Here is a 243,793-nt window from a genome sequence, read left to right on the forward strand (position 1 = left end):
TACCCCCGGTTGTTGGGCATTATGCCTGTGGATCGTGTAGAGCCTGCCCCATGTCAATTAATGGGAAAAACATTGACATTGGTTTGAGGAGTCCGTGGGAACTTAGACAGCACACCACATGTAACACGGAAAACGTCATTTACATTCTGAGGTGCCCATGTAATTTATTATATGTGGGCATGACAACACGAAAAGTAAAAGTTCGAATTTTAGAACACATGAGCACAATACGCTGTGGTAAATCCAACACGAAACTTACTGCTCACTTTTTAGAACAAAAATATGATGAGAACGACTTGAGGTGACTAGTGGTGGACAAACCCTTTATTCCACAGAATGTGAGTGACACTTCTAGCTTCCTACTACTGAGAGAACAGAGATGGGTAGAGCGTGTGAAAAGCCATACCATAGGACTAAACGATGGAATCCCATGGTTCCAGTTGTATGGTATCACACATTAGGATTTGATATAATGAATATAAGATCTGTATTGATTCCGAAGAAAGGAAAAAAGAAGAAAATAAGATTTCAGTCTTTTAAGCACACTGCTCTCTCACATATGCTAGGGACATCATACCCTTAATTAATACTCGGGAGCATGATGAAATACGAGTATATAAAAACCCTCCCCGCTTTTCCTCCAGAACCGAGAGAAATACCTCGAGGTTCATTATCTTGCAAAGAACCGGTAGACATTCAAAGATGGCCGCCTTGAAATCAACTGGGCAAGAGAGCATCTAGAGGGCCTCTTTCTATCGCATGAATACAACGAGGGTGCTGGTTAACGCGCAGAAGGGGCGTGGTTGAGCGCGCCTATACGAAAACAAGGTTCCCCAGTGTTTAAAAAGGACTCGAGAGAAGTGCATCACATCGGCGGAGGACTGACGAGGGGAAAGAGGAACGTGTGCCTCTTTGGAGTAGTAAGCGTTTATTTTTTGATGCGTGAGTGGGACTAATGCTCTGTATGCACTTAACTAAGTGTATTGACCGCTCGAAAGGAGAGACTGTGTGGGGACGAATAAACCGCAAGTATTGCGATTATGGGGCAGTCGTCTTTACAAATTCTCAACTATCGCCCAGAATACACTAGGGTGTGAATGGCTAGGAACTAAAATACTCAATAGGTCCTTTAACGAAAGAAGGAATTCCAAAACAAGTGTCTTTGTGGCATACAAACGAGTCTTTCTTTCTTAGTCACTGACCATTTTTTTCATGCAGAGTGTGACGGCAAGAGCACCCGCCCCCGCAGTCCCGGGTTTAGAACAATTTTCGTAAACCCTTGTGAGTATGTCTCTGTTAAATGTATAGATGGGCACACAAAAGGGGTGATAGAGACCACCAAAATGGGGTGTGACATAGGTTTTGGTACTGAACAGGGCATGTTTTTATCGATAGCCTGGGGGTGTTATTCGGATCACTATTATGATACATATGCACAGAGGTGACTCGTGATACCAGCGAACCTGTTGTGAAAGGGTCAGGGTGCGAGTGTTTCCCACAGTTTAGCTACTGGGTGGGCTGGGAAATAGGCTGCAGTGTGAGAACATGGTTCACATATGAAGGATGCGTGGGACATAGAATGATGTTTCATTTTTAGAATAAGAGGTTTAGAGGGAATGACTATCCATTATTTTCCTCTTCCTCCTATAGATATGTTCTTCCTCTTGGAATTTCCAAAAAGAGCGAAACGGGTATACTGTCCCGAACGTTTAAGTTAATAAGTACACGATAAGGGGTACACCAAAGGGACCAACACCCTGATGAATGCCAGAGTGACCCGGCTGGGCACACCAATAGCTGGCAGAAACATGTTGGTTTTAGCAGGGGGATTATAGGGTCGTTACCTGCCCTGGATACCCCATTCTCTTCATTTTAACCCTGCCAGAGGTTGACAAGAATAAAAGTGCGAGAGTCAACCCCTAGACAGTTTTACATTTCTTTCTGCTTTTCTTTTGGTCCCTTGACTCTGAGAGACTATCTGTTGTCTTTCTCTTCGAGAAGCACAATTTTGTGTTTATTCTAACTAATCTGTCTTTATACTCTACCCTCACCACCATCTTTCATCATTCACTCTAAAAAATTGCGCTCCACCAAAGGTGTTGGTCTGCACCTTGGTGTATGATGCGGCCCAATGATGAAGCATGACACTCTCGGGTGTGTGAGGGCAGTATTATAAAATCTATTGATTTTCCCACTTTCTAGTATCCTTGACTGCAAGATTTGCTCTTTCCTGTTACTCTTTGTCTCTATCAGCAACTATCCCAACCACAATGTCTGGCTCACAGAGGTGGAGCTGGCAATAGGGACTCACACCTAAGTGAAATGAGTCAGTCGGTCCCTCACTGTGTATGGACAACAGGGGCGGTGCGTCCATTGGGGCGCTGGGGCGTGCCGTGCAAGCAATGAAGGAATTCAGTTCCATAATAATTGAATTCTCTCGCGCTCACGTAAAGACGCTGATAATGTAAGTCAGGTTGAGTAGCGGAACATGCCAGAGGCAATCGGCCGATGAAGGGGGGGGGCCGGGGCTGCAGCAGCACTCTATGATTTGAGTGACAGTCAGACTGTCACTGACAGTGGTGCGTAGTGCGCATGTTCAAGTTTGGGCTGGTCATTTTTATGACCAGCCCGAACATGCGCACTGTCAGCCAGCCACTACTATATTGAGTAGGAGAGTGAGGGAGGGGGACCAGAGAGGCCGAGGGTTGCTTCATGCAGCAGCCCCCGGTATCCTATGGGTGAGCCCTATCTGTGCTCTAGCCAATCCAGGCGCTGCTAATGCAGCGTCTCTGGATTGGCTGAGACACCGTGCAGCCTGCAGGCAAACAAAGCATTGGGTGCAGCGCGTGGGTGGTGGCACTGCCGCATGGTATGGCCAATCACTGTGGCTTATGTGAACAGTGATTGGCCATTTCGTCGTTAGTGAGGTCTGCAGTCCGTCGTCACAGCACCACACACACCTCGTGGTGGTGCACTGTACTGTACTACATTGGCTGCTCGTCGTGGTGATTGAGTGTGACGACGGACGTACTACATCTTCATTGTTGATCTCCATGATTTGTCCTGATCATCGACGTTGCTTGAGAGATCTCCATCGATCTGACTGATCCGTGATCTGTTTAAAAAGTAAGAATCTTAGACTTTTCCTCTCACACACACACACACATGGGTCGAGACTCGAGAGTCGAGACCAGGCAGTAAGCCTGGCCAGCCAGACCGACTATATAGTCATTATAAATTCTCACGTGTATTCACACCCACCAAGGGCTAGGGGTAGCAAGGATAGGCATTTACAGTATTTTACTTCAGAAACAGTTTTTTTCCATGTTTGAATTGTGTGTTTAATGTTTTGCTGCTAGAGTTTGCAGTAATGCATAAAATGGTTGTAACTGAGCCTCTAGTTCTGACATTGAATCACATTTTCAGACACCAATAACCGGGAGAATAACAGTATTTTTTACTGCCTGCAGGCGGTAAAGCTGATAATTTGGTAGGCTATAGAAAGCGCATTGCAAATCCTTCTTTTCTGAAGCTGTAGGCTGCTACATAGTTAGTTTCCTCCAAGGAACACAATACGTGAGGCTATCAAACAGGGAGAGCGCAGTTAAGTATACATCAAGCTTTCTTGAAAAGCAGTTCCAGAGTGAATTTACTTCTATGTGTGTCGTTGGATACTGTGGACTCAGTGAAGCCTCCACATTTTTATGAGCACTGCCAAAGGACTTGACTGGAGCCTAATAAAGCTAGCTAATAAAACAATAAGGGTTGTTGATGGGAACCATCCGGCAAGTAGGAGTTAAAGTGGAGGGGCGAAGAGGGAAGAGTTGTTGCTTACTGCTGCGACATTAAACATGGCAAACTTGCAAGGATTGGTAGCTGTGTCTCAACCGTGAAGTCCGTGGTCTGAGCGCGCGCTCCTGCACAGAAAGGGGGAATACTGTTTATTTTCCGTTCCATGAACCGCAAGATAGAGCAGTCATTAGCAAGACACGTCCATTGCCGCCCCACATATACCCTAGCCGCCCTATGTATACCCCCCTGCAGGCTAATCCACCTCAGGCCCCCTCCTGACCCGAACAGCCCCAGGGCTTTGCTTACAGACAACTGTGTGCCATACCACCTCCTATACACTTGTAGCCCTGGGGTCTGTCATAAATTATTCAGTGGGATAATACACATATGGGGGGGAATGCATCCCTGAGACATCGGAGGAGCCCCTAATCTGACTCGTGGATCTGGCACGTCCTCCTGTGCATGGAGGAAACGGTCTTGCTTGCAGTTTTATATAGCGCAAACTCTACATGAAGGTATTAGTGCTTTGCATGATCACCATTTTGTTGCACAAGGGCCCATCCATTTATGTAGGCAGGGGAGATTAAGTGATTTGCCCTGAATCACAGGACGTCGAGCACACGCTGAGACTTGAACCTGCAGGGTTCCCTAGCTCCAAAGTCGGCAACACTGGCCCTTACGCCACATCCTCTCCCCCAAGAGGTGGGATGAACTCCCAGATCATTAAACTGTGGCCCCCTTCAATGCCTCAACAGGGGCTCTCATTCGGTGTAAAGTCTATAGAGGGCTGTGACGTACCGTCCGGAGGGAGTCTCTAATCACATACTTCAGAGGAACCCCGTCATTTTGCGTTACATCACTGATAAAGAGAAGTCCATGCTCCAGAGGGTTGCTGTGTTGCTGAAAACGTTGCTGGGCTGTAAGTAACAGTACTGCTTGTAATGGGAAACAGTTCATTTTCTTACAGTTAAGACAGAGATGTAGTCCTACTTTTAACAGGACAGACCAGTGCTGCATGGTTGTTGGTGATAGGAAAAGCACAGGTTTCTTTGCCTGTTTTTACGATGAAGCCCAATGGTTTGAAATGTCACCATCAGAAAGTTTGAGCAGACTTGATGCTCCGTGACAGTTCAGCTGAAAAATAATAACTTGTGTTTAAACAGTGTTTAATGATATAGTTTATATATGACATCTCTTTATTAATGTAATAACTGCACTTTCATAATTGCTTTATTAACCTTCTTGCTTTCTCAAATTTGCTTGAAAATGCACCATTTTTCCTCTTTTTTCAAAATTTTCGCGGGAGGGAAATCCCCACGAACCCCCCCTTAGGTTGTTCGGGCTCGCTCACTACGCTCGCTTGCTACGGTGCAGTATGCCAATCATTTTACGCTCCACCACTTTCAAATGTCACCACCCGCCCCTGATGGACAATGCTCATTGAGGCACATGATTTCTCGTTCTAATCAACACTCATCACAATTGAACACTAGGGAAGTTGCGTAGACTTGAATAGCATGTGCTTGTCCGTACGGGCAAGCCAAGTGCCACAACATGCAGACCAATGCATCAGACATTAACAGGCAGCATTCGGTCACGGTACAGTTCGACGTGACAGGCGTTGTGCCTGGGATGTTCTGCCATTGCGTTGGTGGCTCTCGTAGAACCAGCACTCTTCTGACCTGTGGCAGTTATGTGGATGATATGCCACAGTTTGGAGCAATGAGTCGTATGTGTGTGTAACGTTTGGACATATAGGTTGTTGTGTATGTAAGTGTCAAGGTCATTCCATGCAAGAGTACCTCAAGTAAGGACTTCTGTGTGTGGGGTGTGGATACATTGCTCTTTCATTAGCGCTGTGCGTAGTGTGGGCGTCGTCACCATCTGCTATGGTATCTCTCTCAAGGGGTGCCTGCTGCATGCAAGACTAAGGTCGGAGGTGCAGATGTCCTTCCGCCTTATATATTGAAACTACGGTGCTTTCATCCCTAATGTTAGTCTGACTACTGCCTCCATTCTGGATATTGATGTGGCTTTCGCGCTGCAAATGAGGCTAGGTGTTACGCTTATGGTGCACCAATAGCGATATGCACACAACAGTTGGCATGTATGAGCCAAGAGCCCGAGCGGTTTTGCGCTCCTTGTACAATCCCTTTGTGTGCGGCCGCCATCCGGGTGCATGCAACATTGTCGATTCTGGGCCGTGTAGCGACGACACTGCGTCAGAGACACACGCATCAGTTGGTGACCTGTCCAACCCAGATATGGACCACGCCCAGGGTGCAGGGATAATTATTCACACCCCTATGCTGGCCTGGCGTACGCCGACCCAGCCCACTCGGCTTAAGTATAAAGGGGGGACGACGTCGCTACGTGTCCCAGTTCTTCCCCACTGCCGGAGGTGACATGGCTTCGTCCGCCTGGCATATCACGAGACTCAATCATAAAGGGTCCATGACTTGCCTTGCACAGACTTGGTGGCACCAGATACACTGCTGACGGCACAGGCCTACCGCCACGGGATGGTGACTTTCGGTGCACTGAGGTAGGGGCACCTTAAGTGCTGAGCGGGTGTGCAGCCTGCGATGATGCGCCGTGCTGGCGGTCCGGACTGGTAAGGATTTGTGTGGGCCCTGCTGGACCGCAGTGTAGGCCTGAGCCAGCGGGCAGCGCGGGCCTACTGCCACGTGGCGTTTCCTAACGGTTCACAGATTCAGTGACACCTGAAGAGCTGGACGGGTGTGTCGTGTGCACTGATATGATCTCTGCCATTGCGAAATCAAGACCCAGAATCACGAGTGTGACCTTGTGGCCCGCGGTGCGGGGCTGCATGATGTGGAGACTGCCAAGGCCGTGGGCTTGGAGCTTGCATCGGCACGTGGTGGGCCCTTTTGGAGACACGCCGGTGGTGGAAGGTGAGCAGCGAGGCCTGGGTGTGCAGGGGCAGGCAATCACCGCTGGGCGGCGGGAGGGGCTGGGGTGCAGCTGCCTGTGTGCGCAGGGGGGGCAAGCGATGATGGCGTCTGCAATGATATAACCTCTGCCATTCATGAATCTGGACTCTGTTTCAGATAAGGGACCTGGTGGACTGCAGTGTATACCGGCACGTGGTTGGAGACACACCGGTGGCAGCAGATGAGCAGTGAGGCCAGGTCCGCAGTGTCGGCACTCTCTCTCCCTCTCCCCCTTTCACTGTCTCTCTCTTTCTCTCTCTCTCCATCTCTTCCTTTCATTGTCTCTCTCTTTCTCTCTCTTTCTGTCTCTCTCCCTCTCTTCCTTTCACTGTCTCTCTCTCTCTCCTTTTCTTACTCTCTCTCTTTCTCTCTCTCTCTGTCCTTTGATGAGCGCATGACACACCTTCTTATCTTTAATTTTGTCTTGCAGGCTGTGACTTACAGATTGTCCAGGGAAGACCCGGATTGACTCTTCTATATAGTAGTATTGAGTTTAATTTTAATAAAATATTTTGTTTGGAAATACAAAGATGAATTAATGACAATCCTTTTTCTGACCACACATGAATGTTAATTGTTGTAATTTTGGACATCAGGGGAATTTGTTTATGATTTTGTGAAGTTGATGTGAAATATCTTTGTCCGGAGGGGGTGCCCAGGGTAGGGTTCTGGGGGGTGGGGAGGGCCCGGGGGGGGGGGTTGGTCCTGGGTGTGGTGGCGGTGGGTGTTGTGGCCCTCTTGGGGCTCCAAGCTGCATGATCAATGGCTCCATGGCATCTGTTGTTCTTCAGGTGTGGCTCTGGGCTGGGCTCCCTTTCATAATGCAGGTAGTCGTCCAACTTAACACCAGGTAGGAGCAGGTGTTAAATCCCTGATACTAACACGCCTTATCGCATGTTTTGTCATCTTGTCACCGATCTGGCTGGTCGTTGAGAATGTTGCAAAGTGGTGTTGTCGTGGCTTTTTGCACGGGAACGCCTACTCTGCATCTCATTAGCGTTAGTTGCCGGTGTCATCCGTGGCAATGTTTTTTGCGGCTGCTATCGCAGAAAAACTGGTGATATCGGCTGTTAGCACCAGCTTGTGAATAGGGCGATACATTTATCACCACTTTGGCTGCGATAAAGTGCCGATAACTCTGCAATAAGTCCTTGAGAATATACCCCTTAGTTGCATAGGCCATATCTCTTGTGGATGTTTCTTAATACACTCTTAAGCCACGTCTTTTAAAGCTCTCCACTTTTTTCATCCCACTGAAAGCACTTATGCCGCGTAGGAGAACCAAATGACGGAAAATGGTTGACAACATTATGTAGGCAGCATTAAACAGCAGGGTCTGCGGCAGTATCATTTCACTATTTTGGTATTCTAATACCCATTAATACTGTCTCCGCAAAATGTTCACCTCATTAGTACCAGTTCTAGGCCTGGCCATATAAATCTGTCGCTGAAAAGGGGGCCAGTTAACAATTGCAAAGGGTCTGGTACAGCTCGCCACTCTTTTTTTTCACTTTTTAAAGAACTTTTTTTTAATCTCTTTGAGGTATACACTTGTTTTGTTAAAATTTGCATATTATGCAGCAGATGGTAGAATGTATTTCAAATGCAGTAAATCTATTACTATGTGGAAAAAGGCAGCAGGATCGCATAATTCCAGTGGCCCTAGCCATAACAAAGAACTTTAAAATTACGTTGCATGTTACTTATACATTTCTAACCACTTACTTGTGTTTCTACACCCATAACTATAGCTGTTGTATCATCAACTGTATCATAATTCATGTCTACATAAACTGCCCTGATGGCTTCCAGCGTCATAGAAAAAAATGTAAAATAAATAAGTTAATAATACTCATATTTGTCTGGTAGTGGGCAGTTTCCAACGAAATAAAAGGATGTGGTTTGGGAAGACAAGTGGTTGGCGTCGTCATATATTACCCTGTATTAATTCATATTTGTAGTTTCCTAGTACACACAGTCTTGCAAGGATACAGAGTTTCAAAGATGAATGTAAGACAGAAATGCATTCGTTTTCTGGTGTATCTGAAGAATGCCTTTCACCTCAGAAAAGAGCTCGTCTCTTAAAACCGGACCTAAACCCTTGACGATCTAGGCCAAATCTTGAGAGTACACAGGCATGAAGAGAAAATTAAAAGAAGGCGACAGAGGGAGAGATACTATGTATGAAAAACATGCGGAGATAGAAATGTAAAACACTGACAATACTTAAAGTTCTTTTGTCGCACAGCCCCACTTCTTCGGCTTTTATGGGGAAAGAAGTCAGGACACACAAGAAATTAAAGTAGAGATAAGAGGCAAGATGGCGTCCGCAAGCTCGGACGTGTGAGCTGACCGCTCCCTGGTGCTCAAGCCCGTAAACGCTAGTGATGTAAAAGTGGCGTTATTACACTTTTGTAATCCAGGAGGAGAAGGAGAAAAGAAGAGATGACATACACACTTACTGCTTTGATGGAATTCGTGGGATGCTGAGCGTTTTGGCTGCAGTCATCGTGGCGAGGCTTGATTGGTTGCGGCGGAGCTGCTGATGCGGTCCCGCTGCGTCGGTACTGGGCTGCCTGTCCGCCCCTGAGGCGATACGGAGGTTCGAGAGGGGATTATCCTGAGCCAGCAACAATGCCTCCCAAAGGTGCGCATGGGAGAGCACGTACACAGGAAGATCCTTCTGGCGAAAGGAATGCTGCTGAAGAATTGAAGACGCCAGGTAATCTCCCAGACAATGTTACGAAAAATGTCAAAGATGATTTAGCCGTTAAGGGGCCAAAGGGGTTGGTGGTTGATAGTCTCGCTAAGAGAACTATCCCTGAACTTTTCACCACTGGGAAAGAGAAGAAAAAGGGCAAGAATGTGCATACCCCACAGGTGGATGATGTGGATGTAGCAGGAGAGCAAGGTGGGAGTGTTATAGACTTTGATGCCTATGTTACTGAGGAAGCAGCGAGGGATAAAAACGTGGGATCTATCTCCTCCTCTGTAACTTCTCTGACTTTGCAAAATAACGAAGGTTTTTTTGATAATGGGGGGCAGGATAAGCAGCCTTTGTTGGAGGGCTCGAGCTGTGTCTCTGCTTCTGCTACTATGGCGGGGACTTCCAATGCTGACACGGCTGTTTTTGTTACCCCAGACCTAAGTCTTACTGTAAGATCTACATTGGTTAATACTGCTGGGGGCTCTGACTTTGGGGTAATACCAGATGAAAGCTCTAATCCCCAAGTACAGGACACAATCAGGTGATTTTTTCTCTATGTCTGACCCTTCAACATCGTCTTGTGAGGACTTAGAGGCAATGTTCAAAGCTCAAGCTAATGGTGTCGGTGGGAGCGACCATAACAGTGCTTATTTGGAAGATTCTGGCGAGTTTTTGGAAGGCAATCCTCATACTGTCCGTAAAAAGTTAGACCATAAAATCAGTAATTTGGAATCTGAAAAGGAGCAGCTTGATGGACTACAGAAAGATTTAAATTCAACTAACTCTCCAGATGATATAGCCTTAGCCTTAATCTACCAGTCAATAATGTCTCACAGAGAGGAGACAAGAGTAGAAAGTCCGAGACTGCAGAATCTATGCCGGAAGCATTAAAATTCAGTACTTCGCATCGCTAAAACCTGTTCAGATTTTACTTCAAGATTTAATCAAGCGGAGGCCTGTATCTCAAGTCTTGAAGATGAACTTGTGGCACAAAAGGCCTTGACTGAATCTTTGTCTGTTATGAAAGAGGACACACAGTGGAAGCTGGCCGACTTAGAGAATCGATCACGCAGGAAAAACCTTAGGGTTTTACAGATTCCAGAAGGACGGGAATGACAAGAACACCGCAAGTTTATTATTGACTTGTTTAAAGATGCATTGCCTGAGTTAACTAATTGGGACTGGAATAGAGAAATAGAAAGGGCACATTGTTTTCCGTTTGCTCTTCACTCCAGAGCAGGGCAAGAATCTGATAGGCCCAAAGCATTTTTGATTTCCTTCAATAGCTTTTTAGCCAGGGAAGATGTCTTCCAGCTGGCTCGTCCAGATAAAAAAAGGGTAGGGTAGGATTTTGAGTTTTTTGTTAGGCCAGATTTCTGCCATTTCACTGTCGAGAAGCATTGGCAGCTACAACAGCTTATTCCGTTATTTCAGGCTAAAGGGGCGCAAGTATTTTTATTAAACCCAGCCAAATGTAAAGTTATTTTTCAGGATCGTACTCGATTTGTTCCTACGGAGGCTTCAGCGAAAGAATTCTTAAAATCTCTGTAAGTCTTGTTACAGACGGCTTTGCCTTAAGGGGGGATTTTTGATTGTTCTCTCCTGGCCTTTTTGGTTGTACAGTTTGGGGTTGGGATAATATCATCCAAGATATATATGTTTTACTTTTTTTGTGTTCTTGGCTTAGAATTGTTTATCCCTTCCCCTATGTAATGTTGCTTTTTGGTTTTTTTCTTGTCTTTTTCCCAACCCATGTGGGAATCTTTGGCTTTATGGGTATTATAAAGGAAGTTGTGTAAAGATGTAGTACATGTAACATAAATCATGGCCGTTTATGGCTAGTTTTTTATTTTCCTCCACATGGGCTGGGATTCGGTTTGCGGGTGATAGCACTGGGTGATTGGGAGCTTGTCATCACAAGGACCATGGGCCCTAAAGCCTCGTTCAGGGGAGGGGTAGATTTATTTGGGTGGGTTGGGTGGGCTGTGTGGGGGGTTGGGTGGGGTGGTGTAGAGAGGTTAGTTGGGGTGAAACCGGAAAAATAATCCACAGTATCAGTAAGGAAAAATGTTTGATTTTCGAGGATTTGATGTATTGTTTAAAAGTTCGAGTAAGGGCTTGCTCATTTTTTAGGTCTCGCCTTGCTATCGCGTAAGCGATCGCAAAGCGTGACTATAGAAAGCGGGTTTGAAAAGTGCTCCTAAAAAGCGGATTGCATGGGTAGCACGCGCACAATCACGCGCATCGTGCCGCCATGCAATCCGCTTTTTAGGAGCACTTCAAAGGGTCCGCTCCCCCTCCTGGAATGCGCTCCCCCGCCCCCAAGCGCGCACGCACCACGCTCTGTCGGGCTTATTTTGCTATTACAGCGTTTAGCTTCAACAATGGCTGACACGCCTTTTGTTTTCCCGGTCTTCCTCATTCGTGTAATGAGGAGCAAGAACAAGCGGCAGCGCTTGTTGTGCCTCCGCTCGCGATGCCCTCCCCCCACCACCATCTGCCCGTCTCTACCTTTTATGCAAGCACTTTTTTTTTTATAAACAAATTTATTGTGTTTTGCAGCATAAAGGACAATATCAAGAATGATATACAACAGTGCATTGAACATGGCATCGGTACCTGCAATCAGGGAAGTATCGACAAACGAATGTAAAAACCCCCCCTTCCTCCCCCATCCCCCGTCCCCACCCTCTGCGCCCCCACCCCTCAAAGCAGTCCCCCCAGCCATCTCCCCCATATTTTGCGGAATTTTTTGGGGCAGCCCCGGGCAGCGTATAACGACCGCTCTTGGGCCGCACACCAGTCCACCCCTCTACTCCAGGTAGCCCTTCTGGGCGGGTCTGGCTGTGACCATGCGGCTGCTATATCCCTCTTAGCCACCATTAGGGCAGTAGTGAGGAAGTACTTGTCGTTACGGGACCCATCCATCCCGTCCGTGATGCCCAGCAGGGCCAATCGAGGCTCATGGGGGACCTCCCATCCCAGAACCTCCGCTAGGTCGGCTTCAATCGCTGCCCAGTAGTCTGCCAGGCGGGGACAAGACCACACCATATGGAAAAAGTCTGCCGGAGCCATCCCACAGCGGGCACAGGAGGCATCCACGCGGAGGCCCGCACGGTATAGGCGGTCCGGAGTCAGATAAGTGGTGTGGAGGTAGTAGAGTTGGATGAGCCGCAACCTAGCGGAGGTGGTAAGCGACCGAGGGGCCATAAGGGCGTCCCTCCAGTCCGCGTCATCTAGGGGTCCCACCCAGGCCTCCCATCGCTGTTTTAGTCCGCTCCAGTCTACCGGTGTATTGTTAATCAGGGATTTGTAAATGCGGGATATGCCCCCCTTCCCCAGGCACCCTAACATCACCTGAGCTTCAGGCGGGCTATGGGAAGGCAATCTGGAGTCTAGAGGGACGTGGGTCCGGACCGCATGGCGCAATTGAAGGTAGCGATAAAACTGAGAAGGCTGTAGCGAGAAGCGGGCCTGAAGCTCCTGGAAGGAACACATGTGGCTCCCACGCCATATATCGCCCAGAGTGGAGATCCCGAGAAGATCCCACTGCCGAAAGCCCACTAGTCCCACCACCTCCCGCAGCCATGTCCCGTGCCAAAGCGGTGTGAGTTGCGTGTTCGTCCCCGACCACCGGGTGTGCCTCAAAGCTGCGCGCCACGCGAGAAAAGGGGCCCGCACGACGCCGGGGAGCGACAGGGGAACCGCTGCTCCATAGAGCATGTTTTGGATAGAGGAGAACCCGAGGCAATGCACCTCGAGTCGATAAGCCGGATCGCCCCATCCACCCGAGAACCAGTCGTGGATCACCAGTAGCTGGGTGGCCAGATAATAGAGATATAGGTTGGTCATGCTCAAGCCGCCGTCATAGGAGGGGACTCTGCAGCGATCTAAGGCCAGCCGGGGCCTGCCGCCGCCCCAGAGAAATTTGATCACCATCTTATCCAGTTCCCGGAACCACGGGCGCGGAAAGGGGCACGGAGTGTTTTGTAGCATGTATAGAAACTTGGGGAGGACCATCATTTTATAGAGGGCGACTCTCCCCAGCGGATTCAATGGGAGCGATTGCCACCGGAGCATATCCGATCTGGTCTTGTTGACTACAGGAGCTACATTGAGGGCCCAGCAGAGTTCCGGAAGAAGGGTGACCCAGATCCCCAGGTATTTAAAGGAGAGTCTCCGGAGGGGAATATCCGATTGCCAATCGAAGCAGTCCCGGGACGGGTGCAACGGGACTAGAACGGATTTTTTAGGGTTCAGATGGAGACCCGACGTGTGGCCAAACCGGCGGAGAATCCGGCGGACCTGGGGTCCCGAGGTCGCTGGATCAGAGAGATAGAGGAGGACGTCGTCCGCGTAGAGGGCGATCTTATCAGGGGCCAGACCTGGCCAATCCCATCCGCGAAGAGCGGGATCCGAGCGAATCATTACCGCCAGGGGTTCCATGGCCAGAGCGAAAAGGAGGGGCGAGAGCGGACATCCCTGGCGCGTACCTCGACCTATGGGAAACGGGCGAGACAGAGCCCCATTGACCAAAACACGGGCCCGCGGGCTCGCGTACAGGACCGCAACCATGGCACGGAACCGGGGACCGAAACCCATGTGCTCTAGGACCTTACCCAAGTACGCCCACCCCACGGAGTCGAAGGCCTTTTCAAAGTCGACCAGCAGGAGGGCCAGATAGGGGGAAAGGCGGCCGCGGTGCGCCATCGCGAGGTGCAGGCGCCGCAGGCAGTGTCTGGTCCCCCGGTCCGGCATAAATCCGCATTGATCCGGGTGGACCAGAGAGGCAAGAGATGGGCGCAACCGCTGTGCGAGGACCGTGGCATAGATTTTGATTTCGGTGTTGATGAGGGAAATTGGCCGGTAGTCCGAGCAGGACCGCGAGGGGGGCTGCGTCTTGGGGAGGACAACTATGGCCGCTGTGTCCGTTTCGGGCCGGAACGAGCCCGTCTCCACCACGTCCGCGAACAGGTCCCGAAGCCTCGGGGCCAGAGTCTCACGATAGTGAGCGTAGTATTCCTGAGGGAACCCGTCGGGTCCCGGGGTCTTCCCGGGCACCAGGCGGCCGATCGCCTCCTCAATCTCCTGCAGCTCTATAGGCGAATCGAGGCTCTCAGAGACCTCAGGCTGCAGCCGCTCAAGCATCGCCCCATTCGGCCCCAGCAACTCCTCTAGGGAGAGCGTGGACGTCCGGAGTCGGTACAGCCGCGAATAGTAGTCGGCGAACGCCTGGGCCATCGCCACCGAGGCTGTGTGGAGGCCACCCGCCGAGTCTGCGATGGCTGGAATGATCCTACCTGCCCGGGGGTAAGTAGCCAGCCGGTGGAGAAGAGTGCCGTTTTTGTCTCCCCAGCCGTAGACCCGGGCCACCGAGGAGCGCCACAGAGTCTTCGCTGCCTCCAAGGAGTGTAGGCGAATCTCTTCCCGCAGGAAAGCCAGGCGACGAGACCGTGTGCTGTCGTCCAGCCCCCCCAGGTTGCGCTCCAGGTCCAAGGCTTGAGCCTCGCAGTCCGCGAGCTTCTGAGATTGGGCCCGCCGTTGCCGTTGCAGATGCCCCTTAGCGGCGCCCCGAATAGTCGCCTTGCCGGCCTCCCATAGGACGGCAGGGGAGGGGACAGAGCCCTCGTTGTGAGAGTAATAATCGGCTATCTCGCCCCCGACCACCTTCCGGAAAGCCTTGTCGTGGAGGAACCAGGCGTTCAAACGCCACATCGGACGGGCGGAGAGGGGGGGGGCCAAGAGCAAGGAGCACTGGCGAGTGGTCCGAGAGGCCCCTTGGGAGAATGCGCGCATCCTGCACCCCTGCGCAGTCGGTAGACGGTACAAAGATGAGGTTGATCCGGGCATGGGAGTGATGGGCCGCCGAAGTGTGGGTGTATTGGCGAGCCTGCGGGTGCCAGATCCTCCATACATCGCAGAGGCCCTGAGATTCAGCCCAAGACGAGAGCTGCTTCGCGCGAGCGGCGCGGGCCAGGGATATCGGACCTGTCGAGTCCAGGTGGGGCGTGTAGACAGCGTTAAAATCCCCGCCGAGAATGAGGGAACCCGCCGGAAGCGTCGGGAGGAGGCCCGCGGTGTAGGAGAGGGCCGACGGCAGGAGGGACGGAGCCGCGTAAAGGGACGTCAGGGTGAGGGGTCGCCCCTCAAGAGTACCACATACCACCACTACCATGCCCTGGGGGTCCAAGTGCACCTGGGTCAGGACAAAGGGAAAGGACTTGCGGAGCAGAATAGCTACCCCTCGGGATCCCCGTGTAAAACCTGAGTGCCACACCCTGTCATAACCATAGCGGCCAAGAAAGGGACAGTTATTGCCCAAGAGGTGAGTCTCCTGGAGGAGGAGAACATCAATCTCCGCACGTTGCGCGTATTTGAGGACCGCCATGCGTTTGAAACGGTCCAGAAGACCATTGACGTTCCAGGATAATATGCGCATGGCGGCCCTAGGGACAGGAGGGTCAGCCATAGCCCAGGACAGAAGAGGGGGCCAGTGGAGGCGCGGCTGAGCAGGCCCCTAAAGAGGAAGGACAGCGGGACATCGGGCAGGAGAGCAGGTCAAAGAGTACAAGATGCCTTGCCACAACAAATAAGGGGGAGTCACCCCCCACCAACAAAGCCTCCCCAACGAGGAAGAAACAACCCCAAACCAACCCCAAACCCCCACCCCCCACCCTATACTTCGAAAACAGAAGCATCTGTCGCCCGAACCAAATGGAAGAACCACCAAGCTAAAACGCTCGGGCTTGAGTGCTAGTGGACCCCTGGTACAACTGAAGTCACGCCTGATTCATCTGCCCTGGCCAAGAGCGACACTGACAGCGGGGCATTCCAACCCCCAGCCCGGGCGTCCCCCACCCCCCCCAAAGAAACATAGAGAGTCAAATGTTAGGGCTGCGAGAGAGGTCCGAAGTGTCCACCAACTCGGCCGGCTGGGTTGCAGGGCCTGTGAGCCGGGGGGACATGGCCCGCCGCCCGTCAGCCACGGGACTGGCGTGTGTGGCCGAGGAGGCAGAAGATGCTCTTGATCCCCGGCGCGGCCGTCCCCCAGAGCGCGTGGTGACCGCCTCCTCCGCCGTGCGCTCCCGGGGTAACGTGCGATGCCGCCGGCGGGTCTTCGATGTCCGGGGCCGCCCCCGTCCCCCCCGTGCTCCCATGGGCGATCCGCGCCCAGAGCGGTGCAGGGGGTGCTCCTCTGTCAACCAGGACCAGGCCGCACGTGGCGTATCGAAAAACAGTGTCTTATGCTGGAAGATGACCCGGAGGCGGGCCGGGAACTGGAGCTGGTACTGGAGGCCCAGGGAACGCAGCTTTTGTTTCACTTCAGTGTAGGAGCGGCGCAGCTCCTGGACCTCGCGAGTGTAGTCCGGGAAAACCATGATTTTGTGGTTCTGGTAGTGGAGGGTTTCCGTGCGCCGGGCCTCGCAGAGAATAGCGTCCCTGTCTCTGAAATTCAAGAGCTTGAGGATGAACGGCCGGGGGGGCGCACCGGGGGGCCTGGGGGCCAGGGAGCGATGGGCTCTCTCCACCACGAACGAAGCAGATAAGCTGTCCGCCGGCATCCAAGATCGGAACCAGCGCTCCATAAAGTTGTCCACCCGGCCTGATTCGACGCCCTCCGGGAATCCCACGAGGCGCAGGTTGCTGCGCCGGGCGCGGTTTTCTGCATCTTCGACCCGGCGGTGCAGCTCCTTAGAGTGGGTGGTCAGCTCCCGAACCTGGTCCTGTAAATGGCGGATGTCATCTTCAGCAGTGGATATCCGGGATTCGGCTTCCGAGATGCGGGCGGTGGCATTCCGCAGATCCTGCCGGAGAAGCGCAACATCCACCTTGACCTCTCCCACCATGCCCTCGAGGGAGGCGCGGGATGAGTTGATGGCCTGCAGGATGGCAGCAAGGTCCGTAGCGGGGGCCGGGGCCAGTTCGCCCGTGGGGCCGGACCCCTTCTCAGAGGTCGTGAATTTGTCCATCCTGGTTTGGGTGGCCCCGGACGCCGGCTTAGTGGCCCTGTCCTTACCCATGTCTGGGGCGGCAGTCAGCTAAGCAGGGCGACAGGGTGTGAGACACTCCTGCAGGATGTCGACGGGTGCTCGGGCTGACGTGGACTCCGCAGGAGGTATGGCCAGGGGGTCCCATGGCTGGGAATGGTCGGGCGCCACCAGCCCCAGCGGTCAAGCTCCGGCGGGCCACTCAGCAGGAAATCCAGTCCAGCCCCCGGCCGCAGTCGCGCCCGCAGCCTCCCGCCGACATTGCGAGGTCCAGCAGCGTGGGTCACGGTCCCAGGTCCCTGGAGAGTCTTCCGAGAGTGCCTCAGTCGATAGTCGCCAAGGCCGCAACTCCTGCATGCAGCCCGCCTCTCCGAGGGTACTTTCGGCGCACTGCCCGATGTGGCAGCCGGTAATCCCAGGGGGTCGTCACCAACCCCCAGCCCCGGCCCTGCAGGGAGGTGCGTCACCCTCCGCCGCACACCGCAGCCAAAGCTAGGTCTCTCCGCTCCAGCCGAAATCTCGGGGCACTCAGCCAAGCTTCAGACCTCCTCCCGGCGGGTCCGCCGCCACCACTGCCTTTACGCAGCCCGGGACCGCGGGCTCCAAGGTCAGATCAGTTCAATCCCCCCCTGGGTGTTCGGGCAACCGCATGCCCAACACCTGGAGCGCCTTAGCTGAAAGGGGGGGGGGGAGGGAAGCCGTACACTCCCCGACCGCCGGCCTGCGGCCCGATCCACAAATGCGGCTCCGCACCCACCAAGGCGACACCCGCAGGCCGTAGAAACCAGGCCCGGGGTCCGCGACGTGGGCGAGGGGGGGAAGGGGGGGAGCCGGCCCCCGACCGTCGACACCCGGCCCGATGGGGGGGCGTCCCCACCACCTCCAGTCCCCCGACAACTCAAGTAGCCCCGCTGGTGCACTTCCCCGCTGCCGCACTCACCGCCTGTTCTGCGGCGCAAATCGGATCCTCTGGACCAGTCCCGCACCTCCGCGGACTCCACAGGGTGGCCTCGGCTAGGGGCCTCCGTTTCTCTCCCGGGGGGGGGGGGCGTAACCGCAGCAAAGACGCCTCCTGTAGGCCGCCGGCACATCAGGGCCCAGACACCTCGTGGGCGCCGCGGGCTTGAGTAGCAGCTCGCCCGCGCCCCAGGACCGGGACCGCAGCTTCCTCTCGGCGGTCAGCTGCAGAGACGCCGGGCGAGCGCCGAGGGGGCAGATGGGCGCCAGATCCGCGCCAGGGAGAGCAGGACGGTTCCGGGCTTCAGCGCGCCCGGGAAAGCATCGGCCAGGGCAGCTGAGGACGGATTAGGGAGGATTTGCGGGGTCCGGCGCCCGGAGCTTCACCGCTAAGCGGCCATGGTGTTCAGGCGCCACCTAGCGCTCCTTTATGCAAGCACTTTATTTTTTAACATTTGTGTAATGCCTTGCAATAACAAGCGGCCGCGCTTCTTTTGTTTTGCCTCCGCTCGCGGTGCGCTCCCCCTCCCCCCACCACCATCAGCCCATGTCTACCTTTCATGCTCATTTTGGCACCCATCGCTGGCCTGCGCACATCAGTGGGAATAACAAGGGAAAGAGTAACCCGTGCCACTTGTTTCTTTCTGGAAATTGCTCACACCCCTGTACACATTCATTGCCATTACCAGCGTCCTCTTGATGGAGCAGGGTTTTTTCTTTAAAACCGAATACCTGTTTCATTTTCGCATGTTATAACTAAAAGTCCTACTGATTAATTATTAATTATTAAAAGTTTGTCAAATGTTGTCTAACCAACCTTATTAACAAGAGAATTACACGTGGGAATGCTATTGCATGGCTGAAATGATAAGTGAACTAAGTTGGTGAGCAAACTGACAGAAATCGATGTTGCTTATGTGATGTTATTGTGTTTGCGCTTATAATTAATATGCATTAATGGCTTTTGATGTCGCAAATGGCTAGATAAATACACACACATAAGGGTATTAGCAGGGGAATAACACTGTATAATCATTTCCGTGCAGTAATTCTATTTTATGTTTATTTTCACTTAAGTTGTCAAATGTGGCCTACCACAAGATGGCTACCACCCGCAGCCTGCATTCGAGTAGATGGAAATTTTACAAAAAGACTTCGCACTGCCTGTGACCTTGCACCTCCGATGAAGTGAAAAGCCATGAGCATGATGACAAGTCCAGGAAATCTGCCAAGTGCTCCTGGAAGATGGAGATGTTGCAATTTTGAAATATTGACTTCATGAACTTATAATGATCCCACCATTTGATACAAATTTACCCAGTAGAGACATCCGTAGATGTATCGAAATTAGTCATGAACATTCAATTTTCCTATTCATTATTTGGGACAATCTATGTGTGAGAAGATCTCGCACAATATCGAAAATGTACCAAGAGGACATTATTTCCGCCATTCATCCGTTCTGAACAAAGAATTGTAACTTTATAGAATGTAAATTTTAGTATAAATATTAGTAGGCTAGAGAGGTCTAGCGCCACTTCTTCCCGAGCTGATGATCCGAGGTCCTTATGCTGACGGAGAGGACGATGACTCTACATAACGGCAGGAAACTCTAATTCTTCTACAGAGGACCGGTTCTGACTTAGGATCTGACATTTAGACAGAATAGGTAAATATGAGAGAAATGAATTTGCATTTAATTGGCTTTTCTTACAATTTTAGATAAACAAATAATTCTGTTTGAATTACTGTGTCGGGTGATTATTTCTGGTCATGTTTATTGAATTTATTATGTATTCTTTGAAATATATTTCACTAGATTTATAAGCAACTAAGCAGATGCCATTGACCTCAACGAACAGGCAGATTGGATAGGTAGCTGAAAGTGTTTCCCCTTATACATGGCACGGATAAGAGTGGTAGGATGAAAGTTAGTGTAATGGGCCCCACCAGCGTGTGATGTGTGTGTGCGTGTGCGACTGTGAGATCCCTCCGTCCGTGGAAGTAGAGGGGATTCGGAAGCTCTGATCTGCACCAGTTTCTTGGTAGCAGAATGATGGTTTGCTATTGTCTTGGTCTGGCGAGATTGCGTGTATATAGGCTTGTTGATTATTGATTGATATTTGTACTAACACTATATGTTGAAATCGTGTTGAGTTTTATGTATTGTGAACGGCTTCTGGGACATAGGGAGTCGGCGACAGTTCCGTAGTAGAGCAGAGGGAGTGTTGCTCTCGGAAAAAGGCGGGATTGTTGGCCCTGTATGCAGACAGGGGAAAACGTGTGACAATTGAAGTTGCACGTCGCATTGTCTGGGTTCGATGAGGTAGCATCGCCGTGTGTTGCCATTAGAAACGTATTTTCTGTGCGAGAGAAGTATGTATGATAGCGAAGGTTATCTGTGAAACTCTGGTCTTAGGTCTCAGGGATCTGTATGGCATTCCGTTAATGCTTACCACTAGAGAGGTAATAGGTATTCTCGGAGCTAGTTAGAAGGACAGGGCAGAGGTAAGCGCTGCTTTGTTAACGTGTGATATAATTCTGTAGTAGGACAGACTGTTCGCTGTTCTCGGGAAAGACAGAATTCTGTGTGAATGTACTACATTTTCTGTTGTGAAAGTGCGTGAATGAAGGCATTCTGGTTAATTGTAAAACTCTTAGGAGCATTCCGGAGAAAACAGTTAATTGGTGCTTGTTAGAAGGGTAAAGTAGAGGGATGTGCTACTTTATCAACGGAAGTAACGATTCTGTAGTAGGGCAGAGGTAAGCGCTGCTCTCGGGAAAGGCAGAATTCTCGTGGGAAAGGTCTTTTGCTGTTCTGTGGCTAGCGAAGCAGACAATGGAGATGTTTGTATGTTGTAACTAACAGACTCGTAGAAGTTGAAACAAAGTCTACCGAGTAGTCTTGTAAAGGAGGGGTAGACGAGAAGGACAGGAGACAGGAGCAGAAGCGACTGCAGCGACTGCTGACGTCAGGGAGACCGCGCTGTGATTGGACAGTGGGTTAGAACAGTGGAAGCATGGTGATTGGTGTGCTAGTGTACGCCGCGCTAGGATTGGGAGACATACAGGGTGACGTAGACGCTCCAGGATTGGTGCGTTAGTGTGAGTCGCGCTGGGATTCGCGGACTGAGTCAGTGACGTAGACGCCCCAGGATTGGTGCGTAAGTGTGAGTCGCGCTGCAATTGGACAAGAGATCGTACAGTTGAAGAAAGAGCAAACAGCTTGGGAAAAATAAGAAATATGTACTACCAGGCTGAGGAAAAGAAGAAGAAATCCTTGCTTAGTAAAGTAAAGAACTGGTTCGACAAGGATAAAGATATAGTGACTAGGGAAGGACAGTTATTGCCCCCGATAAGAACCCCGGCATCCTTCATGGTTGCGAAGTATGGGTATCATACCTGTATTTGGTTAGATAACTGGGTGAAATATACAAAGGATGATGGAGTGTTAGCGTTCCCGGAACATGGTTCATTTAATCTGGCCATACTGAGGAACTTACGGGAGCAGATGATGAATCTAGAGCCTCGGCCTAGGCCGAAGCAGTTCGAGGCATTGACTGAATGGGAGGATGAAATGCATGAACGAGAAAAGCAGAGGGGTGGGGGTAACTACAGGTACATGTTTGGGCGAAAGTATGATCGCGAAACCCATCATGACCAGATGAGAAGGTGGCGTGATGCCAGTATGACCGAGGGATTATATCCTGTAAGAACGGCAGAGGAATCGGGAGGGAGAAAATGTACAGAAAAAGAATATAATATAGAACCCAGGAGATATGGGGCAAACGAGTCTGATGATGATATCTTGGAGGACATGCTCTATAAAAGACCGCCTTCGTATAGACGAGAACCAGAGGTAGGAACAGCAGTGACCCCGATGAGAGACACCCTGCGGATTATTAAGACAGAGGGTACCACCCCTGGGTTGAAAAGCAGTTGTTCTCTGGCAGAAATAGAAAGAGAGAGAAAGAGAGAGAGAAAGAAAGAGAGAGAGAGAGAGAGAGAGAAAGAGAGATAGAAAGAGAGAATTAACTTGAGGATGAAAAGACCAGAGAACTAGCAAAAACTACTTTTGAACTGACAGAGAAAATCAGAGAACTGACTAAAAATCTTGAAGCCGTTACAGTGCCTGTGACAATAGGCCCGGTTATGCCAATTTTTGACAAGCAGAGGACGGGCGAGAGTGGTTTGACGGTACCATATGTGGGAAATAGATTGATTGTTCCTCCAGAGCAGGCAGAAATGAGAGTGGGAGAAACACAGTGGAGAACAGGAGAAAATCAGTGGAGACATACCATATGTGGAGGAGAATTGAGTGTGCAGACTAACTCAAGTTTGAATTCTGGATGTGTGGAAGGGAACAGAGGATCAATTTTAGAACTGCAAAGAGTGACAGAACCAGGGGGTGCAGAAAAATCTGTGATAACTGCTGAAGATTTGAATGATTGGCTGAAAACTTTACAAAGAAAAGAAAAAGAATCACAGGGAATTGATGTAGCTAGGCTACGTATGGAGATGGAAGAGATGATAGTAGGAACAATCCCTACAGAAACACTGAAGAATTATCTGGAAGGGGAGATCCTCTTCCTTTGCAAGAGTGTCACATGGAGAGCAAAGAACATACATGACAGGTTGAAAGGAATAGCCAGTGAATTGGGAATTGACATGGACAAGGTAAAAGCTTTACAAAAGCCTTACCGAGTGGATTTTACAGATAAGGACATTGAGAATCTGAACAATGCAGGCCGAACAGGACAGATTAAGGAAATGATTGCCTTGCTGAAGAAATGGGGAGATGTAGAAAGATGGAAAGACAGATGGTACCGAAAGCGAGAGGATGGGGCAGATAGAACTTATTCAGGATTCCCCCTGAAAGAAAAAGAGAAGGCAGTGACAGCTTACCCCATGAGAGAGATTCCAGGAGGTGGGTACGTACATGTCCCATGGACCAGACAGGATATTTTATCATTTACGAATGATTTCCCTCGACTAAGGGAAAAGCCCGTTGAGTAGTACAGACAGGTCGACAGATTTGTAAAACTGTCAAAAGTACTGTGGATTGACCTGAATAGTCTGACCTGAATAGTTGCGCGTTTTGGTTTGATTACCTGCTCTTCATCGTAGAATTCCGACTCTTGGCTGTACTTCTGGGATCCTCTTCTCTGTGGCAAGGATGGTTTTGGCACCTGATTCTGCAGCTTATCAGCCTTCTGCTGTTGCCGATGCTGACCACACCCCTCACTCTGCACCTGTGAATTCAATGATGGATTATCATCATTAGTAGACGGTGGATTCTTACACTCGGATTTCCAGTGCCCCAGTTTTCCACAGTTGTGGCATGGAAACTTTTTCTTGGCTTCCTCGATGTTCCCCTTTCCTTTTCCTGGACCAAACCTGGGTTTATTTCCTGGGTTATTTGCCTGTTCAACCAACTGAGCTTCCTGTCTTTCTACAACTTTCACCTGTGCCCACATTGCCTTTTCTTTTAGCTTCCTCTGCTTTGCCTCAATCTCATCACTGAAGTATTTTGCATGTCTCAGAATCTCATCAATCTTCTTACTCTGCCAGTCTACGGTGTGCTGACGTATCATTTCACTGATTTCAGGTCGCAAACCATACACAAATCTATACACAAAATGACTCGTATCCTTGTCACCCAAGTGTTCATCTCCACTGAACTGCTTAAAAGCTAGTATCAGTCTTTCATAGTAAGCATGGACTGATTCTTTCAATTCCTGGTGTGTTCGATCTATTTTAACCCAGTCTGTTTCCTTGGGAGGTACCTTATTTTTCAAGAAGGCCATAACCTGTTCATACTTCTTCATTACCTCCGGGTCTGGAGCTCCTGTTTTTGGATCTCTCGGGTATTCCTTAGTGGGCCAGTCTATGACTATTTTACATTCTGCCCACAGGTCTGCTGGTGCAACCAATGTAAGCCTGGAGAGATGTGTGAATGTGAATCCAGCGACACTGTTGTCTGATGCTGAATGTGTGGGAGTGAGAAATGACGTTGATCATGACTGCCTGGATGTACTTGATTACTGTAAAAAGCCAAGGCCAGATATAAGAGATCTGCCACTGCCTGAAAGTGATCATGTGTTGTTTGTGGATGGATCTTGTCTGAGAACAGATGAAGGAGTGTTGAGTGCTGCATATGCTGTGTGCAAAGTCTCGGAAGGTGTGGAAGCTTCACCCTTGAAAGGAGTTAAATCTGCTCAGGTGGCAGAATTGGTGGCACTGACAAAAGCATGCAAGATTGGGAGAAGTGTGAGAGTGACTGTGATGACTGACAGCCAGTATGGCTTCGGAGTTGTCCATGATTTTGGCCAGCTATGGCTACAAAGAGGTTTCCTGACCTCAAGTGGAACTCCCATAAAGAATGCTGAAGTGGTTGGAAAACTGCTAGAGGCGATACAGCTGCCTAAAGAACTAGCAGTTGTAAAATGTGCTGCTCATGGTCATGGTGATGATTTTGTAACTGTGGGAAACAAGTTCGCCAATGACATAGCACAATACTGTGCAAGAAACAATCATTCGATTAACAGGAGTAAAGAGCGAGAAATGTCTTCTTGTTCCTTAATGTTCACTAATGAGGTGGGAACATGGGAGGAAGTAAAACAGCTGCAGGATGAGGCAGGAAATGAAGAAATGAGAGATTGGTTGAAAGCAGGTTGTGCACCTAGAGAGAAAGATCATGTGTGGGTCTATAGGGATGGAAGACCAGTCATGCCAAATAGCATGCTATCAACAATGGCAAGGATGTATCATGGCCAAGGACACCTGGGGAGGGATGCTATGATAAGAGCCTTTAAGCAAACCTGGTACAGTCCAAAATTTAGACTGATAGCAGAAAGTCTCTGCCAGAGATGTCTGATATGTCAGCAATTCAATCCTGGAAAGAAAACAGTGGTGAGCCTAGGAACAATAGGCAGGGAGGGAGGACCCTTCACAAGAATGCAGATAGACTTCATTGAAATGCCCCCAGTCAACAGATTGAGGTATGTCCTGGTGGTGGTCTGTTTGTTCTCCAGGTGGGTGGAGGCATATCCAACAAGAAGAAATGATGGGATAACAGTGGCCAAATTACTGTTAAGAGAGTTCATTCCAAGGTACGGGTTCCCAGTAACCATTGAATCAGACAGAGGAGAACATTTTTATAATGAAATCATGGGTCTAATTTGTGAAGCATTGAGTGTACAGCAGAAGCTACATTGTGCTTACCGACCAGAGGCTTCTGGTGTGGTTGAACAAATGAATGGTACCATCAAAAACAGAATTGGCAAAATGTGCTTAGCCACAGGAATGAAATGGCCTGATGTCTTGCCTCTAGTCCTGATGACCATTAGGTCTACTCCAGACAGAACGACAGGTTTGAGTACACATGAAATTATCATGGGACGTGCAATGAGGCATGCATATGTACCAGTCAACAAGTTGATGACAATAACTGATGACATGATTTGGATTACTGTAAAGGCCTGGCTGACGCAGTTCATTCTGTGTTTCACCAGGTTGGAGAAGACGCCACCACACTTGAAAGAAACCAGCCCATGATCTGAGCCCAGGGGACTGGGTAAGGATAAAAGTCCACAGAAGAAGGAATTGCCTGGTTCCAAGGTGGGGAAGGCCAAGACAAGTCATCTTGACCACAACGACTGCTGTGAAGTGTGCTGGAGTGAAAAATTGGATACATGCAAGTCAAACACTGAGAGTTCCAAATCCAAGAGATGGTACTGGAAAAGAATACTTTGAAGAATCAGATTCCAGTGATGATGCAGACAGTGAGGCAGTAAGAAGGAAAAAGAATCCTGAAAGTGGGGAAAGTGAGTCAAGGGAAATTTTCATCCCACCAGAAGAGGTTCTGAAGAGAACAGTGCAAACTGCAGAAGCAAGTTCAGACTCAGAAGAATTACCCGAGGTTCCAATTGACAGTGACCAACACAAAAAGAAAGAAAGAAAAGAAAAGAACATTCCAACAGAAGAGACACCTGAATCACATGAGGAAATTGGACAAGTTCCACTTGAGATAAATATTGAAGAAAAAGGGACAGACAAAGACAGTGAGGGAAAGATTGCGGAAAAACCCTGAGGAGGTGTAGGGAACATCAACAACAAGCTAGGTGAAGGGACAAGTAGACAGCAAGAAGATTGCGTGTCGGAGACCCGAGGAGGGACAGAAGTAGGGAAATCTCAATTGGTGGAAAAAGAGACTGTTGGAGAAAAGGAAGTTGTTGGAGAAAAGAAAGCTGTTGATGGACAAGAGGCAACCGAGACAGAGTCTGATGAAAGTGACAATGAGATACATGGAGGACGAGTTCTGAGAAAGAGAACTTGGCTTGGAGAAAGAAACAATAAAGAAGGAAAACAAAAGAGAAATGCTAAAGGTGATCTTTGGCCGAATAAGATAAAGAGACTGAGGTACAGACTGACACGAGTTAACTCTTCGAAAGCTGAACAAGTGAATGAAGTGTCAAGTCAAAATCCAACCAAGGAAGAAGAAACAAAGATACCTGAGAGAACTAAAAGAATAAGGAAACCAAACCAGAGGTACAAGTCACCGGAATGGACATATGTGGCACTGCCTGAACAAGGAGAAGAGGCGGACAGCCAAGGAAGTCCAGAGGAGGCTTTGCTGAAGGAGGTTGCTGAAGAAGAAGCTGTGGGAATCATGAGAGTTATCTTGTCCGACATTGGAGAAGAGATGGATGTTCAGGACCTGATACAGTTTGATGATGATGAAGAGACAGTGAAAAGTGATGAAAATCCAAATTGAGTAAATCCAAGGAAAATCACTTGGAGAAGAGAAGAAAAAGAAATACTAAAATTAGTAGATTGTAATAATCCGTTGGGTACTTGCTGCCCTTAAAAGTTCAGTAGAGGAGTAGAAGAGGCTAAGTCAAAAGACACGGTCAAATTAACAAAATGGCTAACACTGAGAATAAAAGTAGATGTACCTTTCTGAAAAGATGGTGCAAGATGTGCTGCTGCTGTACAGGTTTATTAATGCTGCTTTGGAGCGTGCTTGCTCTACTGATTTCATTTAGAGTCACTATAGACACTTTAGAAGGTCATATTGAGAACAAAACTAATATAGGGAAAAGTTCACAGAAAATAGTACCGACTAGAACTAGCAATATACATATACATAAGGATAGGTCAATTAATGATTTTTCTAGCAATGTTTTTTCTAAATTGTTGTATGAGTACGTAAAGACAATGGAAGTAAGGGATTGCTATGTCTGCATGCAATTACCGGCCTCTGTTTCGGAAGGAGTGACTTATCATCATCTTCCGGCTACATATGGAATTTCCTGTAGTGTGTTGATTAGTATATTTTACCAGTTAGGGAAATTAGATTATAATATGTCTAATGTAGATAATATTCTTGGGCAGGTGCCTATGAATAAAGCACTGAATCTGGCAAAATAAGCTAACACTTTAGGAGAGATTTTTTTAGAAACCAAAGAATTAACCTTAGAATATGTTTTTAGAAATAATTTAACTTGCAGTTTGAAGGGAGAAGAGAAGAATTTTCTAGACATGGTTGAGAGAAGAAGATTGAACATGCACAAGAAAGCAGAAGGGCATAAAATGAGTGACACAATGTGGGATATTGAAAAAGAAAAGGAGTTGAAAAATGGAGCCAGTCCAACTATGGCTATAGATGCCCCACAGAAAGGAAAACTGTGCATTACCAGGAAGAGATCCCAGTATGATTATTATTTCATAGGGACTAGTGAGTGCCATGATACATACTTTATTGCAACCGGATGGGGATTTAGAGGAGGAGAAGATCCAGTTTTCCCGGGAGTGTATTATATTTGTGGGAACAAGGCTTATTACCGTTTGCCTGACCATTGGTTTGGTACATGTTATGTTGGCCTGGTCTTTCCAAAGATTTTTCACATGGATAGAGTAGATGATGCTGAACATTCTAACACATTAACACGTTATAGAAGAGAAACATGGACAGAAATTGTAGGAGATATTTTTGGAGCTTTAATTCCAGCAGTGGGAATTTCTTTAAATGCATTTGGCATTCGGAAGCTGTCAACAGTGGTGGATCGCTTGTCAACAAGCACCGCTGGAGGCTTTCTTTAGGTTAATACAGAAATGGTTGCTTTGCGTGCTATGGCGATGCAAAATCGACTTGCCCTTGACATTCTTTTGGCAAAAGAGGGTGGAGTCTGTGGAATGCTGAAAGTTCAACATTGTTGCACTTACATTCCTGACGAAAGTAAAGATCTAAAGGTCTATATCAAAAATATTACTGATTTGCATGAAGAATTAGTACCACTGGAAGCTGAAAGTATCTGGACTAGAATGGCTAATAAGATGACTGTTATTAAAAATTTTATAGCTAAAATAGGTAGTACCATTTTTGGTAAGATATTATTTCCATTAACCTGTGTAATTGTTGCATTGTTGATCCTTAGATTAGGATGTATGTGTTGTAGATATAGAAGAAATAAAAAGAATATCACAAAAGAAAATGGTAAAAGGAGACAAAAGAAACCAGAAAGAGATCCACAAGAAATAGAATTAGAAGAGCTAAGAGAAAGCATGTATATAGAAACTAAAAAGGAAGATGAAATGGAAACAAGGGTTTAAAACATGAACAAGAAGATATTTTGAATTCTTCCAAAAGGGGAAAACTAAATTGATTTTTGTGGTTTTTGATTTTTGTGGTGATTAGTTATCACCAAAGGGGGGATTGATGGAGCAGGGTTTTTTCTTTAAAACCGAATACCTGTTTCATTTTCGCATGTTATAACTAAAAGTACTACTGATTAATTATTAATTATTAAAAGTTTGTCAAATGTTGTCTAACCAACCTTATTAACAAGAGAATTACACGTGGGAACGCTATTGCATGGCTGAAATGATAAGTGAACTAAGTTGGTGAGCAAACTGACAGAAATCGATGTTGCTTATGTGATGTTATTGTGTTTGCGCTTATAATTAATATGCATTAATGGCTTTTGATGTCGCAAATGGCTAGATAAATACACACACATAAGGGTATTAGCAGGGGAATAATACTGTATAATCATTTCCGTGCAGTAATTCTGTTTTATGTTTATTTTCACTTAAGTTGTCAAATGTGGCCTACCACAAGATGGCTACCACCCGCAGCCTGCATTCGAGTAGATGGAAATTTTACAAAAAGACTTCGCACTGCCTGTGACCTTGCACCTCCGATGAACTGAAAAGCCATGAGCATGATGACAAGTCCAGGAAATCTGCCAAGTGCCCCTGGAAGATGGAGATGTTGCAATTTTGAAATATTGACTTCATGAACTTATAATGATCCCACCATTTGATACAAATTTACCCAGTAGAGACATCCGTAGATGTATCGAAATTAGTCATGAACATTCAATTTTCCTATTCATTATTTGGGACAATCTATGTGTGAGAAGATCTCGCACAATATCGAAAATGTACCAAGATGACATTATTTCTGCCATTCATCCGTTCTGAACAAAGAATTGTAACTTTATAGAATGTAAATTTTAGTATAAATAATAGTAGGCTAGAGAGGTCTAGCGCCACTTCTTCCCGAGCTGATGATCCGAGGTCCCTATGCTGACGGAGAGGACGATGACTCTACATGACGGCAGGAAACTCTAAATCTTCTACAGAGGACCGGTTCTGACTTAGGATCTGACATTTAGACAGACTAGGTAAATATGAGAGAAATGAATTTGCATTTAATTGGCTTTTCTTTCAATTTTAGATAAACAAATAATTCTGTTTGAATTTCTGTGTCGGGTGATTATTTCTGGTCATGTTTATTGAATTTATTATTGTATTCTTTGAAATATATTTCACTAGATTTATAAGCAACTAAGCAGATGCCATTGACCTCAACGTACAGGCAGATTGGATAGGTAGCTGAAAGTGTTTCCCCTTATACATGGCACGGATAAGAGTGGTAGGATGAAAGTTAGTGTAATGGGCCCCACCAGCGTGTGATGTGTGTGTGCGTGTGCGACTGTGAGATCACTCCGTCCGTGGAAGTAGAGGGGATTCGGAAGCTCTGATCTGCACCACTCTAACATGGCAGTGGACGGACGTTTTCAAAGGGGCCTCCATAACGGTAAGCGCTATGCTTTATGTGCTTTCAACGTGCAGAGCTCTGCACCCATGTTCCACAGTTCATTGTAGTCCAGTAAAGCAATGGCTGCCCCCATTACGTTTCACTTTCCTGATGCTGTTTACATCCCTGCGCCCTCCCTCGTTGCTGCTTCACCCATCCTCCCCCGCCATTGCTTTTTTTTCTTCCATAAAGAAAAGCTTACAATCCTACTCCAGCACCTCCAAATAAACATTTTTTCATAGCTCCTCCCACACAGTTTGACTGCGCGCACTATGTCCTACAACAATCAAAGCACTAACACTCGTCAAACAACAATTTTTTTGTGATACAGCCCTGCCTTCAAAGGAACAGCCCTGCTTCCCGCCGAGGTCCTTTCCGGGATACAGAATATAAAGATTTATAAATAACTCTGTAGAGTACGGGCGGCTGTACTTGGCTGTTGGGGTGATAAGTTTAATGGCGCACCGTTAAAAGAGATTGCTGCTGCAACTACACATTGTAGCGGATTCATATTCACGGGTGTAAATAAAAGCCATTTGTATTGCACGTGCGACGATCAATTTGATAGGCTGAAAAATGCCAACCACAGCTAGTTGGATGGACCAATGCGTGCCGGTTAAACATGCCCTAGTCTTCAGGCGAGGACTTTGAATCCCAGCAGTGCTGACGCAGCCTTTCATAATCCTGCCAAGGTCATGAAAGTAAGACCATTAAACTAGTAACAGCAAAGTGCTATCTACCAGGATTATAAACAGAAGCGTAGTATGAAGCGCTACGTACAACTGATTTAGGGGCATATTATCAAGCACGGCGTTAAAATTATCGCCGCTTTAGTGACAGAAAACTGCCGCTAAAGCGGCGATAATGGGCTTGATAATAAGCGGATTGCATGCCTAGCACGCGCACAATCGCGCGCATCGTGCCGCCATGCAATCCGCCTTTTGGGAGCACTTCAAAGGGTCCGCTCCCCCGCCCCCAAGCGCGCGCGCGCCACGCTCCGCCGCCCGCCGGGCTTGTTGTTCCTAGAGGTAACATTATATGCCTCCTTCCAACGCTTTCCTACGGGCCGTTTTTGTTTTCGTTATCATTTTGATTCATGCTTTCCACTTCCTTAAAGTTTGCCTCATTCTATTACATTTGTTGTCTTTCTTCTGACTTCGTTTGCAGCTTCTATGTTTTCTATATCGAATGCACTGCTGCTGCGGTTGGTGGCGTCCTCTCTCTGTTGGTTGTACTAACCTATCAAAGGTGAGCCAGGGACCCCTAAAAAACAAAGGTGCTTTGTGGGAGCTCAGTCCCAGCTCACATCAAGGCTTGTGGTCTGACTGACTACAACGTCCATGAGTGCAGTGCTGCCCTAGACGCGTGCCTTCCTAAATCCAATCAGGGACTCCTCACCCTTCACCTGAGAGGAGCTTCCTTCCAGACCTCCCTTTCTTCCTTGAGTGCAGTGCTGCCCGAGACACGCGCCCTATGCCTTCCTAACTCCAATCCGTGGACCCTGTCCGGGACTCCTCACCCTTCACCTGAGGAGCTCCCTGGCCCCTCCTTCCAACCCACCTTCCTCCCTCTCTCGTTCTCTTGCCAGCCCTCCCTTTCCTCCATGAGTGCAGTGCTGCCCCGAGACACGCGCCTCATGCCTTCCTAAATCCAAGCCATGGACCTGTCAGGGACTCCTCAACCTTCACCTGAGAGGAGCCCCCTGGCCCTTCCTTCCAGCCCACCTTCCTCCCTCTCGTTCTCTTGCCAGCCCTTCCTTTCCTCGAGGTGTGCAGCAGCCCAGGAGTTCCCCTGTTCCTGCCCTCCGAGCGGGCAGCAGTCCCCTGTCCGATGTGCAGTAAGGGAATCCGTGCCTCTATCCGCGCGTTACCTCCATATCTGCAGTAATCTAGTAGTCCGTTTAGCCCCTGCATCACCTGTGTGTGTGCGCGGTAGTCCAGTTGTACCCTGTGCCTTATCTTCTCTTGTGCAGTAGTGTGGTCTCTCCTCTGCCCACCTGTCCTTCCGTCCCCCCTCCCCCTCTGCGCCAGGTTCACTGATCGCACGCTTGAAGCAGCGCCCTCTGTGCCCCCAGTGTCTGCACTGCCGCCTCTGCCCATCTGTTCATGCCCCCACCTTCGGTGCCTGGATCACTGATCGCACGCCCGCTGTTTGCATTGCCCTGGCTTCATGCACGTGGCATCTGTTCCCTGTTAAAGAGCACATGGAAAGGTTTAATCTCCGTTATTTACTGATTTATGGCTTCGCTGGCTTTCCCTCCCAGCCCTCCCCGCCCCTTCTAGCGGATCGCACAATAAAGAAAGCATGGCAAAAGAGTGGCTTTACTTCTCTAGCGCTTGGGCCTGAACAACTCGCCTCTGTGCGCTATGAGCAGACATACTTGGATCGGTCCTTGTGTTTCTCGGGCTTGGTGTAGACAGTGACCCCTCCCGTCTTGAAGTGCGGCGACAACAGACTGTGCACATACAATGCACTCACTTCTCATCTGGGCATACTGTAGAAACCTCCCCATGAGTACAAAACTATAAACCGTGCAGGGGACCTCAGTAGCTCATGTGAACACCCCTTTGCTATACCCCCCCCTCTTACACACACCTTATCTCTGATCGTGACAACCTCCCGTGTAGTTGCAATAAACTCTCACAGCACTCTGGGCTCCATGAGGCGAGAAGCCGCCAGCGCATTTGGCCCATTTGGTAGCTTTGCGGCGCTTTTGATAACAAGCATTTGCAATGCAATAGGTCTCGCATTTACGCGAGTTTAAGCCATTGGCATTGTAAATGACAATGCCTTTTATTTATGTTTTAAAAACCAAAACATAAATAAAAGGAATTGTCATTTACAATGCCCATAGCTCAAAGTCGCGAAATGTGAGACCTATTGCATTGCAAATGCTTGTTCTCTTTAGTTCTAATGGCTAGTAAGAGAGTTAGAATATGTTCCTTAAATGTATGCGGCCTCTACAATTACAATAAGAGGCAAAGGGTTGCTGCTGAACTTCGTGTGATCCAACCTGATCTGCTCTGTATCCAAGAAACGCATATACCCTGGGGGAAACGTCAAATGTTGTCAGATCTAAGTTTCGTACTATTGGCCGCTTCACAGCAAGCTTCAATGACGCGGGGGTAGCGATACTTGCCAAACCCGCCATCCGGACCTCGGGTCATTTCTTTTTTTTTTTTTGTTGAAACCGTTTATTGCAATCTCAAGAATATACAAGTATGGGCCTGCAACCTTCCGGCCGGCCGCTAGAATGACAGGAGCATATGACATACGTACAAAAACACTTGGTGTTGCAGAGCAGCAAAATCAGGAGGTATCAGCGTCGTGGGCCACATCACTCTGACCCCACAATACGGTTTCATTTTATACAAACAACACAAAAACCACACCCGCAAGGCAACCCGCAATCGAAAGTAACAGCACGTGCTCCCCGAATGGGGGACCCCAGCCATCCACAGGAGTCTGAAGAGGGGAAGGGGAACAGATCGAGGACTGGGGGAACTCCGTGCTCGGGGCTAGGGAAAGGAGTCAACTAAGGGGACGGGGCTGGTGAGGCCGCAGGCAGCAGTGGTGGCGCGCAGATACCCCCGCGGTAGGCGTTCCAGGGGCCCCATACTTTCACCCATGCCCCAGGCTTACCCCTCGCCACATACACCACCTTTTCTCGGAACATGCACCAATCCATGTGTTCTTTCCAGGCCGACACCGCCGGGGGCCTCTGGGATCCCCACAGTTGAGCAATGTCACGCTTAGCTATCATATATCCCAGAGTCACCCATCGCGTCTGCGGAACCGAGTAGTCAGTTGGTTCCCACACATTCAGCAGGCATCTCCTCGCTTCAGGCAGCAGCGCGACATGCGTAACCACTCGCAGGACCTCATGCACACCACGCCAGAATCGCTCCACCTTCGGACATTCCCACAAAATATGCAAAAAGGTCGCCAAAGCACCACACCCACGCTTACACAACCCATCCTCAGCATAGCCCATACGCAGAAGCCTTGGCCCCGTCATGTAAACCCGATGGAGTATCTTAAGCTGGACGAAGCGAAGGCGAGCCGGTATGGCCACCTCCTTCGGAGAGGCCACCGCGGAAATCCAGTCTTCGTCGTCCGACTCCAGCCCGTCGGCAACCCAAGCCTCGCGGAGGCCAGTCAGCAAGCCCGAGCGGTCATTAATCAATTTTTTGTAAATAAGCGAGATCGTGCTGTCCGGAACGTGGCCATCCAACACTCTATCCTCCAGGGGGGAAGACTCCGGGATGGAGGCGACGTCTGGGAAGACTGAGCCCAGCGCGTGACGGACCTGCAAGTACCGAAAGTATTCACTGCCCTGCAGCTGAAACTCCGTCTGCAGCGTCTCGAATGTTTTAAATCCCCCCCTCGTCCAGAGGTCCCCCACTTTACTGATGCCGATCGTGTCCCACTTCTCGAAGCCCTTCGAGGTCCACAGGGAGCCCAATCTCTCAGACGCGTACAACGGTGATGCCCGGGTCAAACGGTCCTTCCACCCCATTGCTGCGTTAGCCGCGTGCCATACTCGTACCATGCGTAGGTCCCGTCAGGCGGGGGCCGGGCGCGCCAGAGTAGAGCGCTCGATTATAGTCGCCACCAGGCAGGAGCATCTTGTCCATTTCAAATGCCGGGTTTAAGGCGGGCCCGTAAAGGCCATGATTAATTGCAGCTAGCTGGGAGGCCCAGTAATACCGTTTAATATCCGGGAGGGCAATCCCCCCGTCGTACCATGGGAGCGTCAACTTCGCCAGGGCAATACGCGGCCTCCCGTCCCAGAACAGGCGGCGCTGTAGACTCTCCACCTCACGGAAGTAGCGCGCCGGGACTAAATCCATAGTATTCTGGAGAGCGTACAGGAAGCGTGGCAACGACATCATCTTAAACAATGCCGCCCGGCCGAGCGGCGAAAGCGGCAGGCGCCACCAGCGCGCGACGTCCTCCTTCAAGCGCTGGAGGGGGGGAAGCAAATTCCGCTCGTAGCGGGCCTCCGGGTCCAGAGTAATGTAAACCCCCAGGTACCGAAACCCCTGTGAGGCAATCTGGATCGGACAGCCCCGCGGGAGGACGGGAGCCTCCCCGGAAAGCACATACACACATGATTTAGCCCAGTTGATGACAAGGCCTGAGTTGCGGCCGAATGAGCGCAAAACATCAACCAGGACAATCAGTGATTTACGCGGAGAGGCTAGGTACAAAAGGATATCGTCAGCGTATAGGGACACGCGGTCCTCATACTCGGGGGTCCAACGGAGACCACGGATGGAAGGGTGCCACCGCAGCCACTCCGCCAGGGGTTCCAAGGCCAGCGCGAACAGGAGCGGCGACAAGGGACAGCCCTGTCGCGTGCCCCGTCCCAGCTCGAATGGGACCGATACTCTTCCATTCACCACCACCTGCGCCAATGGGCCCGAATACAACAATTTGACCCAGCTGATGAACCCCGGGCCAAATCCAAACTTCGCCAGCATAGCCCAGATGTATGGCCACTCGAGCGTGTCAAACGCCATGGTGGCGTCTAAGGACGCCAATATGGCCGGCTCCCGCACAAACGGAACACGCGCGAGCACCCCGTGCAAGCGCCGCAGATTAAGGGCCGTGTTGCGATGGGGAATAAAGCCGGACTGGTCTTGGTGGACCAGATCGCCCACCACGCCGACCAGCCGGTTGGCTAGCACCTTGGCGAGGATTTTGGGCTCCGCATTCAAGAGCGAGATAGGCCGGTAGGATGTAACCCGGTCTCGAGGTCTCCCTTCCTTGTGGATCACCACAATTGTAGCCAGACGTTGGTCCGGCGGGAGGGAGCCCAGCGAGTGGGCCGCCAGGAACATCGCACGGAGGTGGGGTGCCAGTACATCCGGTCGCAGCTTATACAACTCGATAGGGATGCCGTTCGGGCCCATGGCCTTGCCGGATGCGACCGAGCATATGGCGAGGGCAATTTCGTCGGAGGTAGGAGCGGCATCTAACGACACCCTGTCCTCCACCGAAAGGGAAGGCAGCGCGATATCCCTAAGCAGGGCATGGGAATCCTCCTCCGAGCAGGGAGAAACCGGGGAATACACCTCGCGGAAATAATCCGCGAAACAAGAGACAATGTCTTCTGGCTCGGTGACACGCACACCATCCATCTTCTCAATCAGCGGGACCACACGACTCGCTCTCTCCTTTTTATCCAACCATGCAAGCAGTTTACCAGCCTTATCACCCACATCATACAGTCGCCCCTGTTGCTCTCTATAGAGGCCCCTGGCCGCCTCCGTGACGAGGGCCCTGTAGGCCGCCTGCTTAAGTTGTAGGACATGTAGTGCAGCATCCGTCACCCCACCCTCTAGATCACCCTCCAATTCAGCGATTTCGGCCTCCACCCGGGTCACCTCCTCCTGCTCGCGCCTCCGGGCATGGGAAATAAAGGAGAGGGCCTCCCCTCTAAGAACTGTTTTGAAGGCTTCCCACAGGGAGATAGCCGAAGGGACGGACCCCACATTCTCATCGAAATACCGCTGCAAGGATTTAATCAAATCAGCGCGAATGGTGGGGTCGCGCAGGTACCAGGCATTGATTGGAGCTACCCTGCCCTCCCCCCTCGGGAAGACATCAACGTGCAACAGGAGCGGGGAGTGATCTGAAATACCCCGCGCCAAATGGCGCACCTCTCCTACCCTCCCAACATAGGCCGCAGGGACAAGGACATAATCAAGCCGTGAGAGGCTACCATGGGCACCCGAGTGGAAAGTGTACTGCAGCTGCGTGGGATGTTTTAAGCGCCAGCAGTCCACCAATCCCAGTGTATCTAAGAAGCCGGACAGCCACGCCTGCGCCCGGGGGAGGTCCCTAGGGGGGTGACGATCCACGGTCCCAGAAACCACCGCATTGAAGTCCCCCCCAACCACCAGAAGCCCCCCCGGAAGGTCAAGGAGGAGGCGCCCTAGGTCTGCAAAAGTCGTAGACTGTAACCCCGGTGGGACGTACACTGATACAAAGACAATTACTTTACCCTCCATTCTCCCCACTAAGACAGTGTAACGTCCCCTCTCATCATGGCGCACCTCGTCTATTTCCAACGGGAGCGAGTTCTTCACCATGATGCCCACCCCCCGTGAGCCCGACGTGAAGCCCGAGTGGGCCACCAAGCGATAGCCACGCCGATTCATGGCACAAAAGGAATTACCAATAAGGTGTGTCTCCTGCAGAAAGACCACATCTGGCGAAAGTCGTTTCAAATACTGCAGGACCACACCTCGCTTAATCCTATCCCCCAGTCCGTTAACGTTCCAGGACAATAAAGTCAGGTCCCTACCCCCCATCACATACAGAAGCCATCATTCGTCCCCCGGAGAGCACCTTAAAAACACCAATACAATAAAGGGTTTGCCTTGCGGTAAAAACGAACAACACCCCACCCCAACCCACCCATCCCAACAGAACTCCCCCCTCCCTGCACCCCTGCATGAGCCCAAACAGCCCCCCCAAAGTGCAGTGTGCCTGTCGCCCCATGAATGATTAAACTAACTAGTCCCCCAGAGGAGGAGGGAGAGCCCCCAAGAGACCCCGTACCACCTCCACAGGAGGGAGACTTAACGAACAGTCAAAAATGACGACAATGTTGTCCAGAGCGAGGCCTACTATTAGTCCCTCAGTCCTGATCCGGCGAGCCCTCCCCTCCAACCGCGCCCCCCCCACCCCCCCGGCCCCGATCCCCGGGCAAGGAGTCCAACCAGTCCCCGGCCGTCTCGGGACGATCAAAAAAGTGCGTGCGGCCATCCACCTCCACCCGCAACTTAGCTGGAAAAAGCATTGCATACTTGAGGTTCAGGTCCCGTAGACGACGTTTGACTCCGAGAAAGCTCAGTCTCTGCTTCTGGACCGCTGGGGTGAAATCAGGATAGAAGTTTACGTCCATATTGTCAAGTCTGACCGGGCCTTGTTGCCTAGAAGTCTGAAGGATAGCGTCTCTGTCCCGAAAGTTGAAAATCCGGGCAATGAGAGGCCTCGGAGGGGCTCCGGCCTTAGGTCTTCCTCCGGGAACCCTGTGGGCACGTTCCACCGCAAAGAATTTACTCAGCCCCCGGGGCTGGAGATGGGTGAGAATCAGGTCCTCCACAAACAGGTCCGCCGCCGCCGCCTCACGTCCCTCCGGCACCCCGACAATGCGGACATTGTTCCTCCGGGCCCGACCCTCGGAATCCTCCAGTCGACGATCCATCAGGGCGCTCGCCTGGCCAAGCCGGCGCACCTCCTTTTGGAGGGCCGCCACGTCCGCTGTAAGGCCCGAGGTGGTGTGGGCCAAAGAATCGACCCGGTCATTGGTCTTGGATAAATCGGCCCTCACCAGGCCAACATCCACGTGGACCGAGTCAATCCCTTGCGCCAGTGTGTCAAAGCGCTGGTCCACCGAGGCCTTCATCTCGGCGATAGCGCCCATGACATCTCGCAGGGTCAGATCCGCGGGCAGCGCAGGAGCATCAGTCGGGCCCTCAGGGGACCTACGCGGCACCTCAGGAGATCCCTTCTGGAGGGTGTAGCGGTCCATGCTGTTGGACTGATGGGCTGCGCCACGGCGGGTCGATTTCACCTTTGCCCGGTCGCCATCTTGCTTTGTGGACATGGTTTCAGTCCCCAAATCGTGCCAATCACCTCGGAAAAAGGCCGACAAACCAGTTCACGGGCTCCGGGGGGGGGGGGGGCAACCACAGGTCCGCAGGACGGATCACAGCCGGCGGGCCAGCAGGGCACCCCAACGAGGCCACACCACCGCACACCGCCCCGCAACCCAACCTCGCCTACGCAGCAAGGAGGGTGCAAAAGCGAAAGTGAAAGTGCGGGGTACGCGAGTCGCCCAGCCCTGCCCGCCGCTGTTGATCACTTTGTCTCCGGATCGCCCCGCAACTCCAATCCGGGGGGCCGGCGTGGAGAAGGCCGCAAACCTCAATCGGTGCTCCCGCCGGTGTCCGAGGTCCAATTTGGAAGCAGAAAACGGGTGACACCTCAGCTCGGGCTCACCAACACAGTCCCCTCACCTAGGACAGGATATTTTCAGGATTTATGTAGGAAGTCACGGAGGTCCTCGGGAGCCTCGCACCTACGCGGCCATCTTGGTTGCGCGCTAGGCTCCTCCTCCCTCGGGTCATTTCTTAATAGATAAATTGGGACGGAGGGCAATTGTGGAATGCTGCCTGGGGAGTACAAAATTTAAACTATGTACTATTTATGGGTCTAATCTCGATGAATCTATGGTTTTAGAAGAGTTGAATCTAGAATTTGCACTCTGGCCGGTTGCCTTTGGTACTATGTGGAGACTTTAATATACATTTGGTTAATAAAGAATTATAGGGTGGGATACAAGGGTACAATGGGAGGAAACCCAGGGCGTTTAAGGTACTGTATATTCCTGTTAAGGGATCATGGATTACTGGATGCATGGGATTCTCTTTGAGTGCCTGGGTTCATGTTTTACTCTTATCCTCATCAGAAATTAGTACATCTCGACTATTTTTTTATTTCTTTCGCACTACTCACGGAGGCACAGATCCACATATTTCCTAGGGTTACCTCTGATCATGCACCAATAGTTATAGAAATCCCCGTACTTTCTGTGGTCACAATCCCAAAAACTTTCTCATTTGAAAGGAAGCTTTTGCTTGACTGTGTTTTAGAGAGCATATGCAGATATGGATTAAAGACATTTTTGATAATAATAGACATTCTGTCACTGTATCGGTTCTTTAGGAGACTTTTAAAGCTTGTTTTAGAGGGGAAGTACTGAGTTTTGAGCTGCATTACCAAAAGAAGGTAAAATTGGAACTACAGGAATTATACTCTAAATTGAGAATAGCGGAGGAAAAACTTATGCAAGGGATTTCGCAGCGTGATGATATTGCGGATCTTCAAACTAGTGTAGCTAGATGTCAAGTTAATATTAATCTTTTATGGAATAAGGAAAACGCTCGAAAATATTTAATTTATAAAAAGGAATGTCACGAGTATGGTGAGGCGGTAGGTCGATGTCAGCTTTACGGCTTCGGTCGAAGGAAGCCTCCCACAGAATCGCGGGTCTTAGAAACGATTCAGGAATTATGATTCATGATCCTCGAGATATCCTTAGGATTTTTCATAAGTTTTATACAGACTTATACACGGAACAGAAGTCACAGGATTTAATGAGCAATCCTTGTATTCAAGAAGAGTTCATGCAGGTAGATCAGGAGGAGGTAACGGTATTAGACAGCCCTATTACAATGGAGGAATTAGAGATGGCTATTAATAATTTGGCGACTGGTAAGGCTCCAGGGCCAGATAAGCTCCCTGGTGAGGTATATAGAGCTTTTTTCCATGTTATTTAAATCGATATGTTGACAACCTTTCGTGCAGCACAAAATGGGCAAGCACCTAGGTCTTGAGATGAAGCCAGTATTGTGGTATTTCGGAAGAAGGGAAAACCGCCAGAGCTTCCGGGGTCCTACCGACCAATTTCACTTGTTAACTGTGATGGGAAAATCTATGCCAAAATATTGGCAAACCGGTTGGCACAGGTTATTTCTCCATTGGTTTCCCTACACCAACATGGCTTCATTCCTGGCCGAGGGACGGTATCTCATATTAATAAAGTAGTGACTTTATTTGATATAGCCCAGGCGGAGTCTAGGGATCTAGGGCTAATATTACTTGACGCTGAAAAAGCATTTGATCGCGTTGCCTGGGACTATTTATGGACCATTCTGCATCGGATGGGTTTTGGACAAGGGTTCATTCAGACTGTACAGGTATTATATCAGTCACCGGTGGGCCAGGATATGCTCAATGGATTTGGTATCGGACTCGGTAAAATAACTAGAGGGACTCGGAAGGGGTGTCCCTGCTCGCCATTGTTGTTTGCTCTGTATATCAACCCTTTCGTAAGTATGTTGGAGAAAAGTATCTTGGTGTAAACCTTTTATTGTGCAGGGGACTCATCATTCTGTTTTCGCGTGTGTGAACGATATAGCCCTCACAACTTCAGATTCGGTTATGGCTATACCGGAGGTGGAGCGTTTAGCTCAAGAATTTGGTAAGATATCAGGCTTTAAGTTGAATACAACAAAAACTCAAATTCTCTGCACAAATAATAGTATGCTTGATGATCCAAGAGTGGTAAGGGAAGTGACATATCTAGGGATAAAAGTTTGGGTGTCTAGAAAGGGGTTTGTGGAGGCTAACTGGGTGGCTATATTGGGCAGTATAAAAGAATCTCTAGAAAGATGGGGTCGTCTTCACTTCACATTGGTGGGCAGAGGTAACATTTTTAAAATGAATATACTTCCAAGGCTCTTATATATTTTTAGATCAGTCCCTTTAGAAGTCTCGCATGCCCAAATCCAACAATTGCAGGCACTGTGTGCTAAATTTCTTTGGGCTCCGGGGAAACCTAGAAGAGCCGTATGCTTCATGACTCTTCCAAGAGAGAGGGGTGGTTGGTCGATTCCTGATTTCACATTTTATTATTATGCTGGTTTTCTATCCAACATGCGGATATTATGGACCGGAGAGGAGGTCAGCAATCTCGCAGAAGCCCCGTCAATTTACCAAATGCTTCTAGGATCAGAGGTTAAAAACTGTTTGTTTAAAGAACTAGATGGCAGCTACTACAAAAGAACGCACTTTAAAGTTATAGAGGCTGTTTTCAAGGTGTGGAAAGTTATTCGGAAAAAATTCTGTTTGGAGGGGATAACATATTACACACCTACTAATGCTAGTAGGATACTTCCATCGATATTTTGGGATTATGTGGCAATAAACTGGAGAAGTAAGGGTATCTTACAAATTGGAGATTTTTATGAACCTGGAGGGTTGTATCCTTCCTTCTCGGATTTTGCAACGAAATACAATCTATCTAGGACGCAGTTTTTTAAATTTCTTCAGATTCTGGATTTTTTGGCCAGACAGAATCTAGCGTCAGCACTGCACAAACTTATAGAGGCCATTAGGTCCCAGGAGAAAATAGGTTTTTAAAAATAAAATCCTGTTGACCTCTAGGGTAGATGATTTGGAGAAGCATAATGTTAAATGGGCCAATGTTTTAGGAGAACAGACAGTCTCCCTACAGAAAGCTATCGCAACAGCGGGTGAAGTCCTCTTATCTGCGAACCTTGAAGCCCAATGTTTTAAAACTATGTTTAACTTGTATTTCACGCCAGCAAAGTTGTTGAAATGGGAGGGTAGGAATGATGGAAAATGCTTTCGTTGTCGTGCTGATAATGCTGACAGTCTACACATTTTTTATTCTTGTGGTAAATTGGCTCTATATATTAGTCATATCGAAATGTTTTTGTCCAGTGTTACTTGTGTGACTGTTAAAATTTCAACATCCATGATGTTATTAGGGATGGGACAAGATGTAGAAGCTGGAAGACCTATGTATAAACATCGTTTGCGATATATGTAAGATACATTGTAGTAATGATTTTCGTTTATTTATTTTCCCCTTGTTTTCTGTGGTCTTGTATTTAGGAATGAAAAGTGCTTGTTGTTTTTGTGATTCTGTGGATTAATAAAAAAAGAAATTAAAGTAGAGGTGAGCTTGCCGTCTCTGCTTCAAGTTCTTGCCAGTGTGGCTTGCCTTTTAGAGTCCCTGCATGAGCCGAATCATGGATGTATGGAGGTGTTTGGCATGTAAATTGTGCAATAAACATAATAAAATCTTGTAAATCTTTTTATTATTTTCAGAAAACAAAAAAAAACAAAAAAAACGCAAAACAGGTCACACAAGACAGGTCTCTTTCATGCAGTGCATCTAGGGTGGCGCAGCACCGGGAACTTATGAGGACAGTCAAAAGACCAGGCAAAGTTTTGTTTTTTAAATGCGGAAGAGTTTCAGATCAGTCCTTCAGATTATATCATTGCACTGAGAGGCATTTGTCAAAAGTGAAAGTTAAAAAAAATTAACTTATAACATTTGTGCCTCCCCAAATCCCTGACAACAATGCCAATTAATGAAATTCAGTTGTTATGTGTACTCTATTTGTGACCTAGATTATTGTTTATTTATAAAGCTTTTTATTGGATTTTGTATCTTCCATACAGGATATACATCAATCAATATCTTTAATCGTTGCTTAGCATTCATTGTAAGCATTATAATGGCAAAAAATCTGTGTCAACAAAGAATGACTTATCTTAGTGCAGTTGGTGTGTGGAAATGTATGCCTGTTCGGGGGATAGTGGGTGTCGTATTGGACTTTTTAGTTCTTGGGTGTGACTGATGTACCCATATGTGCTGTTGGAAAGAAAAAATCCATTTGTACAACAAGCTGGGGTGACCTAGATTATTGTTATACAAGGACCAATTAATCAAATGCAAGAGAAAGTCTTTTGTACAGGGTACATCCTGAGCTAGCGTATTTCAAGGTGCTTATATGTAATGCTGAAGAAAAAGGGGGCACAGTGAAATAATATATTTGCTTAGGATCACCAAATTTGGTCAAGCAGCGACGCCGGGATTGATTCCAGGTTTTCTGGTGTCACATTGAGCAGTTTAGCTTCTAGATTGGTAAAACATTCTCTCCTGTTCTACAACAAAGGTTAATGCTTTGTCTTTAAATCTTGGCAGATGAAGTTAGAGCATGAGCGGCATTCAGAAGCCACATGAAGGCTGGGTTCATTTTTGGCTTCAGGTTCCAAGAGACCCTCAAGTTGAGGTAGAGCCAAGTATTTGGCTCGAACCTTCAGTCAGTGGCATAGAAAGGGGGGTAGGGTGGTACCAGTTTTGGAGGCGGCGGCATTCAGTCGCTCGCCCACCTCTATCTTGAAGTTCACAACATTGCAAGAACTCATTTCATTTTTTTTATTTATCCAGTAATAAGTCCTGTTGACAAAAGTGAAAGTTAAAAAAAATTAACTTAGAACATTTGTGCCTCCCCAAATCCCTGACAACAATGCCAATTAATGAAAATCAGTTGTTATGTGTACTCTACATACACACACCATATAACCAAATTGGGCCCAATACCGTGTTTTCATGAGTAAAAAAAACAGCCACTTATTGGGTCAAATGGGCCCCCGCACACTCATTGGGTCTGGTGCCACAGCACCTACTGCACTGTTGTTAGGCACACCCCTATCATCCAGTAACATATTGCACCCACGCAGTGATTCACACATAAGCATGCTTTCACTAAGAACACAGGTTTGGAAATGTGACTGAGGTACCAAACCAACTTTATAACACAGGACCCGGTGCCTACTGTCAAGAATATAAAATATAGTAGCCAAACGGTTCATCACTGTAACAGCTAGTTTTTCAAATTTCTAAAAGACGCCCTGCTTCAGAGGCCTTTCTGATGGGCGGTCATGGAGTCACCCAGAACTCATTCAAACCTCTCAGCAGACTTTTGTAAAGAAATTAATTGTGTCTGCAAACTACAGTGCGATATGTATTTACTTCATTTACACAATCACTGATTTAATTATTCGCCTAGTCGCTGCTCCCAGCCAATCTCCCCAGCAGGCAGTATATAAGTTCAGAGGTAATACAATCTATAAATGAATGACGATTTATCGATTCACTGGAATGTGCTTGCCCTGTCCGAACTGATAGCATATGGCTGGACTGAGTCCCTCTGTGGCAGGACATTTTGCTTCCACCCGCGTGGCATGATGCAGGAGGTTGAATCATTGTGGAGGAGGCGTAGATATAATGCATAACAGAGAGAATACAAACCAAATCGAAAATAATGATAATATCTACAATGTTAACTGCTGAAAACTGCTGAAATACAGGCGAATACTGTAACAGTTGCATTCTGATCTGCATCCGCCTTTTGTATTTGACTCTATTTCCTGTAAGTCCTTTCCCTCAGTAACTGCTATGGGTTGGTGCAAATCCTACCGTTTGAAGTTAAGGAATATGCACGTTTTTGCCACTTTTTGCCCAAAGCCTCACCCCTACCCCCAAACTCCATCGACCTTGTGGTGCAGTCCTGTCCTGAGTGGTTTTAGATGCAGGGTAAATAAATGCACAGCGTTTGCCTGTCAGTTTAACCCTCGAAATACTGGGCCCAAATCAGTGGCATGTCTGTCAGAAACAAAATGCGCCTGAATGACAACGGCCCTTCGTGAAAATCCCAGCAGCCCTTGCAGCTCTGTCATCTTGCATTTACATTCTACAAATGTTTTGAGGAGGATCTAGGCAAACAGTGACGATTTGAAAGTGTCAAATGCACGCCTTTTATGGCACTCTGAATCAGTCACCTGGCCAGCACACAGCACCGTATAAATGTAAGAAAACTAAGCTTAACAAAATAGTAGAAAAGTTAGACTAAACCATCATAAAGGAGCAGAAGTTACAAATTGTAAAAGGTATTAGTTCTCACATTCTCATGTATTTGTCTCATTTGTGTAAGATTGTCCAGCATTGCTCTTTCATAGATTCACATACTTAAATAATTCCCATTTGCTGAGCTGGGAGTCCTACCACAACATTTACATATCAATACCATCCATTAGTCAGCCTGAAAGGCCTGATCAAGTATGTGTTTAGTACCCCAATTATCTTGATGAAAATAACCCAGAATCCACCTAATGAGGTTGTAGCAAATTTAATTTCACCCCATCCAGAGCCCACTAGATTTAGGATTTCTAACACACTAAGCTCTGCTGTGATAAGCAATTTCTCAAACTTGTTTTTCTCCTTTCCTGGTATATCTCCATTACCTCCCAGTCCCTCCAATCCTCGTCCCATCCATTACAAAGTGGAGATGACCATCTCCTGACAGAAAAAGGACAGGAGAATGCTGGGACACCTAACCCCACCCCCTCCCACTGGGAGTACATCAGCTGTACCTACCCAGCATCCCGCCTGTTGTTTTTTCTGTCTTTCAGAATGGGACATGGATTTGCTGGTTGAACTTACCTGCTGCTGCTTCTTGCTGCAGTCTTCTCTGGATGTCTTCGTCGGGCTGCTGGGCTATCCTCGACATCCTGCTGCGCGGTCTCATGGCCTGCCGGGAGCCGCCTCTGTGGCTGGGGCGCCGGTCTTCCCGGTCTGTTCCGAGTTGGAGGGCATGTCTTCCTGTGGCTGGGCCGATCTGGAGGACGCGCTGCTACTACTTCTGTGGGGTAACTCGGGGCTGATCTTAGTGATGCCCCTGGAGTTCCTGGATGGCCAGAAGCCTTTCTTTCCTGCAGCCTTCCTACCTGGTGGCTCCTGTTCTCATCTGCTCTCTTTAGTTAGGCAGCGTCATGCCTGGTTGGTTCCTGAATGCGAGTGCGCCTGGGATTGCCAGGTGCTGTAGGCTTTCACAATTGGGACCTCCTGGAACTACCGGTTGCTGCAGGCTTTTAATTTGTGCCCAGCACTGGTCTGTTGGAGGGTGCCTGGACTGACTGATGAGGGTAGATGGTGTGTAATGGTGTCGGCCTGCCCCGGAGGTGAGTACTGCATAGCGTGTTTTTTTCCAGTCCTGGTTCTGCCTGAGACCTTTTGCCCTTCTGGCCTGAATTCTGGTCTGCTCTCGGGTTTGGGCCTGGTTGGTGCCTTCCCTGGGTGGGGGGGGGGGGGCACCTGGGACAGCCTGTAGATGTTGGCTGCTCGCTGGACTTTTGGGGCCCCGACATCCCTGTTGCTTGATCTGTGTTTGAGTCTCTGTTGTCTCTCTCTCTTTCAGGGGGTGTTTCCGGATGGCCTTCTGCCTGGCGTTGCGCTGATTGCCAGTTCCTAGGCTGGCTGGTGGGGGCAGGCAGTGTGTTGTGGTGTCTGCCTGACCCAGGGGTAAGTTCAGCATGGCGGTTTGTCTCCTGTTCTGCCTCTCTGGCTCTGGCTTTTGGGGTCCCCGTTCTCCCTGTTGGTTGTGTATGTGTTTTCTGCCTGTTTCCTGGCACTGCGTTCATGGTCTGTGCCTGGGCTGGCTAGTGGGGATTGCCAGGGTTTTGTGGCATCTGTCTCCTCGGTGGTTTTTCATTCGGGTTTTCCTTGGTCCTCTGTGGGTCTGTCGCTTTTTTTACATCCTGCATCAGGCCCTTGAGGTTCTTTGCCTCGCTACTTCTTGGGTTCCTTTCTCACCTGCGGTGGGGCATGGGGTTTGATGATGTGCCCTCTCTCTGGTCTGGCGTCACCATTGGAGCTGGTGCGCTGTGCCTCTGCTGCCACTAGCTGGTCTCCCGCAGCTGCGCGTGGTTGGCTGTCGGCTGCACTGGTGGTGCCCCTGGTGGGCCTAGTTGCCTGCGTAGGTGTTTGCCTATTGCCCGGCACTGGGTTGTGGGTTGCGCTTGGTCTGGCTGGTGGGGTTGGGTGCCGAGTTCCGGTTTCCTTCTCACCTCTTTGGTTCCTTTCAAGTGCTTTGGCCCCTTTTGGGGGTCTTCTGCCTCTTCGTTGCCGCGTCATTTGTCACCGGAGGCGGCTGGATGTTGTGGGTCGTCCTTCTCCTCTGCGGTTCCTTGGTTTCTCCCCTGTTGCTTCTGCCTGGTGGGGGTGTTGGTGGGGCGGCCGGTGTGGTCTGGTGTCTGCCTGCCCTGGGGTGTGTGCTCCATGTTGCTTTCCGGTTTTTGCGCTTGCTTGGGAGCCCTGTTGTGTCCCATTCCCAAGCTGTGTTTTTTTGCCATGGCCTTGCCTCTGCCCTGGGGCAGTAGCTTTGCGGGTTTTGGTTCGGACTGTCCCTGGTGGTCCTGGTTGCCGTCGGTCCGGTTTGGGGGGTGCCAGTCTTGTTGGCTTGGTCCTGTCTCTTTCCCCTTGGGGTTTGTTGTTTGGGCTTGGTCCTTTGGTTTTCCTGCATGCCTTCCGACCATCTTTTTTCCAGCTGTTCGCTCTGGTTCGAAGGCTGGTTTTGGGCCTGTGCTCTGGTCCCTGTTCTTCCGGATCTTTTTGGTGGCTCTGCAGTTGCGGGGTCTGCTGAGGTTCTGTTTCTGCCCTGTACCTCTTCTCATCCTTTCACCCTCAGTGGGTTGTGCGACTTTGGATTCTCTGGGCTCGTCTCTGCTTGGGTTGTGGTGTGGCCTCGAGTCTTCAGGTCTGGTGGTGGGGCCTTGGCTTTGCCTCTGTCTGTCTTGGCCTCGCTGTCCCTGTGTTTTGGCCCTTGTTTACCTCTGTGGGGGTGGGAGGGTGGGGTGGGGGGGGTTGGTGGGGCCTTTTTTGCCTGGTTGGGTCTGGCTCCGGTTTGGGGGACTTTGTCCCTTGGGGGTCACCTTTGGGTGTCTGCCTGTGCCCTTGTCTGGTTTTCCTGTCTCTGGTTGCTTTGTGCCTGGTTTGGGTGTGGGTCTTTCGGCTCCTTGGTGGTCCCTGGTCCTGTGCTTGGTGTTGCTGAGGACCGGGCCGGCCTTCTTTCCCTTTCCTCTGGCCTCTCCTCTGCACCTGCCTGGTGCAGGCTAGGCGTTGGTGTGCAGGTGCGGGCTGCTTGGATCCTTCCATGTTCTCCTGCCTCTCTGAGTTCTCTGTGTGGCCTGGTTGTGGCTGGTTCCTTGGCCTTTCTCTGTGCCCTCAGTGGTTGGGGGTTTCGGGGTTGAGGTAGTTGCCCTATGCCGCTTCTTCCAGGCCCGTGGGGGCGCCATGTTGGTGGCCTTGTGTCTTGCTGGCTTGTCTTGTTCCATCTGCTGGCTACTCGGGTGCTTGTGGGGGCATCTGCGGAGTTGGGCTGTTGGCTGCCCTGTTTTTTTCTCTCCTGTTTTTGCCCTATGCAGCTGCTCTTGGGTCTTGCCTGGGGTGGTTTCTTGGTGTCGTCCTTTCCCATCCTGGCCAGTTGAACGGCTGTTGGATCGGTTAGGGGTTTCCCTCTTTCCCTGTTTCGGGTTCTTGTTCAGTGTCCAGTGGCTTGTTCTTCCCAGTCCCGTGTTTCTCCCCTGTGGTCGACCCTGGGTTTCTGGTTGGGGGTTTCAGCCTTGGTGGGAGTTGTTTGTGGCCTGTTCGCCCTGTTTGGTATTTGGGGTCCCCTGGTCTCTGTGGCCTTGGGGGTTTTGCCTCTCCCCGCTCTTGGTATTGTGCCCTGGTCTGGTTCGGAGTCTCTTGGATCTGTCCCTTGCATTTCTTGGGCAGGGACCTGTTGGCTTTGTTTTGGTGGGTGGGGGTTGTGCTACTGGCCTCTCCCTTGCCTTAGTTCGGCGGATTGCCAGGTTTTAGGTCTTGGTGTCCCCTGCTTTCAGGGTGGTTGCCTTGGTCCTGGCCTTTTAGTCTGTCCCTGGGTCCTTATCCGTTTTTTTTTTTTTTTGGGCTGTTGTCCGGTGTCTCCACTGGTGGTTGGTGCTGGGCGTTCCTGCCCCATGGGCTGGTTCTCCTCTGGGGGTTTCTGTGGCAGTGTCCTCTGTGCTCTCTGATGGCCAGGGCTATTGTGTTGGTGAGGGGGCTTGCTCTTTGTCGCTGCTCCCTCTCTTCCTGGTTTGCTCTATGTGGGCCTGCCCTTGGTTGGTCCTCTGGGTCAGTGTCTTGGCTCTTTTTGCGGGCCTTGTCCTCTTTTGTCTGGGCTGGTCTGCAGGGGGCCTCCCCCACTGTGTTGGGGTTGGTCCTGTGGTTGATCATGTTGATCCTTTATCTCCTGCATTGGAGGGGCCTTTTGGGTCTCTCGTTGCTCCACTCAGCTTTCTGGTGGGGTTGTTGTGAGTTATTTTCGGTGGGGTGGAGTATTCTTCTCTTGTCTGCGGGGATTGATATCTGTTGCTTCTGCTGCTGGTTCTGAGCGATGTGTAGTGTTCCTGACCTTGGCGGCCTTCTCCTGGGTCGGGTGCCCTTCCGGGTTTTTTTTTATCCTGTGGGCGCTTCCGCTTCTTCTGGGCCCCCTTCTGCTGGTTATTTTGGGAAGTCATGGTTGCTTCAGCCCTTCTGAGAGTTCCCTTTGGGCTGGTTCTTTGTGCTTTGCCTCCTTTTTGGCCTTGGCTGGGGGTCTTGTGTCCCTGTTGGTGTGGCCCTGGCTTCTTGCGTTGTCGGGTTGCCTTGGGTCTTCTTCTGTGAGTGGCCTTGTTGCTATCCTTCTGGTGGGGTTGGTCTCTGGTCCTTTGTTTTTGGGTTCTCCTCCTCTGTGGTTGGTTCAGAGGTGTTCCCCGTGTGGGTTGCCTGCCCCTTGGGTGGCGGCTGCATGGTTTGGCTTCTTCTTTTGCTCTTTCTTGGATGTCTCCTGCTTGTTTTGGGGGATTCTGACCCGTTGTTTGGTAAGGGGCGTTGCGGATTGTGCGCTCCTGCCTGTGTTTTTTTCCTGTGGTTCTTCCACTTGCTTCTTTTGGGAAGCCGCTTTCGGTGTGGTGTCCCTGGTATTCGTGGGAGTTCGGAAGGCCGGGTTTCTGGCTTTGGTATGCTCTTATTTGTAAAGAATGAGACGAGGACTGGAGGGACTGGTAGGTAAGGCCCTATTACTTACCAATAATCTTCATTACTCCTGGTCCCGTTGTCCTGGTCCCATTCCTTATGCCCCCCCTCCCTCCCTGAAGGCTGTCCTTCCTGTTGGTGGCTTGGTGATTCAGGCGGAATTCTGGATAGGTACAGCTTATGTACTCCCAGTGGGAGGGTGTGGGGTTAGGTGTCCCAGCATTCTCCTGTTCTTTTTTTCTGTCGTGGAGATGGTCATCTGAAAAGACAAAGGGTCCCCTGATACTAATGTGAAGTACACCGAGGCAGGGAAATACATGCTGTGAAATTCCTAGGGATTACTTCAACAACAAGACTAGAACATCATTATGTTAATGGTAGGAGTGACACTGGGAATAGAAAAATACTAAATTGTTTATTGTTGGGTAAATTCATTACCATTTTAAATTCTTAAATTTAATTTTTAAAATTTTTTTAAAGCATCATGTGCATTTAGTTACAGAAAAAAGCTATATACATAACATACTAACTAATTATCATTCATCCATTCACACAATCTCACTCTACTCTTGTATACATATTGACTGCATAAAACATTGATTGAGTGTCTGACCAAAGACATTACAGTACATAATGATAATTCAAATTATATAATCTCATGGATTAGTATAATTGTAGGGTGGTTTCCAAGATGTCTCAACGCATGTTTTGGCAGAAACCTGGCTTCCATAGGAGACCCACCTTCAATAGATTTTTTCTGTAAAAACAAAATATTGCGTCACCATAAAAAAAATTAAAAAAAACCTTTCGTGTCACTACTATATTTACAATCTAACATATGTACATAATTATACAATTTATACTGTGTCAACATTATAGAGCCAGGGAAAAGAGTAAAAAAGGAGAAAATAGAGAATGACTAAACAAAAGAATGTATCAGTGTATAACTGATGAAAAAGTACATCGACAAGATAAAGGAAAAAACCTTATGGCAAGGAAATGAACAAAATAACTAAAATAAAAATGCAAAGGCCCATGTACCAGAGATGTGAGGTGAACAATGACATACCCGTGCAGTGGATAGCAAGAGAAAATGGCAGAACTGTCTTACCAAATAAGAATATCACAGTATGTCTGACAAAGAGTCTTACTGACGGAAATCGTAGCCTTAATATAAACACGTCCTAATTGATATATGGAATCCTATAAAGAATGAACATTACCATAATTACAAAGTAGGTCTATGGATGGTAGATTTCATATACGTAGGGTGGGCTCGGTTGCAAAGATGCAACCATGATTGCAGGTTGACTAAAAGAGACATACAATCCTGTAACCCACAAGTCACAATATTAGATGAAAATGTATAGGAAGGAACCAACTATGTATAAAGGTTCTTGGTGTAGTGGGTATGATTACTTACATAAGACGTGAAGAGAAACGTGATGATGAAATAAAACACAGGGCAAAGCCTACGGAGACATGTTTAAACAAACCAAAGGTGTCAGCATGGGGGCATCTTGTGCCCCCACGGTGGCCAGCATCTATATGGCACACTTTGAGCACCTATTTATTTACAATGAGGTAGCTCCTTTTTTTGAGTTGCTATAACATTGGTCGTGCTATATCGACGATATTTTCTTTATCTGGAATGACGATCCAGAGAAACTTCAGGAGTTTCTTGACTGGATCAATTTATGTGACAACAACCTATGGTTCACCGCCAATACCAGAGAACGCAGCATAGAGTTTCTAGATTTGGAGATTAAAGAAGAAGATTCCAAACTAGAGGTCGACTTATACACTAAACCCACGACTGGAAACACTTTGCTGCATTTCTCAAGTTACCATCCCAAAGGAAAGTATCCCTATGGGACAATTTTGACGTCTTAGATGTAACTGCACGAATTTACATGACTTTGACCTGAAGGCAGTAGTCATGAAACAGAAATTCATCAACCATGGCCACCCAAGAAGACTAGTCAGGGAAGTCTATAAAAGAGCACGCTTCTATGATCGAGATCATATATTAGAGACCCACACTAACAATGAAAAATCCAAACTAGTCTGTGTCACCAGACATTCCATATTCAATGAAAAAAATAAGACGGATTATCAATGCTCAATGGCATATATTGAACACCAATGCAGAACCCCAGACCCCATTACCTTGGCCATTGTATGCACACCGACGCAACAAGAACCTCAGAGATTTGGTTGTGAGTTCTAGAATAAAATCAAAACCTGCTTTCGTACAGAAAACTATTGGAAACAACCATCCCATCAAGGGGAACCACAAATGTGCACACTGTAAAGCCTGCAATGGAGCCATTGTCTCTGACAAGTATATTTACCAACACAAAGAGATCCAACTTAAAACATTCAATAATTGTAAAACTGACAATGTGGTCTATCTGCTGCTCTGTCCGTGTGACAAGGGCTATGTCGGCGAAACATCCCAATCATTTTCCACACGTCTCACCGAACATCAGTCTGCCATTAAAACCAACAAGAACATAGCACCATTAGTTTAACATTATAAGGACCAAAATCATACTGAAGAAGAGATTAAATGGCTTATTGTAGAAAAAATCAACAACAAAAGTGGTATAGACTCTGAAACTATCAGAAAATGTAGGGAAGTATACTGGATTTTTACATTGAACACCCATGTCCACGGGCTAAACTTAGATATACCTTGGGACCTAGCTATACACTATAATAGCAGCTAAGATAGCTCCATACCTGCAGCTTCTATATCCAGGGTTCAGTTGCCACCTCTTTCTGTGCCCTTTGCATGCTCAAAGCGCCACATCTGCTGCTGTTTCTATACCCCTTAGCTTCATACCTGTTTCATCTTCTGCTGCCTTGAATTATATTACTGTAATATATTCGTCCTAATCATGATCTCTGCGGGCGCTTTCAACATTGTTCCTGCGTGTCAGTTTATTCTTGCTAATCTTTTGTATATTCTGTTTTTGCAATTTCTTGTTTATTCGTTGCTTATTTGTCACAATTTATGTAACTAGTTCCGCCTCGCAATTTTTGTGACAAGTTTTGTTGTTATATAATTCTCTTTTCATCACGTTAGATATCGCGTTGTGCATGCTATACCAGTTCCTGGTCCATCGTGCCCCTTTGCTGCTCTCGGGACGTTTTGTGATTGCCACACATTTAAAGATGGCCGCCTAGCAATGTCACAGTTCTGCAGGTACTTTCATATTTATATCACGTCACTATCTAAACGTCACACATGTGATCGCCGTCTCCCGTTTTAAAAATGGCGCTTACGCTGTAGATAGTTTACGGCTTTCAGTATCCAGACGTCCCATCCGTCGCGGCTAGACGGAGCCCCGAGCTGCCCGTCTGGACCTTTTCTACTAAAGGTAAGAAGCACAGCACGCCTGCTTCCCCGATACCCGTTTTGTTACTTGGACAGTCTGTCCATTATTCCAGAGTCGGGGACTTGTAAGCAGCCCGTTCTGACACTATCGCTATTTAGTCTGACTAGGAGACAAGGAAACCCTACTCACATAGAGCCTGGGTATTAATTGTTACAAGGAAACAGTGGCTCGTGTGGATTAATAATTAATAATATGATATACGACACATAATAGTAATCAAAAAGAAAAAAGGGGGGTTAAATGTGGCATCAGAAAGAAAAGTTTAGCCATACACATTAGAATTTTGGTAGAAAACTTTTGTTCTTTATATTCATAATGAAAGAGTTTTTTGAAAAGTGAACACAATCTCACAATACATAATACACAAAATAACAATCTTAGTACATAATTCTAAAAAGTGTCCCAGTGAAAAAAGTAATATCAACCTAAACAAAAGAAAGTGACATAAGGTGCAACATAGAAAAGGTTTCAATTATTCATTACAAAGGCGATCATAAAAAATGAAAGAATATAATTGTCAACACTTAATCATCGTAAGTGTCAAAGAATGATTCGCCTTTCTCGTCAACGGCGTTTCGACCCTGTTATAGATAAAGGGTCTCGTCAGGACAGTCTAATATAGGGACACCTAAGAAATTAAAATAAAAAATACCGTCAGGGTAAAATGCTCTTTTTTTCAAAAAATGGTAATGGAGCATTAGTGTTTAATCTCTCTACCTCGTCGGCAAAGATATTGCCTAACATAGATATATGTAGTGTCACCGTGCTCGATGTGAAACAAAATTACTCACAGGGGCCCGGCAGGGTACTATAAATGTAAGGATAGAAAAATTATTAGTACTAAAGGATGGATTATAAGGATACACGTTATTGACAGTGCACACACTTGTCACTTACCCCTGTGAGGAGAGACTCACGAGGAAACAATTGCCCAATCGTTGTTTATCCTATGTTTGTTGAATGATAGGGAAAGCTTAGCGTAAAAGTCAATTTGATGGCGGGAAGCTGAAGGACGGAACACACATACGCGAACGGCGTGATAGCTGTCGCTTTTTCAGAGGAATTCAGTAGGCTGTAACAGAATGTAGAAAAAAGGGGAGGGAGAGCACCTCATGTAAAAGGTTTTCCTAATATCCATTGAAAACAATTAATAGGGATAAAGGAAACCATCCGTACCTCTCTTGAAATCTTACGGGTGTATAAGTCTACCGTATTACGCTACAACAGGAGAACGGCGTTCAATCTGTCTGGTACGATCACAGTGATTGGTGGGGAAACAGCAATATTTAAACAAAATTGGATGTAGGGCAGCAAATCAGAATACCGCGTTTACAATGAAAAAGCGGAAGGGAGAGTCTCGTGTTACTAGGCAACTAGGGCAACTCATTCCAATGCGAGCAAATAGAATGTCTACAGGTCATTGTCAATAAAGTTCAAGCAACTCCATAGTCTTTCTATCCAAGTATGCGGGGACACTACCATATTATTTAAAATAGCACATGATCAATTATCCATTAGATTGGGAAAAAATATTATTACACATTCTGAACAGTTTTCGAAGGCGGTTCACAATTGGTGCGTCAGTCAAGTTCTATACAAAAAACGTTCTTATTGCCTCTTTTGCTGGTTGAACTTGGGTTGTAGACAAAAGATGGTATATTTGTATTGATACATCAATCAATATTATAAACAGTGTTTTCTGTTGTGATTAATTGAAACATTGCTTCAGAAGAATCAATTACATATATGTTGACCTTTCATTAATGAGTGATCGTTATGAAGAAATATATTGATCTTTTGTATAGATAATAAGTGATGATTTGCTAAAGGTTTTTGATCTAAAGATCTTTTAATTGTAGGCAATAAGAACGTTTTTTGTATAGAACTTGACTGACGCACCAATTGTGAACCGCCTTCGAAAACTGTTCAGAATGTGTAATAATATTTTTTCACAATCTAATAGATAATTGATCATGTGCTATTTTAAATAATATGGTAGTGTCCCCGCATACTTGGATAGAAAGACTATGGAGTTGCTTGAACTTTATTGACAATGACCTGTAGACATTCTATTTGCTCGCATTGGAATGAGTTGCCCTAGTTGCCTAGTAACACGAGACTCTCCCTTCCGCTTTTTCATTGTAAACGCGGTATTCTGATTTGCTGCCCTACATCCAATTTTGTTTAAATATTGCCGTTTCCCCACCAATCACTGTGATAGTACCAGACAGGTTGAACGCCGTTCTCCTGTTGTAGCGTAATATGGTAGACTTATACACCCGTAAGATTTCAAGAGAGGTACGGATGGTTTCCTTTATCCCTATTAATTGTTTTCAATGGATATTAGGAAAACCTTTTACATGAGGTGCTCTCCCTCCCCTTTTTTCTACATTCTGTTACAGCCTACTGAATTCCTCGGAAAAAGCGACAGCTATCACGCAGTTCGCGTATGTGTGTTCCGTCCTTCAGCTTCCCGCTATCAAATTGACTTTTACGCTAAGCTTTCCCTATCATTCAACAAATATAGCAACGATTGGGCAATTGTTTCCTCGTGAGTCTCTCCTCACAGGGGTAAGTGACAAGTGTGTGCACTGTCAATAACGTGTATCCTTATAATCCATCCTTTAGTACTAATAATTTTTCTATCCTTACATTTATAGTACCCTGCCGGGCCCCTGTGAGTAATTTTGTTTCACATCGAGCACGGTGACACTACATATATCTATGTTAGGCAATATCTTTGCCGACCAGGTAGAGAGATTAAACACTAATGCTCCATTACCATTTTTTGAAAAAAAGAGCATTTTACCCTGACGGTATTTTTTATTTTTATTTCTTAGGTGTCCCTATATTAGACTGTCCTGACGAGACCCTTTATCTATAACAGGGTCGAAACGCCGTTGACGAGAAAGGCGAATCATTCTTTGACACTTACGATGATTAAGTGTTGACAATTATATTCTTTCATTTTTTATGATCGCCTTTGTAATGAATAATTGAAACCTTTTCTATGTTGCACCTTATGTCACTTTCTTTTGTGTAGGTTGATATTACTTTTTTCACTGGGACACTTTTTAGAATTATGTACTAAGATTGTTATTTTGTGTATTATGTATTGTGAGATTGTGTTCACTTTTCAAAAAACTCTTTCATTATGAATATAAAGAACAAAAGTTTTCTACCAAAATTCTAATGTGTATGGCTAAACTTTTCTTTCTTACGCCACATTTAACCCCCCTTTTTTCTTTTTAATTACTATTATGTGTCGTATATCATATTATTAATTATTAATCCACACGAGCCGCTATCGCTATTTAGGGCAGATAAGTTACACGCCAGTCTTTTTCTAACATTTTTTGAGTCACGGATAACTTGCCCATTGTTACACTACTTGGGATATACAGGCAGACCGTTTTTCCTTTTCTGTTTAACCCACTATTATCACCAGCACCCTAATTGTCACATGTTTTTGTGTTCCTTCGTTCACAGACTCTATTTATTCAAACCACCGAAGGGTACCACAGCTCGCCCTCCGTGTCTACAAATGAGTTTTATTAAGGTAATATTTCCGGTCTATTCAAATTTCCGGTTTTTACTTTTGTATAAACAGCCATTGTCTTAGGCCCTTGACATCAGTTCTTTTTCGTTCTTTAACATATATACAAGACCTGGATATAAAGAATCTTACATTTTCATTAGGTTTTGCCCTGTGTTTTATTTAATCACCACATTTCTCTTCAAGTCTTATGTAAGTAATCATACCCACTACACCAAGAGCCTTTATACATAGTTGGTTCCTTCCTATAAATTTTCATCTAATATTGTGACTTGTGGGTTACAGGTTTGTATGTCTCTTTTAGTCAACCTGTAATCACGGTTGCGTCTTTGATACCGTGCCCACCCCACGTATATGAAATCTACCATCCATAGACCTACTTTGTATTTATGATAATGTTATTTTTTTATAAGATTCCGTACATCAAATAGGACGTGTTTATATTAAGGCTACGATTTCCGTCAGTAAGACTCTTTGTCAGACATACTGTGATATTTTTATTTGGTAAGACAGTTCTGCCATTTTCTTTTGCTATCCACTGCATGGGTCTCTCATTGTTCACCTCACATCTCTGGTACATGGGCCTTTGCATTTTTATTTTAGTTGTTTTTTTCATTTCCTTGCCATAAGGTTTTTTCCTTTATCTTGCTGATGTACTTTGTCATCAGTTATACACTGATACATTCTTTTGTTTAGTCATTCTCTTTTTTCTCCTTTTTTACTCTTTTCCCTGGCTCTATAATGTTGACACAGTATAAATTGTATAATTATGTACATATGTTAGATTGTAAATATAGTAGTGACACAAAAGGTTTTTTAAAAAAATTTTTATGGTGACACAATATTTTGTTTTTACAGAAAAAATCTATTGAAGGTGGGTCTCCTATGGAAGCCAGGTTTTTGCCAAAACATGCGTTGAGACATCTTGGAAACCACCCTACAATTATACTAATCCATGAGATTATATAATTTGAATTATCATTATGTACTGTAATGTCTTTGGTTAGACACTCAATCAATGTATTATGCAGTCAATATGTATACAAGAGTAGAGTGAGATTGTGTGAATGGATGTATGATATTTAGTTAGTATGTTATGTATACAGCTTTTTTTCTGTAACTTAATGCACATGATGCTTTAAAAAATTAAAACTTTAAGAATTTAAGATTTAATGAATTTACCCAACTATAAACAATTTTGTATTTTTCTATTCCCAGTGTCACTACTATCATTAATATAATGATGTTCTAGTCTTGTTGTTGAAGTAGGCCTAGGAATTTCACAGTGTGGAGATGGTCATCTCCATTTTGTAAGGAATGGGACAAGGACAACAGGACCAGGAGTAATGAATATGCTACTTACCATTATGCATCTGTTCTTGGCATGTAGGGCTGCTGACATTCATATCTGTGCATAGATCGCCGCCTAGTGTTGGGTCCGGATGTTTGCACGTTGTTGTCCTGGAAGAGTCTTCGAAGTATCCTGGGATAGGTGACTCCTCCCCTGGACTACAGTGCGCATGGGCATCCTCTCCATCCTCAGATTGTTTTTCGCCATTGTGGCAGTGATGGAGTAGATATAGAAAGTGATGACCATGCTTACAGTAATTCTGAGAGCTGCAGCTGCTACAGGCGCCGGGGAGGAGGGAGGGCGATATGAATGTCAGCAGCCCTACATGCCAAGAACAGATGCATACTGGTAAGTAGCATATTCAGTTCGAGGCATGTGGGCTGCTGAATTCATATCTGTGCATAGAATATATAGCAGTGCCCTCTTATTAGCGGCGGCTACCAGTGCCAGCTGCAGCGGTCTGAAAAAGAGTTTTGAGAACAGCCTGTCCTACAGCTGCCTGCTGTTTTGATTGCACATCTACACAATAGTGTTTGGTAAATGTATGTGTAGTGGACCAGGTGGCTGCTCTACATATGTCATGGAAAGGAATGTTTCCTAGGAAAGCCATTGAGGCCCCTAACTTACGTGTTGAGTGGGCTCGTGGGGGAATGGTTAAAGTGCGTTTAGCCTTTTGATAGCAAATTTGAATACATTTAACGATCCATCTGGCTATTCCTGCTTTGGAGATAGCGTTACCTTTGTGGTGTGGGGCAAAGGCAACGAAAAGTTGTTGTGTTTTCCTAAAGGGTTTGGTCCTGTAGATATAATACATGAGGGCCCTTTTGACATCTAGTGTATGGAGTGCCCTTTCAGCGACAGTTTGTGGGTTTTGGAAGAAAACGGGCAGTTCAATGGTTTGATTCATGTGGAACTGCGATACCACCTTTGGCATGAATTTGGGGTTGGTACGTAGTACGACCCTGTTGGCGTGAACCTGTATAAATGGCTCTTGAACGGTTAGTGCCTGGAGTTCACTAACTCTTCTCAAAGAAGTGATCGCTACTAGGAAAGCTAATTTCCAGGTAAGGAATTGAATCTCGCATGAGTGTAGAGGTTCAAAGGGTGGACCCATCAGGCGTGTGAGGACCAAGTTGAGGTTCCACATTGGAGCCGGTGGGTGGCTTGGTGGAATGACTCGTTTGAGTCCTTCCAAGAATGCTTTGATGGCAGGCACTCTGAATAGAGAGAGGTGCTGCCTGGTCTGCAGATAGGCTGATATTGCGGTCAAATGGACACGTATAGAGGTGTACGCCAGATTGCATCGGTATAGGTGTAATAGGTAACAAATAATGTTTTGGATGGATGCGTCTAGCGGGTTAATGTCATTATTATTGCAATAAATGACGAACCTCTTCCATTTTGCTGCATAGCAAGCTCTGGTAGTGGGTCTCCTGGCCTCCTTAATGATGTCCATACAGTCAGGTGGCAGGTTTAGGTAGCCAAACTCTAGGACTTCAGGAGCCAGATTGCCAGGTTCAGCTGTTGCGGATCTGGGTGCTGAATCTCTCCATGGTTCTGCGTCAAATGCTCGGGTTTGACCCGCAGCCTTTGATGCGGCACCACGGAAAGTTCGAGAAAGGTGGTGTACCACGGCTGGCGTGCCCACGTTGGAGCAACCAGGACGAGCGTCAGTGAGTGTTGACGCAGTTTGCGTGCCACCAGCGGTATCAGTGGTGCTGGGGGAAAAGCGTACGCAAATCTGCCGGACCAGTTCATCCATATCGCATTGCCCTGCGACTGCGGATGTGGGAACCTGGCGGCAAAGCTTTGGCATTTTGCGTTTTCGCTTGTCGCGAATAGGTCTATCTCTGGATGACCCCACTGCTGGAAGTACGGTTGGAGTACTGATGGGTGTAACTCCCACTCGTGCATCTGGTGGCTGTGTCTGCTGAGCAGATCCGCCATCTGGTTGTCCTTGCCGGGGAGGTGTTCTGCCATGAGGAACATGTTCCTTTGAATGGCCCACTTCCACATGCTCTGAGCCAGATGAGACAACTGTGGAGAGTGTGTTCCTCCCTGCTTCTGTATGTAGTACATGGCAGTCATGTTGTCCGTCCGGATCAACACGACTTTGTTGCACAAGTGTACTTTGAATGCTTTCATAGCGAGGAAGATTGCCATCAGCTCTAGAAGGTTGATGTGCATCTTCTTTTGTTGTTGTGTCCATAGTCCCTGCACTGTGTAATGGAGTACATGAGCTCCCCATCCCTGGAGAGACGCGTCCGCCGTCAGTATTATCTGTGGGACAGGCTCTTGGAACGGTCGGCCCTTGCAAAGGTTTTGTGGATTCCACTAATGCAGAGAGTTGTATGCCCGACCGCTCACCAACACTAGGTCTTTCAACTGTCCTTGAGCCTGATTCCACTGACGTGCTAAGCACTCCTGAAGCGGGTGCATATGTAGTCTCGCGTGGGGGACTATGAAGATGCAGGAGGCCATCATGCCTATCAACTGCATGAACACTCGCGCGGGAAGGGAGTGTTGTGGTTTGAACTTGGAAATCAGCATTTGCATGCTGTTGATTCTCACCAAATTTGGCTGAGCTGTGGCCGCCAGAGTGTCTATAGTCGCACCTAGGTACTGTTGTACGTGTGCGGGCTGTAGATGGGATTTTGGGTAATTTAGTGAGAACCCCAGACTGTGAAGGAGGTGAATGGTGCGGGACATGTGGCTGGCACATTGCTGGGCTGACTTCGCTTGAACGAGCCAGTCGTCCAGGTAAGGGTAGACGTGTATGTGCTGCCTCCGTAGATGTGCCGCCACAGTAGCTAGGCACTTTGTAAACACCCTTGGTGCCGTTGTCACGCCAAAGGGAAGGACTTTGAATTGGTAGTGCTGCCCTTGAACAGTGAACCTGAGGTATTTTTTTGTGTGAGGGGTGAATGGGTATGTGGAAATACGCATCTTTGAGGTCCAGTGTGGCTAGAAAGTCTCCCTGCTTGAGCAGCGGGAGGACTTGCTGTAGAGTGAGCATGTGAAAATGCTCGGAAAGAATGTATCTGTTTAGGGGTCTCAGGTCTAATATAGGTCTGAGTGACCCGTCCTTTTTCGGTATTAAAAAGTACAGGGAGTACACCCCCGTACCTTGCTCGTGGACGGTTCGACCTCTATTGCGCCTTTTAGAAGCATACTTTGCACCTCCTGCTGTAAGAGCGTTAAGTGCTCTGAGGACATGGGACGGTTTTTTGGAGGTATTGTGGGTGGAGTGGAGGTTAGTTCTAGACAGTAACCGTATTTGACAATATCTTTGACCCACCTGTCCGTGGTGATGGAGTTCCACGTGGACAGGAACCTTTGTAGCCTTCCCCCGACAGGTGTTATGTGGTCGGGAGGAAGGGAGAGGGCGTCACTGCTTGTTCTTGGGGGAGGACCTGGTGTTGCCGTAGCCGCGTCCTCTGCCCTTTGTACTGGAGCCACGATATCCACCCCGGGTGTTTTTATCGTAGGTGGTTTGTGTATTGCCCTTGTTGTATGTTTGCTGTGACCCCTGTCCTCTACCTGCTCCTCTATTTCCGGGGCGACGAAAGGAGCCGCTCCGAAAGGACTGAGTCTGGAGAGCCCCCATGGACTTTGCAGTGTCCGTGTCCTTTTTTATTTTCTCTAGGGTGGTGTCAACCTCCGGGCCGAATAAATAGTCGGGGTTGACAGGCTGGTTGAGTATGTTGTTTTGCACCTCAGGTTTGAATCCGGAGATTCGTAACCAGGCATGTCGTCGCAGCATGACGCTAGTGTTTATGGCCCTGGCAGCTGTGTCTGCGGCATCCAGCGCACACTTGATGGATGCGTTTGTGAGGAGCTGTCCCTCCCTGATGAGGATCTCTGCACCTTCTCTGTATTGGTCAGGGAGATGTTGGAGTAGTTGCTCTAATGTGTCATAGTGCGCTCTATCGTAGCGAGCGAGGAGTGCTTGAGTATTGGCAATGCGCCATATGTTGGCTGCCTGGGCGGCAACCCGTTTGCCAGAGGTCTCTAACACCTTGGACTCTTTGTCCGGGGGAGGAGCGTCACCTGTTGTTCGTGAGTGTGCCCTCTTGCGAGCATTCGCAACGACAATGGAATCCAGAGGTAATTGGCCTCTGATGTAAGTAGGGTCCCCAGGCGCTGATCTGTATTTCTTGTCGATCCTGGGGTTTATCACTCTTGCCCTGGTGGGTTCCTTGAAGATGTCCTTTGCTGGTTTGAGGACACCCTTCAACATGGGTAGAGTTTTTATATTCCTTTCTGAGGATGCGAAAGTATCCATAAGAAAGTCGTCCTCGACGGTGTCCGAGTGAAGTTGCACCCCATGATTGGCCGCAGCACGTTCAATTAGAGCGTTGAACGCTGCAGTGTCCTCTGTGGGAGATGTTTTTGCTCCATAGAGTTGCGGGTCTTGTGCATCCATAGGTGCACCTGGGTCCACAGGGTCATCCCAAGTTTGATCAGGGTCCTGTTGGCCGTCAGGGTCCATGTCTCTGGGGTAGGGGACTTGGTCACCCATGTAGTCCACCAACGCATCCGTGTCGGAGTGTGTGGGAGAGAAGGATTGTGGATCCTGGTAGGGTGAGTGGAAAGGTTCGTAAAGAACTGGTTCTGAAGCCACAGGCAGCTTTCTTTTAAGTGGAATCCTGAAGGAGTCCAAAGCCGGCTCTGAAGTTATTTTCCTTTTGTGGATAATCATTCTGCCGGTGTCGGCGTCGATTAGATGCGATGGAGACGTCTCCGCAGAGCGTTAGGCAGGCGTGATCGTGGTATGGGTCACCCGTGTCCTGATTTGGAACAGTTTCGGGGCCGTGGATGGTGGCAGGCCAAAAGTAATGTTGGCTGGTGCCGAAGAGGCTGCTGGAGCTTTAATTGGTTCGGAGCCCGACGTGTCCTGGAGGACCATTTTCTTTTTGGTGCTTTGCGCAGCAATGGGTCGCGTCTGGAGCGCCCTCGATTCTTTTGCACCGACCGGTTCTGTCGAGGCGGTCGTGGATTTTTTCGGTGCCGGTGGGTCATCGAGTCGAGGGGCGGGAATGGCCGTCGACTTCTTCGACGAGTGTGGCTTTGGTGTTGCCGTGGAAGCGGTGTGAGACGCAGCAGGCTGTTTGACCTTTGGGGTCGGAGTCGATTGCGTCGGAGCCGGGAGCCGAGCAGGTTTGGTGGTACCGAAGGCCTTCTTCCTTATGTCGACTCCGACGTCGGCCGCTTCGAGTTCGGCACCGAAGTCTCGTTTGGTGCGCTCGGTGCCGATGTGTTTTGCTGGCGTCGAAGGTGTGGAGGGCCTCGATCCGACCAGCGCCACTTTCGGTTTCGGTTTCAATTGAACCAAAACAGCTTTCGGTTTCGGTTTCGAAGAAGGGAAACCAGCCGTTTTGGGCATTAATGGCTGCCGCTGAATGTCCGAGGCCGGGCCCGAGGGCGGGGCCGAAGAACTGCGGGATAGGTCTTGGGTAAGGCCCGAAGGCGATCCCTCGACCGGAGCCATAGACTGTTGCACTGGGCTTTCTTCAGTCTGAACGGGTAGGCCTTGCTCGTCACCGGAGCTACTCTCTTCGGCCCCTAAGGCCTCATTGTAGTCTCCTACCTCGGTGTCGTCTTCATCTCTGCGAAAGAGTGTTTCGTCGACGTCTTCCGATCCGGAGTCATGTTCGGAAACGGGACTGGAGGGTAGGTTCTCCACTTCTTCGACATCTTCGGTCTCGGCGTTGAAGATGTCGGCCGGGGCCGGTGCCGCTTGCTGCGGCTCGAGTCTCGCCGCTCGTCGATTCCGTAGAGTCTTCTTGGATCGAAATCTGGCACAGGCCATGCATGTAGATTCGTCGTGATCCGGTGAAAGGCATTTGTTGCACACCGGATGGACGTCGACGTGGGGATATTTCGCATTGCATACCGGACACCTCTTGAATGGTGTCCTCGATTCCATCGTTGATGTCGAATCGACGGTCGGGTAAGATGCGAAAGTTTGTTCTGGAAGTTAGTAAACTAACAAAGATACTATCGATACCGATCGAGAACAGTACCGACGCGAACTAAGGCCTTTTGGCCTGAAAAAAGATTTTCCTAACTTGAGTCAAGATAGCACATTCGAACCCAATGGCGGAAAAAAACAATCTGAGGATGGAGAGGATGCCCATGCGCACTGTAGTCCAGGGGAGGAGTCACCTATCCCAGGATACTTCGAAGACTCTTCCAGGACAACAACGTGCAAACATCCGGACCCAACACTAGGCGGCGATCTATGCACAGATATGAATTCAGCAGCCCACATGCCTCGAACTAAGGATTACCGGTAAGTAATAGGGCATTCCCTCTAGCAGCTGCTGCCCAACTGACTTTTTGTTAATGGGTCCTTGAAGCAGGAAAGCACAGTTATTTCCTCCAGAAAGTCTGACTGCTCAATGATGGCTCTTTGCAGAGATCTCAAATTCTCAAGTTAAAAACAATCATTCACAAGGAAGACCACCAGTTATACTGCAACCAGTCTCCCTCCAAGTAACCTGTGTGGAGTGCTGTGGCTGCACCTTCCAAAAGGGGACATAAAAGGGGTCCTTTGGAAATTTCTCAGTGTGGAGAGGGCTGGACACCTCAACTAACTTAGCCGCTCTGCATGGAGAAAGCGATCAGCAGCAAATCCATTTATAGGTCGCTTCATCAACTTTAAGGCTGGATTTGATAGGGCGTCACGTGGCCTTCTCTGGAAAAAAATAACAACAACTGGGATTCCGCCAACACTACTGAATGCCATTCAACTTTTACATACTATCACTTGGCTGCGTGTGAAAATAGGAGATGGTACAAAACTTATTAGCAAGATCTACACCACAGTCGAGCTGAAGCAGAGGTGTGTTCTTGCGTCTCTGCTTTTTGACATCTATATTTCGTGCCTCTCCAGAGATCTTGATTCAATAAATGTTATCTACCGAAATTCAGGGGTCACGCACTCTTCCATATCTTATATGCTGAAGACAGGCTTTAATGAGCCAGACCCCAGTGTGGTTGCAATGCCTCTGAGACAAGCTTTTAATCAGGGTTTCTATAGTGAAAGCTACTCACCTGGAATGGGTCTCAAGGCGCTGGGGCAGGGGGGCGTACCACAGAATCTGGAGGTTCACTGAGTTCCATCGAAGAGCCAGGTCTTAAGGTCCTTTAGGAACGTAGGGAGCGGTGAAATCTGTCGGAGGTGGAGAGGGAGGGAGTTCCATGCCTTGGCCACGAAGAGGGAGAAGGAGCGCCCTTCTGTTCTGCATTTCTTAACCCAAGGTACCGTTGTTAGGGAGAGCTGGGCCGAGCGGAGAGAGTGTTGGGGAGCGTGGAACTCGAGGTGGTGGTGATTCAGGTTGGCAGGTCCGGTGTTGTGTAGACCCTTGTGTGTGAGTGAGAAGCTTGAAGGTGATTCTCTTCTTGACGGGGAGCAAGTGTAGGGTCCATAGGTGTTGGCTGATGTGACAGTGGCGCGGTAGGTTGAGGTCTAGTCTACCGGCAGCGTTCTGGAATTTCTGGAGTTTGCGGGTGAGGTTCATGTTGATCACGGTGTAGAGTGCGTCGCAGTAGTCCAGTCTGCTACTGATGAGGACATGTGCAGAGGGTGTGGTAGCAGGAGGAGGTGATGGCATTGACCTGGCGGTCCATTTTCAGTTCGGAGTCCAGGATGATTCTGAGGTTGCGTGTGTGGTCCGTGGGGTTGGGGGGTCTCCGAGGGCGGGGGGCCACCAAGTGTCGTTCCAGGCATCAGGGTAAGGGCCCATGATGAGTACCTCGGTTTTGTCCATGTTGAGTTGAAGGCAGCTGTTCTTCATCGATCTGGCAACTGCTCCCATTCCGTCTTGAAAGTTGCGTTTGGTGATGTTGGGTTTGTGGGATAGGGAGAGGACGAGTTGGGTGTCATCTGCGTACAATGTGATGTTGAGTCCGTGTGCTCTGACGATGGATGCAATCAGGGCCATGTAGATGTTGAACAGGGTCAGGCTGATGGAGGATCCTTGTGGGACTCCGCAGGTGGTTGGAGTCGGTTCTGAGAGGAATGGAGGGAGTCTGTCTCGTTGCGTTCTGCCGGAGAGGAAAGAGAGGATCCAGTCGAGGGCCTTGTTCCGGATTCCTGCGTTGTGGAGTCTGCAGGCTAGGGTGCGGTGAGAGACAGTGTCGTAGGCTGTGGAGAGGTCAAGAAGGATGAGGGCCTCTGTCAAGGTGGGCACAGATGTCTTCTGTTGCTGCGAGGAGTGTAGTTTCAGTGCTGTAGTTCTTTCTGAAGCCTGATTGGGAGGAGTCGAGGATGTTGTTTTCTTCGATGAAGTCGGCGAGTTGGCTGTTGATGGCCTCTTCCATGACTTTGACCGGATAAGGGAGTAGGGGGATCGGTCTGAAATTCCTGAGGTCGGTGGGGTCCACTGAGGATCTTTTAAGGAGAGGGTTGATCTCGGCGTGTTTCCAGTCGTCGGGGAAGGAGGCGGTCTCGAAGGAGCCGTTGATGATACGTTGAAGCTGTGGGGGGCGATGATGTCTGCGGCTTTGCGGTAGATGTGGTGGGGGCGGGGGACTATGGGGGCCCCGGAGTGGGTGGTCTTCATTATCCTCAGTGTCTTCGTTGCTGAGGGCGGTCGAGCTGTCATTTGTCGGCTGCGTACTGCTGGGAGCGCGGGAGGGGGTGTTCGTCTTGCGGGTTGTTTTCGTCGAAGTTGTCATAGATGGTCTTGATTTTGTGATGGAAGAAAGCGCTGAGTCTGTCGCAGAGGTCCTGGGAGGGAGTGATGTCTGTGGACTCGCTGTTGGGTTGGCCAAACTCTTAAATGATGCCAAAGGGTTCCTTGGTGTTGTGAGCAATGGTGGGGATTATGTCCTGCAGTGCTTTCTTCTTGGAGAGTCTGAAGAGCTTGCGGTGGGCCGCGGTAGCTGTTTGGAAGTTGTCGAGGTCAGTCGGGGTTTTGGAGTTCCTCCACAGTTTTTCAAGTTGTCTGCAGGTGCGCCTTGAGTCTCGGAGTTCAGTGGAAAACCAGCTGCCTTTCTTGGAGTGGGGCATTTAGGCTTTCTGCTTTCAGGGAAAATATTGGAAATCAATCTTAAGAAAACTAACATAGTGAATAAAAAATAATAATGAAATAAACAAGAACAAATTGCTCCTGGTTCATCAACGGCACACAGGTTTCATGTGAAACGCAATATAAATATCTAGGGGTAATATTTGACAGAAGGGGCTCTTTTTTTAGCCCCACCTGGAAGCAATGAAACACAAGGCTGTTACCCTGATGGCAGGATTCATGACTCTATCAAGGACACTTAATAACACAATTATATGGCCACTGCAGAAGGCAATGTCAGCCAAACTCCTTCAACTCCTTCTGTCAGTAACGTATGGTTGCAAAATCATTTTGGATGAAGCTTCCTGGCAGCTAGGCTAATTGCTGGCTAAAGTATACAAGACTGTGTATTGGCTACCAAATTACCCTTCACTTCACTGGCCCAGCTATGTGTGGAATTTGGACTGATCAAGCATTTCTGGGTTATCAGATGCTCCTATTTCAAAATGTGCTATAAATTTTGACATGCAGATAAAAACTCGTTAGCAGCACATGTCTGGCAGGAAATAAATAATCTGAACCTCAGGTCTTCGAATGGCCGGGCAGCACAAGAAGCAGTTCAATTATTTCACATTTCTAATCTGTGGTAAATCGGGCAGTCACCCACTGTATTCAAGTAACAACTTAGGGCCAGATGTAGGAAGCCAAATACCGATCGCAAACGCAGAAATTTGCAGAATTTCCACGTTTGCGATCGCAATTCAGCCATGCGACATGTAGGGACAGAAATACTGAATCGCTAAATAAAGAATCGCTAAAAATAAAGGAAAACAATTAGCGATTATTTATTTAGCGAATATGCCACACCGACTCACTATTTTGTGAGTCGCTAAATAAGTAATCGCAAAATCAAGTCGCAAACCAATGAACATAAAATCTCAAATACAGATTACTTGAAAAATCGCTAATTTGGAGTCGCAAATTAACACTGACTCAAAGCAGGTGGTAACCAGGTGCACTGCATATAAACAGCCCCAGAATGCATCTGCGTGAACACAATGGCGGCCCTCTATCTCATTGCAAGGTGGATGCGGATGCAAGCTGCAGCACTGAGGATCTGGAGATGACAGGAACGCGTATACAGATTGCGCATCACACTATTCCAACTCACAGAGGCAGAAATCCATGAGAGATACAGGCTTCACCCCACCACCATCCTAGACCTGATACGTGACCTGCACCAAATCCTGGAGCACCAGATATCAAGGGCGCACGCAATACCTCCACATGTACAAGTCCTCTGTTGCCTGCACCTACTAGCATCCGGCAGTTACCAAGGGGTAATACCAATGGATGGTGGTGTCTCACAGAGTTGCCTATCATGCTTTTTCAACACATTCCAGGATGCCATGATGCAAAGAATGCACCACTACATCCGGTTCCCCAGCACACAGGCGGAACTGCATAAGACTAAGATGGACTTTTATCAGAAGGCCCAGTTCCCACATGTAATAGGGTGCACTGACGGGACACATATACCAATCTACCCCCCCTCTGCTACTGAGTACATCTATCGTAACCGCAAATCAACTCATTCAATCAACGTAGGGGTCATATGTGATGCGCCTCACATCATTACCAACATCTTTGCTAAATTTCCTGGGAGCACGCATGATTCCTACATCTTCAGGAACAGTGGGATCTACACCTGTCTTGCTGGGGGTGAATTTGGAGAAGGATACCTGCTAGGTAAATCTATGTGATACACCTTGATGTATACCTTTCATGTATCCATTGCTGACTGTGAATAATCTTTCTTCCTTTAACACTTAGGTGATAGCGCATATGCGGTGCGTGCATTTATCCTGACTCCATACCTCAACCCATCTTCTGCAAGTGAAAGGAGATTTAATGTTGCCCATAAATCTACACGGAAAGTGGTGGAGCGTACATTTGGACTCCTGAAAAGCAGGTTCCGCTGCCTCCACAAAAGTGGAGGTGCATGGCAGTAAAGGCCTCTGATCTTCTGAAAAATAATAGCTACATGTGTCATGCTGCATAACCTGGCCACAAAGAAGGGAACACCTGTGGAACTCACTAAATCAGAGGACGGGGTGAGGATTGTCCACAGTACAGTGTTGCAGCTGTTGCAGCAGCACCATATGGGAGCCACAGACGGGCTGAGATCAAACACAACTATTTCTGAGTAAGTAATGAGACAAAGCGAGTAACTGCAATTGTTGTACGGTGTTTTAGTGACCTTCAGTCAGGCAATAGGACAGCACACCGCCACACCATGAAGGCCTCACAGTGCCTTCCACTGCGCCTCCTGGACTCTTGTATTGGGGGAGTGATACTGCTGCGGCTTGTTGCCTCCTCACTTTCCCCCCCATCCCCCAATCCTGTGGCAGCGATTTGTGTTGTCTGGAGCACTTCCAAGGCACTTGTGACTGTGACCAACCCCCTTGCGATGTCACGACTGCAGTGGGCCATCTCTAACAGCATGGCCACCGAGCGCCTGCTAAGGACTGAGGTGGCAGTGCATAGCCAGTTCACTGCCTTTGTGTACTCATCCATTCTCTGTCTGTCCCTGCGCTTTGCCTCACGTTTGTTGTCCATTTTGCTGCACAACAGTCTTACAGCTTCTGCCATGTACCGCATGCCCTCAGCCACTGTGTTGTTAAGGCAGTATATGCCCTCCTTCATGTCCCGCATGTTTTTGTTAATGGCCACCATCTGGCGTTGCATTGACCGCATTGTTTTACTTTGCAGCCACTGCACCTTCAACATCTTCCCCTCCAGACCTGCAAAAACACTGGACTCCTCTCCCTTTGCATCAGGACTGTGTGCCCTTGGTCGGCGTCGTTGGGCACCTGTGTTGCCAGGCTCCAAGGGGGACTGTGTTCCTGGTGTCTGTTCAGCCTCTTCCTGCATGGACTGTTGGGCTCCCATGCTCTCCTCCTCTGATCCCTCCATCTCCTGGAGGCTACCCACTGTATACCTCCTGGCTCTCGGTGGTGGTGGTGGTGTGACCTCAGCAGGTGACAGGGCCTCCTTATCCTGGGTGTTGGGCTCCCTGGGTGCCTCCTCTGTCTCCCCTTCTGCAGCCTGGCGCGGTGGGTCGCCTGTGGATACAGAATGTCCATTTACTCACATGTCTAGCAGCATTAGCGATTCTATAAATGTCATGACTGCCAATCAAACTGACTGTCCCCGCTTGCTTATTTACTGAGGTGTGTGACATGCATTTGGGATTGTTGGAGGGAGCTTTTTTAAGGGTCAAGAGGGCAGGGGGCTGAGCACAGAGCTCTTGGAGCCTTCACAGAGTGATCGAGGGAGTGAGTTAGGGACAAAAGGGGCACCTTCATTTGAGCCGGGGTGTCTGGGAACGCTCGCTCTAAAAATGAAGGAAACAGATATGTGAGCCATGGAAACTGAGGCTGAAAGCCCAACAACTTTATTAAGAAGATGCAACTTCAAGAAACTTCAAGAAAAAGGCATAAAAATACAAAGTACAAATATAGTGACCTTGCATGAATCAGAAGGCATTGAACTTGTTTGGAGAGAGACACTTCAGAAAACCTCAAAGACAAATCTATAAATGCATTATGAAAAACATAAGTTACACCAAGGAAAATGTTCCCAGAATGCAAAACACACTTGATCTAAAGTACTGAGAATACTCACGTACCTACCTAAAACCTAAAAGAAAGCAGCTTTGTAAATGTAATATAAGTATGAAATGCTCAATAAGAAAACACCAATTTAGGGACAAAATAGCATAGCAAAATAGCATACATAGCATATACAGCAAATATATTGGCAAGTTAAATTGTATCTTAAAAACAAAAAACAAGAGCTCTTGGGAAGCACCCACGCCTGCCTGCCATCTACTAACAGGTGGGTGGGGTAGTCCAATGATGTCTCTGTGGTCTCCCTTCTTATACTCTTTAAGGCAGTTAGAAGTGCCTACCGTATCGTCATCGCACGCCACGTCTACCTCGTCACTTATGGTATGGTTCTCATATTTTACCATACATGGTGACGCCCTTTCCAGTAACTGTGGTACGTGAGTTAGGTAAAAGTTCATATCTCAGGCAAGGCGCTTGTCGTAAATTGGATGGGCAAGCAGAAAAATGTGTATTGTAAAGGGATTCTGTGTATATATATATATATATATATATATATATATATATATATATATATATAAATCTTCACGTCCGTTGTCACATTCTCGCCTCAGCTTGACACATCTGCGGTGGCAACTTCCCTAAAAGTATGTACCGGCCTAGGATGCAGTCTGCTGCATGTCAAAAGAACAGGGGGATGTCGAACTTTGAGACAGTGAACTTCGTACACGAGTAGGGTGGGGGCTCTTTAGTTTGGTGCAGGAGGCCTCACAGAGAGAGGAGCTGGATATGATTTGGATCAGAACTGCCTTCAGCCTTGCCTTTTATACAGAAAAATGGCAGAGCTAGGGTCAATTTAACAAAGAGGCCTACATATTGAACAGAAGGTCCTACACAGGGGTTTCATGCTGGCTGAGTGGTAGGGATGTCCCAGGGTATTTGTTATATGGGAAAATCGGTCCCTCTCTCAGGGTCAGTGGACTAACTGTTATGCTAGGTATTAATTGGGACTACATCTTCCACGATTCATTGCCGGTTTTTGGAAAATCATGGACTGGAGTGGGATTCATACTGGGTCCTTGGGGTTGGGGGGGGGCACAGCATGCTGTGCATGCATCTTACCTTGTCTGTTGGCTCCTCTGGCTGAGCTGTCCGCGTCTACGATGACACTGATGCTCTCCGGCTGGAGGGTGGACTCCACCAATTGTTCCAAGGGAGTTGGTACAGGCGCAGTAAATGTCCCGCCACCTGTCTGCTTGGCTTGTTTGAGCCTGTCAGCCACCCTCTCCTTGGCACGTTTGCGTAGGTCATACCAGCGCTTCTTAAGTTCGTCTATCGAGCACCGGGTGACGCCAATTGAATTGATTATTTCCTGGATCACAAGCCATATTTTTCTTTTTTGTGATTCTGGAACGTGCAAGGATTTTTTGCCGAAGAGCTGGTCGTGATCCTTCACCACCTCCTCAATTAGTTCCTCCAACTCCCTCTCACTAAATTTGTGTTTTCTCTTCCTCACTCCGGCCTCCTTTCCCTTCTCCTGTGTGTCCATGATTGTTTTGGGTGTCTGCAAGGTGGTTGCTGTGCAGCTCCTGGGTTTTTGGTTCTGTTCCCTGCCTCTCCCACAGCTTCAGGCTTAGTGTAACAGAATGTGTCAGGCCACTTCCTGGTTGTGAGGTCATCAGGATGCACGGGATTGGCTGATTCACTAATTTTTGTTTAAATCTGTTTTATTAATTTTAAAGATTACATCGTCGTGAAAGACAACATACATCGTATAAAGTTGACCATACACCGAACCATCCATCAACGTCAAAGAGATATTACAGTTGAGTAGCGATATATCAGATATACATATTGATAGCATTGTAAACTCAGCTGCAAGCTAAACCTCGACAGACAGTACATGTTCAACAAAGATAACAGCCATCATACATTATTGATGTGGTTCCATTGGCGTTTTGCGCAGTTTTTGCGGGTCATTCAGTTCGGGCAAGTGCACAGATGTTATAGATAAAAACAAATAACAAAAACTCAAAACTAACAATAGTAGCATAAACCAACTTCCAGATGTGTGCTCTTCACCCTGCCCCCCTCCCCTACTCAGCGGCTCCCTCCCTATCTCCACCCCACAGCTCCCCACAGGTCATCATCACCACCCGGAGGTAGAATATAGGCAGGCTCAACGGCATCAGACGATAAAATACTGTTGCCTCCCTTGTTAGTGCGAGCAGTAACAGGCTCAACCCAAAGTTGGCGCATTGGGGAGGTGACATCAGAGCATCTGCCATCCTTCTCCATAGAATACAGAAAATGAAAACAAGAAAGCTTTCCTTTTTTGTTTAACCCACTATTATCACCAGTCAGTCTGTTGGTGGAGGTAAACACCTTAATGTCCATAAACTGGTCACCTACATGGTCAGCAAGACAGGATAGCTTTTACTGTATTTTCCTGCTTTAATGAAGTAAGACTACATTGCAGGTCCTGACTGAAAGCAATGTTGTATTTTACCTGACATAGCCTATTAACCGCATAAAGGGGTGGAAAAATGAATTAAAAAGTTATCTGTCAGGTCAAGAGTTCAGATGCTGTATAAAAAAACACTGTTGCTTTAACAAGTTACATACTTCAACTTTTTAGCATGCACTGTACTGAAAGTTTGCCTCACGGCCTCAGTGTTTTTCTTCCAGCTTGAATATCAGACCACTCTGTGTTATTATTAACCCTGGGCAGAGTTGGCGTAGTTCCGTGGAGTTATGAAAAACTCCATGGAACAGGAGCCCATGTCCTGCGGCCAGCAAAGGGGCCGTGTGCCCAAGACGGGGGTCCCTCATGCCCAGGCAGGCTCCCAGATCCCTCCCGGCCTGGCTGGGTTGAGAAGCAGCGACCGGGCCCGGGGCCTGGGCTTCGGGCAGGGCCTGGGGTGTGGGAGTCCCCGTCCTGCGGCCTGCCAAGGGTCCGTCTACCTGGGACGGGGGTCCCTGGTGCCCGGGGATGCAGCCTGGGACGGGGGTCCCTGGTGCCCGGGGATGCTTCCCCCCTTCCCGGCATGGCTGGGTTCAGAAGCGGGGACCAGTTCCGGGGCCTAGGCTCCGGCAGGCACTGGGGTGCGGAAGCCCATGTCCTGTGGCCAGCCGAGGGTCTTGGTGCCCGTCACTGGTGTCCATCGGGTCAGGGCAGGCCTCCCTGCTTCGCCTGCATGTCAAGGTGCCTGCGGGCCCCGGGTCAGAGTTCCGTCAGGGCCCCCCTCGCAGCCCCGTGCCCGAGACCCAGCTAAGGGCTCCGATGAGCCCCCGGGAAGCAGAGCCGATGAGCCCTCCAAAGGCCAGGCGGGAACCCTCCCGCGAAGGCTCGGGACAGGCAGATTGGCATCCTTCGGGCCCGGCCATCTGGTCGCGCCTTCCCCCTCGGCCATCTGGTCGCGCACAGTGCTTTCCAGTAGGGCGACCAGATGGCCAGGCTGCCCTGGAAATCCCAATGAGGGCTTGTTTGCCTCCCTGATCCCAGCCAGGGATCCAGGAGGTCGGGCGCGTCTATGCCTTGGGTCCCCTCAGTCTTGCAGTGCGCACGGGTTACCAGAAAAGGGGGTACCCTTCCTCCGGATTACTTGGGACAGGGTACGCCGAAACCCCTTGCAGGCTGGGGGCTCTCAGCCGGCGGCCAGATGGGCTAGGGCCAGGCAAAAACCTTCCCCATTGTCCGGTGCTCCGTCCTCTGGCCTGCCGCGTGGCAAAGTGCCTGGGATGGGCTCCATCGGGCCCAGGCGGTCCTCCCTTGGGCGTCTGGGCCCGAGAGCTCTGGCCGGGCACTCCCTACGCTGGGTTCCGACCTCCGCTCCACCATGGGCCCAGGGCCCGTTGGCAATTCCCCAGCTTGGCTTGGGTTGAGGGGCTCCGGTAGGGGCCCTTGGAGGCCCTGGGGTTGAGGGTGCCCACCTAACCCCAGTCCTCGGGCCTGCCGCGTGGCAGGGTGCCCGGGACTCGGGCCTTGGGGAATCCTCTCCTGCACATGCCAGCCTGGGACCTCCGGCCGGGCCCAGGGGACTGGGCTCCGTCCCCCTGCTCCGCCGTGGACCCAGGACGGGGGTCCATTGGGCCAGGGCAGGCCTCCCTCCTGCTTCGCACGCCTGTCAAGGTGCCTGGGGCACCTCGGGTCAGAGGTCCGTTGGGGACCCCAGTCCACAGCCCCGGGCCTGAGTCCCAGCTGGGGTCTCTGAGCCCCCGGGAAGCAGAGCCCCCAAGCCAGGCAGGCAGGAGCCATCCCGCGAAGGCTTGGGCGGGTAGATTGGCATCCTTCGGGCCTGGCTATCTGGTTGCGCCTTACCCCTCGGCACACTGGTCGCGCGCAATGTTTTTCAATGGGGCGACCAGAGGCTGGGCTGCCTTGGAAGTCCAGCCAGGGCTCCAGGAGGTCGGGCGCATCCTTGCCTTGGGTCCCCTCAGTCTCGCGGTGCGCACGGGTTACCAGAAAAGGCGGTACCCTTCCTTCGGATTACTCGGGTCTGGGTATGCCAGAACCCCTCGTGGGCTGGGGGCTCTCAGCCGGCGACCAGATGGGCTTGGGCCGGACAAAACCACCCCCACGTCCAGGGCTCCGTCCTCCAGCCCGCCGCATGGTAAAGTGCCCAGAGCGGGCTCCATCGGGGCCTGGTGGTCCTCCCTGGGGCACCCAGACCGAGAGCTCTGGCTGGGCACTCCCTACACTGGGGTTCGTCCTCCACTCCGGCATGGGTCCGGGGCCCAACGGGCGTTCCCCAGCTCGACTTGGTTTAGGAGCTCCGGCAGGGGACCTTGGTGGCCATGGGGTGGAGGGTGCCCTCTCATCACCGGGCTCCGTCCTCAGGCCTGCCATGTGGCAGGGTGCCTGGGATGCGGGCCTTGGGTGGGCCTCCCCTGCGTGTGCTGGCCTACAGGGCCCGGGGATGCCTACCTCCTGCTTTTGGGACCCCCGTCTGCAGTCCCGGGCACGAGGCCCAGCCGGGGTGTCTGAGGCCCCGGGAAGCAGAGCCCCCAATCCCTCCAAAGGGCAGGCGGGAGCCCTCCTGCAAAGGCTCGGGCGGGCAGATTGGCGACCTTTGGGCCCAGCCTTCTGGTAGGCCTTCCCCCTCGGCAAACTGGTCACGCGCAATATTTTCCAATGGGGTGACCAGATGGCCAGGTTGCCCTGGAAGTCCCGATGAGGGCTCTTTTGCCTCCCCATCCCAACCAGGGCTCCAGGAGGTCTGGCACATCTGTGCCTTGGGTCCCCTCAGTCTCGCGGTTCGCACAGGTTACCAGAAAGGGTGGTAACCTTTCCCCTGGATTACTAGGGACAGGGTACTCCAAAACCCATTTTGGCCTAGACAGATTGAACGCCGTTCTCCTGTTGTAGCGTAATGCGGTAGACTTATACACCCGTAAGATTTCGAGAGAGGTACGGATGGTTTCCTTTATCCCTATTAATTGTTTTCAATGGATATTAGGAAAACCTTTTACATGAGGTGCTCTCCCTCCCCTTTCTTCTACACTCTGTTACAGCCTACTGAATTCCTCGGAAAAAGCGACAGCTATCACGGAGTTCGCGTATGTGTGTTCCGTCCTTCAGCTTCCCGCCATCAAATTGACTTTTACGCTAAGCTTTACCTATCATTCAACAAACATAGGATAAGCAACGATTGGGCAATTGTTTCCTCGTGAGTCTCTCCTCACAGGGGTAAGTGACAAGTGTGTGCACTGTCAATAACGTGTATCCTTATAATCCATCCTTTAGTACTAATAATTTTTCTATCCTTACATTTATAGTACCCTGCCGGGCCCCTGTGAGTAATTTTGTTTCACATCGAGCACGGTGATACTACATATATCTATGTTAGGCAATATCTTTGCCGACCAGGTAGAGAGATTAAACACTAATGCTCCATTACCATTTTTTGAAAAAAAGAGCATTTTACCCTGATGGTATTTTTTATTTTTATTTCTTAGGTGTCCCTATATTAGACTGTCCTGACGAGACCCTTTATCTATAACAGGGTCGAAACGCCGTTGACGAGAAAGGCGAATCATTCTTTGACACTTACGATGATTAAGTGTTGACAATTATATTCTTTCATTTTTTATGATCGCCTTTGTAATGAATAATTGAAACCTTTTCTATGTTGCACCTTATGTCACTTTCATTTGTTTAGGTTGATATTACTTTTTTCACTGGGACACTTTTTAGAATTATGTGCTAAGATTGTTATTTTGTGTATTATGTAATTGTGAGATTGTGTTCACTTTTCAAAAAGCTCTTTCATTATGAATATAAAGAACAAAAGTTTTCTACCAAAATTCTAATGTGTATGGCTAAACTTTTCTTTCTGACGCCACATTTAACCCCCCTTTTTTCTTTTTGATTACTATTATGTGTCGTATATCATATTCTTAATTATTAATTCACACGAGCCGCTATCGCTATTTAGGGCAGATAAGTTACACGCCAGTCTTTTTCTAGCATTTTTTGAGTCACGGATAACTTGCCCATTGTTACACTACTTGGGATATGCAGGCAGACCGTTTTTCCTTTTTTGTTTAACCCACTATTATCACCAGCACCCTAATTGTCACATGTTTCTGTGTTCCTTCGTTCACAGACTCTATTTATTCAAACCACCGAAGGGTACCACAGCTCGCCCTCCGTGTCTACAAATGAGTTTTATTAAGGTAATATTTCCGGTCTATTCAAATTTCCGGTTTTTACTTTTGTATAAACAGTCATCGTCTTAGGCCCTTGACATCAGTTCTTTTTCGTTCTTTAAGATATATACAAGACCTGGATATAAAGAATCTTACATTTTCATTAGGTTTTGCCCTGTGTTTTATTTAATCACCACATTTCTCTTCAAGTCTTATGTAAGTAATCATACCCACTACACCAAGAACCTTTATACATAGTTGGTTCCTTCCTATACATTTTCATCTAATATTGTGACTTGTGGGTTACAGGTTTGTATGTCTCTTTTAGTCAACCTGTAATCACGGTTGCGTCTTTGATACCGTGCCCACCCCACGTATATGAAATCTACCATCCATAGACCTACTTTGTATTTATGATAATGTTATTTTTTTTATAGGATTCCATACATCAAATAGGACGTGTTTATATTAAGGCTACGATTTCCGTCAGTAAGACTCTTTGTCAGACATACTGTGATATTCTTATTTGGTAAGACAGTTCTGCCATTTTCTCTTGCTATCCACTGCATGGGTCTCTCATTGTTCACCTCACATCTCTGGTACATGGGCCTTTGCATTTTTATTTTAGTTGTTTTTTTCATTTCCTTGCCATAAGGTTTTTTCCTTTATCTTGCTGATGTACTTTGTCATCAGTTATACACTGATACATTCTTTTGTTTAGTCATTCTCTTTTTTCTCCTTTTTTACTCTTTTCCCTGGCTCTATAATGTTGACACAGTATAAATTGTATAATTATGTACATATGTTAGATTGTAAATATAGTAGTGACACGAAAGGATTTATTTTTTTATGGTGACACAATATTTTGTTTATACAGAAAAAATCTATTGAAGGTGGGTCTCCTATGGAAGCCAGGTTTCTGCCAAAACATGCGTTGAGACATCTTGGAAACCACCCTACAATTATACTAATCCATGAGATTATATAATTTGAATTATCATTATGTACTGTAATGTCTTTGGTTAGACACTCAATCAATGTATTATGCAGTCAATATGTATACAAGAGTAGAGTGAGATTGTGTGAATGGATGTATGATATTTAGTTAGTATGTTATGTATATAGCTTTTTTTCTGTAACTTAATGCACATGATGCTTTAAAAAATTAAAATTTTAAGAATTTAAGATTTAATGAATTTACCCAACTATAAACAATTTTGTATTTTTCTATTCCCAGTGTCACTACTATCATTAATATAATGATGTTCTAGTCTTGTTGTTGAAGTAGGCCTAGGAATTTCACAGTGTGGAGATGGTCATCTCCATTTTGTAAGGAATGGGACAAGGACAACAGGACCAGGAGTAATAAGGATTACCGGTAAGTAATAGGGCATTCCCTCTAGCAGCTGCTGCCCAACTGACTTTTTGTTAATGGGTCCTTGAAGCAGGAACAGCACAGTTATTTCCTGCAGAAAGTCTGACTGCTCAAAGATGGCTCTTTGCAGAGATCTCAAATTCTCAAGTTAAAAAGCAATGTGTTTATACCCCAAGCTTACGGGCCAAGGACGGCAAATTTCTCTGGAAAAACAATCATTCACAAGGAAGACCACCAGTTATACTTCAACCAGTCTCCCTCTAAGTAATCTGTCTGGAGTGCTGTGGCTGCACCTTCCAAAAGGGGACATAAAAGGGGTCCTTTGGAAATTTCTCAGTGTGGAGAGGGCTGGACACCTCAACTAACTTAGCCGCTCTGCATGGAGAAAGCGATCAGCAGCAAATCCATTTATAGGTCGCTTCATCAACTTTAAGGCTGATTTGATAGGGTGTCACGTGGCCTTCTCTGGAAAAAAATAACAACAACTGGGATTCCGCCAACACTACTGAATGCCATTCAGCTTTTACATACTATCACTTGGCTGCGTGTGAAAATAGGAGATGGTACAAAACTTATTAGCAAGATCTACACCACAGTCGAGCTGAAGCAGAGGTGTGTTCTTGCGTCTCTGCTTTTTGACATCTATATTTCGTGCCTCTCCAGAGATCTTGATTCAATAAATGTTATCTACCAAAATTCAGGGGTCACGCACTCTTCCATATCTTATATGCTGAAGACAGGCTTTAATGAGCCAGACCCCAGTGTGGTTGCAACGCCTCTGAGACAAGCTTTTAATCAGGGTTTCTATAGTGAAAGCTACTCACCTGGAATGGGTCTCAAGGCGCTGGGGCAGGGGGGCGTACCACAGAATCTGGAGGTTCACTGAGTTCCATCGAAGAGCCAGGTCTTAAGGTCCTTTAGGAACTTAGGGAGCGGTGAAGTCTGTCGGAGGTGGAGAGGGAGGGAGTTCCATGCCTTGGCCACGAAGAGGGAGAAGGAGCACCCTTCTGTTCTGCATTTCTTAACCCAAGGTACCGTTGCTAGGGAGAGCTGTGCCGAGCGGAGAGAGCGTTGGGGAGTGTGGAACTCGAGGTGGTGGTGATTCAGGTTGGCAGGTCCGGTGTTGTGGAGGGCCTTGTGTGTGAGTGAGAAGCTTGAAGGTGATTCTCTTCTTGACGGGGAGCAAGTATAGGGTCCATAGGTGTTGGCTGATGTGACAGTGGCGTGGTAGGTTGAGGTCTAGTCTGCCGGCAGCGTTCTGGACGTTCTGGAGTTTGCGGGTGAGGTTCTTGTTGATCACGGTGTAGAGTGCGTCGCAGTAGTCCAGTCTGCTACTGATGAGGACATGTGTGACAGTTTTCCTGTGTTTGGGGGGGATCCACTTGAAGGTCTTTCGAAGTAGGCAGAGGGTGTGGTAGCAGGAGGAGGTGATGGCATTGACCTGGCGGTCCATTTTCAGTTCGGAGTCCAGGATGATTCTGAGGTTGCGTGTGTGGTCCGTGGGGTTGGGGGGTCTCCGAGGGCGGGGGACCACCAAGTGTCGTTCCAGGCATCAGGGTAAGGACCCATGATGAGTACCTCGGTTTTGTCCATGTTGAGTTGAAGGCAGCTGTTCTTCATCGATCTGGCGACTGCTCCCATTCCGTCTTGAAAGTTGCGTTTGGTGATGTTGGGTTTGTTGGATAGGGAGAGGACGAGTTGGGTGTCATCTGCGTACAATGTGATGTTGAGTCCGTGTGCTCTGACGATGGATGTGAGCGGGGCCATGTAGATGTTGAACAGGGTCGGGCTGATGGAGGATCCTTGTGGGACTCCGCAGGTGGTTGGAGTCGGTTCTGAGAGGAATGGAGGGAGTCTGTCTCGTTGCGTTCTGCCGGAGAGGAAAGAGAGGATCCAGTCGAGGGCCTTGTTCCAGATTCCTGCGTTGTGGATTCTGCAGGCTAGGGTGCGGTGAGAGACAGTGTCGTAGGCTGTGGAGAGGTCAAGAAGGATGAGGGCCTCTGTCAAGGTGGGCACAGATGTCTTCTGTTGCTGCGAGGAGTGTGGTTTTGGTGCTGTAGTTCTTTCTGAAGCCTGACTGGGAGGAGTCGAGGATGTTGTTTTCTTCGATTAAGTCGGCGAGTTGGCCGTTGATGGCCTCTTCCATGTGCCTCTTCCATGTCTTTGACCGGATAAGGGAGTAGGGGGATCGGTCTGAAATTCCTGAGGTCGGTGGGGTCCACTGAAGATTTTTTAAGGAGAGGGTTGATCTCGGCGTGTTTCCAGTCGTCGGGGAAGGAGGCGGTCTCGAAGGAGCCGTTGATGATACGTGAAGCTGTGGGGGGCAATGATGTCTGCGGCTTTGCGGTAGATGTGGTGGGGGCGGGGCTCTATGGGGGCCCCGGAGTGGGTGGTCTTCATTATCCTCAGTGTCTTCGTTGCTGAGGGCGGTCGAGCTGTCATTTGTCGGCTGCGTACTGCTGGGAGCGGTGGGAGGGGGTGTTCGTCTTGGGGGTTGTTTTCGTCGAAGTTGTCATAGATGGTCTTGATTTTGTGATGGAAGAGAGCGCTGGGTCTGTCGCAGAGGTCCTGGGAGGGAGTGATGTCTGTGGACTCGCTGTTGGGTTGGCCAAACTCTTAAATGATGCCAAAGAGTTCCTTGGTGTTGTGAGCGATGGTGGGGATTCTGTCCTGCAGTGCTTTCTTCTTGGAGAGTCTGAAGAGCTTGTGGTGGGCCGCGGTAGCTGTTTGGAAGTTGTCGAGGTCAGTCGGGGTTTTGGAGTTCCTCCACAGTTTTTCAAGTTGTCTGCAGGTGCGTCTAGAGTCTCGGAGTTCAGTGGAAAACCAGCTGCCTTTCTTGGAGTGGGGCATTTAGGCTTTCTGCTTTCACGTAAAATATTGGAAATCAATCTTAAGAAAACTAACATAGTGAATAAAAAATAATAATGAAATAAACAAGAACAAATTGCTCCTGGTTCATCAACGGCACACATGTTTCATGTGAAACGCAATATAAATATCTAGGGGTAATATTTGACAGAAGGGGCTCTTTTTTTAGCCCCACCTGGAAGCAATGAAACACAAGGCTGTTACCCTGATGGCAGGATTCATGACTCTATCAAGGACACTTAATAACACAATTATATGGCCACTGCAGAAGGCAATGTCAGCCAAACTCCTTCTGTCATTAACGTATGGTTGCAAAATCATTTTGGATGAAGCTTCCTGGCAGCTAGGCTAATTGCTGGCTAAAGTATACAAGACTGTGTATTGGCTACCAAATTACCCTTCACTTCACTGGCCCAGCTATGTGTGGAATTTGGACTGATCAAGCATTTCTGGGTTATCAGATGCTCCTATCTCAAATTGTGCTATAAATTTTGACATGCAGATAAAAACTCGTTAGCAGCACATGTCTGGCAGGAAATAAATAATCTGAACCTCAGGTCTTCGAATGGCCGGGCAGCACAAGAAGCAGTTCAATTATTTCACATTTCTAATCTGTGGTAAATCGGGCAGTCACCCACTGTATTCAAGTAACAACTTAGGGCTGGATGTAGGAAGCCAAATACCGATCGCAAACGCAGAAATTTGCAGAATTTCCACGTTTGCGATCGCAATTCAGCCATGCGACATGTAGGGACAGAAATACCGAATCGCTAAAAGAGAAGGCCAACCGCTGGGTGGCGAGGCTGCGCCTACCATCAGGGGAGGAGGTGACAAACCCGGACAACATAGCGTTGGCCTTCGCGGCCCACTATGGCAGGTCTATACCTCCGCAGTGACAACCACTGTAGAAGATAATCTAAAATTCCTTGCAGACATCCGACTTCCAAAACTGGCCTCGGATGACGCGCTTACGCTGGAAGAGAGTCTCTCGGCAGAGGAGATTTCCTTCGCTATTCGCGACCCTCAGTCGGGAAAGGAACTGGGACCGAATGGGCTCCCAGTGGAGCTGTTCAAACGCGAGGCAAACACGATAGTGCCGCACTTGTTACAGATGTACGAGGCCAGTCTGGCGGAGGGGGTGCTTCCACAAGATGTTAGGGTATCGACGCTGGTCGCAATACTGAAACCTGGTAAGCCCCCCACCGAGTGTACCTCCTATAGGCCTATCTCACTCTTGAATGTGGAAGCCAAGATATTGGCGAAGCTCTTAGCGACCCGTATCCAGGCGCATCTGCACACACTTATTCATCCCGATCAGTCCGGTTTTATGCCGGCGCGCAACACTGCAATGAACATCAGAAGGTTGCACGGCATACTGGCCAGTGGGCCGCACATCCAGGAGGATGCAGTTATACTCTCGCTGGACGCGATTATGGCTTTCGACTGAGTGGAGTGGCCCTTCCTGTTTGCGGTACTGGTGCATTTTGGTTTTGGGCCCAAGTTCTGCGCATGGGTGCGGCTACTCTATACAGACCCTCTGACACAGGTAACGGTGAATGGCCGACTGTCGAGAGACTTCGCGCTGGGATGAGGCACTAGGCAGGGGTGTCCTCTATCCCCCCTACTCTTCGCTCTGGTTCTGGAGCCCTTGGCGGCCTGGATCCGGCAAGATCCAGTTATCTCCGGGCTTCGCTGGACAGAGAGCTGGGATGATCGTATCTCCCTCTATGCGGATGATATCTTGGTCTATCTGACACAACTAAAACAGTCCATAGCTGCATTGCTAGACATCTGTGATTCCTATGGTCGCTTCTCGGGCTATTCGATTAACTGGGCGAAGTCTGTGCTCTACGTCCTACAGGGGCCTCCGCCGCAACTCCCTGACGGAGTATTAATACCAAGGGCGGAGGATGGTTTCAAATATCTAGGTATCCACATTGCGTCGGACCCAGCGCTCTTCCTGGAACGCAACTTATTGCCACCCCTCAAAAGATTGAAAAGTGATGTCAAGTATTGGCACTCCCTGCCGCTGACGTTGCTGGGGAGAGCGGCGTTATTCAAAATGATGGCTCTCCCTCGCTTCCTCTACGCGCTACAGAATGCGCCCGCTCTAGTCCCAGACTCCTACTTTCGATCTATTAACGCAGAGGTGGGTTATCTGCTGTGGGAGGGTAAACCTCATAGAATAGCGCTCTGCAAGCTCATGCAGAGCTGGTACGATGGGGGGATCGCGCTGCCCAACATCCGTCTATATTATTGGGCGTCCCAACTTATCATAGTTAATCACTGGATGCACGCAGCGCAAGATGAACCCGCTTTGAGAATGGACAGGGCGCAGCTGGGCCTCCACGGAGTCCTCCAGGCCCTCTATGTTAAGTCAGGGTCGAACAGGCTGCAAGGCCCTACGGCGCACACAGTACAGATCTGGCACACGGCACAGCGAAGGCTGGGATGGGAGGGGGTGATTACGAGACACACACCGCTATGGATCTCCCCTAAGATAGGTGTAGGTCATCTGCGTAAAGAATTTGAGGGGTGGGATCGCATGGGCATCTCCAAGGTCGGGGATCTCTGGAGGAGGGGCGGGGTGATACCATTTGAGACTTTGCAAACAGACTATCAGATGAGACAGACCGAGCAATTTAAATTCTTACAAATCAGGCATGCACTACAGAAAACTATACCCAAAGGGACCACACCGCCAGAGTTTTCCCCGCTAGAGGACCGGCTACTCGCAGACCACCTCACCAAGAAAGCTATCTCACTGTCCTACCGTAAACTGGTGAATCATCAAAAAGACCCCACGGAGCTCCTCAAACAAAACTGGGAGGCGGCAGTGGGTCCCATGGACGAACTAGAATGGTTTGAAGCGCTAGCGTCTCCCCGGGAGGTAGCCATCCCGTCCAAACGAAAGCTGGTGCAGCTAAAAATACTGCACCGGATATACTAAACCAGAACTACACATCACAAAATGGGGAGTGCACATATGCCTACGGGGGTGTGGACTGCGGGGCACCTTCTACCACACTCTATGGGATTGCCCGAATATAGCTGCATACTGGGGGAGGTCATGGGGACGCTATCACAGGTTACCGGTCGCGCGGTCCCACTGGAACCCCGAATGTGTGTATTGAATGTGTGGGATGCTACTGACCTTAACCCCTTCGATGCTCATGACGGAGCGGTTCCGTCATGAGCATCGGTTGAGCTGTGCTCATGACGGAACCGCTCCGTCATGAGCACAGCCCCTGGGGGAAGCGCTGGCGCTCCCCCCCTGGGGCATCGATCGTGCCCCCACAGAGGGGGATGGCAGCGGAAGAGTTTCCGCTGCCACCCCCGAGCCCCCCCACGCTTCCTGATGACGTCAGCGCGCACTTTCCAGATCACATTCCTCCCACACCCGCAAAAGATTTTCCCAGTAGGAGATGTAGAGTCTGTTGGCGAAGAGGTTCGCGGAAGGAGAGTCGTATGTACTGCCCCGACTGTCCTTCTCATCCTGCACTGTGTCTCCCTGCTTGTTTCAGAGCGTACCACACTCGAAAGAATTTTTGGGAGCATTCATGAGTGGTAAAGTGAACTGCCTGGTCTGTATTCTTTGGATAATTTGATTCTGTTTCAAGGTTGGTGTTAGTGCAATGTATTTAGTTGCTGATTTTCTGTTAGAAGATTTGTATCTATTTGCAATTTGTTTGTGTTTTTATTTTTTTCTAAAAAAATCCTAAATGTGATGGCGGTGTGTGTAGGCTTGCGCTTGGCTGTTGGTGTGAGTGGACTGGCACTTGGTTGGTGGTGTGCGTGGAATGGTGCTTGGCTGGCAGTGTGTGTGGACTGGCGGTGTGAATGGACTGGCGGTGTGCGTGGACTGGTGCGTGGCTGGTGGTGTGCATGGACTGGAGCTTGGCTGGCGGTGTGTGTGGAATTTTGCTTGGCTGGCGGTGTGCGTGGACTGGTACATGGCTGGCGGTGTGCGTGGACTGGTGGTGTGTGCGGACTGGTGTTTGGCTGGTGGTGTCCGTGGACTGGAGCTTGGCTGGTGGTGTGCGTGGACTGGAGCTTGGCTGGCGGTGGGCGTGGAATGGTGCTTGGCTGGCGGTGTGCGTGGACTGGTACTTGGCTGGCGGTGTGCGTGGACTGGTGGTGTGTGCGGACTGGTGCTTGGTTGGTGGTGTCCGTGGACTGGAGCTTGGCTGGCGGTGTGGGTGGATTGGCGATTTGCTGCCGGTGTGCCTGGACTGGCGATTGGCTGGCGGTGTGCCTGGACTGGCGATTGGCTGGCGGTGTGCCTGGACTGGCGCTTGGCTAGCGGTGTGCGTGGACTGGCGCTTGGCTAGCGGTGTGTGTGGACTGGTGCTCGGCTGGCTGTGTGTGAGTAGTGACTTTCTGCTGGTCACTACACACACTGCTAGCTGAGTGCCACTCCACGCAATCCATCAGCCTGTGTAGTTGCTGTGTCTGGATTGTGGGCGTGTGAAAGTGATGGGCCCTTGAATGGCGCTGTGTGCTGGTGTGAGTTTTGTTATGTGATGGGCCCGCGGCTGGCGGTGTGAATGGTTTTGTATGTCTCACACGTATGAAAGGTGTATGAATGGCCTGTAAAGAGGTTGGTGCCTTGTCGTGGCTTTACAGCTCACGAGCTGTGAGTCAATGGTTCAGTTTCACGCCCTTTCAATTATTGCCAGTGCATTTCATTTCTGTGAAATCACTTGCTAATACAATTGTATATACTGAACCATCACTCACCCTCGTGCCAAATCCAACCAGTATGTGTGTGTGCTTGCGGATTAGATGGCTGTACAGTAATATTTGTCTTTCTGAAGCAGGGTGTACCTTGTCCCTTTTTGGTGAATTATGAAATGTGTTGCTTTTGTGCCTGGTGGTGCGAATGGTCTTGTTTGTATCACGTATGAAAGGTGTGTGAATGGCCTGTAAAGTGGTGGGTGCCTTGACGTGGCTTTACAGCTCACGAGCTGCGAGTCATTGGTTTGGTTTTTTGTGAATTTAATTATTGAAAGTGCATTTCATTTTTGTGAAATCTCTTGTTAATAAAATTTAATACACTGAACCATGACTCGCCCTCGTGCCAAATCCAACCAGTATGTGTGTGTGTTTGAGGAATAGATGGTTGTGCAGGAATCTTTGTCTTTAGTTTATCTGCCAAGGTACACTTTCCATGCAAGAATAACCCACCAACTGTAGATATTGTCGAAAACCCATGGGAGTTCATGGTGATGTCTCTCTTGTGAATTCAAAAAGTTTTTTTATCCCCAATGTCCTGTAAACCTCAAAATGTCTGCCACATTTTCTTTGCAATATTATTCCAAAATTCTCACGCTGTAGGAACAATTGTTAATCTGGTTTTGCAAGGGGGGTCACTTTGGTTTTTGGCCCGCTGCTCGGCGGCCATCTAGGGAAACCTACCAAACCCACACATTTCTGAAGGGAGGTATGGCTTGCGTGGATCCCCCAACGTTTCCTTACCCAGAATCCCCTGCAAACCTCAATTTTTGCTGAAAAAATCACTTTTTTCACACATTTTGGGGTGGGAAAGTTGTGGCATCACCGGGCTCACACAAATTTACCACCACCCAGCGTTCCCCCAGGTCTCCCGGTAAAAATGGTGCCTCACTTGTGTGGGAGGCCCAAGTACCCGCGGCAGGCAAGGGCCCAAAACCTAGTGAGGTGACATCAAAATGGCCTATCGCAAAACCACCTGGTTTTGCAAGGGGGGTCACTTGGGTTTTTGACCCGGTGCTCAGCGGCCATCTAGGGAAACCTACCAAACCCACGCATTTCTGAAAACTAGACACCCGGCGGCTTCCAGGGAGGTATGGCTTGCGTGGATCCCCCAACGTTTCCTTACCCAGAATCCCCTGCAAACCTCAATTTTTGCTGAAAAAAATCACATTTTTCACACATTTTGGGGTGGGAAAGTTGTGGCATCACCGGGCTCACACAAATTTACCACCACCCAGCGTTCCCCCAGGTCTCCCGGTAAAAATGGTGCCTCACTTGTGTGGGAGGCCCAAGTACCCGCGGCAGGCAAGGGCCCAAAACCTAGTGAGGCGACATTTGGGATCATGGGAACAGTCCAGCCCGAACTGCCAAGCCATGTCTTCCCTGGACCTGAAACAAGCTTCCTAGGTCCGGTTTCTGTCATTTCAGCCGTCTTCGGCCAGGCTTGCTTGAATCCAGTGGCAAAGTGAGCAAGGGACTCACGTCTGAGCATACCATGCCAACTTATGGCGAACAAAGCAAAAACCAAAGGAAATGATGGACGGAGTGTTGAACATTGCAAGCACTCACCCCCAGTCAACTGATCTGGGTTTAATCCATCACTGTTCTTTAGCCCACTCTGCCACCCCAGTTCAGACATGGCCATATGCAAATCAGTCTGACCCTGTGCTTCTTGGGAACAGTCCAGCCCGAACTGCCAAGCCATGTCTTCCCTGGTCCGGAAACAAGCTTACTAGGACCGGTTGCTGGCATTTCAGCCGTCTTCAGCCAGACTTGCTTGAATCCAGTGGCAAAGTGAGCAAGGGACTCACGTCTGAGCATACCCTGCCAACTTATGGCAAACAAACCAAATCCAAAGGAAATGATGGACGGAGTGTTGAACATTGCAAGAACTCACCCCCAGTCAACTGATCTGGGTTAAATCCATCACCGTTCTTTAGCCCACTCTGCCACCCCAGTTCAGACATGGCCATATGCAAATCAGTCTGACCCTGTGCCTCATGGCAACAGTCCAGCCCGAACTGCCAAGCCATGTCTTCCCTGGACCGGAGACAAGCTTTCTAGGACCGGTTTCTGACATTTCAGCCGTCTTCAGCCAGGCTTGTTTGAATCCAGTGGCAAAGTGAGCAAGGGACTCACGTCTGAGCATACCCTGCCAACTTATGGCGAACAAAGCAAAAACCAAAGGAAATGATGGACGGAGTGTTGAACATTGCAAGCACTCACCCCCAGTCAACTGATCTGGGTTTAATCCATCACCGTTCTTTAACCCACTCTGCCACCCCAGTTCAGACATGGCCATATGCAAATCAGTCTGACCCTGTGCCTCATGGGAACAGTCCAGCCCGAACTGCCACGCTATGTCTTCCCTGGACCGGAAACAAGCTTCCTAGGACCGATTTCTGGCATTTCAGACGTCTTCAGCCAGGCTGGTTTGAATCCAGTGGCAAAGTGAGCAAGGAACTTACGTCTGAGCATACCTTGCCAACTTATGGCGAACAAAGCAAAAACCAAAGGAAATGATGGACGGAGTGTTGAACGTTGCAAGCACTCACCCCCAGTCAACTGATCTGGGCTTAATCCATCACCGTTCTTTAGCCCACTCTGCCACCCCAGTTCAGACATGGCCATATGCAAATCAGTCTGACCCTGTGCCTCATGGGAACAGTCCAGCCCGAACTGCCAAGCCATATCTTCCCTGGACCGGGAGCAAGCTTCCTAGGACCGGCTTCTGGCATTTCAGCCGCCTTCAGCCAGCTTGCTTGAATCCAGTGGCAAAGTGAGCAAGGGACTCACGTCTGAGCATACCCTGCCAACTTATGGCAAACAAAGCAAAAACCAAAGGAAATGATGGACGGAGTGTTGAACATTGCAAGCACTCACCCCCAGTCAACTGATCTGGGTTTAATCCATCACTGTTCTTTAGCCCACTCTGCCACCCCAGTTCAGACATGGACATATGCAAATCAGTCTGACCCTGTGCCTCATGGGAACAGTCCAGCCCGAACTGCCAAGCCATGTCTTCCCTGGACCGGAAACAAGCTTCCCAGGACCGGTTTCTGGCATTTCAGCCATCTTCAGCCAGGCTTGCTTGAATCCAGTGGCAAAGTGAGCAAGGGACTCAATGCGAGGATTGTTCAGCAGGACATGCATAGAGAGAGAGAGTTTAGAAGTCAGCAAGTAGCAACACTCGAAAAAGTGATGAAAAGAAATAAAAAGAGGAAAGCACTGTCAAGAGCTGTCAGAGTTGAGTACAGAAGGTAGGTGGTGACTAAATACCCTCAAGCTACTTAATAGCCACAGTGAGATTATTTTGAAGCTACTAGACAAGTGGGGAATAAATTCAAATTCAACAAATAAGACATATAATCTGAAGAAGTGCCTCCAGTTGAAGGGACAGTGCACTGTTCAGGCAAACAAAATATTATCTAAAGAATGGAAGACCGTGTTTAGATTTATTTAGAAACATATTTTTTTATATAGACTATATATATATATAGACTAAAAGGCACTATATCCAAGTGATAATGTCACGGGGGTTAACTTACCCTATATCGGAGCTATTTGTATCCTTATTTCTATGGTATAGATTGACGTAAGCTCAAATGGCTATATGTGTTGCACATTCTCTTTAAGGGGTTTTGTCCGAAAACACTTTCCCAACTGAAAGGAAAAAGGAAAATAAATGCACAAGTCCTATAACTGCTGTGCGTTTGCTAAACTACCAAACTGCCAAACAGGAGATCTCTTAACGTTTAGTAAATAAAACTATCTGGCCAAATGCTGCGATGTCTCTAGGGAAAAAGATTGCGCATTTCATTATGTGATGCCTTAGATCATCCCTTCAACACACACGACATAATGGCTCACACAGTGGTACACGCCGTTGGTACGGGGGGTCTGAATCTGACGAGTAGAGGATCCGGTCAGTTGCAAAAAGCTAGTTTTGATCAGACGGACTCAAACTACAAACAATCGCAAACAGTGGTGCCCCTGCTTGCCCACCTGGAAAATGGGAAACATTAAGTTGTGGGCCGCGCTGCCGTATAGGTTTTACTACTGAGGGTCACTCATTGCCATACACCATCCAAACCCGATACACACTATGTTGTAGCGGGGAGGGGGGAAATATTTTTAACCCTTCTATCTGTTGCTATCTCGGCATGCAGAAGAGATTTTACGTGGCAAAACCCTACTCCCTTTCCTCTTTTCCTTATCTCCGTGGTGTTTGTTCCATGGACTAACGTCGACAACTCTCCTGCTGATAGGCACTGTTCTGGTGCGGCAAGCTACCGTGAACGCGCCGTAATGCCTGTTTAAATATCGTTTCCCAAACGCGGGAAAGCGACTGCTGTCATGCAATATAATGATGTCATCAGACATGCCAATTTCTGAATTTTGTCGGCCATATTGGAAAGGGTAGTTACCGAAATTAGACCCTTCTCTGGGATATGACTGTACCGTGGTGTACAGTGCTATATTGGTATTATGCAAAGATCATATATTGTTTCTCGGTCTTGTGTAAAAGTTATACATTTATAAATTTAATATAGAACATTGAGGGCTTTAAATCCTTCATAATCGCTCTATATTAAAGCTTCACGTGTCCTTTCTTTTTGGCGGCCATGTTATAGTGGTGAAGTTGACACTCATTTCTGAATATTCGTGATGTGTTGATGTAATCGCACATCCAATTATTCACAATGGCTTTCGACCATATTAGTAAAGGTTTCAGTTAATGGGGAAGAAGTTTATTTCTCAAAACTCATCTGTGTAACTTAATACACTATGCTAGGATAGTGTCAAACATTAAAGAAGTATATATTACTCCCTTTTATAAAAGAACGTGAAAAATGCACCTAAAACAAAAGGCTAAAAAAAACGTTGTAGTTGCATATGAGTCGCCTTCATTTATCCTTTATTGTATGTCTATCAAAATGGTGAGCAGGATATGCCACAAACTCCTCCCCACCTTCTAGTGTTATAGGCCATCATTGGAGATGGAAATTCTCACCAATAGCGGCAACGATGCCTCCTATGTTCCCAACTATATGAAGTAGCACTTCGATACTTTTTTAGCTTTTCGTTGTATCTAAAAGATATAGCGCTGCATATGATGTAGCGGATAGTCTCATCTCAGATCGTAAGGAATATTGTTTACAAAGTGCTCACTGCTCACTGATAGCGGCAACATTGCCTTCTATGTTCCCAACTATCCGATATGGCACCTCAATTATTTTTTTATATTTTCTTCATGTCTAATATACATAGTGCTACATATGGTGTAGGGGATAATCACATATCAGATTGTAAAGAATATTGTCTACAAAAGGCTGCTGTCTCCAGTAGGTTATGAGAGGAGAATATGATACAGCAATTAATGTCAAATTATGACTTACTGAATGGAACGGAACGCAGGGGAAGGTGAAATCTAATATTAACGAGCTAGTCCCATCCTCAATAATGTGCCGGATATACATCTCATGCCCAAGTTAGATGGCATCTATATGGAGGTTCGTTAAAATAGCCTTCCTCCATATCTGAATTTTGCTTAGTGCTCACAGTTACAGGATTTAGGCTTATGTAAAGGACATTTATGTAACTATCCAAGTGATTTCTTCATTTAGCCTTTTACGGACTGTATCACAGTGGAAAATCAAAAAAGTTTCCCTATTTTTCCTAATTTTCTCGGTGTCATGTCCAGGTTTGACTGTTATTTTTTCCAAAATGAGCCACTTCAGGTCATTCTCACTGTGTTGGCTGTCCAAGCAGTGTCTCACCATAGGTGTTTGTGTTTTCTGGGTCCTGACTGTTGATTTGTGTTTGGAAAGTCTTGTGCGGAATTCCTTCCCTGAATCACCTAGGTAGCCTAGGCCACAGGGGCAGAGAATGAGATAGACTATGTTACTACTCCTGCAGTTAGTGTGGCTTTTCAGTTTCCCTGACTTGGTTAAATAGGACCAAGTTTGGGTGGTAATTGCTGATGCGCAAGCATGGCATTTTCCACACCTGTGATTTCCTAAGATCGGGGGGAGACCATCTATTGTCTTTTGCTCCCACATTTTAGTAGATTTAAATCTGCTATGTACCAACTTGTTTTGTAGGTTGGGGTGCCTTCTGAAAGCCACAATCGCTTTTGTGAGTGTTGTATCTTCCTCATTGATATTGAGGATCTTCCAGTTTCTATTGAGAATTTGTTGGATTCTATTGTTGAGACTAGAATGATTAACAACGCAGACTAATCTGTCTAAGGTTTGTTTTTCCTTTCCCTTAATGAGACTATCTCTGTTGTAATATTTGGCACGTTTCAGTGATTGTCTCACAAGGCATTTGGGGTAGCCTCTGAGTAGTAGTCTCTCCTGAAGTTGTTTTGCATGTATCATAAAATCTTTAGTATTGGTACAGTTGCGCCTAATTCGCAAACATTCCTCAAAGGGGATAGAGTCTTTCTGACAGGACGAGTGAAAGCTACTATAGTCAAGAATAGTATTCTTTGCTGTCGGTTTCCTATATAGACTCACCTCAATGCAGCCTTGCCCACTCGTGATCCATATGTCTAGAAACTCTACCTTCTCAGATGAGTATTTGGCTGTAAATCTGAGGTTTTTGTCACTCAGATTCAGCCACTCAATACATTGGATAAGGTCTGACTCTTCTCCTGACCAGACGAAAAAACATATCATCTGAATTGGGAGCTTCAAGTACACCAAGTGTGGCGAACCTTTATATGGGGGAATTCGAATTTAAACATATTTACAATGAGATAGCCCATTTTTATGAGAATATTGATACCTGGCATAGGTTTATAGATGATATTTTTTTCGTCTGGTCAGGAGAAGAGTCAGACCTTATCCAATTTATTGAGTGGCTGAATCTGAGTGACAAAAACCTCAGATTTACAGCCTTTATTAATATGGTCGAAAGCCATCGTGAATAATTGGATGTGGGATTACATCAACACATCACGAATATTCAGGAATGAGTGTCAACTTCACCACTATAACATGGCCGCCAAAAAGAAAGGAAAAGTGAAGCTTTAATATAGAGTGATTTCGAAGGATTTAAAGCCCTCAATGTTCTATATTAAATTTATAAATGCATGACTTTTACACAAGACCGAGAAACAATATATGATCTTTGCATAATACCAATATAGCACTGTACACCACTGTACAGTCATATCCCAGAGAAGGGTCTATTTTCGGTAACTACCCTTTCAAATATGGCAAAAAAAAATCTGAAATAGGCATGTCTGATGACATCATTATATCGTGAGACCTCAGTCGCTTCCCCACGTTTGGGAAACGATATTTAAACAGGCATTACGGCGTGTTCACGGTAGCTTGCCGCACCGGAACAGTGCCTATCAGCAGGAGAGATGTCGACGTTAGTCCATGGAACAAACACCGCGGAGGTAAGGAAAAGAGGAAAGGGAGTAGAGTTTTGCCACTTAAAATCTGTTCTGCATGCCGAGATAGCAACAGATAGAAGGGTTAAAAAAAAATCACACTCCCCGCTCCAACATAGTGTGTATCGGGTTTGGATGGTGTATGGCAATGAGTGACCCTGAGTAGTAAAACCTATACGGCATCGCGACCCGCAACTTAATGTTTCCCATTTTCCAGGTGGGCAAGCAGGGACACCATAGTTTGCGATTTTTTTCTAGTTTGAGTCAGTCTGATCAAAACTAGCCGTTTGCGACTGACCGGATCCTCTACTCGTCAGATTCAGACCCCGTACCAACGGCGTGTACCACTGTGTGAGCCATTATGTTGTGTGTGTTGAAGGAATGATCTTAGGCAGCACATAATGAAATGCGCAATCATTTTCCCTAGAGACATCTCAGCATTTGGCTAGATAGTTTTATTTACCAAACGTTAAGAGATCTCCTTTTTGGGAGTTTGGTAGTTTAGCAAACAAACAACATTTATAGGACTTGTACATTTATTTTCCTTTTTCCTTTCAGTTGGGAAAGTGTTTTCGGACAAAACCCCTTAAAGAGAATGTGCAACACATATAGCCATTTGAGCTTACGTCAATCTATACCATAGAAATAAGGATACAAATAGCTCCGATATAGGGTAAGTTAACCCCCGTCACATTATCACTTGGATATAGTGCCTTTTAGTCTATATATATAGTCTATATAAAAAAATATGTTTCTAAATAAATCTAAACACGGTCTTCCATTCTTTAGATAATATTTCGTTTGCCTGCACAGACAGTGCACTGTCCCTTCAACTTGAGGCACTTCTTCAGATTATATGTCTTATTGGTCGAATTTGAATTTATCCCCCCACTTGTCTAGTAGCTACAGGTAATCTCACTGTGGCAATTAACTGGCTTGAGGGTATTCAGTCACCACCTACCTTCTGTACTCAACTCCGACAGCCCTTGACAGTGCTTTCCTCTTTTTATTTCTTTTCATCACTTTTTCGGGTGTTGCTATTTGCTAACTTCTAAACTCTCTCTGCATGTCCTGCTGAACAATCCTGGCATGCCATCGTATTTGACGGGACATGATTTTCACGTGTTTTCGCCATTGTTTTACGCAGTGTGCACTCTTGATTCTTTCTATCCTCACTTATGACATTGAATCCTAGAGATATGATACAAACCTACAGGTTTGTTATCCACTTTAGGATAAGGAACTCTACAAGCAGTGATTACATAACATAAATTTGTTTTGCAACTCACAATAATATCAGCACGGGATGGTGAGGAAGAGGTAGTCACGGTTTAAAGTAATTTTGTGAATAGTAATCCCATATATGCAATCATCCATTTAATTCTTCTATTACCCCACAGATAAATCCAGTCCGTTTGTTGTTTGAGATTCATTTTAAAAACAAACATTGGTCCTGAAGAAGGTGGTGTTGCCATTGAAACGCGCGTAGACCAACACTATACCCACGAGGAGTGGCCCCTGAGAGACAGTGTCATCACAAGCAACTGGTGTTTGAGATCTTCCATCAACTAACTGTGTTGGCCCCAGATTTTTTTGGGACCCCTCATAGGGCTGAATCTCTTCTTCTTTTATGTGTGATTGAGTTTTTATGAGAGGAGTTTGATTGGTGATAATGATTTTGTTGATAAACTGTTGTGGGGTGATACATATGTTTTCTTTAAAGAAATTAACACTGTACTAGCTACAAAGTTAAAGCAATTTAATGTACAGATAATGACATATGTATATATGTATGTATTTTTGTATTAAATGTACACACAGAAAAATGAAAGAAAAATAACACATACCAAAAAAATGTTTTACTTATATATGAAATAATAATTGTCAGACATACAATATATGAATAATAAAACTATCTCTGGTATTACTTGGTTTTCTGCATTATGTTGGGTTGTTGGCATGTCAGAACCTAAGTAGATCGCATCAAAGCAATATAGGTCAGATAAGAAGTCTTGTTGTTCATTATCAAATGTCCTACCCCACAGCGTTCCCCTCAGTCTCCTGAGTAAAATGATTCCCCCAGGTCTCCTGATAAAAATAGTACCCCACTCGCATTTGTGGGTCAAGTACCCGTGACAGGCAAGGGCCCAAAACGTATTGAGGAGACATCAAAATTACCTATCACAAAACGACCTGGTTTTGCAAGGGGGTCAATGGGTTTTGGGCCCCGGGCTCAGTGTCCATCTTGGGAAACTATCAAACCCACACATTTCTAAAAACTAGACACCCGGGAGAGTCCAGTGAGGTATGGCTTGCGTGGATTCCCCAACGTTTTCCTTCCCAGAATCCCCTGCAAACCTCACATTTAGCTGAAAAACCAGGTTGTTTTGAGATGGGTCATTTTGATGTCTCCACAATACGTTTTGGGCTCTTGCCTGTCGTGGGTACTTGACCCACCCATGCGGCTGAGGTACCATTTTTAGACCTGGTGGAACACTGGGTGGTAAGAAATTTGTGGATGCATGCAGATTCCAGAACTGTCCCACACAGAAATCTGAGAAAAAGTTGATTTTTTTCAGCTAAATTTGAAGTTTGCAGGGGATTCTAGTCAGGAAAACGTTAGGGGGTCCGCACAAGCCACACCTTGCTAGACTTCCCAGGGTGTCTAGTTTTCAGAAATGTGTGGATTTGGTAGGTTTCCCAAAATGGACGCCAAGCCCGGGGCCAAAACCCCAGGTGACCTCCCTTGAAAAACCAGGTTGTTTTGTGATAGGTAATTTTGATGTCTCCTCAATACGTTTTGGGCCCTTGCCTGTCAAGGGTACTTGGCCCACTCACGCAACTGAGGTATCCGTTTTTACTGGGAGATATGGGGAAATGCTGGGTGGTAGGAAATTTGTGGATCCAAGCAGATTCCAGAACTTTTCAACACAGAAATGTGAGGAAAATGTTTTTTTTCTTTTTTTACAAAGTTTGAGGTTTGCAAGGGATTCTGGGTAACAAACCCTGGTAAGAGCCAGACAAGTCACCACATCCCGTATTCCCCTGGGTGTATAGTTTAAATTGTTTTTATAGGTTTCCTACGTTTCGCTAGTAGCTAGCAGCGCTAGGGTTCAAAATCTACATCTAGCGACGTTGCAAAAAAAGGGTCAGTTTTCACTATGAAAATGTGGTGTGTCCACATTGTGTTTTGGGCCGTTTCCTGTCGCAGGCACTAGGCCTATCCACACAAGTGAGGTATCATTTTTCTCAGAAGACTTTGGGGAATGCGCGGTGGGTGGAATTTTGTGGATCCACGCAGATCCCAGGAATTTCCATCACAGAAATGTGAGGAAAATGTGTTTTTGTAAACTAAGTTTGAGGTTTGCAATGCATTCTGGGTAACAGAATCTGGTGAGAGGCACAAAAGTCCCCAATCCTGGATTCCCCTTGGTGTCTAGTTTTAAAACATTTACAAACTTGCTAGGTTTCCCTATGTGCCGGCTGCACTGGGACCCAAAATCCACAGGTAGGCAGATTGCTAAAAACAAGTCCGTGCCTAGTGGGCTTTCTGCCGCCCTGGTGGGGGAATTGGGGGGGGGGGAGTTACCCCGTTATGCCCCCAAGGGGGGAAAGAAAGACTGTGGCTATTTGTTTGGGGGGTGGGGGCAATGGTATGCCCATTCTGGGCAGCCCCCACTCCCACGTATATAAATAGCCAGCGTAATCGCTGGCGTCTAGTGGGCTCTCTGACGCCCCCTGGCGGGCAGATCAGGGGCCACTGCCCCGTCTCCTGGGGGGCAGAAAGACTGTGGCATTTTTTGGGGTGTGGTGGGGGCATTAGAATGCCCATTCTGGACAGCCCACACCCCTGAATTAAAATTGTTTCTCCTGCAACGGGCTACTGGCCTTAAGACCTACTCTCCTGCAGGTGCGACAGTAGCTCAACTCAAAGTATCAGCCACTTGTTTTTGTTTTGCCACTTGTACCAGGAGCCATGACTTTGTTTCTTGGCACCCCTTTTACGGAAGGCCAATGTGAGAAATTGCTACTGTTTATGCAGGCATTAGGGTCTTTCGAAGTTTGCTGCGCAGTACTCAATTTGATGAAATCATCATTTTACATTAGGAGAGTTTATGAACCTTAAATGATGCAGTTTCTGTATAAATCTGTTACTAGAAACACTTTTTAATCTAATGAAATGTTATGACTTGTACTGAATACCCTTGATTTTATCTGGCTCAGTGATATGTGTTTTTATTAACCTTATTTTTATAAATATGTGATCTGGTTTGTGTGCTTTTATTGCCTCTGGCCGAATAAAGTTTATCTTGACTTGACTATTTCTGTGATAATGATTATATGGCTTCCTCTCCCTTAGTAGAAAAGGAGGCTTTCAAAGTGGTCTTCCAAGGAGCATGCTACAATGGGAGCCATAACACACTCAATGCAGAATTGAAGAAAGTGGAGGCCTCGTTGTTAACCTGTGAGTAGGCAGACACCCTGGGCCATGCTGTCCCGGAACAACTAAAGAACACAAGAAGTATGCATGCCGATCTCATAGAAAGACTTAGATGCCTGGACCATAAAGCAAATGCAGCAGTTGAAAGAGCAGGTAGGCTACTAGTCTGGCTGGCTAAACCACCACCAGCACATTCTCCAATTTGGACTATCCTAAACTCCACAATCCTATACTCCGCAAATAGGGAACTCACCTCACAGGACTGAATCCACGCAGCATTTGGAAAATATTATTAAGCACTCTACAAGGAGAATAATCCCTTGAATGAGAGCATGACCGGTATCTGACAGGGTTGCCTTCTATCCGTCCTGTTATTTGCCCTCGCTATAGAACCCCTGGCAATGAAGCTGCGCCATCACAGTCAGACTTGGGCAATTCCGATCACTGGCACTACACACGCAGTCTCACTCTATGCAGATATGTTGATTTATGTTTGAGAAGTGACAGCAGATCTCAGCCCTAGTTATACTAGCCTGACAGACTTTTACACTGTCTTGGGTTTGACAGTCAACTACAATGAATCTCATGTTTTCCCCTAGTGTGTACCATGCCACAACATTCGGTCCTCCTTGGTGAGTAACCCCTACAGTGGCCTCCTGCTACCCTCTGCAGTGTGGGAATCAACATCTACAATGCACATGTAGATTTATTGGAAGGTAACCTTGGCCTGGGGAGAGCCACAAGGTAGTTAATATCCCAGGTTACCTTTGGACCTCATTACCATTGTCAGTCACAGCCGGAATAGCGATGTCAAAAATGATTATGCTGTTGCAGTTCCTTTACTATTTTGCTAACCTTCCTCTTGTCATGCTAAGAGGTTCTTTTTGCCAGCTGGACACCCTCCAATTTGCCCTCAAATGTGGCATGGGAATGCGTCGGATACGTCTCGGAGAGTTGAAATTTTCCCTGAACAAGATAGTCTGGGGAGCCCTGACTTTTATGGATACTGCTTGGTAGCCTAGCTTCAATGGATTGCCAATTGGATAGCTGGATGTCATTTGGAAAAGACCATATTGGCGACCACTCAGATCCGTGATGGCGCCCTATGTCGGCTATTGTTCCTCAGCTTGAAGCTGAATACGAAGGTGCTTCTCCTAGTATGCAATGTCCTTGACCTCTGGAAGAGAGGCTTTGGCAATACTTACACAGCGCTCCATACGCATCAGCTGTGCCCATTTGTGCCTCCCCACTGAAAGCGGGACTCGAGAGCTAGTGCAGTGGGAAAGAGCAGGACTTCACACCCTGCGAGACCTGTACTAAGAAGGGATGCACATAGATTTTCAAGCACTGCATGAAAAACACAAGCTACCATTAGGCCAATTCTTACAGTATGGCATGATAAGAAGATCCTTCGGAAGACTCTGGAATGTGACCCCGCAAGCACCACCCACAATGCACTATCACAAACATTCCACACCATAGGACATAGCCACAGAATGGTGACCTGGATCTTCTGGGTTATATAGGAACACACAGATATCTCCTTACAGCCTCTCCATGACTCCTGAGACCCTATTTCTGGTTGAGCCTACAATGACAAGGAATGGGAGACGTAATAGAGTACCCCCAGAAAGTCTCTAGAAATGTCTACTTCCGATTTACTAACTATTCTGCATAAGGCCTACCTCAGCACAGGAGATTAGATGCTTAAACACAGGGGAGTGATCCTACTGTCCCAGATGTTGTCACTCCCCCTGCAGATTTTTTTTGTCAAACTTATTTTTATTGAAAAGATTTTCCAGTACAGCACAAAAGTATAACCATCACCTCGCTCAACGCAGTGAACTTCTGCTTTAGAACACTCAATAGGGGTTGAAGCCATAACAAGTTACCTGACCATTGTCCCGGCCCTTATCTCGTAGGGAGTGCAAATATAAAGGGTACAGTTTCTAATATTATATGGGTTCGGTCCATGATCTAGTATCCATTAGCTACAGGTAAGGCACACATTTAGCTGGCCCACCCATCTTTCTTTTGTGATGAGTTCCTAATAAACCCTTCCAACGGGAAGGAGCAATATACAGTAAATAAAAACCCTGAAAAAACTGTATTCTACAAAGAATAACAACCCCACCCCCTTCCCCCCAATTATGGTGGCGGCTCAGTCACTTTGATGTGTTCAACGGTGAGTAGGCTAAGGTGGATCAAAATTGAAAGAGATGCAATGCCCTGACAGAGCGAGGACAGACAGCCAAGGGCAAGCCACGTGAGAGAAAGGCAACCAGCGGTCCCCATTTATATTCAACATTTTTATAGTTATCTCAAAAGATATCAGCCATTCTTTCGAGGCTGAGTAGTTTCTACAGACGAGAATGCCAGAGGGAGACCGATGGTGCTTCTTTCCGTTTCCAAGATGCCGCTATGGTTACCTTGGCCGCTCCTATACATAACCACATGATTGCCTTGTCTGCTCGGGTCTGGTGTTCGAGGGTCGGGTCGCGGAGCCCTAGAAGGGTTTCTGCCATGGAGGTCGGGATGGGGTAGCCTAACATTTCTTTAATGTGTGCTAGTATTTCTTCCCAGAAAGGGCGTGTAATATGGCAATCCCACCATATATGTTGGAAGTCGCAGAGGAGCCCGCACCCCCTCCAGAATCTATCAGAGGTGTGGGGGAAGATCTGTTTGAGTTTGGAGGGGTGGAGGTACCAATCCATCATGGTTTTGAGGTGGGCTTCTCAGAGTTCTGTGGAGTGGTTGAGTCTTGTGATGTCAGTCCATAAACGTGACCATTCTCCGTCTGAGATGTCTCGCTGCAGTATGCCCTCCCACATGTTCATGTAACATGGACGCAGAGAAAGCGCAGTGGTAAGTAGGTGAGAATATATGAACGAGATTACCCCTTTCATGGTGGTGGCTTTTGCAAGGAAGGATTCAAATCTCGTGAGGGGCGGGTGGCCGCCTCCCTCACCTGTGGAGTGAGAGCCTAGTGTAACAGCTGAGTGTAGTGGTATCGTTCTGTGTTCTCCAGACCATAATCTCGTTTGCAATTATCAAATGACAGGGAGTCCGCGTTATGAAAAAGGTGTGTCAGAGCTAAGCAGCCACAGTTTCTCCAGGTGCCAAAAGGGCCATCGCGCAAGGCTGGAGGGAGGGCCGGGTTAAAGTGGAGGCATGAATGGTGATGGGAACGAAGCCCACCGCTCGTCGCCCGCTAATGAGTCCCATACTCTCAGGGTGGTGCGTGTAGGGTGCTAAGGTATGCATTCTTGGGTCTATCTTTCTTGGTTCGCCACACCAGGTCCCAGATGGTCCTACACCGCCACACAGTGGTCCATGTGTAACCAGTGTTTTTCGGACTCCGGTTTGGACCATTCCACCAACACTCTTAGCTGAGCAGATTTATAATACAATGCGAGATCAGGTTGTCCCACTCCTCCCTCCGACCGCGCCAGCGTAAAATTGTGAAAGAGAAACGGGCACGCCCTCCCTGCCAGATGTAATGAAGGATTATGGATTTAACTCTGCGGAGAAAGTCCCGTTATAATTCTATGGGTATAGCCTGGAATAGGTATAGAAGCTTGAAAAGGAGGGTCATTTTAACGGCGTGACCACGGCCGAACCATGAAAGGAAAAGAGGTTTCCATCTCGCCAAATCTGTCTGAATGCGGGTGAGAGCGGGGGGAAGTTAGCCTTAAAGAGTTCCTCGACTCTGGACTTTAGCTGGACCCCCAAGTATTATATAGAGAAAGCGGCCCATTGGAGAGGGGTGTGTGGCACACTTCTGCCTGTGGCAGAGTGAGATTGAGTATGTATGACTTGCCAAGGTTGATGTTGAAACCCGCCACAGCTTCAAATCTCCCCAGCTCCATTAGCAAAGGTGGGAGAGACCTAGCTAGTTCGGAGATGGACAAGAGGACGTCGTCTGCAAAAAGCGTGATTTTGTGTGACTCACCACTGAAGGGGATTCCCTGAATCTCTGGGTTAGCCCTGATAGCCATCGCCAGAGGTTCAATGCTAAGGGCGAACAGTAGGGGCGAGAGAGGGCACCCCTGACGGGTGCCCCTAGTATGGAGAAAGGGGGCTGATTGTATCCCGTTGACTTGCACTCTAGAGCAGGGTTGGACGTAGTTGGCCCGAAGTATATTAATAAATGTATCCGCGAACCAGAAGCGTTTGAGGGTATTAAAGAGGAACGACCAATCCACCCTGTCAAATGCCTTCTCAGCATCCAGGCACACCAGAACAGCAGGGATTTGTCGCTTGTTGGCCTTCTCTATCAAGTGTACTATGCGTCGGGTGTTGTCGGGAGTTTGCCGGCCCTTAATAAATCCCGACTAGTCAGGGTGTATGAGGTCGGGCATAAGGTCGTTGAGTCGCGTCGCAAGAATGGTGGAATAGAGCTTCACGTCGAGATTTTTAAGGGCAATGGGGCGGTATGAAGCACATAGTTGGGGGTCTTTTCCTGGTTTAGGTATAACCGAGATCACCGCTTCAGTCATTGATCTAGTGGTCTCTCCTTCCTCCGCCATTTTTTTAAACAGCCTTGTGAGATGCGGTATTAGATCTGGGGTGAAAGTTTTATAGAAGAGGGCAGTGTAACCATCGGGCCCTGGGGACTTGTGAGGTTTGAGAGCTTTTATAGCTGCGCCTATCTCTTCAGATGTTATGGGGGCAGTGAGTGTGTTATTCCAATCTGCAGAAACCTGTGGGAAGTGTAATGTCTGGAGGTAATCGTGCTGCGTGTTCGTGTCCCGCTGATCGTTAGTGTACAGGGCCTTGTAAAAGGCGCCAAAGATATCAGCCTTTTCCCCATCTTCATGTGTGAGCTCCCCACTTTCCCCTTGTATACCTCCTATGTATTCTCATTCTCTTTTTTCCTTTAGTTGTCTGGCTAGGTGCCCAATATTATTGCCCTGGGAGTAAGGTAAGTGGCGGAGTTTAAGGAGCGTGAGTTCCGCCCTATTATTATAGATGGCTCTAAGCTTGCCCCGCAGTGCAGTTAGATTGCGGAGAGTATCCCTGGTGTGATTCATCTTATGTGCTTGTTCGGCGGAGGCTACCTCCCTTTCTAGAGCCTCCCTCTCCTTGGTCCGCTGTTTAACGCCGAGTTCAGGGCAATGCATTTCCCTCTGAAGACGGCCTTAAACGTATCCCAACTGGCATACTCTGACGTGTCTGCGGGGTTGTTATTGTTAAAAAAGTCTGCTACAGATTCTCTCAACTCTTTGCATAGCACTCTGTCTCTCGAAAGTGGTGCCGGAAAGTACCACCTGGGAACAGTCGAGGCATTGCAGCTCCAGGCCAGGCATATTGAGATTAGGGTGTGGTCTGACACTGAGAGGGGAAATATCTTGGCTTCCTGCAGCACGCCTAACAGGTTTTGGCTAATAAAAATTTAATCAAGTCTAGAATATGTGCGGTGTCCGTGTGAGTAAAAAATGTAGTCATGGGATTGAGGGTATAGAGTGCACCAGGCGTCCAGAAGCCCCAGGTCCTGTATGTTTTGTTTAGTGTCTGCGGGGAATGAGCCCGTGTCAGAACGTTGTGGATGAGTGCTGTCTAAGTCCTTCTGCCAAGTCAGGTTGAAATCTCCCATGAGAATCGTAGGTACCTCTGCGAAGTCTTGAATTAACCCCGTTAGTGTATTTAAAAAGGCCATCTGACCCAGGCGCGTATACTGCCACAAATGTACAACATTTGCCCATCAAGAGGCCTTTGACCATGACTACTTATCGGTCTGAACATCCATCGGCTGAACTTTCATGGAGGAGTGAAAAAGGAGAGCCACCCCTCTGTGTTTCGTGAGTGTAGAGGACCTGTATATCAGGGGATATTGCTTGTGTCGGAGGCGAGTGTCCTCAGCTCTAGCAAGGTGGGTCTCTTTCAAGGCCACTATCTCAAGGTGGTAGTCGGTAAGATATTTCCAGACCTTTTGGCGTTTTTGGGGTGAGTTAAGGCCCTTCACATTCCTTGAGCCAATGGTGATAGTCATCTATCTAGTAAGGAAGACTCTGGCTCTCTTGGTGGTGCTAAATGTCCAACCCTGCCGTAATGTCTGGTAAGTCTCCTGAGGAGAGTGTCCCACCCTTGACTGTTGCTGGTAAGCATGTTGGAGCACATGGAACCTGCAAAGTGTAACATTAAAGAGCTGCCGCCTTCTCCCTCCCCAACCCTCCCCCCTTCCCCAACAAAATAAGAACGAACATTATCAAAAACTGCGGTTGAGGCACCGCTAACATGGTCCCAGTAGGGGAAAGGCACTCCCCACGGGGACTTGGGGGGGACGGTATAACCGAGGTCCCCGTCCACACCCATCCCGATCAAACCTTAGGGTTACATCTTTGTACGGCTATAATGAAACCACAGATCTAAGAAACAACTTACAGTAGTATGGCGTCTTAGCCCTCAGCTATAGGGACAAATTCTAGTCAGTTCGCCGGACCACTGGTGTCTGCTAAAGAGACAAGGCCCGGAAGCACCAATGGGTTCTAGGACTCGGGGCTGCAAGAGTATGGCCAACCCGCAGCAAGTGTACTCCCCAGCCAGGCTGAACCTCCGGCCTAAGGCTGTAGAGTGTGTCGGGGCTCACCGAAGGGCGAAGGTCTTCACGTCGGTGGGCGGGTATCCTGTCGAATCCGTGTTGAGCCAGCAGGAATAGGTACCAGATCTGAGTGGTGGCCCTGGCTTCGTTTCAGCAAGCATCTCTTGGTGCTGGGCCAGTGAACCCACAGTGAGCGATGGTGATAGCGGATATCGGCATCGTCAGGGAGGCACTGGTGAGCGACTGTCACTTCCTGATCCCGATGATGCATCAGGACTATTGGGTTTTGTTGCACAGTTGAGGGCTAGGTTGAGGGGTTACTGGTTTCCTGCCTCACCTGCAGAGTCTACGTGAGCTTGTGGACCAGGGAGAAACCGGAGGCCCCCCGAGCTTGGGCCCCCGCTCGGTGGTGCAGGCAGGGCCCGGCTTCTCGGAAAAGAGGCCCAGGAGGTCCAACCCATCTTTCCATTCGATGACGTGGCGCTGTCGGTTGTTGAACTCAAAGCTCAATCCAAATGGATATGTCCATCTGTACCTTATCTTGTCATCGCGCGGCTTCGAGGTGATGGGTCTGAACTGTTGTCTCCTAGGGAAACTGGCGCTAGATCTTGATAGATGGAGCAGGAATGACCCTGGAAGGAGATGTTTCCCTTCTTCCGAGCTGCGTGAAGCACAGCTTCCTTAACTTTGTAAGAATGAAACTTGGCCAGCACGTCTCGTGGTGGCTTCTTATCACTTGTCGTCAGTCCGCCCACTCGGTGGGCTAATTCCAATTTTATTTTGAGAGTCATCGGGCTCAAGATCTCCGAGAAGAGTCCCTCCAGGAAGGCCTCCAAGTCCGGGCCCTCCGCCCCCTCCTCCAGGTCCCATATCCGCAAGTTTTCCCTCCGGGCCCTGTTTTCAAGGTCCTCCGCTTTGATTTGTGTCTGGTGAAGTTGGTCCTGGAGGTTCCGGATATCAAAACAAAGAAAACTGTGAGTCTAAAAAAACGAGTGACCTTGAAAAATGCTACACCACAAAAACTACAACAACATGAATGTTCATACCAAAATATCGCACTGGATATATATATGCAATAAAGATCTGCAAAAGCATAAAAGGTTCCCATCACCCACTAGAAGTGGCTCGCTTCATCATTTGGGAAACCAGGGACTTATCAAAGAACCAAACACCACCAAATGAACGTGGATCAGGGTTCAAAGTATGTCCCGGACGCAACTATGGAAATGTTGCTTCAATAGAGGGAACCAATCTTCAAAATGGTATAGGGTGATGTATGCAGTGCGAGTGACATAAGTGTAATTGATAAAATTGGAAACCAAGGCACAACATTTTTTATTTAAGTGCTGCCTTGATGCCAAATTAAAACAGTGCTGTGACAGTTTAAACAAATAACTGTGTTGGATCTGGTCTACATGTTTCAGCTTATGGGTAGATTATACCCCAGCTTTCGTCAGGACCATTACAAGCTACTGCATATTATACGTGAAAATCAGGTAAATCATACAACCTGAACCTGTGATAGGTGTAGGAGAAATTACCTGTGGGAGTGGAAACAAACATAGTGAAAAGTAAATGGAAAAAGTGCAGCAATATATTTTATAGGTCACAAACATGCATAAAGATTATTGTGAAAATATGCAGAATACATGTTAGTATAAGCACCATATCAAATAATTGAGATGCTGGTTATTTAATACTTACCCGAACAGTACTGGGTATGCGCCTCGCCTCACCTGGCAACTGCTCAGGCTTAAGGAGGCACCGCTCTAAGAAATGAATAAAAGGTATGTTCCAAAGTTAAGAATCAAACAATACCTAAATATGAAAATGCTTATCCTTGAAACCAAGAAGGGAAAAACTGGAGGTCAAACCTCGAGAAGAAACAAAGCCCTATGTGAGCGTGAGGACCAAACATCCATAATGATTGCTTTATGACAATAGCACCCACAGTAATGTTATTGTTGGACCAAGCTACAAAGGGTATCTATAATAGAAATAGCCCATAATACATGAACCCCATTGCTAGCGTATGCAATCTCGTCTCTCATGTTTTTAAATGCATGCAAAGCAAGAAAACTAGCTGAGTGTTATGACATTATGACATTTTGAAATAACAGTGTAATAATCTAGTCAAAACAATAGTAGTTGCTCTACTGCCAATAAGGTAGCCTGTCTCAAAAACTGTATCCTGAGTGGGGGTAACTGTATCTGCATCCACCCCATGGTCAAAGAAACAAACAAATGAATGAATGGCATGTTTAAATAAAGCAGCGTTCCGTTGTTTAAAAAGTGTGCGCGCAGATCTTACCTATCCGTCGGTACCTCAAACGGCTGCTGAGCCAGAAGGGGAGGTACGCGATCCTGATGGTATCGATCTTTATAGAACAGTGACCCGTGATGTCGGATCGACGTGAAGAGAAGGCGCACAATGATGACGTGAAAGCGTCATTACAAGTAGCCCGGGTATTATGGGAATTGTAGTCATTCATATCGAGGCTGCGACAAAACCACCAGATAGAATAGTGGTCGCGCGTAGAAAATGCGAGTATGTCAGGTAATAGTGGCATACTGACGTAGAATAATCATTTTTTATGTTGATTATTATAACCCGAAGGGGGCGCGGAGTAATAACGTGAAGACGTCATTGCATCCGGACCTCCTCTCTCATGTCGGTGGTACGTTTGTCATAGTCCTGAGTTTTCGTCTCCAGATCGAGCACGCTCGTGCCCATCGAGTCCACATCTTGCTGTAGGGAGGACATCCTTTCTGTGAGGTCGCATCGCAATTGATCCATGGAGGCCTTCATGTCTTGGCTAAGATCCCTCCTGAGCTCCATTTTAAAGTCCTGAAACATACAGAGAAGATCTTCTTTCGTTATGGCCATGGTGCCTGCCCCCACGTTCTGCTCTGTACGCTTGTCTGTTGGTGCGAAAAAATTTGAGACTTTGTTGGGTGTTTTGCTCGTCGTCCTTTTTGGCAGCATAGGGGCGGGCCCAAGAGGACCCTTGATGAGATGGCAGGAGGAGCACGCAGAGTCCAAGGATATAGTCCCTCGAAGGTCAATTGTGAGGTGTTTATTGCCGACTTTTGTGCAGTGAGGTTCGGGGTGCGTACTTACATCTGGTATACAAGAAAGGTTATAGGCCACACAGTTTGCGAGCCTCGCCATGTTCAGTATTTGTGGACCCCGCAGGGTATGTCTCAGTGGCCAACAGGAAGCGCCCCTGGGATGTTAATTAGGCGAAATGATTAATGCACCCGATGTCCCAGTCTCATGCCACTCAGCTCGGGATGGGTTGTCTGTGGCTCTGGGGATCGGCTTCAAGAAGCGCCGTCTCTTCAAGGCTGTTTAGGCGCCATGTTGCGGAGCGCGCACTCTAACCGGATGTTTCCGGGAGTTTGCAATGAAGGCTGAGCTGCAGGGTCGCGCAGTTGTTGTGTCTCAGCCCCGGGGATCTCCGTTGCTCCACCGCCAAATCTACCTCGTTAGGGTCATGCCACAGGCCTCAAGGTTGTGGGGAGCGGTGGGCCGTTGCCTAGAATCACATCATGGCTGCCATGTTAAGGTCAGGTGCGACACCTGAGGTGTTCAACGGGCCGTATGGTAGCTCTCCCACTACTGGCGCCAGGTCCACAGTGCCAATCTCAGGTGGTCATTATGAGGTTGCACCCCAGATTCTCCCTCCGCCGTCCACGCACCTGCAGTGGCCCACGAGGCCGCGAAGTTCCCAGCAAAACAGCTAGCAATGGGGCCAGGTCCGCTGCGATCCGCCCCTCCGGGGGTCCTCAACAGTCGCGATCACCGTAGACTCGTCTCTCCAGTCCTGGTGCGTGGAGGTATGGTCAGCCCTTCTTCTGATCCTGGAGATCGCCTGCACGGGGTTGTTACGAGCCCCTCAGAGCTGCGGACGCCATTTTGTAGAGCTCCGGCGATCTTTCGCAAGACCCCCGTCCTGTCCGCTGGAGGGCGAACTCAGCAATTTAGGGCTCTCAGTATGTGCCCTGCATCTTCCGCTCGTCGGTAGTGCAAGTTTCCGCCGGCAAGGGAGTGATTAGCCGCTGTAAGCGTGTCGGGAACAATGCGTGGACCGGGAGCCGAGACGATCTAAGTCCGTCCGGCCATCTTGCCCGGCCACGCCTCCCCCCTGCAGATTTTAAGCATATCATTTGGGATTATCCCAAACTCAGGGTTTTGGAATATAGTACAAACTACACTAGCAATAGCCACCTGAAGCCTGAACTTACCACTATGAAGGCCTACTTGCTAGGTATATTGCCCAGACCCTGCAGTATAACAATGCACTTGAAATCCGCACCCCAGTCCCCAAACAGCTACCTGGAAGGGAGATGTACTCTTCTGGGCAGAGGCAGAGAGCAGGGCACTCCATCAAGAACAGAGACGTAGTCTTCGACGACAGCTGATCACACTCCTGTGTGACGCATTTGTTCTAGGTCTGACGCAACATGCCGATGAAGATGACAGACCCCCATTAATTTGTTCTTCAGATCCCACATAATCTTAGACATAAACTGTGTGACCCCTACTGGGTGACTAAATCCAGGTGTTCTTCTGTATGACACCCTTATATCACACAGCACTTCATCCCGACAGTCACAAGAAGACCCCACAGGGCTCCCAGACTCCCTCTTCTCCATTTGAAAACCAGAAGTGACTAGATGGGCACTCATCAGGGTCTTATAACCCAGCCAGCAGATACAGTGTTCCTGCACTAAACAATGGTCCACCATAGAACTACTACGGTCCCCTTATACACGACATTTCAGGTATTAGTTTTTAGGTTTTTTTTGTCACAACATATTTTATTGTTGACAGCCAACACAATACAAGAATCATACAAAGCACCCAAAGTATGTAAATAGGGTGACACATATGATAGTCAACATTTTCAATAATAATACAGGGTTCATTGCACAGAAAATAAGATGGAAGGAAAATTGTAAACAAAGAAAAAGAAAAGGAAATGAATAACAACTGTGTCACATTGCCTTTGGCTAACAAATATACCAATCCTGAATATATAGAGTTGTCGCCACTCACTGTCACATTGAATAAGAGCACTATACAAGTGCCAAATGACTAGTGTCATAACAACTGTTCGTCAATAGGAGATCATGTGACAAGGAAGTCTTACGAGGAGGTAATGCATCAGCACTTTTGGCGAGATAAGATGGAGCAGTGTGGAATCTCTATCATCCTTTGCCGATGACCTCCCAAAAGACAGGAAACTAGTTTTTCTGGAAGAATTACAAAAAGGTTAAACGATTTACCCGCCAGAGCAAAAGGCAGCCAAATCAACGATCATACGCCACCGGGTTTGAGCAGGTGAGCCCCACAACTGAAAACAGGCGGCAGTAGGGTGGCAAGGAAGGAGGCAGGATCCACAATCCTGAGACAGAAGTCAGCCAGGACGCGAGGAGAGGCAAAAGACAGACCCCTCAACAGAACTCCAAAAGGACTGCAAGAACCAATACCACCATGTGACACCTTGAAAGCACAAGCGTGAGACGAGAGCAGACACGATCAGGGCAGTATGGACACAGGTATAAAGACCACCGACCTAGGGACCTTTAGCAAATCCTCAAACCCTTGTACCGTGAGAGCCTGTGCCACCAGAGGCACAAGACAGACCAGTGAGTCATAGCACCATGGCACCCCAACGAGAAACAGGAACGGGACGAAAGGCCACGCACAAGAAGAGACCGAATGCCAGCCAACAGGGCCACACAAGGAGGTGAGGCACACGACAGGTGTCGGAAACGAGGAACAGCGCACCCTAGCCCGTAGGAAAACCAAACCTCCCCGCCACCGGAAACCCATAGGGCCTCGGGACCCCACGGCTCATGGTGCTGCCCGCACGGCCGGAGAGAAGGACAGCCAGGGGGTGGGAGGATGGCGCCGGCAACAATAGTGCAGCAGAGGGGAAGCCAACAGGAGCAAGAAACAACAAGTGCCACGACCTGACCCCACAGAGACAACCTACGACACCGGGAAGCCACACTGTGGGGGAGCGCTCACTGACCCAGAGCCAGCACCGAATCCCGGGGTCAAAGGCAGGCCCAGAAGACCCCGGGGACAGATAGTGGCCACCGATGTGAGAGAAAGGTACACCGGTGTCGCACCCAGATGCAGATGGTCATAAACAGAATGGTTCATAAACCTGACCACTCAATATCAAACTTGCCAACATAGAGGCAACCCAGCAATGACATGTCCAGAACGCTGATACAGAAGCATATGACCCCACAGACCGTAGACGGCATCTCATGCCCCCACTTAGGCATGGAAGCCACGCTCAACACGGCCGCTCGCAGGCCAAATAACAAACAAATGAATGCACAGCACTGCAACTCGTGACCACAGCCCACCACAACCAGGCTGGGCGCAACCGACCACCAAACCCCGACAGAGGAAAAGGGGGGTGGAAGTGCAAGGCGAGTCCGGAAGTGCTCCGGAAACACGGAGACAAACAAACACGACAGAAACCCGGCCCCAAATAGGGAGGCCAGCCGCAAGCACATTTTCGAAAAGGTAACAGGCTGCAACTACCCTCTTAGGGCATGAACCCTGATCTGCATGTCAGAGGCAAACGTCAGCAGTAATCCCTCAGCACACTGAGCCATCTCGTCAGCTGCACACAGAATACCGAGACAACACAACCAGAGACGACAGCGTGCAAACACGGTAAACCAGCACTGCGACAGAGAGCCCAGCACCTGTGAGACAACAGCCAGGCGGGAAGCCGGACGAGCATGACCCCGCCCCTCGGAGGCTGGACACAAAACGAGGCCGAAAGATGCACCACGTCCCATAAGAAGATCCGCAGAAGCGGCCAGAGGCCTGCGGATGAGGCACGGAAGGCACAAGCCTGCACCGAACTGCACCTGCCCCGGTGCCAGGCAGGTAAGCCCTTGAGCTCTGAGGAGCTCGGAAACAACTCAAAAAGGAAGCGGAGCCCCAATACAACCCGCGTCGCCCCTTGGGACCGAAACAGTGCCGGCCGCAGCGATGCCCCCACGGGCTACGTAACTGAAATCAGGAAAACGGGGGCACAGCTGGGGACCGTAGAACGGTCCGCAGGGCCTCCTTGCCCAACACCCATGCCAATAACCAGAGCAAAGTCGCCCAGTCCAACCGGACCATACAAGCGGCACCTCCCTCACAGGGTCGTCCCCCCAGTGCAGGAAACTGGGGACTCGGGGAAGGCCGTCCCGCTTGCAACCCCTCTGAGTATGGAAACAAACACCAGATCAAAGGAGCAACCGCCGGGAGGCCCGGGCACAAACAATGTACCGAAACCAGTGTTCACACGGATGGGGGTCAGAAGGGGCCGCTAGGCAGAGCCCCAGACCACCCTGGCCGCTCCCCTGTAAACCCATGGCTCGCTAAGGCAGAGCCTAACCAGCCCTGACAGGATACCGTGGGAAGGAAGGGGGAGGGGTCCTAGATTCCACTGGCCTGCTAGAGCAGGACAACCAATCCCGGACCCATGTGCCACAGCAGGAACCACTTACCTGACAGCGCACATCTGGAGAGTCAGTGCAGAACCAAAAAAAACAGGCTGAGGATTGGGCTGGCCCGCCTTTTATAGAGGTCAAGGGTGATAGGGGTCGGCCATGTTAGGAAGGGATGGGAGGCATGGGAGGCTAACTTTTGCTTTGGAGGGTTCTGGTGTGGAGCTGAAACTCACTTTGTTAATCATGTGGCAAGGAAGACTTACGAGGAGGTAATGAATCAGCTCTTTTGGCGAGATAAGATAGAGCAGTGTGGAATCTCTATCTTCCTTTGCCGATGACCTCCCAAAAGACAGGAAACAAGGTTTTCTGGAAGTATTACAAAAAGGTCAAACGTTTTACCCATCAGAGCAGAAATTGAACCTGCAAATCTTACTGTAACACAGTTTTGCCATGGCATCATACTCATAAGATCCTCCTGGATTAGGCTACAATGCCTTCAGCCAGATGTTCTTTTAAAGACAATGAATCTTCTCTTCCCTGGACCAGTTTTATTTGGGCCTCACACTGATGACGAGATGGAACAGATGAAGAAGGCAGAAACCCTTAAGGTCGTAGGGTTAGAAGAGAAGAAGAAATTCTACAATTTCCAACCCATTCGCAATATTGCAATAGAGATAAAAGATTTCCCTCAGACAGTGGGTTTTAACCCCTCAATGATCTTTCCACCCTCGTAAGGATTGTTTCATGTGCAGATCGAGGTAGGGCAGTGGGTGAAGTCTCTGAAATTACAGTGAAAGGAGGTACGCTCTGGCCAGTTGTTTGAATATTTAATATTTTTCATATAGGAGAGAGCTCTGGACGCTTGCTTTACCTGGAAGTTAAACTGCCCATAACCTATCTAGCTACCTCAGAATTCATTTAGCTGCGGTTCACCTAACAATGTTTTCTATTTTAAAATTCCACTGTCTTTATGCCCCTTGGTTCGGCCCCCCACTCCCCAGGGGGAGGGGGATAGTGGCTGGACCGGGGCCTCAGTGGAGGCCACCCCTGGGGAGCAGAGCCCGAACACCAAGGACCGGATTGGGTAGAGATAAGGGAAGGGGGACAGGGAAGCGGGACCACCAGATAATAGGGCTGGTATTAGGGCTGGGCCAGCTCAGCCGTAAATCTAGGGTACGAATGTGGTAGGGAGGCAGGGGTATTTAAAGGTGGGCACCGGGCACAAGGCCCTCTTTCTCCTGGGAAATTCGTAAAGAGAAGAATAGCTTAGGAGCAAGAATTGGGGGGGGAGGGGGTGGGCCAACGGGGGGAAATTGTCGCAGAGGCATAGCGGACTTGCAAGAGGTCATCGGGTGTCGGATGTGAGGGACGGCAACAGATCCGAGACGAATAAAGGTGGTAATGACAAAGCGATCCAAGAGGAATACAAGAAACAGGTGGGAAGGGGACACACACCGCAAACGGGGCAGTCAGGACTCAGTGGGCACTGGCAAGCTCCTCAAGCCCCTTTGTTCTGGTGAACCGGAAGTAAACAATTAATTACGCAACTGAGGGCAGAGCCTGTGGCAGGGAAGAAGTGGGTTAACGGTTACCGGGTCACCTTCGCAGATTGGGGTAGGGGAAAAGTCAACTATGTTGGCGGGCGGTGAGCACATTGGCTTGCCCAGGTAATAAAGAGGGGACACACCGGGACTGAAGAAGCACAGGGTGGGGCTGGGAACAAACGCTTACTCGGAAGGAAACGTGTGGACACCGGAAGTGAAAAGGTCACCCAGCCGGGTGGGAACCGGCTGGTTACCCGGGAGTGTGTGGGCACCGGAAGGCAAAGGGTCATCCGGTTGGGTTGGAAGCAGACGCTTACCCAAGGAGTGTGTGGCAACCGGAAGTAAAATGTTACCCGGTCGGGCTGGAAGCAGAAGCTTGCCCGGAGTGAAAGGGAAGGGTTGCGTCCCCAGGGGATAGGTCACCAGGGGCAAGGTGAGCTGCACTGAAGGCAAGGCACAGTGCAGGGCTTAGGGGGTAAGGACACAGGCTCTCCGGACAAAAAATAATGATGTGTAAAGGATCGCTTGTACGTTAAAAACGCCTAATAAACTGCGGCCTCAATTCTTCCATAAAAAGCACAAACTTGTGGTGGTCTGAATTTATTGGGATTCGGGTGGAGCGGCCATGTGGGGGGTGCATCTGCTGTGTATTTTAGAAAAGTCTTGGTGCTCTTTCCAGATAACTGCTTTCAGGGATCCATCTGGGGCCTTTCTCAAACTGTAACAGTACATGACGACTTGGGCATCTCCAGACATGGAAAGATTACCCAGACCAAACTCCAACAGGCTACTCTTAGGCAGTCCAATGACTCTGATTGTATTTGCACCAGGCCAGGAAGGAGCTTGCAGCCCCAAGATGGGGCACCGTAAATAATGCAGCTTAGCTCTAAAAATCTGCATCGCTCTCCCTCTGGTAGGGCTATGCAGCCAGTTGCTAATGGACCACAGCAGGCGCGCAACACCCATTGGACTCACAGGGCTTCAGCCCCCCCCCCCCCCCCCCCCCCCGTCGTGTGTGGCAGCCCGGGATGAGACACCTTCCCGGGCAAAAAAGCAGCCGCACCCGAGCACTTCACAGGTCTTTAAAAGACCATTTGCATGTTAATGAGGCCACGCTGTTGTTTCACCCCTTCTAAGAGCCCCTGCAGCTCCACTCTGCCTATTGCTTAAAGTTCAGCCCCCCCCCCCCCGAAATTTTTGCTCAGCCCCCCCCCCCCCCCCGAAATTTGGCTCTAGTTGCGCCTCTGGAACACAGTTGGTGCTGCAATAGCTGTGCTCGAATTCTTATGGCTTTCAATTGTTTATTGAACACGAGTTTTAAACCAACACTAATTCCACGATTAAGGCAAGCTTGTGTCAAATCAACCAGATGTCAGACAAAGTTAGGTTTTACAGGACTTATATACATATATATGTGTATCTTTCACTTGGGTTGCGTTTCCTTTCCAGTTCGTTTGGTGGCACTTCTCGCGTCCCACACTCTGCTTTGCTCTCGTCCGCCCACGGGTCTGCCTCGGTCCGGAGATTACAACTCCCCTCGCTGTCGTCCTCGGAGTAAGAGCTCCGTTCCTCCCACACCGGCCTCCTACACAAGCTGCCAGCCATCGCCGCGATTACGCAGCAAAGAGGCTGTGTGGGTGGAAAGCAGCGCAGCCCAGTCGGAGAGCGGGCGCGAGCTCAGGCAGAGCGGGAGAGAGCCGGGGGCCCGTCAGACGGTGGCTGTTTACGCGAGAGAGCCCCCGAAAGTGAGCCCCGACAGTTGGCATCCCCCCGGGACTTCAGGGACTGGAAGCCTCATGCAGAAGACATCGTCCCACACTTCTGGCAGGGCAGACGGCACGGAGGACGGCAAGCAGGCGTCAAAATCAAGGCGAGTCCGGGGCTGGGCGGGCTGGAGGGCATGGACCTGTGTTGTGGGTACTGCATGACCCTGACGGGTGGTCTTGAGCGTCAGAGTGCGGCCATACCTTACGGGGAGTTGTTGGTTTGGAAGGAAAGGAATCCACACTCCGTGGACGCATCGTCCCCTTCCCACCCAGCTAAATGACCTTGATTTTTTCCCACAATAACTCTAGCAAGCATATACACCGTGCCATAAAGTTCCCGCACACTTAACTTCCGCATCAACGTCAGTTTACACCGTCTGTCGTATGAAATGAGGGATGTGGTAACAAAGGGGTGTTTTAGAAGCGAGGAGCGAGGCGTGTCTAAATAGCAAATAACTGAGCACGTGGGTGGGATTGCAGGAGGGGGGATTTTTTTTTTACTGCCCATACCACTTACGAGGCACCAAAGCGCCTGTGGGTGGTCGAGTCGAAGGCTGCTTCATTTACCTGAGAGTTTCAGGGGTGTTCTTACCAACTTGACGTCGTACAGGGAGCTTCTGGGTACAGTCAGGGGCGTAGGAGACACTAAAATTCTGGGGGGAACAGGGACAACCTTGTGGACTTTCCAGTGACCCAACATAAATCCACACACGTTAAACAAATACAATCGCATACTTTCGAAGTGAAATATTGAGAAAAGCAGGCATATAGTCACAGTTTGCATGTATGCTTTATTGTTATTTGCATTCATATAGTAATGAGACCAAATGTTTAAAAAAAACCATGTATATGAATCTTGAATCTTCATGCACAAAGCAAACAAATGAAGCTGACTTAGGGTGGGGGCGTCGTGTTTGCAAGTGCATTATGGTTTGAAAAGTACCTGCTGCTGCATTCCTGGTCTCCAGCAATTTTCAGGCAACAATAAAAATGTGAAGATAACTTTGGTGATTAATGTTCTTTATTGAGAGAGATCGAAGGTTTGTCTGGTGGAAGTTTTAACTCATGGTAAGGTAGCCACAGTGGGGTAATATGCCTGCTGCAAAGAACGTGTACCACGCAGATCACAAAATGCATATCACGTAAATAGGTCATTGAGTTACTGCTTTTGTCTGAGAGATTCTTTTGGTATTTGCAGTTTATAAGTTAAAATCCTAACATTGAACAGTGAGCTATTAACCATCATCAAAGAGCTGCATGAAAACCTCAAGGTATAGATTAGAATGTTTTGATTTTTCCCCAGTCTTTCCCTATCCTAATGTTGAAAAATGGGTTCATTAGGATATAAATCAATTCTGATTATTATAGAGAACGCCCCCAACCATGGTGTTATGTTTTAAATTCTGAGTTGGTGTTTCTCTAGTGTTGCAAAGCCACCCTGTGCCCTGGGCACTCCCCAAATGTTTGCTGACTGGTACTGGTGGTACCTGAGCAGAGGCGCAACTAGAGCCAAATTTCGGGGGGGGGCTGAGCAAAAATTTCGGGGGGGGCTGAGCAAAAATTTCAGGGGGGGCTGAACTTTAAGCAATAGGCAGAGTGGAGCTGCAGGGGCTCTAGAAGGGGTGAAACAACAGCAAGGCCTCATTAACATGCAAATGGTCTTTTAAAGACCTGTAAAGTGCTCGGGCGCGGCTGCTTTTTTGCCCGGGAAGGTGTCTCATCCCGGGCTGCCGCACACGACGGGGGGGGGGCTGAAGCCCTGTGAGTCCAATGGGTGTTGCGCGCCTGTACCTGAGTGACTGACCCTGGCCTCTGCCTAAACAGCCAGTGCTATTCTGAAAGAGACACAAAAATACAGTGGAAACACCTACATACACTAGGGTGCACTATGGGTTAGGGTACCCCTATGATTGCGATGACCTCTCCTATAAGGCCCTAGTACATAATAGGGCAGGGGAATTAGAACTACCTTTAAGTCCCTAGAACATAATAGGGCACGGCAGTTTAGAGGCCAGCAGCCCTTTCTGCACTTGCGTGTGTGCACTGCTGAAGCCTGAGGTCAGTTTAAAAGTAGCCCTGTGTTGTAGGACTGCTTTTAAAATGCAAATTGTGCCCAAACTCGACTTTTGGGTTTGGGGAACTTACAAATTGATCAACTACAATGTTGGGGCAAAATTAAGTTAAGTGAAAAAATGTTTTCCACTTAACTATAGCTGTATCATAATAGCTGTATCATATTTGCCACATAATACATCATCTGCTGCATAATCTAACGATTTCCCCCAAAACAATTTTGTAGCTCAAAAGGATCACAAATTAATACAAGAAATGTGACTTATGTTGCTGTGAAGTGTAGGGCCCTTTGCAAAGGTTAGTAAAGAAAACAATTGGTCCCATACACACCTAATTACACTCAAATGAATACCTGTAGGAGAGTGTAGTATGCAATCAATTCATACAACCGAAAATATATAATGTAAAGGCACATTCAACAGGGAAAATCTCATAGATAAGAGGCCAACCAAAGTCAAGGTTGTACCTTCAGAGACACCGACGGATGCGACACGTCTCCAATTTGTTCTAAATTAAGAATTGAACGTCCCACTGGGACCAATGGCAGCATATGGTTAGGTCTCACGCCGCTCCATTTCAGCGGTACCTCGCGGTGATTTCTCCCCCACCCTGAAGCAATTTCAGGATATTTTGACAGAGTACAGTCTGGAATTTAATTTCATCACACCACGACCGTGTTCGGGTTCCCTTTCCTTTGTCCTGAGGAAGACCCGCAGCAGAGGAGTCTACTTACCCTTTTGCGTCAGGGTCGAAACGTCAACATTTTCCCAGTGAGCCTACACCCAACAGCTACTGCCCTACTACTCCAACAACAGATGAAGATTCACTGTGCCTCCATTCGAGAAACATTTACCAAAAATTAATATTGCGATTGAGTTTATGGGTAGGCCCAGTACGGTAGGGGTACCGGCCTTGTCTGGAATTAAAGAGGGATCCCTTCTGCTTTAGTGTTTTGAACTGTTCTTTTTAAATGCCTTTTGATCATCTTCATCTTCCTTCTCTACCCCACACATGAGCACCTACTTTCACTTCTTTCTCCTTCCTTGGAAATAACCGCGCTAATATCACGTGCTGCATACTATGCCTTTGTGTATGTTTTTCATTTTATGAATATGATTCAGTGGGAAATAAATTGATGTTTGCAATTTAATTGACTTTGGTTGGCCTCTTATCTATGAGATTTTCCCTGTTGATTGTGCCTTTACATTATATATTTTCGGTTGTATGAATTGATTGCATACTACACTCTCCTACAGGTATTCATTTGAGTGTAATTAGGAGTGTCTGGGACCAATTGTTTTCTTTACTGATCGATACCCAGGTCCTTTGACACTATACTGGGTTACCCCATTTATTATAATGGTTACCTTTGCAAAGTTTGACTGGTCACCTTTCCCACTGGTGCATTTGTATGTTACACAGGTACTAATGAGGCGAAAGCTTTGCAGAGGCTGTTAATATGTATAAATATGTCAAAATAATAAAGTATCATAAAATGTACCTCATTACACTGCAGCCTTTTAATTGTTGCATAATTTAGTCAACACTGCGACATCATTTTGGCCTCCATTGCTGCATAACTCCAGTGGCCCGAAAGCAGGCTGCACATGTTAAAAGTGTTTGTGCATGAAGCAGAGACCAAGACGTTTGCAAACTTAGGGGCTGATTACAATGGCAGGCGGACTTTAGTCCATCCGCCATCGAATCAGGGAATGGGACCTCTGGCCGTCAAGGTGGCGGCACCACGATAGGCATTACAATGCGACCGCCACTACTGCGTTCGCAGTGCCTATATTTTACATTGCAGCAGGTGCTGCTGACTGCATCATCCACCGCAATGTAAAAAAAGGACATGTTACATATATCACTGCACTACGTGGCAGGCACAATGCGGTGCCTGGCACATGCTGCAGTAATATGTAGGGGGGCATCATAGATGCCCCTCAGGTCCCAAGTCTGGGGGACAGGTGTAAAGGGGCCTGCTACGTGCCCCCAATGTCCCTTTCTGCCAGCTTTTCCATGGCGGGGGAACCGCCATGGATAGGCTGGCGGGTAAGCGACATCTTAATCCCTACTGCCGTGCCTGGTAGGCACCACCAGCATTGTAGGAATCACAAGCCCTTCCGCCGCACCGGCGGGCTCAAGGAGGCCGTCGGGTGCGTGGCGGTTGGTCTTTCCAACCGCCAGGGAACCACCCACCATTGTAATATGGCGGGCTGTGATGCAGTCACCAATGGCGGTGGGACCGCCACCGATGGGGCGACGTAGCGGTCCCACAACCATTATAATCACCCCCTAAGTTTGGTGTGCATGCAAATCCTACATTGCCAACCCCTGGCAAGTTGCACTACTAGTGCTGGAAAAAGGCCAATGGAGGTACCAATGGGCGAGGTGGACTGGCCTCAAGGGTCTTGTGACCTCAGTGACAGATTCACTGTCGAACTAGGGTGTGCTTCTTCGTATGCCTGCCCGTAAGACTGGAAGTAAACTGCAGTATGGATTGTGGTGAACAGGCCTTCAAGGTTAAGTCACACTTGCCACCGTTAGGGTCCACCTGCGGGTGCTAAGACACCTGGGCTTCCCAGGTCTATCGGGCCTTCTAAGGTGTAGCATCGCAATAAGCGCTGTCAGGAGTGTGGTCTGGTGGACTAGTCATGAAGGCTGAACATGGTTCTCCAGTTCCAAATTCAGCAGCTCTGGCCAGAGTGCCACATCCTCTCCCACACTGAACACCATATTGCCCCACTGAGAGAAACTCACACTGCCTTCAGCTACAACTCAATTGTGCTGCGACGAAATTCAAATTATGCACTAGACAACAGTAAAATGCTGGCTGAAAAAAAAATGAATAACACCCTGGAAAAAGCAAACACTCATAGGAAAAGTTCAGGACATGGCTACAGGACCAGGAAGGGACCTGTTTCAATGTCCATTGCTTATATCCTTTCAAAATGTAAGCAGTTTGGTTTGAAAAAGACCACATCCCCCAACACAGAGACAAATTTTATAAGCTAAAATAATTAAAACAGTTGAAAACGATCATATTAAACGTTTCCACTCTACCCATCAACCAGGTGTTGCAGTCCCTTTAAGAATGGTACACTTCCCCACCCTGGGAAAACAATTTTGTTCAAAGAAAGAAGATACAAAGAAAGTAGCGCTTTCACTGGCAAACTCTGTAAAGTGGCGCTAATGTGTGTGGGTGTAAATAACAATCTGGCCTGTCTATTGACCACTCTGGATTGCTTTATTTAGGTATTTAAGTATTTTTTCTCTCCGTCCCGAGGTTTTTCTTTTCAATAGAAACGGTCAGAAAATGAGGACATTTTTAGCCAAAGTGTTCCGCTTTTTTGGATCCATTTCACAGGGGAACAAATAAAGACAAGCATTTACAATGCAACGGTCTCGGCATTGTTAAAGTTAGAGCTATTGGCATTGCTCATGACATTATTTTTGTTTATGTTTTTGTTTTTAACCCCTTCGCCGCGGCACGAATTCCAAAGTCATGCTCGTGACGGAACCACTCCGTCATGAGCCACGGGCGCGCTGTGCTCATGACGGAGTGGTTCCGTCACGACTCCGTCCACTTGCATTGTTCGCCCGCACAGGCGGGGAATCAGTGCCGCGTGGGCGGAGCGGCCGCCAACGGCCACAGCATGACGGAACCACTCCGTCATGAGCACACGGCGCCAGTGGCTCATGACGGAGTGGTTCCGTCAGGAGCAGGCAAGGGGTTAAAACCTTGCCTGGGATTCTGTGTTATGGAGTGGAATTATGTGGAATGGTATTTTGTGTTGTGTAGTGGTATGGTGGAGTTTAACTACGTGGTGTGTTGTTGAATTTGATAGGATTATGTGGTATTCTGTGGCGTGGATTGGATGTATGTGGTGTGCTGTGTATATGTGTTGTTGAGTTGAATTATGAGGTGTGTTGTCGAATTGTGTGGTGTAGAATGGTAGTGTGTGGAATGGAATGGTGTTGCGTGGAACTGTGTGGCGCTGAATGAAATCATGCTGATAGGAGTTATGTGGCATGATGGCTCGGTTGGAAGGAATGCAAGAGAGAGGCGACAGAGAGAAGGAAAAGCTGGTAAGGATGAGAGTGCATAACATGGGAAAAAGACAGAATGAAGGGGAGAGAAGCAAAAGGAAGCAGGAAAAGTGGATAGAGCGGCAAGTGAGAGAAAGGCTAGAGGATGGAAGAGCGAGGAGGGCAGAAAAGGGAATGAAATGAGGAAAAGGGACAGCAAGAGGAGTGTGAGAAAGGAGAAGGAAGAGAGAGAAAGGAGAAGAGTGGTAAGAGTAGAGGAGGAGGAAGGCAGACTCAGAACGGGGAGAGCTGAACCGGCTGCAGTCAGTGCAGTCGATGCTGCACCTTGTCATTCAATAGTCAAATATCAGACTTAGCAAGTCAGAAATGAACCAGCTGGCACAAGCCGTGATAGGGTCCTGCAGTAGCACAGATAAATTGGACGGGAAAAAAATGACAGTAATCACTTTCACAACCTATGGTGCACTGCTACATTATATAAAACTTCCCCAGAAGCAGCACAGTTTAAGTTATTTGATATACACTGCTATGCAGCATCACATGTAACCGGTTGCCATACACGCCTACGAGACAGACAACATATCCAACAGCAGCATCAGCGTGACGGAACTCCTTAATAGCAGCGGCAACATGGCTGTAATCTACTAGAACCCACTGCTAGAATGCGGGTCACCCCCGCTGCAGAGAACAAGAAACCTACATAGTACATACGTATATAACTACCTTAACTTGCGGAGAGCGACAGCTTTCCCGCGGCACCTTTCAAACGGAAGGCGTTCAGAGCACAGCTACATTGTGGGGTCGCCTAAAAGACATGTGGCATCAAGAAGGGTGACAACCCAGCAAGACCTACCGCTGGAATCCGAACAACCCTGCCACTCCAAAAGAAGAATGTCGCTCAAAGTTCGCACCCTGGTTCAGCCCATGTATAACATTTTCTTTGTATTCCTAAACATAATCGGCAGAATGATCATCTGCTCCTTAAGAGAAAATAATCATAACCCCAATATAAGTAGGCCTGTCCGAAGCCCCGGCATTTCCTGGGGGCCAGGCCGAGCAGCCACCAGATACCTACTCCCACCCGCTCCCTACACGTTGTCAAAGGATACTCAGCGCCAGCATCTTGGATTGGTAGTCAAAGGCTACCACCTCGCCCTGCAACCGCTGCTCTTGGCAGGTCCGACAGGACACCTGGCTGCCGATGCTAAAATACTCCCCCGGAGCCGCCATCTTGTCAACACAGTGTGGGCGGCTTCGGTTTGGCCTTTTCCACGCCAGCCAGCGCCTGACGTCACGACGCGGCGCGACGGAGAGGACCTGCGTGCTTCCTGGGGTCCGGAGTGACAGTGGCCCTTGCCCCGCCCGTCAGCGGCCTAGAGCAGTTGCTCGTGTGTCAAGTCACGAGCGCACGAGGAAGTGCTGGTTCTGTGACGTTAAACCCGCGGTATCTCCATGGTTACCAGACCTAAACCATGTGACCGGAATTGGAGCTATACTCTGGGATACCAAACCGCCATAGAAAATAAAGCGAATCGTTCTTGGTAATTTAAATAACCATTTAGAGGCGTCAATTTCTTATTGCACAGGTTTAGGAATATATACTGTATACAGCACTGAGAACATTAAATTGGACACAAGCAGCCTACAATTATTCTATGACATGGTCCGACAAACAAGCCCTGCACAAATCACATCAGGTAAAGCTGTCTTTACACTATTCGAGCAGTATTTTGAAATGTTTAAACACTACCAATACATCAGAATGTATTCGACTCGATTCCGGGCCCTTACAGGCCCAGATGACTTGCCCGGGTTGCGGTACGGGTGCACTGGTGTCCAACTTGTTTAAATCTCAGCTGAGGACTGCGCAGGGAAACTAGACACAAGTGATCCTGTTATTTAATTTGGGAACCACCGCCTTTCTCCGAGGCAAAGCAGAAATGCCTTGGAGAAACGCAGTGGCGTTTTCGGATTCGGGGGCGTGTTTCTTTTTCTCTCCTCTTGCCATTGGCTGGAGGAGAGAAAAACACGCCTAAAAAAGGGCGTGGCTAAAAAGTGGAAAGAAGAGCACGGAACACGCCCCTGAATCTGAAAAAGACGGAGCCTATTTGGAGGGACAGCTCTCTCCTCCAATGGCTGGCCTCCGTTTAGGAAGCCAGCCAGTGGAGGAGTGGCAAAAACAGAGGCGGGCTAAATAGCCACTCTAAGAATCATAAGATCTCCGGACTTCCGGTTCTGCCTTCGGCAGACCGGACGGTCCCTCGACCTAAAAAGGAGACGCAAGAGAGAGTACCTTAAGAGCTGCCTCTTGAAATCAGCACGTAAGCAGGAGTGAGACAGAGACAGAGACAGAATGAGATGGAGGAATAAAGAGAGAGAGAGGGGAGGAGGGCAGCTGCCAGAGGCAGATCAGGAGTACTGGAGACGGTCCTTGCCATGAAGGAAAAGAGACAACGTATTTTTTCCTTCTCTGCCCTTCCCACAACGGCTGAGCCTTACTGCAGCATAACAAAAGGCAGAGGGCGGGTGGCCTCTTTGACTCCAGGCAGGTCAAGTGCAGGGCCATTAGGTAGCGCCTTTACGCGCTAATGGCCCTGAGAATTACAGAAGGGAGAGGGGAAATTCTTTTGTCCCCTCGACCCCCCCCTTGTCCCCCGTGTCCCCCCACTCCAAAATCTGGGGGGGATATATCCCCAGCGTCCCCCACACTTCCTACACCCATGGGTACAGTCAACACACCCCCTTATGTACCTTCCTACTCCAGGCCTTTTCACAGGCATGCCACCACGATGAACGGTGTCTAAGAACACCAAACTCTCTAGATATACCTATTCAGATGTTAAAAATGCAGACTTTTCGCATTTTCTGTGTCGTCTGCAAGCTGTGTTGGGGTGGGGGAGTGAAGTCCGTATGTAACGTCATCCGTGGAAATATCATTTGGGCCTCTAGTAAATGTTTCGCACAACAATTAGTTGCAAGAAAGTGGGTTGCGTCATTTTCACGAATTTTTATTAATCGATCAGTCGATTCGAACTTGGCATGAATAAGTTAAAATGATCGCAATAATCAATACTAGTGCAAGGTGAATGTGGCATTCTTAAAATATGTTTTGCAGAGGGCACGTTTTCCTCTTATTCTCTTTACGTGTACCCGAGAAAAGCTGGTCCTGCGGAACGTTGTGAAAAGCTTTTTTAACACTTTTGGTGTCCGTTGGCAGTCAAAGATAATGTGGGTGATATTCCCGCTTGACTTTCCAAATGGGCAAGTCACTTGGGGCCATATGTAGGTAGACTGTGTTTTGCGATTCTCTAATTGCAATTTTTAAGGAATCGCAATTAGAGAATAGCAAAATGCAATGTAGGTAGGATTAGCAATTTTTTTTGCGAATCCCACCCATTCCTTATTTGCGATTCTCTAATTGAGAATCGCAAATAAGGAATACCTTGCCATGCATTCCTATGGGCTAAAAGGCCCATAGGAATGAATAGGAAGACATTCTCAATTTGCGATTCTCAATTAGAGAATCGCAAATTGAGAATGCAATTTCAAGGTTGCAAGGGTGTCAATAGGACACCCTGTTGCACCCCTGAAATTAGCATGGGTGCACATGTGGTGCACATACATGCCCTAAGGGCATGTGTGTGCACCACATTCCACTTTGAAAAATGCAAAAAACTGCATTATTACAAGAAATCGCAAATTACCACCAACCTGTAGTTGGTGGTAATTTGCGATTCCTTAAGGCCAAATAGCACTTTTTTGGAGCTTCCTACATTGCATTTAAGGAATCGCAAAATTTGCGATTCCTTAAATGCAATTGCAAAATAAGGAATCGCAAATTTAGCGATTCCTTATTTTGCATGCAGATTTGCCTTCCTACATTCCACTTAGCAAATTTGCGATCGCAAACGCCGAAATTCGGCGAATTTCAGCGTTTGCGATCGCAAATTTGCTTTCTACATATGGCCCTTGGTGTTGTAACTCACTTGGTTAATGTGTCTCGTGCATGAATCTATGACCTCTGACTTAGACTTTCCCTTGGGAAATATTTGTTTTGTTAGAAGGTATCTTCCCCCGTCAGAGCCCTCACTGCCGACAAACCCCCTGGCCTGTCCCTCGCACCAGCCAGGCCAGAGAGCCCCCACTTTGCCTTAAACCCCGAATCCACGTGGATATTCAGTTTCCCTCTACCCCACTGCTGCACACAGGGACATCTTAAGGATTTTGGGGGCCCTGGGCCAAACGTATTTTAGTGGCCCCTTTTCAGAACAGCTTTGAATTTATGATCCATTTTAAGCACTTTCGTGCCCTTTTTAGGTCTCGGCTAGCGAAGGCTGCGCTTGCGCAGTCTCGCCCGCGAGATTTAATGACTTGGAGAAGAGGGGCTTGAACCCGCCCCTCTTCTCTCCTCTTCTCCATTGGCTGGCCTCTTGAATACTGGCCAGCCATTGGAGAAGAGGTTTGTCTCTCCGAACAGGCCCCGTCCTTTTGCGATTCGGGGGCGTGTTTTTTCCGATTCTTTCTCTGGGCGTGTTTGAGAAAGAAAAACACGCCCGAATCCCAAAACGCTGCTGCGTTTCTCCGAGGCATTTCTGCTTGACCTCGGAGAAAGGTGGTGGTGTTCAGGGCGATTTTGCAGGTGTTCACATAATAGTCTGCAGCTACCAAGCCCGCGCTGTTTATTTTTCATAAAAACAGCGTGTACTGATCTCGGAGCCGATTAACAGAGTACTAATTGAAAAAAAGCACAATCAAGACCACCAGCAAGCTACCGAGACACGTACAACCTACAAACCGGTATTCAAACTAGATCGCCTACCCCCCCACTTCTATTTTCGATTGGTCAGGTGTCATCTCAATCAACGGAACGTGCCTAAATTACACTCTTCCAGGCCTATCGCATACCCAACGCCCCTTTAAGTCGCAAATTCATCAGCAGCTACCACACACGTTCCTAAGATTGTCACAGAAACCAAAGGCCCAACCCTCAACATTGTTTTCATCCTTCTTTCTGTGACGTACCTTCTCCCCATCTCTGGCCGCGTGATATTACTTTTTTGGACGCTGTTAACCTCCAGGCTGAGCTGAATGGATTGGCTGCCCGCCGCGTCACTCTCGAAAAGGACATGGTACAGCCTACTTTGGAGTCTCATCCGTCGATCTAGAAAAGGGACCCATTATCAAAGGCATCTGCTGTAGAGGGGTTTCAGAATTGTGGATGCTAGGCGTGCATGTCAGAAGGTGACTGGGAAATGCGCAACAGTAGTTGCGAAAAAACAAGACGTCGTTCAGCAAACAGAATTTATACAATTTATACACATCAGCAGTCATTTATAAGTGGCAGGTATCTATTTTAAAAAGTTGGAACCTTTTAACATTTAAAAATGTCGTATCGCTGTATACGTGAATATAATTATTTCATTGAAGCTATGTTTGCATTTAATTTGATCTGTAATTTAATAAAATGTTTCGTGTGTGTCTGCTGTCGATCATTGACTCGTTAAAGATGGCGACTTCGCAGGGGAGAGCAGTGGCTGCAGACAGGGCTTTAGTCCGCTCTCTATGTCTACATCGCGGGCTCTACTCGAAGTGTTGTCGGTTGGGGGTGTGCTCGAGCGCTGGGCCCGGTCTGTGGTGGTTGCGAATTGGGCAAGGGGTCGGGGACTAACGGGAGAGGGCAGGAGTGGACGCCCGGGGGAGTGGGCCACTCCGCACTGACAAGTGGTGCCGGTTCAGGAGGTTCCAAGGGGGCCAGAGCCAGCAGCCTTCGGGCGGACATGAAGTACCCCGGGGCATGTGCGGGATGAGAAGTGACCGAAACGAACAGCAGCTTTTGAGCGCCGCCCCCTGTCGGTGACTGAGCCGCCAGCATAGCCGCAGCCATGTCGGCTATCTCTGCATCGGAGAAGGTGGACGGATTCACGCGCAAATCCGTGTGCAAGGCGCAGCGCCAGAAGCGCTCCCAAGGCTCGTCGCAGTTCCGCAGTCAGGGCAGTGTGGTGGAGCTCTCACCACTGCCGCAGCTCCGAGGTGAGGGGGCCTTGTGGGTGTACTGTGCAGTGCGATAGGAGGCTTGTAAGGCGCTTCCACTCAGTATTATAGTATAATTGTACGTCCTCCCTAGCACTGCTTAACAGGTAAACTCAGTATGTGATGTGTGAGTAGTTATCCAGTATTGTTCTCGTATCTATAGTTTACTGCCCTTCACAGTATTAGTTCCGGCCAGTCATTTCCAAAATGCAGGAAAGAGCAGACTATGCTTTATATGATCAATTCTTGCATCCCCGAGTTTGATTCGAGGTCTAACCGGTCAATAAAGAACAACTAAGTAACTGGACGAACATTTCACATTATAGGCTTAAAACCCTGCTGTATACGTCTAGGTTAGTGCTTGAGTGGACGGCGATGTCAAATCAAGTTCTCATGTACAATCTGACACCGTGTGTTTGAGATGCAATTTGTTTATATATATATATGGCGATGGGGGCCAGCTTCTCCCCCAGCTATGCATGTCTCCACATGGGCTGGTGGGAGGAGCTGGTCCTTGGCGCTGAGCACCGTGCTGTAGTGGAAAACCATGTCAAACTATTATACAGATATATAGATGATATTTTTCTGGTTTGGGATGGACCGATTCAAGAGGCCCACAATTTTGTTACTAGCCTAAACACGAATGAAATTAATTTAAGTTTTACGGCTACAATTGACAATCACAACATTAATTTTCTAGATGTGGAGGTTTATGTGAATAATGGCAAACTGGAAACTAAGCTCTTCAGAAAAGTAACGGCAGGAAATTCATTATTACATTCGTCTAGTTTCCATCCACGACACCTGATTAATAGTATCCCCTATGGGGAAATGTTAAGAATTAAACGCATCTGTAGTTGTATGTCCGATCTACAAAAAGCACAAGAGGAATGTAAAAAAAGATTTTTAGACAGAGGCTATAACAAAAAAACCTTAAATTTGGCCATTGCTAAAACGAGAAAATTAGAAAGGGAGGAACTGTTGGTCACTAAACCTAAAAAGGATTCCAATAATGAATTACGACTGATTACTACCTACAACTTACAACATAAAACTATTAGAAACATTATGCAGCGTAACTGGCCAATAGTGCTAGATGATCCAATAATAGGACCACTGGTACCAAAAAGCTTAGGTTTAACATTCAGAAAAGCACCTTCAGTGAGTAATAGTTTAGTTACAAACTGCCCTGAGGTGACAGAACCTACTAATTGGCTCACTCAGAGAAAGGGTTTTATGCCATGTAAAAATTGTAAAGCTTGTATTTATGGCACCAGCAGAAAAACCTTCAAAACTCCCTTCAGTGACAGAGAAATAGAAATAAAACAACCTCTGCATTGCAAATCGGACTACGCCGTTTATGTTTTAGAGTGCACCTGCAATTTGAAATATGTAGGCAGCACAAAACTTCCGGCTAATAAAAGAATACTACAGCATATAAGAGCGATTAACAACAAAGATCCCTCTTACCCTGTCGCTAGACATTTTCAAGAAAAACACAATAGTGACCCCAAATACCTGTCATATTATCTGATTGACGCAGTACCTAAGAATAGAAGAGGAGGAGACAGGGAGAATACATTACGGAAACTAGAAACCCGTTACATTTTAAATCTCGATAGCAAGATACCGGGAGGACTCAATGCCACTGAGGACCTTTACACCTGCATTTAGTTGGGTCAAAGACACAATATCTAAGGTGCTGACTTTGAGCAGCTTATTTTGCTGTTATAGTATATAACTCGGGCTATAATCAGTCTTAATTACTTTTCCCTCCTCAATATAATATGTATGCAAATGTTTTTAATTATTTAATTATTTATATATTTATGCATATTTATATATTTATATAGTTTTATATTTGGTACATATTTATATACATATTTATCTAGTTTCTAGTTTTTAGGTGAACTGTGTCTGCAATATAACCAAGATAATTACTGCCATTCGCTGTCTCTTGATGGCCTGCCTATGTTCTGATCAATTTTTAAATTACTGAATTCTTTTTACTATTTTTACACACTTATTTTACACGATAAGTCACATCATGTTTTATTAACAGCAACGGAGGGTTAAGCGACATTTCAGTAATTTTTCGATTTTAAGTGTCATTTTTACCTACCAAGATGTTACGTTGCATTTATGCTGTTACGTTTTAAAAATGACAGATTTCAACATCTTATGGAAATTCGTAGATGAATATGGTTATATGTTTGTTTTTATGAAATTTTAGAGCTATACTGAGAATTTTAGGAATTAGCTTTGTTTACACTAAGATGCGATTAGTCATCATTATGTGTTTTACAGTTTTTTCAAATTGCTAAAATTACGAGCATTTAAGCATCCAATAGCAATTTCCAAACTGGTACCAGATTGATTGGATTTCTCTCTATGTCCAGGGTACAACATTACTAAATAACTATATTCTCACGTAACCCTTATTCCAAAGAGTAATGAATCGGAAGTATTTTGTCGCTTTCCATGCTGTACTTTGCACTTTGCACTTTGCACTTTTTGTAACTACAAAATGGCGGTTGAAGCCTAGTAGCGTTGTCATGTGATCAAGGTCCAGGAGGGACCGAAACGCGTCATGGCCGACTGAGCAAGCAATAAAGAAATTTGCACTGAATCGTGGTCCGTGCCTGCTTTGGTATCCCGAGGACTTGGGAGGAGAGTAAGCAGCAGAATCGCATATATATATATATATATATATATATATATATATCTATATATATATATATAAATATGAGTATTTGCTGGGGGACGCCGTGTTCACTCTTCTGTCCTCTTAGGTACAGACAGGCCAGTAACACTTTGCGCCCAAGATTACTACATCATGTGGCTCTTGTATTCTTCATTCCTAGTGGTACTTCTGGATGAAAGGTGTCCCTGCATGGAGGCCTAGTTTTGAGAAAACATGGATTGTGGACGATCTCCTTACTTGACCTACTCAGTTGGAGCTTGCTGGCGGTGTGTGAAAGCCTGTACTGCTCAAAGAAAGCATCCTTTCACCAGCACTTCTTTAAACCCCCAAATATGGTTGAGTTCGTAGCGTGCATTCTAACCACGCTCTCTGAAATTAGCACGAGTAATGACGGAGGTAGTTGCCTTGGCCATCAATGTGTGCACCATCTTCTGTGTAGTTATTGCTAGTAAGTAATCGCGCTTCAGTTTTATAACACATGACTAGGTTTTGTTGTATTTTTGTTTTTCCATTGTTTTGAAAAGAACGGTAATAATCGCTTGGTATGTCAGCTTACCTCACAAAATGTAGAGGCGTTGGTACATTGGTGTGGTTTAATTTCAGCTCAACCAAAAACACCACACGTGTTCTTAGTAGTATTCAGAACAACACTTCACACTTTCTCAAAAGTGGCTTGCTGATACTTGTGGCTCTCCATTGATCTTTTGAAACTTCAAAGGGTTCATACACCTGGTTTTCACTTCAAAAGAATAGTATGTTGGTCATGAGCACGGTTTCACAGCTAATATTGCAAAATTAAATACCTGCCTTCAACCTATACCCACAGTAGGGAACCGTGATTTGGGCCACTCGCATAAGAGGTCTATAACAGGTGTCTCTCATTGGTAAAGTTGGAAAACTAGATCTGATGAACACAAATTTGCTTAACCAACTTTCACTTTGGGGTTGCTGTTCGAACAGGCTGTGACTACGTTTCCATAATTGTATATACCCGCTTGATGCCCTGAAGATGCTCGTTCTAAGTCAGTGGTCTTCTATATCCTTATAGAATATTATGTTGTAGTTTGAGGCAGATATGTGTGATAGTGGCGCTAGGTAAGGCTGTGATGCAAAAGGTTTATAAAGGATAGCGAGACTTTGGTGGTATTGGTGTTTTCTATGCAAGATCTTTTTCTGTACCCAGTGTTGTCAGCATTGGGACTGCTTTTGACAGCTTAAGCTATTGACATTGTAAATAACAATGCAGTTTCTTTAAAATGTTTTAAAAACAAAAACATAAACACAAATAATGTCATGAGCAATGCCAATAGCTCTAACTTTAACAATGCAGAGACCATTGCATTGTAAATGCTTGTTGGTCAGGTCATCTCTGTGACACCCTCTTATTTTTAATATGTGAGGTCCTTTTTCGATCTAAATACAATAAGCTTTTTTATGGATTTTACATGAAACATTAACACACAATTTCTCAGCAAAATGTCTGTAATACTCCCACACATCACCCACATTAAAAATAATGAACGGAAAACTTATTTAAAAAAACCTGTTTAAGAATTTTTAAAAATCACCCAGGCAAGACTCTCTACAGAGCAGAGCTGGCTCTACCAGGGGCCCTGTGAAAGGCTGAATCCCTGGACCAGAGCCCACTTTGCCCATGCCTTAAAATGTCTCTGGCTGCACAGGGTCCCAGAGCTACAACTGCCCCCAACCCCGCACACATGGTTCCTCTGCTCGATTATCTGCCAAACCCTCTGTTCATGGCTGTTTTTCAGTCGCAGAAGTGGGAGTACTTACCAAGTTGGGCAGTATGCAAGTGACATCATGACATGTGACATAGCGCTTGATGTCACAAAGCGTGACATTACATGTGGCATCACAAAATGTGGCCTCATAGGAAGTGATATCACAAGAAGTGACATCCGCTAGTAGGGCCTGCTACATATGTTTAGCAGGTCTATCATGAACATTTAAGGACATTACGAGATTTAAGAAATGAGATTTTGCACCTGGGTCGTGCTAAAAAAGTGGCTCAACCCCATACATTCATTTTTTCAAAAACTCTGCCACAAAGCCATTGCAAACAATTAAGCAGAACATATCTACTGCCACGTTTCTCCTTGTTGCCAAAGTCTGCATTAAACAAGCATTGACATAGCCAATGGGTCTAGCTTTTGGGACCTTATGAGTGTTTAGCCATGCAACAGTTGCGCAACTTAATACTTATAAAGTCCCAAAAGCTAGACCTATAGGCTATGCCAATGCTTGTTTCTGTTTATTACTGCTCTGTAGTAATGGCAGCGCACGGGTGCCACCATTACTACATAGAAGTAATAAACAGGAAAAAAAAAAACTGGCTCACGGAGAACATCGAAGCGGCCGTGCGGCAGTGAAAGTGATCGCGATCAAACATTAAAGCGGCCGCGAAACTGAGGAGCGCGCGCGCCCGCGCAGATGCACTGTAGCTCTAGGCTATAGTGGTAGCACTTTTTTGAGCCCTCTCAAAAAGTCTCGCCAGACCAGCGCATACGCTGGGTCAGGCGAGACCTAAAAATATATTATGAGGTTAAGGCACCTGCTGCAGAGATCTTTGTGTGCCCAGTAAATCTCAAGGAATTATAATAATGGTAGGATAACTCTGGAGGTTTCCACTGTTGCTGGATTTATCTGTGATTGGTCTAGTCCCAGATTTGAATCAAAGTAGTATAGAAGGCTAATTTTTCTCATGCAAAGCACATCTTGTAACATGGAGTTGCCATATTTTAATTTTATGTACATAGGTAAGTGGATTACTGCTTTTAACACAGAGACCCTTTTGTTACATGCAGTTGACAAATTGTAATCCTTCTACTATTGCACAGTGAGCTATGAAGGACATGTGACTCCTACATCTTCACTGCCTTATGTAACTCTTCCTGTACATTGATTTACACACTTACATGATTTATTGTCAATGTATTATGTGTATGTTATGTAAAGTGCTCTGACACCCTGCATTGGGATGAGATGCGCTACAAAAGAAATACAATAGTGCTATTTTATTTGCGTAAACACTAGGATAGACCATTACATCTGACATTCTTATAGAGCATGCATATCTCGAATATACAGGGACTGAACAAAGACAAACGCATGCCTCTCTGAAGTGGAGTAATAACAGACTGTGTGACTTTGTTTCCCCTCGTTTGCATTTGCAGCGAATTGTGAGGCTCCAGACTGCACACAGCCAAGATCATATTGGAACAAAATGAGGCCTGAGGGCCCCTTAACTTTGGCCTTTATTTTTGGCCCAGTTGGAAGCGAAAATAAAAAAGCCCCCCTCCCTGCCTGCGCTTTACTGCTGGGAATGGGAAGCAGACAAGGTGCAGGTGCTGCTGAACATGTCACAGTGTCTGAAAATTACACCTAAAGACAATGGTATAAGGTTACACCCTGGTATAGGTTACTAACGAACCTAGTGCCATTCTGACTGCTTAATTCAGTCCTCCATAGTTTACTTCGATCCTTTGTCGCACACTCTACGCATCATTCAGTGAGTATATGGTCAGCGACTTTGCCCTTACCGTACTCCCCACGGCTAGGGTTAATTATGACCCTAGCGTCATTTCTGTCTTTTCTGTCTCCGTTACCTTGTAGGACCCGCTCAGGCCCTCAACTTCAATTTTTCCAGCACGAGGGATCCCTGCTGATGCTGGTAAATTACATTTCTTGATACATGACCCTTGGATTTACTCCCTGCCATGGCACACCCCAGTAACCTTATACCATTGTCTTTAGGTGCCCGCCCCCCCTTCACCTGTTCACCCGTCCTGAAGAAGACCCCACCTCCAAGACGCTAAGTTTGCTGGTCCACAAAGGGGTCGAAACGTTGACTTTTCTTTCATTTTTATCAAACCTTGATGACAGTGAAATATTAACTGCGGCAGTTGTTTATGATTTTGCATTTATTGTATGTGCCAGAAATCTGGCTGGATAGGTATCTTACCATTGTAGTTTGATGTATATATACGCACTACCAATCCACTGCACAATCACTCGCACTGATCCCACCCTTAGCACTTGCCACCTCACGTCATTTGCACCTACATTTTAAAGTTGCAGAATTGTGAATTAGAGCTTGACCTGTGAATCATTGATCTATTGACAATCTTAGGGAAGGCAGCAGTCCCAACCCTCCTGGGACCTCCTCAGCTTGGGATTGTTGCCTTTCCACATTGGCTGACCTATGGTCAACCAAAGAGGGAAGTCAGCTGTCTCAACCCTCCTGAAACCTCTGAGGCAGAGCTGCAGGTTAGTGTATTTATTTCTAATTAATGTTCGGTGCGTGCATGTATGTTTGAATATTTGGTAATGAGTGGTGTGAATGGATGTGTGTGTGTGCACGTGTGAAAGCATGGGTGTGAGTGAGTGAGCATGTGTGTCCTGTCCACCCCCCTCCCTCGTAAAATTACAGTCACCACTGTTTCTGTGGGGCCCAACTTCTTGGCAGGGGAGACTGCACCTACTCTGTGAAAATATTGGGTGGATCCCGTCTGCCCATGTGTACCTCAGACTTGTGCCCTTATGTCACACCCTTCCCAAGAGGGATACCTCGTGGAAGAAGAAGAGCTAGCTCCTTGCATGGGTTGTGGCCATAGAATCTAAACATCTTCTATGTCTGGTAAGATTAGAAAATGTCACCTGGCTGCGTTGATGAACAGGAGCCTGATGGGTACAGTTTGAGTGCAACAAAGGGGGACTGCATGTGGATGGGGCTGAGGTACCGCTCCTCTGTGTGTTCACCTGGCTGCTGCTCTCTTTAAGGGGCAAGAAGATAGTTTTCTGACTTAACTGCAGAGCCAAGAAAGTGGAAAGACCCCAGCAAACATTTCACTTTGAACTCCAAAACGTTCGTAAGACAGGCCGGACTGGATACAAAAATCAGCCTTGGTGAAAAAAAGTTCATCATCCTGGACCTGCTCACAGGAGTATTTGGGGTGGGAGTCGAACTGAAGTCTACAAAATAGTGATGGATGGAATGTTTGAATTTGTCTCAGCCATTGGTAATTAGTTGGACAGCATCCCAATTCATAGTTATTTTGGGAACAAAGCCATCTCAGTGGGAACTCAGTCATATGCAAATTAGTTGTGACCATTTTCCAATAGGAACAGTCAAGCCCGAACTGTCAAGCCAGGTAACCCCTGCAATGGATCCCAGGTCACCCCAGACTGGTTTTGTCCTACTTGGAGTTCATCAATAGGGTGTTGCTTGAGTCCTAGGGCACAGTGAGTACAGGACACACATGTGGGCATACCCATCACACTTAGGGTGTCAACTGCAACTCTTTGTTTGCTTGTGTTCTAGTTTAGGTTGCATCTGACCTGGCAGTTTGGGCTGGACTGTTCCTTTTGAAGTAAAGTCAAGACTGATTTGCGTATGGCTGGGTCCAAACGGATTTGAAATGGTGTCCAAGATAACAATATAATGATTAACTGAGATGCGGCACGAGTAATAACCAGTGGCTGAGATTATTTCAAGTTTTCCATCCACCACATTTGTGTATACTTCACCTTCTTTCTATAGGCTGTTTGTGTGTATCCTTCTGCCTCCATTATATTGTCTGTCATCACACATTTGATTCAGTATCTCACCGCTTCATTGTATAAACAAAGCAGATTTATAGGTCTTACCTAGGAAGCGATGTGCTGTCTTTTCAAGATGTGCCGTATCTACACTGTGGGCTTCGAGCACGACCATCATTTTTCATTCGTTCTTTTGTGTGCCGTTCGGAAATCCTTGCTTTTCTGTGGTGCATTGGCTATATTTCTCCCTCCTTTTGATGTTTTGTTCCCTCCCATGGAGCCTGACCCTATTACATATAGATGCTCTTTTCTGGCTTTTTGTGTTAGTTTCGGTGCACTATTTTGTTTGTTTGTTTCGGCTCGTCTTTTTGGAACATTGTGTTTTTGGGCTTTTCAAACTAAACATGCTCAGCTGACTGCATTTTCATTTTCCAACAACACATGGTATTTACATACTTGATATCATCATGTCCCTGCCATTTAGTTTTTTTAGTTGGCATGGGGAGGGTACACCAAGACTCGAACCCAGTTCCTTAAGTCTAAAGTCGGCAGCTCTGAATTTTATGCTACATCCTTTCTCCAAAACAATCGGCATTTTTTGCATCTCAACACATTCACCCAACCGGAGTTTAGCAAGTGTTGCCGTAGTGATAACATCCTCAATTCATGGCCAATACAGTTTCACTTAAACTTTTTATCTTAAAATGTATTTGCACTTCGGGAATCTTTGCTGAAGTTCCGTTGGTTGAACAGAAAGCACGTGCTTTGTGTGCTGTTTATAGTTTTTTATTTGGGAGAATGGTCAATCTTTCTGGTATGCTTTCTTTTTTTCAGCTAAGCCTTCCGTTTGTAGCGGTAGCAAAGTTATTTTCGGGCCATTATGACCAACACGCGCTCATAAAGGCATTATATTGATGTGAGCGTGTGTTTGTGAGCCCTTTTAAAAATTACATTTTTACCAAAGAGAAGGTAGTGTGGGTATGCGCGTGTAAACAAGATTTGTTTAATTATACGATTTTGGAGGCCTCATGGCTTTTATTTTATCAGCACGGCGCCTGCTTCACGGAGGCCGCTTCATGTTTCAGATTATTGTTTTTTTATTGAGGAGGGAGCATGTGTGATTTTGAAGGCAGCAAAGTTTTCATTTTGTTAAATTATTTTATTTTGGAGTCCATGCACCTTTTATTTGATCAGCACGGCACCCGCTTCACAGCCGCCGTGCTTCATGTTTCTCCTTGGTGGCTGCTTCAGGACTTTTAACTACACGCACGCTTTCATGTTTGACCTTTGCGGAAACATCATGGCTTTTGCGGGTAAGTAAAGATGTCAATCTATGGGAGTGAATGGAGAGGGCCCTTTTGTGTTACTGCTTCGGCTTAAGGAATGCTTACTGGTGGTGTCAGGAGCTATTGTTGAGAATTCACAGAGTAAACTGAAATTTCTGACCTGCCATGGCAGCCTTTCTGAACATCTCGCTTGGTCATGCTGCTTGGTGACTCCTCCTCACTGGATTGTTGAACTCGTGAGTATATCATGGTATTTTGGTGTATGTTGTATATAGTGTTTGTAGATATTTCAGGTTTTCTAGCTCCGGGCATGAGTATCACTCAGTCCAGGTTTTTGCTTTGCACCCTGGGACTTGTAGCCCTAATTATACAATGGAATAAACTCGTCAGCTCACATTAAACAAACGCTGGACTGGGTAATCGCTTCAGACTTGGGACCTGAGTAACTTGGGCTCTTCATTTATTTAGTGCACAGTTTGTCGTTTCGCTTCTCAGTGACCCCTCCAACCCATGTCCTGTGCATACACACGCTGACGTTTGTGAAAACAGTGGTACTGTGTGCATGACCTGAGGCTTTTTTCACTCATTGTGGAAATGGATTACTGTATCTCGCAGGATTGACATATATGTAGAGTAAGCTGTGGCAACAAGTTTGCCGTCACAAGGCCTCTTCTTTAGTAAGTATAACCGAGCATGTGATCATATCATGTAACCGATCACTCCACGCCTGGGACTTGAATGCACTTTATCATCCTTACATGAAATGGTGAACGAAGCCATCCAGAAAACTAAAAGCCGGAACTTATTCATTGTCTGCTCCATTGGCGTGTTGCCACGTTGTGCTCATCAGTGTTACTTCTTTCCTATATAGCAGAATGTGATGATTGAGGTTCATCCACCTGCATAGTGGTATCGTTCTTATCGCCATCTACTATCGGAAATAGATTTTTAAACATGTGCTCTATATTATATTATTTTCAAATTTGAAAATATTTATATTTAAAAAGTGTGAACATATTCTACCTTTCTTGAATTCAGAGAGAACACAACTGATGGAAAAATAAAAGTACAAGTAACATTTCATTAGTATTCGGTCATGAAATTCTCCCTTTTAAAAAATAAATTGGTTGCATTGCAAACCTCTCCACTACTTAGTACCTGCAATTTGTTTGTGAGGTGAAAAGGGTAAATCTTAAACATGAAGGTCAGTGTATTTAATAAGAGGTCCTTGTAGATTTTAGTGGTTTAGATTACTCCTAAAATGGCCTGGCTCAGAGATAAAGGAGAATATAGTATGTGTACATTCAGAACTGTAGCTGTTATTGGCTGATAACCTAGGTCAGTGGTCTCATGGAAATATTGGATAGAAGGGAAAGCATTTTATAGTCCGCTGTTTGATAGGTTGCCGCTAGGTCAAGTAGGGTGATAGTTTCAGTTTGTCTCATAGCAAGGGTGGTGATCAGGTCTTCTTTAATATTGTCTTTTGTTGTGTGAGCCCCTCTCCCCTGGTGCTTATCGTCTAGAGCATTATTTGATTCTACAAGTTCTTACAATTGGCAGGTTGCCTCTGCCTCCATGTTTTTACTAATAAATGGCCAATTTTGAGAAGAAGCTAGTCACTGTACCAGTTCACTGACAGAATATCGACAACTAAAATATCCCCATACCACAATATCGAGTTATAAATATCAATGTCAAAAATATCGTCATCCTATATTGATAATGGTAAGTACAAAAATAGGGAGAAAAAAAATCGGTCATAAATATAGCTGTTAAAAAAATCGTTTTGACACGTATATATATATATATATATATTCAATGAAAAAACCATAGGTTTCACACATGTTATAGTTAGCTGAAAATTTTACTGATAAAAAACCAATGAAATTCCCCCGTTATAGTTACTGTAGGCAACTATAACTCATGCGACCGTAATCCTCTGCTGATGCTAATACTGTATTTAGACACTTATTTGCCCATGTCTTCTTCCATTAAATTTTAGCTATACATATTTTACAAATTTTTTTTTTTCATAAAGACACATATGTCATCAGCAGAGGATTACGGTCGCGTGAGTTATAGTTGCCTACAGTAACTATAACGGGGGAATTTCATTGGTTTTTTATCAGTAAAATTTCCAGCTAACTATAACATGTGTGAAACCTATGGTTTTTTCATTGAATTAGCAAGGTTTTTTAAATGCTAATTCCTAACTATAACGTGTGTGAAACCTATGGTTTTTTCAGTGAATTTGTACGTTTTTTTAAATGCTAAGTTACTTTACGCCATTCGTGGCGTGCACGCCCACTTAACGCAGTTCGTTCCGTGCGCGCACGGTGCGCTTCGCGCACCGTGCGCGCACAGTGAGCACGCGGTGCGCTTCGCGCACCGCGCGCCCACTTTACGCAGTTAGTGCCGTACACGCAAGGTGGGCACGCAGTGCGCTACGCGCACCGCGTGCCCACGTTACGCACCGTGCGCACATGGAGGACATATTATGCGCTTCCTTGTGATAGGTAATCTGTTAAATTTAATTTGTAAGTGATGACAATAATATGCCATGCACAGAGAGTGTTTTTTTTTTTTATTAAAATTTTTAGCGTAAGCGCACCGTACGCGTACGGTAAGCGTAATCGGCGAAATTTTCAAAAAATAAAAATTTACCGTTTTTGGCCTTGGGGGATCTTTGAGGACTCAACTAACATGGCTATGTGCATGGGCGCTGTCTAAACAGCCCCTTTATATGTTTTTTGCCTTTGTTTACAGCCCCCCCCTCAGAGTGCGAGAGAGAAAATGGCGGCCGCCGCTTCCTGGTTTCGACCGATTCGAATGTTTACTTAGATGTAACAGCCAATCAGAATCGCGCTCGCGCACGCCACCGTACGCGTACGGTAAGCGTACCGTAAGCGCACCGTAAGCTGGCTCAGATATATATATTGATTTAAAGGCTATTTTCTCAGAATCTACTGAACAGATTTACACCAAACCTACAAAAGGCACTTCCTTGACCTGAGGACTACCTCTCTGCCAAATTTCTAGTAATTCTGTTCAGCCGTTCGGGCTGTAGCCCTGTCTAAAGGTCCTATGGAAAAATGCATGGGAAAAACGCGTTTTGGGACCCCCCTTTTATCTCAGCCCCCGCTTGACGAATCACCCCGAGACTTTCAGGGTAGGAGCGGAGCATAGCGCCCCACCTATTTTGAAAAATTCGCGAGGATTCGTCGACCGGCGCCAAAGTTATTCAAAATAGAATGTTGCGGATTTCCTATGGAAACGTGGTCCTAACTATAACTACCTACTGGCGACCGCCAGTAGGTAATATATATATATATATATATATATATATATATATATATATATATATATTCACTTAAAAAACCATAGGTTTCACACATGTTATAGTTAGGTGGACATTTCACTCGTAAAAAACCAATGAAATTCCACCGTTATAGTTAGTTCAGATAACTATAACTCGCGCGCCCGCAATCCAGTGCTCATGACGTCACATATTTCATCACTCATGACATGGTCAGTGGCATCACTCATGACATCACTGATGACATCATCCTTGTGATAGAGTGGCGGTCGCGCAAGTTAAAGTTATCTGAACTAACTATAACGGTGTAATTTCATTGGTTTTTTACGAGTGAAATGTCCACCTAACTATAACATGTGTGAAACCTGTGGTTTTTAAAGTGAATTTGCAAGGTTTTTTAAATGTTAATTCCTAACTATAACGTGCCTGAAAGCTATGGTTGTTTAAGTGAATTTGTACAGTTTTTGAAATGCTAATTGTTTTTGATTTTTTTTTTTTTTTAATGGTTTTTCACGGTGCGCACACGGTGCGCAGCTATAGATATGTATGTGCTTTTAAATGCAAATTTCTCAGGAACTACTGAACAGATTGACTCCATATATGCAAAAGGCACTTCCCTGACATGAGGACTACCTCTCTGCCAAATTTCAGGTAATTCTGTTCAGCCGTTCGGGCTGTACCTTCGACTAAAGGTCCTATGGAAAATAACATGGGGAAAACGCGTTTTGGGACCCTCCTTTTTTCTCGGCCCCCGCTTGACGAATCACCCCGAGACTTTCAGGGTAGGAGCTGAGCGGAGTGCCCCATTAGTTTTGAAAATTTCACAAGGATTCGTCAACCGGCGCCAAAGTTATTCAAAATAGAATTTTCAGATTTCCTATGGAAACACGGTCCTAACTATAACTATCTACTGGCGACCGCCAGTAGATAATATATATATATATATATATATATATATATATATATATATATATATATATATATATATATATATATATATATATATATATATATATATATATATATATATATATATATATATATATATATATATATATATATCCCGTGAGTTACAATGACACAGACTATAAGATGTACAAATGGGGATTTAACCCGTGATCTATAATGGATACAGACATTACAAGGTTTTCATGTCAATATAAGATTCATTTAGACTTATCAGCTTTCATTGACAATGTATAATGAATTCGCAACATTTTACTGCAATTGTGGCATTCCGAGCTGATCACTGCATAATTCAGCAAGCTATTTAAATATGATGCTTCATAATTTATTTGCATTACAGTGGTTCACCCTGTGATTGTAGACTTTGGTAAACCTTCGGGTAATTACAAAGCACGAAATGAAATATGCACCAAGTTTGCAGCTCTTGAAACCTTAGTCTGTTAAAGTCTGTTGTCTATGTTTATGCTGACCCATATCACGTGCAGAGTTCTTGTCTTCCTATTTAAGGAAGTTGATTGATTGTATATGTTGTCATGTGAACAAGGCTCTTGGGGAGCCGAAACGTTATGGCGACAATTCTGCAAACAAGCAAATAAATTGCACTAAGGAATCTGGTCCGTGTCTGTGATCTCTTGGTTTGAGGCTACAACGATTCAGCCACGCCTGGGGAGCATTACTTGTTGGATATTTTTGGCCGAGTGGCGACGTACGGCCATCACACGAGACCCTTTCCACGATTGGACAACGCAAGCTACGGAGCCATTACCCGTTTTCCCGGGCATTTGTAAATCCTTGGAAGAGGAACGGCGTTGGTCCCCCCCCACAAGCAAACGGAGAAACGAGCTGAAGGCCGGAGTCACGGAGGAGTAACCATCGGGAGGTGCCGAATCGGAGGATACGTCACGTCAGAGGTATTTACCCCAGTGAACAAGCCGAATTGTGTAATTCCGATTTGCGGGGGAGGAAAGTTTGAGTGCAGTTGGGGTGACACTGAGCGGGATCCTATTGAAGTATCAGCTGGGCATTCCCCCGACATCAGAATTCAGCTAATATCAGACGCAGTGTATATATTATTACCATGTCAGCCGACAACATGAACGAACGTGAGGAAGCTGCTCTAAAAATGTTTTCAGATGACCCCCAAACATCAGTTAACATACGGGACAAGAACAGCAGCGAACCCGTACTGAGAAACAGCACAATCAAAGACAAAATTAAAATACTAGAAAAAAAGATGCGTAGCGAACAAAGTAAATGGTGAGAGGCGAAGTCCCTCCAAAGCTATTTAGATGTTAACCGGATTCCCCGAGGATTACGTATTTTAACGGCTCCCAATTATGAAAACCCTAATCCTGAGATGATGAAGGAATGGGCGGCCAGTAATCTTGAAGCGTCAAGACGTCTGGTACTGATCTTGGTCAAATACGCTGAAATCGACAGAGCGCAATTATTAAAGGAGATTGCTACTCTACAGGAAGATCTAGAAACTGTCGAGGACAGCGAAGAAAAGAGAAAACTAATGGATGAAATGAGAGAAAGGCTTAAGAAGGAGCAAACCAAGATAATGGACAGAAAAGCCTATAAATTTCAAAGGGACCGTAACGATTATGAGCTGGGGCAAATCTTTACCTTCTCCAAGAAATATGATACATATCGGGGCCCCAATATAAAGTATCCGAGTACACGCAAGGCAACGACAAGTAACAAAGAACAAGCTGACACGACCAGGTCAGATTTGAGCTCCTTTACCAGCAGTGGATCGGAATCAGACCAACGAGCCGACACTCTGAGCAGCGCAACAAAACCACACCCCGGGCAAGAGATTCATTTTTTATGTCAGGAAAGGATGCAATCTCTACGGCCCCGAGCACAAAAGAACTACGGAGAAAACGCTCCAATTACAGGCGCAGGCAGAGGCTCAGGACGAGGAGGCGGCACTTATTACAGGAAGAGGGGCAGAGGTCAGTGGAAAACCAACAAAAATCAATGAAACCAAGTATCAATGACACCACGATTATTAACCTAACTAATACTGTTCTCACACAGACAGAAGAAAAAATACTTAAACTAGGCCTCTCTTTCGCATCTCAATCTAATCTGAACTATACGGACACAAGATTTGACACCTATAAAGCTATAAGGAAGCTAAAACTACGTAAATTCCATGCCTTGCGTGAGACAAACAAGCCAACTCCCACAATACCTGAGACCAGGGTCACGGGATCTGCTCTCGACCTATCTATTCCAAGTGAAATCTTTGAGTTATGGCACAGTGACGGAACCAATTCCTTGTCAGGCATCCAGGCTGGGAATGAAGTTACCGACCAGGTACCAGTCAGGAAACAGATCTCACCTGCCACGCCATTTAAACCAGCTTCTACGTTTGTGCCGATTCTATTACGTGACTCTATAGATGTGTTCAATGAAAATGTTACAGCCCAGATCAAAGATCTTCACAGGAAAGTAAGCAACCGTAAAAATAACTTTGACGTGAAAAATATTCAATACCATACGCTCATTCAGAAACTCAATAAAGACAAAAGCATTGTAATTCGTGGCAGTGATAAGGGAGGCAATATTGTACTTATGCCCAGATCGCTGTATGACAAGGAGGCTTACTCTCAGCTCAACAATAGACAGCACTATGAACGCAGCACCATGTCTACCCTTAAAACGATGCAAGCTGAATATCATAAGAAACTACTAAAATGGAAAAACAAATCTTTATTAACCAACGATGAATATACATTTCTAAAGACGGATCATCCCCAAGTCCCATTCATTTACTTCATCCCAAAAGTGCATAAAGACATGGCCAATCCCCCTGGGAGACCAATCATTTCTGCCAGAGGGGGTCTCCTGGAAAAGACATCGGTGTACATTGATTATTTCCTACAGGGATATGTTAAAGCACTTGAATCATACGTCCAGGACACGGGTGATTTTCTTTTCAAATTGCAGAAGATTAACCCCTTCGATGCTGCGCAGATTCCGCCGCTGTGCTGACGGAATCTTGCGCGGGCGTGGTCATGACGGAATGGTTCCGTCATGAGCACAGCTCAACCGTGGGTCATGACGGAACCATTCCGTCATGAGCACCGAAGGGGTTAAATGGAAGGACGGTTATTGGATGCTTGCGCTAGATGTTTCATCTTTGTACACTAGCATAGTACATCAGGATGGCATGGCAGCGATTGAACACTATCCAAAAGGGAGGAACATTTCACAGACCATACTACCATGCTAATGGAAATGTTAAAAATTTGCCTCCATAACAATGTGTTCATGTTTAACAATTTGGTGTACCGGCAACTACAGGGAGTAGCCATGGGGGCCAGCTTCTAACCAAGCTACGCCTGTTTACACATGGGGGCTTGGGAGGAGCTGGTCCTCAAGACTCAACATGGTGATACAATGGATTCCCTTGTGGTTGCGTGGTATTGCTACATAGATGATCTGTTTGTGGTATGGGGCGGCAGTAAGGAAACGGCTGAGGAATTTGTTAGGTCCATCAACAACAATAACCTCAATCTCAGCTTTACAGCCAGCATGAGCCAGAGCAGTGTTACTTTTTTGGACACCGAGGTGTATATCTCTAATGGTGCCATTGAAACCAAACTTTTTAGGAAAGAGACGGCAGGTAACACTATATTACATGCTACCAGTGCTCACCCACAGCACCTCATCACTAGTATACCATACGGTGAGATGCTACGACTTCGTAGGGTTTGCAGTAATGAGATTATGTTAGAAGAGGCTCAAGCAGCTAGCAAAATTAGATTCTTACAACGTGGCTATTCAGAAAAAATAATTGACAGGGCCGTAAGTAAATCCCGTAGTAGACCTAGAATAGATTTACTCAACAAATATGATCACACGAGCAATAGGGATACAGCAATCCAAGTAACACAGAAACAAACGAATGATTTTAGAATTATAACAGGATTTAATAAACAACACAAAGAACTGTATCGGATTTTCAATCAAAATTGGCCCATCCTACTTAGTGACCCCATTTTGGGTCCTACCCTACCACGTAAAGCAACTGTAACTTTTAGCAGGGCACCCTCCATGAAAGACCACATAGTTGATACCAACCCTGAAATCATGGAAAAGACGAGTTGGCTTCAAACCAATGGGGTTTTTTTTAAATGCAAAACTTGCAAAGCGTGTACGCATGGGGTTAATACCAAAGAATACATTGATGGTTTTAGTGACAAGAAACACCGCATTGAGAAGCTTTTAACTTGTAAAACGGAATACGCCGTGTATGTGCTCCAATGCCCTTGTTCACTCAGATATGTAGGCAGTACCAAATTGGAGGTACATAAACGTATCCTACAGCATCTTAGGGCCATTGTTAACCAGGACAACACTTACCCGGTGGCACGCCATTTCAAGGAGGTACACCGCAGCAACAGTAAAGACCTGTCCTTCTTTGTTATAGATGCAGTACCAGCCAGTCGACGAGGGGGCAATAGGGAGGCCAAGTTAAGGCGGTTGGAAACAAAATTTATACTCCAACTAGATTCCAAATCGCCAGGAGGGCTTAACATTACTGAGGATTTACATACGATTTTATATTAGGGGCCAATTCTCATATATTTTACCCACCATCAATGTACTGGGTGATATGAATGATGATGCTTTGTTTATGTGTTTTTAGTTTCCGTTTTCTAGCCTTTTAAACAAATGGATTTTATTAATGGTTTTATTGTTGTGGGAAAACAATTTTAACCTTATTATACTCTATTTATTGTCTTATCATCAATGTATTTATTATCAGTCATATTGTTTACATTCCCAATATGATATACGTTTAAATAAGGCCAGACAATACACATTCTCCTCTCCATAACTTGGTTAGGAGGTACTATTTAGTACTGCATATCGCCCTACCCTTGTAATAATAGCACTTAAATAGCTTTGATGGGTATCAACATGATGAGGTACGATATACACAAGCAGCGACATATCACCCCTGTAAATGCACATAGGGGTGGCCCTTAGTTAGATAGGTACCAATTGAGGCTCTGGTTTTAGAGCACGGGAGAACCACAGCACACTCAGCCACATGGTATTCTCAACCGTACAGTAGCCACAATATAGGATTTGCTGAGTATTAACTATGTGGATGTCCAACTGAAAATGGCGACTTGGACTAATCAGCTGATCTCTGTTGTATGGTTTATACACCTCGCACTTCCAAAACATTTGTGACTTTCTTTTATCAATGCTTTTAACGTTCGCATTTTCATATATGTATTTTAGAGGAATTTAATTATATGTCTTTGATGTAATGTTAAATTATTTGATGATGTGTTTATTTATTGGCGTTATTTGCACTATATACATTTCCTCACTTTCGCACACTGCAGGGATCTGCAGTGTATAACAGGGCAAGAGCAACTCCACACAGAGCATAAGGGGATTTATCCCGTGAGTTACAATGACACAGACTATAAGATGTACATATGGGGATTTAACCCGTGATCTATAATGGATACAGACATTACAAGGTTTTCATGTCAATATAAGATTAATTTGGACTTATCAGCTTTCATTGACAATGTATAATGAATTCGCAACATTTTACTGCAATTGTGGCATTCCGAGCTGATCACTGCATAATTCAGCAAGCTATTTAAATATGATGCTTCATAATTTATTTGCATTACAGTGGTTCACCCTGTGATTGTAGACTTTGGTAAACCTTCGGGTAATTACAAAGCACGAAATGAAATATGCACCAAGTTTGCAGCTCTTGAAACCTTAGTCTGTTAAAGTCTGTTGTCTATGTTTATGCTGACCCATATCACGTGCAGAGTTCTTGTCTTCCTATTTAAGGAAGTTGATTGATTGTATATGTTGTCATGTGAACAAGGCTCTTGGGGAGCCGAAACGTTATGGCGACAATTCTGCGAACAAGCGAATAAATTGCACTAAGGAATCTGGTCCGTGTCTGTGATCTCTTGGTTTGAGGCTACAACGATTCAGCCACGCCTGGGGAGCATTACTTGTTGGATATATATATATATATATATATATATATATATATATATATATATATCTACTGGCGGTCGCCAGTAGATAGTTATATTTAGGACCGTGTTTCCATAGGAAATCCGCAACATTCTATTTGGAATAACTTTGGCGCCGATTGACGAATCCTCGCGAAATTTTCAAAATAGGTGGGGCGCTCCGCTCCGCTTGTACCCTGAAAGTTTCGGGGGGATTCGTCAAGCGGGGGCTGAGAAAAAAGGGGGATCCCAAAACGCGTTTTTCCCATGCAATTTTCCATAGGGACCTTTAGTCCAAGGTACAGCCCAAACGGCTGAACAGAATTACTTTAAATTTGGCAAAGAGGTAGTCCTCAGGTCAGGGATGTGCCTTTTGCAAATCTGGTGTCAATCCGTTCGTTCAGTAGTTCCTGAGAAAATCAAAAGTAAAATCATATATATATCTGGGCGGAGCCTAACCACACATCTCATCGTGAGATCTGATTGGCTGTCAGCACTTCATCCAAGAAGTGTTGGCAGCCATCTTGGGACCAATATACATGATAGCACCTCATTAAAAAGCCTTGCAGTTAATAGAAGATTTTAAGACTTTAGTTACATTATAAATCATTTGTTGATGGTACCATACTCATTTTAGGAATTGTGGTGTGTTCTAAGGTGATTTTACCATGTGAAAAAGCCTTCTGCTGTGATATCATGAATCATGTTTGAGAGAAAACTATTTTCTAATGCTTTTCCCACAGAGGTTTGGAAGGTGATCAATAAGCTAAACTGAGAGCATATTTTCTGTAAATTCACATTATCTTTCTCAGTCATGGGAGAATGAAGTCTGACATTCTCAGTAAAACATGTACATCCAACAAGGGCAGAGACTGTCAGTTGATTCCTTTGTGTTCTACTGCAGCTTCCCAGAGTGTTCTAAAGAACAACTAGAGCGCTAACAGTCCTACTTATGACAAAAGTATGGCACACCTGAAGCCATCTTGGTTGCAATAAAGTGGTAACTCTTAAAACATTTAATTTAAAAAGGAACAAAATGAGGGGGTTCATTTTGCCATAGAAAGTATGATTAGTGCTGCAGAAAGAAAAATTAGGGCACATTTTGAGTGACTTCTCAAATCCTCTTCTATTTCATTAAAACATTCTGACATGCAGACTGAAACATGCACTTTCAATACCAGCAGCAGACTTCCCTGGTGAGCAGTAGCTTTACTACAGTGATCTAATAAGCAACTAGAGTGCTAACATTCTGAATTTCTGGCAAATGTGTGACACATCTGAATGCCTTCTTGATGGAATCAAAGTAAAAAACTAAAGTTTTTCCTACTGAGGAGACTGTAGTAAATGAGGAAATTAGGAAACATCATAACAAATAAGTCTCCCAAAATGGCCACCAGAGACAAAAGAGCCCAAATGTAGCCCAAATATCACCGAGATGTAGCCCAAGTATAGCCCAATGACAGAATGTCCCAGAGTGTTCTAACGAACAACTAGAGCGCTAACAGTCTTACTTATGACAAAAGTATGGCACACCTGAAGCCATCTTGATTGGAATAAAGTGGTAACAGTTACAACATTTAATTTACAAAGGAACAAACTGAGGGGGTTCATTTTGCCACAGCAATTATGATTAGTGGTGCAGAAAGAAAAATTAGGGCACATTTTGACTTCTCAAATCCTCTTCTATTTCATAAAAAAATTCCTACATGCAGATTGAAACATGCACTTTGAATACCAGCAGCAGACTTCCCTGGTGAGCAGTAGCTTTACTACAGTGATCTAATGAGCAACTAGAGTGCTAACATTCAGAATTTATGGCAAATGTGTGACACATCTGAATGCCTTCTTGATGGAACCAAACTAAAAAACTGAAAGTATTTCCTACTGAGGAGACTGCAGTAAATGAGGAAATTTGTAAACTTCATAACAAATAAATCTCCCAAGATGGCCACCAGAGACAAAAGAGCCCAAATGAAGCCCAAATATCACCGAGATGTAGCCCAAGTATAGCCCAATGACAGAATGTCCCAGAGTGTTCTAACGAACAACTAGAGCGCTAACAGTCTTACTTATGACAAAAGTATGGCACACCTGAAGCCATCTTGATTGGAATAAAGTGGTAACAGTTACAACATTTAATTTACAAAGGAACAAACTGAGGGGGTTCATTTTGCCACAGCAATTATGATTAGTGGTGCAGAAAGAAAAATTAGGGCACATTTTGACTTCTCAAATCCTCTTCTATTTCATAAAAAAATTCCTACATGCAGATTGAAACATGCACTTTGAATACCAGCAGCAGACTTCCCTGGTGAGCAGTAGCTTTACTACAGTGATCTAATGAGCAACTAGAGTGCTAACATTCAGAATTTATGGCAAATGTGTGACACATCTGAATGCCTTCTTGATGGAACCAAACTAAAAAACTGAAAGTATTTCCTACTGAGGAGACTGCAGTAAATGAGGAAATTTGTAAACTTCATAACAAATAAATCTCCCAAGATGGCCACCAGAGACAAAAGAGCCCAAATGTAGCCCAAATATCACCGAGATGTAGCCCAAGTATAGCCCAATGACAGAATGTCCCAGAGTGTTCTAACGAACAACTAGAGCGCTAACAGTCTTACTTATGACAAAAGTATGGCACACCTGAAGCCATCTTGATTGGAATAAAGTGGTAACACTTAAAACATTTAATTTACAATGGAACAAAATGAGGGGGTTCATTTTCCCATAGAAATTATGAATAGTTCTGCAGAAAGAAAAATTAGGGCACATTTTGACTTCTCAAATTCTCTTCTATTTCATAAAAATATTCTGACATGCAGACTGAAACATACACTTTTAATACCAGCAGCAGACTTCCGTGGTGAGCAGTAGCTTTACTACAGTGATCTAATGTGCAACTGGAGTGCTAACATTCAGAGTTTATGGCAAATGTGTGACATATCTGAATACCTTCTTGGTGGAATCAAAGTAAAAAACTGAAAGCATTTCCTACTGAGGAGACTGCAGTAAATGAGGAAATTAGGAAACTTCATAACAAATAAGTCTCCCAAGGTGGCCACCAGAGACAAAAGAGCCCAAACCATAATTTTGATGCAAATAAGACCCTCTCATATATGTAATTTCTAAAGGAAATGCTCTAGGTATTACAGTTTTGATTACATCAAGATGACGTCAGGCGTTGCACACTTTTGTAATCAATATAGAATGTTAGCAATCTAGTTGTTCATTGGGATACTGTTGAGAGGCAGAGGCCAGGGGCACGGACTCTGAAAATTGAAGGCAGTTAGGAGAGTGCAGAGGCAACAAATTGACCACACTGGGCAGGCAGGAAGGGCAGTGGCAGCACAACAGACTATGAAGGGCAGTGGAAAGGGGGGCAGGGGCAACAAACCAACAATACAGGACTGGCAAGAGAGGCTGTGGCAATATAATAGACCATTGTGGGCAGAAGGAAGAGGCAGTGGTAGTACAACCATACATGCCAACAGACCCGTTTCAGCCAGGAAACGTCCAATGTTTTTAATCTCAAATGGGCTTTACTTGATCTGTCTCCTGTCTACAATCTCCTCTTTTTTAATGTAACTCAAAGGGGAAAATCAATACCCCAGTTTTTTTTCAAAATCTCCCTCTTACCAAGTTCAAAATGTTTGCAAGTATGGTACATTGGATCATGGTAGGCAGGAGGAATTGGGGTAGGGACATGGACTCGGATAACAGAGGACAGGAGGGACATGGAGAGGTGCACCAAACTGACCCTACAGGGCAGGCATCAGGGAGTGCAGCACAACAATCCATGGAAAGCAATAGGGAGGGGACAGGACCATGCACATGGACAACAGAGAACAGAGGGGAAAGAGGCAATGGTAGCTAGCTGACCATAATGGACAGACAGGAGAGAAAGCTGCAGCATAACAGACCATAAAGGGCAGGAGGGACGGATCAGGGGCATTACAATGGAACAGGCAAGCCAGGAGGGAGGGAATAGGGGTCTGCACATGGAAAAAGAGGGCTGGGGCAAGGGGGCAGGGCAGGAGCATTAAGATGACCATGGAGGTCAGGCAGTATGGGCACTAGAAACAAGACACACCATGGAGAGCAACAATGAGACTATGATGTCATACACACAGACCATGGAGGGAAGGTGGGAGGGGGCAGGGGCAGCTAGCTGACCACACAGGGAAGGTGGGAGGGGCCATGGCAGCACAGAAGACCATGCATGGCAAGCAGGAGGGTTAGTGGCAGCACAATGGCTATGATGGGCAAGAAGGAGGGTGCAGGGGCATGCACAAAGGACCATGGAGGATAGAAGGGAGGGTCAGGACCTGGGCACAGACAAGAGAGTTCAGGGGAAGGGGCCTCACAACAGACCGCACGGGGCAGGCAGGAGGAGCAGTTGCAGCACAACAGACCAGGGAGGGCAGAAGGGTGTGGCAGTAAAATGGACCATGGAGGACAGGAGGAAGGGGATAGGGGCAAGGCATGTGGACAGGCAGGGTGGAGGTGGCAGGGACAGGTTACAGTCATCTGACAATGCTAGGCAGGTGGGAGGGAAGTGGCAGCTCAACAGAACACTCAGAGTAGATAGGAGTGGCAGATCCATGGGATGGAGCAGGGGCATGCACAAAGACATCGGATGGCAGGGGGAAGGAGAATAGGGGCAGCAAGCTAAGCACAGAGGCTAAGCAGGAGGTCAATGATGGGCCATAGAATTGGGCAATGGAGGGCAGGAGGAGTGGACTGGTACATCATGCTAAATGGAGGGCAGTGGCAGCACATCAGACCATGCATGGCAGGAGGGAGGAGGCTAGTCCATGGATTCAGACAGCAGAGGATAGGGAGGAGGTGGATGGGGCAGCAAGCTAACTGTTCAGAGAAGGTGGGTATTATGAACTTTATTGTTTTTAAAATGTGTGTCTGTGCGAACTACTTAAAATATGAACAAGTATGCAGCATAATCTCACTTTTATTCAGGAAGAAGAGGACGTTTGTGACTGTGACTCCGGGCTCACTTGGCAGAAACACCCCCTGACCCTCCACCCCCCATCGCAAAATGTAATGTCCGTGAAAAGGGTAGGTGGACGCAGTGTTATATAGAACATAGTCCTGAGAGCACGATTGAAAATGAAAACTAGTTATAGTATATGGTATAAACTATGCACCAAAAAGTGTGATATAAGATGAACCGGGGCGTGAAATATAATATGCAATACATTGTGCGCAATGACAGATTCATTGGAGAGCGCGAGATAGCACAGGCACCAGCTCGTGCTATGCGATATGCGCCTTGGAGTGTAATATGCACAGGGCAGTGTTGTGTAACCTAACTAGTCTCTAAAATTGTAATATAAAATATGTGCTGGGGAGTGTAACGTTGCATATGCACTGTGACAAAGATATGGATCCCAGATTGTAATATGTATGGCATAGCGCTGTGCGTTATAACATAGGCATCGAGGAAGGCACGTTAGATGGGGCAATATAACCCGTGCGAAGGCAATTGTGGCACGACATATTCACAGGGTGGTGTTACAGTGCACATGGGCTAGAGAGTGTCATAGCATACGCACTAGCTGGTGGAATACAACACAGAGGTGTGAGGCACTCGGCGGGCACTGGTGGGTGTAACACAGCATTGGGCTCAGCCAGGAGCACACTGTGACTCTCAAGTGAGGTTCGTCTCCTTTCCAGAGAGTAAAATAAAAAGTATTACACATCCGGCGGTGGATGTGTGTTTTATTAACCGTGAGGGGGGTTTCTTGCATAGTTTGGTCGAATTTTTGTGGAATCCCCTTTGAATGGCTTGGTGTGCGTGTATATTAAATGTGCCCGTCAATAGCTACCCATGTTTGTATAAATAAACGACAAGGGTGTCTACTTGGAGAGTACCCACCGGCGGGGGCGCCGGGATTAGGCACGGTAGGGCGTCAGACACGTCAGAGCTTCACTAGCGGTGTAAATACATTCCATGTGGATTCATTCTATGCATAGTTGCCTTTTAATGATTTTCACGCAAATCGTCATGGTGATAGGTACATACGGTTTGTCCAGCATGTGTTTCTGAAAATATATATTTTTTTAAAATAATAAAAAACAAAGGCCGGCCCCGGGGGATGGGGTCTCCGGGGCCATAAGTGGCCTGAGGAGGGGGGCAACGCAGCCCCCTCCTAAAGAATAAAAAAAAAAAAGGCCTTGACCCGGGGGTTGGGGTCCCCGGGGCCGATTAAGGCCTTGGGAGGGCCAAAATTTTTTTTTTCACAAAAAAATTAGGGTGCACGCCCTGGGGGATGGGGTCCCCAGGGCCAGTAAATTAGAAAAAGAAGGGGGGCCACACAGCCCTCCTTCTTAAAAAAATAAATAAAAGACTGGCATCGCGCCGGAGGCCACGCCCCCTCCTAGCAGCACTCTGCAAATGCCCCCCCTGGCCAGTTGTAAGTTGGGGAATTAATTCCCCTTCAATAATGAGGGTTCCTGAGGGCCAACTAGCCCAACAGGTATCTCCAGTATGCGCCAGGGAGCTGCGTGGCAGACAGGTGTTCTGAGACCACGCCCCTTTTTACACCTCTATGCAACGCAGCTCTGTGGCGCTTACTGGAGGTACTTAGTGGGCTAGTTTGACCCTAGGGACCCTTAGGATTCAACAGGACTTAATCTCTCAACTTAGAACGGCCACAGGGCGCGTTTACACAGTGTTGAAGGTAGGAGACGGGGCCTGAGGTGACATGTGCAAACACGCCCTGTGGCACGTTTTAAGTTGGGGAAATAATTCCCTTTCAATCCTGAGTGCCCCTGGGGGCCAACTAGCCCACCAGGTGCTTCCAGTAAGCGCCACTGCTCTGCGTTGCAGAGAGGTGGTCTAGGCCGTGCCCCTTTTTACATCTCTCTGCAACGCAGCTCTGTGGCGCTTACTGGAGGTACCTAGCGGTCTAGTTGGACCCTAGGGACCCTCAGGATTCAATGGGACTTAATCTCCCAACTTAAAACGGCCACAGGGCGTGTTTACACAGTGGGGAAGTGAGGGGACGGGGCCTGAGGTGACATGTGCAAACACGCCCTGTGGCGCGTTTTAATAGGTAGTTTTAATCACCTGCCCTATTATATACTAGGGGCTTACAGAGGAGGTCATGCTGATCACAGGGGGACCCCAACGCATAGTTTTACCTAGTGTATGTAGGTGTTTTCACTGTATTCTGAGTGTCTTTTAACATAGCACTGGCTCTAGGACTGGTTAGTCAGACTCAGTTAACACCAGTATCCGTCTGAAAAAGTTGAGGGTACAGGATGATTTTGCAACAAGGCTTCTTTCTGTTCTTCTGTTTGTTATTTCTGCACGTTATCCTTCTTCCTGCACTTTTCTTCGTCTTTGAGGACTTCTGTTGCTTCTTTCTGCATTTCTTTTTTTTCTTTCTGTGCGTTTTTACTTCTTTCTTCACATGTCCTATCTCTGTAGCCATAGTTAGAAATTAGCATTTAAAAAACCTTTGAAATTCACTGAAAAAAACATAGGTTTCAGGCACGTTATAGTTAGGAATTAGCATTTAAAAAACCTTAGAAATTCACTGAAAAAACCATAGGTTTCAGGGGCGTTATAGTTAGCTGGACTTTTCACTCGTACAAAACCATTGAAATTCCCCCGTTATAGTTAGTTCAGCTAACTATAACTCGCGCGCCCGCAATGCACTGCTGATGACGTCACATATTACATCACTCATGACATGATCAGTGACATCACTCATGACATCACTGATGCCATCACTGATGACATCTCAAATGACATCACTGATGACATCATCCAGTGAATGTGTGTTTTTCTGAAAATTACATATGTTTTATATATGTATATCTCAAGGTCGATGGAAGAATAAATGGGTATATAAGTGTCTAAATGGATGATTTGTTTTTGAAAAATAGATTGTATAACTGACTGATTAAGTGTATCTTAGTGAATACATGGCTTAGTGAGTAATGTTTAAATATGTAAATAGCTGTATCAGTCTCTCACTTTGTGTATAAGTGGCTGCATGGGTTGGTGAGTAGCTACATGAGTGTCTATATAGGTTATTAGTTGTTTTTTTGAGTATCAGAATGAGTGTCTGAGTGTCTGTATGGTTCGGTGGGGGTATTACGTAGTGCATAAGTGCATGAATGAGTGACTCACTGTTTGTATGTGTTGAAGACAGCATGTGTGCAGGACTGTATTGGTGGATGAGTGTGTGCATGGGTGTGTTAGTGAGTGAATGACTGTCTCAATAGTGTCTTTATGAGTAACTACATATGTTTTAAACTAGTATATGTGACTATTGGTGTATATAAGTGAGTATATGTGAGAGTGAGAGATTGAAAGAGTTCCTGTATGAATAAGTATGTGTTTCTATAAGTGATTGTTTAAAAGACTAAGTATGTGTAAGTTTCTGTAGAAGTAAGTGTGGTGGTGTGTGTATAACTGTATATGCAAGTAAATGGATGTTTGATTCGTTATTAGCATGAGTGACTATGTGTGTGAGTAACTCTATGGATGAGTGGCGTTGTGTAACAGGATGTATAGGTGTATGAGTACATATGATGAGTGAGTACATGTATGAGTGACTGTATAGGACTGTTGGTGAATGAGTGGATGTGTATGTGGATCTTAGAATTACTGAATAGGTTGTTGTAACTGATATTGGTATGTCCATTGTTTTGAAAATTTTAGTTTCTATTTTTGAATGTGTGTATCAAAGGTTATATTAGGGGGAGAAGAGGTCTGCCACTCTATCACAAAGTTGATGTCATCAGTGATGTCATTTGAGATGTCATCAGTGATGTCATGAGTGATCTCACTGACCATGTCATGAGTGATGTAATATGTGACGTCATCAGCAGTGCATTGCGGGCGCGCGAGTTATAGTTAGCTGAACTAACTATAACGGGGAATTTCAATGGTTTTGTACGAGTGAAAAGTCCAGCTAACTATAACGCCCCTGAAACCTATGGTTTTTTCAGTGAATATATATATATTACCTACTGGCGGTCGCCAGTAGGTAGTTATAGTTAGGACCACGTTTCCATAGGAAAACCTCAACATTCTATTTTGAATAACTTTGGCGCCGGTCGACGAATCCTCGCGAATTTCTCAAAATAGGTGGGGCGCTACGCTCCGCTCCTACCCTGAAAGTCTCGGGGGGATTCGTCAAGCGGGGGCTGAGATAAAAGGGGGGTCCCAAAACGCGTTTTTCCCATGCATTTTTCCATAGGACCTTTAGAACGAGCTACAGCCCGAACGGCTGAACAGAATTACTAGAAATTTGGCAGAGAGGTAGTCCCTAGGTCAAGGAAGTGCCTTTTGTAGGTTTGGTGTAAATCTGTTCAGTAGATTCTGAGAAAATAGCCTTTAAATCAATATATATATCTGAGCCCGCTTACGGTACGCTTACCGTACGCTTACCGTACGCTTACCGTAAGCTTACGGTGGCGTGCGCGAGCGCGATTCTGATTGGCTCTTAGATCTTAGTAAACATTCGAATCGGCCGAAACCAGGAAGCGGCGTCCGCCATTTTGTCTCTCGCACTGAGTGTTGTTTATCAAACATGATGGCCAAAAACATGTTACGGGGCTGTTTTGACAACTCCCTCCCACATAGTCATGTTGAGGGAGTCCCCAAACATCCCCCAAGAGCAAAAACGGTTTTATTTTTTTTTCGGCAATTTCGCGGGGTACGCTTACCGTACGCTTACCGTACGCTTACCGTAAGCTTACCGTACGCTTACGGTAAAAAAATAAAAATAAAAAAAACACTATCCACACTTACCCCACCCCCTGTGCTTTTGGTGGCCGCAGGCCACCGAATGTGCAGGGCTTATTAATAGAGAAAAAAAACGTAATTTTGGCAACATGAAATTATAAAATCGAAATAAAAAAAACACTATCCACATTGACCTCACCCCCTGTGCTTTTGGTGGCCGAAGGCCACCAAATGTACAGGGCTTATTAAAGTTGATAAAAACCGTGCACGGAACGAACTGCGTTAAGTGGGCGCGCACGCCACAAATGGCGTAAAGTAACTTAGCATTTAAAAAACCGTACAAATTCACTGAAAAAACCATAGGTTTCACACACGTTATAGTTAGGAAATAGCATTTAAAAAACCTTGCTAATTCACTGAAAAAACCATAGGTTTCACACATGTTATAGTTAGCTGGACATTTTACTGATAAAAAACCAATGAAATTCCCCCGTTATAGTTACTGTAGGCAACTATAACTCACGCGACCGTAATCCTCTGCTGATGACATATGTGTCTTTATGAAAAAAAAATATTTGTAATATATGTATAGCTACAATTTAATGGAAGAAGATATGGGCAAATAAGTGTCTAAATACAGTATTAGCATCAGCAGAGGATTGCGGTCGCGTGAGTTATAGTTGCCTACAGTAACTATAACGGGGGAATTTCATTGGTTTTTTATCAGTAAAATGTCCAGCTAACTATAACATGTGTGAAACCTATGGTTTTTTCAGTGAATATATATATATATATATATATATATATATATATATATATATATATATATATAAATAAATTAATAGATATTAAATATATTAAAGGATACAATTAATTAATTAATTAAAAGAAAATAGATTTAATATACATTTTAACAAATATAACAAAAAAAGTAATTAAAAAAAGTTAATCACATATGTATAATACTTACTGTATATATATCTATATATTTACTTTAAAATAATTGTTAAACTAATAATTTTAATGTATTTTATAATTTTAAAATTATATAAAAATCTAACAAATAAATATATATATATATACATATACCAACAACATAAAATCTATTTAAAACAAATATTCTATTATAAATTAAAACATTAAAGTATTACAAATCTTTAAACTTAAATTTCCCACTCCAGTCAGTGCAACAGTAGGGAAAGTGTTGGATAGCGGAGTGGTAAAAATTACTATTCCCACTCCAGTCAGTGCAACAGTAAAGAAAGTGTTGGATAGTGGAGGGGTAAAAATTACAATTCCCACTCCAATGAGTGCAACAGTAGGGAAAGTGTTGGATAGCGGAGGTGTAAAAATTACTATTCCCACTCCAATGAGTGCAACAGTAGGGAAATTGTTGGATAGCGGAGGGGTAAAGATTACTATTCCCACTCCATTGAGTGCAACAGAAGGGAAAGTGTTGGATAGCAGAGGGGTAAAAAAGACTATTCCCACTTCAATGAGTGCAACAGTAGGGAAAGTGTTGGATAGCGTAGGGATGAAATGTACTATTCCCACTCCAATCAGTGCAACAGTAGGGAAAGTGTTGGATAGCGGAGGGATAAACTTTACTATTCCCACACCAGTGAGTGCAACAATAGGTAAAGTGTTGGATTGCGGAGGGATAAAATGTACTATTCCCACTCCAGTCAGTGCATCAATAGGGAAAGTGTTGGATTGATGAGGGGTAAAATGTACTATTCTCTCTCCAGTCAGTTCAAAATCAAAAACTAAAAAACAATCATTAAATATTTTTATTTAGAAATTATTTAACAAAAACATTAATTATTACATACATTTAGTCTATTTACTTCCTACCCTATAACACCACACAACTCACAAACCACGTAAACAAATATTTGCATAATTAACATAATTAATAATCAGTTAAACAAATATTATTAATTAAAAACAAGTTAAAATACATAAAATATAATTAACTTCCCACCCTTTACACATATAATCCATACAACCTACACCTAAAACTAAACTGTAAAAAAATTAATTACACAATTTTAAAAAAAATCCATTAAATAACTAATAGTTCAGTTATGTCTTTATTTCGATTATCAAAATCATAAAAGACAGCATACATCAACAAAACTTAAGACTGCAATATTGTATATTAATACATTGGCAAACGTTCCTACAATCGTAAAAAACAGATAAAAGAGAGACAATGGTCAGATAATGAATCGAATAGTATAAAAAAGCTATTCATATTATATAAAAGCTAAAAAATAATAAAAGCAGGTTACATAAAAATACAATGAGCTGTTTATAAACGTGATTTATTACAAATACTAAAGCTAGTGTGGATTATTGATGGTAATTACAACTAGAGAGGCCAGAACTATACATAATGTTTGACCGTATAATCAGATCCTCATCTTATTTGCTCGGATAACCCACCTCCAGCTCAAAAATGTGGCCATTGATATCACAATAGGATTCTCAGTACTAGTTTTCAGAATCCTTAAAGCCTCCATAGCTAATCTGATGCCTATGGTCTTACAAATTGGTTTCAACCATTTGTACCTGGGGGGCCTATAGGCAGGGCATACAAGAAAATGTGAGCCAATGACTCAATCTCGGCTTGGCAGAAGGGACATTTATCATCCGTAGGGGGTGCCAACTACTGGTAAATACTTTGATGGGAAGCGAACCCACTCTAAAGAGGTGGTACAGCTTCCTATCGGTAGGTCTGGTGATAATGTCCCTGTATGTTTCTGACTTTGGCTCATGTTTGTGCTCATGGAAAACACTGGTCAAAGAGCAGCTTTGATGGTGGGTTAATTGCTGCAAACTGAGCATGTTCCAATACTCTGCTTTCAAATCCTTTCTCACAGGAAAGGGGGCAGCCGCTGGATCCTCCCACAACTTACTCATCCCCATGTTGGTCAGTGTGTGTTTTAAATTCCTTATCCAGGGGATTCTGGTTGTACCACCCGTGACCTAACTTCAGAGATAGCTTGGGCATACAGGGTGAGCTCCGGAGTAGTCCAGAGCCTTCTCCAGAATGCTACCGGTCTAAACAGTGCCTGGTCCGCGATTTTGTTACATCCCAGGTCCAAATATAAAGGCCGCAGAGGAGTACACTGCGGTAGGCCAGTCAATGCTCTCACAAATGTGTTTTGTGCAGCTGCCAAAGAGGTTAAATCATTGAAACCCCATAATTCCGCCCGTACAAAAATTATGAACCTATTTTAAGGATGTAAATCTTTAGCGCTGGACCAATGGGATTGGCCTCAGAAAGCCCATGCTCTTTTAGCAGTGCACCTGCAAGTTGGGAGTGCTTGAGTGTCAACAGATCGATCTGGTTTTTCCAGTTGAATTTCTTGGCCAATGCTAGCCCTAGGTAGGTGAAGGTGTCGGTCTGCTCCAAAGGGACATTGTTCATGTGCACCCTCCCCCTCAGGGCCTTGGACCTGTGGAAGACCATAAACTTTGTTTTGTCCACGTTCACCACTAGCTCATGCTCGCGACAAAAGACCCCGAAACGCTCCAGGGCTGTTTGCAACCCTTTCTGAGTCCTGGAAAGCAACAGGGTATCGTCCGCGAACATGAGCAGTGGTATCTTCATTCTTGCCAGCGTAGAGGCGTCGGTGGGCTGGCATGTAAAGTATTGAACCACCCTGTTGATGAAGAGTGGAAACAGGGTTGGGGCCAGTACACACCCTTGACGGACCCCCTTGGTTACCGCAAACCTTTCTGTAACATTCCCCTGCTGTACCCAGCGAACCTGGGCATAATTTGTGTCATGCAATTTTACCAGAATACTCAGTAGTTCTAGGGGCACCCCCAGGGCCAGAAGGGTGCTCCACAATTTAGTATGTGAAACTAGATCAAACCCGGTCTTAAGATCTACAAATGCTGCATAGATCGTACCACCTCCAATGGCAACTACCTTCCAGTAAACAAGAACAAACCTAAACACCTGGTCAATGGTGCTTATATGGGGACGAAACTCTGCCTGTAGGGGGGTCAGAATGTCCCTCTCGTCTATCCAAGCCTGAATTCTGACTAAGACAAACCTCGAGAGTATTTTTTGGATAGAATCAATAAGGCTTATTGGCCTGTAGTTGCCTGGTTGGGAGCAGTCGCCCTTCTTATGTATGGGTAAAAGTTCGGCGCCGGACCAGGTGTGATAGAGCCAGAGGTTGCACCACTGTTCTGAAATCTTGTGGGATTGTTGGCTTTAGCTTTCAGAGGTGGTGGATCTGGAAATGGACAGTTTTTGCCAGCTTCGGTATATGGGGTTGCATAGTTAATTGCTATTCAATGGTAAGACCTAGTGAATTTACTGATGGGACCAATGGGGAAGAGATGCACAGAGAGGAGAGTATATGAAGCCAGTATTGTACTGGGGAGGAGGTTCTCTTGAATAAAAGAATATGAACTTGCTGAATTTAGTTTAAAAGAATACATGTTCATCCAGTTAAAGGGCAAAGTCACTTCTGTTCCATGGCCGGGATTCCCTGCAAAGTTCGTGCGTGTTTACAGACTTCTCCATGACACTTCAGGGGAGGACTGGCCACTCTGGCATCTTCCAGGTGAGCCACCGACTAAGGGTGTGCTTTCAGAATAGGATTGTTGTGGGGCTGTTTTAGGTTTCCAGCCTGCCCTTGTGATCCATTCTGACCCTGTAAACAGAAATGTACTTGTGTCAAGGATCAGAGTAAACTCCTTTACAGGGTGGGGATGGAAGAGAACATTTCCAGAGTTGGTGGTTATGTAGCGGAAGATGTTTCCTCGAAGGAGATTTTTTTTTTATTCTGCAGAGAAAAAAAGATGTTGCAAATGCATTAATATGATGGCGTTTTCATCTGGCGTCTGCTTTAAGAAGCACAGGTATTCAGAGCGTGTGGGTACTGCACTATATAAAGCAGCTTAACTATATAAAGCATTGCTCTGGTTGAGTGTTGTTAAACATGTCGTATTTTAGTGTCATTCATGTGGGGGGACCACACATTGACTGCACCTTCTCGGTACTCTCTAAGCACCTCAATGCGCTCCTAAAATTTGTGTTTTTTCTACAAATATGCCATATTATTTCATTACTTAGAACCCTTGGGGCATCAGTGTTCTTTACATGAAAAAGGAATATGCCCAAATGATATTCAGGTATTGGTTAACACAACAGAGAAATTCATATAAGTAGGTATGATAGAGAATAACTCTGATCTCACATACCCATGGGGACTTCAGACCATGTTGCGCCTTCAGAATGCTCCCTGACATTGAAGAATATTGCGTCTCACTGGTAGGCAAGTCCCCCTGACTCCTGAGTCCAGAAAAAAGGCTAAAACGCTGGCTGTGTACCTTATAGTCATTACTTTTTAATTGAATTTTTTATTGAAAATAAGAAATGCACAGTTTTATTTTTAAATCAGTAAATGTATCAAATTTAGAACGATTTAAATAAAAATAGATAGCCTTCTCCGTCTTGGATATAGCCTCAAAAATAATCTCATGAATTCTCCTACAAGAAGGAGAGGACATCACACCAAGAGTCCTTTCTGTTCTTTTCTCTTAAGACTTCTTTTAGAAGATGGTGACGGACACCGCAGGAAAATGAATCCCCTCTGTTGTGTTTCCTCTTTCCAACATGTTTGCTCTGTAGGTTGCTCCTCATTTTCTGAGTACACAGTACCATAGTGTATTTCCACAGTTATCCGAGGGGCCACATCAAATGAATCCCTCTTCCCTGAGTCCCAGCCGGAGCCTGAAACTGACAGAACACCTTCTGTGCATGTGCCGACTTGGCACAGTCCCATGTAGATCAGCAATGCAAGTCTTCTCTTCAATCTATGCTCAGAATAAGCATTCGCCCCAATCCACCATGACACCAGGGAGATGCGGCAATGTAGTGACCATGCACCTATCCAGCTGCTTTACCAACCCACGACTTGTAGAGATCATGCTACAGTCATCTCTTGTGCAGAGCCAAGCTATGGCCTACTCTACTGTGGTCAAGGTGCTGCAACACTGTCTTCTGATATGCCGAAGCACTGGAAAAGACAAAATGTGTGCATTAAAAATGGCACTTGCTCATCCTGAGTATTGTTAGCTTTCTGCATTTTATTTGATCTAGGAGACTGTCTAGTACCTTTTTTGGTTTACTTTTTTCCTTATTTGGCTAGCTGCTGAGGGACACCTGAAGCATAAGTCATAGGCAAGAATTTTTCAGGTAAAGACAATCACGGGTACCGAAAACCGAGGGCATCTGCAAATGCCTGTCCTTAATGAACCGATTTCTTTCAGTAAATCCATTTTCCTAAAATTCATAAAAAATCTTTAAAAAACAAACGTTCCTGAAATCCACCTCATTAATAAGACCTGTGATGAGGCATAGGGGGTGGTGTTAATGACAATATGCAGAACAAGCATTTATGAGGTGTATGACCTCCATGAGAAACTTTGTTGAGAGAGGAAGTGTATGTATCCTTTTTATGAAAAGACGAAACACTATTTATCTTTTCCCTCCATTCCCCACGTATGTAAAAATTCGACCCTAACCCTCCAGTAAAGACTCAACTTAATATTGTAATTAGATGACGCGAAACGAGACATGGCAGTACATTTTACAACCCTACCTTAGCCACCCAGTATACATCATCCAACTGCCCCATGTGCTTGTTTTCTCAGCAAAAACTGGTTCACATCCTCCATTAATTGCAAAGATGCATTATCTAAGGCCTTGCATCACCCTTTCCATGGCAGAATGGTGATACCAAACAGGGTAAAAAAAATAGAAAGCGCTACTCATATATTTTCTGTCCTTATTTTTATTTCAAACAATATTCATAATGAATAACAATATAAAATCTGTCTATATTACGTATGGAATAATACCCAAATATTGATATCTGGTGTTTTATATCTTTCGAATTCTACAGATCCAGCTCTGAACAGATTACAATGTCATTACCCCGAACCCTTGGCGAACTCCAGCTCTACCGTGTCCTCCAGAGATCCAACCTCCTTTCCTACTATGAAACCTTCATCCAACAGGGCGGTGATGATGTACAACAGCTTTGTGAAGCTGGGGAGGAGGAGTTTTTGGAGATAATGTCACTGGTGGGCATGGCCACCAAGCCTCTTCATGTTCGACGACTACAAAAAGCTCTCAGGGAGTGGGCCACAAACCCCACACTCTTTAACCAACCCGTTGCCTCCATACCAGTCAACAGCATACCACTGTTTAAGATGTCAGAGACAGGCGGTAGAAAGTCCATCACCAATGGGCATGCTAAGCCCATGGAAAATACAAATAAAGGTTTTGGGATCCCTGCAGTTAGAAGTTTCAGCCCAAAAAGCCCTCTTGATCAAGGAGATAAACTTTCCCCTTTTCAAGACATGAGACTATGGCAAGGTAGGAGTCCCGAATCGGATGGTTTTACCCCTGACGAGGAAGGGACATCGCCATTTCCTCCCAATTCAGAGAATGCAGACAAACTGGACCAGGATATGGTTGAAACCCTCTCAGAAAGTGTGAACCGCTTGTTGAAAAGCTTCCCACGGAGTGACTCAGTGGAGGTCAAGGCCCTGCTCAAGCAGAACAAGAAACTGGCCAAGACAGTGGGGCACATCTTTGAAATGGATGAGCAGGACCACCATAGGGAGGATGAGATCAGGAAGCACAGCATCATCTATGGCCGATTTGACTCCAAGAGGAGGGAAGGAAAACATCTCACTCTGCATGAGGTCAGTTACTCTTCACATACCATATGAGGTCCTGTGGGCATTACATTTTATAGGAAGGAAATGTAAGCCCCTGTTTAGGAGTAGCATTAGAGGGAACCCCTGTTCAGTTGCCAGGGTTTAACAACAGTTAACAGAGTTCTCACATCATAAAATTTCTAAGGAAGAAGGATATTCTAAATAAAGGTTCCTATTAATCAAGGGTGCACATTAGCCACAGAGACTGACGCAGTAAAACCAAAGGAGCGTACTTTTTTAGGGTGGAAATATCATCCTCAGGTGTTCTAACATATCATAATAGGCCACATCCAAGGGTTTTATTGGCAATTATACGCTGTTCAAAAAGTTGCATGCCCAAGCAGCCATGGCCTGTGCAGGTAAGAGCCGTGGGGCCAGGTGGGGGGGTGATTTCAACAGATTACCTGCATGGGCCGCGGCTGTGTCCAAGCTCCAGGCACAAGCACATTAATCACGTTAGTGTATTCCAGTGTTATACACTAGAATTATCTCATTAAAACAGGAAAACCAGAGGTAGAACATTGGAATGTCGATGCAGAAGACATATACTAGAGCAGGGTCTCCAACCTTTTCTGTAATATGAGGTACTTAGGGCAATCAAATCATTCTGAGCTGCTAATGTTATTAATATTGTAATGCTGGCCACATCAGACAAGATTACATTAGTGGCCACCGAAGCAACATTATCAGCAGTGGTCACCTCAGTGCATCAGGCATGGTTGCTAGTAGTAATGTGAAAAAGGCTTTCTCAATGTGGAATGCCTCTATATGTTTATTACGTAATAGCCAAAGCTGACATGCCCCTAGCACAAAGTTAATGTTAGCAATAGGTTTCCCCAACACTGCATGATTTATGACGATCAGCTTTAAGTATTTTTGGAAATGCAACTATTTGTATCCAGGGATCAGCCTATGAGTTCTGAAAATAGCACATTTCCATCTTGAATGCACACTTTTCAGTTTTGCTGTACATGTTTATTAATTCAACCAAGCAAAAGCTTTTAGTTTAGTAGGCTTTGCTTCACACAGGAGAGTTACCAGTAGCTCACGAGCAACTCGTTAGGGAAGCCTGTACTAGAAATTAATCACTTGACTGCTAAGCCTTACCCCCAGTCCTAAACCCTTTTTTGGATTTTTGAGGGGAAGCCTTCCTAATTATTTTTCCACAGACGTTATCAATGCCAAATGTGTGCCCTTTTTTCCAACATCTTGAGATTCTAAAGGTATCCAGAGTTTGTAGGCTTCCCGAGAGAAAACTGAGAAAATAGCCAAAATGTAGAAGATTTCTTTTTTTTTTAGACAAACGTGCTAAAGAAACTGCATGTTTCTTTACTAAAAATGGCAACAGCAAAAGATTTGCTGTGTTAGGATCACCAGCGTTCACAAACAAGCAGATTTGTATCAAAAAACAGTTTTTACCACAGTTTTTGCATTTTTCTAAGAAGTAGTCAATTTTTCTGGTTTCAACCTAATTGTGCTTGTGGTAGAAACATGTGTGAAACCCACAGGTGATCTCAGAAAACTATACATTTCTCAACAGTAGACACAATTCTAATTTCATTAAGGAGTCATTTATAACTGTTTTCCCAAAGACTCTGATCGCTGAAACGAAAAATAATGAAAATGAGTAGGGAAAATATAGCTATTGGTGACTTTTTTTGTCACAATGGTTGATTTACCAACAATATACTGTTACGGCCGATAGACCCTTCCAGCCGTGAGGATTTCTGAAGCATGTAGGTTCTCCAGAAACACACAATACCCAGACTCAACAACTCGGCTGAAACTTTGAATGAATTCTCATTGTATGCCGACCATGCAGCAATTCATATGGTAAAATAATAATGAAGGAAAAAAGGGGATGAAGGAAACCTATGTATTTCTGAAATGTGCAAAAGATGCTGCATTTAGGAACAGCGATTATTTGTTCACCTCTGAATATGAGATCACCCATACTGTCAAGTGATTCAGAGGGCAGTTTAGAAAGTGTATTCTGTTTTTGCACACTGGCTTACATTTGGAAGCCAAAAATTAATAGCAAGTCAATTGGTAATAACAAACGTTCTATGTTCTCACACATCTCCTGGTAAAAAAAAGTGCCCTACTTTTGTGGGCGGGGCCTTGGTGCTGTGACACAACACATCCTAAAACATGACATGGAGACATAACATTTCAGCAGAAAAATCTATGTTTTTTTTGCAATGTGGATACCTGAGGAATTTAGGCCCTAGCTAAGCCAGAACCCTGTGAAACATACCAAACTCAGACATTTCTAAAAACTAGACATCCAAGGGTGTTCAGGAACTGTGACTTGCATGGATCCACGGCCTTTTTACCCAAAAGCCCTTGCAAACCTCAAACTTTGGTTAAAAGTTTGAACTTTTCCCATATTTCTGTGAGGGAAAGTTCCATAATCTCCGGGGTTCCTCAAATTTCCTCCTACTCAGTATTCCCACATGTCTCCTGATAAAATGTTTTTTTTCCTCTAATCTGAATACAGTGTGGTTAGATTTGAATCTTAGGCCTGGGATCTGCCGCCACCCAAGGAAACCTACCAAACACAGGTATTTCTGAAATCTCGACACCCAGAGGAGAGTCACCGGAGTGTGACTTATGTGGATCTGACAACCTTTTCTTACCCAGAAGCCCATGCAAACTTCAGATTTTGGTTGAAAACACTGATTTCCTAACATTACTGAGAGGGAAAGATCCAGCATCTGTGAGAATTCACACATTTCCTACTACCCAGAGTTCCTACATGTCTTTCGATAGAAATGCTAGCCTTCTTGTGTTGATAGCCCCAGGGCCCAACACAGAAGAGGTCCCAAAATACAACATGGACAGATCAAATGTTTCCACTCAAAATAACACTTCTTCTTGTGCAATTCAGGTATTTATGGATTTTGGACCTAGGATCGCCACCTGGAAAAACCTACCAAATCCAGACATTTCAGAAAACTAGACACCCAGAAAGTCTAGGATGGTGTGAGTTGTGTGGATCTCCTGCAATTCTCAAACTTTAGCTAAAAACTCACATTTTTCTCTCATTTCTTTGCAGGAAAATTCTGGAATCTATAGGGACCCACACACTTTCTACCACCTAGAAAACCACAAGTCTCCCGATGAAAACGTTACCTCACTTGAATGGGTGGGCCCAGTACCCGCAACAGGGAAGGCCCCAAAATGCTACATGGACATATCATTTGTTTCCTCTCAAAACTGCTGATTTTTTTGCAATGTGGGGAGATACAGATTTTTCACCTGGGATCGGTCACCACCCGCATAAACCTGCCAAATCCAGACATTTCTGAATGCTAGATACCCAGATGATTTCCTACCCTTTATGTCCTGCGAACAACAAACTTTGCCTGAACTATGCATTTTTCACTCATTTCTGTGGCAGAAACTTCCAGAATCTGCAGGGATCCACAAAATTCCTACCACTCATCGTTCCCACACTTGTGTTAATAATAACGGTAGAACACTTGTGTTGCTGGGTGCCTGCGACAGGAAGCTATCAAACGAACAATGGGAGTCCTCAATTGAAAGGCAGCATGAGCTGTCAAAAGAATTAATGATCTCTACTAATGTCAGCAGAGAAAATGGTGTGCACCCCACTGCTTACGCAACCAGTTAAAGTACACTGCTGGCTTGTAAATAATGCGGTGAGGGGAGTAAGACCCCAAACCTGTCTCAGTTCTTCAACACTGAGTCCACTGGTGCATGCCTGAATAGGGCTGAAGCCTGCCCCCAACTGCATCAAATATCGTTTGCATATAGGTTTGTTTGAACAACCATCTTGCTGGGAAATCCATCATCTGCAAAGAGGTTAAAATAATGAACAGTACCAAAAGCAACTCCAGTAAAAGGGGGTTGAACAAATTGCACTCTATCCAAGCAACCCACATCAGCTCCTCCTGTGCCCTTACTCCAGCAGGGACACGTCAAAGATACTGTGGGTAAGCTTGAGGAACTGTTACCCTTGGTGCTTCCACTTGCTGCTCAGCAGTCAGTTACCTTGACGGGGGGGACAACAGATGTGTCACCATCATCAGAAAAATCAGATTCCTCAAACAATACAAAACCTCTCTGACAGATAATTAATTTCCAGAATCCTTTCCACCATCAACATCGATGCAGTGTCAGTCTCTGAATCATGTATTGGCTACACTTCCATACAGGATTCCAGAATCAGCTCCAGTGCTTCAGCAGCAGGCATACTGCGTGAAGCCATACCTGAAAGTTGAGAGCAAACAAATTCAAAAAGGAAAAGCCCCCCAAAAAACATACTGGAAAACCCACTGAAGTGAAGCACTGATATTGTTTGAACAAAAACAAAATCAGGCATATTTGCCAGTCAGTCACGACGCATCTGGCTGAATGCACGGGGCGCACAGTAGAGTGCTCTTGGGAAACCTGCCTGCTGGGCCTATACCAGAGAATCAAGAAGCATAAAGTAATGTCCCGATTTATAGACCTTGGGCTCATTGTAGCCAAGCGCCTAATCACTAGGTGTTGGAAGTCGCCGGGGCCGCCGAGTATAAAAGCCTGGCTACAGTCGTTGACATGCTGGGCACAAGCGAAAAGCGTGGCACTACACTGGGAGGACTGCCTAGGTCTTCGAACGCTCCCACGGGCAGCGGCGTGGGATGCAATACTGATTTGGAACTCTTGACAGGACAACCCGGAGCCTCCCAGAAACCCCCATCGAGACATAATCTACACGCAAGACCCAATGGTCAGTGCAGAGTAAACCTGGCACCGCTGGGTGCTCCATAATACAGGGATTCATGTGGTTTCAAGTCCCATGCACCTCACGTACATAACCAGGTCACACTATACTTGTACATCTAGCCGCAGCTAGAATCATACATCTTAGACATGTGGAGGGAGTGTATGTGCAGTTGCAGCGCACGTCACAGAGGGGGCAGCGCCAAGTGGTACAGCACAACCTTGTCCTAGTTCGTATTGCCCCTGTTTATTAACGGGTCATCACATATGATACATATCATACGACACACAAATAATATGATATACATGTCCTTACTATGCATATCAACTGTATTATATGTCTACTTTTCTTTTTATTCAGTGTGCGCATGCATGTGGCATGTGATGATGCTTGTAAAAATGTACCAAAATGTAAAATTCAATAAACAATTTCAAACAAAAAAATCAGGCATATCTACCAGTAGAAGTGAAAGAAATGGGAGTCACGCTACTCAACGAAAAGCCCACAGTACAAATAATATATAAAGAGAAAAACAATCTATACAGACGCAATGAAAAAAAGTAAAATGTATCAAAATCCAGCAGATTAACCTATTGTACCAACTACACATCCTGCAAAAGGGCAACAAACAGTAATAATACAATAAAAAAGTACTCTAATGAAACACACACAATGCTAATTACCTCCAAAATCCAACTCACCACTAGATTCAAACGTACCACCACCTAAATTCACAATATGTTTTGCTAAAAAATATGTATATTAGCACTTACAGCCATAATAACAATGTGGATAGTAGGAATGTCAAAACAAGCAGCATTCTAGACATTAAAGTGAAGCTGCAATAGCTACTTCAGAAGCTGTGCCTAACTTCACACACTTCTACACAAAATGGTAATACAATTGGCACATTTTCGACCTTTTCTCAATGTGCTCTGCAGAAGGCACAACAATTAGATAAGTATATAGTCTAGAAACATTTATGACATAGTGACAGGCTCAGTGAGAAACTTGTGCTGCCTTCACCTCAACTCCAACTCAAATTGTCCCCCATCGTGTGGACCATAGGCACATAGTTCACAGTATCCACAATACATGGGTCCTGGGTGGCATGAATCAGTACTGAAACATGCCATTCAGAAAAAGAAAAAACTTTTATGGAATGAAGGATGATGTACAGCATGCAGTGTTGAGCACCATCATGAGCTTCCGCTAACAATGTGACCACTGCAGACAAGCCAGTTCACAGTATCCATATGCAGGGGCTGCATGTGCCATGAAACTGCACTGACATACATCATTTGGAAAAGGCAAGATATTTTATGGAAAGCAGAATGATGTAAAGCATGAAATTTAGAGCCCCATCATGAACACCCACAGCCTGACCACTGCAGGCTACTCAGTTCGCAGTATCCACTATGCAGGGGTCACATATAGCCCGAAACAGTACTGAAGCACACCATTAAAAAAATTAATAGAAAACTGTCTGAAACTGCATGTTGCAGCCAGGAAAAATAAGACATCCACCTCTCTTCCAGAAACTCAAAGAATGCAACGATTTCTTGAAATCCCTGGAAGACAATTTTGGTTCCACTGTTTACATTATTTAAAAAAATGTATTTTCGGTTTTATAAAGACAAGGCAACATTGTAGTAATGAAGCGGTATATCTTACCAAGTGTTTGGGAATTTAAGCATGTACATTCCAAATTACAGTAGAAGTTCTGGTGTTACAGTAACCGGTATTATAATGGTTTATGCATGGGACGTCATTTATTCTTTCAACAGTTCAGGCCACATTCCTATATCTTGTAGCGTACGACCCTTTATGCACATTACTGATTATTGGGCACTTCTAGGTATGTCTGGAGCAGGCTCCATATGTCGTTTAATTAAGATGCTTCCATTCAAGTGATGTTTTAATTAAGATGTCCATGGGAGCAATAGTAAGTCAATTGGGCATTTGTAAGTATATGCAATGGCTCCCTACCCCACTTGTCTCTGATTTGCAGTTGACCGTCCTCCCATTCCTCTTTATGCTGTTGTATGTTGTGGTGATTAGTCGGGCAAGGTTAGGGTTTGAAATGAGTAATGTGAGCAGTTTGCTTTCATTTGGTTCTTCTGGCAAGGTGTGAACTGCCTCTGCAATTCTCTACCATATTCTCTGATATGTTAGTATGTCTCAGAGTGTGCATTGTGTTCTTTCCATATATTTATACATAACCACTGATGCACACATTGAGCTTGGGCTATTCAATATTAGATTTCAAAGTTAGGAGTGGCAAAACTCCAATCATTGTAGGGTAACTGCATTTCATACCACGCTGTTCTAGGCTGCCATTCTCCCCATGTTATCCTAATCATCAGGGATTTGAACTGTTCAAACAAGGTCTTTGGTAATGGGATTGGGGTATTCTGGAATAAGTACTGGAGTTTAGGTAGCACTGCCATTTTCATTAACACCAGCTTGCCCGCCACTGTCAATGTTAATCTAATCCATTTCTCTATCTGAGATGCTACACTTGCTGTAGTTTTCCCAAATTAGAGTTTCCACTTCCCATTTGTATTGGATTCCGAAGTAGTACACTGGGACAGTTTGCAAACTTACTCGAAACTTAAGGGTGGGTGGCAAAGTAGTTTTTGTTAGGCAGAACGTTACTGACTTAGACCACTTTATCCGTAATCCATACCGCCTACCAAAGGTGATTATTTCCCAAATTATGGGATTCAAGTTACACTTAGAATCTTTCCTCAACAGCAGCATTTCATCTGTGTATATTGATGATAGTATTCTATGAGTCCTAAGTTAAATCCCACAGGGGTGATGGAATTCCCACAATACACATGCTCTGGACTCCTTTGCCAGGGCAAATAAAGTTGGCAATAAGGAGGCAGCCCTGTTGTGTTCCTCTACTTTGTATGGTGGGGCAACATTGATTATTGATTTTAATTCTGGGGTTCAGATCTGTATAGAGCAAATTAATTGTGACACAGTTGTGCCCACACCCATTCTCTCCATCACAGTGTGCAGATAGGGCCATTCAACTGAGTTGAAGACCTTGGCCACATTTAGAAATGTGGCTATTGGGTACAGAGGATGTCTGCTGTTTACCTACTGCAGATGAATCACAACTGGTCTAGTCTAACCAGGCTTGGTATTGAGAGAATTCTTTTAGCTATCATTTTGGCCCGGTTTCTGTAATCCACATTGATTAAGGATAATGAGCGGTTAGGAGTCACAGAGATGAGCAGTTTTGCCAGGCCTAAGTAAGGTTATTACAATATAATTAGGCTATCCTGTTTTATGTTTAAACCTATAATAACTGATAAAACTCCACTGACAGGGAAATAGCCCTCACCAGTGTAAACATATAAACACTGAAAAAACACCTGCACAAGCACAAACTAAATGCCATTCAAAGAAAAGGAGAGTAAAAGACTAATTTTTAGGTCTCGACCTTCCTATCGCGTAAGCGATCGCGTAAGCGATCGCAAAGCGAGACTATTGTAAGGGGGTTTGAAAAGTGCTCCCAAAAAGCGGATTGCATGGCTAGCACGCGCACAATCACGCGCATCGTGCCGCCATGCAATCTGCCTTTTGGGAGCACTTCAAAGGGTCCGCTCCCCCGCCCCCAAGCGCGCGGGCGCCACGCTCCGCCGGGCTTCTCTTGTTTATGTTTGCAACACGCCAAGACTTCGGGTGGAGCTGCTTTGCTTTCCGCCAGTAGTTGCTTTCCTGCCACCATGTCACTGCTGCAATGTCCTTAATAGAATGCTCTCACTAACCGTTATCAACTGCGACTGCTGATGCCCGTTTTTAAACAATATAAACAGTTCTGCACTCTTCTGTAATAAAGTCTTACTGCGGCGCATGAAGTACTATGCACAGTACGGTGACCCCCTGGGCGAGTAGCGGCTGCGACTGCCAGCCACCCCTGCAGTCCTGGCTCCATCGAAGCTCAGACCAATGTTTAAAACAGAGGAATATGATTCACAAGCTGCATTTTATGTACTGTTCTACACCTTTTCCAAAGAAGCGTTTAGCCACATAAGGAGTTAATATTGCCAAGATGTACTTCATATTCTAATACAGGCAGCTCATTCATCCTTTACGTCACATGGCCATCTTTTGCATATGTGCCCCTTCGTAGATCTCATGTAAGAATTATTGAGATGTTTATTTTTGCCACATATGTGTGCCGCTGTTTGTCAGCTAAGAAGCAAGTTTATGCACGGAGAAAAAACCGACTGTGGAGTTGGACATGCGTTTTTTTGCCAGCTGTTTTTTTAAAACTATTATTTCAAATGCCACAGCTCTCCAGGATTTTGGGGAAATAATGCCAAGGTGTCTTCCCCATGACTATGCTGATGCACTAATAATGGCACCCGTCGGTTCTGTGGCTTCATAGCTAGAGCAGCCGACTTTGAAGCTGGGGAACCAGGCTCGAGTCTGGCAAGAGGCACACGCATCCTGAGATTCCGGGCAATCACTCAATCTGACCATCCCTAGAAATGTATGTGTCCCTCTGTAACGTAACTAGTGCTCAGATACCTTCGGGTCGAGTTCTCACTGTATAAAAATATTTTTTTAAAACATCGACCAAGGCTAACAAATAAACTATGACGTAATCTCTGCCTCACTGCTCAGGCCATTGTTTTCGTTCTATGGTTTGCATTTTATAGTTTAGTCATTTAGCATCAACATACCTTGCTAAGCCCGGTCCCACAAATAAAAGTCACGTATAAAACCAAATGGGAAATGAAGCGGGCTCAGTGATTTAAGAATCGTTCGCTGGTGTATTACCAACACTCGCCAGCAGATATTTTCAAATAAAAAACTGAATTTTTAGGTGCATCATATTTAAAAAATCAGTATGACTAATTTATCTTTAAGGACACTAAAACCAAAACAAAAAACCCACATCAGCTAGGTTGCGTATGTTTAAATTCTTAAAAAGAAAAAGTTCCTTTTAAAATGATTTTCCTTTCACTCCATTAATTATTTCTCTATGTCTCTCCCTCCCTTCCTGTATTCCTGTCTCAGTCTCCTCCTCCCTTCCTGTATTCCTGTCTGTCTCCCTCCCTTCCTGTATTCATGTCTCTGTCTCCTCCTCCCTTCCTGTATTCCTGTCTCTGTCTCCCTCCCTTCCTGTATTCCTGTCTCTGTCTCTCCATCCCTCCCTTCCTGTCTCTGTCTCTCCCTCCCTTCCTGTATTCCTGCCTCTCTGTCTCTCCCTCCCTTCCTGTATTCCTGTCACTGTCTCTCCCTCCCTTCCTGTATTCCTGTCTCTGTCGTCTCTCCCTCCCTGTCTCTGTCTCTCTCTCCCTTCCTGTATTCCTGTCTCTGTCTCCTCCTACCTTCCTGTATTCCTGTCTCTGTCTCTCCCTCCCTTCCTGTATTCCTGTCTATGTCTCCCCCTCTCTTCCTGTATTCCTGTCTCTGTCTCTCCCTCCCTTCCTATATTCCTGTCTCCATGTCTATCCCTCCCTTTCTCCCATCTAGTCTCTGTCACTGGCCCCACTCCCCCGTCATTATTTCCATTCCTCCCATTCCGTCTCCTTCTTTACCTGGCCCTAGTGGCTCTATTAGCATCTCCCAAACAATGCTCCTAAAATGTATCTCACAGCAGGACAAGGACAACCTCTCCACTTGGCCATACATATGACACCTCTTAAACACTGGGTGGGAAGTATCATGTGAACAAAAATACTTTACATGTTCTTCATCGCCAGGCACTACAATTAAAGAACGTTTTAAGTTATTTTAAGTGCATTTGGATCTTGTTTGAATTGCCGGCGCTGAGCACCGGCAGGACCCAGCTCACTTAAAGCCCTGGGTAGGAGATACAAACAAGCATTAAAAATGCAATAGGTCTTGCCTTTCATTAAGTTAAAGCCATTTGCTTTGCTATACAATACCATTAACAAAGCAAATGGCTTTGACTTAATCAAAGGCGAGACCTATTGCATTTTCAATGCTTGTTATTTATTTCTGATGGGGCCAATACAAATATATAAGCTAGCGGCAAGAAAGAATGGGCTAACATTATTCTGCTTGAGTTTTGTTGTTTAGGGATGTCACTAAAATATTATTTCTTATTCCTTTTTTCAGTTTTGTGGTCTTTGGTCTAAAGACGCAGGGTTTAGAAGCATGTTTTATGTATTGTTTAAGTATTTTATAAACTGTAGAGAATCAGGAAATATCAAAATCATATTTGATACTTTGGCTACATTTGATTCTTTCACTGATAGGTAAAATGGCTGGTTTCATAAGAATCTTTCCCAATAGGTACCATCACATTTATTCACAACGAATGGGTAAAACCCCTTGAAACATCAGCTCCCTTTTCTAGTTTTGATAGTAGGTGAATTGCCAAACACCCCATGCTTCAAACATTCAATGCAAGATGTATACAGGTATATGTGAAAAGAGTGTTGTCACCAATCATCTGGGATAGTGGTGAAAATATGATACCAGACTTTTGGAAACAAGCATTGGTAATGCATCAGTTTCACCTATGTAATGAATAAAGAGCTTTTTTCGTCAATCATCGTCTGGGAGAAGGAAAGAGCTCCCTGACAGATAACACAGGAGTGGAGAGGATGTGGTGCAGTGACCAGAGCTGCTGACTCGAGAGATGGGGATCCCAGTTCGAGTCTCAGCGGCTCTGCACAACATCCTGTGATTTTAAGCAAATCACTTAATCTCTCCGGGTGATAAATTGTTATATAAATATGCTGCAAGAGAAAAAGGCAAAACCTTATGAAAATATAGTTCCACCATTTTGTCGGCAGGAAACTGATATGAGGAGCAGACGAGGAACAAGCATTGGTAAATGCAGGAAAATATGCTAGAGCTATTAGAAATGTAGGAAAAGTAAGTGGCACACACATGAACCAATGAGAAGCTAGAAAAGAGAGGAGGCAGGATGTAAGTCCCTTTTAAGTTTATATTAAAACCAATACATTTCTCAAGCGCAGCGCAAGCGCTGTGCAGGCACAACCTTAAAATGCTGCTGCAAAATGTTCTTACCAAGTTCAACTAAGATTGGACTGATATTGTTTGTATTTGCAGTGGTTCAGTTACATATATGAAAAGGTTGTGTGATGAAATGTCAAAATCGATACCTGAGATGAAGTGCATCCCTGTAAGAGATCCTTGCCCATTTGCTAGATGGTATGCTGAAACCATCTTTACAATCTTCAGAGTTAATGAAGAAAGCTATTAACTTTTTAGTCCATTCTGGTGCACTGTTTTGATATACGCAGGAACTAAAGCGCAAATATTTCTCATTTTGTGCTTTGTGTGGCATCAAAGAAAGAGTCATCCCAACTGTTACAGTTAGCAGGTGGTTCTCAGTCCCAGGGGTCGTGAATTGTATATTATTCATGTGGCAAATGTTTTAAAAAAAATGCTGAGTGATGATGCCAAAGGCAAGAAATGTAAGGATCTTCGGTTGCATATTGATAGTGATGTGAAAAAAGTACACTCTATAGCATTCTTGAATTTTTACAGGAAAACATGACTGCTGTAGTGGACATATTGAAAAAACTAGAGACTGAAAACAGCCTTGTCTCTCAAGTCCTCAGCATAATTGATGTTGAGAGTAGGAGGGCCGACACTTCTAGTGACTGTGGCACTGCAGCTTGCCACTTGGTAAACAAAGAAATGTTGAGGAGCAATTCAGGAAATTTTATTTTATAATGTATGAGAAATGGCTTGCAATGATGCATATCCCTTCACCATTCATGGCATTTGAAGTCAATGAAGCCTCACTGTGGTATGTTGCACAAGTTCTAAATCCCTTCCATAAAGGGGAATTTTCCTAGAACCTTCAAAAGTGCTGCTTCATTTTTGACTGCTTCAATAACTCAGAGGGCATATGTGCCCAGTTCAACGCATTTGTTGCAGAACCTGTCCCAGAGAATTGCAATCTTCGGGTGCACCAGTATTGGCATAGAAAGCTATGTCAATGGCCAGGTTTTGCAAATTGTGTACTGGATGTTTTGGCGTTGCCCGTCTCAAGTGCCAATGCTGAAAGGACCTTTTGACAGATAAAAGATTACAGGCGAAAGTGCATGACCAAAGACTCACTGAAGAAGTATTGTATGGAGTACTACAACAAGTTTGATTTCTAAAAATGTATTTGGACCTCATATACACTCAGCTGCTGGAGCCCGTGCAGGTAAGAGTGGTGGAGCAATGGGGCCCTGTGGGGAGGGGGTTGTGAAAGACGACCTCTAACAGTAAGGAAGCTAGCTCCTCTGCATACTCTTTGTAAAATGCAATGGGCAGTCCATCTCCCCCAGGGGCACTACCATTCCCCATGCCTCTGATAACCCTTCTAATTTCCTCAAGGGAAATTGGGAAGCACAGTGGTTTACGCTCCGCAAGTTCTAGCCAGGCAAGGGTAGCAGTATCCAGATATTTATGAATTTCCTGGGCGGTTAATTCTGCTTGTGGAGCATACAGATCAGTATAAAACTTTGTGAATGCATATAATAGCTTCCATGAGGTTGTGTACCAATTCGCCAGTACTTTCCTCTATTTGTGGTATATCCTCTGCTGCCCAAGTTGGGCATATCAATGCCATGAGAGCATGACCGGTACACTCACCCTCACCATGCTGTCTCGCTCATACACATTTACCCCAAAATGTTATCTCTCTGTCCAGTGTCTCCCTAAATTAGGCCAATTTGTGTGTAATTGTAATACAATATTGTGTTTGGGTTCTCAATCCCATTGTAATATTTTAATGTTTTTCTCTAGCTGATCAAGTCTACTTCAAAAGGACTTAAGGATCCCATTTACTTCTGCAATGCATTTACCCTGTATAAATGGGTTGAACACCTTCCATAGTGTGTCATTATTGCCCATTGAACTCTGATTAAGCTCAAAGTAAGAGTGAATCGCCTTTCGGATTTTCTCAGTGAAAAATGGGTCTCATACCCCCACCCATATCACGCCCCAACTCCCCTATGAATTTACCCCTATCTATCCACTTACTATAGTGCCATGAAGGCACCAAGTGGATCTTGCTCCATGTTCGAACAAGCACTTAACTTATCTCTACGGGTTGCCAGAGCATTATTTAAGTATGTATATGGCTCATTCAATCTTAATCATATACTCCTGTATGTCCCTACGTACACTTTACATGTGACTATTTGAAATCTGACACAGAACTGTGGATTTTGAACCGTGAAACAAGGTACTTACTTAGTACAGTTTACATTGAGGTATTAAGGCACATAAAAGAGCAACTGCAAACGAGATGGATATCATCATGTCAGAACAGGGGAAAACTAAGGTATGCAGCTCCCTTCACCTCCACAGAGGTAGGAAGACCCACTGGGCCCTGTCAGTATGACCATGTCTCCAGTCACTAAGAATCTGATAGAAACTTCTAGCCTTACCTTAGAATCTTTTTTTCATGAGCAGTACCCCTGTGTGCTGATAGGTTGCATCGTCGGCACCGGAAGTGACATGTGTGGTGCCTAGATATGCGCCATTCCAGCGTTCTGATGTCAGTTCCATTCTTTCTGCGCCAGTCAGTGCTGATCCGGAGAAGAGCTATCCCCAGCCTTTCTTGAATGGCTCTTTTTTGACTTTTTGGCAACAAAATGTTTCAGACTTTCTTCCCTGGAGTGGTAGGTATATCCGCATGGAAGGCTTGTTTCAAGCCCTGTGGCGCCTGTCAGTGTCAAATGACGGACCCACACCTCGTCTGTCTTTTGTGCCTCAAGCGCAACCACAACGCCTAGACCTGCACCGATTGTCTTGCCATTCATACCAAGGGAATATATGACACTACAACGCATGCAATTACAACGCATGCTTTTACAACGCAGTTATTACATCGCAACTACCATTACATTGCATAATTTTACAATGCATGCCATTACAACGCATTTTTTTAAAACTACCATTCCAACCTATTCCATTACAACGCATACCATTACAAAGCATAATATTTTTAGCGCAAACAGTAGGGTAAGTGTTGGATAGTGTAGGGGTAAAAATTACCAAGTGTTGGATAGTGTAGGGGTAAAAATTACTATTCCTACTCCAGTGAGTGCAACAGTAGGTAAAGTGTTGGATAGTATAGGGGTAAAAATTACTATTCCCATGTACCCCAAAACCCAAACCCACCCTAATACTAAACAAATCTCCATTACTTACCTTATAAAGCATTGTAATGGCATGCGTTGTAATGGTATGCTTTGTAGTGACATGTGTTGTAATGGCATGCAATGTAAAGGCATGCGATGTAAAGACATTTGCTTTGTAACAGTTGTGTTGTAAAGGTAGGTCATTTTAATGACTGCGTTGTAATGGATGTTTCCCCTCAAGGCCTTGAGGGGGCAATCCTTCAAGCTCTTTGGTGGTCGATGTGCAATGCCATGACAACCTCGAGCCCGATTGAGAGGAAGTTTCCAGTATCAGTCGTGGAGCCACTCCAGACTATCATCCTCACTGTCAAAGTCGCCCAGGAGTTTGGGTAAGTACTACAAATGGAAGAAGAGTAAGAGGGAGCATCGACATTCGAGGCATGGTTCTGTGGTTAAGCCTGTGCCAGGGCCATCTCGACGCCTCTCTCCGCTTCACCTCATATTTGGGCAATCTGTCCCCACTTTAGCGTCTACGGGCTATGCAGGCACAGGCGGGACCACTACTGGCTTTCCACCAGCGGGCTCACCCTGGTGCCAGTTGGGCCTCTTGGATGGATCCGAAGGGGCACTTGTCAAGCTACCTCGACATGGAGGCAGATCGGCGGCGTCTAACACGGATTCCAGTGCTGACTAGGGCAGACAACCCAGATCAGCGCCTGTACCCCATTCCTTTGGGCTAGGACTTATAGATGATTGGGAGGGGGCACTAGAAGCTGATCAATGCCAGCCCCTAGATTTCACCGAGGACACAGGGTGTGAGGATCAGGTGAACGCCAGTGGACTGGACACCTCCCCAGATACCTACTTGGTTTCTCCTCCTACCGTGGCTACAGAGGAGGGAGTCACAGTTGCTATGGTGGTGAGTAGGGCGGCGGATGTCCTAGACCTTCAGCTGCCCACTGTGGCTGTCAAGACGAATGTCTTGACGGAGGTACTTCAGCTTGGAGTCACCCCATCTGAATCGCTTCTACTATTTAACAAAGCCCTCATGGTTGTCCAGCTTGGGGCCGTTCCAAGCCCTGCAATGGGGCTCCTGTTAATAGATTGATTTTCCGCTGCTACTGTCCCGCTCCAATGGACCTCAGTTTCCTCACAACACACCCCACCCTTGAGAGCTTGATGGTCCAAGTCTCCACATTTAAAGTAAATCCGGGGCTAGACACCTCGGGGAAGAAGATGTTCTCTTCCGCCTGCCTGGTGTTGCAGTCAGTGAACACTTTGTGCCTTTTGTGCCAATACCTCCACTCGGTCTGGGACTCAGTTGAGCAGGTGATGCCTATGGTCTCTCAAGCAGTTGCTGATGGGAGAGACACAGCTAGGTTCGCCATATGCTTTGGGCTGGGTTCGACCGACTCGCTAGGCAGAACGGTTTCATTGTTGGCTTTTCAGCACCACGCCTGGCTGAGGATGACTGGCTTTTCTGGGTATGTTCAGGCCTCACTCACGGACATTCCCTTTGAAGGCTCCTGTCTCTTTGCAGACAAGCTGGATGCAATGCTGGACCACTTCAAGGACTTCAAGGTTACGGCCAGGTCATTGGGCCTTTCCATGACCCCTCAACACCCCCAATCTGCCTTTAGCTCCTTTCGTGACCACAGAAGGGGCTTTCAACCACATCTGTACCCGCCTGACCACAGAGGTGTACCAATCTAACCACAGCGGTGTGCTAGTTTCAAAGCCTCTGCATGGCTGAGGACTCTGTACTCACAGACCTCCCGGTCGGGCAGCCAGCGGTCTGGCCAGCCCACCACCTCCCGGCAGCCGCAGCATCCTAGCCCTTATAGTATGCCCCCTTATCAGCATGGGCACCAATTGGGCAGCAGAATCTGCCATCACATGTACCAATGGATGTCTATCACATTGGACCAATGGGTTTTGAAGATTGTCCAGAGGGGCTACTTCCTCACCTTCTACACTAACCCTCCACCCATGCCACCTGCTTGCGACAGGCTGGCGGAGGACCATCTTTTTTTTGCTGATGCCAGAAGTAGGTTGTGGTTGTTATTCCTGCTACTTTCTGGTGCCCAAGAAAAATGGAGGCCTTCGTCCTATCCTAGACCTGCGCTCTCTCAATTTTTTCCTCAAGAAGGAGAAGTTCAAAATGTTCATGCTCGCTTAAGTCTTGTCTGCCCTGGAACTGGGAAACTGGATGGTAGCGTTGGACTTGCAGGACGCATATTTCCACATTCCCATCCTGCCTGCCCACAAGCGTTACCTGCAGTTCACGGTGGGCCCCAAGGACTTTTAAGTTTACTAAAAGTGCTTCCTTTTGGCCTCATCAGTACCACTCGAGTGTGATGGCGGTGGTTGCAGATCATCTGCGGAGATTAGGGGTGCCAGTCTTCCCCTATCTTGACGACTGTCTGTTGAAGGTGGGCTCGCAACAGGCTGTTATTTCTCACCATCAGCATATTGCTGACCTCTTGCATTCACTGGGGTTCACTATCAACGTGCAGAAGTGCCATCTGACTCCCTGTCAGACCCTCCTTTTTATCGGAGCTATTCTGGACACAGTGCAGTTTCTGGCCTGTCATCCTGAACAGCGAGTCCAGTATATTCAGGCCATGATACTGATATTTCAGCCTCAGTCCTGGATTTCGCTGAGACTGGCTCTGAGGCTGCCAGGCCTCATGGCCTCCTGCTTGTGACACTTGCCCACTGGCATACGTGGTCTCTGCAGTGGGACCTGGAGTTTCAGTGGGCGCAGCATCAGGGAAATCTCTCCAACATGGTCTAGATCGTGGAGGGAGCTGCACAACATCTGCAGTGATGGTTAACAAACCACAATTGGGTCAGCGTCAGACCCTTCTCCTTTGCCCAACCAGATCTGATCGTAGTGACAGATGTATCACTCCTGGGAGGGGGCTGCCATCTGGTAGAGGTGGAGATCAGAGGAATCCAGACTCCACATCAACCTTCTGGAGCTTCGAGTAATCCAGCTGGCATTAAAAGCCTTTCTACCCTCCATTGAGGGAAGGCTAGTGGAGGTGTTCACAGACAAAACCAACGCCATGTGGTATTGCAACAAGCAAGGTAGGGTAGGGTCGTGGACCCTTTGTCAAGTCTCTGGACATGGCTGAAACAGCATGGCATTTCCCTGGTGGTTCAACACCTACCGGGCTCTCTGAACACCAGGGCGGACGAACTCAGCCAAAGGTGCCTAGCAGATCACAATGGTGTCTCCATCCAGAGGTGGTGCAAGGTCTCTTTTAGCTCTGGGCAGCAGCTTGGTTAGATCTATTCGTCACTGTCAAGAACGCACAGTTCTGCATGCCGGAGTTTCCAAGGCGGCTCTCGCTCGGAGATGCTTTTTGTCTCAAGTAGAGCTCCGGCCTTCTGTATGCCTTTCAGCCCAAGCCACTCCTGCCCAGAGTTCTCAAGAAGATCAGGAACGACTGGGCCCAAGTCATCCTTGTGGCTCTGGACTGGGCTCGGAGAGTTTGGCATCCTAAGCTGTTGAGCATGGCCATCGGTCCTAAGATCAGGTTGCCCCTTTGGGGGGGATCTTCTTCTTCGCAGCAGGGGAGGGCTTTCCACCCAAACCTGTCAACCCTCCGCCTGTGTGGAGACTGAGCAGTGACAGTTGACAGCCTTTGACCTTGCTCCAAAATGCCTGCAATGTTATTCTGGCTGCTAGGTGTCCCTCCACCAAAACAGTATACACCTGCCATTGTGCGCAAGTTTGTGGCATGGTGTGCATACAAGCAGGTGGATCCCCTTTCCTTGTCTCTTTCTCAGGTTCTTCTCTTTATTCTGTCCCTTACACAGCATGGCTCTTCTCTGGGCACCTTCAAGAGTTATCTTTCTGCTATTTCAGACTTTCTGAGATTGACTGACCAGCCCCCCCCCCGTTCAGTTCCCCTATTGTGCATATGTTATTGAAAGGTTTACAACATATGTTTCCACTTTCTCCTTGGATCATGCCTCAGTGGGACCTTAATCTCATCTTGACATTCCTGATGTGCACTCCCTTTGAGCCCTTGAACAACTGTCCTCTCATGCTCCTTGATGTGCCCTTTGCCCACTCTGTCCTGCAGGACTTTTTGGTATTAAATGGTTTTACAGACCCACCTCCGGTGAGGTATTGCTTTGGTATCTATTCTGAGGTAAGGAATAGATACCAAAAGGAATCTGCAGCGAAAAGTCTCTATCAGATGGACAAGTTACTTACCTTCAGTAGCACCTTATCTAGTAGAGACTCTGTCTAGCTATAGATCCCTTACCGACCCACCCATCCATTCAGCTCTGCGAAAGGATTTATAGGGGCAGGGCATTCCTCTTTAGGGCCTTAGTTTTCCACACAAGTGGTCAGTGTTCTTCATGACTCCTCGCTCAAGGCGAGGAATGTCGCGAAAAGTAACTGACAGCACGCAGGGGTAGCGCCTATATAGGCACCATGCACATCACATCCAGCTTAGAGCCGATTCATGCCACTTACATGTGACAGCTTTACAAACTATATGAAACTGCAGATCACCCACAACCAAAATTTTCAATTCAACTTTACTAAGCCAATAAACAGGTTTTAAAAAAAAAACCAATACTACTATGCTGGAAAACACAAGTAACATTCATTCTTATCACGTTAAGAGAAATGCATACCTGTTAATCACACATTCTATAGCCTTAAAAACTTTAAACTTACTGTACACCCACACTGCTGCACAAAACAAAACAAAAACACAAGTTCTCGCAGAGGCGAGACCTATTGGCTTTTTCCAATGCTTGTTCTGAATTAGAGGAGGGTCGGAGACGTTCTTATGCCAGTAGGTATGTTGTTCCATAACCCAGGTAATCAGTCTGAGGGTGCCTTCTGTTTGTAATATATTGCACATTTTTTATATGCTGTATGGCATTTTCCTGGCTCCTGGTATGGTACTATTCAGTTGAGGTGGTTAGATTTGTTGGCTAGATGTGTGGGGGCTGCAGTTTCTGAGGTACTTGAAGGTGATGTCTGAATTTCTTAATCATGCTCTTGATGATTTGTGCTGTGGCCTGTAGACTGCCTTTGAATGGTGCCACTACGGTGTGGGGTATACCACTGAGCACACTACATCCAGATATAAAAGCACCATGGTTTCCATTTTAGCACTGAAGTCATTTTCAAGGAGGAAGGCTTATGCTTCTTAGGTTGAACTTGAGTAGTGCATGCGCTGCTCTGCGAGGCATGCTGTATTCGAGTATGTACTTGGAGCCCCGCCCACTCTCTGCCCATGTTTGTCGTTAGCTTGTGTCATTGTCCTTCGTAAATGCTGGCTTTTGATTCGTTAATAGGCTTGTTAGTCCCTCCTTAGTACCGCCTTGTCTTCATTTGTAACCTCCCATGAGGACTGCGCCTTTTACTTCTGTTGTCACAGGGTATGTCTTATTTAGTCTGTGAGCACTATTTTCTTTAAAGAGTTTCTCCTACTGCAGGCACAACATGCTTTCCTGCAACATGCAGCGCCAGGCACGCTTTCACTTTGCAAGCAGTCCAGAACAATGACGGCCGCTTCTTTGAAATGAAATAGGTCTTGCATTTACAAGAGTTTGAGCTAATAGCATTGTTAATGACAATGCCTTTGTTTTATGTGTTAATTATCAAAACAGATAAATAAAAGGCATTGTCATTTACAAAGCCAATAGCTTAAACTCTCGCAAATGCGAGACCGATTGCATTGCAGATGCTTGTTCTGTAGAGAGACGTGGTGCCATGCTGTTTTGGTTTTCCCTGCAGTGTGCTCTTTGAAGGGGAGGTCTGTGTTGAGGGTGAATCCAAGTGATTTTACATTGTCTGTCAGAGACTTTTACAATAATATACTTCTGCCTTTACAAATGTTAATGACCTTAACTTATAACAATCGAGTGCAGGATTGAATATGTTTTTAAAGTATATTTTAAAAATCGGCTTTTGATTCTGTAAAGCAGTAGGCTGAGATCTGGAAGTGTTGACTAGAGATTTGGATTGAAACCTGTGATTACAAGTCAGCAAATGCTATTTTTTGTTGAATTTATTTTAACTGTCAGAAATTATGTACTTGGCCCACATTTTTTAAAATGTTTATTTTTAGAAGTCACTTTAATTACTAAGCTATTTTAAGGAGGGGTAAACGTTCTCAGGATAGTTTAGAAATGTTTTTATATTGTCAGATTATTTTTATGAAAGTGTGTAAACTGTTGGGTGATTTCAAGCTGGTTTGAAAGCTATTACCCAATTTTAAGAATGCGTGAAAGCATACGTGTACCATTAGTAAGATATTATAAAGCAACAGAGTATTTTGAAGAGTGAAAGGTCAGACTTTGTTTTAAGGAGGTGGAAAACTGTAAAATCGTCAGTTCTCTATTTATCTTCCAGTTCAGCACATAAACATGACAAGTGTTATTTCGCTTTCATTGATAACCCAACATTGTGTAATTGCATTGGTTTAATTATCAAATAATTACGGCCTCACCACAATGCAATTTCATTGACGTTTTAGTGCTGCATGATTTTATCACCGTGCCCCCACCCTAGAACGTACAGGGCTCGTCAGTATTCTCTGTAGGTGGCTCTTTAGGTCTCGCTGAGCCCCAGCGCTTGCGCTGGCTCGAAGAGACATTTTGTATGTGGGCTCCAAAAAGTGCTACCAGGCCAGCCTAGAGGTACAGTGCATGTGCGCGGGCGCGCGCGCCGCGCTTACTTTCACTTTTGCGACCACACGGCCGCTTTGATCGCCATCTGCCATTGTTCTCTCTTTAAGCCTTACTCGGCTTGCACTACCCCTCATTCCCTCCTCCTTTCTCCCCCCCCGCCCTTCTCGTCATACGCATGCACTCCCCCCCACTTGTTTTTTTTTTTTTTTGCCGCGAGGCCATTTTTTTAGGAAACACTTTTAGCAAGGACTGTGTGAAGTAAAGCGACACTCGGTCAAAATGATCAGTGAACCTTTACAGAGAACCTTTTCCCTTCATGACTCGCCACTATTGGCACATAACATGCTTTCGGAACAGATATTGCACTAAAATATTTAAGCTTTTCTACTTATTAACCTTTAAAGTGCATCGGTTCTGAGATGGGAGGACGCGAAAGACAAGCTCGCCCCGTAGCATGAATGACAGCTATTCTTCCATGCCATAGTGCAGTCGTCGAAAAGAAAAATACGCACTGATAATGCCATATGTCTTGCTTATAGCTGCAAGTGCTTCTTCAGTCATTGCTGACTCTAGGCACACAAAACGTCACCATAAATTTATTTGGACAGTGATCCATTAACTCTTCCATGCAGGGAGTCATTGTTGCATTTGCCGACTTACCTACACACAATCCACATACAAAACCACAACAAGCATATGTAACAAATTACATGAATACACGTTGAAAAATTAAAACATGCTGCTGCCTACATGGTATGCTTGTATAAAAAATACAACTAAAACTTGGGAGGGTACGGACGTGCAATGATACTGTATAAAGCGTACTATTGATTTCAAGTTCCAACATGGCCTCCAGGTTTGGAAGCAAAGACGTGGCCATCTTAGAATGATAAACAATGGTACATTATAGAGATGTTTATCTACAAAGATGGCTGACCAGATTCGAGTCAGCGACCATGTAGGATGCGGTGCAATGATGAAATTAGAAGCAAGCGAGGGTACATGAAAAACTGAAAGACTGTCCCACCAGCCATACATAGCACCTAAGTGCATTCATGTTCAGACAGAGGTGCACATGTGATAAGGCAAAATGCCATCATTTGTAGGGCAATACAGCAAAGGCTTAAGTGGCTGAGCATTGGTTCAATGCCGTCCCAGATGGAAGCAAAGTGAGGGTGACACTCGAACAGACCAGTGGCAGGAGAGGGCTGATCCAAAGCCCTTTTTGTATGTATTTATATGTATAGCTCTATTTGTATTTTTTATTATTAGAGCATGGCAGACAACTATACCTTTCAGGCGCTCACTTAGGGTGTAGCAAGAATTATCACAGTGCAAATCTTCTAAGGTTTTGTCAAAGGTGGTAATAAACATCATAACCCTTGCCTACTAAGGTAATTAATTAGATTTGATGTAACAAAATATCTGTTTACAGGATTTAACAGGGTGTAATAACAATACACTGTTAGGGTATACTTGCTTCAACAAATGCTTTCATAATAAATAAGTCAGGCCTAAACCTTTGTCAAAAATTTTCATAAGAAACGAGACAGAGCTTTAGCACCCGAAATAACTTTATAAAAATGAAACAAGCCTTTAGCCTGTAAATTTGTCACAATAAGCTGCTCAGGCCTTTTGTACTGTGCAAAAGCTGGCAAACATCAGACACACAGCTTTACAATTATAAATATGTACATTATTAATGTTGGGTAAAGGCCAAACAAGGAGTATTGTTTTGCAAATCTGTACTGTTTTGCTAATCTTCAACCCCAAGGGCTTGTCATAGGAGGTAAGCAACAAGAGTGTAATCACAATCCATCTTTAAAATGTATTGATTTTACGTCTGCTTTCCACAATAAATAGACCAGGACTACTTCCTATATCAAAACTTTTCATGATAAACAGATCAGACCTATGGCATCTAACCTCTCTTTTCCAAGTAAACCAATGAGGCCCACAACATTGATCACTGGCTTGTAACCGTAAACAACTCTGGACCACTTTACTGAGCACAGCCCAACTTAAGAGAAACTCTCAGACATACACTTATAAAATTACAAATACAATTATGCCAGTGGGGGCTAACCAACGCCTAAACAATTGTATGCTCTTCTAATGTGTGAGATTACATATAAAACAACTCCTGTATACAGCCAATAAATAGTGATAATCATCCACCAATGAACACCTATCGACTAACAAATGCTTTTTACAATTAATAAACTAGGCACACTGTTTTGTGTATTAACTTGTCACAATAAACAGATCAGACTTATGGTATCGGACATCATTTTCCCAGTGAAATGATGAGGCCTATAACCTTTACCATTGGGTTGGCAACATAATCAACTCTGGGCTACTCTATTGAGTATAAGCTTTCCTATAATGCAACTACCAGCCTTCGAGTCATAAAATTACAAATATAATACACAATTACAGTCAGTAAAACAAAATACATCCCAGCTAACAGGGCAGATGATTAGCAAAATGCAGATCTTCTATCCGGCAAAGGACACTTTCTTACCCACAATCCTTTTAACAAAACTTTGCGACATGGGCACATCCCTGAGACACTATTTTTTCTTTTCTTTTTTTAACGCAGAGTTATGTCCTTTACGAACGGCTTCGTTTTTCCTACATTCGGTGGATGTTTTCTTTTCACCTTTTTTCCTTCGATTTAGGTGATTTCCACAGAGCATACTTTGATTACTGCAACGGTTCCGCTTGGAGCATTGATTATATGCACTTTGGTTATTTTTTAGGATAATTCCCCTGATGAAGGGCTTTGTCCGAAATGCATTGGGATTTATTCAACCAAATGAAAAACAAATGTACATCTCTACGTGTGATTACTCAACACGATGAACATGATAAGAGAAAATGATCAAATAAAGAACTTTTTTTGCAAAAACCAAGATGATATGAAAGAAAATAATTATTGGATATAAATTACTAAGGAGTGCGTAGTGGGGACGGTGTTTCTTGTCTCAGACAACGCAGACTATATTTATTTGGATTCACGCCTCGGATCAGAGGATGGTACCCACCGGCACCCTCCACCTGGGTTACCACAATTAAAGAAACACTATTTGCACACCAGAGAGTGCCACAATTCTCATATTCAATTCTTCTAGGAGAAGTGTCATGCTAAGTACACCTCCTGCCACAGATGCCAGCTGAGTGACTGTGGCAGATGGTCCTCTCCATATCACAATAAAACCCTTTTAAGCCAAAGCTTGTGCTTTCGTGCAATATGTGGATGGCAGAAGATCAAACAAAAAACAACCATTAAAGTCTGCTATTCAGTCATACCCCAGCAAAAATATCCCTACTGCTCTGCTTTTACAGGCAAGCTGGGATGGGTGGGGAGCAAAAAAAAGCAAGGGTTGGGGGAAGCAGCACAGAAGGAAGAGAGCTAGGAAACATATGCACTCTAATGGTGTGCTAAATGAAAAAGAAACAAGCATTGGCATAGCCAATAGGTTTCGCCTTTGGGATCTTATAAGTGTTTAGCCATGCAACAGTTAATGTTGTTGCACCAAGGATATTGTGCTGCATAACTAAATACTTATAAGGTCCCAAAAGCGAGACCTATTGGCTATGCCAATGCTTGTTTTTCCTCTCTACTTAGTTCAGTGGTTGGTGCTGCCCTCTGCTCAGCATCTGACTGGCCTGTAGGGCAATGAGGCAGTGCCTGAATGGCTGGTCTGAAAGGTCATTGTGTGTGCTGCTTTTGGTGTGCTTTATGGTCTGCTGGCCGTTTTGAGGCCTTGCTGGTATGTGCTGTTGCTACGCGCTGTAATGAATACTGTAACGGGCTTGGAGCCCGCCCATTGCTTACCATTTGTTGGCTTTATTGCCAATCTTTTCAGCTGCCTCCTAATTGGCCACAATATATTTGCCTCACATCACTTACTCACACTGTGATTCAGGGTATTTTTCTTTTTACAATTTTTTCTCAGCCAGCATTTATTTTCTATTATTGACATTGTTCTATGTGACTTGTTTTATTCTGTCCTTCCTTTTACCAACACCTTTGAGTTACTTAATTTCTTTTGCAAATCGGCGCTTGCTTTTACCAGAACAAATAACTGGCGTGGACTACTAAAGGAGTCCGTGTGACTGCGTGTGTGTCACAGACTCTGGAAGCAGCTACCCTACTCCACTCCAATCTGCCACTCTCCACTCCAATCTACCCCACTCCACCCTAATCTACCCCACTCCACCCTAATCTACCCACTCCACCCCAATCTGCCCCACTCCACGCCTCTCCAATCACCTCAATCTACTCCACTCCACTCTACCCCACTTCACTCCACTCCAATCTATCCCACTCTACCCCATTCCACCTCTCTCCGATCTACCCCAGTCTACCCACTCCACACTAATCTACCCCATTCTACACCAGTCTACCCCACTCCAGTCTACCTTAATCTGCCGTACTCTATCCCACTTCAATCCACCCCACTCTACTCAACTCCACTCTCTCACAGTAAACCTAACTTCAATCTAGTCTACCCCACTTCAATCTACCCCAATGCACTTGCTCCACACTCCCCTCTCCACCCCACTCCACTCTGATAACTCCTAGCCAAGCTGAACTGCAGCCACACTGATGTACAACACAGCTAAAACACATTGCCTAAGCCAATAGCTCTTGCAGAGGCGACACCTATTGGCTTTGCCAATGATTGTTTACAGTTATTTTTTCTTATATTAAAACAAACATTGCCTGCAGCAAGCTCAAAACTATGCAGTCCTCCATACCTTGCAAAACACTTCCACAGCGTATCTTTACAAGTTCAGAACTGCCCCTATGTTGCAAACATGGGTATCTTTTCTAGCTATTAAATTCACTAAAGGGGACCGTTTTGATTTTGATGTCCGGGCCTATATTCTGTCTCAGTCCGACCCTGCCTCTGCCTCGTTCCTGTGATATTAATGCCTGGGTGGGTGTTTTCTTATCGCAGCTATAAGGAAGAAGAATGAGTCAGAGTGAGGCCTGCACGGCAGGAGTTGACTACAGGGAGAAACATCAACATCGTCAGTGTGCTTGGCAGAAAATATGTATTTAAATGTATCGGAGGGGCCTCGCAGGGATCACGCCATGTGCAGTTGTCCGCTATAGTTTGTTTGTACTCACTGTCACATACCTGCAATGTAACATGCTTCTGTTATAGCAAACAATTGTGGTCTGTTGGCAAAGACCATATTTCCGTTGGATGGCAGTTATTGACACAGTGCTGTTCTTCTCCCCCCCTCTTGCCCTTACCCACCAGTTGACCATTAATGAGGCTGCTGCCCAGTTCTGCATGAGGGACCACTCCCTGCTTCTGCGTCGCGTGGAGCTCTTCTCATTGTCCAGGCAAGTTGCTCGGGAGAGCACCTATCTTGCCTCACTCAAGAGTTCCAGGTAAGCTCTCACTTAGAAAAAAATCTTTGCACTGCACTCTTTAAGCATCTACTTATGAAATTAACTCTGCCAACACATACAGCAACAGTTCAGTTGTGAACCAAATAGGCTCGTCAAAGGTCCATGATAGTGCTCAGATATGGTCAGCTCTAGAAATTAGGGGAGAGCCGTATGCATCTGTGCCTTGTAACACTAGAGTCCTTTCTACTGGTGAAGGTCGTCTTCTGTGACGTCAGATATTACATCACTGATGACATATGTGTCTTTATGAAAAATAAATATTTGTAATATATGTATAGCTAAAGATTAATGGAAGAAGACATGGGTAAATAAGTGTCTAAATACAGTGATGTAAATCTGACGTCATCAGCAGAGGATTGCGGTCGCGTGAGTTATAGTTGCCTGCAGTAACTATAACGGGGGAATTTTATTGTTTTTTTACGAGTGAAATGTCCAGCTAACTATAACTATAACATGTGTGAAACCTATGGTTTTTTAAGTGAATATATATATATATATATATAGATAGATAGATAGATAGATAGATAGATAGATATCTTCATCAGGCAAATATTTTTGCTTTTTGTGATACCTCTGTGCTTACAGCTGCTAGAAAATTTAGGGCGTGCTCATTCCTTATTCATCCTTAAAAGTGATGTACTCCAGCCCTCCTCAGGAATAACTTTCCAGAGTGGGAAAGTTAATTTGTTGGTAACTGGAAACGGGCAAGTGTTCCAGTCTAAACATTTGTTTTACTAGACCTCTGCCCAAAAAACAGCTCTTTCTTGCCACTGGTGGGAGATTTACTCCAACAGAATCTCTGCCAAACTGGTGGAGTTTCCACAGAAGTATGTCCTGTCCGCATGCAGAAATTCCCACAGATTCTGAAAACTTTTACCAGCAGACAATGTATTTGCGAATGAAAATTTGACCCAGGTGCACAAAAAGCAGTGATTCAGATCCATTGTTTTCATTCATTTGCTTCCTATAGACTGGTCCTGGAAAGCATGATGGAAAACACTCCCTTTTTCTTTTTAACTCTCGTTGGATTAACTCTTCTTCACTTTAGGACTTATGTACCCTGCTCAACTCCTTGTATGTTGAGGGTTCAGGTTGACTCTGCAAGGTAATTACCTAGTACGATGAAGTCTTCATCCTTCCCAAACCGCCCCCCCCCCACATAAGAGTAAACATTTTAAAGGTGAAACCTGACAGAATTTAGCATCGGAAAAAAAACGGTTATTACCAGAACATACAGATTCTGGTTCAGTAACCACCAGAATTTTCATGTTTTTTTCTACACAAAAAAGAGGCTATCTCATAGCAATATGACACCAAACACCAGACCACATGCAATGAAGACCTTTGAATTTGTATTCTGTTTTGAGGCATGGGCAAAATGGGCGCTGGTCCAGGGTCCCAGCCTTTCACGGGGCCCCTGATAGAGCCAGCTCTGTTCTGCATTGGGTCTTGCCTGGGTGATCTTTAATAATTCTTAAACAGATAGTTTTAAATACTGTTTTCCTTTCATTCATTTTAATGTGAGTGACGTGTGAGAGTATTACAGACACTTTGCTGAGAAAAGTTGTGTTCATGTTTCATGCAACATCCATAAAAGAAGCTGCATTTATTTAGATCGAAACATGACCTCACATATGAGAAATGAGAGGGTGCCACAGAGATTATTTGAAGTAACACTGGTGAGCTGCTGCTGTGTGTTACAATATTGAAAACACGCGTAACTAATCCTGAATATCAGATGTAAACACATTTTGAAAATGGTCGTGTGTGCCTGTGCAGTGTCTGTGGCCTGACCAAAAAAAGACACGAAAGGGCTGAAAATGAAATCATAAATTCAAAGCTGTTCTGAAAAGGGGCCACCAAAATACTTTTGGCCCATGGCCCCCAATATCCTTAAGATGTCCCTGGTATTCTGAATATAGTTTCCCTCCACCCATACAATTTGGCTTCAAATATATATGCGTCTGTTCCGGGTTATTCACTCTTCTCAACATCAAATGAAGATGGTGATTTGCTGAACAATATAAAAAAGTGCTTGTCTGTAATCTGTTAAGTTTCTCATTGCGCCTCCACTGGAACAGTGTACTGTAGTCACATTCATCGCTCTTCTACGGAACGCACAAGCAGCTTTTGTTTTCCACATTGAATGCCTATGTCAGCCCTGCTGTGTGAGGCGGAATTCCCAGCTTCTTGTAGCTAATAATGGCCCAAGCAGGCTTAGTATCATTGTGTTTGTTGGCAGTACAGGGATCTTGGAGGCCAGCATCATCAAACACGTGATCCTGAGAATCACAGAAAACCCTATAAAATGCAATGTATCACACATCTGTGCAGTGTGGTGCAATATAATTGATATCGTGGGTTGTGCAAATTCTCGTAGTCACATCACAGTGAGTGTTGGCCCGATGGCTTGTTGAGTGAAGTGCCTGCAGCTTACATCTTACATAACCTATAGGTCACAGATTCAAATCCCAGAAGGGCCAACTCTACCTTTCTAATTTGCCTTATTGGGTACAATTAGTTTGATAAATCCTGCTGCCTGCTGCTTATAGAACAGAAAAAGCTTAACAGCCCTATAAAGGATTATATGGTCACAAGAGTTTCATGTAATAAATCATATAGTCATGGAGCAGCGTGAGAGATTCATTTACAGGATGCAATAGAGTCTTGTAACTACAATTCTATCAATAAACTGGAATATAGTAATGTCTATGATTACGTTCAGTCATGAAAAAATCTAATAGCTTGATTTAGACTTGGGCAGATGGGTACTCCGTCACAAACATTACAGATATCCTTCCGCCGTATCACAAGTGCATTATATCCAGTGGCATTTGTAATACTACGGATGGGAGATCCGTCACGTTTGTGTCAAAATAGCCCGTCCCCCGAACTCTAAATCAGACCCTTGGGAGGCCATTAGTATAGCGGGCGGATCGCCACCTCTCTTATGGCGGTGGCGATCCGCCTGCTAAAACTCACCGCCCGCATTCAAATTCCCCCTCGCCACATTACCATGGCGGGGTGGACCCCGGCGTACGGAAAGACCATCCGCCGGTTTTCCACCGGTAGGCAATCCGCCCGATTGCCTACCGGGCAGAAAAGTATTTTATATGTTGGCGGTGTCTGGTATTACAATGCAGGCGGGGACCTGCCTTTCCGTGGTGGCATTGCCGCCACGTAAAGGCAGGTGGTTTTTGACATTGGGGGCCCGTAGCGGGCCCCCAGGAATTCTGGGGAGTGGGGGGTGCACATGGGGGGTACCTATGGTACCTCCTGCAGTGCCATGCACAACATGGCAGGCACCACGCGGTGCCTGCCATGTTGTGTATGGATGTGCACAACATGCCTTCTTGGCATTGCGGCGGGCGGTGCTGAGAGCACCGCCCGCCGCAATGTCAGGAATTCTGCCCGCCAACCTAATGACCCTCTTAGTTTCTATTGGATATTAACCAGTACATTAACTACTTGAACCTCTTCCAAGGCCAGCTTGGATCAAAATCGAGAATTGATTCAGGGGTTGAAGAAAGTCATTGGCAGCAACACTTCCTGGCTTCAGCAGAATTATCATGTCGATTGCCTTAAATGGGCTATGTGCACAGGTGACAGCAGTTCAGTTTTTTTGCAAATCTAACAGACATGGGAACAAGAGCGCGTGAGATTACTCAACAATTATTCTGCATTTTTGCCTGTTTTTTGGGCTAAACCTGATATTATTTTAACACTGGGGTTGCCATCCTATCACTATATCTGCCATTCCTTGTTGAAGATAGCCTGCTACTGATGCAGCGCAGAACGTCAAATTCCCCCTTCGGCACAGACCAACTACCTCGGCATCCAATTCACTCAAATACATTCATTGGTGGGGCCCATAACACCAATATACTTACACTCCGTTGATCTGTATTCTGAGGGAAAATACGCTTCCAAACGCTGACATGAGAGTAATACCTTTACCTTACCCTTAAACACATTGCCCTCAGACTCCTAAGATATCCCTCTCATAAGGAGATGGATCATTTAGTTGTTATATTTGGTTTTAATGAATAATGCTCGTCTATCTATACAATACCTCCTTACCACATTTCTCTTATTCAAATAACCGACACAACACATTTGTCAATTAATCAAATATTCTTTATCTAAATTATATTGCAAGAAAATTAGAAATCATCATCATCATTTCAGAGCATCATATTTACCTGTTCTGGCTAAAGTCGTCCTCTAAGTCAATCAGTCAAAGAAGAATTTTATTCAGCAAAGTTAGGCCGTAATTCAGTCTTTCAAAGATTCAGGATAACAGCTGTCCAGCAGTGTCACCATCCTCTCCGTCAGCATAACGTCAGGAAATCGAGTGCGTCAAAGAAGAGCGGTAGCTAGTTCAATTCCCTACCTACTTTTATAATGAAAATAATATCAAAATGTATCAAGATCGGGGTTTAGAGAGTCTGGATTGGTCAACTTGGATTGGCGGGGTACGGTTCTCAGGGTGTTGAATGATGAAGTCATCAAACTTGTTTGTTCTGGCTTTTAAATTGAGCTTTGTCTTTAGTCTTGGATGGGTTCCCGGAGCGTCCTTGGAAGGTACATGTTCTCCCGGGGTCAGGTCCAGGCCACTGTTGCTGGCGGTGACGTCTGCGCATTTCACCCAGAACCTCGTGTTGTCAGGGCAGTCACGTTTAACGTCTCGTTCAGCCATTTTGTATAGGCCGAAATGGTCAACTTAAACAAAAGAAACACAAAAACGTAATTAAAACATAGAAATAACTAATAAAATGTTATCCCCTTGCTAATACCAATAAAGAGAAAAGAAACCTACTGCCTACACAAGAGTGATATACATAAGCCCAAGTTAGGGTGTAAGTTGCATGGAAATGACAGGCTAAAAAACAGACCCAAAAAGACAGCGAAACAGATGACAGAAAGTAATCAACACAAGATTTATTTGAATAAATAAAGGTCAGGATAATAATCTTGTACACAAAGTAAGTCAGGAGCAATAAATTCCACAATTCAGATATAAGAAGGTCCCACACGAAAGCAGTCATACACACAATCATTCATACAACATACTCATGAGTTCAACAGAGAGCATATTTACACAAAAACATTTTTTTTTACAATTGACTTAAAAATAATTGGCATCAAAAGAATGTACAATTTGACATAATAAAGATTAAAGAGGACTCGTGCACTCCCAGGTTTTTACAGATAGACGAAGTCTTCAGGTAGGCACGTACGAGTGCCTACCCATCCAACATATAGGGGCCCCCCTTCTATTGGATCCCCTTGCGAATACCTATATGTGTGTGTATTTATCTAGCAAAAGCAACACTCAGAGCGGTTTATACTCACTGAATAAAGCACAAATCACAAATACATCACCAAAGCAACATATAACATGCAATATTCTAATTTTCTACTATTAATATGAGTACACAAGTTAATTCACAATTAATATAGCCATGCAAAGTGCAATTCCCACATGTAATTCTTTTGTTAATATAGTTGGTGAGTTATCACTTCAAACAAATTAATAATATTACGATTAATTGATTTTTCGGATTAATATAAACATGCAGAATAGGTTGGTATACAAAATTTTGTACTACCCGCTCCAGCAATCCCCCCTTTGGTGATTATATCACCACACTAATTTAAAATGTTGTATCCCTTTTACAGAAATTTCAAATTGATTTCTTGTTTTGTTCATATTTCAGTTTCCCCTGTTTCTTCTCTTTTTACTGTTTTATACATGCTATCTTTTAATTCTTCAAGTTCTATTTCTTCAAATTCTCTTTCTTGTTTCTTATCCCTTCTCCTTAAGTTTTCTCTTTTTATTCTTTTCTGGTTTTTATTCTTTCTGCAACAAATACAACCTAGTCTAATTATTAATACTAAGGAAATCACACAAGTTAATGGAAATACCTAGTTTTACTACAAAGTCTTTAATAACTGATATTTTCTTACCAATCTTCTCCCAAACACCTTCAACCTCCAGTGGTACAATTTCGTTATGCAATTCTGTAATGTTTTTAATATAATTTTTCAAATCTTTACTTTCGTCAGGAATGTAAGTACAACAATGTTGAACTTTCAGCATTCCACAGACTCCACCCTCTTTTGCCAATAAAATATCAAGGGCAAGTCGATTTTGCATTACCATAGCACGCATGGCAACCATTTCATTATTTACCAATAAAAATCCTCCAGCGGTGCTTGTTGACAAGCGATCCACTACTGTTGAAAGTTTTCTAATTTTGTTCGCATTCAGAGATATTCCCACTGCGGGTATCAGTGCTCCAAAAATGTCACCCACAATTTCAGTCCAAGATTCTCTCTTACTACGTGCTAAATAACTACCTAAACTATGTACACCATCTTCTCCTCTATCCATGTGAAAAATCTTTGGAAAAACCAGGCCAACATAACATGTGCCATACCAATGGTCTGGCAAACGATAATATGCCCTGTTCCCACAGATAAAATACAGTCCTGGAAAGACTGGATCTCTTCCACCTTTGAATCCCCATCCTCCCATGATTCGTAATGTATCATGGCACTTACTATTCCCTAGAAAATAATTGTCATACGCCATCTGATTCCTTCTTATACACAATTTCCCTTTCTGAGGCCAATCTAAAGCCATAGTTGGACTCGTTTCTCCTCTTAAATGTTTCTCCGTTTCTACATCGCAAACCGTTTTCTCCACTTTCCCTTCTGAAACCTTTCTTTGCATTTTCAATCTCCTTTCTTCAACCATGTCCAAAAATGTCTTTTCCTCTTTCTTTAAACTGCAAGTCAAGTTATTTCTAAATATATATTCTAAGGTTAGTTCATTTGTCTCTAAGAAAAATTCACCTAATCCCTTTGCAGGTTTTACCTTGTTTAGTTTGTTAATTGCTGGTACTTGTGAAAATATAGTATCTACATCTGAAAAATAATACTCTAATTTACCTGTTTGATAAAATAAACTAGCTATTACACTACATGTTATTCCATATGTTACAGGAAGGTGATGATAAGTCACTCCTTCGGATACAGATGCAGGTAATTGCATACATACGTAGCAATCCCTTACGTCCATTGTTTTTACATATTCATACAACAATTTTGAAAACACATTGTTAGAAAAATCTGTTATTGACCTGTCTTTATGTAAATAGTTTTTATCTATTCTAGTTGGAACTACCTTTTGAACTTTCCCTATATTAGTTATCTTATCACTATGTCCTTCTAATGTATCCACAGTAACTTTAAATGAAATTAGTAGAGCGAGAACACTCCAAAGAAGCATTAATAATCCTGTACAAAAGCAACACATTTTGCACCATCTTCTAAGGAAGGTACATCTACTTTTGCTACTTTTTATGATTGCCATCTTTCTTAAATGAGCCGTTTCTTTTGACTTAGCCTCTTCTACTTCACAACTAGTTTCTAACCCAAGGCTTCTAAGCACCTACGTGGTTCTACCAGTTTTTGTCTTTTTCAGTATTTTATTGTTTTTCCATCAGTAATTTTCTTGTCTCATTCAATTTGGCATCTCATCATCTTTCACTTTCCCTACGTTTTCAACATACAGGTTGTCCTGAATATCCGCTTCTTCTCCAATATCGGACAAGATAACTCTCAGGATTTCCGATTTGTCGTCTTCCTCAACCACTTCCGGTACAGTCACCTCTGGATTTCCTTGGCTATCCGCCTCTTCCTTCACTTCAGGCAGGGCCACATATGTCCATTCCGGTGATTTATACTTCTGGTTAGATTTTCTTGTTCGTTTGTTTTCTTTGATTACTGTCTGTTCTTCTTCTTTCGATTTTTCCTGACTCGTTACTTCATTCCCCTGTTCAGCTCTTGGCGAATTTACACGTGTCAGTCGATATCTTAGTCTCTTTATCTTGTTTGGCCACACCTCGTCTTTGGCCGCTCTTTTCAGTTTACTCCCTTTATCATTCTTTTCAGTTCTCCAAGCTCTCTTTCTCAGAACTCGGCCTTCTGGTATTTCATCTTCACTTTGTTCAGATTCTGTTTCAACTTGCTTTTTACCTGCAACGAGTTCCTTTTCCACCTCTTTTGTTTTCCCTACTTCTGTCCCTCCTCGAATCTCAGTCATGCAATCTTCCTGCTGACTACTTGTCCTTGCTTCTAACTATATCTTGGAGTTCCCTACACCTCCTCGGGGGTCTTCCGCAATATTCTTTCCCTCTCTCTCTGTATCTGGCACCTGTCCATCTAAAGGTGTTGTTTCAGGTGGAATTTCTCTCAATCTTTTATCTGGCACTTCCTTCTCACAGATTTCTTTTATTGTCTCTCCACTGTCCTTTTCTTTGTTCTTCCTTTGTTCTTTCTTGGATGAATGGGCTCTTGATTCTGTCTCTGAGTCTGAACTGGATTCAGAAATCTGCAATCTTTTCCTCAGGGAGTTACTTCTGGGGACCAAAGTTAACCTTGGATCTGTCTCCCCCCTTTCAGAGTTTTCTCCTTCTTTATCTTCTTCATCTGACTCAGTACTGGATTCTGACTCATCAAAATACTCCTTTTCTTTACAGTCAACTGGATTTGGAATTCTCAAGGTATGACTTGCATGGATCCAGTTCTTCAATCCAGCACACTTCACAGCTGTTGTTGTAGTCAAGATGACTTGCCTTGGTTTTCCCCACCTGGGAACCAAACAGTTTCTTCTTCTGTGTACTTTTATCCTTACCCAGTCCCCTGGGCTTAGATCATGAGCTGGCTTCTTTTCAAGAGTGGTGGCATCCGCTCCAACCTGATGAAACACAGAATGAACTGCGTCAGCCAGGCTTTTACAGTATTCCAATACCATGTCATCAGTTATTGTCATCAGCTTGTTGACTGGTATAAATACATGTCTCATTGCGCGTCCCATGAGGATTTCATGAGGACTCAAACCAGAAGTTCTGTCTGGTATTGATCTAATAGTCATCAGTACTAGAGGCAAGACATCGGGCCATTTCATACCTGTGGCTAAACACATTTTCCCTATTCTGTTTTTGATAGTACCATTCATTTGTTCTACTACACCAGAAGCATCTGGTCGGTAGGCACAATGCAGTTTTTGTCGTACATTCAATGCTTCGCAAATCAATTTTATGGTCTCCTTATGAAAATGTCCTCCTCTGTCTGATTCAATTGTTACTGGGAACCCAAACCTAGGTATAAATTCCCTCAACAATAATTTTGCCACTGTCATTCCATCATTTCTTCTTGTTGGGAACGCCTCTACCCACCTGGAAAATAGGCACACCATCACCAAAACATACCTCAACCTGTTACAAGGAGGCATTTCAATGAAATCTACTTGCATTCTGGTGAAAGGCCCTCCTTCTCGACCTATTGTTCCTAGACTCACCACTGTCTTTCTTCCGGTATTGTACTGCTGACAAATTAGACATCTTTGACAAATACTTTCTGCCACAAGCCTAAACTTGGCATTATACCAAGTCTGTTTAAAAGACCTAATCATGGCGTCTCTCCCTATATGTCCCTGTCCATGATACATCCGTGCCATGGCAGACATCATGCTATCAGGCATAACTGGTCTTCCATCTCGATAGACCCACACATTCTCTCTTGGTGCACATCCTGCTTTTACCCACTGTTTTACTTCTTCCTCTCCTGCTTCTTCCTGCAATTGTCTTACCTCATCCCATGTTCCCACAGTGTTAGTAAACATTGGGAAACAAGAAACCAATTCTTTTTCCTTTGCCCAATTGATTGAATTCGGATTTCGTGCACAATACTGTTCCATGTCATTAGCGAATTTATTTCCAGTGGCAATGTAATCACCACTGCGACTATGAGCAGCACATTTTACCACAGCCAATTGCTTAGGCAGCTGTATTGCCTCAAGCAACTTTCCAACCACTTCAGCATTCTTAATGGGAGTCCCACTTGAGGTCAGGAAACCTCTTTGCAGCCAAATTTGGCCGAAATCATGGACCACCCCGTAGCCATACTGGCTATCAGTTATCACAGTCACTCTCACACTTTTCCAAATCTTACATACTCTGGTCAGGGCGATAAGTTCAGCTACTTGGGCCGACCTTACTCCTTTCAAATAGGATGCTTCCATCACTGCTGCAACCGCATATGCTGCACTTAGCACTCCATCATCTGTTCTCAAACAAGATCCATCAACAAACATGACATAATCACTTTCTGGTAAAGGGTCATCTTTTATCTCAGGCCTTGGTTTTGTACAAAAATCAAGTACATCCAAACCATCATGATCTGCTTCATCTCTTACCTCCACATGCTCTACATCAGGCAACAATGTTGAAGGATTCACATTCACGCATCTCACAAGACTCACATTCGTTGCGCCCAAAATGACCTTTTCATACTTAGTCAGTCGGCTGTGCGTCATATACTGAGTACGACTCCTTGTTAAAAGAATCGCCACATCATGAGGCACAAACACTTTCACAGGGTATCCCATCACAATTCCTTCACTCTGTTCCAAACTTCGACATGTTGCAGCTACTGCTTTCAGACACCCAGGAAGGGCTACAGCTACTGGGTCCAACATAGATGAAAAATATGCAATTGGTTTCCTCAGTTTTCCATGTTTCTGCACTAGAACAGAGAGTGCACATCCACTTCTTTCACTGCAATACAACTTGAACTCCTTATCATAGTCAGGCATACCTAATGCTGGCGCGTCACACAATCCTTCTCTTAACTTCTTGAATGCTGCCAACTCCTCTTTGTTCAAATCAATCGGATCTCTCACATCACTTCTTTTTAGACGTACCAAAGGTTTTGCAATCAATGAAAAATTGCCTATCCATTGACGACAATATCCAACCATTCCCAGAAACATTCTCACTTCTCTTTGGGTCATTGGTGGACTCATTCTTTTTATGATCCTGATTCTGTCTATGGTTATTTTCCTGTGTCCTTTCTCAATGCTGTGTCCCAAATATTGGACTTCTTTCTTACAAAATTGTAATTTTGATGGTGACACTTTTAGTCCTCCATCTGCCAAATGATTCAACAAGGCTACCGTGTCTACCTCACAAGCTTCACGAGTTTTCGATGCCACAAGTAGGTCATCGATATACTGGACTAGTACTGAATTTTCAGGCATTTCTAGACTCTCCAAAGACTTTTTCAATAGCTGATTGAATATTGAGGGGCTTTCTGTATACCCCTGTGGAATTCGGCACCACGCCAAAATACGCTCGCTGAAACGAAATGCAAAAATTTGCTGACTGTCATGGTGCAATGGGATGGAAAAGAAAGCATGGCACAAATCAATCACTGTGTACCATTCTGCGTCATGAGGGATCTGATATAAAATAACAGATGGATTAGGTACAATGGGACAACATGGTACAACAATTTTGTTTATCTTTCTCAGATCTTGCACTATTCTGAATTTCCCACTAGGCTTTTTCAGTCCCATTATCGGTGAATTACATGGGCTACTCATTATTTCTCTCAAAATTCCTTGTTTTATCATTTTCTCAATCACAGGAGTAACTCCTTCAATTATTTCAGGGGTCAATTTATATTGTGCAACATTTGGATAACATACTCCTTCTTTTACAGTTATCTTTACTGGATCTACATTCCTCATCAATCCTACATCTTCTCCTGTGAAGTCCCAAACTTCTGTTTTTACTGATTGTTTCAATTCTTTTGGTAGTTCGTTAGGGTTGAATACAGCATATGTTCCTGTAACCTCTTTCTCTCTGTTTGCCAATGTCATTTTATACAACACATCATCATCTGGTGTTTCAAAGGCTATTCCATCTGGAGTACAAAATATAGTGCAATTCATCTTGCACAATAACTCCCTACCTAACAAGTTCACAGGACTAGTGTCACACACTACGAATCTGTGCATTTCAGAAAATTTCCCTATACTAACTTTCACTGGTTCTGTAAGGTAAGTTTTAATCTGTCTGTTGGAGACCCCAACTACTTGGATCGTTTCATCCGAGAGAGGAAGATTCTTAACATCAGCTGATCTAACAGTTGATCGAGTAGCACCAGTATCAACTAGGAAAGTAATATTCTCATTATTAACTTTTCCATCTACAAATGGGCCTGTCTGGTCTACTTCTAGAGTTGCGCCAAGTACGCACTCTGCTTCCTCCCTTCGGCACTGTCAATAACCTTCTTCTGAATCGCTTTCATCGCGTTGCAGCCAATACTGCAAAGCAGCGCTAGTGCGTTGCGGCTTATTTACCTGTTCTTTGTTGTAGAATCCATTCTCCTTACTATACTTCTGGCAATTTTTGTTCTGTGGAAAAGGTGGTTTTGGCACCCGATTCTGTTGTGTTACACCCTGCTGTTGTCGTTGCTGTTGACCACTCACCTCATTCTGCACCTGTGGATTCAAGGATGAATTTTCATCATTAGTACTTGGTGGATTCTTACACTCAGATTTCCAATGCCCTATCCTACCGCAATTATGACACGGAATTTTTTTTAGCTTCCTCAATATTCCCTTTATTTTTCCCAGGATTAAATCTTTCTTTTGACCCAGCTTGTTCCACTAATTGTGCTTCCTGTCTCTCTGCTACTTTTACCTGTGCCCACATTGCCTTCTCTTTTAGTTGTCGCTGTTTTGCTTCAATTTCATCACTAAAATATTTAGCATGTCTCAATACTTCGTCTATTTTCTTGTTTTGCCAATCTACCGTATGCTGTTTGATCATTTCACTAATTTCTGGATGAAGACCATATACAAACCTGTATACGAAATGACTCAAATCCTTGTCACTCAAATTTTCATCTCCACTGAATTGTTTAAAAGCTAAGATTAACCTCTCATAATAGACATGTACTGCTTCTTTGCTTTCTTGATGTGTTCTGTCAATTTTCACCCAATCCGTCTCTTTAGGGGGTACCTTGTTCTTCAGGAATGCCATAACCTGTTCATATTTCTTCATTACCTCAAGGTCTGGAGCTCCTGTCTTAGGATCCCTTGGGTATTCCTGTGTTGGCCAATCTATTACTATTTTACATTCTTTCCATCGATCTGCTGGTACAATTATGTCAAACAGGCTATTCAGATCAATCCACAATACTTTGGATAATTTCACAAATCTGTCCACCTGTCTATACCACTCGACGGGCTTTTCACGCAGTCGAGGGAAGTCATTCGTAAATGACAAAATATCCTGTCTAGTCCATGAGACATGCACATATCCTCCTCCTGGAATCTCTCTCATAGGGTATTCTGTCACAACCTTCTCTTTCTCTCTAACAGGATAAGCTGAAAAAGTTTTGTTTGAAACTTCGTCTCGCTTACGATACCATCTGCTCTTCCATTTGTCCACATCTCCCCATTTTCTCAACAAAATAATTATATCCTTAATCTGACCTATTCGTCCTGTGGTATTCATGTTTTCAATGTCTTTTTCGGTGAAATCTACTCGATAGGGTTTCTGTAAGGCTTTTACCCTGTCAATATCAATACCCATCTCATTTGCCACTTCTTCTAATCTTTCATGAAGACTTTTCGCTCTCCATGTTACGCTTTTGCACAGAAATAACAATTCCTCATCTTGGTAGGTTTTTAACTTCTCTGTCGGAATAGTTCCTACTATTAATTCTTCCAGAACCATTCGTAATTTAGCTACATCTATTGACTGAGATTCCTTGTCTTTCTTTTGCAAGCTTATCAACCATTCACTCAACTCCTCTGTAGATGGTCCTACTGACTTCTCTACATTTCTTGTCCAAAATCTTTTTGTGTTTCTGACATATTCTCTATCATTGTCATACGTTTCTGTGCACAGTTCTGACATACAAACGGGTTATTTGAAAATGTTGGTTCAATCATACTCATAGTCTGTCGCCATGGATTCTCACTCTGACTCATTCTTGGTTGTTCAACCGGTTTATTACTTTTATAAGGGACTGTCAAACAATGTTCGCTGTCTTTCTGCTTGTCAAAAATAGGCATTACTGGACCTATCGTTACTGGTACAGTCACCGCTTTCAGATTCTTAGTCAATTCTCTTATTTTCTCCGTTAGTTCTAGGGTTGTTTTAGCTAATTCTGCTGAATTTTCTCCATCCAGTTTTCCTCCAGACTTCTTTTCTACCTCTCTAATAGGATTGTTTCTTCCCAAATCTTGGAACTCTGGTTCCGATTTTATGATTCGTACTGTTTCTTTCATTGGGGCACTTGGAGTTAATATTTCTGGTTCTGGTCGATATGGAGGTGGATTTTTATAAAACATATCATCAAGAACATCATCCTCGGACTCATTCACTCCATACCCTTTCGTCTCCACATTATGCCTCTTTTCTACACACTTTCGTCCTTCATTCTCTCCTGCAGTTCTTACGGGAAACATACCCTCAGTCATACTCGCATTCCGCCACCTTCTCATTCGATCATCATGCATCTCATGTCCGTACGATCTACCAAACAAGTACCTATATCCTCTACCATTTCTCTGTCTTTCTCGGTCATGCATTTCGTCTTCCCACTCCGTCAAAGCCTCAAATGGAGTCAGTCTAGGTCTTGGTTCTAAATTAATAATTTTCTCTCTCAAATTTCTCAAAACAGCCAAATTGAATGAACCATGTTCTGGAAAAGCTAACACTCCGTCCTTCTCTGTATACTTAACCCAGTTGTCTAACCAAATACAGGTGTGATATCCATATTTCGCAATCATTAATGATGCAGGGGTTTTCGGTGGAGGAAGTAACTATCCTTCCCTAGTTAAGATCGGTTTATCCTTTTTAAACCTCTTCTTAATTTTACCAAACCATGACTTTTTCTCCTTTTCTGGTGGTTTGTAATACATTTTCCTTTCTTTCGTGTCTCACTAGTTTCTCCCTACGACTGTACCACTACTCTGTCCAATCGCAGCGCGACTCACACTAACGCACCAATAGGGAGCGTTTTACGTCACCCTGTATTTCTCCACTCCTAGCGCGGCGCACACTAACGCACCAATCTGGAGCGTTTTACAGTTCTGACCGACTGTCCAATCCCAGCGCAGTCGTTCTGACGTCAGCAGCCGCTGCGGCAGCTCCTTCTCCTGTCTACCCCTCCCTTACAAATCTGCTCCACAAGCTTGTTTCAATTTCTTCAATTCTGTTAGTAACAACATAAAAACGTCTCCGTTGTCCGCTTCGCTAACCAAAGAATAGCAATAGACCTTTCTGGTGAGAATTCCGTCTTTCCCGAGAGCAGCGCTTACCTCTGCCCTACTACGGAATCGTTACATCCGTTGATAAAGTAGCACATCCCTCTACTTCACCCTTCTAACAAGCATTAGCTAACTTTCTCTAGTATTTAAGACACATAGTTGGAGACCCAATGCTCCTGAGAAATAAACCCAGAGTTTCACAATTAACCTGAATGCTATTTCGCTCTCGCACTTTCACAGAATCCTGTCTTTCCCGAGAACAACGAACAGTCTGTCCTACTACAGAATTATGACATACGTTAACCAAGCAGCGCTTCCCTCTACTTTGCCCTTCTAGCAAGCTCAGAGAATAGCTACTACCTTTCCAGTGATAAGCGTTATCGGAATGCCAGTTGGATCCCTGGTACCTAAGACCAGAATTTCACAGGTAACCTTCGCTATCATACACACTTCTCTCACACAGAAAATGTCTCTAATGGCAACACACGGCGATGTCACCGAATCGAACCCAGACAATGCGTCGTGCAACTTCAATCATCACACGTTTTCTCCTGTGTACCTACAGGATAACAACAATTCCGTCTTTCCTGAGAACAGCGCTTACCTCTGCTCTACTACGGAACCGTTACAAACTTCCGACTTCCTACGTCCCAGAAGCCGTGCAAACAACATAAAACTCAACACGACTCACCATAGAGTGTTAGTGCATAAATCAATATCAATAACCAATAATCAATATGCTATTTACAAGCAAATAATCACCTAACCAAAACAATGAAAACCATTGTCTTGCTACCAGAAAACTGATGCAGCGCAGAACGTCAAATTCCCCCTTCGGCACAGACCAACTACCTCGGCATCCAATTCACTCAAATACATTCATTGGTGGGGCCCATAACACCAATATACTTACACTCCGTTGATCTGTATTCTGAGGGAAAATACGCTTTCAAACGCTGACATGAGAGTAATACCTTTACCTTACCCTTAAACACATTGCCCTCAGACTCCTAAGATATCCCTCTCACAAGGAGATGGATCATTTAGTTGTTATATTTGGTTTTTAATGAATAATGCTTGTCTATCTATACAATACTTCCATACCACATTTCTCTTATTCAAATAACCGACACAACACATGTGTCAATTAATCAAATATTCTTTATCTAAATTATATTGCAAGAAAATTAGAAATCATCATCATCATTTCAGAGCATCATATTTACCTGTTCTGGCTAAAGTCGTCCTCTAAGTCAATCAGTCAAAGAAGAATTTTATTCAGCAAAGTTAGGCCGTAATTCAGTCTTTCAAAGATTCAGGATAACAGCTGTCCTGCAGTGTCACCGTCCTCTCCGTCAGCATAACGTCAGGAAATTGAGTTCGTCAAAGAAAAGTGGTAGATAGTTCAATTCCCTACCTACTTTTATAATGAAAATAATAACAAAATGTATCAAGATCGGGGTTTAGAGAGTCTGGATTGGTCAACTTGGGGTGGTGGGGTACGGTTCTCAGGGTGTTGAATGATGAAGTCATCAAACTTGTTTGTTCCGGCTTTTAAATTGAGCTTTGTCTTTAGTCTTGGATGGGTTCCCGGAGCGTCCTTGGAAGGTACATGTTCTCCCGGGGTCAGGTCCAGGCCACTGTTGCTGGCGGTGACGCCTGCGCATTTCACCCAGAACCTCATGTTGTCAGGGCAGTCATGTTTAACGTCTCGTTCAGCCATCTTGTATAGGCCGAAATGGTCAACTTAAGCAAAAGAAACACAAAAACGTAATTAAAACATAGAAATAACTAATAAAATGTTATCACCTTGCTAATACCCATATGTGTGTGTATTTATCTAGCAAAAGCAGCACTCAGAGCGGTTTATACTCACTGAATAAAGCACAAATCACAAATACATCACCAAAGCAACATATAACATGCAATATTCTAATTTTCTACTATTAATATGCGTACACAAGTTAATTCACTATTAATATAGCCATGCAAAGTGCAATTCCCACGTGTAATTCTTTTGTTAATATAGTTGGTGAGTTATCACTTCAAACAAATTAATAATATTACAATTAATTGATTATTCGTATTAATATAAACATGCAGAATGGGGGGGTATACAAAATATTGTACTACCCGCTCCAGCACTACAATAGCCAGTATTTATGAATACCAATTAAGACTTCATGATGGAGAAGAAAAGGTGGCTTATCAGGGCTCCATCATCAGAATCTTAATTGAAGTCATAAACATCTCTCCGTGCTAGTGTCTTAAGGATGGTAATCCATTTGAAATGAGGATCTTACCTTTCCCTTTAAATAAATGGAACACTTGCCAGTACAAAGACCAATGAGGTACTAGAACTACTTCAGTTACATTGTCAAATTTGAGGTCTTGAAATGGACTACCTTTCTATCTTTCATTTTTTCCATTTGGGCGTTAAAAAAGATTTAAGGAAACACATTTATTAAGAATAGTTCTACCTGCAGATTCCTCATCTCTTGAATCTCCACCAGTCACCACACAGGATCCAGAAAAGTTGAAATAGCTCTCACGTGCCAGTGTGGTGGTCTGGCTCCAACTTAACCCCACCCCTCTCTGGACATGACATCACAAATCCATACCGTCAGTTACCTTTTATATACACCCTTCAATACAGATCTGGAGTTTGTTTCCCATTCTAATTCTCCTTAAAAAATTATATTCGCAGTAATTTAGGGATCATATCACTCATAAAAGTGTCAAGCTTTAAAAGATGTAACTCTTGTTTTGAAGCAGATGTCGATATCGGACTCCCACAACGTCTGTTTTTGTTGCCTGGGCAAAGCATGATTCCAAGGTCTATGAGAAGTGCAGCTGTATGCAGTCCAATGCCATCAAGGAGTGAGAAATGAACTTCTTTATTCCCTGGGCCAGCAGCAAATGGCACTGTTGTCAATGCTCCAGGTCCCACTGCAGGCCATGGTCTTTTTCCACACAGGTATATCCTTAGTGGGCTCCCGCAAAAGAGAAGTCCACCCATCAAAAGTATAATAAGCATTGCAAGAGAGATGCTTCCTCCTGTGGGCATCCTTCCTTTTCACAGGTGAGTTTGTATAGTCGATAGTGCCTTTCTCTGACTCTGGTCTTGTCTTCACATCCTACCCCTATTTTGGAGAATAAGCACCTTGGACAAGCTCCGTACCATCTCCACGCCTAAACTGGGTTTTATGCCCGCTGTCACTGACCCTGCCAAGTGGTATATTTGACAAAGACTTTGGCCATGTTTAGCCTTCCTTCAACACCCTCTGGGCAGCGTTTGGCCCCAAGACGGCTGTAGGACCCTCAACGGGGCCTTCCCTTACAAACCCTTCTCTGGCACTGACTGGCCCCAGTCCACCTCCGAAGGCAAAGACTTTGCTTCTGATGCTAGAGTTTGTGCTGTCTTCGGATCTGCTTCCCGACTTTAGACCCAACCTCAGAACTAGCAAAAATCCTAAAAACTAAGCACCATTTTAGTAAAGGCCAAAAAATAGTTTCAGGCTTTATTGAATGATGAGCCTATTTGCAAGCCTTTGTTTAGAGCACTATGCTTTGCAGGCTTGGATGATAATTTTGGAACGGATCTGACTCTATACAGATGCGTAATATGGTCAACAATGATAAGACCAACTGTAGTGAAGCGGACAAATTGTCTTCCTCCTTTAGATGTTGATAGGGGTGTTTATTTGCCCTTACTAAATGCCCTTGTGCTGGACATTTCTCCTGAACATGGTTAGAACTGAGTGTCTGGCCCGTCCGCATTGAAAATTGCCACCCGCAAAGGAAATTTCCTCCTTTATTGCAGTTCTTTACAAAGGAGAATAAGGCTCATCTTCTCACCACAGAGCTTCTCTTGCCTTCACTCTTCTATTTTGGTTGTATGGGACAAGCTGGCTTATGCTCCTGCTATGTGCTTCATAGTTTGACCTCAGTAATCGTCCTGCCCTGATAATCCCTAGTGTTATTTATTGCCCCCAATAATTTCTAGCCCCGGAAGGGTCGGATGTTATAACGTGCAATAAATATATATCGCACTTGACTGCGGAACAGTTGTAATCAGGGCCTTTGAATTTTGATTCTGTATCTCAGCGTCAAGTATGCCTGTGTCTCTGCCTGGTCATTCAATTTTTCAACATCAAATAAAGATGGTGATCAGCTGCACATTAAGAAATCAGAATGGTTTTGCATGATTTTTCTTATCTGCTCACCATTTGCCTGAAATCCAGGTAGTCCAGACCTCCTTATGTCTGAAACGCATTCCTAATTCTTTCCCTCTACTTCTCCAGACAGAGTGAAAACAAATCGAAGCAATGATCAAGAAAGTTTTTTATCTTGGACATCAAGTTCCTCCACGGCCATGTGGTTTTTGGCTTGTTACTCCTGTGCCCATTGGAAGATGTCCCCACTGCTAGTACCCAACCTCATGGACCATTCTCATGACCACTTTGCCGAGATGATGCATATCTGGCAAGATTACTGATTCCAAGAAGGCTCTCTGCTGAGGCCATGGCCCTGTGGGTTTGGTGGGCAGGGCTAAGATTGTTCCAGTGGCTTCACACTGTCATGACTAAATGTGTTCCGCTGGGTTCTCCGGAGGCACTCTGGCCAAGCGAATGCCTGCCTCCTTCGATTGTTCTCACTGGTTTGGTGTAAAAGCCTATTCTGTGTGAAGAGATTCATGCTGGACCTTGCCATGGCTCATTCACTGGGTTTGGATCCCCTAGCCTCCCAGATCCACCAACAGTACGGGGAGTATAGGGGTTATTCTAAGGGTCAGCCTTATCTGCAATACCTGCCCTCCCTGTCTCTCTAATACTCAAACTGTTATTTTCATAGCTACAGAGGGCGTAGCTCCGCCAAAGGATGCAAAAAAACACTAGCAGAAATCATCTTCTTTATCCTCCCCAACTTCTCCCAACAAATCTTTTTAACTTACCCTCGAGGGGGCATATGCGTTGTATGGGGGGAAGGGAACAAGGCGGGTATCCTCTTTGTTGACATGCTGGTAGTTCTTGACTTAAGACCATTAAGTCCTTAGATCATCAAGAGTAGATACACTGTCGATTTTCAGGATACACCTTCTTCAACCATCCTGTTTCCTTCGTATCTTGGACAGACCATGTCCACTCTTTTTCCCGCAGGAATTTCTTTCCCTCTGAAAAAGGGAAGTATACAAAAAACGTTATGGATGGACTGCTTGAATAAATCTCAGCCACTGGTAATTATTCTGGGCTGCTTCCCAATCTATTGTTATTTTGCATACCATACCCCCTCAGTTTGCATTCGGCCATATGCAAACCCTTCTTGACCCTGCTTTAATAAGTACAGTCCAGCCCCAACTGCCAGGCCAGGTTCTCCCTGAACTGGAACACAAGCAACCCAATACTGATTTCACCCTGCTAAGGGCTTATCAGTCGGGTGCAGCTTGGTTCTAGTAGCAATATGAGCATGAAACTCATATCTAGGCATATCCATTACACCTAGGTCCTTGCACTGAAGTATATAAAAAAAGTGATGGATAGATGCTTGAATTAATGTTAGCTACTGGTAATTACTCAGGCTGCATCCCAATCTATCATTATTTTGCACACCATACCACCTCAGTGTGGACCCAGCCATATGCAAATCTGTCTTGACCCTGGTGCCCCAATAAGAGCAGTCCAGTCCGAACTGCCCTGCCAGGTCTTCCCTGTACTGAAACATGTGAGACCCAATACCGACTTCACCCTGATTGGGGCTTGCCAGTTGGTTGCTTAGTACCAGAGGCACTTACACTGAGCATGGAACACATGTCTAGACGTACCCATGCCACTTACATCATTGCCGTGAAATATATACAAAAATTAATGATGGAATTTTTTTAAAAAATCTCAGCCACATGTATCTGTGTGGGTACGCATCTCAATCCATCGTTATTTTGCAAACCTTGCCACATCAGTTTGGACCCAGCCATATGCAAATCCATCTTGGCCCTGCTCCAATAAGAACAGTCCTGTACAAACTGCCAGGCCAGGTCCTCTATGAACTGGAACACAAACAACTCAAAGCTGGTTTCACTCTAATTGGGGCTCATCAGTCAGGTGCAGCATGGTTCCAGAGGCACAGTGAACACTAGACCAATGTCTGTATGTATGGGTCGTACTTAGGTTATCACAGTGAAGTATACAAATAAATGTTGCCTCACAGTCCCTCTGCTGGAGGCATTGAGGCAGTGGCATTGTGTCCAGGCTCACAATGATTTGGTGATGGTCAGTAATCTGGCCTGCTCCCTTAATTCATGAGCACCAGTGGCATCTTCATCTGGAGGTGGTCTGGGCCATCTTCGCCCTCTGGGGCACTCCTTCCTTGGACCTCTTCAACACGCACAAAAACTCTCATTGCCCACTGTTCTGCAGTATCCATTTTCTTCTGCGAGGGGCTCTGGGTGATTGCGAGGAACTTCCAGCTTCATTGTATGTTCACTTCCCAGCCCTTCGATTCCTCATGCTTTGAGAAAGCTACATCACAAACGGGTGCAGAAGATCTTGATAGTGGCAGACAAGTCGAGGAGCATATGATATTCAGAACTGCCACACTTCTCTCTGAGCTCTCCTCTTCTGCCTCCACTTAGGACAAACCTCCTGTCTTAGTGAAAGGGGTATGTTCTTCATCCAAATCACCAGAGCCTCCATCTTCATGCCTGGAATTTAAATAGGACAATTGGATTTTTGTTGACATACCTTCGGAGGAGGTGGACATTGTCTTAGAGACCAACTGCCCTGCCACCATATTTGTATATACTGCTTGGTGGTCCTTTTTTGTGTCTTAGTATGTAGAGGAAGAGGTGGACCCCTCAAAGCAAGTTTATTCCGTGTGTTGCACATTGTGTTTTCTATGGCCTGGCAAGACTTTGCTTTGGGCAGCCTTAAAGGATATTTGTCTGCCATTTACATTTTTGTTTGTTTGCCGGATCAGCCATCTTTATTCGAATCACTTGTGATGCCCTTCTTGAAAGCGTGGGTTTACATGCTTCCTCTTTCACCTTTTGTTATCCCTCAGTGTGACCTTAATCTGCTCCTCACCTTACTTATGGGTTCACTCTTCAAACCTCTGAACAGTTGTTCCTTAAAATATCTCACACTTCCAAGGAGGAAGCAAGGCTATGCAGTCTTGATCCTTGTAGAGATCTAAATTGCTGCATTGATAGTACTCAATGATCAACTCTTCTTCAGCAATGCTGGTACAGCCAGGCCCTCCTCAAGAAAAATCCCCCAGAAAGCATCACAGCTCACTCTTGCAATATGAAGACTTCTTCTTTGAGATTGTTCAGATATGCTTCGGTCTGTACATCTTGGTTTTGTATGTGTTGAGGTACGACATGGGCTTTGGTCCACACTGTATCTGACATTACTACCTTGACTCTCAAGTGTACACGGATGGCTATTGTACCAGGTATGTGCAGCAGGAGTTATTGGTTTGATCATCTTTTCAGACCCATCCCCTTGTGGGGCACGACTTGGGTATTCATCTAAAAGTGAGGAATCTGCACATACAAGTATCCATGAATAGAACAAGTTAGTTACCGGTGGTAATAATATTACTGAAGGGTACTTTATCTATCTGCAGATTCATCACCTATCCACTCACCTTCCTTTTCTGAGAAGAAGCCCCCCTCCTGTTCAGTAATCGGCTTCCATGCTAGGTTTCTGCACAGAATCCCTGCCAGTTTCAGCAGTATCCTTTCCGTCTATTGGAGCGTGGCAAAATGGCCAGACAGTGCATCGGGTATCTCCATGTGTGGCTCTGTGACATCATATCTGGAAATGGGCAAGAGTCGAGCCAGAGCCATTGCACCACCTTACATGTGCAGGAAAGGAGATTCAAGGAGGGAGGAGTATGCAGGTAGGAGTATCCTTCAGAAAAACACAAGTTTATTTTGTGTGTGTCTGTCTTTGTGTTTCACTTTTCTAAATTGACTAACTAGTGGAGGTTTGTGTTAGACTACTGCAGCTTTTCTTATATTTATACACAGTGCATCAAAGCTCGCTGGGAAAAATCAAACAGTGACATGTTGGCACCACTGATATAATTACATATTGCTGCAAAGTGTTACCTAATTGATCATGCTTATCTGTGCTTTGTGGTGCAGTATAACTAAATCAGCGTGGGCCTATCTGTGTGGATTTGTTTTACTATAATTGGAAAGTGTTATGTATCTGAGCAGGATGACGACACTCAATTGCTAATGTATATCTCTCTGTTATTTGAAGTAAGCCCTAACATATTTACATTTTCTTTCATTTCTAGACTGCATAGTGAGGACAGCAGTGGGATGCCACCTTTGGCAAAAAAGATTAAACAAGAGGTAAATAAATCTTCAATAGCTACAATGCTGCCAAGACCAGACTAATATGATTGAACCCTTCCTTCCAAAAACAAATCCTTGATGGAATTGATGAAGTACTGTGAGATCATCAGCTCAATAGGTTAAAGGCCCCATAGATAGATTCATGAGTGGAGTCCTACCCAAAATAATAGGTTCCGCTTCGATGGTAGAGTTCATAAGTGCTAATCTTCTTCTTAAAAGGAGACCTGGTTGATCTGCAGCATAAGTATTCATATCTGAATCCTACCACATACAACTTTATTGTTTAATGAATTTCAGTTTAACTTTTCAGCTTATGCCATCCCATGGAAAACTGCATTGATGGTATCTATAATGTATATTTTGGTGTTACCTTTTTGACAACTCGTTCAAATTATTTTAGTTTGATGGTTCAGTTCTCCACACTAGAATTCTCTGAGAATCATATGCAGTAGAATGTATACCCCTCACCAGTCTTCCTCTTCAAAGTCCTCACATACATGTTCTGACTCTGCACTTCACACAAATAGCCCTCTATATCATAATAGGGAAGAATGCTGTTTTCTATTGTCCTCCTTATGAATTTATCATTCTTTGCTTTCTAAGTGTGATATTCCTGCCTTCTTACCTAAAGGATCCTTTAGCCCGAAAGCCTCACCCGTTCTTTCTGCCTCCATCTGGAAGCGGTAACCTCTCCTGGAAGTAAGCACCTGCTTATTTCATTTCTCTATCATTGTATATTCCATTTGTTGATGTCACTACCCTGATTTAGCATGTGGCTTGTTGCACAGCGTAGGCCTGGAGTCTGCCACAAACCAGTGGCTGTAGCTGGGGAGGGTCAGATTCTGGCTGCGGGCCTGCATGCCCAGTAGCAACTTCACTTTAGAGAGCTCAATCTGTCTCCCTCTAGGGGTTTCCACATTTACAATCGTGGGTGAAGTGGCAAACACTTCAGCCTAGGAATGAGCACGTTGGCATCTTGCATATGTAACAGACCTGTTCAGTTGGCTAGTTGCGTGTGTCAGTAAGACTCCATACTTCCAGGTCAGCGATGAGTGCCTTGTACTTTCCGGCTCTGTCTGTGCACAGTGGAGCATGCTCCAAAGGCTTTCTGTGGCAGCATGCTTCATGTCCCCTGTAAATAGGAGCACAATCACTAGTTACCGGGCGACTGATATTTTTGCTGCTGACCTGCTTGGAAGGTGCTTCCTTGCAAAGGAGGGCACTGCTGCTGGAGCAGGGTCCTGTGCTTGCTTGACCTTGCCTATTCACTCTTTGACTTGCTAGTGGGTACATACTTGCTTCTGGCTGCAGTCCATCCACCTGCTGGTGCCCCGTGGGGGTTGGTGCACACATTACTGTGTGCTTCTAAATGCAGTTGACATCAGCATTGGCTCTGCTTCGGATCAACCTAGGTCCCATGTAGGCATGCTGCTTGTGTGGTGGTGGGTAAGTCCCTTTTTGGCACCGCTCCTCTTCACGATGTGTACGTGACTGAAAGGGCAGAGACCGGTCCTGCATATGCAAGTCAGGTGATCAGCCAATCTCTTACTTTCTACTGGAACGCCTCGCTCATCCTATAGCTCCAACACCTCTTTACTAACTGCTGGGGGTTATAATTCCTGGATCAGTGTATTATTGCATCTGCTCTTGTAGTGCTGTAATAACAGTCGTGAAATAAGAAGCATTACCTAATGAATTTGCTCTTCTGTTATGTAATCTATGATGGGTAGTCACTCCTAGCCTACTGTTTGAGATATTTGGTCACGTTGGTGACTTTATCACAAAGAGGGGCTTCACAGTCTCCTGAGTTTTTTTGTTTTATTTTCAGTATGGACTGAAAGGGGAGTGACTCTATTTTCCCACTCAGCATAGCTCTCACTAATGCTGCAGGTGCAGTGGCACCGCAGCCAGTGTGCCCCGACATCCCAATTATAACTCTCAGCTAAGCTAATTTTGGAAGCTTGGGATGGAGACCTACCAACCTCCTTGACAGATGCGGATTGGCCAAGAAATTGCATGCAGATGCAAGAGGTTGCAAGTAATGCAAGGTTAAAAGTGACACACTCAAACTACCTCCACCATATGTACCTTGCACCCACTAGATCAACCAAAAAATACCTCAATAGGATTTTGACCTGTCCTGGATGTGACAAGCAAGATGCAACATTTCTGCATCTGGCATGGACGTATAGGATATTGTTGGTGTGCTGGGAAGATGCGGTATCACAACTTAAACAAGTGGCACGCATCAGACTTAAAACATTATCACAGCACTGCCCACTGAGCATTATACCTAAACCTGAGTAAGGACAAATGCAACACACATTTGCCACATTGGGCCTACTTTTGGCCAAGCACTGTAGAGCAACTCTTTGGTTATCCAACAGAGGCCCAATGGTGTTAAAATGGGGTAAAGGTCTGATGAAGAAGAGATACGTTTGAAAGCCATCAGGCTGAGGAGAAGCTGAGTCAAAAGGCGGACAGTTTACATAAATTGATTGACCATCAGGAGAATGTAGATAAGTGAGGTGTGATTAACTAAGTACCATCATTAGATGCATTGGTGAGCTGGTGCAGGGTACATTAGACCTTTATCCCGTTGCTAAAGCGGGACTGTGGTCCTGAGCTGTGCGGGTATTGTTTAAGCATGTACAGCTTGTAGCACTGCTTGTCGGTCGGTTATCTCATTTGATGTGTCTATGTCTACAGATTGCTGGAACCCTACCCTACTCTTCCCGTGATCATACATCTGCTTGTTGATATTTTTTTCTGTGCAAATTGTCTGAGATTACATTTCTCAGTTACACAGGTTTTGCTGGTTCTTTTAACTCGGAACCAGTTTGACTGTGCTAAGGGATATGTGTTGTGGTAAGCCCAATCCCTTGATGATTTGGTTTTAGATCAGGCCATATATTGGTCTGGTCCTGTGTCTGCACCTGTTCTTTCCACTTCTGTGGTATTGACTTCAGTCTTGGCCCAGCGGCTGTTACACCCTTCTTCGGATGTCACAGTTTGGTACAAACTCTTCTGCTTTTTAAATTAGCCTGCCATTGGTGAGTGCTTCACTGGATCTGTTCTGCTAAGTGATGCACTGTCTTTCCCATCCAAGGTCGTTGGAAAATTTGACCTATAATGGACATGGGTTATGGGCCTTCTGTCATACCTTTCATGCTTGTGCCTGATCTCTGATATTGATCAGGGCCAGGTGCATTGCCTGTTTTCTTGTGTGGATTTGGTGCCATTTGCCCTGAGATTTTGTGACCTTTGCAACTCTGACTATCTGGTGCAGGTCTGTGTCAGATACGTGCTGGTTTTGGCATCCACTTGTCCCTTCTGGCTTCCTTGCAAAGGCACTGTTTTTTGTAACATCTCTGCGTTGAATTCTAAACTATGACATATCCACCCTTGTTTCTGGTGGCTTCTCGTGGCGTTACCAAGTCTGCAGTGTCTGTTTGGGTACCTTTGGAGCCTTGTCTTTGCCCTGATTTGCTTCACTGCTAAGATTCTTGTTGAGGTTGCACCTTTGGTTTTTCCTTGGAACGCCTGTGCTTTCACAGATCTCCCTGTCCTGCTGGTGGGTTAAATTCCATATTGCTGCAGTTTCTGTGGAAGGGTGACTGCTAGTGATCTTTCCTTCAATTCCTGGCATAGCGGCTGGGTTCTGATACGGTTTGTTGCGAGTTGTCCTTGTGGATGTATATTCTTCTAGCTTTCCATCATTTAGCTTTAATGGTGCTGGTCTGTTGTTCTCCCTACTCCCATCCTTGATTTTCTAATCCCTATGCTCGCTGTTTCCCATCTTCCATCGGGTTGTGGTGAGAGGAGTAGGGTGGGGTGTTCCAGTAGTTGTGTCTCACCTGGCCGCTCTATTCTTAGCCTCTTATAAATCGCTCCCCTTTGTTAACCAACATTTTAACCAGTTTATTAGCATTCTGTGCTTTTGATAGGTGCTCCACTGGGATGCCACAATTTTGGTACTTTTTTTGGGCACACACGGATATCAACACAATCACTCTTTATTAGTTGCTTGCATTTTTTTTTTTTTAAATTACTTTTTACTCTGTTCTTGCTCCTGCAGTCTCGGTCCGCTTGTTTTTTCTGCTCTTGACCTGTGGGCTCCCACCTGTGGGTGAACAGCAGCTTTGACCTTTGCCTCTCATTCTTTCTATTGGATTGTTTCTTGGCCTGTTTTTTTGTTAGCCAACCATGGACCTGAAGACACTCTAGTTTATTTTGACTCTGTCTTGCTTCCTCCCTGTCCATTAGGGTTCCATTGACACTCTCGGAGATCTTCCCTTTCCCCCAAGTTTTGTGGGGCTTTTCTGCCTGTTTTCCACTTCACTCCTTACTTGTGCGGTGTAGTAAAGAAGGTGGTATGCCGTGGTTATCTATTGGGTTCTCTTTTCTTCAGCTAGACTGGTCGCGAGGCATCTGTTGCTTGCCTTTGTGCACCTTTTTGGGTGCTTGTGTTATGTAGGCTGTGCTCTGGGTTTTCTGGCCTGTTCTGCTGGTTTTGACATGTGGTGCAGCCTCTTATGTCATGTCTTTTTGATGTGCCCTTGTTGCCATGGGTTGCATCAAAGAACTCTAAGAGGGAAGACAAATAAGTTGTTAATGGCTCATTTATTTACTGGTCATCTTTTATACACTGGATTCAGATGTTCCTCGTCACCGTCTTTGTTCCTCACCATCTTTCTTTTGTGGGCCTCCTCCACTGGTTTCTGCTATGTCTTATGACTATAAATGGTTAGTAACAGCACCTAATATCTGAAAGTTGGTCCCTTTGGGTTCATCTTAGGAGTAATGGGTATGGTGTTATGTTCTCTCTGATGTGCTGGAAAAACCCAGTCACAAGCAAGAAACCTATAGCCAGACATGACAAAAAAGTACATGGCAATCGATTCTATCCACCTTTCCAATGTATTATACCTGCCTTTTGCTGGCCAACAGTGTTTTTGGAAAGCATGAAAACATGCATTACAAGCCAAAAAGTTGGATACAGGCACAGCTTGTTCTCTTGGCTCACTGCAGCACAAACAATGTCATTCATCTGAGGAGAGACTCATAAGGCCAACAAGCATGCTCATCTTCCTCTTACGGCAATTTCCGATCCTATCGCCAGTCGGAATACTATTAACAACTTCCATCCACCTGCTCTCAGTATGGTAATTTGAAGTAGTAAGGTGGATGCTGCTCAACAAAGAGGAAGGTGCTCCCTCTCTTTGTCAAGCAAAATTAAAGGGTCATGTGCGACGGGCCTAGCTTCTCAGGTTGCCCAGTCCACCTTGACATCCAGGCCAGTAGGGAGGGGAGGTGCGGGGTTACTTTCAACCAGGTACCTTTAAATGTCAGACTGCTGGGCTCTGGATATTACACAGCATGCTCACACCATAGAACTCATGTCCAAGCTACCTCTAATACCAACAAAAGAGTAGCGTCACTTAAATATGGAAGTCCTGCAGGTAAAGATAACAAAACTTCTTCAGAATATTGCTGTTTGATCTAGTGCCCAACGTCCAACACAATCACAGATTTAATTTTAGGTTCTTCCGAGTGCTGAAACAAATCAGGAGAAGGATGTCTGTTCTGGATCTGAGGGCGCTCAACGATAGAAACAGTCCTTCAGAATGGTCTCCTGAGTGAAGGTATACCCACTGGGGCAGGGAGTAAGAGTGATTTCCTACCTAAGTGACTGGATCATTAAAAGTCCATCACCTTAATGCACAAGCCATGCAGTAAACTCCAATATTGCCTGCCCTAAGAGTCTGGCTTTTGCCCTGAACAGGAAAGTGTTAATCCTAACACAACATCAACAAATCATATTTTTGGGTTTACACAGCTCCATGACTACTCTCAAAACGTGTGTATCATAGGAAAGGGGCAACAACCCCTTGGTCCGAGGTGACAGCAAACAGATATGACTATCAGTGTGGAAATTCAAAACCATGCTGGGGATGATGTCATACTGTGTCACTCTTCTCTTTCAGTACGCCTGTGAGAGCATCCTTTCCAAGGGCAATTGGATTTTCAATTGAGGCAGGATACCAGTCATTTGCTTGACATAGTTTTGTTTCTCTCCAAAGCCAAGTAGGTTTAATTGCTCTCCAAAGCCAAACAGGTCCTGGCCTGGTGAACTGACCCGCAGATGCTAAGTTCCATCTCACAACTGATGCATCCCTCTGCACTGACAAGTTCATCTTCAAGTCCTTTCCACCAGTGGCAGGCAGAAGATACGTGATTTCATATCAACGTCTTGGTGCTAAGGGCCATGAGATTGTCTGTAAAGTTGTTATATCCCAGATTTCCAATGAGGGAGTGCCCATAAGAGCAGACAATATGAGAACCCTTTAGAATATAAAAAATACAACCCGGAAAAGATCCCAACTTTTATCTCAAGAAGCTGGGTTCTTCCCCACAACATTGAGCTGTAGAAGAGCTACAACTAGTCTTCAACAAGTGGGGGCCCTTCCTGTAACATATGAAATGAAATACCAGCATTTGTAAGGCACACAGCTACCTCCGGAGAGGTGTCCCGGCGCTGGGGGCCGTTGGGAAGATTAAGCGAGGTATTGCCCAGAGTCCCATGGTGCTGGGCTAACCTACCGCCAGCACCAGGAATCGAACCATGAACCCCGTGGTCCGGAGTCAGGCACCCTGCACCACACCTGTTCCACCACTTCAGACCGTGCCATGGGCCCACTTTACACAAGCAGGTGGTGGTATCCAGGGTCTTAGGGGCAAGCTATTTTGATTCTCTGAGACATTGCATATGTTTTTCTTCCAGTCCCCCTTATCGCAAGAGCCCCACTGAACTAAAGAGAAAATAGTGCAAGTTGATCTCAATCGCCCCCACTCACCCCCACTTTAGCAATCTGTCAAATTGAACACAAAACAAATAAATGCTTAAAATATACATTTAAAAACAAATATACAAAATTATTTTTCAATTACATTTTAAAGAATATGTCTAAAAATACAAAAACAAATAGAAAACATTAAACAAAATGTAAATAAAAATAATTGAAAATATTCACAAATATTGCTATAAATGAAATCTGTCAAACATTAATGAAAGTATATACCACTTAAATACAAGGGGGAAATATTTACAGTTGTAACTCCAGTCTAAGAAGCATTAAAATACATTTACATAAGCATATCATTATGACTACACTGATTTAACAATTAAGTCCTGAACAGCTGTAGGGAATGTGTTGGACTTTGGAGAGGTCAGATTTACTATCTGCACTCCAACCTGAGCACCAGTAGGGATAATGATGTATATTGGAGGGGTCAGGATTACTATTCACACTCTAACCTTGGCAGCAGTAGGAAATGTATTGGACTTTGGATGGGACACGTGAACTGTTCCCATTCCAGCCTGAGTAACAAGAGGGGTGTTGTTGGTAGTTTGTAGAGATCAAATTAACTATCCCCCCTCCAACCTGAGCAACAGTATGAAAAGTATTAGACTTTGGTGAAATGTTTGTCTTTGGAGCAGTCAGATTTACTATTCCCATTCCTACCCATGCAATAGTAGGGGAAGTGTGGACCGTTAATTGGTCAGACTTACTATTTCAACTTCAAACTGTGCAACAGTAGGGACAGTGTTGAAGTTTATGAGGATGTTACTTACTATTCCCAATCCAACTTCATTAGCACTAGAACAAATTTAATATTTTAGAAAAATCCAATTTACTTTTCCATAACACAAGTAATAGAACAAAAATAACTATGCTCTTAGGGATGTCATTGCGGTGGACCACTTTCATAAAATTGGCTGGCCACGTGACATCAAAGGTGCTCTGATTAGCATGGGAATTCCGAATCCATGGTAAGCCCTATCTAGTACTCGGTTTCCACAGAAAGAAGAAATCAGGGAAAGATATTGGGATATGGTTGGGCAAAACATTATCAGAATAAGTGAAAATACCACACTGACGGGGAGATTTCTAACATTTAAACCCTGCCCAAGCCTAGAGCTCTATTGGGACACAATCTCAAAGCCCCTTCATTGGAAACGTTATTTTCAATTTAGTGTAGGCTCCCTCCCACTAAAATTGTTTACTGCTAAATTGTCCTTACCTGTTGACAATAAGTACCCCCATTGCATAGAGCTTGTTCAAACGTATTGTCACGTGCTGTTTGTCTGTCCTGCCTATGCAGGCCCCGCAAGGCTTGGCTCGCACAGCTCTGTAAGGACTTAGGTACTAGACACAGATACGTTGCCCTGAGAATTTTGTGTACAGATCCCTCACTCCACTTTGCAATTCCCATTGCTAAGTTTTTAAGGTGGATGTGCACCAATGGATCAAAATTGTTGTCTACTCTAGCAAACCAGCTAGAAACAAAAAGTGGAACCTAACTGAAATCATTGAGTTTGTTTAAATCACACAGTGGAATTCCCTTCACTTCACGATGTGGAACCAGTATATTATCCTTATGCATTGGATTTGGCCCACTATTTTAATGTTCTTGTTCATTTTTATTTATACACGTTGCCGTTTTTATGACATGCATTTCTCCCCCATTGTATTATGAGGAATTGATATTTTATGATTATTCGCATATGTATGTATGATATTTTTACCACTCCTTTTTTACCTCTATATATTTATCTTTAATGCAAAAAGGCTTTTATGACATGTATTGTCGCAATAAAGCTTATTGATTGATTGACTGATAAATAACTAAACAAAACAAGTAACTAAATATAAAAAATATAAACATTAAAATATCACAAATATTTTGTCCCTAAATACATCAAACATGCATTAATTAATCATACAAATGTAAATTTAAAAATAGAAATATTACTAACATAACCAAAAAATAGCAATTAAAAATATTCTACAAATATAAACATTCATACTAAACATAAAAATAGGCATTGAAATTAAAAAGTACTACTTAACTAAAAAGTATAAATAAATTAAAAACTGAAGCAAAGCAAAAATATATGAATTCAATATAAAATATTTGAATACATAATTCACAAAATAACTTAATGATTTCACCAATTGATAATTAATATATACATTTTGAAATGTATAAACATATATTTATAAACTTACCAATCCTATTTACATACTCACAAAACACTCCAAAATAGTAATAATTATATATTTTCTAGGACATAACATACATGAACATCATTTTACTAGAGCAATAATTAAAATGATAATAGCAAATATATATTCTACATTTGTTCAGTCCAACCAAATATTCATAGGCGTTTTTTAAATTAATTATAGTAATTTACATATTTAATAAACAGGTTAACCAATTAGAAATAAGGTAATCAAAGAAATAATTAAAAAAACATATATACTCTTAGCCCTTTTCCCCTGTAAACCCACCAGCCGTAAATGAATTAACAGAATATATTCATCTATTATATATAAATTCAAATTAACACTAAAAATGTTAATAACAAATAGAAAAATTAACACAAATATGAAAAATAATTTACATAAATAATATTTTGCCCATTAAATCTAACACACAAATAACAGTTGATTAAATATTAAAATACAAATATTGCAAACACTTTCATTTTACCCCATAAATGCAACAATATGCCAACCCAAAAAATCCCCAAAAATTACATATATTTTTTAATATACTGCTAAACCAAAAAACGTATACTAAAAGTTACAAATAAACGATACAAAAGATGTCAAAGTATGGCACTTGTACTTAAAATCACTAGAAAATGTATACAATATTTTTAACAATAGTTGTAAATAAAACAATATTGAACACGTTGATATTATTGATAAATGTTTTTTGTAAAACAATGCTGTTACCTGCCATATTATGATATTCTGCACATCACAATATTTTGGCAAAAATACTAAAGACCAACTATATTTTTGAAACCATATTAACTATGAACACCCTTCCAGACCTGTGTCAAATGAACTTTGAAAGTAGGACTACATCATCTGCCAACAAAACTGTTAAAGTTTTCAAATGTTTGTAAAGTGAAATTTCATTGGGATGTTAGCCTTAGTGAAATTACCTTCAGTTGCTTGATGTTGGTTAAACAACTGAATTGAGTATGAGCACAACTTTCCTCTATGCTAAGTCTAGTAATTTTTTCTGTTACCCTATAAATATGATGATCTCCTGCCATTTTGAATCCTAAATATTAAAGTTTTTTTTTTACATAGAAAACTAATCTGGACAATAGAAAAAGAGAAAACAGGACAAGAATATATAATGCAGCATATTTATCTTTCTTTTACCTATGCTACTCTAGGTGGTGGAGCCTGGGCGTCTAGAGATATTGCAGCAGGTCGGCTCAGATCCTTACAGCTCTACATACCGTCACAGCCCAGAAGAGGACAGTGGCAGTGTCTCGAGTGAAAGTTTTGATGGTCAGCTTCATGGTAAGCATTTGTGGTCCAGTAGTGTCCCAATGAATAAACGAGTCATGTATCAACATTATTACTTACTATCTCTTATGGTACCTGGTCTTCCTGACCTGAAACTAATAGCAGTAGCCTCTTCCAATAGCGAGAATCATTTCTTCAGCCTCAGGGTGTCGCTATTGTGTGCGCCTCTATGAGCCCCATCCCCTTAGGATTGTGAGGCATTCATTCCCTCCACCTGGTCCTTCCGAAAGACACCACTCATTGCTGAGACCCTTGAATTTACCATGTTGGCAATCCAATTATTCGTTTTGTGGCTGTCTTTACTAAGGTAGCTTTGAAAAATGTGGCTATTGTACTATTCAAGCATTTCAAGAGAATTCAGTAATTACTTACACCTTTCTCACAAGGTTACCTACTAAAAGGTAATTTTCCCTTAAAACTACCCCAAAACTTACTGCATGAAAATAATGGCAGATCAAATATATTTTGTATTTGTTGAGTTGCTCCCTGACGTCTTGGGCGTGACAACATAAGGGTTTACAATGAGATAAAATGATGATAAATGTTAATGAGTAGTAAGATTTATTTCTATGACAAATCTGAGGTTATTCAACATGTGCCTCATTCTGAAGGTTTATAGAAAGCGACTGCCTTTTTTGAAGGTGCTTTTACCATTTCAAGTTTGTCGAGCCAATGCCTATCTAGCACAGCCACCTTCCTTCCTATTTTCCCTTTTTATGGATCTATAGAGTTTAGGAAATGTTCTGATTACAATTGGCTTGATTTTAAATGAAAAAACACACTTCTGTTATACTACCCCCTAGACACATGGGTAGACGGGGTGAGTAATTACTATGGGATGCAGTCCATTTTATCATTCCTTTGCTCATAGTGTGATTACAGACAAGGACCAACCAAATGCAAATCATCTCAGTGATGCCTTGATTGCTAGGCCACATCCATTTGACCATAAACACAAGTAATTCCAGATAGCCTTGATGGACCTCATTAGTGAGACTTTGATTCTCCTGCATTGGGTTTTTCATAGATTCGCTTACTTGATTTTATGTTATGTGTATTTGTAAAGTGCACCTTCACCCGCAAGACTATCCTGGCGGTGAGCAGATGTTTACCTATCTCTGCCTAAGAGAGGTTAGTTAATTATATAGGTAGGTCTTCAGTTTCTTCCAGAATTCAAGAAGAGAGGAGGAGGATCTGATGTGGAGTGGAATTCATTACATTTGTTTCTTAATTGATTTTCTTTCTTTGATCGATGAGTTTCACTGTGATTTTGAAATAGCAGTATTAAAATCTAACGTGTAGGAGAAGCTGTCAGGAGTATCACTTTAGCAGCACGATCACCTCACTTGCAAACACACTATCTCCTGACAGTGAAGCGAGGGTGTGCAGAACTGCTTTTGCTTTAGAGTACACCATACTTCAGTCTTTTACTGCACAGTGTGAAGGGAACATTAAACGAATTCCTTTGCGCGCGCTGCATCGCTAAATGCGATGCAGCGCGCGCAGCGAAATTCGTTTTATTCATTTAAATGTATACTTACCTCTATTCATCCATATTCCGGTGTTTACATTTCCTCACACTGCCCCTCCCCCGCCCTGCCTCACTGCCCCACCGAACTCCCTCCACGGACCGCTACTCTTTGTTGTGTCTTTGGCCCAGCAAGCAAAAGACACACAATTGATGGACGGAATGCAGAACAAATAAAAACATTCACCCCCGGTCAAGAGATCTGGGTTAAATCCATCATTCTTTTGCTCACCATGCCACCCCAGTTTAGACCTGGCCATATGCAAATCAGTCTTGACCCTGTGCCACATGGGAACAGTCCAGCCCAAACTGCCATGCCAGGTCCTCCCTGGACCGGAAACTAGCATCCTAGGACTGGTTTTGGAGTTTCACCCCTCTTCAGCCAGGATAGCTTGATTCAAGTGGCACAGTGAGTCCAGGACCCACGTCTGGGCATACCTGGCGCACTTAGGGCAAGAAAGCAAAAGACACACAATTGATGGACGCAATGCAGAACAAATCAAAACAATCACCCTCAGTCAAGAGATTTGGGTTAAATCCATTATTCTTTTGCTCACCATGCCATTACTGTTTAGACCTGGCCACATGCAAATCAGTCTTGAACCTGTGCCTCATGGGAACAGTCCAGCCTGAACTGCCAAGCCAGGTCCTCTCTGGACCGGAAACAAGCATCCTAGGAGCAGTTTCGACTTGTGATAGGCACTATTAAAGGTTATTTATCACCCTTTTTGGTCAGTGATTTAATCAAACATCCTTTTTTAAATCACTTGTTAGAATGTGGTTTCTTAAAGGTTTAACATACTTGTTCTCTCCCAAACCTTTTGTGATGTCACTGTGGGGCCTTAATTTGGACCTGCTGTTTCTCATGTGTACTCCTTTCAAGCCAATGAAAACCTGCTCTTTGCATCTTTTGACACTAAAGACTGTTTTCCTGTCGCAACTTCTTTGGCCTATTGCATGAGTGAGCTCTAGGCTCCCTGTGTGCAACCCGCCTCCACCACCTTTTTTCCAAACAAGCTGGGGCTCTGGACTAGGGTAGCTCTCTTGCCAAAAGTCTTTACTCCTTTTCACCTTTGGCAGTCTATCACTTATCCAACTTTTTTTGCCTTACCCCCACTGCTTGAAAGTGGAGAACAGACTCCATTGACTAAATTCCAAAAGAGCATTGAGCTTTTACATCAACCGCACCAGAGATCATCAGGAGGACAATCAGCTTTTTGTGGGGTTCTCAGGGGCACGTAAAGGTAAAGCGGTACAGAAAACAACTCTGTCAAGGTGGATAGTCCTTTACATTAAGATATGTTTTTCTTTGGACAAATAGAGCCCCGGAAGCACTGAGGGCCCATTCCACCAGGGCCAAGGTTGCCACCTCTGAGTTGGCACATGGAGTGACAGTCTTGACATCTGCCATGCTGTGACATGGGCATCAGTGCACACATTCATGAAGTACAAATGCCTTGACAGCCAGGTGTGATGGAAAGGGCTTTTTGAATGTTCAGTCCTGCAGGACGTTTTGATCTGAGCCCATTCCACAGACCCTCCAACTGAGAAGCAATTGCTTTGGTATCTATTCTAAGAGTGAGGAATCGGCTGTTAGACCTTTCCATTAGAAGGTGTTCTAGAGAAGTTTCTATTCAGTTAGGGACATTGAGACACACAAATGCATACTCTCTTTCTGGTGGACACTCTGTCTACCCACAGATTCCTCATTGGCCTCCCACCTCACTATGGAGTGCTCTTTTTCGTCCTCTAAAAAAGTCCCAAATTAAAATCTGCACAATTGTACCTCCAATTGATTTGCGGTTCATGTCAGGGCATGGAAAGAGTCATACAGGAAACTGATGGGGCCCAGGAATGGCACTTTCATGCGAGTCTGCTCTGTCGCTTCCGGGGTGGTACAAATTCAACGCAGAGCCGCATGACACCACCTAGCAGCGTGCTGGAACACCTCTGTGAAAAGCTTGCAAATCCATTCTGGCACCTGTGGAATATTCTACAGGTGAGGAATCTGTAGTTAGAGAGAGTATCCTCCATAAAGAGTGTTACCTAAGGTGAGTAATTTGTTAGACTCGTCTTCCAACAGTTGACATTATCTAGTGGGCCAGGATTCCTGTTAAAAAAACTGCAGGCCTAGTGGTGGCATTCCTGTGGTTGCAGAAGGTCCACTGTCACCCTTATATAGATGGCTTCAAGTTTAGGGGACCCTTTTAGGATCTGGCTGTGTAAATGTGTGGAAGCTTTGCAAAATTGTTGCTATTATGAGCAGAGAGGTTTCAGTTCACTGGGACTATTTTAGACATGTTATCTGTGAGCACTTTCCATCCATCACAGAGAGTATCAGCCATAATAGAGACCATGGATCTCTTCCACAAGAACTGCTCCATGACTCTGGTCATTATAGATATCTCAGTAATTTGGGGGTTTTGTGCTTGGAATGAATCTGCGGATCAGACAGAACATGTAATCTCTGTAGCGGAACCTAGGATAGCATTGGATCAGTTGCTCAACAGCTGGTCCATCTATTCCTGCGGTCTTGGATGTGCTCCCTTTAATTTGTTCTTTAGGTGCCTCATGCACCTCCCAAGACCATAGATCTCAGTCACAGGAGGCTCTTGCGATTTCAGTCGGGGAGCTCACTACAACAGCCACAACCCAAGCACTTAATAACATTGATCAGGAGAATCCATTCGCCTAAGAACGTTGGAGCTGAAGAAAGTCTTTCTAGCCTTAAAGACATTCCTTCAGTTGTCAGTTGCCAGGAAAAAGGTTGCTATGATACATTCTGAAAACATTACATGCCTCCTAGATCTTTTACAACCTATTCCTGTGCTGTATCCATTCCCTTCTATGCTGCTTTCTGGTAATGAAATTATGGGAATGGTCTATTTTGCAAAACACCTTCCTCTTCAATTCCCACATCCACCTGTCTGTTTTCTCTGAGGGCCGGCAGCTTGAGCACAGTGCTTACCTTCATCACTTGCCTGGTGTTCAGTCATTTAATTATTACTAAATGCTTAGGGTGGTTGTATGATGGAACAACGCATTCCGTTGCAACACATGCCTTTACCACGGATGCGTTACAGCGTGAATGCCTTTACCACGTATAACCTTTACCACACATGCTTTTTATTTAGTTTTAAAGCATGTAGGGTGTAAAGGCCTATGCATATAAAAGTTTTCCCTAACCCCTGCTCTCAGTCCTTAAGCCAGTTCCCGGGCCTCCCCCACCCAGTCCCTCTTTAAAAAATGTCAGACCCCTGCCCATTTCCCTAAAAGTAGTCCCATGCGCTACCCCCAATGGCCCTGCCTTTTAAAAAAATTACCCGACCCTTCCCTAAACCCTGAATCAAGACCCCCAGTGCGACCCCTGCCCTTTTAAAAATTACCCGACCTTTCCCGAAGCCCTTAATCTAGACCTCAGTGCAACCCCCTCCCTGTTAAAAAAATACCCGACCCTTCCCTAAACCCTAAATCTAGAACTCTGCGCGACCCCCCTCCTAGCCTCCAGCCCTTTAAAAAAAGACCTGCCCACCGCATCTCTAAATCTGTCCCCAGGCCCCCAGTTCCTTTAAAATTAAATCACCTCAGTCCCAAAAACAATCCCCCTTACCTTTACAGGACGAGGCAAATCGTGTGAGGCACTCCACACATATCTCGTCAATAGGAAGTGAAAGGATCTCTTCGCTCCTCTAACGATGCCGATAGCCTTTACCGTGCAGGTGCCGTTCCCAGCATATGCCCTCACCACGTACATTGTAGAAAAAATGTGTAGTGAAGGCTATGTGTGGTAATAGTGTGTGCATGGCAATGCCTGTGTGGTAGTGGAAAGAACCACGTTGTAATGGCTGTTTCTCCTTAGTGTCAACCAGCACCAATGCATCATCCACACTCTTCGGACCTGAACGGGACATCCTCCTCTTGTACATGAGCTCCTCATGCCCTGCCTCATGCTGTACTGGTCAAGGAGGTTCCAGTATGCCTCCTTCCCCAGCGTGTAATGACAACCCTTGTCCAGGGTTTCTCCAAAAGATCACTGACGGCCCAGGTAATGGATTTACCTGGTTGCTCCAGCCTTGGCCTCGCCAGGTCTGGTTCTCAGAAATCCTGCATCTTCAGCAGGTTGCCCTGTGGAACAATCCCTCTTATATGGATGATGTAAGGGTCATCCATCCCTCTCTACAATAGCTCAGTAGGAGCACCTGTTCCAGAGGAACTTGCTTTTGTCCAAACCACCATATCTACGCCCTACACAGTCGGGAATGCCTAATGTTCTGTTCCTGGAACTCCTGAAGGGAATCACATCTATTACCCACTGTGTAGAGAACGTTTGTGCAGATTCTATGTGAGCCAAATATGCCTCAATTACATTCTCGAGACGTGTGCTTGTCAGAAAGTTGTGCAGGGCGACTTTGAGGTCTTCTCCACATGCATTCAGCATGGGCTATGCTCTTGATGCTGCTTCAACAGGCAAAGTGAGAGTGCTAATGTTATCATTTCACTTACCATATTAGACCCACAGGTTAGGAATAGAGAGAGAAAGGGCAAAAGGCTAAAATAAAATTATAATTATGATGGCTCGGTTACTCTCTTCCTTGAATACTACCCTCCTGCTTACCCATATGCCATGTTCTCAGGCACACGTTTGCAAGTTTATTTTGTCCACTGGGCAAGAAGGCCCAACCCACTGTAGCACAAACCCTTTGGATGCAAGTTTACAGTCCAACATTATGGATATGTGATCTGTGAAAGATGGTTTATTTATTTATTTATTTATTTATACGTTCAATATAGCACAAGATAGATCCGAAGGTATCAGAGCACTTAACATATAATACAAGATCGTTTGATTGAAGTACAGACATAAATACAGACAAAGAAAATTGTTAGGGAGTCAAGGTAGTTGCAATATGCAGATATCCGAGCAGCATAAGTTAAAGGCGTAAATGACCTAGTAGACAGCTGAAATGCCACATCACAATGTAAGGGAGTGTCATTTTAAATAAGGAAAGCCTACTGACTTTGCAGGGGAGTCTTCCCATTCATAGCAATAACCACAGATTATTCTTTGACAATTTAACACTTCATAAAGGGTGTCAGTATATATGAAGCAGGTTTTCTGGTTTTATCAGGGTGTCACCTCATTAGTTTAAGTCAGGCACATGTAAAGCAATAATAAGTCCTATCAGTCACAGGCATTCATTACAACAATAAACATCATCATCAACTCTCTTTATTTCCTTAAAAACCATAAAAGACACAGCCATACAAGTCGTGTTTGATGCATGCTGGATAGAGAGACAACATACAAAAGGATATTAAAAACAAGTTACAATTAAAAGATGGCTGGGATTGACATAATAAAAACAGCGTACGAAGCACAGCAAATAAAGCAATTATCAAATATTTCATGATAGAAATGCCTCCAGCAATTATTGACAAGCACTAAAAACCCATAGTTAAAATGCAAAGCCTTCAGAAGGTTTTGTGTGAGAGAGCCCCTATAAATGGAATAACTCTTGGCTCTCGGGGCTGAGTAATAGCAGCATACAAAGTGAAATATAAACAACAATTAATAACTAATTAATGCAAAAAAACTCCTACAGTTTATAACAAGCAATAAAGCCCATGATTAAAGTGCAAATGCATTAAAAAGATTTCATGTATTACAGACACTTAGGGGCCTATTAGAATGGCGGGCGGTGGCGATCCGCCTGACATCATAATAGACCCCCAAGTTTGCAAACCAACCCTGCGACCATGTAAATGAAAGTAATAAGTGGCATCTTATGGAAATAATGCAACACTTTCTTAGCTCTCAGTGCTGAATAAAGGGGTTTGCAGTGCCCTCCTTCTGGTCGCCCACATCTGTCGTAGATATTTCGCCATTGCACATGCGAATAAGGGTCTAGCATCTGTCTTCAGTATGCGTAAGGCTACTTTAAAATTTTGAGTCCCAAATGTCTACACACTGGTGCTAGCCATTTCTTCCTTGGTTTCTTGTAGGCAATACAAGCAAAAAGAACATGGCCTAACGATTCATGTGGTCAGGGACCCAACTTGGGTTGGGATCTGTGGCTTAGCCAGGAGTTTGTAAAAGCACTAATTGGTAAGAAACCGTGCCTAAACTGGGTATAAAGTTTCCTATCAGCTGGAACCCTGATGACACCAAAGTATGGTTGGTTTTCACTTCTCCAAAAGCTTCTGCCAGACTACCCTGTTTGATTTTGGAGAAAGTATTCTGCTCAACCCAAGCCCAATACAATAATTTAACCTGATATCTGGTGTAGGCTGGTGGGGGGCCATTGACATACTTTGGCAAGCCAATGCTAGACAGAAGAGTTTAAAATATCAAGAGATATAAATATTTCAAATTAAATATTGTGACACACAAATATCGTGATGCACAAATGTCAATGACAAGAAAAACATTTTTTGAGATAAGTAATATGGTTTTAAAGTATATTGATGTTTTTAATAATGTTCTCAGTAATGTAGCTGTTAAAATTTCATTTTAAAATTATTTTAATGTGTCTTTCTTGATATGTTATGTTTCACTTTTGGTCATATGAACATTTTTTTTTTTTAATTTAGCTTGTAATTTTAAGTGATTTTGAATTTTGTATTTAATTATTATTAGTAATTCATAGTTTCTTAGCAGGTTGTTGGGTTTGTAGGGGATAGATTCTGAAATTAATGAAATAATAATTATGAATTATTTATAACATTTTATTTAATTATATGTTAGATAGTATGTAAATTATGTAAAACAGATATATTTTCATTAAATGTTATTCATGGACTGTTAGGGTTGTAGGGGTATTGGGTGGGAAGTTAATTAAGTAATGATTAACTAACAATTACCTCTTAATTAATTTTTGTATCGTTTTTCAATTAAGTAGGCTATGGAATACGTATTTATTTTGCTTATATTTTAGTTGCAGGCTGCTACGTTTTTAGTTTAGGGGTCTAAGGTGGGACGCTAATTAAGTAATTAACAATTATTAATTGTTAATTAATTAATAGATTTTTAATTATGTAAAATATGGAACACTGATTTATTTTACTTATATTTTAGTTGTAGATTTTTAATTATGTAAAATATGGAACACTGATTTATTTTACTTATATTTTAGTTGGAGGCTGCTAGGTTTGTAGGGGTATAGGGTGGGACATTAATTAAGCAATAATTAACTAGTAATTATTATTTGTAAATTAATATATATTATAATTATATATATATATGTTTTCATAGGAGTACATTTAATATATTAAAAATATTTATTGTAAAATATATATTTTCAATAATTATGTTACAATATATATATATATATATATATATATATATATATATAATATACATACACAATCATATATATATATATTAATGTGTTTGTGTGTTTATACAAGTATATATTTATATATGGTATTACATATTTGTGGAATGTATGTAAATACACTACATTTACATTATATTAAATTTATATATGCAAATATTTAACCTTTACTACTTTAAACTCTATTTATATGGAAAAATATATATTTTTGGACAATATTAAAGCTAATTATATATTTTTACCGATATTTTGGTACTTACCATTCTAAGTATAGGAGCACTATATTGTGGTAAACAATATTTTTGGCAAGATATTTTTACCAATGATATTGTTGACCACGATATTGTGTTAGTGATCTTTAGGTAACACCTCATCATTACCATGCAATTACGAGTTTGTCAGCATGGAATGGGGAATAAACGTTCAAACCTGTTATCCTGGCAGTACCAGGCATGGTATTCCCATTTCTCAGGGTATTAAGGCTCACATTTACCATGTGCTCGAGGCAAGTGTAAGCATGAGCAGGTGGCTACCGCTGGGCGAGGGAGAGCAAGGAGGATGGTGGGTAGGGTATGCCATGGCATGAGAGGGTGTAGTCTGGCTGAGGGTTGCATTACATGCTTCCCATGTGCCATGGCTGAGTGTTGGGCGTGGGCAGGAAAACAGGTTCAGGCTGTTCCTGAAACAATTTTACTGGCTGGTTTTATGCCTGATAAAATATGGCCCATTGCTTTTGCACCATGTAAGTGTGTGTGTTCAGGAACAACAGCCCACTCGTGACTGAGCAGAGGGGTATTTCGATCTGCTCAGCTCATATTTGGGCCCTATAAAAATTTACAGTAAGGTGACAAAATTAGAACCTTGCTGAAATTGAAACCCCAATATTACATGAACCTAGGTGTAATCAAATAAACTTTTGTCGAAGTTTTTATATAATGAGAATGTTGCAATAATTTATCATTCTCTAAATGACACCACAAAGGACAAGTGCTTTTTTACAGAACAATTTAATTTCAGGAGTATCCCATCCGTTATACATATAGAAATTTTATAAAATCCCACACCCCTGCAAAATAAGTGTGACTAAGCATTTTTTAACCTTCTAGGAACAAAAAATAGCTGGTGAGTTGAAGTAGAGAATGAGCTGGTGAGAGAGAGGAGAGACAGTGATAGAGAAAATAGATATGAGTACAAAATGAGAGATAGGGAAAAAGGAGTAAAGTAATGAAAGGCGAGGTAAAGCGAGCAGTGGTACAAAGGGAAAGAGGGGAGGTGAAGGGTGAGATATTGAATGAATAAGTAATGAGAGAGGAGGCTAGAAACATGAGGAAGTAAAAGATGTGAGACATGTAAATAAGGTAGAGAGATAAAATGAGGAGTTCTGAGTTCAATAGAAAGCTGAGAGAGATAAAGAGGTAGCGAGTAATAGGTCAGCTAAAGAAAGATGTGGTTGAGAGAGCTGATGTAGATGAAGAAGAGAAACAGAGATGAGATGGAAACAGTGCAATAAGGTAGAGTGAAGAAACAGAGACAAGGGTGAATAACATGTAAATAGAGGTGAGGTATATTAAAATGAAGAGAGAAAGAGGTAGCGAGAGTGTTGAGGTAGCGAAAGGGAGTAGAGAGTTATAAATGTAGAGGCAGGCACAGTGATGACGAGAGAGAGAGGTTGGGGTCATGATTCGTGAGAGAGGTAGTGAGAGGTGTAGTAACGAGTAGTGTATTGAGAGAGACGTGATGTAGATAGTTGAAGTGGAGAGAGTTGAGCTAAAGTGGAGGTAGGTGCACAGACGCAGAGAGAGGTAATAAGGAAGGTGTGGGGCAGAAGATGTGAGGTGAAGTTTGGAGAGAGACATGAAAAGAAGGAGACATTTTTTTTATTTAATTACCGTGAATTGTCTGAGAGCGTGAAGGTTAAGGTTTCCAAACCTATCCAGCTGTCTAATTACATAATATAGCCTTATAGCCTGCCATAGCGGGCTATACGGCTATCAAAGGCCCGCTCCAGCATTAAAGGCCGAACCGAAGGCGAGGGTCTTTAACAAAGGAGCGGGACTTTAATAGCCGGTATAGCCCAGCTACCAAGGGCTATAAGGCTATTAGAACATTCTGCCACTAGAGGGCAGAATGTTCCAACAAATAAAACATAGGCCTCTCGGAGTTCGAGGGGTTTAAACTCCCTCGGGCTCCGAGAGGCCTTTGAAAACAACATTGGAATGTTGCTTTGCGGGCCTTTAACGGCCCGTAAAAGCATGGAGCACTCCATTGTCTTCCATGGAGCTCTCAACATTCCAATGTTCTGATAATAATTATTTTATGAATAATATTCACATTTTTGTAAAACTCGACTTTAATACAAAAGTCTCTTATCAAGTCAAGTGAAATGGGCTCTCACACATAGAGTGGTCCACTGTAAGACAACTGGAGTGAGAAGTACCCGTGGCACCAGATGGACATATTACTTGTCTCCCTTTCTCTGGATATATACCGCCATATCTGGGCATATGTTTGAAGAGCTCTCTGCCATTAAAGTTCAGTGTGTTTAGGAATCATGTCCACCCCAGGCAGAACAACTGAAACTTGAAGTCCAGCTTTACGACTGATGCTTTAATCTAGGTCTTACTTGGCAATCTAACTTTTGTTTCCAGAAAAATACTATGTTTGTTTAATTCCATTAACGTCCTTTAGTGGTCTTTGATCCTTCAGCTCCTGGGTCATGTTTGAGGCACAGCCCCTCCCCTGTGGCCCCCACCGACACGACCATCAACCTTCCAGCTCCTGGACCCTGGAGCCAGCACATCATTCAGCAGACTCTGATGGACGAAGGCCTGCGTTTAGCCAGACTGGTGTCACATGATCGCAAGCGATGTCTGAGCCCGCGACTGCAGGGCAAACCACAGATTTCAGGTAAGCTGTGATGATGGAATGTTTGTAATGGTCAGGAAAAGGGCACAGGGAGCCACAAAGGAGAAGCCTTTTGAGCCTCCTTAACAACACTTCAGCATAGTGTACTGCCATGAAGGTCGTTATATAGCAGTAGCTCAAGCGCGGTGGGTACCACCTGCCAATACTTAAAGGCTCCTGGACGATACTGCCTGTGCAACTTCTGGTATCCTTGTTGGGGATGTCAACAGAGATATCAGGGTCTGAACACTGGAGGAAAATATATTTCACTCTCTCTCCACAGAGGAGGTCTGAACACCTCCCAAAACAACTTTACATGTGTGTTAAACTAACCTGTCCTTCCTCTCAGGGAAAAATCATTCAATAAATATGCTTTCACTGGACAATGGCGGACGCTTCTTTGAAATGCCATAGGTCTCGCATTTACAAGAGTTTGAGCTATTGGCTTCGTAAATGCTAATGCCTTTTATTTATGTGTTAATTATCAAAACAGAGAAATAAAAGGCATTGTACTTTACAATGCCAATAGCTTAAACTCTCGCAAAGGCCAGACCTATCGCATTGCAAATGCTTGTTTTTAAAGTTAGCCTTAAGAGACATATTTTTTTAACCTTTTCCAAAGCTCTAAGTAAGCTCTGACATAGCAAGCACAGATACTGTAGATATTGTTTTTAGTACCGCAAATCCTTAGTTGTTCATTTCTGGGACTTTCTGAGTTGACTACGTGCTTACATGTTGCCTTTTGGAAAGCTATTTCACAAATTGCTTGCCTTAGATCTGTTGTTTAACTGCTAAAAAATAGAGTTGTTTTTAGGAAAGGCATATTTATAATGACCTCTGTTGCATAAGAATATGACCAGTAGTCACATGGATGCACAAATTGGTCGATTCATGATTGCATGATTTTCACAAAAGGTGACCTTATCACATGGTTGTATTAAATTGAGTATTCCCATTCCAGGTATGCGGAGTGAGCATTAGAGAACGAGGATTCCCTGATATTTTTGGAACATCCGAACTTGAGAGCTTTAGGGTATTCTCAAACGTTTCTTTGGTTCCTTTCCTCCCTGCAAATGGTCAAAATGTACTCCCTTCAAAAGCAAGAGTAAATCCCTTTACAAAATTGGTGGGGAATACATTTCTCCCTGAGGAATAGGAAAATAAATTCCACTCTGAGAATATTTTTTGAAGGGTATATTTGCACACAGATTATGTACAACTGCTCACTTTATTATGCATAATTGTAGATCAGGTCCAGTTACGTATGTGGGAATGCCTCTGCGCTGCTAAATAAAATAATTAATAAATGATTTCCAGCAGTCGGGCTGGAAACCTGCAACTGTTGCAGCTGTTGTAATAAACCTGCGGGTGTCAATTTATGATTTTATGTTTGATTTGGACCCAAGAAAATTGGATTGTAATGTCTCTTCTGGTTTAGAGGATCAGTAATAATGTAATTGATAAAAATAACTAAATTCTGATAAATGGCATAAGGATGTCCTTCATAAATTCAGATTTTATGTTGCTTTTCGTCGCACTAGTTTTCGTGTTTTGAAGTTAACCATTTCAAGCTAGAGAGTCTGCAGCTGCCTTCCTACCAATCTTTACCAGCACCCTCACAGGTCTCTCCATGGTTTCCTGTCTGTAGTCTACGTAAGTAGTTATAGGAAAGCCAAAGGGACCAGACAGGAAGGTAATTATTGAGCCATAAACAAAAAGTCATATTGTCAAGTTTATTGTATTTAAATGATATACTGTTGGACTTTAAGAAGAATATTTGAGTACTATTTACTGAAGACTTTAGTGAATTTTTTCACAATAATACTGCAGATTAAATAGAGAGGAGACGTGATGGAGAGGGGATGTATGACTATAACATGTCACTTCCTGTTCAGACATTGACGCTTTTCTCTGTTGCGCGTCTCCCTTCTTAGAGTTTGAAGACAGTTTGATGGGTGGATGTCCAGCTGCTGCGGTGCAGAGTGGAGTGCTGGAAATGCGGCGTAACAGCTCCAAAGGGGACGAAGAGACCAGTCGCCAGTGATAACCACCAGCAGACCAGTGGACAATAAGATAGCAAAGCCATGTATTTGGACTGATGATCGTATTCTCCATGGGTTCCGCGTCTTCTGTTGGGGTGTAGTTCAGAGACATATGGGGGCTTTGAGAGAAGTGCGTAGTCAGATTCTCATGATTGGCTCCTAAAGAATTCACCATTAAAACCTAATGAAATTGGGCACGCACCACCATTCTGATGGTACTCTTCAACTGGAAAGAAAACATTAGGTGCTAAGTGGCCTATTACACGTCATTCATAACATACTAATAAAAGCATCCACAGAGACGACTATAAAGAAAACAGGTATATCTGACTTCTTTCCCCCTAGTGCAGTGGGTTAGTGTGTTTAAAATTAATAATCCGATTACATCAAAAGACCAAAGCGTAAATTACTTTACTTCCCCTTGTGTTTCTGCTGAACCCTAAAAGAACTGCGCCTTTTAAATATAATGTGCAGCGCGCCATTGATGTGTAGTTAGTGTCTGCTATATATGTCTCATGCATACATACTTCTTGGTGAGAACACACTACTTGTTGGATACAGTACGCTGGATAAAAATGGTCACTTACGTGTTCACTTACAAACCGAAGACCAGAATGATCCTCAAGTACCTGTCGAACCCTCAATTAAAAAAGCCCTTCCTAAGGGATGAACAAGAAGATACTGTATAAGTAGTGGAGTTCCTAGGGAAGTGGCTGCTGGAACAGACAGAGGGAGAAATTGTCTATTTGGAACAATGTTATGCAAGATGTATATGATGGCTAGAATAAAGAAAGAGTTGTTTCCTATCAGAACCAAGAAACTAGCAGAAGCATTAAAGACTCTCCAGGTCCGAAATTATGCTGGGACCTAGAGGGACCCCTATGAAGATCCCACAAGAGCAGTTCGAGCAACTAGAGGATTAAATAAAGTCAGCAACAGGGTTTATATGCATTGAGATTGACTATCAGAACAGACTGCCCTCCAGCAGGTATTTGAGCCATATGAAGGCAGCATGAACTCAGTAGCCAGGAGCTCAGAAATCATCAAGTCGAGAATTAGTTTTGAGGACTACCGAGGAGCTATATTTGGCGGAAGGCATGCCATCCATCATCCTTACAAAGTGGACGAGTGACAGAAATCAGCCCAGTAGTATTGTGAGCATAGCAGAGTGTGACATTTTCTTTTCTGAAGTCCCAGTGTATAGAAATATACAGGCAATCGGTAGCTCCAAAACCGTCAATGAATACCTTTTTGACCCAATACCCTAAGTGTTAAAAAGTAATTTACATTCATGACAAACATGCAATAACAAGCTCTCACCTCAGTGTGTACACCGCCTCTAACTTCACAGACCCTCCTTACGCACTCAACGGTATTGATTGGGGGCATTCAGGTTTTGAGGGAGACACTAACACAATGGAGCGGAGACAGGAATTTGCAGGAATAATGTCATAATAATTAGCAATAATTTTGTCTCTGTAATGTGTTCTTCTTACTTGTTGTACAAAAGGGGAAGTTGATCCCCTTTTAATTCTTTTACTCATCTACTGAAGAATTTTATTTTCTTATATTAATGGGCATACAGGTTTCTGCCTAAGACATTGTGTTGTCCCATGGAAACATTAGAATATTATTGTTACAGATAGGGTTTAATGAGGAGTGAGCTGACATGATTATAGATATATTACATATTTGTATTATTATAAATAATTGAGTGTAAGCAACATTTACTTACCTGAATTCCTTGGTCAATTATTGTTCCAGTTTAAAAAAAAAAATCTGCACACACTTGCGTGCCTGTGATTCCTAAAAGGGCATTGACTCTGGACCACTTTTACAAAATGCTAATCATGGTGTGAAATAGCAGGTACACTGGATTTTTAATTGTTTTCAGTATTATCAACAACCGCCACAATAACTATGCTGAAAACGGTTACAAAAGTAGTCGTGCCTGCTAGTTCAAATTTTGTTTAGCATTTTACTTCTGAGGAATTTATGTTCAGTATAAGTTCCCATTCCACTAAAAGCCAGATCCGTTATTGTGAAATGGGTGCCAACCAGTGTCTGATTTACTGCAGATCAAGGTCACCTTTTTAAGTGAATGAGGGAATTGATGTCAATACCGACTTTTAATCAAAGTTGTCTTTAAACTTAAGTCATAAACTTCTCTCATAATTCCCAACAAACAGAAATCCTCCTAAATGCACTTCTTCACATTTACTGGCTTGTGGTATTTCTGGCATGTACACTACATTGCAAGTAGCTCTAGCTTGTGCTGTGGCTACCACAGTGTTAACAAGACTGATAGATTACTAATTGAAGGGCGTAACATCTGAAGAGGATTGTTACATTTACCAAAATTTGCTACAATATGAATAATGACAGCCTTTAGCTCCAATAGTGACTGTGTAGTCCACTCTTGTGTTAAATGTATCAATCCTCTATATGGTCTCTATTATGAGTCTGTATGACAGTTGTTGATGACCTGTTGTACTGTTATACATAAAAACGTTCAAAGTAAAGAATTAAAAAAAAATATGTCAGCCAGGACATTTACAAGGACACATAAATGGAGTTGGGATTTCTCACCACTAAAAGAATCGGTTGTTCAAAAACTTTTCATTAGATATATTTGTAAGGTTCCTTCTTGGCAGTAGAAGAAATGGATATTCAAATGGGACAAGACAGGTCATTGACTGCACCACAGATGGGCAACTTAATACCCCAAACTGTACCTCCATCGTATGCCATTGACTTATCCCCAAAGTGCTTTTAGGATATTGTGTTGTTTTAATGTGTAGAGTAGTAGCAATTTATTTCTTTACAAATGTGTAAATTAGATTATTTATTTTGTTATTTTTAAATAAAACTTTATTTTGCAGTTTACATTCCCTGACTTCTGTCATTATTTTCGCCCATAATTGTCATCCTTTCTTGTTCTCTAGATCCTGCTCTTAAGCTTTCTTTTCCTGTATTTTGCAGTCACTTTTTGTTCATTTCCGCTCCACACTAGCTTATTGTTTCCACCCTCATGTTGAATTTTACAAATATGGAATTGTATTTGAGGCACTCAGATAAGAATTCATCCACATTGTTGGT

The 243,793-nt window shown here is 45.1% G+C and overlaps 1 protein-coding gene across 2 annotated transcripts; it reads left to right on the plus strand.

Moving 5' to 3' along the window:
• The first annotated feature begins 116,235 nt into the window (after positions 1-116,235).
• On the plus strand, positions 116,236-243,580 carry NAB2 (NGFI-A binding protein 2). 2 transcript variants are annotated; one of them, XM_085600972.1, is made up of 7 exons: positions 116,236-116,644; positions 165,207-166,014; positions 192,825-192,958; positions 216,426-216,483; positions 226,751-226,880; positions 238,437-238,655; positions 240,587-243,580. In XM_085600972.1, the coding sequence occupies exons 1-7, from the start codon at positions 116,571-116,573 to the stop codon at positions 240,694-240,696; spliced, it is 1,533 nt and encodes a 510-aa protein (XP_085457098.1). In that variant the 5' UTR covers positions 116,236-116,570; the 3' UTR covers positions 240,697-243,580. The 2 variants fall into 2 exon arrangements, with proteins under 2 accessions (XP_085457098.1, XP_085457099.1); XM_085600973.1 differs by having other exon boundaries at positions 116,242-116,644; positions 238,455-238,655.
• Positions 243,581-243,793: the final 213 nt, after the last annotated feature.

Source organism: Triturus cristatus, chromosome 4_2 (assembly GCF_964204655.1).
Source record: "Triturus cristatus chromosome 4_2, aTriCri1.1, whole genome shotgun sequence".
Taxonomy (NCBI): Eukaryota; Metazoa; Chordata; class Amphibia; order Caudata; family Salamandridae; genus Triturus; species Triturus cristatus.

Coding starts and splice junctions, on each gene's coding strand:
- NAB2 (XM_085600972.1), top strand. CDS start 116,571: ATGCAGAAGACATCGTCCCACACTTCTGGCAGGGCAGACGGCACGGAG. Junction 116,645..165,206: donor AAGCAGGCGTCAAAATCAAG/GCGAGTCCGGGG, acceptor CGAATTCTACAG/ATCCAGCTCTGAACAGATTA. Junction 216,484..226,750: donor CAAAAAAGATTAAACAAGAG/GTAAATAAATCT, acceptor ATGCTACTCTAG/GTGGTGGAGCCTGGGCGTCT.